General features: G+C 39.8%; 1 protein-coding gene across 1 annotated transcript; it reads left to right on the top strand.

The window, feature by feature from the left end:
• The first annotated feature begins 60,143 nt into the window (after positions 1-60,143).
• Positions 60,144-283,728, top strand: LRRTM4 (leucine rich repeat transmembrane neuronal 4). The gene is made up of 4 exons (XM_075174702.1): positions 60,144-60,338; positions 60,590-60,802; positions 62,876-64,422; positions 282,406-283,728. The coding sequence occupies exons 2-4, from the start codon at positions 60,799-60,801 to the stop codon at positions 282,625-282,627; spliced, it is 1,773 nt and encodes a 590-aa protein (XP_075030803.1). The 5' UTR covers positions 60,144-60,338; positions 60,590-60,798; the 3' UTR covers positions 282,628-283,728.
• The last annotated feature ends 4,630 nt before the right edge of the window (positions 283,729-288,358 follow it).

The raw sequence follows: 288,358 nt of genomic DNA, 5'->3' as shown, positions 1-288,358 counted from the left end.
ACAAAATATCTTGTCACGTGAGCAATCTTGTGGCGTATGGAACAGCGTTTACTTGTTATACAGCATTTGTAGCAGCAGTATTATTTTTTTCATTCTGGTTCTTTTAACCTTATATTTGTAGTAAATTTTATATGGTTTTCTTTTTTAAATTGAAATCTCAGTAGTAAACTTGAAGCAAAATATTAACAAAGGGACTTTTCAAAAAAACCTTTCCTGTAGGCTCATTGTTACTGAATAGAGACACATTCTCCTGGCTCATCAATGCGTTCTCCAGGCAGCGAGAGGAAAGCAAATGAACCGAGTTGTTCCGATATCATGAATAGAAGGCTGAAGAATGTATACTTCATAGGATTCTTAGGAGGAAACAACTCCTGGATAATTTTAGGTGTCGTGGTTTAACCCTGGTAGGCAGCAGAAAGTTAACTCTATCCCAGCTAAAACTAGTACATTGGGGCCTTCTTGGTATAGATTTTGATAGACAACAACTCTCCCATATAGTTTGACAAGCGACTTCAAAAATGTGAGGAAGAAACACTTTGTAAGATACTTTATTCTTTATTCAGATTTTCTGTTGTACTGTAACTTACCCTGGATCGTGTTTATGTTAGTATTTTCAAGCGATCTTAGATATCTAAGTTGAATTGAAACTTAATGGAGGCTGAGCGCCTAAGTCCCCTGGGCACCATTAAAACTGCCAGTTCAGATTTCTAATGATTTGTAATGACTCAACCCCATGGCCTTTGAGAACGAATGTGCTCAAGGACTCCACTGAGCTTTGGAAAAGGCCTTGAATTGGCAGTATCTGAAATTTTTATAGCAATATGTATGCACTTGCTATAACTGGGACCAGAATTTGATCATATTGAATACACATAGGGCAATATGAAAGCCATTACAGCATACTAATGCTAAATATAATTTACCATAGTCTGTAACACAGAAGTGTGTTGCACTTGCACTTTATGCAAATAAATTTTATTTCCTTTTATGTGTGGGATTAACTGTCTATATAATTATTTCACTGCAGTGTAGCCACAGCTGTATGGCTTTGACCATTATCCCTTTGTATTGTTGGTGAATCTTAAGACTTAGACGCACTACTGAAAATTGCAGTGATCTTTATCATTACTGTTTAATACTACATGGTTTTACAAGTGAATTCTTCAATACAATGAATTCTATGTATAGAGTTTTCTTTGTTTTCTTCCTAGACAGACAAGCAACTTCCTAATTCTTAAGCTTTGTAGTGAGACAGGGAATGTGACAAAAGACGCCTACCTTTAGCCATCAGTACTCCCTGAAACCAGGCCCCACTGCAGTACTTGTTCCTTAGCTTCCATATAATGTCGTCATAAAATAGGAGACAGAGAGAAATATGAGATGCAATAATACTGTATCACGCTGCTTGAAACTGGGACTCTTTTCATCTGAAGTGTTACTGAGGCAACACCTGTTGCGGGATGGATGTTCTGAATGCATCGCAGAGGTGGATGAGGAACGTGCAGGCCTCCTCGCCTTGGGAGGGGAGCTGTGGTGTCCTGCTGAGGCCGTGGCTAGACTGAGTGTGCGTCTCTGTGAGCAGTTCTCTACGCAGAGTCGTGAGGGACAAGGCTTTGGTATTGCTCAGAGGTAGAAGTAAGCATGGGGGTTTTTGTTTTGGTAGTGTGGGGTTTTTTTGCCTTTATATATATTTTTTATTAGCTAAGTCGGTCTCATGAGCAACTATATGTGGGAGCTGAGATAGAGTATTTTCTATTTCAGTGATGCCACGATAAATCTTAGGAGCCATCTGGGATTTTTTTTGATTAAACAGTACTTAAGCAGAAAAGGTTGATTGATGAAAATCAAGAAGGGTGTGAATCAAAAACCATCCTCCCTTTTTTTTACATGAAGATTGAAATTCATTTTGTATAGTTCAGTGGAGATTAATATGCAAGTTAAATAGGCAAAAAAATTAGCTTTTCCAGAAATGAGCACACATTAGCAAAGAGAAATGAAACGAGTTGCCTAAAGCTCAACAGGCAGATCCAGATCTTTGCTATGCTTTGCTATTCAATACCACAGTAATAGAGGTATTGCAGGAGTGTGACGATGAGGGTTTGCTAGAAATGGAGAAAATAATGTTGATTCTTAATCTTTCTGTCTGCAACTGTTGGACAATAGTCTCTTATAGTGACATTTGGCATAATACTGGCATAAAATTTCAAGTGTTCCTGCTTCCAGGCAGCTGAGTCGGATTAATCTGAAAGCTGAATGCTGAATCATGGGTTGAAGATGGTGAATTTCAGATAGATGGAGTCACAAGGCAAATTTTTTTCCTCTACCAGACACTAAATTATACTTGTTTCCCTTATTTGAAAGAGATTGACCTCTATTAGTCATCACTATTTCTGAATCTCCAATAAGAAATACTGTGTTTCAAAATGGCAAAACTCAGTTATACCAGATCCTTGTTTGTTTCCCTCTTTTAGTATCGAAAGGACTAACGGTACTTTTTAAAATATTAAAACTCGAGAGAGAGCAAACAGTCAAAAACCTTGAGAAGATATTGTAGTGACTGTAAGAGAAATTATATGTGGAATGGAGGATAGGTGCTTTTGGTTTGCTTTAGCTGTTTCAGATTCTTCAGATGTGTTTCCATTATGAAATTGATATTTGCTTTCTTTAGAAGCATGGATCTTTTCTTCTCTGTAATCAGCATTTATTCTCATCCTTCACCCTGTAATGCCTGCAAATCCTGACATGATCTGAAAGTGGCCAAAAATAAATCAGACTGGAAAGATGGGAAAGGTCACATGCAACATGAGTTTGAATAGCGTGAGCCAATTTTACTTAAGGTATAGTTGTGGCTAATGCTTGTCTTAACAGTTTCAACACAAAAGGGCTTCATTTAGCGAAATGACACTGAGGTGATCTTTGAAAAGTAAAAATTAGACAACAGTAGAAAAATAGATGTATACATTGACTATGATATGAAATAACTCGTGTTTATTAGAAGATTTTGTTTAAGAGACATCCTCAAGACAGCCTGAAAAACTGAACAATTTTTAATTCTTTATCACAGGAGCACTTTCATTATGTAACTGGGTCTTGGTTATTTGAACAATAGTTTAAGAAGGGTTTTGCCAAAACCTGTCAAATCTAATTTATCATGTTCATACACACGGACATGCAATGTCTTCCCTTTATTTCAGTCAAGTGCATTTTTACACTCTGGCTGAAACACGTGCTTAATCTGTTTGCTGGATATCCAGTAGAGCATGTAGCATATGGATGTGTCAAAGTGTGACTTTCAGTGTATTAATAACATAGTACTAAATTCTGATTCTTCTATTTAGTTGATAAAAAGAGAAAGTTTTCTGCAGCTCTAGAATTGAATGTTTTCCTACAAAGATTACAATTTTTTGAGTTTTGATTTTTGGAAATGAACTTTAAATTATTATATTTTCTTACTGTAATGTTTATATGATAAAACCCCAATCTGAAAGCAGTATGTAATTGTAATTAAGATTAAGTACGTGGAAATTACAACGAAAAGGTTTTAGTTTTACTAACGTGAAATAGTGTTGCTGTGAAGTTTTACCTGCATCGCCCAGAGCAATATGCAGAAAATACCCAAACGAGGGTGGATTGAGTAAAATGGTTACTGGAAGTGGCAGGTATATGAGCTACTGTTGGAAAGATGAGGTACCTGCAGATGTGTCAGTAAAACGTTGTGCTGCTTTCAGCACTTGAAGCAGTTTGGGTGTCTCTCTGTCTACTTTCCACTTCATCACTGTAGGTGGAGAAGTGAAATCGATACTCAGTCTGTTCTGTGCTCATATCCTACGCAACTGTCCCAATATGTTTAGATGGTGGAATTTCACATTATGTGTTTACTTCTACTTGTGTGCTTTTAGGTTGGTTTGGTACCTGTGACTGTATTCGAAGTGCACTCCTGTTATTTTTCATTCTCAGTTATGCAAAAGTCATCTTTCTACCCCTATTTGAAGGGTAATGGGACTAGCAAGTTGGTGTTAGTCTTTTATGAACACTTAATTATTTTATGCACTCTTTTTATACCAGGCTGTTATAAAAGAGGCTCAAGCCCCATAATGATAAATGCAATTGGATTTCATCATTGCCCATCTGATCTTTCTTGGACTTTCTTAATTTAGAGACACCCCCCCGCAACCACAAACTTTCCAAAGATGGCTGTTAGGCTATCTTGCATAACCTTCTTACTGTTGCAGTACCTGCAGATCAAATAAAACCAAGGCTTTGACTTGGGTAATATATAATGCAAATTATCATGGGCTCTTATGTCTTTTTTGACAAATACTGGCTCTTTAAGATTTATTCTGCATCAGTTCTTTGCTTCTGACTTGAGAAATGGTTTTGCAATGGAATGAACTTTCTAATCCAATAAGATCGTAATTTTACAATTAAGAAATTGACTAAATAACCAGATTTTTCTTTGTCAAAAAGAAAATAAATAACTTCAAACTCCACCACATATAAATTTGCTTAAAATAGAGAATATTATGTGAGTTAGGGACCCAGGGGAGAAATTATTAAGTTGTGTGGTGATGTGGCTTTTTCAATCACGTGCATTTCGAGGGTGGGTGGCACAATGAATCTCAGCAAGCTTATTTTATAATTCTTTTGCTTCTTTTTGTCTCTCTGTGAGTTTAAAGATCACTGTCTTAGCTGACCTGCCGGTGCTAAGCAAAGCTTGTTAGTTGTAACTTGTCATCACAGTTTTTCTTCTCCTATGTAAAACTTGTTAATCAGTTTCTGTATTATCTAGCAGAGTTTTATTGAAATGGGATTTTTTGTATCTACCAGCTTCACTATAAACAGAGGCTGTTGTCCATACTGCTCAAAACTCCCTAAAAGAATACTTTGAAATACATTCTCCTTGCTAATTATACCTTAAGTGAAATCGATGCTTGAACAGTTTCACCTTTACTTGTAAAATACAATTTAGGATACTGACTTTGATCCTGAGTCACATCCTTTTAAGATGATCTAAATCAGACAAATCTCTAGTTTTTGAAATGGCAGTTTTGGTGGTGATGCTTACTTCCATTAAAATTGTAAAATATTAGGAGAAGGGTCTGACAGGTAGGAATCTTATTGTTGTTGCTCACAGAAACTGTGTGGAATTAGGTCTCCCTAAGTAAAGCAAGTACAACAATTCTTTTCTCTGGTCTGTGCTAGGCATGTTTACAGAGTCAGTGCAGAAACAGAAAACATCCCAGTTAAATATGGGTGCTGCTATGGAAGATAAGACTCTAAGAAGAATATGCGGTATGTTGTGGACCTGAGCTGGAAGAGTTTCAGTTAAGAACAGCGTTTACTGAAATAAGGTAGTTAAGTCATTGTCTTCTCCATTGGTAGATAGCACCTTATGATCTGTGTCCAGTAAGGGCTGGACTGCCATGCGGGGAATCTGATAACGTCTTGATTAGGACACCAAGTTCTGGCACTTAGATTAGGAGAACATTAGAATTAATCCAAGTCTTAATATCTGTGACTCTCAGTTCCCCTTCTGCAAAGTGATAAAATTTTCCCACCACTCAAAAGAATCTTGTAATAAAAAATGTTATTTAGAGGGTGATGTACCCTTACAATTTTATTGCAAATTTACTTTTCCGAAAGTGCTAGTGTCTGGAGCCACGCAGTTATGAGGCGTTTATCTTATTCTTTCCTCTGAAGGACCTTTTTCTGAAGGACAGTTCTATGCTTTACTTTTATGGACCAGTCCTGCTTGCTTCAAAAGCTTGAAGAATTGCAGTGTTCATATTACCTTAGTTTGTTAGATTATTCCCTCAAATGAACTTCCTGTTGCTGTAAAATTTAATTAATTTCCATGATTTATGAGGTTAATAATGAAGCTTAGAAGTCCTCAAAAATGCTTTCTTTTCCATCCCAAAGTGTACTGCTTCCCAGAGAGGCTCCTTTTTTATTTAGAAGCAAGACTCCAAAAACATAGATAATTTATCTTCACTTTGTCAGCAGCCTACAATAAAAACTGCTCGTAAGATCTTTACCAGGCTGGCTGCAGATTTTTAATATGCATTTTGCATCAGGCTTCTAAAAAACAAACTTGAAATAAGAACCGACTTCTTAGGACTGTGGTGGAGGCAAGTCAACCATAGCCTGTTACTTGCTATTCATAACACACACAGACTCAGTCCTTGTCTCATATAATGTGTTACCCAAATAAATGATCTGTGGGGTTTGAGAGCTTGGCAAGGCCTGATGGAGAGCGTTGGGACTGCGGCAGTTTCTGAAACTGGTGAATCCTTGATGCATTTGGCAAGTTGAATTTGGCTGTTTTCAGAACTGACTTGTTTCCGTCAGCCAGTCCCTCTCCCCAGCCACCTCTCTGTTCAGTGTAGAGAGGGAGTCCAGTTTGAATGCCTAGCAGTAGATGACATGCATATGACTAATTGGAAAAAGTTGCAGGTTACCTACAGTGCTGGGGGCCTGTCTTGTAATATGGTCAAATACACAGTCCTTGCATGCAATTCAGGTAACTCCTAGTCTGTTTCTGGTCCAAAGTTTTAGATCTTTGGATCTAAAACCTCCATAGGAATGACTTAAGGTTTGTTTGGTTATGAGGGTAATAAGCCTTTGATACCAAAGGAGAATCTGGAATATAATAGCCTGAAAAAAATAGCTCAGTGATTGGAGATCAAGTACCTGATTTCTAGCACTTGAGATCATTGGTGCTAGAGTGCTTTACTGTTGCGGGGCTATTTTGGTCTCATAGCGTAATGGTTTTCAGAATGAGATCTTAAGACCGTGTTGGAGAGCCCTGTGAAAGGTAACTAAGAAAAACAAACTTACCAGTAGCAAACATAATCTTGTAGCCAGCAGTCCCCACCATCTGGTTGAAAATCAGTGGTGTAAAATCATAGGCACAGTGCAGTCCGTGGCTATGATCTGAAGCGATTCCTTGACTATCCTCCGGTGGGGCTTTCCACTTAAAATAGTCAGCTTGGTAGGGGAGGATACTGTATAAAACCAGAAAATTTAAAATACTTGTGTATGGCTGGGGGAAAGGAGTATGTCCACTCCTTTGAAGATAGGTTGGTATGGTAGTGAAGCAATTATCTTCAAATCTTTTTTCTTTGAGAGGCGACTGTTACATTTTTCCTGAAATTAATAGTAACTTCAGTAGTAATGGATTAAGGCACATGCCCTTCATTTTTTGGGGTGCCAGGTATAACAAATGCTTTTTGTCCTTGCAGGGGCCACTGAATGGAGGACATGGACAAATAAAGAGGTCCTTGAATGAGAAGGGTGGCTCAGAACTCTCTCCCCTTTAAGCTGAGAGGTTGGATAGCCTTTGCTTGCTGAGGTCAATGTCAGTGTACACTCTAATATCCACTACTGTCTCCATTTCCTCTCTTGATCAATCTTCTATGACGAAGGATAATTAACACTCTGGACTGGGACTGATGAGCTCTGGGTCATGTGCCTACTCTGTTCCGGTGTGGATTTACAGGGGGCTTCAGTTTTTCCCTCATCTTAACTCCACTTGTGTTCAGTGTGCTCTCTTGTATCACACCAGAGTTAAAGGCTGCAGTGCTCCTTTCACATCACTAGTTAGATCCAGTCTGTTTCCTTCCTTGCTCTGCACAGGCTACTAATGTAGCTTTAACTCTTAATCATCTCTGTCCCTGAAAGAGGAGAAAGAAATGAACATACTAATCATCCAGCAGTATGTTAAAAATACTGACTTAATAGAGCTGTGATACTGTGGGGATGTAAAGACATAGATGGCATCATCTGTAAAGCAAACCCAGCTGAGTTCCTTCATTTCTAGGTTGCTATTGCAGTTAGCTGTTATGATCCCTCTCCTAATAATCCGCTGTACTAGATAGTAGCTACAAACCGATTAGGAATTTCAACACTGCAGCAGATTGGTTGTTAGAAAGATAATTTCATTAAATATACCACTGTATCAGAAAGCTGTTTCCAGTTTTGACTGGATATTCCTGGACAGATTTAGATCAAAACCACATAAGAATTCCACGATAGGGAAACTTTCATCTTCGTGTTTTAAAATAGCTATTCTCTGTCTCTGAGACAAGGGCAAATAACTTGTTTGCAATAGAGGGCTTATGAGAACACAGTTAAGAAATTACAGTCTTAAGATTCAGACACGACAGCCAATTGATTTCAGTATGGTTAGGATGAATGGCATCTTCTTCATTCTTCTTTCTTGTGGTAGAAGAAAAAGGCTTATTTTTAGCTTTACTATTTCTGGCTTCAGATTTTTGAGACAGTATAAATGTACCTCTATCATTTGAATATAACATGATTTATAGGAGTTTTAGCAGAGCAACACTGTTAGAGGCTAGGGCAATTTCATGTGTACTGTTTGAGTTTTATATTTGCAAGGCAGCATATGAAGAATTCTGTTGAATACAGATTGATTTAAATTTCCCAGAAGAAAAAAAAAATGTCTAGGACCAGTCATATCTGAAATAGGAGGACTGTAAAAATTGAGTTGAGTATCTTTTTATACTTGTCTCCTCCCTATCAATTTCATTCATCTCTTCAGCAAGGATTGTGAGTAACCTTGGCAACTCCGTATTTGTTTTATCTTTTCTCCTCTGCTCCTCTGACAACTGAAAGTGCTTTTTTTTTTCTTTTTTTTTTTCCCTTCTTCTGGTGTGGAGATGTAAAACCGGAGTCCCAACCATATCACGTTTAAGGAGGAAGCGCGAGGACTGAGAGGAAAAGGCTAGGCTTAGAATGCTTTTCTAATGCAGATTTTATATACCTATAAAGGAAAGCTTAGGAGTAGCTGAGAGAGCTTAGCTGTGATTGCAATGTTTTAAACAGGGTTATTTTGTCAATGTATCTTGTTATGTGGGAATTTTTTAATTCCATCTAAAATGCTATTGAAATACATTCTTGTGCTAAAAAGCCTGATCAGCTAGGACACTGATCCTGGCTATCAGAGTGTTCCTTCCATCAAAAGCAATCTGGAAAGACAAGTGACCGATGAATCGGGTGAAGCTGAGGCCTTTAATGTGGTGGTTCTTCAGCTAAAGCCAGTTCTCTCGTAACTGGGCTACAAAGTCTTCCCGACTCATCCCTTAAGTGAAAAGTTCAGGTGTCAGTTCTCTTCTTCAAAAAACATGAAAGGCTTGAATTTCAAAATTTCACTCAGAAATGAAGTTGTCTTCTGGACAGTTTCTATATCAGATAAATTACTTTTGCTAGCACATCCATATATATCCTAAGGACTTTCAGTAGCACCACTATGCTGTCTGCAGATCACAGCCCTTACCGATCACACTAATCGAAGGTGAGAGAAATATGTTGTAAACCTGGCCATAATACTGTGTTCTAGCCAAATACCAGCTCAAGTATCTACACTACATAGTACCAAGTACTTCCATTAAGGTCATGGTTTTGACCTTTTTTTTAGCCACCCGATTTGTTTATGGAAAAGGATACAACTGATGATAAATCTTTTTGCCTCTTAGCAAGTTGCAGTGTAGGGCCAGATTCTGAGGGGAAATAATGTCCATGAATTTTTAACTTAACTTGTATGACTTGCAAAGATGGGGGTTTTTTGAGCATTGTTCTAGACATACCATGAGTTTTACTGAGGGAACATGAGGAATTCATTATGTGCACACTCATTTTCCAGGATTTATGTGTTACATAGAATGGCCATGTGTGCCGTATTCAGCTTTTTACCAGATAAAAAAATGCATCTTAAAATTAGATGCATTATAAGCACCTAATACTTGCTTTTTAAACTAGGATTTTATACTTTGAAACTGAAAATCCTCTGCTATGTTGTTCTACAGTTATGATATATTGTTTAACATTAAAAGTTGTACACTGTTGAAGGACTCTGATAGAAGGTCAAGTTTGTTGATTAGGAAAAAGTAATTGAAGTTTGTTTTATTGGGGCAGGGGAAGGATGGGAAGATGATTTCTATGTATCTGATAACAGAAAACATTATGGTCATTTATTTTAGTTTCTGTAATTGAATTTCAAAGCCTGCAAGTTTAGGTGTGTGCACTGTGGATACATCCAATTCAGAAACTTTCTGAAATTCCCTTGTCCACTCTTGATCAATTTTAGTGATTGTATAGATTTGTCTTTCCAAAAGTTGATTCCCAGACCGTAGTTGAAGAGCAATCTCTAAACTAGTTATTGTATTGACAAAAAGCCAACATAGGTCATGCCTCTAATTGATGCTGACAGTGCCTGCAGAACAGAACTGTTCTGGAACGCAAATAGAACATCATTTCCTCCTTCCTGCACAGGCTGGGTAGGGTACAAGCATGTTCTTGAATTTGTAATTCATCATTTTCTTTTTAACCTCTTCCTAATCTGGGTATATTTACTGAAACTCAGGAAACTTAAAACCAATCAACAGGACTAAAATCGAAACATGAAAGGTTTGTCAATTTGAGATTTAAAACTCAATGCAATCTGCAATACTTCATTTTGTATTCACCTTTAGCGTTCAGATGTAACGTGCCGCTGGCTTTCCAGATAAAGCAACATAGCACCATTGCAGTGATGTGAAAGGAAAGGAAAAGCACACTTGGGTCTTGATCTTGCAAAGACTTACCTGTTTGTTTTATAACTTTGTCCGTGTCCCAGACAGAAGAAAGATAGGGAGATGATGGCAGGAGCTGCGTTGATGAAGGTGTCTGCTAAGGTAATTGTATGCATTTCTGAGGACCTGAATAGCCCCATAGTTGACAGATACTGGTTGCTGCAGAGTGCATCTGCTTGTGTGTCAATTCAGGGGACCTGTTAGAAATGTTGTCCTTCAATTTGACAGAACTGCTTTTGCAGGGATAATCTTTAAGTAGTTAGAGATGCTGAAACTGGCCATGTCTGACTGGTTTTCCCTCTCTTAAAACAAACCAATGATCCATCCGTGACAAGAATAGAAACAGAAGGTGGTAATTTCTTGCACTCTTTAATTGCCTCCCAAAAAGGATAAAACAGTTACTTAAAAAGACTGTGTCTTCATCTGCAGTGTTGAAATAAAGTCTTTTGAGGATAACTTAAAAGGACAGATGAAGATTCTTGGTTTGTTAAGGAAAGCCAGATCTAAATTAGCTACCAGCTTCAACAAAACTTGCCTATCATTAGGTATGCTCTCTGTCATATGAAATAGTGCAAATAGCATGGGTTCCAAAAAAGAAAAACAAAATTTAGGTAGCTGGTATTTCAGAAGCCATTAAGGAGTTTTTGCAATAGAGAAGAATGGTTCAATAGTTAGGGAGCAGGCCTGGGATGTGGATTACTCTGTAGGAACCCTACAATCTTCCTGTGTGATCTCAGGTCAGGAATTTTGGATGTCCAGGAATTCGGTCCTCAACTCTCTTGTTGTGAAAGTGTGCCGTTATCAGGGACTTATCCTGGAGACTGATTTCTTTAGGTTATCTCTGTAGTCAAGAATATCTCCATGCATCTTTCCAGCAGGCAGTACACGACAGAGGTATAACTTAACTATACTGAATAGTGCCTTGGGTAAGTTCATCCTACTCCGCTGACATTAGAGGGGTTGAGGGGAGATGTTCCCATTTGGGGTTGTTCAGTGAGTGTTACCTCACTGATGTTCCCTGTGGGAAGCAAATGAGTGGCTGTGGTCAAGATATGTTTCATGTATAGTTACAGTATTGCTCTCCACATAAAAAATAGTACAGGTACAACTGTACACAGAGATAAGAAAGTGATACTACAGATAACGTAGCGTCCAGTAGTCTTGCAATCAGAGCACAGACGAAAGTTGCAGACTGTTGCATTATTCTGCTTATGAAGAACTCGGATCTAAATTTCTCACCTATCCACCCAGCCATAGGCTAGCCTAAATACTCTCCAGCTCTGGTGTCTTTCCTCACAAGAGTTCAGTGTCTGAAAATGTGGTAAAAATGTACTGTGATTGTGATCTCCAAGAGGTGTCAGCAGCTGTGGTGGTGTTATGGAAATATCTAGAGTTGATAAAGTTTCTACAAGCACTCTATACTTGGAAACTTCAATTGTGTAGGTGGTATGTCTTAAAAATGTAAAGCAGAAAAATGCTTTTTGTTATGCTGGCTCCAAACAATCACTTGCATTATTTTCCCACCTGTGGTCCTGTTTTCTTCTGGCTGAAGGGATGAAGATCCTATTTTTTCTGAGAATAAATCTGACCTTTTGAGGACTGGCCTTACACTTGATTAGATCTTGGTTAATCCTGGTTCCTGCTTGTGTAATTTCTCGTTTCTTTGCCACGTCTGCTTTATTTTCTGTGGCCACTATGTGGGCTGTCTTTCTCTTTGTGTAGGTGCGTGCCTTGAAAAATGTAATGCTCCGAATGTTTTCAAAAATTTATTTGAATCTATTGCAGGTGTTTTTAAACTTAAAAATTACTTTCAACCCAAATGAAAATAAAAGTTTAAGCTCGCTCTAATGAGAATCTGCAACGAATGGTTTCTAGGGGCTGTTTCCTAGTGGATGTTTAGTAATGCCTCCTTTTTAATAACGTGTAACATACGCTAGAAAAAGTACTGTGTTGGAAACCCTTCTAGTGTAGGCAGAGCACACACTAGCAAGGGAGTTCAGGGAGGTAGCGTAAAGTAGACCAGTGAAAACATGTTTTGCTGGTATAATTGCATTTCTGCAAGGAATTTTTCCAGCATAGAAATGCCTAAAAAAAGAATTACCCCATCTAGCCAACATTTTTAAAGCAACCTCCTGCAGCTGCCAGTCATACTGATTGGATTTCTCAAATGAATAGGATGTGCACTTACTTAAGAACTGTGTGGGCCCCACAACCTCACTCATAAAAGTCACTCGGTGTAGGTAATTTGTGTTCCTCATTAACAAAAGTCCCATGCTATTTCTTTACTACTAGATTTATCATATTTATCACCTGGTATGGTAGGATTTATTCAATTTTTCATCTTTTTCTGAGCAAGTTGCATGCAGTTTGTTTAAGATAAAGGGCTAGCAGAGACCATACAATCAGGAACTGCTGATTGGCAAAGTGGGCTGTTGGGTGAATTTATTGCAGGTTATATTTTCTTGCTGCTGGGGAGCATTCAGTAGAACCTTTGTGCTTTCATCTTTTATTTCCTGGTGCACCTGATTGACATATGAACGGTGAGGCAGCCAAATTTGGAAAATCATACTGAAATACAAAAATGTAATGAATGTTTTCTGCCTTCAGCCTTTGCGTAGAAATATTTTGGTGTAATTACTGTGTCAAATTGTACTGATAAGTAGTGTTTAATCAGTGTACGAAATGGAGGGAGCATATGCCATTTTGTGAATATTTGGGTTTTCTCTTTTCTTGATTCTATGTGTTTTGGTTAATGTATATGTTATATGAAATAGTACTGAAAGTTTTGAAGCATGGCAAGCTTTACTCAACACTTGTCAAAACAAAGCAATTTCCATTTTATTATTCTCTGGTAACAACTAGCAGAAAGTATGTTTTGGGAACGAAGTCGTATAAAAAAGCTAGTTATTTATGACTTGTCAGGCATGTCATTGAAGAATCCTACCCTTCCATCGCTGGGTGCCCAGCTGGTGGAGCTGAGCTTTGAAGAAGGTGTGTGCACCTGCATAGAAATCGCAGTCCTTTTAAAATAGTTCTGATTGGGCTCTGAGAATTACTTTGCCCTGTTCTTTTGTATATGGATTCTTTATATTTGACCTTATCACTATTTTCTCCCTGCAGAAGCTGCTATCTGGTTGAATTCTGATAGTGGTGAGATTGGATTTTTCGCAAAAAAAAAAACTTTCGGCAAAGAGGTACTTGTACTCTTATACCAGCAATCTATAACACATCTTGCAGTTAGTGGGTGAGATGGAGTGCTCCGCAATTGTTCTCAACCCTATGGAAATTATTTCATTGACTGAAATCAGGTGCTGTGAAAAAGGTCTCCTGTGTTTCAATATTGTGAGCCTGTTGTGCTGCTGTAAAGATAATGATTTAGGCTCCTAAACTGAATTAAGAGCAAAACCACCATTTTAGATCAGTGTGACCAAACTCAATGTGGCCTAGGAGTGATTGTTGCTAGCTCGCCACCTTCGTACCAGGAGAATGGCAAACGCTGGTCTGTACTGGGGGGCAGCCTATGTGAAATGTCAAACTACCCGAAGTTGGGATGGTATTTGGTATATCTAGTTCTCAGTACATGGGGATCCCTAGTAAGCATTGATGTCAGGTGCTAAGAACCTCTTGCAAGGAAAATCCAAAAAGCTTACGTGTATGAATTGTCTTTGCATTAACCTTGAAACTCAACTCAAATTTGATCATCATGCATAGCCTGTACTTGCATTACTACTGATAAAAGAGACTCTGTAAATGTCAGCTTTGGGATGTCTTAATTTACGGCGCTACAATTGTTTGATCCTTGGAAAGGCTAACATGACATCTCATTTTTACTTTAAATATGCCTGATTTTGGGAGGGGCTGCAGACTGCAGATTAAATCTCCAGTTCATCAAAGCATGTAAGGATTGTACATTACTTTGAGAGCAGTTTTTGCATGTAGAAAGCTGAACACATGCCCGGCTGCTCAGTACTCTGCAGCAGCAAACTCAAGGGAAGTACGGGAATCGAAGGACCCTCTTAGTTTTTTTAATTTCATACTGCCGGCATGGTCTTGTGTAGCTTTCACAGAAGTCATACAAGAGGGACACAGGTTTAGAGATTGCAGAGCTGACTGCTGTGAGGTTTGTGTTATGGGTTTTTTTACTCTGGACGACTGGAAGGACAATGGAGCTGAAAGTGGGGGACTAAGGGCCTCTCTTAACCTGAAGGATGAAAACAGAAAAAAAGTTACTATTGAAGAAGAAAGGAACCACTGCTGTATAGGGATTGGAAGAGTTTCTGAGATATTCTGCCACGGAGAGAAGCCTTTTAAGGATCTAAGCTGTGGCAGTAAATACTTGCATTGGAATATGAGTAAGATACAAGTCCCTAAACTTTTTTTTGTTCTTCTTTTGTGGACCTGCTCCTTAATTTATCTCTGTCTCCCCTCTAAATTGAGCATGAAGGGAAGCTCAGGATATCTGTTCTATTGGAAACTGGTATTTTGAAATATTTCTTGCCCCAAATGATAGTGAATAATAAGAATTCTCTGTAAAATAGCATGGGGGGGAGAAAAATTAAATTACTGTACTGAAACAATTTCAGTAGCACTAAAAAACTTGCACAGCCATTCATTGAACTGATGGAAAAGTTGATCCATTGGAGTGAAAAGTTTTAATTTTGTTCTTGTTTTAGCATTGTATGGCAGATTCCAGTGCAATTGGAATTTTTTTTTGTCAATGGAAATACTGCAAAAATTATTAAGCAGTGATTCAGTACATGCCCTGAGATCATGGGTTCTTTTTTAGTGAGTAGAGTGCATATTCTTCATGCCTTTGCAAATATTCAGGGTTTTTGTTTCTCGAGCTTCTATTTGAACAGGTAATTGTAAGCAATAGGAAAGTGCAGCAGACTGCCAGCATTGATAACACGTCTGTGTAGACTGTCTTCTATTTAAAAAAAAAAAAAAAAAAGAAAAAAAGAGTGTTATGATTGTACCTGTCTGGAGACGTACAAACAGTTGTTAGGATCTGGGGAAACTATGACTTCTGCTAAATGGACAGTGCTAGCCAGGACCAGTTTGTATCGTGTGTAAGCCCCCCGTTGCTCGCAGCAGTTGTGATTTTTGCAGTTAAAGCAAAACAGGAGAGGGAGCTCTCAGTGCAGCGGTAGAGGAGGGGAGCTGGGGGCTCTGCCATATAGCCAGTTGAAGCAGAACTCCACTTTGCTTTTAGATTAGGAGAGAAAATCTGTTTCCAGTCTGTCCCTGTTATTGCTTAAAGCCACTAATGACCTGGATTTGAACTGGTGTGCCAAAAGGGTAAAAGGCTCGCGCTCTCATTGCCAATCCCCGGAAGCACACAGTTGCTCCCAACACAGATTTGAAACAAATCCTGACCTGAAGTCGTCAGCCTTAGGTTTCGTTTACTCTGGTAATAGATGGCAATTTAAAGATTTTGCTTTCCTCCCTACTCTTCCTGTACCCATTGCACCCTATTCTTCCTTCAGCCGTATAAATCCATCTAAATCTTCTGAAAGGAGATTATGGACTGGTAGATTTTAAACAGTGTAGAACCATAAGAGAAGAAAACAAGATGGATGTTCACGTTCCAAGTCTTTTCCCCCCCATTGTAGCGGGGGGGACAGAAACGTCCAGAGCTTAATCTGCCTCTTCAAAGGAAGATTCAAAATGCAGTCTCTCTTGCCCGGGATATTTTCTTCTTCTTGATACTAACACTGACTAACGTCTATAGCTGCTGTTGTATTGGCCGCTTACTGCTATATTCTTCCTGCCATTTACTGCTATATTATACTTTCAGTTTTGTTACAAAATCCTTATTGACTTCGGTGGGCTTTGTATCAGAGAAGACCTCAATTGCTATTTTCTACCCTTTGGCCTGAATTCTGTTGCCACAGAATTCACACCCACTCTGTGTACGTAGGGTAAAGAAGCTATAGGATAGCTGAGCAACAGGCCCTGATCTCTCTGTGGAATTCCTGCTGAAGTTTTTGGATTTTGTAGCAGGTTTGTTGTTTGTTCAGTGTTCTCATGGACTCCAGTTGGAGTTGTGCATGAATAATGAGGGCAGAATGTGGCTGTGGTGCCTAGTGAGGTCTACCATCTGGTTCTGGTTAGCTGGCAATTTCTGATGACTATTTAAGTAAAAAAAAAAAGATAAACACTAACAAAACACTGACTATTCATTAATGCAAATGCATATGTCTGCTATCACTTTGTCTTCCAAGACCCCTTCAGTTTCTTGTATAACTCTCCTATTGAGTGTTCTTCAAACGCTACTTTATGACCAGCTAAGAGCAAGCATTCTTTAAAACAGTACTTAAACCAATATAATCCCTTTGTCTTTTATTTTCCTAAATGTTACTATTGTAAAAAAAATCATAGCAAAAGCTATGGTCATATTAGGAAACTCCTAGTGATTTCCTTTGTAGTGTTCAGATACAGTGGATATCACAATGTGTGCAAAGACTCTCTGTCATTGTCCTATTGATTTTATATTGTTTGCAATACTTAGTGAAGCGGAGGTGTGGTGGGTGACCTTTCAGAAAGGGCTGCTGATCTAAGGTCTTTATTTTGGTTTTGGGCAACCCAGTCTGGAATAATTTACAAGATACTGATTTTTAAACTTTGAGCCGTCCTCACTTTCTATATGTGGCGTTTACTTGTGAGTGTCTGAAACCAGGTAAGTCGACTCCGGATCCCCCCCAAAAGATCACTCTAGTTAAGTTTGGTGATACTCTAGCAATGTGCTGTCTCCTTTCCTTCATGTGCTTTGCTGACTTGGGGCCAGCATGAGGAAGCAGCCGAGTACCAGTAAGAATGTCTTCAGCAGCCTCAGATTCACAGACTCTGGTGATTTCTGCCAAGCTGATTTATCTCTTACCTTATCTGCCCCATCCCTCTGCTGCAAATTCAGTATGGGGAACATTCTCGGAGACAATAGAAACTTTCTCTTCTCTAGTTTAAAAAAATGAAAAAATCCTTTCTTGAGACCAGTAAGGTTCCCTCCTACATTGCTTGTGGGCTTTTTCCCCGTTTTCACCTCTTGTTTATGCAGGGGCAGGGAATGTCTTCTCTTATTCTCACCTGTTCCAAATTGATACAATGACCTTCACCAGAGCTGTAATTACATTGGTCAGGGATGCATCAGTCCTCAGAATATTTGATTTGTCCTCAACCTGGGGTGAGGACTCTGAATGCATTTTTTCTTCCCGACCCTTTGCAACTGTAATTCAGTTTAAATCTGTGGGGATCACTTTAAGATTACACTAATAAAAGAGGTAGGTTAATATCCCTTCTGTCCTTGGCTTTACTGCAGACAGTAGCAACAAGGGGCCTAATTAGTGTTTGGGTTTGTTGGTTATGGAGGTTGCTCCAAGAGAAACTGGACTGACACCATGAAACTCGTTAGACTTAGGTCTTCCAACGTTGTGTTTTTATATTAAAGAGAAATCTAGCAAGAGGGAAGTCGAGGGAGCGCAAAGTAGAATCCTCATTAGAGCAATTAGCATAAGTCATTATTTCCTAGAAGCCTCAAATGGCCACATTTATTCTAAAGAGATGCCAAGGGTATGGCTGAATGTGTAGCTACAACATCTGCCTTTGGGAGGGGAGGAAGGGAGAGCATTGTGTGCTGCCCATGTTTGCTTACATTTTCTGGCTTAGGTCATATGTGATCCTATTAAGCTCAGTATAGCTAATCCTCTTTCATGGTACTAATTTCTTGCCGTTATCTTTATTTGGCTGCTAATTTCCCTTATGGTATTCTTCTACTATCCTAATGTTAGGGAGTAGCTTGAAATACTTCGTGAGTATCCTGTAGGAAAAATCCTGCCTGGTATGTGTCAATGTCCCTGGAAGGAAAAGGAATCACTGGTAGGGCTGAGAAAAAGTGTCTCCTAATAAACCCTTTTGCTATTGATGGCATATCTTCTGAGTATCTACTGCGTTTCCATTTCTGAAATTTATCTTGTACTTTCATGCTGAAGCTGAGTTATGTTGCCTTAGTGAATATTAACAGCAGCAAACTTCTTGCACCTTGAATGGCTAAAGGAGAAAAGGAGATACTGGAATAGAGAAGTAAGGCGATCTGCCAATGTCGTGGAATGCACTCCTGGTCTTTCAATTGCAATTCAAGTGTTGTGTGTATGCTAGGTCACCCTTTGCATCACTTCTGCTCTTTCAAATTGTGAACACACCCTTCAAGTTAGTGCATAACCTCTTGCTTCTGTCTCAGGCCAAAATTCCTTGTGGATAGACCTTTTATGCATCCAGGATATTGTTAGAAACAAGTTGGGTTTTTGGTGTTTTGTGGGCGGGTTTTGGGGGTTTTTTTGTTGTTTGTTTGGTTGGTTTTTTTAGTAGTAAAGGATCTTCATTGTATTTGCATTGGTGATAGATCAGCCCGTATCTAATGCTTTTTCAGCTACTATATGTCATTCTGACCACCGTTCTCTGTCAATCTAAAAGTGAGATATAATTGGGGAACATGGCCAGACACAACTGCTAGACAGTTGCTCTGAACTACAAAAAGTTTATAGATTGTATTTCTTTCTACCTGTCTTTTAAGCATCCTTTAGGAAGGATATGAGATAGATTAAATTCTGTGGTATGAATCTAGGAGTTACTTTATAACACTAAGTTTTTACGTGAAGCTTTTTGTTAAATTATCTGGCCTTACCACTATTCATTATGTTCCTGTATTTAGTCGGCCTGTACCTAAGAGAGAGCCTGGCTGAGCCCAGTATGTTACAGTTGTCTACTCAAGTCATCAAAGAGCTGTGAATTAAAAAATGTCCAATAAGTGAAAGGATTCTGTACTTTTCTCATTTTAAAGTGGAGAAAAACTATGTGACAGCTTTGAAATCGGGCAGTGTCTGCAGCTGAATGTAGGCATTCTGCATCTCATCTCAGATTCAGCCTTCAGGTTGTACTCGTGGAAACTCCTGGCCACCACACAGTCAAGTGGCTGAAACTGCTTTCACGTTCACTATTCTGGTTCTTTTAATCTTTATTTGTTGATTTCCAAACAAAGTGAACAAAAATCTTCAGAACTCCCTCTTTCTTGAACACTCTCTCCTTGTGAATGATTTACCTTTCCCAAAGGGTGAGGCATTAAATGGATCCCGTAGGCCCAAAGGATTTAGGCAAGGTGGACATGGCTAAGTGCTCCTGGACATGAAGTAGAATCCTTGAAAGGATTACTAAACTATAAGGGCACTGGGAAATTATTTATTGTCTTATTTATGAACGTTTTATTTTTCATAGCAAAAAAAAGTTGTTTCTTATACATGTAGCTCTTAAAACTGAATCTTTTGTTCTTAAAGACATGTTTAAATGTCGTAGCGGAAATATTTAGAACTTTGCTTCTACATCTGTCTAGAAAGAGCTGTTATTTGAAAGATTTAAAAAATACATAAAATATTTGTCCCTTCCTTTGTCTGCTTATTACAGATTGGCTGCTTGTATTCCTTTTTCTTGTAAGAGTTACTATTTTCTAGCCAGAAACTTTTGGCTAGACAAAATCAGGAATATCACAGCAAGGAGAGAGGCAAACATTGTCTTTAAACAGATAGTTTTTTCAGGATAAAAAGACTATTTGAAATTTACCGTTCTTTCTAAATTTCAGATAGGGATGATAGGGTAGCAGAAAGTCTTTCTTTGGGATAAGCATCTTTTTATTTTTCTTGCTGCCAGCGATGAAAAGAGAACACTATCACTTTACCTGGAAGAATCGGCTGTTGGCTTTACCATAGACACAACGTGAGATTGATTTTTCTGGATTTCAGATAGAGTGAGGGCCCTTACTCTTTCCTTATGGTGGAAAGGTATCATGCACCTTGCATCCTAGTCTATGCCTACAGCTCCAGAATGTACACAATGCAAAACCTTTTGTATAAAATACTGTCGTCTCTTATTAAAGCCAACATTCTGGGGTTTTTGCCTCAATTCTTTTGAAGTAGTTCATTCTTCTTCGGTGTTCTTTGATAATTTATTTCATCTTGTTTCAATCAGTCTATTCTGCCCTTCTTTATTAGTAACGTAAAGAAGGTAATAGTTCCATTGTGGAAAGATTTTTTTTTTCTTATTCTTTTTTTTTTTCCCCTTACTGTGAAACTGCACAGTACGCAGCACAGTGGTTGCAATGTGCATTGCAAGTGATTGATAACAAAGTGGTATCAGCAGAGGGAGAAACAAATAACCTAAGCGATGCTAGGGATAATTACTGTTTTTAAACCTAATTTGTCAGACAGTATTTTCCCCTGTTATCCTCTATAAAATCTTTCTTTGTTATGGAGAGGAACAGATACTGTAAATGCAATATGATTGCATTTGGAAAAGATTGAAGTGCTGCGTTTTGACCTGGAGGTAAAATGTGTCAAATTAGACCTTTCAGCATTGAGATGCTGTATGGTTTTAGTGAAATGTCAAATACATATGAATAGTTAACCTACCTTTTATTTTCACAGCTTATTAAAATCATTAAAATACAGCAACAATTACGATACTTTCTGACTGGTGTATTTATATCAACCCCAGGGATACTTACAGAAGGGTTATGCTATGATGTGAACAATTGCAGAAGGTTAGCAGTGCTTCTTCCTAACATCAGAATGTGGAACTAGCGTTTTGTCATCTTTGCTGTACATCTGATGTTTTTTTAAGTGTAGGATCTGACCTATAGAACCCAAAAAGGTGAGATTTTTGTTAAATAATTTTCATTTTTCAATTAGAAATTGAAAATTAAGTCAGCCTATATTCAAAACTGCACAGCTTCTCGTGAGAATTGATCCTCTGTCACTTGAGACAAACTGAAGAACATGTTTGTCCCTATGGATCTTCACAGTTTTAAAACAACGATGATGGGCGAGAATATTACCTGAGGGAAAACCTAATCTTTTAAATCAATGGTCGTGCGTCCTTGCAGTGACATTATGTTATTTATTCTCTATTATTTGGCCAGTAGATATCTCTATGTGTGTTTTGTCCTCAGTTTTTTAACCAGTGAGATTCCTGATAAGCAGGAACAGAGCTCTAACTTTTGATTCAGGTTGTATATATTCATACAGGCTTTTTCAAAACTCTTTGTGTCAGAGCTTTGGTTGGGTCATGAATTTTGTGGGGTTTGCTGCTTTTAATTGGTAGAATTGTTTACTAACTGTGCTACATTTTGGGGATCTATTTCAAAGGCCTGAAGTTTCAGAAAGGTCTTTTGTTAGTACTAACTGAAACAGATCTATAATGGACATTTCTACAGTGGCAAAATGATTTTTCAGGCTTAGTACTCAAGACATTTTTCTACTCGACTCATGTAGATCATAGAAATGAGCATAACAGAGCTAATTTCTGAGAGCTGAAAATATAAAGATTTTCATGGAAATCAGTAGAAAGATTCCTGTTTGCTTTATATCAAGACCCAAAAGAAAGCTTTTGTTCCAGAGTTGCTATTTGATCTTGTGCTTGGCAGCCAGGGAGACTGGTGTCAAAGAATCCAACTCTCAGATCGGTGTATCTTAAAGACTTTGAAGGGAAAGGAAGGGAGTTCCTTCACATGAAGAGCCCTGTCTGGCTCTGTATCAGGACTTTCAAGCATTGGCAAAGTAATCAGTATAATTTTTCTTCAGCACAGATTATGCTGTAAAAGCAAAAAAACTAGCATAATTGATTTGGTTTTGGAATAAGATGACAAGTTTGTAATGATCACCATTTTTGGAGATTAAAGAAATGTACTTTTCACTTTTCTGACGTTATGTCAGTATTTTTCTCCAACTGTTTTGAACACCTTGATGGTTTTTATCTTAAAATCTGTTTTTGAGAAAGATAAGTAAGGGAAAAGCTAGATCTGCCATTGAAACAGCGTTACTTCTATCTCTGTTCTCAATTCTTTTGTGTTTGATAAAATAGCAGTATAAAATAGTCTTATAAAATCCAAGCGGGTCAGGGAGGGACACTGTGCTCCATTTCAGATAACCTGCCTGATCCTTCATTGTTTGCGTGTTTGATTTTCAGTGGTCAGGCAGTATGCAATGTCATTTACGTTTTAGGTTGTTAGATGGATTATTCTAGTATCATTGCCTTGTCAGGATTTTTGCAATATTCTTGAAAGGTAAGCAAAAATTACACTTTTACAATGAGAACTGAGGCATGGTGAGGTTGATGTGACTTGGTCACAGCCAAATCGATACCATGTAAGTAAGCTACAAACAGTCTGAGAAAAGGCAGTGGGGTCATGAAAGACATGGAATGATTTCTATTCAGGTAGTGCTAAACAGACAAGGACTCTTCATCTGAGAAGGAGACAACTTGCAGGGTATGACAAAGATCTGTAAAATCATTAATAACATGGAAAGAACAAAAGTTCAGTCTGTCTTACAATATAGGAAATAAGGGTCCTCAAATGAGAAGCATGGGGAAAATTCAGAACAACTGAAAGGGCATATTTTTCTTCTTCACGTAATTTAACACTGGATTTCTCTGCCATGGGACATTGTGAATACCAAACTTCTACATAAGTTGGAAAAGCAATTAATCATTGGGGGGAAGAGGCAGAATCTGTCAAAGGCTGTTTAGGCTGAAATCTATTGCTCGGATTAGTGCTGAACACTGACCACTGCAAGCTGTAAGTGTGTAACGTAGACGTGTTGTAAAAGGCTTACCTTACCACTTTTCTTAAGCCAGTGCCAGAGGTGGACTTTCTTTTAGTTCAGTAAAGCCTTTTTTGATTTTGTATGCTCAATATAACAGAAGAGTTGAAACCTTGAATGGGGGGGAAGTATATGCAGGGGTTGCAACTTCTTGTTACAGCAGTGTCCTCTACTCAAGTCTGTTTCCAAATATGATCAATCCTTTCAATTTAATCCTTCAATCTACTATGTCAAAGCTGTAGAGAAAGCTTAAAGGTGGAGCAACTGGAATCTCTGTGAACTGCAAACATCCTCCCAGCACAGCTTTTCATCATTCATTTTTGAAATAGCGGTATTCATCAAATGATTTTGAGGGGATCCGTACCTTTAATTGGCTCGGCATGAATCTTGAAGCTGATATGACACTGAAATATCAAAGCTTCACAGGTCCTGGCTATGGGTTCCAGCAAAACTGCTGAAACACAATGTTGTGCACAAGATCAATGTGACACCATAGGCTTACTCCGAATGTGCATGCAGTCAAGCCAGTGTGATCTACAGGCCCTTGAAACTAGGCAGCTCCAACTTCAGCAAAATTTCTCTTCTGCTCTTTATTTTTTATTTTTAATGAATAAGGAGTAGAAGGAAAGACTGGAGATGATTTCTTTTGCCATGCTTGCTTTGTTTGAATGTGTCAGGGTAGCATATAAGAGGATGTAGCAACTGATCGATTCCTGGTCAAAGGTGAGAAAGTTGAAGGAGATGAATACTGGGGAAGCCAGAATTACAACTTTTATGATTTCTTAGGCAGCTGATCTGTAGGGTTTGAAATTGGGGTTCAAGTCATGCAAATGGGAAAGGCTATTCATGGTCTGTATATTCAGAATAAACCTCATCAACATCTAACATTTTATTGCTGTTCTACCTATAAAATTTAAATTATTTAAGAGTGGTCTTGAACTTGCAGGAAAAGCTAATCCCTGACACACTACTTTTATCATGATTCTTTCTTTGTAATGAAATGAAACGGAATATTGTCATTGGCTTCAGCAGAATAAAGTTAATACATAATGATCAGTTTTGAACCACCTCTTTAGCAGTACCTCGGATAGTTTAATGAAGTCTATGTGTGGGTTCCTAAACCACTGTCTGCAGGCATCATGTTATCATACAAGACTTAGCCTTTTAAAAATAGGTTTCCTATTCTTGAGGAATGCAATCCCTTAAAATTCACTAAGTAAGGCAAACAGAAAGAAGCCAACATTTATTATCTTCTAAGATATTTTAATGTTTAAGGTCATCATATACTTTTTTTGGGTGGTAGGAAAAACACAGGGTTCAGTTTTGCGTGCTGGCAAACAGCCATACTAAAAATGGTTTCTAGCAAGTACACAGGACAATAAGAATAGGAGAGACTCACTAAGAACCTTGCATAAAGGAATCGAACACAATGCTGTGCTGAAGCCAGTGCAGAAACTTAATTAACAGTGCATGCACTAAAATGGTTAGATGTCTTTTGAAGCAATGCAACAGCAAGAAAGGTGAAGCTGTCGAAGAATATTTTACTTTTCACAGGATGGAAGCAGGTCCCACCAGGCACTTGTTTTCCCCTCAGGTTTAATGGACAGGAGTGTGAAAAAGTAGCTGTTTAAAAATCAGTACTGCACACATTAAGAACAGCACAAAGATGAAGCAATGTTTTGTACATCAGCTGTTCTACAGGATTTTGTTTGCTTTAGGGATACTGAGATGAAAACAGTTAGGGGCTGATGCAAGAAAACCTCTAAAAGGAGAATAACCTCCTTATATTCAAACTATTAAGAAGTTTGTAGCACTGTGATGTAATGCTCAAAGTAGAAAACTACTGTGTGGTTCCTGACTGTCACTGAATCGCTACGCGACCTTGAGTGCATCCCTTACCTTCTATTTCAATTTCTTCTGTAAAGGGAGGTCATTCTTGAGCTTTGCTTCCATTAGTAAAGTAGCAGGTGTTGCCCAACCCTCATTAATAGCTGATTAGAACCTACTATGGACAAGAACAGCCATGATTAAAACTCTTAGCTGCTGAGAAATAACTCTGCCCTTTTTAGTTGGCATACAAAATAAGAAATATCGGCAAGCGTGTTTACTAGTTGAGATGAATGTTGTTGTGGTCGTTGGATATGATAACAAGTGTAATTCTGATAGCTTTTCTCTTATGCAATGATACCTAACTCTGCCAGGATGCTGCAGAGAATTCATCTTCTGCTCAAGTTAAGCGACCTTCAGCTTCATCATACTTTGCTGAGGAAATGATCTATTGAAGTGTCTCAATTAAGGCAGCTTCCCAAACTCGGGTCATCTGGCTCTGAAAATCCCAAGCTCCTCAGATTTCCTTTTCATGTTCAGTTCTGTTAGTGGCTCTGTGTAAATCAAAGCTTCCTTTCCCTGATAAAAGAGCGGATAGGGGATAGGTTACTACATCCAAACTCGAAAATGAAGTTGTTCATCAGTTGTTGCAAAACATTGTGAAATGTCACTTTGATGCACTCTACCCAGTTTTGTTTTCCAGACTGTTCACAGCCTGAAGCACTTCGATACCGTAAATTATTTATGAAGTTTTCAGTAATAATAATTGTTTGTAAGTGGTGTTTCACACCATAGTGTGTGCCAAAGGGATCTGTAGTAAGCTGGTTGGAATTTTCAAACGTATTAGGCATGTAAATCCAGTAGCACTTTCAGAATTAGATAATCTTTAGACCTTTTTAGGGGGTAAAATAATGGTTTGCATTGTTTGTTCCTGTTTTTCCATGTATGTGCTCTTCACTAATGTAGACTCGCCTGTTTGTTTCTTTGGGGCTGCTTCTGGTTGGACACTCACAGTTGCCCCGTCAATAGATTTACTCTGGATACACATTTATGGAGGTGAACTCGGGGCTGGATTCACTGCAAAAATTGCTGCTGAAAATCCGGGAGCTGATCTATTAGTTTCGTTTATTCTATCTGCAGAGGACACAAACCCTTGTCCTTCGCTTTCACTCTTTCTATATTCTGCAATAAAGTTCTGTGAATTTAGGGAATTTAGTTGAAATTCAGGCATTTGTTTTGTGTTCATGTCACACGTTGTTTCTGCCACAGTTGCTCTCCTTCCCCCCTCAGTGAGTAACAAACTAAATAAAAGGAGCTTGTGTGAGATTTGGCTCAGCAGAGTGTGCTCTGTCTCTGTGCCAACCACCTTAAAGCTGCAGTAACCCACTGGTGAGCTGTGAGCTGTAACTGCTCTGGCTTCAGTGAGTTCTCAACTTCGCCATTTCTTTTTTTCTCTCATAGCACTTTTAACTGTTAGCGATTCTGTGTCAGAGAATGAAGTGAAGAGGGTCTAATCAGAGTCACTCTTTGTACACCTAGTAATGGATTAGACAATATTGCACTGGTGGGGCTGGGGCATTACAATGAGCAGGCAGGTAAGATGGTGGTAGAAAAGCAGCTGTTTATTGGGATTCAACTACAACTCAAAGACTCTGGGCTGATTAAACCTACACAGGGGTATTTTTTCTGTGCTTGCACCTATTACCAATCTCTGTCCCTGCGGTTCTTTCTCATATGCACTGAAAACATCTACAACAGGGTGGTTTTGCTTTGCACGGCATATGTTGTTAGAACGTGATAATAACCATCAGTTGTTCAAAAATGATCTGTGCTGGAGTTTAGTGCCTAAGTTTAACTTAAATTGACTTCAAAATCTCCTGAGACTCCAGCTTCAAAGTCAATCAGGTTATTTAAAAAATTTCACATAGTTCCACTGCTCTCTTTCCATTGCCTCACAGATACCAGCTGGAAGCTTCAACCAGCACATACAGCACAGGCTTAGGTCATGCCTGCTGGATTCTGTTCCTGCTGGTGCCACTGGTTGCCCAGCATTTCAGCAAACTACTCAATTGTTCCGTGGCTCATCTTTTGCGATGCGCCCTTACTCACCAGGCACATGAAGCAGTGCCTAAATCAGTGTTAAGATCTCTGGCTACTGAAAGGAATTACCCTTTGCTGTTCGAAAATGTAAATAGAAATAAGCTCATACTAAAATTTTTTAAGATGCCAAAAATGATTGCCAGTATCCGTGAAACCAACCTGATTGCCAGCATCCATGAAAAGATCTTTCGACATAACAACATTGTAATCCATCTTGCAATTCTCCTTAAAATAAAGACTCCTCTCTTTCTCTTTCCTTTAATAACTGAATTTGACTTTGCAAGGAGAGGGGCCTTGTGGCCATGAAAAAAGAGATACAGGAGGCCTGGCAGCAATTTCTGGCTTTCCTACAGAATTTGTAGCCTTGGGCAAGTCAACCGGTGCTGTGATTTTTTTTTAATATATTTATTACAAACAGAAACAGCCTTCATAATGCCTGTTACTGGCTCCGGATTTCCATAACTGCTTGGTGAACAGCAGGCCAGGCACAGTTTTTCACGATCCCTCCCGGAACCTTCCTCACCCAGCCAATGAAGTAGAACTCCATCAAAAGGGAGAGGAAAAAACTTCTGAACTCTCTCTGCTGGAATATGAACCTGTGATATTTAGAGCACTTTGCTTTGTCTTAAGCTTAGTGTAAGTAATGACTGTGATGTTATCATCTGGGGTTGGAGATTAGATATTTTCATTATGTCTGGATTCTTTTCCACTCCTAAGAGCATTTCTGTATTATTGTTTACTAAGCACATTCATTTGGCTGTTGATGTTTATCAAAAAAATATGAAGATCTTCTTTTCCTAATGTTGTTGACTCCCATTACCGTTTTTCTCCTGCAATGACAATGAGGAGAATTGCATTTAATTAAAATAATGCAAATCAGTGAAAATTTTTGTGGTTTTGCTCAGTAAAGAAAAAAGTTCAGAAGGGAGTAGATGGTTGGGGAGCGGGAGAATAAATAGTAGGGGAAGGAAAAGCCTGATCTTTTTGCATGTGCTTTTATATGCTGTAATGAAATACTTGGTAATAGGCATGTTGACAGCAGCCCTACTGTTTGGTAAAGCTTTAAGGGGAACGACACTTCGGATTGATCCTTCTTGGATACTAGCTGCATTAGTATTCTATACCCACACCAACCGGTCATCGTCAGTGTGGCATGCTAATTAGTACTGTCCCTCTTTTTCTCTTCCTTCCCCCCATCTCTTCTCTTCCCCTTTGCTTTCCAATTCGGCCATCCACTTCTATCAGTGATATATGGTTTATATCTTCCTAGCCATTATGCTGATGACCCAGGGCAGTGCCTGCCACTTTTGATAAACTGTCAGATTATTTTTGGAACGTCCACATATGCTTTTCTGGAGGTACAATTTAGCGCTATGATAATCTACTAAATTGCTTTCTGTCCTATGCCAACCCTCACTTCTGCTGCTCTTTTTAAGGTTTACATTGCCAGAGAAAAAGTGTGCCTAGCAAATTTTAGGTGACGCTGCACCCCAAAAATGGGACCAATGTGTTCTCTTCTATACTGTTTATGAAATACAGGGTTAAATAATGTTTCTGTTTTCCTTTTTTTTTTTTTTTTATTTATATGCAGAATATAAAATTACTGGAAAAGTGCATGCCCATTTTTTGCCTTAAAAAGTCTGTTACATTGAACTCCCTTTAATTAATTTTACAACATAATAAATTGACAGCATTACAACATCAGAAAGACTACCTAGCATAACTTTTATGTGAATAATTGGTAAATCTACTGCTCGTAAAATATTAAAGAAAAACTGTGGTTAAAAATTGAGTTAACTGCATATTGACAAGGACTGTGTTTAAAATTGGAAAACACGTACTCGTAAAAGATGTCTGCTATACTCTGTTTTTTTTCAGGACCTTACGCTATAGCATGCAAAAAGAAAAAGTTGAATGGGTGCTCTGGGTGGACAGCACACAAGTGAAGTAGAAAGATGTTGGTGGATTTATGAAGCTTCATCCACCAAGGGCTTTGTTATGCAACGTTCCAGTTCGTAGATCCCACAAGCTATTTGGTTGCCAAAATAATATTGATTTTATTGGGACTTAGTTCTGTGTAATTCTAATGACTTTTCAGGGAGGGGTCCACAATGCACGATGAGTAGAGGTGCGAAGGGGAACTCGGGCAAGGTTTATCAAATAGTATTTGCTTCTCAATAAGACGACAAGTACAGGTTGACACTTGATTGTATTAGTAGAGCAGATTCAAGATAAAATCTGTGAACCTGTATATATTTAGCTTTTGGGTTATTCCTTATTGGCATGGCTCTTACTGCAACAAACTTTATAATGTGTTTTTTTCCCTACTCCTTTTTTTCTTGAAGAGCATGCAAATGTCTTTTTTTATTTTATTTTATTTTTAAATAGCACTATGCATAAACTTTCATTTGGTTCATTTTGGGAAAAATGTGGCTGACCTAAATAGAAAAACTATCTTTGATCTTGCAGAGGTTGAACTGTTAGCAAAAATTAATAACTGAAAAATGAACACGTGCGGTATCCCTCCAGAGAATAAAATATATCTTTGAATCAAAAAATCTTAATGCATAAGAAGCCAACTTCCCACAAAGCTTGTGCTTTGAAACAAAATTACTAGAATTTTAAAAAGGAATATATCGTAGATGCATGACCAGGCTTTGCCAATATTTTTGTAAATTAAAACTCTCTATTGTGTATTGTGCTGTTCCTCATTTTGTGTGGTAAGTAAATTTGAAGTGGGTCATCTCTTACTCGCAGATGCTTTCTGTGAATAGTTTCACACTATTGAAAGGCCTGAAACTATGAGGCATTCATCTTTGAAGGCAGTCTGTAATGGCAGGTGAAGTTGAGAAGTCATTATCTGTCACTCAGAAAAACTTTGTGATGGGCAGACTGCCTGCGTCCGACATGGCACTTGGGTGACGAAGATGGAAAAACATAGAAGCTTACATAGGAAGCCTGAAGTACATGGCCTAATTTTTCAGAATTGGCAAGTGCTTAGCATTTATTGAATTTGGTGTTTGCTCAGTGCTTTTGAAAATCTAAGTTACTTGCCACAATCCTAAATACTAAGGTAGAAACTGAATTTTATACTCATTGTATTAAAATATTATCTCGCCCCCCGAATCTTCTCCCTCTATCTCTGCATATCGGTTCTCCGTCTGTAAATAAGGACAATGTCTTTTCTCTCCTGTCTCTGTCTATCTTCTACATTTAAATTTCAGGTTCTTCAGAGGTCTGTCTTTTATTACCACATGTACAGTCCTTAGCACCATGGACTTGGATTTCAAATAGGTCCTCTATGAGGTTCTTCAATGTAATTAGCAATGGTCAATCTGATTTAAGTCATAAAATATGTGTAATACTCTGCCCATGGAAGGCTTAATTAATTAAAATTCATTTAATGTATCACAGAGCTGGTTCAGTGAGGAGCATGCTGGAAATACCAAGTGTTATTTATTACTTCTTTAGTGAAAATGCAGATAATAACCTGAGATTGTGGTTCCAATTTACAGGATTTGTATATGAACTCAAATTCCCTAAGAGATAACTTGACCTCAATTTCCATTTATTGACAGTGTGTCTGGCTGGCTCACCCTCCTAAGGCATTGTGGTGTGAAATGGGATATTAAATTAAAGAAAGAATCAAAATGATTGCTTCTTTCTGTACCCTGTACCTGGTTTATAACAAAACTGAAAGGATATTTTATATTAGAATGTGGATTATCCAAAAGAAATACCTCTTCCAGCTCCATGCTCCTTCCTTTCATTTTTTTTGATGGTACACACATAGCACATTAAGATCAAATTTTATTTCTCTTAAATTTATAATTGTAGTTTTTCACCTAAAACTTCAGAAGCTAAACCAGACAGGATGCATTAGGTCCAGCAAACATAAGCCTGGCACTGCTGGGTTTTATTTCCTTATTTACTGCATGTAAAGGTAATTAGAGCATCACTTCTACGCTTAAGAATGTGTTTGAGAGGTAGATTTTCTCTTCTAGTGGAAGTCTCTAAATCTGGTTTACCAAGTGAAGCTATTCCAAACTCATTGAATAGAGAATTGGGCCCATGGATTCTTGTTATGATGTAGAAGAGGAGAAATGGAGTCTGACCTTTCTGGTAAAACACCTGTACAGCTTTGTGTTCCTGGGTATCTGGGCTCAAGAACATCTTGCTATTGCTTGGCTGCGTACCATGAAAGTAGCGTCAAGATTGCTGGGAACCTATCAGCTATAAACCTATAAAGCCAAGGAAAAGCTCTCTGTGCTTTTGCCATCACTCTGAAATCAGTTCATGCTTTGATCCTGCCATGTTTCATAATTAAAGACGTGGTGTCAATTTTCTGCAGTCAAACAGCACAGTCGTGGTTACCATGTGAAAATAATTGAATGACAAATCAATAGCATGCTCACATGAGAAATTTAGGTTTTGTAAGGTGAAATCTAAGCAGTTCTCTTGATTTGCGTGACTGTACATTAGGCAAAAATTGAAATCTCTGAAAATTGTGATTTCTGTCCTCTGTGATTTTAGTTTCTCGGAAATACGTTAGTCGAGTCTACTGGTCAACAATTTCTCACAGAACTGGATAGGAGAATTTTAGAGAGTGGACTGTAACCAAGAGTGACATAGGTAATATAGTTAAATATACTTTAATGGAAATGTCATTTCAAGATGTGTTTTTAAGCAGCTTGAAGATAGTCACTAGCAAAGGTATTATTATCTTCAGTATGACAGTCCAAAAATATCTTAACAAAGTACTTTCTTTTTTAAAAAAGAAGCATTTTTATGGAACACTTTATTCTTCATCCTTCTGCCATTGTAGTGTGACAATGACTGCATCTACTTTGTCCCCATACTAGCATTCTGTCTCCTGTAAATGTACTAAGACTAGAATGCACACTGGAAGGTTGCATGTTTTCATTGTGCTTGAGATAACTAAAGGCATTAATTTACCTTTTCTGTTACTGTTAGAATAACTGTTCTGCATAGTTTTGTATCTGGAAGAAATGCACCGTGAATTACTCTGCATCTGTTCTTGATGCTAATCCTATTATCAGCAACAGGATTAGTTCATAACAAAAGAGCTGGACTAGTCTGTTCTATATGCCCTAGTATGAAAATTGAACAGGGCTTACATGCATTACAGTTTCTACTCTTACACTTAGCACCACATCTAAAGCTTGCAACTGCTCAAATTCACTGTACTGATATATATATGATTTCTGAAAAAAACTATATAAAAATGTAGGAATTGTCATATCTTGTTAGTTTTTGAGGGCTACACATTGTTAAATGTAGCGCCAGCATTTATTTCAAAATATAAGTTGTTGTTTGTGACTAATTTAATCACGTAATTAAAATCAGGTCACATTGCCTTAATTTGAAATTATCCTCTCGTATGTAACCTAGTTTTTTTAGAACCCTCTTCTACCTCTGCAAGCAACCAACTTCCACAGTCAGTTTTGCTGAAGTACATCGTAGCTGGCGGATTCAAACAAACAATGCAGAACTCGGGCACTTCTGTGGGGATTCTTTGCTATGGCAAGGAGACTTGAACTCTGTAAGTAGGTGCTGTACAGCAGGCGCTCTGTTCTTGCTGCCTTGGTGCGCCGCCGCGGTCTCCCTCCAACACGGGTACTAGTGGCCTGGTTTGAAGGAGGCAGGTGTGGTGGATGCTGGGTCGCAGAAGTTTTGCTGATGGCTTGAAGTGAGCAGACTTTTTAATGAAAAGGGTATGTCCCACCTTGCTGACTGATGCAGGAGCATTTCACAAATGCCATTCCTCTCTTCCAGTCTTGAATCTATTTAAATAGACTTGGGGGGGTGGGAAACAAGCAATAACAGGGAACTTTACTAATTATGTATTGGCTGTCATTTTGATGTGAGGGTACAGTTCTTCTGTATGCCACTGCCTCACTGTGTGGACAAGTGTTTTGGAAAGGAACCTGATTTCCTTGTGCTTCAAGTTACTCACCTGAAAATGGCTATAATGATGCTAAATTATTACTGGAGGTGCTTGAGATTATTTTATTGCTATGTAATTCCTGGGCATTGTTGCTAAATCTAATTTACGTAGGAATAAGGAGCCAATAATCAGATGAGAACACTAAACTTCCTTTAATTTGTCATAGTTCTCTTTCCTTGTTCCAGGATCGTGTTTGGAGGTAATAGAGAAAGGACTAGGGATAATATATGTGAGCTCTTAGATTCAGGAGCTGAAGGGGGTAGCAAAGCCACATCTTTGCTTTTATAATTATTTCTGCAAAACTATGTTGGCAGATTCTCCCTGTAGAGCTACAGCATATGCCAACAAAACTTTTTCTGTTGGCATTGCTACACGAGTTCCTCAGATGATGTGAACTAAGTTGACAAAAGCAGTATTTTGTCAGTGGCGCTACATCTCTTGGATTCAACGTTTCAGGACCAGACAGCGTATTTTTTTTTTCCTCCCTCACCGCCTTCCTTGCTGCTCTTCCTCTCTTTTCCTGATGTCTTTCCCCCCATCATTTTCTCTGCTCAAGAGAGGAAACAAGGGACTGCATTATTATCAGCAGAAAAAGAAACTCGAGGACCTCTAGTATTTAGTTTGAGTACTTAAGAGTTCATCTTTGCTCGTGGTATAATCCAATGGCAAGTGACATCAGTAGGAATTTTTTCAGTCTCCTTCATGCCATTTGATCAAATCTTTAAATTCTTGAATCACCATTTTTCTGAAATCAGTTCATCTTCAACATATGGGATTTATTTCTTCTGATAATGATTGTCACTTATGCATTCAAAATAAACTCAGAGCCTTCTGGCCATACCTGTATAATTGGAAACAGTTTTATGATTTTTAATGTTTGTTAGTTGCACAATTTTTTGAAAAGATGCTTGGGATAGACTTAACCGAACCCCAAGCCATTCTTAGTATTAAGCATATGAGCAGGCTTAGAGAATCCACCTTGCTTGCAGCTGTGAGTAAGCAGTGTATTACGTGCACTGTTGGATCTGCTGACCACTAACAGAAACTCAGTATACAGACACAGGATTTGCTGTGGAAAAACATAGATATTACAAACTGCTACGGAATTTGCCTTCTGGTACAGAAATGCTGTCCATAAATCCGTAAATCCTTTTGGATTATGATCTCTTGCTTGTCCTTTGAAATTTTCCCCTATATGCGTAATTCAGGATTCGTTCACAGAGAACTGGTAATTCACAGAACCAGGTCTTCAATCTGTTTACCCCGATTAGGAATCTGTCTTCACTCTGACACAGACAGAGTTGAATATCTGGTGCACTTCTTTGCTGGAGGCCTCGGGAAGAACGTCCACAGAGAACGCAGCATTGAAAGAGAGGTGATGGGGTTGATTTGTTGTCTTTCAATGCATCCATCTCGGCAGTTCCTATCAGGAAGGTTTCCCCTACAAATGGAACTTAAGCTGCCCTAAACCTCTCCCACAAGCTGAAAATCTGCTATCTGAAATCTTTTCTTTAGAGTGATTTATTCTTCCCTGACTTAGCAGGAGTAGACCTACCCAGTGACATACTCAGTCCTAGACTAAATCCTGGTTTTGCCTAATCATTCTTTGCTGGGTTGCTTTCAATCTCTCCTTTCTACATCTCGTGAATTTTTCATTGGCTGTAAAGAAGGACTGTCTTCTGGAGTCAAAGGAGAAAGATGAATTAAAAGTGATGAGCAAGTGTTACAATAGGCCAAGTTACCGCTTTGGATTTTTTGTTTGTATAGAAATGTGGATGGCTATGAAGTACAACAAAGAACGTTTGGCTGGAGACACACTGGAGAAACCCCCCTGAATCTGAACACACGCACACACACACACACACGCCCCCGTGTTGCACAGGGATGATGCGATCTCTGCCTATGTGAAATGTCTGAGGTAAAATGTTGTTTTAACTGAAGTCAAGAGCAAACCAGGGCAGAACGTTGCTCAGGATAAAATTGTCGTTCCCAGACTTAAAAAGGTTGGATATTTGTATTTTGCCTTTTGGTGCCTTTCAGTTTACTTACAGTATGTTGCACTACTGCCTGTACATTTAAACACTGTCACGCAGTGATGTTCCTCCTGTTGCAAGATGATTATTTTTTTCCCTAATGTTAGAACAGTCTTACAAATTCCGAGTTTCATTGGGAGGGGTGTGTCTTTCTAAATCTCGTGAAGTTTAGTGTTTTGAGGAGTGCATTGCTTCATTGGAAGTAATTTTCTCACTTTGAGAAATCCAAATAGATGAAGGGATTGGAAGATACGTGCGATGAGTCAAACTTTTGGAGAAAGTGGAGGGAAAACGTAGTGGAAAAGATGTGTTCTTCTTGTTCCCTCTCTAATCTGCTTTTAAAGAATAAACAGTTAACTTAGAGGTGAAAAGTGTATTGAGGAAAAAAGTAATAAGTGATGCAGTTCGAATGTTACTGAAATCTGAATGATACTAAATTCAAACACACTTTGATCTAAAACACTAGTGGAATTTGGAATCGAGGCAACTGAAGTTGCATGAAAAATCAGTATCTGGCAAACGCGCAGTTCAGCTTTATGGAGGGACTGAGGTCTGGGACTCAACAGATTTGAATCTTGCTGGTTCTACCAGTGTCCTGCTAGATGACTTGAGAAAGTCGTTTTGGGAGGGCACTTGCATCGCTTAATTTCAGGCACCCTCAACTGGAGGTAGGAAGCTTTCTCTGTAATTCACAGCCTCTGCGAAAGGAGTGAATTTTGGATTGCTTCTGGAGTAGCCCATCATTCCTTTCACTGACTATGCTATGTTAGACTTGCTTCCTAATTTCGGCACCGTATGTCTCTGAAGTTAGGGCTTGTGACTATCCTTCCACTAATGCTTCAGTTTTTGTACTTGGATAATGGAAATAATGATGCTGGACTTGTTTATGAAAAGAGCTGAGATGCACAATTTAGAATGTTTCTATATATGAACTAGATATAATTAATTTCTTTCCGTCATTACATGCAAAATTCTGTAACAGATGGACTAGTATCATTTGGCAAATAATTCATCTGACATTTCCCTCATCAGTCATTAAACAATTGGTACATTTCTTCATTGTGCACTCAGCTTTAAATCCTATTTTGTTAGATGTGTCACAGCATACTGATGGGGTTGGTCTAGATCCATTGAAATCAATGAGGAGACTGACTGCCTTGAATAGGCTGTGAATCAGGCCTTGTATTTTTATGCCAGATGATCTCAAAAGGTAGCATCATAATTAGCGAATGGGGTAAGTCTGGGTTCATTCTGGGTAAGTTAGCAGTGTCTTGCTTTGCAGTGGTTTTCTCGAGGTGTTCCTCTGCATAAAGCATAGACACCAACGAAACAGAAGTAGCATTTTACCTCTGGTGGTAGGAGCCTGTGCTTGCGGGCCTGTTCCTGTGTACAATACCACTAGATGATTTGTGAGGGAATACAGGATCATGATCTTACTGCTGAAGTCCACTTAAACCTCCCATTCCTTTCCCTCTCCTTTGGTAGTTGAGTGCTGACAATTTCTGATGTTGTGGAGAAGTTCCATGATATTCAGTATTTTCTTAATGTCCAAACTACTCGATGTATATTAACATCCACCTGCCCCAAGACAGTGATTTTTTTTTTCTACGTAATTGTAGGACAAAAGTTTGAAAAAGCTGACCTAAATGGATCCTACCGGCTCATTAAACAGTAGCAACCGATGAATCTTTTTTTTAATAGTCTCCTGAATTTTTAAGTCTTGGAGTTGGTACTGCCCATACTGTAGATGTATGGAAATGGATATTTCGAAACTGGGCCCTAACTTTAAGAGGGGTGATTTGGATAAATTATTTCACTTCTCTTCCACCTTTTAATTAAAACTACTGTGTCATAGACTGCGTACTTCAACAGATTTCTTTTAATAAATTGCATTAGGTGCTATTAGCTTTCAGGGTATTACTCCAGATTAACTCTCTCCTTTCTAGGATTTCCTCAACTCTTTGCCGTATCGTTTGTAATGAAAATAGCCAGCTTTCTTTTCCTTCTTCCCGTCTCTTTATTGCATCAGTATGCATTGCAAAACCAGTGGCTTGTACATCCTAAGCTAAGATAATGAGACCAATATTAATTCCACTACAGCTGCTACAGGCATGTAAATGAACCTTTCATCTGTCCAGCAAAGCAGCTCTGAGACTTGCAAAGAACACCCGGGCTAAGCAGTGTGAACAGTCAGGGAGATGGCAGAGGTGAGGGTGAGAGAAGAGGGTATGCTAAAAACGCCTGGAATCGGAATGTCCTGAATTAATATTTCCTACTAGAATCAATGCTGTTATTATCCACTGCATTAATTATTGCAAGGACATTTTTTCCTGTTTGTCCCTACTGGTTGGGACGTAGCGATCATTGTCCCGTTAGCCCTAGAAAGGACACTACGTGAACTCCCTCGTACAATTTGCTTAACATGTTAGCTCCAATCTCTGCTAGGGGCCATGTCTTCTAGGTTGTGTCCACGTTGTGGAAAGGAGGTTAAAGCAGGCTGGTTTGTCTAAAAGCAGTATAGTGGTAGTAGGGCAGCGCAAGGGCTAATTAGCTCTGCCTCTCAGCAAGGCTAATTAATCTAGGCACACTGTTGTGTTGACGCGACTCTGTTGCTTTGAGTTCTGGCAGGAATTAGTTTGTGGCTGATGTGGCTCAAGTGTCTCTGCTCTAGTTTTTTTGTGCATGGGTCAGCCATGCCCTAAGAAAACTTAAGCAATAGCAGTTCGGTAGGATGGGAGGATAATGCTGACCCTCGGCTGTGTATTCTCTCTTGTAATGCATTTATATTTTACTAACAAACAGAGGCTTCCCAGAGCTCTAGAAAGTAAATTTTTTTTTTGAAAGTCGGATTTCCTCTGTGTAATGGTGCAGTAAGGAATTGTGTGTGGTTATAACAGGAGACTGAATAACTCCACGATTTTGTAGAAAGCCAGACCCATTCAATACATACTTAGTATTTCTACTTTTCAAACGTGCTTACTTCAAGTCGTCCTCAGCACAGCACTTAAGCGTGTATGAATGGCTTCAATGGGGTTTAACCATATGCTAAAGGTAAGCATCTTTTAAATGCTTTGCTGAATTGAGGGCTAAATGAAAGCAATATGCAGAAGCTTTTGACAAACATGTGATTTCTGTGAACTCAAGTGGCCGATTATTATGGGTTTGAAATCTACAGGGAGGCAGACGATGTGTGTAGAGAAAAATTACAGCGTGATCTGATTATTGTAACGTATTCACTTCACTGAGAGATGGCTCAAAGGTGCCTATGCAGGATGTCACTTTCGACTAAGTTTTGTGCTAGTGGCAGCAACAAAGAGATGAACTTAGGTATGTTTTTATCAGTACCTTTTCAAATAAAAAGTGCATTCAGAATGCATATATCCCTGTTTAATATAGTTAAGCCAGAAATAAGCAGGGATTCAATTTGGCAAGTATTTCTAATCTTCGATGAAGTTGGAATCCAGATACTCATTTTCTTCAGATCTCTCTCTTGTAGCTATTAGGATGATACAGCTGTTCGATGAGCTCTACTTGTTATTAATCCTTTAAGAAACAGTGCATTTTAATGGAATAGTATGTGAAGGGATGGAAAGTATAGCCTTGGAGTTTTGGGGGATTGATCTGAGGCTGTGAACTTGAAAGTTCAAAAGGGATTCTTCTTCATTACTGTTAGAAAATAAAAGAGCTGAAGCAAAATTTGCCAAAACAGTTGTGGTACAATTTGGAGATAACATAGAGCACGTCACGGAGGGTGTTCCAATTCTCCAAAGCTCCAAACCAGGGAGGATTTCCTGTCTCATCCAACTGGTTATTCCTCAGTTGAACTTCCCTTTGTTCCTGAATCCTCAGTAATCCAAGATGTACACTGTCAAAATTTTAAGTGTGCATTGGGATGCTTGGAGCCAGGAAACCCTGGACATGACTGGTGCTTTGAAGCCCACCCTTATCATCACGTTTGCCTTGTGAAAGTCAGGCAAAGGGGGGACCCAAACACTGGTGTTCTGTGTTTGGGATCAGTTTTTTTAACTGGGAGAGAAAGAGCTTTGCTGTTTCTTGGTCTTTTTCTTTTTCTAAGTGTTCACTCTCCATTTTAGTCTTTCTCAAGACAATAACTAATTTTGACAACTGGTTTATTTTAGTTGCTGTGTTGGCATGTGTTTTGGCCTGCTGTGTAAGTGCAGCACTCACCCCCCCACCCCTCAAGGGGAGAAAAAACTGAGTCCCTGGAACAGTTTCTACTGAATGTATAGTACTATATATAGGACAGACCAAAGCAGCTCCTGAGGAGCTATTTAAGTGTGTTGACTAGATGATGAGTATAAAGACAAGGTTTTATATTTGATTTTATTAAAAACCTGTAAAACCCAACACAGTTGTGAGTGGTACTCCCAACCTCTCAGGTAAATAAACATGTTAACAGAAGATACTTCCTTATGCATTGCAGGTTTTTGGGCATCTGTAATCTACATTTAAATAACAGACTAAAACAGCCTTTTCAGAAGTATTTCACCCTTGGTAAATAGAAATTTTTATCAATGTGAGAAAACATTATTTACTTATTAGATTTCGTTCCCTGAGGAAGAGCTTTCCCTAGATTCTTGTGTGATTCTGTATTTAGCTCCCTGATGAACATACACTTACTGAGCAAGCACTGTTGAGAAGAGTTGTGTGAAACAGTTCTCAGCATGACACTGTGTTTGCTTTGCCTAAAGTCAAGGACTTTTTTTTTGATAAACGAGCATTAACAGAGGCCAGTCAAGGTCATAGGTGTCTTGGGCCACTTTCTTTTGAGTAGGGAACATCTCTTGAGGTTCTCTGGACACAGTCCGTGGTTTACACTCTTAGATGCCAGCACAGCATAAATCACAGATAACTAGTTGCAAGGGAAGAACCTTGTCCCAGTAGGAGGAAAGGTGAGAACAGACAGGGGAGGTAACTTGTCAAAATGTAGCCAGAAATAGAAACCAAATTTCCAGGTTCATCCCACGCTGTCTGCCGAATGATGGTTTTTGCTGTATGTTTTCCCATACTTCATTTCCCAATATTTTTTTCAGATTAGTGTAGGTCAGCATTTTTAGGGCATTCATAATCACAATTGAATGTTGACTCAAATAGTTATGGATCGCATAATTTCCTATAGTGGATTCTTGCTTTTTTCCCCCTCAAGGCATTTGTTGCTGAGCGTAATCCTGAATCGCTCTCATGCTGTGTGAGAATTTAACCCCAAATGGTGGGCTTCTGTAGCTTGACAAACAGCTGCAAGAATGGGAACTAGCATTAAAAGCGATGAGTGAGATTTTCAGAGCTATCTGTGGTAGCTGAAGACGCATTCCAACTAAATAAAAGTACCTCCTTGGACAGAGATGTGAAGAAGCGAGCGACAAAGATATTTACCCCCCGCCCTGTCCTTAGCTGTGTCCTTTGCGTATCTATTTCAGTATATCTCAGAAGGAGTTTTGGCAGCTGCCAGAGCATGCAGCTAGCTCCCCTTCACTGAATGACTTGCTTGGAACGGTCTTGAGCATTGTCGCTTCATGCATCAGGTGTCTGCCCTGCCTGACGAGGATCACCAAGAAATTCAGCACTGCAGGGAACAGTTGAGACGGCCCTGCACTGTCACGTTCAAAGGATGAAAGAACTCATCACTGTTGAATGTGAAACCCACCCACTGCGGTTTGCTTGTGAGACTGAAAATCAAAGATGCAAAATGGGATGATCAGATGCTGAAAGTAATCTGTGAAAATAATTCATAGCGTGTCCCTCTTTGTCAGCCCCCTGATGAATATGCCCGGTGCTTAAATAATGTGGCACCCTAGGGAGACATGTCTGCTATTCGGAGGGTGTAGCCAAGAACATAATTTCCTTTGCTGATTTGAGAGGTAGGGGCAGCAGTTGTGTTAGCTGAAAATCGCTGTGGCAAAAATTTTCAGTTGAAAAATACAGACTTCTTATCAGGGAAAAAACCAGACTATTTCTGTTCATTTCAGGAGGTGATTTTGGAATCTTCCACTCCACTTTCTCCTTTCAGGTTCAAGTACAAACCCACATCGCATTATTTAGATAAGTATTTAATTGCTATGGTATTTACTTAGGTATGTAATGTAGTTTAGTGTTTCTGTACTGAAATAATGCAGAGTTTGATCTGTATGACACTTCTACTTTTCTTAATTTGAGTTTTGGGTTGTTTTTTTTTTTCTTTTCCCCCCAAAAATTGTAATTTCCAGGAAATTGATGTTCTGTAATCTAGCTGTCCTTAAAGAGCAAGTACTTCCATATTATGAAGGAGTTCTGAAGATAAATAAGAAAATATATTAATTTATTAAGTTAGAATAAGAATCAGTGCCTTAAAAATGGGTGCTTCCTGATAATGCACATATTGTACAACAGTCTGACAAATTTTTTACATGTTAAAATACTCGTAGGCATATTGTGCATACTATCTAAAGGACCTCAGTAAATATAACCCCTCACAACTTGCCCTAGTCTTATAAAGCAGAAACTAGGATAAAAAAATGAATAAAGAATGAATAATTGGCCTCTTGAGTATAATGATGCTGTCTGTTTCTAAAGGACATTTGCTTGTGTTAAAATTCAGCCTTTTTCCTCAGCAAAAAATACACATTTCTGTGGCACTAAAGAAGAAGTAATTGCCAAAGTTATATGTGTCACAATAACTTACTAATCTGGAAGGATGAAGACACTACCCAGAGGTCATGTATGACCCAGTAATGAGACCATCAGGCATCACCATAAATAATTAAAGCAAGACACATTACTTGAGAATTTTTTTCTTTTCCCCTTCCTCAGGCGCCTTGAAGTTCCTTCATTATCTATATAATTTACGTCACGGGTGGATTGCCAACATACAGAGCTGCAATTTTAATCCTTCTCAGAGAATCACGGAACAGCTGTGACTGGAAGGGGTCTCTAGAGATCAACCAGTCCAAGTCCCCTGCTCAAAGCCAGATCAGCTGCAGAGTGGGTTGCCCAGGACTGTGTCCTCTTGAGTTCTGAATAGTTCCAAAAATGGGGTCTCCACAACCTCTTTGGGCAACCTCTTCCAGTGTTTGAGCACCCTCACAGTAAAAAGCTTTTGCTTATGTTTAAATGCAGTCTCCCATATTTCAGTGCCCACTGCCTCCTGTCCTGTCTCTGGGCAGCACAAGGGGTCTGGCTCTGTCACCTTTACTCCTTCCCATCAGGTACTGAGACACATAGAGAAGATTCTCCTGAGCCTTCTCTTCCGAAGCCTAATAGTCCTGGCTCTCCGCCTCTCCTTGGCTGACGTGCTTCTGATTTGATCTGGTTTTCTTTTCACATTTCTAGTTTCAAGCAGAGACCAAAAATAAAAATTAACGTGGTACGTAACTAAAACTTGAACAACGGTGTACTTGATTCACCCCACCACCCCTCCCTCCCTAAGAATGAACAGCTCTTAGAAAAAAAATCTACAGGACAGAACAGGAGTTGTGAATCGTGTGTATCCAGCCAACGGAGGACATTTGGTATACATGGAAAGGGGAATGATTTGGGCTTTTCAGATCGCTAACGAGGTCTTGTTGTCAGGGTGAGAACCAGTTGATTCAATACCTCGTGATTCAGTGCCTCGTGTTAGCCAAGATGACAGTCGTCATGTTTACCTGAAAGGCATAATTAATCTGAAGTTAATTGAGTAATTCTGTATTTAATCTGTTATAACAGAGAATTCAATTGACTTCCTGAACCAATCAATTTTTATCTTTCTCTTTGTCTCATATTGTTTTTCAGGAGGAATTGGTTGGTTTTTAAGTATTGTCCAAATCCACTTTTGTTTCATCTGCAGCAGATACAGACAACTCCCTCCATTACCACTGTGGATAGGATAGCGCGTACGTTTCTAAAACAGTTCCGAAGGGTTTTTGTCAGTCTATCCCTTATCGTTGTTGGGATTAAAAAAAAGCCACGTTGTAAAAGTCCAGCAAATATCTTTTCCCCACCATTCAATGTGCTTGGTTCCTAAACAATTGCAATTGATTTTGTTTGCTCTTGCAAACACGAATTATCCCGTAATCATCTTAGCCTTCCAGCCATGCTTATATTGACTTGTTTGTGTTTTAAAGTGAGAAAATGCAGACATTGTCATGAAAATAAGAAAGGTTAGAGGCAAATAAAAGGTGGGGTTTTTTTCCTGGTTGGCAGGATGTGCATCCACTTCAATTAACTGTCACCCTTAGCTTATTTAGTACAACACAAGGAGTGAGGTAAATTTCAAAGTTAAATAAATGACCTTTATTTTTGCTTTTGCTTGTGTTTTCTGCTAAATGGCTATTTCAGGGTTCATCAGTGACAGTCTCTTAGACTCTGTGATTGCTTGCTTTTACTCAAAACGAGTATACGCAGCAGAATACTAAAGGGGACAGTATTTTTCAACAATACATTTCTTTACAAGCAAGGCTTTGTGGCTTAGTGCAGTCCAAGTCTTAGAGGATGAAATTGTACAGACGATTACCCACCATTTTTGAATAACAGAGCATTTCCTCTGACAACCATGTAGATAACAGGGCCGAGCACTGCTGGTACTTTGACTCCCTTTTCTGGCTAATATGTTTTATTTTTTAAATGGCTCTATCCCCGTTTTTCTGTACTCTTTAGATTTTTATATGGTTTGGATTTCTACTATTTAGTTATTAAACAATTACTTTTGATAATTTGCACTTCTTTACTCTTCTGTCTGACAACGTATATCTATGCATGCCCATTTTATATAAATTTCTTGAAAGAGTCATATGGAATATATTGGCCTGAAACCAAATTGTCTGATCTGTAGCTAGTGATCTGGCAGGAAATAGAAGGCTCATTCTTGAAGGGGGCTGACCCCCGGCGTCTTACCATGGGTAAGGATAAAGCCCACCGTCAGTGAGCAGGAGAGGGATGCAGCGTTCTGTCCCCGAGGATTCTGATGAAGATGTGGTTGCGCATGGGCCTTCTAACGGGATAGCACATGTAGTAAAAATCTAACAGCTAGTGAACAGCTAGCAGCCGTTGATGTTTTAAATGGGTCCTGTGTCCAGGCAGCTGTTCCAACCCAAACTTGCCTAACATAGGAAAACTTGATCGGGTCAGATCAATAGGCAGTCTTGCAGCGAGCTCCAGATGAATGCTTAGCACATACCCTGTTATTTGTTTTGTACAGCTACAGATCTTTAAGAAGGCTTTACCAGAAAGCACTTGCTGCCCTGGGGACGATGGTTATGATGGCACACCCACAGGACTGTAACTCCAGGTGGGGAATAAGCAGCAGGAGCAGATGAGCTGCTTCATGCCAATGCCCTTAGCAATGAGAGTGAGAAATGCTGGAAAGCCTGTGGTGGAACGGGTAGAGTTAGTTCTAAACAGAGTGAGTTTTTCCACTGCTTTTTTGAAGACATGGGGGGGGCAGGATTTGTCATGAGCCGCTCTGCGTTTACTCCTAGATAACTCAAGTCAGAATCTGGCCTGAGTTGTCTTCAAGTGCATTTCATACATGGTAGCAGCATTCAGAAATGCAGATTAGTGGTTCTGTAAATCCGCCTTAGGTTTTATTTTCATTTTTGTTCTGAAAACATTCAGGGGACTTGCAGTAAGGCCCCCTGTATTACTGTAGCATTGTAAATTATCTTTATGTTGAAAAACTGCCACATTAAGTCTCTCTCTTATGCAATGTGTTCCGTTGTTTATGTCAAGTGTAATCCATGCTTGTACAAGAGGCTTCTTTGGTAACTACTCTGGGGAAGTAAGGCTTGATTTTGTGAGGTGCTGAGTGCCCTTGATGTCAATTGGTTTTGAGGACGCTCAGCCTCTGGACAGTGCGCTCTGGACAAGGCTTTAACCTCGCTGATAATAGCTGTAATAATGGGGAGTGGCAAGGAAAAATCTTCCTGTGCGTGCATTTGGTATTTCTTTCACATTTCCTGCCTCCTGTGGGAACTTTCTCAGTTTTTTTTCATGTTCCTGTTCATAATGACTTAAGCGTTCATTGAAAATAAGTTTTTTCATAAGGAAATTTGAGAAAAGCTTTGTCTTTTAGGACTTGCTTGCCCTACAAGGTCCTTAGGTTAAGCTTGTTTATATTTAACTAGCTTAGGGTAGGGCAGTCTTACTGGAAGAGTATTGAAGCCAGAAATGACCACCTCTGTAACATCATCCTCCAGAAGGGTTCCAAATAGTATTTTCCCAATGACTAACACAAATGGTCCAATTGTTTCTATATCCTCTTTTTTAGCAGCCAGTAGTAGTAACTCCTTTAGGACACGATGTAATAGATAAAGGATAATTCTCTCCACTAGGAAATATTCCCCCTAGCACCCGTTAATAAGAGGTTGATGTACATATGAAGATTTATCCCCCTTTCAAAACACTTGGATATTGTTTTGCTCCTTATTAATTTGAAGGCATTGGTAATCACTGTAAAGTTTCATACCTTTTTTAAAAAAAAAAAAAAAAAATCTTGATTCGCAGGTTAATGAGATCCTGTGGTGCCATAAATTTCACTAGTTAGTAGTGTTAAATGAGAAGAGCATAAAAGATACATTTCCAAAACCTGCTGAATGATATCTTCCCAGGTGAATCCCTGAGTTGCAACAGGATTTTGTGGGTTATTTATTGTAGGAATGATCGCTTGATCGCTCCCCCCCCGAAACTCTTTTCTCTCTTTTTTTCTCCTCCTGGAAACTGTATAAATAGTTAAATATTTTAACTCGACTTGATGCTACTGTGTATTTCGATTGGTTCTGTTTCGTACCTTTCTGTGGTAGGAACAGTTTGTTTATATGCACCTCTTGCTTTTTAAATTTTGTTTATGTTATTAGCTCCTCAAGCAATGCTATCTTTTAATCTATCTGCACAGCAACTGGTACCCTTGTCCATGATGGTGATTTCTAAATGCCATTGCAGTACAAGCAATAAATAATATTATACTTAAATAATAATTATATAAATAGCAATGCACGAGAAAGTACTCTGGAGCCTGGTATGCTTTCATACCCTCAGAGGTTTTGCTTTGGGTTGAAGCCTCCTGGCTGCACTGCAGTCTGTGGAAAAAAATGAATAGCACCGTTCTTCCGTAGCCAGAAAAATTTCTAGTAGAACACCTACAAGTGCAGTGAACGCATGAAAATTAGTGATGTTAAGGCTGCATGCTTGTTAACTGTGATCAGCAGGTATACCTGCCACGATGACATCAATGGGTACGGAGAGTGCAGGATCAGAAAGTTTACATACCACGAAACCCTCAGCTGTCATTCCACTCCACTGTACGAGAAGGGAAGAGAAGTTAATGATGCAGGAAAAATGACCAGTAGCAGCAGCTGGATCCCAGTGGCTTCTACTAATATTTTCAGAAGGGGAACAGCTACACGCTGCCATTCTCAGCCTTTCCTGCAGAAATCAAGGAATAAAAAAGGAAATTACCTTTGCACAGATTCCGAATGCTTAAAAGAAACAGATTTCATACTACGGCGGGTGCTTGGAAGTGCAGTTGTGGGAGAATGCTAATAGAAGCCTTCATTGGCTTACAGTTGGACTCGATGATCTTAAAGGTCTTTTCCAACCTAAATGATTCTATGACTGGGGTCCCTGCACCCACGCTAGGACTTGAGCAGGGTAAGCTTGTAGGAATAGGTCTTTCTTTTGCAAATCATCCTTAGTAGCCTGCCTTTCTGTCTCGTCTTTTAAGCACAGTTCCACAAACTGTCCGCATTGTGAATGTGCTACACTGATGCTTACGTACAATTTCAATATATCGTTAGACAGAGGCCAGTATTTTCCTACTCCTATTCATCTTAGTGAGAAAATAACCTGGTGGTAATGTCAGCGGAGTTCATAGTCAATCCAAGTCCTTTCAGTAGGTGTCTACCCTCTTGATCATCTGGGTCATGAATCTGCTAAGTAGATTGGAAACTTCCTATGAACAGGGTTTGGGGAGCGTAAGGAGTAGGGTGACAAGGGGAAAAATTTAAGAAAGACTTTCTGAATTCCAGAACAAATGAAAACGATAGCAAGGAGTAATGCTTATGGTATTCCAGGTTGTGTATGTCAGATGGAATAAACACGGATGAAAAAATTCCTATTTTCGGGGTACTTCCTGTTTTGAATACATTTGCATAGAGATCCAGTTAAATATCAAATTAAAATCAGTTGGAACTTTCACTTAAATGAGAATTAACTGTTGCCAGTATCTGAAGAATTCATTTGCTGTTTATTCACCCATGTGGTCATTCAGAGTTCTGGAAGAATGAAACTTACTGAGTTCTGAGCATTTTCTTTTTCCATTTCAGGTTCCAGTTGTGGGTTCACATTTGAAAACCTATCCTTTCATGTGAGAGCATCATATGAGGAATTTCAGTCCTGATTTACGGAGTTGTTTACTTGCTGAACACGCTGACTGGTGCCTAATAGAATTATACAAAAGCACTAAGGTATTTATCTGATTCACCCTAAAAGTTCCAGGTGCTTAGTTTCCTTTTATAGAGTAATTGATGCTGGAAGGGACCTCTTGACATCTGTAGTCCAGCCCCTCCTGTTCAAGGCAGTTCAGCTAGATCAGGTTATTTCGGCCCATGTCTAGTCTAGTTTTGAATATTTCTGAGGGTATAGAGATTCCACCACCTCTGTGAGCAAGCTATTCCAGTGTGTGACCATCCCATGATGAAAACATCTTTCCTTCCATCTAGTTGCCATCTCCTGTGCTGTGACTTGTATTCATTGCCTCTGCTGCTATTGCTGTGCACCTCCTTTTGCTGTGGCTCATGGTTAGTGTTGCTTTTAACTGACAGTATTTAATACAGTCCAGAATTAGAGAACTTGACCATATCCTGCAGGGATTTTTTATTTGGTCGCAACTTGAGCACTTGGTTGGACTACGAGAAGGGTAAGCCATGGATGGAATCTGAAAAGGTGCCAGTTCAGTTCAAAGTCTGGTACAGATATTTTGGGCATGTCAGTCCTTTGAAGTCGCAGTTTATCTGTCAGATGGGGACACAGTCATCTTCCCTCTGCATCTTTAGCTGCCAAGTTCTCTATTAACTGTATATATGACACCATGCGTACAGGTGGGGGAACAGTACTGCTGATTCTATATGCTGCATTAAAATCGACAATACTGAAAATATGAGACCAGCATAGAAGCCCATTCGGGAATCCAGAAAGGGTTTTATTGTATGCTGCTTTTAATGTACCAGCCAAATGGGAGTGGTCATGAATTGTTGACAATTAAACACTTAGCATATGAAGAGTTGAAGATGAAAACTTGGATGTACACATTTCCATCAATAATTCACAGGACATAAGAGCCTCAATGTCAGAAGTTGTACCTCTGCATAGGATGACAGTATATTAATGAAGTTGCTCCAGCCATTACGCTCCAATTGCTAATTTATTCATAGTTTACTAGCAGTGGGGAGAGAGGGGGGAAAGGAAAACCCAAGGTCTAAGTTCAGTAGCTCTTGAAACAAAGATGCATGCTAGCTTTATTTGCAGCATTTGATTTCTGAGTCGTGTATCTATTTCAGCCTTGGTAAATGAGACCAGATTAAAAGGAAGTGAGTGAATACAGCCCAGATAAATTGACTCGAAGTAGGCCTTATCGTCAAATCATTCCACTGCAGCTGAATGTTAACAAAAGTAAGGCAATTGTGTTCAAGATGATATGGTGAAACATGTTCTTATTTCCCTAAAAACCCACCCTGAGTTCGTAGCATTTAATCCCATGATTTGAATTGTTATTGTTGGCTGGTTTGCATATCTCTGTACTGAAGACTGTTATCCCTACAAAAATGCTTACCATGAGATAAAATGTATCAATGGGGTAAAGATACGCCAAAATACTGACCCCTTATGCTATCTGCTATATAAGCAGAGAAGCAAGAGATGGTCACTTCTTGTGTGCCTTTATTAACCAGTGTATTCTGGAAAAGTTTTGCTAATTATGAAACATGGGCGAAGGACATGATTTTTTAAATCAGTTTAGCTGTGCTAGTACACCTCTTACAGAGCGTGGCTCGGTCATCAAAGGGGCCGATGTCATCTTTACGGGATTGTGACAACCTTCATAGCAGAAAAACCCAGAAGGTTTAGGAGTCTTTGTGGGTCAGAAACTGCAGAAGCAGATTTTGCATGGATTTGTCTCATGCTGTCACTCAAGTATGAAAGAGTTGATTACTTTGGAGAACTGAAATGCATTCATGCATGCATGCACGCATACACCCTCTCTGTCTCTCCCTGTCTTCCTGCGCCTGCTGCTGCACCCACCCCCAATGCTCGGTTTTCCAGGGAACTCTCCTAAAATAATTTAGGCGGGCAGGGTCCAATTTCCTTCTTGTTCTTAACTGGCACTCATTTGCAGATACATTAAAAAATTCAATATAGATACCTTAGAAATCAGAAAATTGTGTCCCCCTAATTATTGTTTTGCCTGTAAATTGCATTGAAGGAAGTCATGTTTTGAAAGGCTTGCCAATTAACTTTATACAGATGTCTGCAGTCCTTCTCATTTCAGTGGCATTGTGCAAAGTACACGTTAAGCAAAATTTGATGTGCAAGCTAGTTCATGAAATACATACACCCATTTACATACATAAAGACTCCTGTTTGTCTGTGTATGTACATTACTGGTACACATCAAATGTGGACACATCTGTTTCATTCAAAATGTGCCAGATTAGCTTGGAGAATTTATACACATTTTTAGTCTATAGAATTTGCAAGCTCATTTTGGATGCAGCACTTGAAGATCTTTACTTGAAAGCTAAACAGGCCAATTGGAGGTGTCGATAACTTCCATCCGGGATAATGCGAAGTAGTTGGAAAGAGCGACTGAGGAGGGAGTGGTGTAGCTGAGACTAAGGAGGGCAAAGCACGTAGCATTATAGGAGAAGAACAAGATCCCAGGTGTCTGTGCAAGGTCTTACACAATGTGGAGTGGGATTCCCTTTAATGAGTGGGCAATTGCAACAGTCCCTGCCTGATAATGGGCACCTCCTCACCCTGAATCCTGGAGCTGGGAAGAAATTTGCTTAAAGGTTCAGTTCCCGATAACATGGACATGACTTGCACCTCTAACAGTCTCTTAATGAAGTGCATAGTCAGTCCTCTGTTGAATAATTGTGCAGCTGGAAGGTCTCTTACTTCTTGTTGTTTTAATTAAATATCTCTCTGCCTCAGTAGCACTTGGGGATTACATTGACACAGCCTTTCATAGGAGGTCATTGGTTTGAGTCCAGGCTGTTCTGATTCCCGCCAGGGTTGGCTAGTGGCAGTCTGATGCTTGGTATGGAAATTAGTTGGTCGTCCTCCTTCAGGGTCTACTGGACAAGGGCACATGTTGCAAAACCACCATCCCAGCTGGCACTACTAAGCTGTTTTCACCTTTTCACTGGCTCAGCCAAAGGTTTGATTTGTGCATTGGAGAAGAAATAGTCTGCCCAGCTCTCATTTCCTGAAATGAAGCGTGTTGGTGGGACAGCACGGAGGTTTATATTGCAGCTAGTTAATTGTGACACTGTTGGGTGGAGGAAGAAAAGTCTCTTTTTTTTTTTCTTTAACTGATTGATTTGGCATTTTTTTTGTACTAACAAGAGGAGACAAAAAATAAACGCATGCTGTTTCCTTATAGTCTTTTCTTACCATTAAGAAAACTGCAAAGAGATTATCAAGAAGCTTTTTCCTTATTTCCAGTTTTCCCACTTCCTCTTTGATCTTGTCCAGAGTATTTTCTCTGAATTTACACTTCCTCAGATTCATAGTGTTGCAAGCTTTCTTCCTGCTATGCAAAAGCACTTTGTTGTGCTTAAGCACTTTCCATGGATTGTGCATAGAAAGAAGAATGTAGAATGAAAATTACACATTTAGAGTGAAGCTGCTCATATTTCATATTAGGACTATAGTTATATGAATTTATGCAGGGCTAACAAATGCTAAATAGCAATTGCATGCATGGTTTGTAGATGTTAAAGATGGTTAAGATGTCATTATAAATCATATGTTAGAACTGCAACTGCCAATTAAGAGAGTATTAACACAGGTAGTAACATTGTATTAACCCTTCATAAACTATTCCTAAACTGTTTCTATATATGATACTCGTTTTTGGACTGAGCTTAGAAATAAGAGTGCAAAATAAAACTAGATGAAGAAGGGAAGGTTTATTCAGTTTGCAGTAAGGAGTTTTGGTGAGATCTTTTTTCCACAGATGACAAATAATTTCATTTGATTAGATTAAAAAAAAACAGAAGGAATATCCATAGATTCAGACTGCAGAAGTAGAGTAAATTCTGAGACTGATAATTTAAGTGCAAAGAAGTCTTGTTGGGACTGTGCAGATGGCTCAAAGGCTTTGAACTTGCAGTCTGAAGAAGGTGTTCCTTTCCTACGACACACCCTCCCCCAGTGTCATCCCATGGTAGACTGTGTTTATCCGAGCTGTGAATGTAGAAACATCAGAACCTTGGATTTGCAACGTTCTTGTCATCCTCTCAACCCCCCTCTCCCTCCCCACCAAAACAAATAAGGTTCAAACCAAAAACCCTGTGAAGGGTGATCATCTGAATGACTGTTGATTAACATTCTTGGATAAATCATCCAGAGGAGTGTGAAAATATTCCCTCTGTGACATAAAATGGGTTCTGTTACAAAGTTAGGGACATGTTTAGTAAATCTTGTCTCGATTTCAAAATCATCACGGCTGCTGTTCCTGAATGCCAACACTCTTATTTTTCACATTGAAACATAAATGACCGTACATTAATGCAGCAACCTAATATTGCAAAGCTTAGATGTTTCCATCTTTAATAACATTAGAGATAAAGACAAGTGACTTCTTAGCCTCTGGATGGTTCCAAGAATTAACCAAATTGTAGGACTTCAAATTTATTAACAATTGCCAGATTTGAATTACTTTTATTCAATTAACTAACTCAAGGATGATTTTCAATGTAAATTATGACCTTAAACACAATCACTGTGGAAAGTAGAAATGAAGTGTGGGTAAATGGCATATTATTACATGCTTCAGCATCATCTTGAGTTTAACAAGTGAAATTTAAGCGGGGGAGAGAAAAGTTTCACTAACAGAAGTTGGTTTTTGTCTTGTTACTTTCGGATATAATGCGTGCTGCTTCTCTGATAAATATATTAGACTGGAATAGGTTGGTGGTTTATGCAGTAGCTGGCCCAGCTGTGGTCCAGGTCACCTTTCAGAGATCTGCTGGTATTTAAAAAATACCAACATTAAGGGGGTTAGAAGGCGAGATACCGTGAAGGATTTGGGCCATTAGTCTCTTTCTCTCCCAGTCCCTTCTGTGTAGATAGGCAGGGTTCTTTTCAGAACGTATATTCAAGATTGGCAGGTGCCAAATGATGCGGGGTGGGGAGGTGGGAATGGTGAGGGAATATAAATGCCAAAGATTATCCATCTGATAGATAAAGCCTCAGGATTTAGCTAAATAGAAATTTACTTTGGTACATAACAGATGTCCAGATGTCCTTTGGGATGAATTCATTTATTTAAATCCTATCTGTTTTAATGAAACACTTTTTAAAAGCTGGAATGAAACCTGACTTAAATGCCTACTGAAATGTCTGCCAAAACCCAGCTGCTTGACAAGGGTGGTCTAACAAATGTGCTTCAAAGTATTGCCCAGTGGTTGATCAATACTTTGGTGCCGTCTTTCATAGACGAGAGCTTAGCAGCTACAGGTTCCTCCCTTGCACTGGTCTCGCTCTGTTTTCTATAGCCACTGAGTATCTTAACAGGCTAATCTTAAGAACAGTTCAATGTTACTCAGCTGGCTGCAGTTATGAGAAGCTGTAGGAAAAATATTAAATATGCTTAACCGTTGCAATGCATTATAATGAAATAGGAAGATGATTAAAAGTTGTTTTTCACAAGTGAGATTATTCCTGGCTTCTAACACCAAAATTATCACAGTGAAACAGCAACAATGGCAGTGGCACACTCAGTTTGCTATCAGTCTCAGGAAGTTAGAGTAGGAAGTATTTTAAATTTTTTTTTTTCTTTTACTTAAAATGCTCTCTATTTCCTATTGATTGTTTTCAAGAAGTATTATGACTGAAAAATCAAAACCTGGCTAGCTTAAAAATGTAACCGCTTTTCAGCAAAGTGCTAAAACAAAAGAGAACTTCTTAGCGTTTGAAAATGGTCATGCTTGGCATCTGGGGTTTCGGGTATTTTCCAGCCACTGTAGGAATTGTTTTTTCAAAACTAGGATTTTTGTTGGCGAGTTGCTTGGGGTTTGTTTGTTTTCCTTTGGAAATGCTTTCACCATCTTTCTTAGCTGAAGAAAAGGAGTCAGATACCCTCTGATGAATGTTTTTACAACTGTCTCTTCAATTCAATGTGCATTTTTGCTGCACTGGAACAGGAGAGATGGAAGGGAAAACCACTCTCCCACCCACTCAGCTTGAGGTGAACTCCGTGTGTCTGACCTTGGTTGTACATTTGTCATCACACAGGCTTGACTCGGTGAGTGCTGGTGGCACAAAGAGGAAGCATGAAGCTTTCACATGTGGCCCAAGCTTGAAAACTGGAACAGCCTGGATTGTGGAGACAAGTAATGAGAAATCAGGGTGCTCATACGAAGATCCCAGACTGCTCTGATAAATGCTGCTTAAAAGCAGAGACTTTGTTTCTTGGCTGCATTTAGAGAGTAATTCTTTAAACAATACAGCATTTTTAGAAGCTGTAGGAGTTTTCAAAGAAGGCTGCATAGACTCATAATCAAGTTGATACAGTTGAGGGGTGGGAGTATTTTATTTAACTTAACTTCTTAGAGTTTACTGAAGAACAAATGCATCTCTTATTACCTGATGTAGACTTGTCTATCACTGAAAGAAGGCAGTTAAAGACGTTAAAGGTTATATTTTCAGAAGTCCTTAGCAGGATGCATAGCTGGAGGCAGAAGGAATTTAATTTTATTTTTTAAGACCTTTAGAAAATATGAATATAAGAGTTTGCTTAAGTAGATCTTTTAGATTGTCCAGACTACTCCCCAGCACAGAAGGTGAAAGAGATTCTTTTTTTTTTTTTCTTTACAGTTATTCCTACAAAACTGTGACCATATATCTTTTCTCATATGGAGACAATATTTTCAATGACTGTTGAGGAAGAGAAAAATACATTGAAATGCTGCTAGAAGAGAAAGCCATTGTCTAGTTTTTGGAAGATCAATACACCATATAACAATTTCAAGTGCATATGTTCTGAAAGCAAAAGGAGAGGAAGGGGGGAGAATGAGCACTGACAAAATCGTTGATAAAAGACAAAATACCAATTCTAAAATGACTCTGTTAGGTACTGTTGACTTAAAGTAGATCCTAAAACGCAAAGACATGCAAGGCCTTTTGGCCACAGCCCCCATGACACCAGAAAAAGTATTACATTAGCAAATTTGCTATTGTGTCCGATGTAACGTAATGAATACAGCTTTAGGATGTGTCTTCGTTAACGGGTTAGTCCCCCGCTGCTGCAGGTTTTGCCTTAATCTGACCCTTTCCTCAGAGTAGAGAGCTCGCTGCCCTGGCTTGGAGCTTTCCGCAGGCGTGGGTTGCTGGCACAGCTTGAGGGCACGGACCTGGCTGGGAGTTTTGCTTCAGTCTGGGCTGGCAGCTGGCCTGCTTCGTACCAAGGGTGCTGGCTGATGGAGCATTGTAAGGTGATCACCTCGAGGACTACATTTTTGTTTAACTGCCTCCTCTTCCTGTACTGAAGTTGTTGGCTCAGCCTTCTAGGCCTACCTTTTCTTGCTGGATTTCTGTTGCATTTCCCAGCATTTGAACAGTCTTAAAAATTCTCCTTCCAGCTGCCTAGAACCTCTGGGACTGTTCTTATTGCTGGTGTGTCATGCTGTTGACGGAACCACTTGCTGTAGCACACATGAGGGAATATACATTCTGCTATAAGTACAGCACAGGGCAGGAGTTTCCCTTTTTATTGCAGGCAAATACAACAAAGAAGCAGAAGTTATTTAATCTTGAGCTCATCGGCACAGTTTTGTGTTGCATTTAGTTACTCTGTGTTTGCATGTGTGTGCACGTGTTAACTTTTTGGTAGGCAAGCTTTTCCTTTGTTTGTTGGCAGTTGCAATGAGAGTTGATATTGTACCTATGATACTACTCATTGATTACCTTCTCACTGCTCAGTCAATTCCTTGATGTGTTGTTATTTGGCAAATAACATGATGTGAATTTAAAAAAAAAAAAAGAAAAAAAAGAAAAAAGCTTTTGTAATCTCAGATGAAATTTATCTAGAGGACTACTATATGGGCACCCCCCCACACTATTTACCACCAAGATGCACTGATACGGCATTCAGTGCCATGATCACGCTGTGAGGATGTTCCATCTAGCTAGAATTTTGTGATAATTCCTCTGCAAATGAAAGATGTGGGCATGTACATCTATTTAATTTCCTTTGCTTTTCTGAAATCAGACCAATTATTAATTGCTCACATTCTAGTTTCCTACTGTCTGCCAAGGACAGGCTTCTACCTACTCCAGAAAAACATCATCAGCATTTTGTTTTCCACTTTGTACAGTGCACCACAGACCCAGCTAACGGAGAGGGTGGTCGAATTGTTGTGGTTGCAACCATCTTTTCACTTCAGTCTCCCTAATGTTGACAGCAGTAAACATCTCAAGTATCTTTTGGCTATATCATGCCAGCAAATTCTGATATATGATCTTGCAAACTATTTGTTAGAGGTATAAACTAAGGAATTGGCATTTGGATAGAAAAGCAGGGCTTGCATGTGAGGAGGAGTTATGTTCTAGTTAATCTTAGGATATGAAATATCTGTATTGTTGGGCTGCCTGTTTATTTTTGGATTGGGTCTGCTAAGGCTGTTAGATGCTTTAAAAGCAATTAGAGCTGAGATTAGACATTTGTCACTAAGCAGATAAATTTATAAATAAAAATAGTTATTAAATGACTGAGAAGAATTTAAATAAAACCTTAATTAAATGAAGAGGAAATGCATCTTGGTGAAGATGATATGCCTGTGAGAAAAATGGTTTGGAAAAAAGCTTGAGAGCATCCAGAACCAGTATTTGGGCTACTGTCGAGTCCAGCTTTTGCTGAAGTGTTACCTACCGTCTTGGATGAGGTGCAGAGACTGAAGCTGGGATCACCACAACTGAGATGATCCGATTCTACACTTTGAGTCATATCAACCTTTGTAGTTATACTAAAGAGCAAAAATTCTTTCGTTAGAGGCTGTATCCAGGGTTGTGTCTTTGGTTGCACATCGGAGGATCTATCATACACGTCGGCAGGTTATATTAGCACCTGATAAAAAAGGAGATGTTGGGAGCAAAGGCTTATGTGTGACTGCTGTAAGATTGAAGTTGGTCAGGGGAAGACACTGATGCAGGGCTCATGCTGAATACAGACCCGTCCAGAGAGCTCTGACTCCTAAAACTCCTCAGTAGTGCGGATTGTCGTACACAGCAGCAACTTGCACAGGAATTGGGTGGCTCTTCCATCCTTTGTGGATTTCAAATAAAGGCCACTCATCTTTATGAAATGGACGTCATCGCAGATATTGTGGGTCTGTTGTGGAAATATTTTGGGGAGGATTCCTGTTTTATATTCTGTCTGGATGACTGTAACTGTTCTTTTTGTGCCTGAAACCTCTAAATCTATTCAAGAAGTCTACATGATTTTGTAAAGCCTTGAAAACGCAACTTGAATGCAACCTGATGGCTAAGTAGATCAAGGGGAAATACAAAGTGCTGTTTGCTGCCTGAGTCGTGAGCTTTGTGAACTTGGATCTGGCAATTCCGTGGACAGGCCTCTTAAGTTTGCGTATTTTTCTCATGTCTTTCTCACTAAGGAGTATTTTGAATAGACTGTGCAGGAGCAGTGCAAACCTTAGAGGTCTCTGTAGATAGAAAATAAGAAGTTGGCCACAGAGCACTAGCTCATTTCCTTCCAGCAGTAGTTCTACCACTGATGCTGCTAGGAGAAGGTATTCAGGGCTGTAAATCTCCAGTAACTGAATAGCTGGTACTACAGGAAAGTATAGATACGTTCTTCTCTTTCTTATAGGCATGTTGTGAGGGCTGTTGGTGTTGGTATATTTAGCAAAGTTGGTGTACTATGTAAATATTAGTGACTGTTGTGGTTAATTTTTAAGTATTTGTGCATGGAAACAAATCGGTAGGCTGAAAGGCTCAAGGCTAAAATTCCAAGCATACTTGACAGTGTGTGTGTGTACGTATATACTTGACACATATATATATATAAAAAAATAATCACAATGGTTAGTATTGTTCAAAAACTTAATTAGACATGTACAGATCCATTGTCCTGAAAAGAAACTGTAGATCCCGTGACACAAATGTATTAGTATGGATAACTTATCTAGGTAAGTCTTGGTCAGGTGGCAGGAAACTTTGCCAGTTGGACGAGGACCAACTGAGCACTTAGAACATTTCAGGTTTCGGCTGTGTGCAGAGATCTTGTACCTGTCGCTGCTCTAAAGAAATGGAACAAAACCACAAACAGGCGTTTTCATTCTCCTTTCTTCTATGAGGTTTTTTTTACCTTTTACAGTCACTTATTTAGACTGATTAAAGCTTTCGCATTTCTTCCTCTTTAGCAAATATTCAGATGTGGTTTTTTCAATTTTTTTCTATCAGAAAATTAAAAAAAAAAGTGTGTGTCTGTGGCATTTATGCTGTTGAGTGAAAACTCACTTGGTTTTAGCTCAGGTACTAAAGTTTTCTGGTTTGGAATTTGAGAAATTTTCCATTACAGTATCACAGGATTTTTATGAAAACAAAATTATTTAAAACTACTTCTGGGAATATGGGGTTTTTTTACTCTCAATAAGTATATGGCAGTAGGACAGCTTATGGCCATGCTGCTTCAGCTCTCATAGGATCAAAGGATCCAGGAAAAGATATCCCCTGAAAATTGGTACAGTTTCTTTAGACATCCCTCCTCAGTTCACTCTCCGATCTGGCAGAGTTTCAAATGGACTCTTCCTGGAGAACTATCAATACAAGGTCTAATAACTGCACACTTTAGCTTTTACCTTTATTAGGAAATTATATCATGAATAAATATGAATGTTAGCTGAAATGATACTGACTGTAATGCAGATGTAGTTAATAGAAATATGGAAAAAAGTACTTTTGACATCATTTATGATAATTAAGTTCTGAATCTTGTTTGAGGCAGGTGTGTATTGCTGGCCAATTCGGAGTAAAAAATAGTGATTAATTATGATATTTTTCTTACAGACATCGATCTCTGCTCTATAGGTAGCAATGAATTCTCATAACAGGACAAACAAAATAAGGTTTTTTATTCAGAAGCTTTGAGATGTTGCAATCTGGATGCAGATATAGGGGATGAAAAGTAGTTTCCTTCTATGGACTGGTTTGTGGATTTTTTTTTTTTTTTTTTTAAATGGAGTTGAACTACTTTACCCATTCTATGTCCCAACCTTTTTGCTCCGATGGATATCCTGGAGGGGACGAGGTACTGGGGCTGGGCAGGGATGACTTCACTTGGAATGGATTGCAGGGGAAAGCAGTGGTCTTTTTATCTGAGCCAGGAGTAAGGAACTAAAATACGAGCTCAGAATCTGGCCTTGAGTTTCATGCAGTTTTCATTTTTGTTACAGAGTAGTAGTACGCAGAAATGTCAAGAGATACAGGCTGTAAAATGCTAAGCAAAGTGCTCTTTAGTCATAAGGGGAAGTACTTTTAAAATATTTTTAAAAATAAGTAACACGTAAGGGTTAGCTCATGACAGACGTTACAAAAAGTACTTCCACTATTTTGGCATCTAAACTCAAGATTTGGGCAGGGAATTGTTTTCAAAATACCTGATGTCTGTGTAGCACAGGGAGAGGAGGAGCAGCTGGACAGACAGCACAAATACGTAAGCTTTAGGAAACCAGGTTAAAAATGTTAAGGTACAGTACAGTGCTGCCCTCTGAGAAGCCTGAGTTTGCTTTGAAACCAAAAATGGTACATTTGTGTTCGTGTGGGGCTCCACTGAGGCTTATATTCTCTGCTGCTTCTGGTTAATAGGGCTAACCAGAGCTAACTCAAAGGAGCTCTGTGTGGTACTGCACTTGCTCCAAATCCCGTTGACATCTTTCTGTTGAACTGGGTGAGAATTAATTCAAGCCCTAGTAAGCTAGCCAGACAAATAGCAGGAGGAGAAACGCTGTGGAAGTGTCATGCCCCAGATCACGCCGCAAGGTCTGTGGCTGAAGTCTGCTGAAATCCAGACCAGCGCTCTTGGCTGCGAGAAGTCCCCGCTTCTGAATGGGGGAGAGCAGGGGGAGGAGAGGAGTTTAGAAGAAAAAATTCTGCCGCTTCAGTTCTGCATTGTTTATCAAACTCGGTATTTTTCTGACTAAAAAGCACTTAGATTAAAAAAGAAAAAACAAGCTGTTTTCAGTATGTTTACATTTGGCTTTGGTGCATGCAATTAAGTGCCTTTTGCGTGGATGATTAGTTTTGCACGTTTCCTGCCCCCCCAACCCTTTAACACGACTTTCACTTTGCATCGGCAAATATTCCTTTTGCTGTTCTCACCCTGTGAATACAGGAAAATAAAAACAGTTTAGAATTTGCCCAAGAAAAATATACAGGTCAGGTGGATTAGAAAAAGATCAGATTGCCAAATGCCCAGGGAACAGGTGTTTTATTTAGTGTTTTACATCGGCTGCCAGAAAATCCACAATACAAACATTTAATAATCTAGGGAAGGCAAAGGGGTCCGGGGAGGGATGATGGTGGGCAAGGCAATACTGTGTCTTTAATTTTCTTTTCTGAAGGAAGAAAGTCTGCATAGCAATGACAGGATCACTTGTTCATGCCTTTAATGTGTGATCTGTTTTCTCCAGTGGAGGGCACTCAGTGTATCACAAACTAGAACATTAGCACCAACAAGCTCTAAAGCATCATCACTCTCTGGAAAGCCTTCTGAATTAGACAAGAGCTGCCTCTCAGCACAGCTACAAAACACTTTAAACCTGACCAGCTAAATGGATAAACCTATCCTGCATAGCTTTTAAACTGGGGTCTTACACAGCAGAGGAGGCCTGCCTGCTTCAGGAACTGGGAAGCTGGAGGATGGATTGCTGTGTCTGGGAATGGCAAAAGGCAGCAGAATGAGAAATGCTAGGTACCGGGAAAGATTTTTTTATTTCTCCCAGAGAAGTTGGTTTACCTTCGTGGTCTGCTGTAGCTTTTACTTTTGATTGCCACTTAATGCTGATGGTTCTCTGATGACTTACACAATGGCTCTCAGAGCTTAGAGTCCCTCCCTACCCCCCCACACGCTCCCCCCCATCCTTCGTCCTGTCTTCCCCACCCCCAACCCCTTCCCTATCCTTTCCCTTCCTCATCCCCAAAATTCTTGCTTGTCCTCTCTAGGGAACTTTGTGTGGGTTACTGGCATGCACGCTGGATGGCGGTGATGTGAGTGGCAACCGTGCTGTGACATAAAGATTCTGATGGTTTAAAGAAGAGAGACCAGTTTTTAAAAGAGAGAGAGAGAGAGGCAAAGGGAAGGCAAAAAAGGAAAGAGAGAGAAGAAAACAGCTGGAGAAAAGAAAAGGAGGACGTTTTTTGATGACAAAAGGATGGGTAAGTGAACTTTTCTTGTTTGTTTGTTAGCACAGCTGCAGCTGTATGGTATATTTTTCAGTTGGATTATTAGCTGTTCAAGGGGGGAAACAGCCTGAACAGCAGCAGTGCATTCCTTTGCCAGGTGACTCACTGTACTTGCTATTGTATTTTTAGATCATGTATTCCCCCCCACATGCACATACACACCTTTCCCCCTGCAGTGGTTATATATGTAATTAATCTGTAAACGCATGCACCGAGTTAAGGACTGTAGAGAGTACGTTCGCTGTCTGTACGACCCACCCACACACCTGCACACATATAGATAAGTACATGTATGCATGAGGCACGCTCACACAGAATTTCTTCTGGGTTTATATTCATATTCGATGAGCCTGTAGTGGTATTATTCAGGCTGTTAGAAAGGACTGTTAACACTTTGCAGTATGTGGGAAGCAAAGGGGAGGGGGTGATTTTGTTGTATAGGTGGTTTTGAAAAGGCTTGTTTGGTCTTTGAAAAGATACCTCTAGTATTGCTGCTAGATTTCCAGCAGTCATTTGCCAGTCTTATTTTTTCAAGTGTGACAGGTTTATTTCCCTCCCTCCTTCCCCCCAACCCCCAAGTCTGTAACAGCCAGAACATATTTCTAGCTGACTGCTGCTGGCACATAGGCAGTAGCAAAGATGAGGATTTAAATTAAAAATCTAACCATTAAAGTGAAAGGCAGAGACACGTAGTCACGGGCATTTTAGATTAGGAATTATTTTGCAGATTGCCCCTTGGTTTAAGATTGGATTAAATAACTGCAACGCAGGGTTGGTTTTCTGCATTTGACAAATAATAAAGTAATTATTTATCGAGGAGATAACAGCCCTTAAAATATTCCCTGTTGGAAGAATGCATTTTAATTCTTAGCAAGATTGCAACTCTGGACAGAGGCACCAGTCCTAAAATTATTACAGGCTAAGGAAAGCGTGCGTATGTATGTTGGATTTTCTGACAGCCCCTCCACCCCCTTTCATAATTAGTCAAAGAATGTGGAAAATGTGACTGTTTTCGTGTAACAGCATTGCTAGTATATGATAAATTTGACATCTCACGTGCAAAAATCTTAAAATCAGTATTGCTGTGGAAGGGAGAGGGGAGTTGAAATAGGAATATACCCCTTTAAACTTTCCGTGTTTTGCTGCTCCTAAGGCAGTGTTTATATGTAAGTATTTGTGTGTATATTTTCATAGATCATATAATGTACATACAAAATAATAAATGCTTAGGTATTCACAGCTACATGAAGATCACTTTAGATTAATATGTGTCAGGACTGATTCATTTTAAAGAAATATGTCTCTTACCACTATCTTGGTATTGAGGTCCCATACTAGCATTATGTGGTATACTTCTCTATATGGTTGTACTTTGTTTCTGTGCATCTATTTATATATTAGGTACATAAAAATAATGAGTAAACCTACTCTTAAAAACAAATCACTCGGTGCAAAAAGTAAAGCCTTGACTTACTGTTTAATTTTACAATAAATACACATTTTAAAGGTGGATCAAACTTTATGTTAAGTAGATTTCTCACTTTTTGCAGTAATTTTTGGAGGAATTGGACTTGCAATTGCTTTTATTAAAGAACATGTTTAGCAGCACGTAAATACCAGAAGCTTTGGCTCATTTCCTTTCCAGCACTATGGAGCATTCAGCACAGTGACTTGACAAATATGTTTATTGTTAAAACCTCAGCATCTAGCGATAAGGATATACCAGCTACATTGAGAGATGATGTACAGGAGCAAAGCGAATAGAGAACAGGCTCTTGGTCCTTCCAAGGGATCATAAATCACACAAAAGTAATTGAATAACAAGGGTAGTGCTGGTGATGGTGCGGGTAGGAGAGATGACAAGCCAGAAACTCAAAAGACAGACATTTACACAACAAAAAGTGCAAGACAGGAGGCAAACAGGTTGTCTTCAAAATCCACTGCTTCACTAATGCTTTATTAGAAACCCCATTGACGTTAGTAATCTGTTGGCCATTTATTTTAATAGCTTTACAATGCACATTTGTTTTCTTTTTAATATTGTAGGTTTCCATTTAATTAAGCAGCTGAGAGGCATGAGTGTGGCGTTAGTGCTACTTCCTATGGTGCTGTTTGTTATGGTTGCGGGGGCTCAGCGAGCGTGCCCCAAGAACTGCAGATGCGATGGCAAGATTGTGTACTGCGAATCTCATGCATTCAGAGACATCCCTCAGAATATTTCTGGAGGGTCTCAAGGCTTATCGTTACGGTACAACAGCATTCAGAAGCTTAAATCAAATCAGTTTGCGGGCCTGAATCAGCTCATATGGCTTTATCTTGACCATAATTACATCAGCTCCGTGGATGAGGATGCATTTCAGGGGATCCGCAGGCTGAAGGAATTAATTCTAAGCTCCAACAAAATTACCCATCTGCACAACAAAACATTTCACCCAGTCCCCAACCTCCGCAATCTGGACCTCTCTTACAACAAGTTGCAGGTGTTGCAGTCTGAGCAGTTCAAGGGCCTTCGTAAACTCTTGATCTTGCATTTGCGGTCTAACTCGCTGAAAACTGTGCCGATCCGAGTTTTCCAAGACTGCCGAAACCTTGACTTTCTGGATTTGGGCTACAACCGCCTGCGGAGCTTATCCCGTAATGCTTTCGCTGGCCTTTTGAAGTTGACGGAGCTCCACTTGGAGCACAACCAGTTTTCTAAGATCAATTTTGCCCACTTTCCACGCCTCTTCAACCTTCGCTCAATTTATTTGCAGTGGAATAGGATCCGGTCTATTAGCCAAGGGTTAACGTGGACTTGGAGTTCCTTGCACAACTTGGATTTATCAGGAAATGACATTACAGGGATAGAGCCTGGGACCTTCCAGTGCCTCCCCAACCTGCAAAAGCTGAACCTGGATTCCAACAAACTCACCAACATCTCTCAGGAGACCATCAATACATGGATCTCGCTCATCTCCATCACTCTGTCCGGAAATATGTGGGAATGTACTCGAAGCATTTGCCCTCTGTTTACTTGGCTTAAGAATTTCAAGGGAAATAAAGAAAGCACTATGATATGTGCAGGCCCTAAACATATCCAGGGTGAAAAAGTGAGCGATGCTGTGGAAACATATAATATCTGTGCTGAAATCCAGGTGGTGGTTACTGAAAGATCATACCAGGCACCCAAAACCCCCCAGAGACCAGTCTTCATTCCTAAACCTACCATTTCCAAACTGGAAAGCAATCAGCCAACATCCGTTGTGCCAAGCCCTTCGGCAGACCTCCCAACGCCGGGAGTGGAACCAGAGTACGAGCACGTTTCCTTTCACAAAATCATCGCTGGGAGCGTGGCCCTCTTTCTTTCCGTGGCCATGATTTTGTTGGTAATCTACGTGTCGTGGAAGCGCTATCCAGCCAGCATGAAACAGCTCCAGCAGCACTCGCTCATGAAGAGGCGCAGGAAAAAGGCCCGAGAGTCTGAAAGGCAAATGAACTCCCCTTTACAGGAGTATTACGTGGACTACAAGCCAACAAACTCTGAGACCATGGATGTATCGGTTAATGGATCTGGGCCCTGCACGTATACCATCTCTGGCTCCAGGGAATGTGAGGTATGAACCATGATCCTCCTAAAACCATTTCAGCTGCTGGGAAGGAGAGGTAAATGTTTGAAGCTCTTGAGGTGTCTCTAAACACTAGAAAGATTAATGAGATTTTTTGTGCTTTTGGGTTTGCTCAGTATGAAAGGTTATCTCATTAAATAACAGCAGTCAGGGAAGCGATGGTGATTATCTTGAATAATTCAGACTTTTTAAAAAAATAGATTAAGTTGAAGTAAACAACTATGATAAAGGCGTCTGGAGTGTTATTCTCTTCCTACTTGCACCCATTTTATAAGCAGTGGCTACAAGAGAGTCCCATTTTTAATGTGTTAGTAGAAACAGAGGAGTTTAAGAACCTTTCCTGTTTTAAAAATAAATATGGAAACCTCTTTACTCCCAACCCCATGTCAAATCTTGGCGGGTTTATGGCCCATTTAAAGATAATGCCAGAGATTTCTTGTAGTTTGTCTGGTTCACAAGTAAACCAGGGGACAACAGGACTGCAGCACTATCTTAGAGTTAGGCATGCACTTGTTTTCCTGGAGGAGCAGGAGCGTTCGATCTGCCTTACTAGCTCTTCCGAACTCGAGCCTTGTAAAGGCCCCAGGTCAAACAGTACATTTGCAAATATCTGGGTTGGGAGAGGGGGATTTTGGTTTTTTTTTTTTTTATTTCATTTTAGTGATCAGTGAAGGCTTAGCTTGAGAGACAACTCTGCTGGAGTTAATAGTTTCACGCACTTAAGGCCGTGGTATGATTTTGACTCAGCAACACAGGAAATACAAATAGGAAAAGCTCTCACTGCTTCTTTTGTCTGTTGTTCAGCTCTGGCAGGAAAATACTGTATTTTGTCATTGCTGTATTGTCAATGACTCTATTAATGTGTACGTAAGAAATGTTTTTACTTGTGAATGCCATTGCTTATTTATACCTGGAAAGGAGAATTTATGCAATTACATTTCAGTACTTATTACTTAATCCCGCACGGGATGTGCTATTAGGGGACCATGGTTGCTTTTGCTTCCTTGGTTGTGGACATCCTACCTGAGAGTGCTTAATGTGCCTGTTGAAATGTATTCATATCCACTTACGCAAACTGGGTTTGACTATGGTAGATTTTGACCAATGTCTTTGACAGGTAGTATGAAGGGTGTCTTAAAGATGAGCAGTGCTGAGCAGGCTGCAGTTCTAGGATCCTGATTTTTTAAAAAGCGGACGTTTTCACTTTCTGACAATAGGGCATCTTTAAGATGTTTCATATTTGGCACTGAAATCTCTAGCTGATTTTGGACCACAGAGCTAAGGGGAAGAAAAAAAAAAGTGCATGTTTTGGGATTGCTTTCTCTGGAGCAGTGTTGTCTTCAAAAAAGAAAACCAGCTGTCATACCCTTGTCATTTCTACCAGTATCATGTGAATGAAGGTGTGGGGTTTTTGTCCCTGTTAGCAGCACAAGTATAAAGTAAGTGATGCTAACAAAGTTAGTTATTTTGAATTTTCACTGGCTGTCACAAGGAGCATTAATTTGACCTGAAAGGCTGTCTTCTCTTCGTGCTCAAGTTTAACACTGCTGAAGTTTCATTAGCCTGAAGAAAATGCTGTTTAATTTACACCAAGATGATATGGAAGACAGCTGAATCTGCACGCCATAATGAAACCAATAATCTGTAACGGAATTTGGATCACGATCATAGTGCACAGGAGATAGGGAATATGTGATGTCGTTTGGGAGACTGAAATTTGGATTATGGCAGATAAATAAAAAGTTGAAGAGTCCTACCAGGTCTAGTAACAGAAGGTCAACGTGGCATAATCTTCGTGTTGATGTCGATTGTCAGACACAGCATTAAACACAAGGGGACCCCAGTTCGCCTGGTTTGCAGGTGCTATTGCAGTACCAGAACCATTTTATTCCACTACTCTTAGTGGAATGCAGGTTAAGTTAAGCTGGTGCACAACTTTGCAGAACTTGAGCTGTTTGTCGCGTTGTCTGCGGGATTCTTGGTCATGCTGTAAATTAGTAAGACTGTACTGAACATGATAGGCTGTGACTTGTAGAAAGTACACTCGCTATTTGCATGGTGATTTAGTGTGCATTGGCTATCAGTACAGAAGACTTCAGGAGACAGAAAACAGCAGATCACTGAAGGCATATGTAGCAGCCATAAGCCCCCACTGAAATACTATCTTCAGCTTGGATTTAACATTCTTCGTCTCCATAGCTACAAGGTTCCACTTGTAAAAGGATAGATATGCACTGTACAGTACTTAAAAATGGTAAGAAAAAAAATCCTTGTAGTGTCTACAGCAGTGGAAAGGTTTTATGTTTGGGGAAAAAAAAGAAAATGGAACATCGCATTATTTACTAATTTACTCAGATGTACATACTTGTGGGAAAACTATTATTTTGTATAAGTGAGACATAGCTCAGGCCCATCCTCCTGTCAGTCTGACTTGCGCAATCGCTGTGCTCAGCCTGAGGTTTCTCCAAGAAAAGGACCACTTAGAGGGGAGAAGAGTGTCTGGTTATCAAAATAAAGGCAGGCGGGCTTTCAGAATTCATTGCTTACGAGTTTATTGATTTCACTTTTTTTAGTAATATTTTTCAAATGATTGTCTGCTTTCACATGTCTACCCCCACACACGCCTGTAAGCAGCTAAGGTCTCCAAAAATCGTGTGTCTTTCAGGAAAGAAAGAATGGCTTAGTTCCCTTTTAACCTGGGAAAGATGCCTGAGCATACTCTGTTGCTGGTAGTTGGGGGATAATGAATGGTTTCTGAGTGTGGCCTAAGGTCGTGTGAGCATGCCTATTACGTTCGCAGTGATGATTTTGTTTTTAGAAGTATCCAGCTCATCCATAAACCACTTGTTTTCCATGGCAGAACTGGCCTTGAAATAACATGCTTAGGTATTTATGCAGGTTCTTTTTTCCACAGCAGCTATGCACGTGAGCGGGGGCGGCGTTCGTTGTTGTTTTAAGTTCAGGGAGATTTCTAGCGTATAACAAATGAACGCAGGCGTACGAGCGCTGCCCTGTGTTGGGTCCTTATACTGCAAGTAGGGGGGTGGCAGGCAGGGGTTGTATGGCTGCTTTTTCAAGTCCATGCTCTATGAATTATTTCTTGTACTACAGAGAGCGCCAAAGTCAGGCTTGCTGTAAATGGGAGCAACTCTCTTGGCATCAATGGGATTATAATCACTGACACCTGGCCTGTGGTATTCTATTTAGTCTATTGGCAAGGGTTTCTAAAATAACTGGATGCTTATGATTTTGGCTCTCACCATCCAGTTAGCAGGCTGCTGCTATCTCATTTTGGTATTTGCTTTGCTTTGTGCATGTGCATCTTATTCCCTCTTTCTTTCGTATTTATTTGTACATTTGCTGAAGATCTGGGAGCCATAAAAAGCAATTTCATAAACCAAGCTATAATATTATGTATTTCATATGTATCACACACAAAATATCTGTATATAGCACACTGTGAAGGTATATGGGGAGAAGAAACATTGCTACAAAAATGTTCCCTTCTTTCTACTGGAAGGTTATTCATCTTCCGTTTCTCAGGCTGGCAGCTACAAAACAAACAACAACCAACCAAACAAGTGAACATCTTTTCTGTGTTAACTGAGCACAGTTGATGTGAAGCCCTTTGAGAGACGATTGACACGGACCCTGTGAGGTTACTTTATACGCTTTCGCTTCTCGATGTCTAACCATACCCCAGCGCTTGACAAACCGGCCCACCTGTTCGCATACAAGTACATCTCTGCTGTGACGCTCCGGTGTGTTCCACTGGAGTGAAAACCAGGGCGGTTGTCACTTGTATTCATATAAGCTAAATCAGTCACGCAAAATTACGTTCACTTTGAATTCTGCTTCCTCCCTTCTTGCCAGTGGGAAGGAATAGATGGTTGAAGGAATGCAACAGACTTGGTGGGCTGCTGTTGACCTCCTCCTTTTGAGCCTAATTTAAAAGGAAATGTTTACATGCCACTGTTGCTTATTATTCATTTATTAAACACCATTACTGTCTTGTTTTGAACAACATGCAAAAAGTAAAAAACAAACTAATCTCCGTGGCCCAGGTACCGTTTAGTCCAAGGTTCCAGTTCTGCAAGGGCGTTTGTGGGTTTGTAACTCAACTTTGGAAGGGCTGCCCAGGAGCTAAGCACGAGCTGATGGGGCATTGCGACCTCGTGAGAGAAATCGCTCAATGATTGGCCGAATTTTTCTTTTTTTTTTTTTAAGAGCAGTGATCGTATTTCCTTTGGTCATCAGCCTTACGTTTTTATAAGGAATACTCAGCAAGGACTTCATGGCAGAGGTGTAAGTTCGTCATAGCTTGGGGGAATGCAAAAGGAAGGTGATTCCACAGGTAGCGCATTACAGAGAGAGAGTATGGGACGTAAGGAGTATGGGAAGCAGTGGTTGTTACTACTGTCATCGTTTGTAAAGCCAAAGCGGTGCGGTTGTCTTTCCAGTGACCCTGTTTCGGAACACTGTAGGATGGGCATTGTTAATTTAGCTTTCTCATATCCTTCTGTGCTATGGCTCCTTCTCTGCCTCTCTTTCTTCACCTCTCTGTGATTATAGATGGACCTTAAATTCTTGCTTGAGATGTAAACTGAAGGGTGAATCAATCTAATGAAACTCTGTCATAAGCTCTGTTTGTATTGGGAGAGTAAGCAAAGGCTAAGCTGATAGTGCTTTTCCTCAGTGCAGTATATCTGGAAGAAATATGTCAGAAGTGTCTCAGAGATGAAATCTTTTAGGCACCGGGCCAGTGAGAGGTTTGAGGAGAAGGTAAGTTTTAGAAATGTCTTCAGGATCAGGGCCAAAGGTAGAAATTTGTGTTTGCTACTGTTCAGGGGCTTCATTAGCATTGTATACTTGTTGTTGCAAGTATAACGTCAGCATACAGAAAGTTGTGCTCTAGCAGTACTAGTGATGTAGCAATAAATGCACAGGGGCAAGTTTTCCTGGGCTCAGCACTTGTAAAGTGTGAGATTTCCCAAAGATATTACCAAAATGACTGGCCATATTTCCGGAAGAAGTCAGCCAGCTGTGCATCAGCAGCAATTGAGACTCTGGTTGTAAATTTGAAAAGGAAGCTGCGGAAGGATGCTGAACACTTCTGAAAGTCTTACTCAGTCCTTATTCAGGCGCCTGGATGAGAGATCAGCTTGTCTGCAATTTGGTCTTGCAGTACAGGTGCTGCTGAGACCTTGAAAGTGATTTGCTCTGAGATAATGCAGATCATCAGTGGCAAAGGAAGAAGCTGAACCAGCATCTCCCAGATTTTCACTTAGGCTTGGGAACTTTCCTAACCACCTTTCATTTGCTCCACTAGGTCTCATCCAGAGGCTGACAGTTAATTGACAGAACTCTGAAATTGCACCAAGGATTCGTAGTCTTAAACACAACGTCCAGCTGGGAGGGTAACTGATGAACTATCATCCTCCCTGCCTTCTCAGCACCTTTTTTTCTACTTCCCCTAATTTTTCCACTTTCTAGAAACTTCATGGTTTGAGTTAGGCACGGTGAGGACTGCTTGAATGGAGAGGATGCTGCATTGTAAAAGCTTGGTACAAGAGAAGAAAATACTTGTATTCCTATTATAATCGTTGCTCAGGCCCTATGAAGGATTCCTGCGTTGCTAGAATTGTGCCAGATGGAGTTTGCACTCTGCATCTTTTTCCTTCCTCTCACCCCTTCTTCTGCTTTTGCTTAAAATCTGTGATGTGCTGTCAGTATTTTAAGGAGGAGAAAAAAATCGATTTTAGTCCATTATGTAGCTTGTGCCAGGTGGGAGAACACTAACAGAAATAGCAAAGAAATCTGTTGAACCTATTCATTTGGTTTTGGTTTTGTTTGTTTTTTTTTTTTTTTCTTTTAAACACACACACAAAAACAAAAGAACCCCCACACTCTAAAAGGGGCAAACAATCTTATTAGTAAGAATCCTGCTGCCGGAAAAGTTCCGGAAACTCTCCTCCAGAATACTAGAGTTGCCCTGATTCTTGGTGTTAAGACTGTTGCCTAAACTACACAGGCTGTTACAGCGCAGAGCTACCTGAGCTGGTCTGGGTGCTGGAAGTGACCAGAGCTACGTGTGTGCTGGTTTACTCTGTTCCTGACAGTGATGCTCCTAGACACATACTCCTTCTGGCAGACAGTCTGCCCCCGGTAGAAGAGACCTATACGTTTCAAAGCCTTTGGGACCACGGTTCAGGTCTCAGCTGTGCAGGTGTGTTACTTCCATTGAGATGGTCTACCTGTTATGTTGAGGAGACTGCGTGCTTTTCTGGCAGGAGCTGCTTGGCGTGCAGAAGCGTGCCGCCCTCCATCATGCTATCCATGTCGTAAACATTTTGACATGAAAAATTCCTGCGTGATTTGTGTTTATAGCGCTGCTAACATCCTGGTATTTGGTCATTTCAAGCCAGGTATTTTAGGACTGAACACAGATGGGCTGCAGCAGTAAATGTTTTTGACACTAATCAGCTTTTATCACATCTGCCTCTTGTGCAGCAAAATAAGCTTAGATTGCTTGTAGAACTTTCCCTCTACACAAAAAGATGACTGGATCAATTCTGGGGGATTTCCTGGGAGTTGTCATCTCTGCTCCTAGCTGCAAAATTCCAACTTTGTCAGAAGCCAGAGTATGCAGCGAAGGGGCGGCGTGAGAGGGTGTTACTTTATGGGAATATTGGCTTCTCGGGCTAATGAATTTGTTTTGTCTTTGCCTCTTTAAGTCACAAGGAAATAGAAAGCTCTTCCTGGTAGATAATATCAGTCATACTGTTGTCATGGGCACTTGCATGGGAATTGTTCCACCTGCAAGAATGGGGAAGGCAAGAAAGGCCAGAAGATGCTGGTCATCTATAATCTGTCACCACTGGGGTATATTCTAGCTACAGCAAAATCTCCACCGTTGTTTCTTAGTTCAAGTATAGATTGGTACATGCAAGCCATTTTTTAAATTATTTGTGTGGTTCTTTAGATACATTTAAATATAATTGGCTAGAATATGAGAAGTTCATGGATGCTGGAAGCCAGAGAGTCTTTCCTAAAAGCTTTGTGGTCCCAGGCTGTGTCTCAGTCAGTGGGCAACTTCCCTCAGAAAATGACAGGACTTTGTCAGGATGCTTGAACTTCTCTTTGTTTTCTATCCTTTGTGTGACAAAAAAGCGAGGACTTTTTTGCATAGTACTTTTTATCTAAAGTTCTCAAAACTGATCAGATAAGTAACATTATCCTAATTTTTACTTCCTCTGTCATGTAGACCATGATCTTACTATGAAGGTTCCATTTTTTTCCTGTTCTTTCACCATCACAGTATTATTCAGTTTCCTCTGAAATACACAACAATAAGAAGAAAAATAATATTTCTGGTTTTAGCCTATGGGGAAAACTAGCCTGATCAGTTTGTTTATGATCAAAGGTGGACCATTGGTGGTGTGTGCTTGTGTGGGTATGTGTTTTCTCTATGTGAAGACCTAAATGGGGAAGACTGACCTTAATTTTGATTTGATACTGAATTTTGTAAGTTCTTTTGTCATATAAAAGTACGTAGTCTTTTCTGTCTGAACATTTCAACTGCATTGCAAAAGAGTTACATCAAGAGAAAAATTAGGCGGTTGTTAGGTCACTTTGTATTAAATGTAGTGCGGGAATGTGGCATGTCCTTCATCGCAACAGGCGGAGCGTAGTAATTATGTAGTGTACAAAGATCTTTTGATATGTTCAGCATTGGGTGTGTGCACAATGCTTCCAACTGCATACTGATATAAATATACATTGTAGAAAAAGCAATCTCGATATCCAGTTTTTGACAAGCAATGAAAGAACCAGTTTAAAAGCAGGAGGTTCTTTTTTTTTTTTTTTTTTTTTTCTGTGTAAACTCTGGTCAAGATTTTTTTTTTCTTGTTTGGAAGTAGTAGGCTTTTCCTGTATGTTACTTGTATCTTAACCCAATTAAGAAGCAGGCAATAGAAGATGAAAGAAGGTAAGCTTAACGTAATGGTAGTATTATTACTATGACTATTTGTGTTTGGGTAGCAGCTGACAACCCCCAAGTTTAATCACCCTATGAAAATATTGAAGGATTCATTTTGTGCCTGGGAGAATAGGACACAGCAGATAATCTAAACAAGAAGGGCATAGAAAGAAGAAATGGAGACATGAAGAGTGATTTACTTGCAGGAGATGTGTTGACCAGTGAGTACTGCAATGCAGGTTTTGAGAAACCTTTGACAATATTCTGTTTATTGGATGACTCCAGCTCTCAGTCTTGTGCAGTGAAAAGGCCATCCCATGTTCTGTGATTGCGCTGTGCACAGGTTAAAACTCTCTCCTGGGCATCAGGCCAGATGGAAAGACCTATTTGGCACTGAGCACAAGCTTCCATGGGAAGGTCAGTCTCACTCTTAGTGCCTTGCGCTCTCATCCACCCTAAATCAATTTTTTTCCAGACTTTTCCAATGCATAGAGGATCTTTGATGAATAGACTTGAGTTGTGTGTTTTTGCTCATTTTCAAACTCAGTTCTCATTAAAAATCAGCTTCTCCTTCTGTGTGATGGCCTCTGAAACCCCAGATGATTCTTCACTGCTCTCATCTTTCACTAACACATCCATTTGGATTATCTTTGTGCCATGATGGATGCTTTAAAAGGAACCAACAAAGCCATCAAATTCCTGCCCTGGTTCAACTAGCATTTGTTAATGTTCTAAATCATCTTGGGCCTGAAATGTGCTACTTCTTAAATTTAGAACGATGTGATTGCCTGAAGCCTCTCCATGTGTTAATTAAATCATCATAATTGTGGTTTCTTGAGACTGACAGGTTATAAATAGTTTTTCTTTCCCCCCTTCTGCAGTAATTTGGTATGAGTGACAGGCAAAACAGCTATTGTTTAAACTGTACATCTGACACTATCCTTCCCATTCAGACTCCATTTCTCTGCTGGTATTTGATTGTCCTGAAATAATCGACAGTGCCATTCTTAAAGGCTAGTTAATTACCATGTACTTCTCACATTATGTGAAGATGAGAGAAATGATTTTTCTGGGTCATCATTATCCATTTAATTTAACAGAATGTGTATTAAGGAGTACTGAAGGTCAGGGCAGATGTTCAGTGTCTGTGTGTATACACACACACAAACATACGTCAGAACACACAGAACAAGTCCTAAGACTAATACATTTTAGTAATAATTTTATTTCCATCTAAAATGTCATGTCTCATCCAAGATTTTGTGGAAATAGAAGCCTCGGTGTTCTTAATGTAGTTTTCCTCTGTTGCTCCCATGTGGTAGCCTTCACCTGGGAGGGTGTGTGGTTGCTGTGCTGTAACTGGCAAAAGGCAGAACAACTTAGTAAGATTACACATTGTTTGGAAACAAACTCCGGTTACAGTTCTTTTCATTCTTGGTAACGAGAAGGAAAAAATGCTACAAATACTGAAGTTGACCAAGAATTTGTACAAAGCCCTCTATTCCACTTTTGATCTTCCCTAGCTTCAGAGCAGCTCTGTCCCATGTGTGTGAGAATGAGGTAGAAATGATATTAGTGGGAACATCCTCAGGCTTGCGTTATGCATAATCCCATTAGGCAATTATGCATTGCTCCCCTTTAATGTAGGTCTGCTCGCTGTTTACAGCTCTAATTTGTGGAGAGCTGTAACAAAAATCTAACCTTAGATCTTAGTCTAGAGGCTAGATCTTAGTCTGCTACTCTGGATCCTCCTTACTCTTCCAATTATCCAAAGAAACTGTACCACTTTTACTTGAACTCTAGAGTACAGAGATGTGTCATGCTGACTGGCATAATTCAGAGTTAAAGGAGATTCAAGAATATATAGGAGAGAGCTTCTATGCAGGAAGCTCAATCTTTCTTTCCGAGACGGGAGGATGTCCTTCTTCCTTGTGAATTTGGAAAGCAAGGTGATCCACCACTCAGCTGTGGCTGGAGGCCATAAGATTTAGGAACCGTTCTAAACTCTGCTGTTAATTTATTGTGTGAGCTGGGAGAGAGCGTTTCATTGCAAACTGTCAGGCTGTCAAAAGAAAAAAGGAAAGCAAAGTCACGTTGACTTTCATTAGAATTTGAGCATTGAAACCAATCCTTAAATCTTTGAAAATTTCTCCTGTCTTCTTGTAGTCTTTGCCCTCCCATCTACTTACACCGAGGGTCAGCTGGGGGGGATTGACTTTCGCTCTCTTCCTACATGGTGGCTAACAGAATAGGGTTGGGGCTTTAGCTACTACTTTAACATGAAAGAAAAAAGTATTGTCTGGAGCCTTAAGGGACTCCTACTGAGTCTGTTTTGTTCCTAGCATAAAAGCCAGTCTGAAGTGGTCTGCTTTGTCTTGGTGTGGTATTAGCACATGCCTATTTAGTTCTTTTAAAACGTCTATACTATATTCAGATGCAACAGAGACTGACTTACAGCTACTCAGGTGCTCCTTTGTCACAGTAGTTTTCTGCAGCGCAGTGAAATTGCATTATTTTAATGTAAATTTGTGATCCATTTCTTTCCCCAGCATTATCATTTTCTTTCCCAGAGCCTCTAAATCATATGTTAGGCTTCTGGCTTAAAAAGCCACATCAATGTCACATGCAAAGTGAAATGGGGAAACGAAGGCAGTTCGTGTGTTTTTGCAGTTGGAACACAAATTGTACAAATCAAAAAAGGAAGCAACCCACTAGTGATTTTGAATTGTTAGAAATTTTTATTTGAAAACAAAATCTATGGGTATTTTCTTTGTTGCCTTTTCTTTGTTGAATATATTAAGAGTCCCAGTGTGCACGAAGCTTCAGCAATCTGAGGAATTGATTAACCTTTTTCTATTTATGATTAGCTCCCAAGCATTTATTATATTAGCTTTTGAGAACAAGGTCCAGGCTGCATTGTTTTTCTGTAATAGACAAGGGACTAGAATTAACATTGCTTCAGTGAGTTTTCCACATAGGTAATAAGTAAAAGGTAGGCATAACATTTTGTATTTCACTACGTCTCACATCTAATGAAGATTGGAGGGGATTGTTTTACTCTGATACACGTAAAAAATTTTAAGTGGAGAAGAGGCAGTTAGCCATCTGCTTTGCCTTCTTGTATATCAAGGGCCACAAAACTTCTCGAAGTTACACTGTTTGTTTTATAATAGCTTCATTTGACTAAAAAGTGCCTCCAGAGATTCGCTTGAGGACTGAGAGAAAACTCCACTTCTCTGATAATTTGTTCCAAAGGTTAATAACCTTCACAGTGAAAAATAACTTGTCCAGCTGTTAAAATTATTCCTTTCTCCACAATGATATTAAGCTAATCTGAGAGGACGACGTGGCTGATATTTAATATGTGGCGGAGGATATCTGTATATGTTATCCAGCTCAGTGAAGAGCGGTTACGAACAAAACCACTGAAGATCATGTGGAGGCTTGCACACTGAGATAGCCCCGCTCCTGGCTTTCAAGAAAACTACATTTTAATTGAATCATTATAGGAGAATATTATTATCCAAACTGCTGAAGTAAGCGATTTTCAGCACATCTCTCCTTCTCCTGTTCCTTTCACCCTGTTTTTGGCTAGGTCTCCAGCTGCTGATCTCTAACTCGTGGTCCTGCCTTGCTCTGTGTTGGCGTTCTCCGCTGGTCTTTCATGCAGGGACTCGCTGTTCCTACGTGCCTAGACCTAGAGGAGAAAAACGGAGACTTCTTATGAGATAGATTGGAGTCTGTGACAAGCTCCACGTTTATTTCAATGGAACAATGATAACAATCTCCAGGTAATGGCATTAAAAATGCTAGTGGTTTATCATACTACGAATACTACTTAAGACACGTCGCTAGAGCAGTGTAATGTAGGTTTGCATTAACTTGGAAGTCACAGGAAAACTTGTGTATGCAAAAGTCACTGTTTGTAAACAAAGATCAATATTCTGTTACTATATTTTGATTGGTGTGGATTCTTGTGTTTCCTTTATTGTTCGGTGCAATTTAATAAGTTGTTATATATCTGCGGTCCGACTCTAAAGGGCCTTTTTAGCTTGCTTGCTTTAAAAGAGCCCCCTGCGCCTCAAATGTTGTTGGCCTCAACTACATGGAATTTTCTTGGTTTGTTTTTAATGAACTGCTACAATGGGGGTATGATTGCTAATGATTTTTTCAGTTAGCTATGTACCCATAAAAAACCCAGGCTCTTGAAGGGTAGGTATTCTAGAAGAAGTATATTCAAGAGCTTCTGTAAATACAGGTTTTGGTAATTGAGCTGGGGAGAAAATGAAGGCATTTGTCAGTGATAACAAGTCTGTCTTGTTCTGCAGAATTAACAAATGTTCCGGTTATAGGTAATTAATGAAAAATCATTGATGAGTCCAGGAATTGTACCAGTTTTATTTCTCCCATTAATTTGGCATGATAAACTGCTGAAGTTGGATTCAAGTTGATGTCACAAGAGTGTGGTAATTCGCCAAACACTTACTGGAGCTAGCTCGGCTCTCAGTTACTTCAACAGTCAGGAGTAACTGAAATGCCATGCAGGGTCAAGCTCCTTTTAAAACCATCTTGTAGTACTTCAGAGCTGCGCCTGTGCCCAGACCTTTCTCCCTGTCTCAGTTCATCACACTGTTCTCTCCTTAAAGCACGTGTCTTTCCACCTTCTACCTAGCTCTCAGCATTGCCTGAATTATATCTTGAGTGTCGTGTGATGCTTCCCGGTGGTATCTGGTGTTTGGAAAGTCAGATTTAGCACCCAGCTTACTTGGGCGTCTTTTAACCTGATTTATTGTTTACAGTTGCTATAATCTTCATAGGATCTCCTGTTACTTTATTTATTTGTTAACTATTCCTCTACTTTTGAAGAGCTACAGATAAAGAATTTGCATGATGCATCAGATATTTACATATATATCCTTGGGATTGTATGTTGGGTATATTACATTTAGTGGCTTAATTTTTAGGCACTTTTTTTTTTTCTTGTGTGCAGCTCCCACAGTGTTTCTGACACAATTGATCGTAATGTCTTATCATTTAAAAAACTGGCAGCTTGAGAGGAAAGTGGCACTTGCCATCTTCTGGAAGCAGATGCCATTGATACAGTTCACAACCTTCCTTTGTCAGCCAGCGTACAGCCGGTAGGCGGATTGTGGCAACATTATGGTAGGTGTCTCTCCTATAGATCACCCACTCAGGTCGGTTGTGTGGAGTGTGCACAGTTTTTGAGCACAGACCTGTTTGCTGGGAAGCCTGCAGTTGAAATGGATCCCCATAGCGCAAGTCTACTGACGGTGTAAATCATAATCAAGTAATTGGGTCTTGTGACAGCAGAATGCAGTCGAGTGGCTGAAGTGAGACTGGGGAAGGGGGAGCGAGCGGGTGGACGGGGCTGTGGGAGGCTGCAGCCTTAGCTGTGCGCTGCAGCGGGGCAAGGGATGGGGCAGAGCTCAGCAGTTAAATACTGAGCGTAAGATTGCCTATGCTCTCCTGCACCACCAAAGTGTTGCAAGGGAAGAGGATGTTAGTCGTCTTTTTCTTTATGCAACAGGTAAGACCCTGAATTTGCACGTACTGAGTTTTGTTCAGTCTTTGCCACTGGACTGTTGATTAATTTTGGGCATACAAATTCAGGTCTTATCTTCCCCCATCTCTAAAATCAGATGAATAAGGCTTATGGTCTCTTCCTAGGTATTTGCAGATCTGTATGAAAGTTGAGAATTGCATTTCAAGTTTTATTTTCGTAAATTTTTATCATGAGTTTAATTGCGGGTCATATCATGGACAGTAGAGCTTAGAGGAAATTGTTGCAGGACAACAAAAAGACAGTTTTTGTGAACATTTTTTTCCAGAAATATCTTGGTTTTTTCATATCCTCATTAAAACTTGAACCTGCAAAATTGAAGGTATTTGTTTTCAGGAAAAAAAACCAACCACCCAGCCATATCCTTAAGCCAAGAATTTTCTTTTTCCTTTTTTTTTTTTTTTTTTAAGTACTTATCTCTAAAGCTTTATCATGAATGGATGTTTCCTATGGATGCTTTCATTTCTAAATAGAAAATGCTTTTTTCACTTAAAAAAAAAATCAGTGACAATTTTAGTCAGGGCTGCTAAAGGTAGGAGTTAAATATGCTGACTTCTTTCTACCTCTTTCCATTACAGCAGTAGTTAGAATTCCTGTTCATGGTCAAGGTCCTACTTTGTGAGGTATCTTATAGACACAGAACATTACTATAAAATAAATCCTTATCTGAAAAGGCTTACAATCTATCTTTTAGTTTTAGATATAACAGCATGTTAGATCATCACTAAGCAAAAATACCAGGACCTGAAATGAAAAAATATTATTCCCTTTGAAAATGTGTCAGGTGAAAAAATGGAAATGATTTCTCTTCGTTCCTAGCAAGTGTTAACTCTCTCCCTTCAGAAGGGGGATTCGCAGAACAGTTTTAATCTTGCCTGCTATTTCAAAAAAATAATTTTATGCCTGTGAATGCTTTAACTATTTCATGTTCACTCTCTTAAGTAATGATTAAATATTAATCAAAACTAGCAGCTTACAACTGAATTCAGCTCAAAGGAAATAAAGAGGCTTTTCTCTCATTCATTCCCATATATATATGTAAGTATAAAATAGCAGTATCTTCATTTATAATCTGGAGGTGCACTATTTCCTATTCATTTAATGGCATCACTTTTACTGTTAGCAGCAATGTTGTTATTTGAGGTCCATTAGTTTCCTGTTACTGAATTTCCGCTTGGATTTCTCTTTCTCTTCAGATCCTGCCAACACTTTGGGGGGCGGGGGGAACCTCTGTTTTTAGTGATACACAGGCACCGTTTTCTTCTCCCACCTTCCCCGAGCAGGCCGTGCGTCAGGCGGGCGGCCCTGTCGGCAGCCCCTGCGGCTGTGTGCAGGTTCTCCTCCCTCTGCTGAGCCCTGCACGGACCCTGCGGTGCCTCGGCCGCCGCTCTGACAGCAGGCCATGGGTTGGGAAGGGAAGGCGAGGGCAGAAAGATGGATGCTAAAAGCAGGCTCGGTCAAATAGTGCTCCTTTCTACGTGAAAGCACCTTTCTCAAGCAGGCAGAGCTCTTCTGGTGTCTTGATTAGTAAAGGCACAGACCCAAGGTTTGAAAGCATCGCTGATAAATCTTAACACTGTGGTTAAAGCAGGGCGTTAGCAGCAAGAGATATTTTACACTATATGTACTGGGGTGGGGGTGCGCGCACGTCTTAACGAAAAGCAGCAGAAGAGAAAGCTGATGTGTGCCTTAAATATATGGCTATTCTGAATGGCTAATTCAAGATCAGGAATGTAATAAAGGCAATCCTTTAAGGCAAACAGTTTGTCAAGGTGACAAATCTGGCATTGAGGTTTATTATTTTGCACATAAAGTATCTTAAGAACGAAGATGTCCTAGTGACTTTGCAAGTATTGCTCTGGCCTTCAAATGTTGGTCCAGCAATCAAATATTCAGGTGATGGGCACAGTAGAACTTCCTTCAGAGACAGATGAACAAGAGGAAAAAAACCAAGTGGTGTTCACTGAAATTTCTACAAGTCCGTAGGAAGCAGTGAGAAGGGTGCCCTGGGTTACAGGCGCACCTGTATCACCTCGTAATTCAAGAACTAATGTTGTCCAGGGACCCTGGCAGTGTTGGGATACAGCACAAATGATGACTTGTGAGAAAGACGCATAAGTAAAGGAAGTAAGGAGGTAAAATCTGTACTTGGGGAAGATGACCGTACTGACCACAGGGTCTCCATGTCAGACTATTAGAAATGAGAACAGCCGTACAGGAATGAACTGAAAACGTAGGGAAGATTGTAAGCAGGCAGTAAGTGGAGAGGACTGGAGAGACTTGCAGCTACATTCAGAGATTTGACTAGTGTTGTGGGCCAGTTAGTAAATATAGAGTAAAATTAGACTCTTGTCTCTGTTCAAGTAGAGCTTTTTTCATTTGTTTGCTTAGTTCTACCTGCAAAATGTTCAGTAGCAAGATTGTGTAGGAGCTTCTTAATGGTTCTACTTGACTATAGTAGTAAAAGAACATACATTTCTTAAACTATTTCATATACATTTCTTAACGCCTTGTTGTGATAGTAATTCATGGCTTAAGTGCAAGTTTTTGTCACCTGTGACAATGACTAATGTATAATGGCCTATTTGTATATGTTTGGGTTTTGTCCTTTGAACTTCTGGCAAACATTTTACAAACCTGGCTGGTTTGTAGGAAGGTCATGCATGTTATCCTGGAGATGTGCAAAGCGTGCTGGTTTGCATACAGGTATTTGTGGGAGTGTAAATGCAGATGCAGGAAATATCTGGGCCAGCTTTATATGTTCATAACAAACAACATTGCTTTTCAAAATTATTTTCATCCTGTTACTAGCTTTTCTTTCCAAAACTAATGCTCTTGTGGAATGTTGTGATAGGAAATAATTTTGGCAATATTTTTGAAAAGCTTTTAATGTGATGTGCACGAAGGGTTTATCCCTATGTGCTGAGGAACAGAGGGACTAAGTGACCTGAAGACCGGTTTTAAAGTGTGTTCCACTTAAGAACTGAAATCAGTGGGTTCTCCAGCCTGTAAACCATGTTTCATAGTAGCAGAATAGCGGTAATGTTTAAGTTTTGTTGTGTGCTTATTATCAAGGACATGAAGTTAAATTAGCACATGAATGTGTTCTTTCACTGACATACTTGAAATTACGCTGCTAAATTCCTGTTCAGTTACATCAAGGCCTCTTTGCCATCAAAGGCTCTAAAAAAAAAAAAAAAGAGATTCATAAACCCAAAGGAAAATATGTTTCAACTGGGGGGGAAAAAACCCAAACAAACCCTAACCTTTTCCCTTTAGTTTTGTTTTTTTTTTTTTAATACATTGTTTTTACAGTTCACCTCTGTTGGTTGTTATTTTGAATCTCCACTGGGTGGGCAGGTAAGACAGGGTTAGCCATATTTCAAACTTAATATAGCAATTAATTAGTTGCTATGTGTACATTTTGTAAGAGGTTTAAAAAGTACTAGTTAATCGTTGATGAATTTTAAAACAGGATAAGCACATAAATAAGAGGTCACATATGAGTTCTGATAATTTCTTACCAGTGTGTATTAATTATTTATTAATTCTTGATAAGCTATTTACAAATGCATGCCAGATCTGAAACATACTCAAATGAGCTGTAGTCATAAAGCAAATAAAAACCTCAGAAAACTAATGTCTACTTCACAGAAACAGCAGTTCACTGATTCAGGGAAACTAGGTTGAAACATTCAGTGAACAGAATAGAATTGATAAATATTCATATTTGATGCTGAGATTAAAAGTAGAGTCTCGGGACCCATCAGTTAGCCAATTCCCAGTCTGGAAGACAGCATTTTAAAAAGTCAGCTATCAGTCTAGAGGTCTCATTTTGGATATTCTACATCATTCTTAGATTGGACATTAGGAGAAATTTCTTCACTGAAAGAGTGGTCAGGAACAGGCTGCCCAGGGAAGTGGGGGAGTCACCATCCCTGGAGGTATTTAAAAGATGTGTAGATGAGGCCCTTAGGGACATGGTTTAGTGGACATGGTGTGTTGGGTTGACGGTTGGACACGATGATCTTAGAGGTCTTTTCCAACCTGTATGATTCTATGATTCAGGACTTGTTAAACACAGGAGTTGTGTGGTTTGAATGAAGTTGTTGTAGTCAAAAGGCTCACGGAAACAGACGTCTTGCTATAGTTTATTAAGTTACACCGCTTTGGGGCACCTTCATACCAAAGAGACTTTGTTTGCAGCAAAGCTTCCAAGTTCTCCAGGCGGAGAGAGATGGGAGTGAGAACTCAGGCTGTCCAAAGACTCACGCGAATGCAAACCATACAGAAGTACGTGGAAGATACAGGTGACTCCTGAAAATGTTTGCCTACATGTTTCATCTTCTGCTTTGCATACACCCATGATGGAGGTCCAGTCTACAGCATAAATCAGAGCAGGACGGGGTTGTGTGGAAAAAGCAAGTCTTGCAATGAGACTTGATTTCTCTACAGTTAGGAAAGTTCTGGAAGCGTTAGAACTTGAAACCACGAAACCAGTGCACCTGCAAGACCATCATTTCTCTCCAAAATAGGAGAAAGACTATGTGGTGCTTTCTTCAGTGACAGAAATGATTCAAGTGAAGTAGTTATTGCTAGAAATGCCCCACTTGTGAGTAGCTGTGTTTATAGAAGAGCAAAGTGGCGTGGTGCTGTATGTGTCAGTTATGTATGGATATGGTACTTACAGATAACATGCACAATTTGTTCTTTGAATTCCAGAGTCTTTACAGACCTTTCAAAAACAGGAAAAGGAAAAAATGAGTTTTTCTCTCTGCTTATGTTTACTGAATCAATATTTATATATCGTGATCTCATTGAAAGCCAGTGTTTATGGCTAGTCTTCCCTGTGCATCAGGCTGTGGCTTTGTTTCAGAGCACTGCAATATTCTTTTTCTTTCAGGTAGGCACTTAAATATTTTTCCTCTCTCCTTGTGTTGATTGCTAATTATGTGGATGCAAGGTTTGCTTTGTTTCCTTTTAAAAGCGTTTGCTTGGGACCATTTCATCATCATCTTTGAATTGGACAACAGCATGAATATCAAACAGAGAGCTGTTAGGAGCTTTGCTTGCCACCTGTCTCCCTTCCAATGAGTCAGTTCTGTTTTTTTTTTTATTTTATTTCAGCTTCTTCATCCATTTGATGTTTTATCATCGGAAGCGTTTCTTTCCTCCCTTCCCCCCTTTTTTTTATTTGGCATGCCTTTTTACCTACCTCTGAGCCTCAGCTGATTTCTTCAAGGAAGGTCCTTGAACTTGCCAGATTTCTTTACAGTAAGGATCCTTAGAAAAGGCTGCTGCTGCTCTATTGCTCTCCATTTTTATCTTTTTTAAAGGCAGTTTGAAGTGATATTTCCCTCCTCGTGTTTTACAAGGCTATCTTAAATTTTCTAGCAAAAAAATCACTTTATCCATGAAAAGTTTGATCATGATTTTCCTCCCATTTTTGCTTTTCATAGCAGTAATTTATATTTACTGTAGTGTAGCATTACAGAGGCTCTGCTGAGTTTGACCCCCGTATTCCAGATGCTGCGTACACTTTTAGACTGCCTCTGCTATAGTGAACTGGCTGTCTAAACAGCCTGTAAAAACACTTACAAATTGTAACCAAATTGTCCCTCAGTTTTATTAAGTGCAGGTCTATACAGGCAAGTGGAGACAAAGCTGAGCTCACTCCATGCGCTGCCGGCTAGCATGACCCGGGGCAGTTCTAGACCAATTAACGATATTGCTGTGTTAGTGTGACCTTGTACCTGAGCCCGGGGACAGTGTGCTCTGGGCTCGAGTGCCTTCCCACATCACCGGGTACGAAGAAAAGGACTTCATTTTCACTGCTATTTTCTCCCTCCCTCCTTTCACTGTTGAAGTTCCCGCTCAGCTTATACACCACCCACAAAGCACTGTTTTGGCAATAGGTGGGTTTATCCCCCTGTTCCCAACTAGGGACCCTCCGCGCAATGAGATGTAATATTTGGCTGGTAGCCGGACAGGTCCCCTGTCTGCAGAGTCTCTCTCTGCTTTCGTTTCTTCCTCTGGTGACTAGGCTGTAAGGTTTCTGTGTCTTTCTACAACTTCTTCCTCTTGTGCTATTAACCAGACCTTTGGCCTATAACTTTGACTTTCATAATCTCCTTTCTCATGTACAGAATCCTATTGGAGCCAAAATACTGTGTAATGGCTTTAACCATGTAGATAGACAACAGGATCTGGACTTACCAGGTTTAAACAAAGTTTTCTCCTGAAGCCATCCAGATGCCCAGTATCCCCCGTCTGATGCCCATTTTAGAACTCATATTGTACAAAATTTACCAGAAAATAACTTTGTTCTCTGGAATATAATCTCTTCGAGGACGTTTACGGAGCCACGCTGAGAAGTATTGCTGTCTTCCTTCAGAAGCATTTGAGAAATTCAGGTTTACCGCAGCTCAGTTTAGCACACTGAATACTCAGTGCAGTATTCATTATCCGAACAGTACGGTTTCTGCCTTTGTCACGAGGGATCCGTTTAGCAGACAGTTGAGATAATGTCTGGGAGTGTTGGGAGCATCCAGTCCGGTAGGCATCTGGGGTAGGTGTGAAACACCATCGCGTCTGTTTGGTCGTCTTTGGATATTCCATTAACCACAGGGATGACTGAAGGCTTCAGACCACCCCCGACTCCTTTTAATTAACACACACGAACGTGCCTAGGGCTTCACTGACCGTTGCCTTTGGTGTAAAGCCAGGTCTCTCCTGCCCAGCCATTCCTTCAGGTACCCGTGCAGCAGGGTGTGCAGGAGAATCCTCTTAATGAGCGTGCCACGGTGGCAAGCGAAACATGCCAATTAGGAGATTATCTGCATACTCCCAAGATCCGAGGAATGAGCTATTCGGGAGAGACATGCTCTTCCCCCTCATTTGAACTGCTTTAGAACAGGCTTATCACAAAATTGTAGTTTTACGTGTATGTGCAGTAGCAGAAATGGGACACAAGAAGTATTTATGGAAACGAAGCCTAGAAATGAAAATGGGGGTGTGCCATTCCTCCATTCCATAATTACAGAAAGACCTTGAAAACCTCTTTATAATGCTGGTAGGGAGTACTAGTGTGTGCTGACCCATTTTGGCCACGCTGTTTGTGTGGTGCTGAGCGTCTATGATCAATTCACGAAACAGTCATCGCAGAACAGAAAAATAGCTTGACGGGAACAAAGTATCGGGTGGAGAGGAACGGTATCAGTTTTAAATGTCGCTGACCTCCTGCAATATGTTGAGTCATCATTGCTTTCTAGTAAAAACTGGAGGATTTGAGAGAACGCAGAGCCTGGTGGAAAACACTCAGCCCCTTTCATAATTGCAGTGTGTGTCAGGGTAGTCCACTCCCTACTGAAGATGGGCTTGCAGGCACAACTGTGTGTGTCATGCGCAGGGTATGCTATGGGTTGATAAAACCGTTTCTCAACAGGACTGTTGAGCCCGGCTGGAGCATCTCTACCATACCGGTGGCGTGGCAAGGCTGTACAATGGAGCAGGTAAACGTGCAGGGAAGGATGGGTGCTGAGTACATCTCTCTGAACGTAATCTGAAAGACAGGAGATTCTGCCACTAGGCAGTCTGCATCAGATCTTGCCTCCAATTTGTCAGTTTAAATCCAGCTACATCAGCTACAGATGAAGAGATTCAGTGCTCTGCAGTGTTCTGGCCTACGTGGAAAGCACTTGCTAATTCTCAGGTAGTTTCTTAAAGGATGAATGGAAACATTTTTCTGTGCGTGTGTTGCACCCAGAACGCTGGGTTCCTGATCCATGGGATCACAACAACAAAAAGAAAGAATACTTGCAGAAATAGTCCGGTGCAGAAGCAGCACTTAAGCAGCTTTGACAGACATACCAGGAATTAGAGACTCAATTATTCCTTCCACCTCAGGTTTGAAACGCTCTGTGGAGGGGATGGCACAGCTGTTGTACCTGTCTGGTGGCTACAGAGAGGACTCCTGTCTCTAGAGCTGACAATCTGGAACGCTAAATTCCCCCACACAAAGAATCCATCTGCTTCAGTAATGCACATCCCAACCGTGTATGCAGTTTATTTCAATCCCTGCTAAATTACATGCAAATGAATAAACAAAATAATACAGCCTGTCCCAAGCTGTTGATATTTATTTCAACGTATACAAACAGATGATAGCTGTTTTCTCTTAAATACCTCTTATGTCATCAAGAAAGTTGAGAGAAATTATGTTCCAAAGTCTGTCTGTACTCCCCTCACTGAGATCTCACCTCTTCTTTTAAACCTAAAAGAAAATATGAGCTTTCTGGATTCTCTCCAACAGCAAGAGTTGTCAGTTTTTCCGTTTGTACTTAAGGAGGAAAAACATGAAATTGGGAAGCAGCGTTGTTCCTTTGGAGAGCGCTGCCTGGGGAGCCACAGGGGCCGGGGCCGGTTCTCACACCCCTGTTCCCGTCTAAACAGATCCCTTCCTTCCTTGTAGTTCAGTCTTCCCTTTCGCCTTTTGTCGGTTTGGACAGTGAACTTCTTTGGGCTGTGCATAACTTTCTGTTCCTAGGTCTGCGAGCCTGGGTCTCCACTGGGGCCTCTAAAGGCTACTGCAATAAAAATAATAATAAATTTACCCTTTTCACATTAGTCTTTAGCTTTTGCTGCCATTTAGAAAAGCAGGCAGCGCATAAACGTATGAAAATGTCATTTGCAAACATTTACTTCTCCAGTGCTCGCTGTGGTTTCATGGGATGATTTCTAAAATCACATAGCTAAGAAAGAGGGATCATTTAGTGCTCTCGTATGCTGGGAGTGCCTGAACAGGATTAGAAGAAGGCACAAGGGAAACCAAACTAACAAGCTCTTGAACAAGGGGGCTATCAATGTTGTCTAAAGGAAAATTAAGGAGAAAAGAAGAGACACTTAAAAAGACTTCCTTATCAATATTCCCCTCTTTTTTCTGTCCTCCCATGACTTTTATGGGCCTGAGCTGTGTTTTTCTTTTTTGTTTTAATTGCGTGATGAGCTTTGGCCTTTCTTCTTCTAAGTCATGGCCAATATATTTTAATTGAACAAATCTAATTTTCCTTAATGCTTAATAAAAAGATTTAAAGACAATCTAAAAATAAAACTGGTGTTTATGTGGATTTTAAATAATTAGCATGAATGTTCCCTTGAGTGTTTTAGGAGTTACGATGCATACCTAGCAGGAAGTTGAATCTGGTTTTCCCAGTGCTTTGGGACTCGCTTGAAATATCGGAGCTTCCAGGGCTCGGGCCCTAACTTAGGTTGTTCCTGGTCCTTGGATGTGCTAATGAGCAAGAGACAGCAAAAACTTGGTCTACCAGTCTGCCAGTTGTTTTCTGAATTCCATGTGGGTCTTGTTTCACTTTGTGTACCGCCTAAATAAAGGTATTTCTCCTTACTACATACTGAGTCAGCTGCAGCTGGCAGAGGGTTGAACTGGGGTGAGCTGCCTTTTGTGCAAGGGAAACCTAAGTATGGATATTGGTGGTTTGCGCTGTGTGTGGTCTTGCGTTAGCCTTTGCAGGAATTTTGTCCTTTGAGAATACTAAGAATTAGACCTTATAGTCACCTGCGATAAAGATGGCCAGTGTGCCCCCAGGGGCCGGTACCGAGGCCTTAATCTCTACCCAGCGCAAGGCTTGGCGTGGGAGGTTTGGCGCTCACAGCAGGCATCGCGCCTCTGTTGGTCTTGTGCCGGTCTGTGTTTGCAGCGTGCGGTGCAGTGACGGTGCCTGCGAACTCTCTAGTTCTCCACTACCGTGTCATGCTGGTGTTACTGTTGGTTGTATTATTGCTGCGGTAGCACAAGAGGAATTAAGCAAAGGGTATTTTTTGTCTCTATATAAAATTCATTCTGTTTATTCTTATTATTATTATTTTTGTGAAATACTAAACTCAGTTGCAGATAGAATAAGCCATCCGGTTCCTGTCACAGCTACTGTATATTACATACGTATGGGGAAATTGCTTATTGATTTAGCCAAGTGTGAACAAGTGCTACTAGGAAACCACAAAAGTATTCGTAATACTAACAGATACTATCAGAAGTGACATGCTGCACTTGATTCTTGGCTAGAGGGCATCAACTTTTAACCAAGGATTTAAAAAAAATCAGTTATTTCTATGTGGATGAGCGTGCTATTAAAGCTTTAATGAAAAATTTCTTGGAGAAAGAAAGGCAATACACTGAAAGACAGTGTGTATGCTTTATTGACCTTACAGTGCTTCATGTGCCAGAATTAGGCCCAGCTCCTGCAAAGTCTTCAAGTTATTTACATCAGCTGAATCATCAAGAGAGTATCGGTGTTGACTGCATACTGTTGTTACAGCATCTGCATACATGTATTTAACCAATTATTTGCATGACCTGGACATTATTTTTAACCAATTTGACAGATGAAACCACTGCAAGGAAGTGGTACAGGGCAACCTCAAAATTGATGTATTCCTGCAGTGATTAAAGCATCTCAGTTTTCAATGAACTGCTCTTGTAAGACTGAAAGTCAAAGAATTACATTACTTTTGGGGAGGAAAATCGGCATAGAGACTAAATTCGAGGAGACTGATGTGTTGTGAGACCATTTCAATCAGAGAATGAAACAAAAAGGTACTGAGTCTGTAAAAATGGCCGGATAACAGAAACCCTCTGGTTTTGCTGTGTGGCGTTCCTTAGAAATTCACAGCTGTGACCATAACGTCCTAAAGGAATCTTTTCTTTGGACTTCTGTGGTTGGAACTTGTTTCTGCCTTTATGCTATGACTATGCTCATCTCACAGATGCTTATGTGCACTGTATTCTCCCAACATTTGTATTTTAGAAACTGTCATCTCATCTTGAAGTAATGATCCTGTCTTTTTGTTGCTGCTGTAACTGAGAGGGAAGTAGTACTCGCTTATAAATGATAATGGCATTTTGTCATGGTTTTCAGATGGTATCTATTTACACTTGAGTGTGATCGTTATTAGTAGAATTGCTTATATATCAATATATTTCTACATTTTAACAAAGTTTGCAAATAAAAATGCCAAATAAAGATCAGAAACATCATTTGATTGGATGCCATGAGGTACAGTCTTTCATTTCAGCAAGGAGGAATTGCCTAGCACAGTGCTAACAGTATTATCATGCAGCCTTCGTCACCATTTTTAGAAGAGCGGAGATTCTCCCAGCTGTGCTCTATCTTTTTTTCTTATTCATCATCTTGTTTTGCATTGTCTGCTTTCTACTCTAGAATTACCTTCAGCCTTTTTGCTGTTAATGTCTGGGGGACATTTTCTTGATTGTACTTGCAGATGGGTGCTTCTGGCTTAAGTGTCCAGAGATATTTTCATAAGGCCGATGTAAGAAACCTACTTACAGATGCTCTGGATTTTTCATGTTTAATTTAGGAAGCAGACAACTGTGGCTCACAGTGGGTATCATCTGATCTGACTCCTTCCAGAATGAAATCTGTATGTTTGTGTAGGATTCTGTAGTGATTTTGCTCCTAAAATTCTAAGTAATTAAATAGTTAATTAATTTTGTGTTATAATCTCTGATAGAGATTACTGATCTTAGCCTTGCTATATGCATGTAGAGAAGGAGGAGGATCAAGTTTTCAGTGAAATCGTTTCGGACTTTTGGGGTCTGCTCAGTTCAGGTCTCTGCTCTCCCAGACAATTTCTGTGCGATCTCTACACACTCGCCATATCTGCTCCCCCGTCGGGCTGGTAGGACGGCTTTCTTCAAAAGGCAGGGCTTTTCTCGAGGGATAGCAGGGAATGCAAGGTCGTGTGCTACCCACTGCAATGATGCAACTTGATGAAAGAGATTACAATAGATTGTGATGCCAATATGGCCAAGTAGGTGTGAATTTATAAATGAATCTGTATGCAGGCACTGTGTGAGGCTGTGCTGTCTGTCTGCCTGATTTTTACAAGGTGGGGTCTGCTCACAAATGGTGGACCCGAGTAAGGTAAAGGAATAGTTCAAGATAAAGCAGTAGTTTTGACTACAAAGTTAATACTGGTGGCCCGTGAGCTAATTCCTAAAATAAGCAGGGGTATCTGAGCACAGGGCTATTGATCCAGGCTCCTGGCATGCACGGATGTCTGCCCAGGTCCTGCGCTTGACTCGGATTTTCCATACCTACTTTGCGGCGTAGTGGCTAACCGTCCTTGGGAAGGCTTTGATCCTGAAGCACAGTGCGGCAGTCTGAAAGTGGTCATTGCAGTGGCCGTTTTGTGGCTTCTACCCCTGGCTCAGAACGTACTCCGGCCTGAGGTTAGTATTTCCGACACAGCTCTCCCGAGGATGCCTGTGGGTGCTACTGCTTTGCAGTTTCCCAAGCTAGCACCGAGTGAGCTACCTGCAGATCGGGAAGCAGTGTAATAATCGTCTCATGGCTTTCAAACTGGATCAGTTAGTGTTGCTGAGAAGCAGGGATAGTTAGCCTGGCAACGATGCCATGTTGACATGGTAATACTCCTTTCTGGAGCTGATCTGGGATTTGTGCTGGTTGGGTAAGCTTGTTTCAGGGTCATGAATAAGTTGCTACACTGCCCAGGGTCCTCAATTGTCCAAATGGCGAGCTTGCGATAAACACAGAACGTGTACAGAGTATGTTAGTGTACCAGGTAACCTAATGAAAGTAGAGGTGACCAAGCGGCACCCTACCTGCGGTACAAGACAGTAGTCAAGAATAACCCTAGAAAAAAACTTGTTTCTGTGTCCACAATGTCTGGTCTTCTGACTGAGGGGCTGGGGCTGGGGAAGAAACAAAGTTAGATATGGAAAAGCCTGCTGAGTTGGAGATGCAAGAGTTTGCTGATAATTATGGTGAGAAGGTGTTGTAACTTGAATCATTAAAATGATGTTTTATGCTCGTCAATGAATTTTAGCTCAGCTAAGGTGCTACACGACTGAATTAAGCATATAGTGGCTGTGATGCTGTTGAATTAATAGAAGCTGCATCAATGGCTATAACATTGATGAAGAATCTAGGGGAAAAAGGAATGCATTTGCTGCAAACATACGCAAGCGCAATTTTCTAAATTCTAAATTTGGCCTTGAAAATGTGCCAACTCATCTCTTTCTTCAAGTGAGAGCTCCTTAGCCATTACTCATTGTTTGCATAGTTTAAACTGAACAGCTCCACACGAAGAGTGCTAATGCATCCATTAGCTGTCAGTTGGACCAAACTTGCATGTCTTTGCCTGTTGGTATCTACACTTGGACTCACAAAGGGTGATGTGAAATAGCACAAACCGCCACTCAATTATGGTAGTCTGACATACAATTAAAAAAAATACGCTGGGATAAGGTTGTGGAGTTAGACTCCCAGAAGAATCCAGATACAGGAGATTAATAGCAATGACTCATCTAAACATAAAATATTTGATTTTCATTTTCACAGTGCACTTGATTTAGGAGACATTCATTTTAGCATCTGTCAAGAGTAATGTATGTACACAAATAGACTGTCAGGAACTGAATGTGATTGCAAGTTGTGTAATGAATCTCCTCTCTGACTTCATAAACGGAGGCCAAAACCCTTTATGAAACCGCGCTCGATAGTTTTAACAAACAAGCTAAGTGTAACAACTGTCTCTATTAAACATTTCCTTGAGCCGTGAATAGTTACTCACATGTGGCAAAGGCACCTGTGAGATCCGGACTCCTCAGTCCCAGAGATTTTTAGTGTGGGATGCTCCTGGAGAAGTTCCAGAGGCAAAAGCTGAAGTGCTTGGCCTTTGCAGATTAAAACTGGCACGCATTTTCTGTGGATCTTGCATAAAATGGATGTGCGCTATATTCTCTTTCATGGATCATTTACCTAGGGCCTAGAACTATTAAAAAATGCAAATGTTGAAAGTTTTGAAAGAAAGCTAGATGATTTTTCATGAAACTCCCCATGAAAAATAATCCTTCGTTCTTTTAGCATAAAAGTGCAGGCGTGTTTGCTTGCATTAGTATCCTTTGGACTGAGTTTGGCAGCTATAAATACCAATATACTGTCTTCCAAATGATAGTGGGCTACTCTGACATTGAAAATTTCCACTAGCTTTACTTCTTGTCTCTGTAACTGGGGGGAAAAATAAAAGCAATGCACTATCTGGCATGGTTGTTCGGAGCATATTAACCTGTGATGTTTATGGATAAGTTACATTTGCCTTCTGTATAGTGGAGATTTTATTAAATTAAAAGCCCTTCTTAATGATAATGCTGCACTTCCTCAGAGTTCTTTCCTTCTGAGTCCCAGAAGCGGATATTAAACCTTTTAATATCAAATAGTTTTTTTTGGTTTGGTGGTTTTTTTTTCCCTCCTTTCTGCAGTAATTGATCAGGCTTGGGCAAGTACAGATGTATCTAGTGGCTTTTGGCTTTTCTAATCTAAGTAATATCAATATAAGGCACCTGTATGGCTTCATTACTTTAGTAGCCTGGTTATCAGAGGTGCCGACCGTCTCCTGGAACACTCTGAAGCCCGTGGAAGCTTCTGGTATTCCGTCCAGTCAAGAGTCTGCCTGATCTTACCTGATAAGCTTTAGCTGGTGCGATCGCGTGTGTGTCAGATAAAGTCATGCCCCTATTTCAAATACATCATCTCACTTTTAGTCTGCTCAGCAACAAGGGAGCTGTTAATACTTCCTCCTAGTACCTAATTTGTGCTGTGAATTTTACTTCATGACAAAGGATCAGCAGATACCATGTTCAACTGATCACAGCTCTTTGAAAGAGTGTAGGTGATACTGCTCCGAGTTATGGTAAAAACAATTTAAAACTGAATGCTCCACTTAGTTAATAATAATGCTTAAGCACATTACATCTTCAAGAAGCTGTACAAACATTAACTAATTAGTACCCCCAACTAATACATAATACTCCATCATGGTATGTAATTATGTATTACTATTAGAGCTGGAGGAATTATTCGGTGTGAATAAATTATCCAGCAAATTTTGCTTTTTTCCCTTACTGTTGTGAATTTGTTTGCAAAATTTTCCCAGGTGATATGGTTGTAGTTGATCTCATCTTTGCCATATTGATAGTAAAAGGTATCCTTTATATTCTGTGTAATCAATTCCTTCAGTCATTGATGCTGTTTTGTGACTGTTACTTATATTGTAGCAGGACCCCCAGGCCCAGCTAAGTGCAAGACCTCATTGCGCAAGGTGCTGTACATTTGTACTCATTGACCTGAATGTGGATTGCTCTGAAGAGAAGGAACAAGAAGGGCAGGGAAATGGATACAGAGGGAGGGAATAAACGATTGGCCCTCGATCACGGAGCATGTCGAGTAAATCCATTCTGTGTGATTGTGTTGGGATTAAATGCAGGTTTCTTGAAATCCATTCCCTTAGACAATGCCTTTTCTCTTAATTAGGTCATAACAATTTATCGCAATGTCCCAGTAGCTGCTTACGTCCCCAAAATCTCAGTTTTCTTATCTCTAAAATAGGTCAATGTTTACTGTCTTGACATGGGGGTGTTATGAGGCGTGACGATGGCGGCACTCGCACTGAAGGCACATTGCTTTTGGAACAGAGGGAACTATTCAGATAGGGACCCTGTGTTTTCCAGGCCCTAAGTTGCTATTATGCGTTGAGATGGCTTGCCTCTGGTTTTACAAGCTGTTTGCAAATAGCCGATGTGGCAACGTGCCTGGACGTCCCAAAGCAGTCCTGCTTACCAGTTTTTGAAGTGCTTCCTCGAGCAGCCTTACCGTTTAGCCGTATGCGGTGATACACGCACACACATATCTATACCAGGAGTGAAGTATAATCTGTCAGTACTTCTGTTGGAAACGTCTCTGTATTCGTATTTGCTATTGAATTGTTGTTGCTTTCCCAGCATTTTTCGGAGCATGAGTGAAATTGGAAGTGTTTAATCTTAGAAAAGAGATGACTAAGACGAAGCATGATTAAAGTATTGTCAATAATGACTGATTTGGAGAACAGTTATTTGGAGCTTCTCTTCTGTCTCATTGCTCAAAAATTAGAAGATAGTGAAACTGAAAGATAGGAAACTAAAAAAAATGTCGGGGAAAAAAAAAAATTTTTTCACTGAAAGAAAGAGATCTGTGGAAGGCATTGTCACGAGATGTCCATAGGTTGAGATTTTCCTGCTTTAAAGACAACTGAACAGGAATAACTAAAATTGTTATAGGTAATGTTTCAAAAATATGCACAGATACAAAATTTCATTCTTCACGTTTAAGCCAGTCTCAGATCATGAGGAAAAAGATGACTTTCTTGTTTGGTAAATTATTTTTCATCTTCTTGCTGTAGAGTTTCTTGTGACCTCAGTTGATCTATCTACATTTGTATGATGGAGCTGAAAGGCCCTGGCTCTTAAATACCATAGTAGTTCTTTTGTGTCAAGCAAGGTTGTCCCTTTATGGGAAATGCCACTATATATGTATTTCTTATGGGACCTCCTCTCCTGTCTGCCATATTCACACTTCTTGTTAACAGTTGCTCTGATTCTGGTCTGCTGTTCAAAGCCACGCACTAAAAATTACCACTTTAATTTTCTGTGCTGAACGCAGATGGAACAGAAGGCTGAGGGTACTAGAGCTGCAAGGAAGTCTCTCATTTCTTCCTCTTGTAATTTTTTCTACTCTGTTGTAAAGAAGAGGAGGTGAAAATACAAATATGGTCCAAATGCAGAATGTGAGTCTGTGAAAGCTCCGGGGATTATTATGGTGGGCATAGCATCGCTAGGGTAACCACAGCAACTAGGTGGTTTTTTGCGTTCTTTCCAGTGAGTATCAGAAAATGCCACTTACTTGTCAAATGCAGTGAATTTATAAATATCTGCCTGGAACGTACTTTACAGAATTGTTCCTTATGGTTTGACACTGACTGATTTTAATGGTGTTCCATTAAAAAAAGTATAAAAAGATGTTATTGAGAAAATAAAAGGAAGGGCATACATGCCTCAGAAATAAATGTGTCTGGATTGCAGAATTCATGTTCACTCCATAACAGGTGTAGTTAGCTGTCTGATCTTCAAAGAATTTCAAAGAAAAAGGCCTTAATTAATCCTCAAAGTAGCTTTCATGCATGAGTCTTGTCAAGAAGTAAACTACTCTGTTAAGTGACGATGGGTCAGAAGTGTCTGTGTCTAGGTAGTTTCCTTTCTCAAGTTAAAGGAATGACATCGGGAATCACATAATTAGAAGCCAGGCATCTTCTGGCTGTCAGCAATTTCTCTGAGGGTTGTGGGTGGAAAACTTGCTGTTTAGTGGCCAAAGAGTAGGATTTGACTGCAACGATTGAGCAATGATTGAACTCACATGCCTTTGGGGAGCAAGGGTGGATGTACTAGAAGCCCTGGCTGAAAATAGTGTGTCTCGTTGTGAGGGGAGTGGGCTCTGTAGAGGGAGATTCCCCGAAAACCCTGAGCGGTACCTGGGTCGGTGCTGCCCTGGGTAGTAACGAAAGTCGTCGTGTCGCTGCTCTGCCCCAAAGTGTAAGCGAGGCAGATGAGAAGAGGTCTGGCTGGCTGCTCCCCTGCATTTCAGTTACAGTTGTTTTGGCATGGTGTGTCTGAAAAAGATGCTCATAAATGCCTGTTTCCTTGACAACCAGAGACTAACAGATGATTGGTCAAGTGATAAATATTTTTAGGATTAAGCACAATTTATAGCCTGTTGCCAATTTCCCAGGGAATAGGATATTCGAGAAGTTCTGAGACCTGTTCTTAGCTTTTGCATAGACTGTCTAGTCTTGTCCAAATCTAAATTTGCATTATCTTAGTTTTGTACTCCTTAATGGTTGTTGTAGCTATCAAATCCAAGTGCCTTCTAATTAGAAACAAGAAAAAACCTCCACGTATTCTTATGTACGCATGTATGCGTAGGCACGCTTTGTTTCTTCCACTTACAGAAGTAGTCCCAAAATGATCATGGGAATATTGCAAAGGGCTTATTCTGACAAAGTTAAATTAAAGAAATGGATGCTTTTTAATTTCCCTGGCTATGAGATGACAGTAGTCATGCGTATTACTTTTTGTACATATGGAAATGCACTATTATATGCATCTGCCATGAATACTGATGAGGGCTAGTTAAAAACTTGTTCTTTTGATGAAAATTTGTGGTAACACTCTGGATTTCATGGAAAAGGGGGGCAAAGGTAATCATATCGGTGCATTTTTTTCTATCCTGTCCTACTCAAATATTAAGGTAATTATCTCTCTAAAATAGACTAAAATTTGGGATGCCTGCAATTCCTGGATTTAGGGAGTCCTTATGAGTCTAGTTCTCTTCTAATTATTTAACTCTTAATGTTAAAAAATAAAGCTAGCAATAACAAATCCCAGACTAACTTCTCTGCCCTGATTTCCTTTCCCTGCCTTGTTTTGATTATTTAGCTTATAAGTTACTTGGAAACAGAAAAGTTCTTACTGTGTGAGTGGCACAAAGGGGAGTCTTAATCTTGTTCCGTGATTTAAATCTGCCTTAGTTGAAAGGGTGTTTGAGTAATCTTTGCCGTTGTGCTTTTTTTCTGTTGGTTTTTTATTTGTTGGTTAGTTTGCATGGCTCTGATCAACTGAAGTACAGGAAAAATAAGGAATGAATCTGGAGCGGTGTCGCGGTGTCTAAGCTCTGATTGATTTCAGTGGGATGATGAGAGCCAAATAAACGAGGGTTATTTGCCCAAGGTTGCAACGGTTCTGGGGTACAGCACAGAATTGAACAGCAATCTTTGAAGTCAAGGCTTGTTCCCAAACGAGTGGGCCATCCTTCTTTTCAAGGCACCCGTGCAATAAAGTATTTTTTAAAACTTAATACAGTAGGAGGTGAAGGGATAGGCAGCTGAAAGCAGGAAGATTTGTAATTTTATGTTCTTTTTAACAGGTACTTCATTTTTTCTAACGGAATACTGTGGCACAAGGAAAGATTGTATTCTTTTTCCTAAGAGCACTGTGCTGTTGATGTTATTGTTGCATGTCATGTATTGGGTCAAGCTGCTTTAACACCTGGCTCAAAATTCAGCATAGTTGAGAGAATACAACCACCTTATTTTCTTGCGTGAGTCAACAAATAGATTTCATTAAGTAGGCTGAAGAAGGGTACAAGAAATTCCTGCTACATAAGGCGAAGGAAGATGTAGCTTAAACGGTCTTCTGTGCTTTGAAGGGCATATTTAATCAAGTCTGTCTTCTTTTGGCGTTTAAACTTTCGTTTGATGTGTTTTGGTTTCTTTAACTATCCTAAAGACCTTAGTTGATCAAAAGTTCATAAAAGTGTTCTGTGTTGGCCAAGTGGAAATGTAGCTGAACAGCAGCACTGAAAGGTCATACTAATTAAGGGATGGAACTCAGCAAAGATATCTTAAATCGTTTCAAGCTAATAGAGTCGTTGTCATAACAAATTAAGGCATAGCTCTGTTTTTCAGTACTAAGCTATCATTTGTGGAAGGTTCAGTGTTAACAGGGAGCTGTGAAAATAAGATTCCTTTATTTGCTTTGTTATCTTATTGCAGATTATGATTGGGGGATTTCTTAAGGACAGGTTTATGAATTTTGTGTTGAGCACTTACAAAAAAAAACCAAAACTGTGTTCTGTATGCTAGGTGCCAAGCACTTGGAACTCAAGTTTCAAGACTGCAGATTTAATTGACTTTCATAACCTAATTTTGAGATAGTTTAAAATCATTGAGTCACTGTTCTAATTTAGTATTTTATTTTTGCATTGAAAAATAATTCTAGCTAGGGAGAAATCTATACTGGGTCTTGTCTTGCTTCTCCAATTAGTCTATAACTTTTGCTGCCCCTAAATAGCTTGTGGGGTTTTTTTTCTTCCCTCTGGCTCTTTTACACCATGGAATTGATGCAAGAGTTAGAGAGAGGGATATTTCAGTTCCCTAGAATCAGCTTGTATAGCAGCTTTTATCACCAGATTGCTATTAAAAAGTACCAAAAAGTACCAAAGGTGGCCAAGATAGCCGTGAACATTGGCCTGCATGGCCTTTTTTCTGTGATGACCAGGTATAGCAAAACTCACCAGCTGTGTACTCTGAGAAAACTTAGTCACTTCACCAGCGAAAAAGCAAACACAAGCATCAGAGTTGTGTCTTCTCAGTTTTCTTATTAAGCTCATAAATATGTAAATTAGATGGCACCTTTGGGCATAAGGAAGTCTTAATTGGAGGAGTATGCACATTTTCACGATACTATGACAAGATCTTCAGAAGGGTTTATGTGACTTTGGAGTACAAGTCCTTTTATTATAATCATCAAGAATTTTTAGCACTTTTTAATTTTGTTTATCTGCAGTTTACGGGCAGATAAGGCAGTCAGGAGTTAATAATTAAGCAAGACTCCCATGTACCTGTTAACTGTAACTCATAGTAGCCTTGCTGCCTGTGTTTGAGTGAATGGCTGCATCAGGATCTCGGTTCCAGATGAAAGGTCAGTTACTGCAGATTCTCCTTCCATCCCATAAACAGCATTTTTAAAGCTATTTTTTTCCCTTCCCCTCTCAAAGAGGCTTGGATAATGAAATGCCAGTGCATAAAAACATACATGACAAGTAGGAAAGAAAAAGCAAGTCCAAGAAGATGGTGTGAGAAAAATCTGCCTTGGAAGAGCATTGCAACCCAGTATGGGAGCCCTAATCCGCTCTGCCACACCGAAATGAGAGGTGTTGAGCGTTATTAAGCACTGAAGCCGCAGGGTGCATGAGCACAAAGTTATTTAGCCCAGGTCTTTGTATAATTGGGATGCGTTTAGAATAAGCACGATGTTCAGTGGCCCTCACATTTCTGCCGGTATCTGTGCTGTGGTCTCATCCTAACACCACTGGCTGCCGATGTAAAACATACTGCAGGAGAATATGGAGCAGCTAAAGGCAGAAATTCGTTATTACTGACCCACTTGGTTATTATAGAATAGAGAATCCATTTCACAAAGTAGAAGAACAAGGACGGGTGAAAAAAGTTCAGATGAAACACATCGTGTCAAAAAAATTTTTTTTTTCCTCTGAGGGAAGTGAAAGTTTTGGGGTTCTGAAGTATGGATAAAATGTTTCATTTCAAAATGAGCCACAAAGTTCTTGAGACCTGCTGCCTGGCAAGTGTGTAATTTGTCAGAGTCTGCCGGGACTTCTGGGGGTGGGTAGGGTGACCATAGTCACGGCTGGGATAACGTCCAGCTGCAGAACGGGCCCATCAGAAAAAGTGGAGGTGCAGGGTGTCCTGAATGACAGGCTCTCTAAGGGACTGACTTCAACTGGAATACTTCCGGCATTTTTCAATAGATTTTTGCTGAACTTCTCGTTCTATCGAATGTTTTAATTCTTTGGTTTGGATCAATAACAAATGCAAAAAAATACCTGAATTTTTCAATCAGCCATAATTACAATAGATTGTAATTTTAGCTGTTGCTTCAGGGGATAGAGTTTGAAGTTTTACTGATACAAGGTGAATACTGTGATGGGGAGAGACAGGAAGCAAAGCAGGAGTTTCAGTCTATTTAAAACTGTAGAGGATTAACAGTATTATATTTGGTGAGATTGATTCCTCTTGAATTTCAGAACCTGAAAACTGCATTTTATATTAAGTCTTTCCCTTCTGTAAATATTGTTAAAGGACACTTAGATACGTTCAGAATAAGTACTCCTTTATATTACTAAAAAACAACAATAATTTGCATAGATAGGATAGTTTCATAGAGCTGGATTTACCTTAACAGAGCCATGGCTATTCACAGTAACTGTGAACTTGACCTGGAAGTTCTGTGAGGCTCCGGCTGGTGCTGTGCTCGTTCTGGTGGTAGCTCTGTACTTCTCTGTTGGCTCTGTTCACTGGTATTTCACCTAGTGAAGACAGCGTATCGTCCTGCCTGTTGCGTGGCATATCATGACGGTGTCATACAGCATTGATATTCTGAGATCAGAAATGATTGCCTTATTTCCAGTTAAACTTAAGGTGTTGATTTTGACCTCTAAAGTCTTGAATGGTTTGAAATTTGCCTGAGAGATCACCTCTGTCGCACAGTCGCAATCAATAGAGGAACTCAAGCTTGAACCCTCCTGGTGCAAATAGGAGGGAGCTGCTGATAAGAGCACATTTTCTGAGACACAGTTATTGTTAGAATCCATTCTGTTTTCATCTAAGACAGGCAGAGTTTATTAAGAATTGGAATGCACTGCAAGATCTATTTATTTTGCTTGTGCAGAAAGAGGGGCAGGAGCGAGGCTAAATGCTTGTGTTTCTCAAATTGGTTTTGATGGTCTTAATTCTGGATAATTATTTCCTGGGTATAATGGAACAGATATTTTCCTTGTAGCTACTCTGGCTGACTCTGCTTGAGCAGAGGGGTGGCGGAGTGGGGTGTGTGTTGGTCTAGGTGATCTCAAGATGACCCTTCCAACCCAAACGATTTTGATGTCACCTCTGTCCTAGATCTAGTATGTTATTTTGGGAGTCTATTGGAATAAATGTTGCTCATTCTGTTATCTTAGCACTTTTGGATGTGTGTATGCACACATGCATTTGCGTTTGGCTACTGACTCATTCATGTATTTCTGCCTTTATGTTTGCTGGCATGAGGCAAGCGATTTCACTGGATTGATGACTGCAATAATCCTAGCCTCGTTAGAGAAAACTTAGACCCTTGTACAGATTAAGTTGACAACGAGGTTGTGCTAATGAGTACCTAGATACCTTGCCTTCCCTGCTGTCTCTCATTACGCTGTAGCTGAGATTTTGCTTTTCAGTGCACCTGTTGCTTTTCGGTGATGGTTCTTCACCTCCCTCATCATACTCACTTCCATACTTTTATGTCAGGATACTGGAGAGAAGCTTCTTTTCCTTTGAAAGTATTGAAGACGAAAATGAAATTGTGCGTCCAGGAAGTTTTGTTGTTAGTTTTAACTGAACCAATATTCCATTTGAAGTGAGTAGAGGAGCAATAATAGTCCAGTAGGGAATTCCGTGAAAGGAATTTATGTGGAAAGGAATCGATTACCTGCCTGTCCTTGCTTCAGAGAGCGCTTGCTTATTTTGAAGCTGGAGCAAATACCTGTTGGATGTTTTTAGCTATATTTGATTCCTTTAATGAAGAGATGCAAAACTTTCTTTTGTTTCCCTAGTAGCTGCCCTTAAACTGGCACTTCAGTGTTACAGCCAGTCATCTTTGCTGGATATGAATCATCATTTGCATGTAGTGTCCCAGGTGTATGAATGAGAAAACTCTTACGCTGTTAAAATGATAAACAAGTTACATTTCAGAAGCTAGAGAAGCAAGTTAACATGTTTACCCACTGAAATGCGTTACGGATATAGTTCTTCATTTCTGACTGTAGATACTGGTTAGACCATCATTTTTGCACCTACCTGTATCTCTCATAGCTCATATTCTATTAAATTCATTGTGTATTCTTTTTTGTTCTGTCATTCCGTTATCAGGAAAATATCACTAAAAGGATGAACGTTTACAAAATCAGAGTACAAAACAACACAGAAGCATCTATCTTAAGTAGAAGATAGTAGAATAATATGTATGACAACAGCAAAACAAGAAAGGTACTTATTCTACTGAAACCTGGGCTGGGTATCGTTTATTGGGGGGTGTATGAAATTATTGCTTGTGTTATTGTTATTGTGCATTTCAGGGTTCTACCTCAGATTTAACCGCAGAACATAAAAATAACCCATCCCCTGAAATTGCTTACCAACAGCAAAAATGAGGGGACTTAAGCATACAGAGAGCGCCCAGGCAAGATTTTTGAAGTTATTTGAGTGGAAATTGGGGGAGCTGGTAATTGGTTCTTAAAAGAACGTGCTGCTCTGCTTCTGAGCAGCAACTGTAGCCAGGTAGTCGGTGAGATAGGAGTGTTCCTCCTTTACAGTAGATTCATTATTTATGTATGCACCAGTTTGCTTTTAATTATAATTAAGACTGGCTCCTGACTCAGATTTCGCTTTAGTCCGCGTTGAAAACCCAACACAGTTCAAAACTTGATCTGAATTGATGTGGGGCTACACTACAAAAATTTTTAGCAGTAAGGGCCTAGTTCCTGCTTTTTCCCTTCTCCTGTCTTTTGTTCCTGCTCGTTGGCCACAATTTGTCATCCCTCTTACAGCTCTCTGTGGTGCAAGAATTGACTCCAGGGGCCTGTCATTGCTCTGTCCATAAAGGCCACCTTTTAGTCAAAGCCACTTAAACTCAACTAGTAGAGGACACGCTCTTTGCTTTCACACTTTCCCTTGCTTGATGTGAAGTCCTTTATACAGTGGAAAAAAAGTGTGAAATTTGTGTTCTGTCAGAAAGATAATGATTAACATCCTGTTTTCACAGCTCTAAAATGGAGCTCGAAGTCTAAGGGCAATGAATAACATGAATAAAATAAGTAAATAAGATATTATCTCAACTGCTGCTGTGCTATGGCAGAAGAGACTGCAGCCAATGCATTATCTTACAGTGAAGTGCAGAGGCCAAAATCCTTCAGTATTTGATGAGAGAGACTGCAGGATTTAGGTCTCGGATATTTTAATTCTTTTAGTTGCTAATTAAAAAATGAGTTTTGAGCACATATTTGGTGGATATATGCAGCTGTCAATGATTAGGATTCCGTTATGTCCTTTGTGGTTGCATTTCTTTTCCATGTCGGGGTTCTGTGTGTGCCATTTTGGTAACTGGCTTAGTGTTACAGGTAGTTTGGTTCTAAGCTAGACTTGCATTATACCAGCCACCCTTAACAAACAAACAAACAAAGCAGGAAAAAACCAACAACCAAACCCACCATACAGTTCATTTATAAGCCAGAGAAAGAAACAGATGGAGTCAGTTGTGGTCAACTTTCATTCAAATCTCTGAATCCTTTCTGCCTCTGAGAATCTTGCACAGACACCCCGTGCCTCGGTGCTCTACGTTTAAAATAGAAAGATCAACACATAATGCTCCAAAAATGGGTGCTATTAATATTGGAAGACTCTTAGTTGATGGAGACCATAAAAAGTACAGTGGATAGCCTTTACAGGCAGGCAAGTCGAATGGAATTAAATGAAGGAAAAGGCAAAAGGTGTTTGAAAGCTTGCATGTGTAAATTCAGACTCTTTTTGGATTTAGTTACTTTTCCAAGGCTGGGGGAGGATAGCTGTTAAAAGAATATGAATTGTAAATTCCTTGAAAGAACATTTAGAATTCTTTTTCTCTTTAAGAAATAGGAACAGAAAGGAACCTTCTATAAATCTGATATAATGGGCAAGATGCATTCCAGAAAATGCAGATGTACTGCTTCATGCCTCAGGATGGCATTGGAAACACTGTAATCATTACCAGTGTTTTTAGCTTTTTCTACTTACTGTTCTGTTATAGTAGTGATAGGAAAAAAGACAACCCTCAGACAGGTTTTTGAAAAAAATCTGTTAAGTACCATCCTCCAGTTACATGGGCTGGGTTTTCCATATGTTTCGACTCAGGCAGGCTTTGGAAATGGGAAGAGACTATTGGGATTTATCACAGTTAATTAGGAATATCAAACATTATTGCAAAACACTGGAAATTTTGGATATTGCTCCTGAATCTTCTTTAGGTTCAATATAACTTGGATTTTTTTGCAATAGACTGCCTCTTTTGTGTCACCGGATGTTCAGAAGGAGGCATCGTTGTTATAAAAGTGATTTATATAATGATATTTAATGCTGCTAGAATTGCAAAGAAATTATTTTTTCCATGAGGTCTTTAGGTACTTTTGAAACATTAAATGTGTTAAACGAGCTTTCAGAAATACCTTTTCCTCTTCACCCCCAGAGAAATTAATCTGAATAGCAGAAAAGCAAGTTTCTATTCCAACGTACAGCTGACTTCTGTCTCTCAGGAAGAAAAAGATCTGATGTTCAGAGTTGTTCCCTAGGAAGATCTGCAGAACTGGTATCCCATGGTGATGAGGATCAAAGAAATTATCAACATGTATCAAAGTAGAAGGAAGTCTTGACTGTACAGTATAGATTCAGATTCTAAGCCATCCTTAATTAACGATTGAGATAAAACATGGGATGGGTGATCCAGTTAAGCAAGAGGAAGTAATTAAGCCAAGGCCACAGACAAAAAGGCGTTGCCGCAGCTTGAGTTCTCGTTTACAGAGGATCGTTCTCTTTCTAGAGCAGTTGATAAACAAGTTAGTAAAGAAAATTTTGGAATTTCAATGAACATTCAAAATGAAATGTGGCGATTCAGAGGATGTCTTCAGATGTCTAGTGGGTCAGCAGTAAAGTACAAGTAAACTTAATAACAGAAGCTGGGGGGTGTTAAGGGGGGACTGTCTGTATATTGGGACTAATAATGCTGTGCGCATCTGTGACCTCCTGTTCTTCCTATTACAGTACCATGTGGAGGCTGGCTTCAAAAGCCCTAAAAAAGTTCAAGTCCTTTGAAAGTTTTGCTGAGTTCGTTGTACTGTCAGCTCACACTGATGGTGTACTCTTTATAGTGTTGGGAATTAGCTGTTGGGTATTCTGAATGTGGAGGACTTCTCCCATCCCCACCCCTCCAGAAGTTCACATTTTCAAGATTGAGTAGAGGAATTAGGCAGGTGACAAAAGAATGGCTGAAGTGTCACTGTTGGCCATAGGAAAACCTCGCATACAGAGAATTTGAGGGTTACAGGTAGAAAGAGTGAAGAAGTTTCTGGTCTCCGAAGCAGTAAGTGATACTGTTAGACATCAGTCCTTTCCTGATCAATGCCATGGTTTAGTTTTATTTCTAACCCTGGAAAGGAAGTGTGTCATGGGCTATGTACAGACTCCTGATACTCAATCCTCAGGAAAAAAGTAACCTAGACTTTTCCAGATACTAATTCTTATCCCTGACCACATCTGCTCTTGTCTTGTGAGCTCCTGTCGTTCTCTGTGTTGTTGTCTTTGAGCTGTTAAGAATCTCTTTAGCAGAAATCCTGAGATCAAAATGTATGTTTTTGGCAAGTAGGTGGGCTGTTGCAGTACAAGCATGAAAACAGATCTGCTGAACAATGAATTCACACACCATTTATGAAAGAAAGCATTTTCCACTCATCCATCTTTTCTCGTCACTACTTTTCAAAACTAAGGCTTATATTATTTTTGTAAAAGGTACGTATTTATGATCTTTATGCATGCATTAAACAATAGTGCCTTTTAAAAGTAAGGTGATAAATTTGTTAGCTTCACAATTGGCGGAATACTGGGCATCCAGCTTGACAGACTTACCAAGCAGTGACCACAAAATGCAGCTGTTCATAAAGGCCTGATATGGAATGACATCAGACTTGCTAATGTGGAAGTCTCTCATGGGGGTGAGTATTTACTTAGGTGCTGGCTGTTTATCATTAATTTTGCAGTCATGACTTGAAAGCCTACAAGAGTTAGAGGACAGTATGAGAAAAATACTCTTCACAAATGAATGAGAATGCTGAGAATGTTTGGTTTCACGGTGTGAAGAACAGGGGCTGATGGTATAGGAAATGGAGAAATCCCTTTCCTGAGGAGGAAGTTGCTCTGTGCTGAGCATAAAAATTGCAGGCATTTAATAAGGATGATGCAGTCTGTTGATCTGTACCAAATTTGCCTAGCTGAGCCGCTCCCAGAGAAGTTATGTATTCCCCACAGAGGCGAGGGCAAACATGTCTCCTATAAATGTTTTGCACAGCTGCCTTGGTGTTTGTGGGAGGAATATGTCAGTGATACAGCCATTAATGGAACAGGGACCTTTGAGGGGAACGCGGTCAACTAAGAGCACTGAGTGGCTGAGAGTTAGGGAGGATTTTTGTTTCTCCCTCATCTCCAGTGCCAATCTTGTCTTGGCACTTCAGAATCAGATTTTATCGTTTGCTTTTTCCCTTCCACTTGGGCTAGAAGTCAGGATGGCATGTAGGAGATCTCCAAGGAGTGAAGTTGTATAACAGACTGGAGAAAAGGACAGTTCTACAACTGGATCCTGAGGGGTTTTTTAAGATTTATAATTTTATAAAAGTGGTTTTTTCCAGAACAGGAGAATTCCTGGAGAGAAATAATTAAGCTTCTGATATAAGCCCTTAGATACCTAATGCATTGGTATTACAAGATACTTTGTCAGGGAACTAGGTTTCTGTCTCTTTGCACTATGTTTGCATTGTACTAATCCCATCCTTTGGGGTTTTTGTTGGTTGCCTGCAGAGGCCAGGAAGAAAATACCTTCCCCCCTCCTCTTCCTTGATGTGTGACAGCTTCTGCAGGGAACTTGATTTCCTTCCTCTGAAGTACTTACGATCAGCAAGGGCCACAAATTGAATTTAGGGTAAGATTTCTCAGGTGCCTGTTTGGTACACGTTGTACCTGGGCTCAGGGTTAAGCCAGCTGTCGTATTTAGAGTCGAGCAGGAATATTTCCTTGCGGGTCAGTTGCCAGGGATACTCTACCCTCCTTTGTAGTGTGGGGCAGGGATGGAGCATTCGTTTCTCATCAGCAAATCTCCTGCTCTCACAAGGATCCTTGACATCTTTTGCCTCTTCTGCAATTTTTTCTCTAGTACAAAACTTTAGTTTTGTTCCAGGAGTAGTGTGTTGCCTGTGGCATTTGTATGAGCGGAAGAGTTCTGAGGTTTTGTCTGATACAGATTTCTGTTGGGTGATTGGCCTCAGGGTATAAGGGACAAGACTTCGTCACCTCCGGGCTCATATGGAACGTATGAGCATCCCTACCATTAGAGATCTTTGGGATTCAGGCCTTTATTGAAGTCAGTTTTGTCAATACTATGCTGAGTCAAATAAAAACCATGAATGAACCTATGCATATATACCATTGGGCTTCCAGAACGAGAAACTTTTCAGTTACTTGTGTACATTGCTTACTGACACGGCTTCTGTGTTTTTAGAATAAGAGCCCCTAATTGAAGTTACGGTCCTACACACTTCTCTGGAGTCAGGTCAGCAAAGCCAGGTCTAGTCCTGCCTGCACACTGGTCACGGGCGCAGTGACACGTGGCTTTTGGACATTGTGAAAATCTGGCCCCTTAACACAGCAGTCACAGTGTTCCTTTGCATATAATGTTAATAGTTGAAAAATAAAAGCAGATAGTGCATAAGGTAAAGCTGCCATTTTCTATAGCCCTGTTACTGCAACATATGCAATGTCTTGTGAAAGAAAAGTGATTCCAACTGTTCTGTTTAATTTGTTCTGTTTCATAACTGCGTTCATGTTCCCCATTTCAATACAAACCATTTGCTAGCAGCACAGAAAAGTGAGGGGAGTAGAGAAGAGAGAGAAAAAGTGGCTTCATAGAGCTAGAATTAGCATAATCAGGCAAAGCGTAATAAAATGCTTTGCAGTGACAGCTCTTCTGCATAATGCCATCTCACTGAGGTGTTACTGAGGATGTATTGTGGGGGAAAGGAAAGAGAGGACCCGCTAAAATGGGGAGTTTGCCATTGTAACGAAGTCTGTTGGGATTCTGTTCTCAGCCCTGTTTCCAGGAGTATAACGTGGCAGGAAACATTAGCAATGAGACGAAACTTCATGTGAAATGTCTTGATACTGGAAGAAAGGGTGGTTTTGTTTTTAACGGTTTGTGCGTATATGTGAGAAGGAAAGAAAAAGCTGTTTTGAAGGATAGTAGCCTTCACAATAATTAAAGCGATTAGGACTTGTGCATCACTTATTAATGGGAAGCCATATCACTGATCAGCAATATAGGCAGGGCTTTTTTTTTTTTTGAAAAAAAAAAAAAAAAAAAAGAAAGAGAGGCACTTCTTAAGCTGGATCAGTTAATTGATCTGGTTAATGACTTGCCCATAAGCAGTGCTGGTGCAATAGTGTTGGCACATGGCAGGTACCGTGGCTGGAGGTAACTGTGAGTGTGGCACGGATACTTGAGGGCATGGCTGCTACTGCCTGCTTTGTGTCGGTGCCCTGCAGTCTCATAGACCAAACTGGACACAGAACTATGGAATCTCACGGTCTGAAAAGTTCAAGACTTTCAGGTGAAAGAGAAATTGATTCGATGACATACAGTTTATTGGTGCAACTCTGTAATACTGTTTTTTAGAAAATAGACAGAGACAGTTTCGATCCTCACCACTTCCAAGGCTGCATTTTCAGCAAGTCTTTGCTTCCCTCTCGCCACATTCATGCACTTTACCCCAGCAGGCATAATACTCATTTAGCTTCTTGGAGTCAATACCTTACATTTGCTGTTAGCCCCTAAGGAAATCCCGTTCACGTAGCCTAGCTTCTGATTAGTCTTTGCCATCTTGACAGTGCTTTGGGTACTGGCTTCCAGTATTTTAGCTCTCACATGACCAAAGGGTATTTAATCAATCCATGATTTAATCAGCAGCTTCATTTACCAATATACTTTAACCAGATAGGTGATTAATGGCAGCCATTAACCCTCTTGCAAAACCATAGGCATAATACGGTGGGTGTGCGGATGTCTGAATAAGCGGATTCAAACTGAACACCTTTTCTCACAGAAACCTCAGTGTCACCCAACATAAAGCCATTTACCTCCTGCATCCTTCACAACTTCCCTGCTCACAGGCACAGTTATTAAAAAGCGTATCTTTCATCTCCTGTTTCTGTATGATCCTGTGTAAGAGCTCAAAAGAACTAGGCAGTGTTGCTGTGCCTAATTTTTGGGAACATCCCCCAGATTTGAAAATTTTACTGAAAAAGAAGGTTGAGAAAAACTAAACAAGCAATTTGTTTTTTGTCAGGAAAAATTTGTCATAAGCAAAGCTTTTTGTTACAAAATACTGTATTTTAAATTATACACTACTAACCAGGCAATTGAACAAAGAAAAAAAAAAAATCCCATTTTTAATCTGCACTTAATAATAAAATATTTTTCCACTTGGAAGGATGTTTATTATTTTACATGAATGTTTTTATTTAAAAAAAATGAGCTTAGCATTTACAGCTTAAAGATTTTTTTACTTAATGAAATTTTGCAGTTGCTATTCCAATATTGGAACAGAGGATAATTATGAAAAATCAAATCACATAAAGAAAGAAATAATTCCGCAGACAATTCTACTTAGAATCAAGAAATTTGGGCTCAATTTTGTATCCAGACCTGTTTTTTCTAGTCACCACACGTTGACCACGATATCCACTCCTTTGTGGGATGAGGGGTTAGATTTGTTTGCTAGTTAATAGTGTCTGGGACTATTAAAGTCAGTATTTAAAAATCAGGCCATTATCTTAGTACCTTCTTCTAATGACTGTTTCTAAGGATGTTAGGGGGAAAAACATCCCAATTGTTCTAAACAGCCCACAGGGAATAACGGCATCAATTAGCATAGAACTAACAGGTACATTTTGCACTTAGCAAACTTGTGAGGGTGACAGGTGTCAAACAAATTCAGTGCATTTTTTTTGTCTTCTCTGATACTGCGCCCCATGGGGGGAGTGTTGCATTCTGATCATCCTTACGTGAAAAAAAAACCTATTAAACAAACACTGTTTGAACGTTTATAAGTAATCTGAGGTGGAGTCAAATGTTTTGATTAAAGATCCGTAAGTGAGCGGTGATGTCTGGTTAGAGCACAGATATTTCATTGCTACCAGGTGGCCCATAGCCAGAACATGTTCATCTGTTTATTCACACTACTGTACATGATTAACAGTGCCATGGTTTGTGCCGCTTGAATCAAATCTATTCCACGCACATTACCATAATTAGGTCAGATACAATGCACAGGCAGAACACAGCTGTTTTACAAATTAATCATGGTTGAAAAGAGTCTTTCTTGTGAAAAACCTTGTGTACTGCATTTTTTTAATAGCGGAGCTTTTAATATATATAATCTCACGTTCTCCAATGTTCTTTTGAGGGCAGTGTCCCACTGGTGCGATTCGGAAGCAGTGCAGTCAGTCACCTCGGAGCGGAATGAGGCTGCTCTCCCCATCCCGCTCGGCCCCGGATTGGTTCTGGCTCTATCCCCGCAAATCCAGCTTTAGGAAAGGAGGACTCGGACGCGATGTGGGGACATATGTTGTGCATTTACAGAGTTTTTCAGCTGATAATGACTTTAGACGGAAATATGTCGGCCACATCTGAAATCATGGATAGAACGTGTTCCGAGTAGACCATAACTTGGCACTGGGCTCAGCTGAGACGAGTGTAGGTTGTGTGTCCAGGAAATACTTTCAGTGGTAAAGGGTTACACTTAAAAAAAGCCCAATTGTTTTCAGGGGTTAAGCGCCACTAAATATCAATGGAAGTTAGGCTCTTAACCCATGTAAATACTTGAATTTTTTTTACCCAAAGTAAAAGTAATTTGTCTATGTCATGTTCCTTTTTTCGAAGTTTGTTTATTTACTCTGCAAATCTAGTAATTAATTGCAATTTTACCAGTAACAACGACCCTTGGATCTTATAAGAGAGCCATGTTCTAGGGAACTTCATTGCACATTGTCAACAAGTATGTTTGAGTCAGCACACTCACTCCAGATTAGAGATGTTGCTTAACAGAAGTACAGCACTTAACTGTTAGATAAGTTATCCATTAATTTATGGGGAGTATTTTGACTTGCATCTTTTACAAACACTGATGAAATCTCTGAAGAACGTCATGTTTGAGATGAATGTTTTAAGTTACAATGAATACAGCACTGTTAAGTGAAATGAATGGGAAATGCAGAAGCAGACCTGAAACTGTCTCTAATCTGGAGATTCTGAATGTGGAATGGAAATACTACAGCCAGTCTGAACTGTAGGCATGAGCATAGTATGTATAGTCCATGTCACTCATGGAAGAGACTGAAGACAAGTATGATTAATCCCAAAATTCAGAGTTCATGTGTTTAAATGTATTCCATAAAATCCCAAAGATAGTTTAAATCGACAGAACTCAGAGCGTGCAGTCCTGAATCTGAAGTTGCCACCACTTGTTTTCGTGTTTTGAGCATGTGGAGGACTCTCCATTCATATTCTCAGAATTTTCTCCATATCTGTAAAAGTTAGACCCAGAGTAGAGTATGTTATGAGATTGAATAAGAGTTTGGGGTTTTTTTGAAGCAACATTAACCTTTTGTATAGGCCTCACTTGTAAAGAGTAGATAAAATGTGGGCATAGGTTCATTGCCGTTTCATTGCGTTTTCAACATGCAGATTCCAGGCTGAGCAAAAAAAAAAAGGCTACAATTTTCTTTGAAAGTGATATTGCCACCATGACTTTTGAATTAAATTGGTTAAGCAGAAATGAGATGAGTTTCAGTACATAGCAGGTGTAAACTTGATTTATATTATTCTCATAAAGAATTTAAAAGCTCTGTTATAAACACTCTGGTTCCACAGATGTTAGAGTTGAAAGCTTAGATTTATCAACCTCAAACTAATTAAAACCAAATTAATGCCATTTACTTGTTATATGGAAAAAGAGAAGAGAATTGAACTAAAAGATAGGGTTGACATCCATTGAACAGGACAGCTTAAATAGTGTCAGGCCATTTCTAGACATGAAATGGATCCCAAGCTAGTATATGGTAGCAAATGATACATTGGCATTGCATTGAGGTCTCATCTGTTGACTTCAGTAGTCAAACAGATCATTTTTATTAGGGTCTCTTCATTGCCTTCACTGGTGCATCAGATCAGATTAATAAATTCCAAGATGGCCATAAGCTGTCTACACTGTATCACAGTAGGGTGAACACTGGCATTGCACTGGTCAGTACTCTAGGAAAAAAGCATGAAATCCCAAAAAGTTCAGCTACAGCAAAACCGTGCAGATTTAACTGAAATTAAGTCAGTTCCGGAGTCAACTGCAGAGGGGGAAAAAAAAAAAAAAAAGAAAAATCTCTTGTCTTCCCTCCTATTTGAAGTATAATGTAGTGCATGTATGAAAATGTAATTTATAGAGACATAAATTTTAAACTGCTTTGAGGTGGATGTGGTCTAATTTGCATTTATGGGACTACAGCGAGACATTCTTGTCCAAATTGGAATATTGCTGTTTGGTCCTTACTTGAATCTGGTGGAATCCAAATACTGTTGTATAAAATGATACAGCGAAAAAGATTGTTTCACAGGCTATGTTTGGGTTAGTACTTTTCAATGTCAGCCATTACTTTTTTTTTTAAGGGTAAATAAGTTGCTTTTATTTGAAAGGACAATATTTTTTAGAAATAGTGTTTTTATCCATTCTCAGATGTTCCTGATGAGCCCATGATTTCCCATTTGATCACAGTGGTACTTATTTCTGAAAAATAAAACTGCTGAGTTGGACCGGTTCCCTGATCCAGGTCACCGTGCAGCTGCACAATCATCTGTGCCAGCGCGATGCGAGGGGCAGCGCAGAGGTGGGACAAGTGTCCAGAAGTCAGGGAGGAGGAGCAGCTCACGGCAGCCCTGCTGTGGTGTCAGCCTCGCGCGCGAAGTCCAGGCTATCTGACCTGCTCCGTTACCCGGTCTTTTGAAAAATTAGTAGTACAGTCCTGCATTATCACCGGCTTTGCTTGCTTTAGTTTTCCTTTTCAAGTGCTGTATATTCTTGATGCATGACTGGGTATGAAATACCGGGTTCCAGATGCAGGACTGCATGTCTGACTCTGAAGACAGCTCCTGGTAGTCTTGTTGCACCGAGTTCATGCTAGGCGTCGAGAGTTAAAACTCAGAAGTTTGGAATTTAGCAGCTGTTCAACTCAACCACACCAGGCGGAAAAACCTTAGAGTAAGTTTTCTTGTAGGGTTTCTGCTCTCGCCTGCTTTTGACCCCAAACAGAAATACCTTCACAGCCCTTCACTTGGTATTTTCATCTTTTTAGCTTCAATTCCAGCTGGAGTGATGTAGCCTTTGGCAAAACAATAATTTTAAAAGATGACCCCTATAAACATTTTGGAGTTTGAAGGGGAGGGAGAGGGAACGAAAACCAACTTCATTTTAAGTTTGCCTCTTAAGCGAAAGGAGATTGCAGGTGTATCTTGTGACGGAAACTTTGTTATAGAATTTGCTATTTGCTATTACAGTGATACCCAGAGGTCTTTCTCAGGCAAAATACCCAATGAGGTTAGAGGGGATGGTTGCCTTCATAGGGCAGAATGCACTTGACCAATTATTTGCATTTAGCAGTTACATGCAGAATTACAGTAACGGTATTGTTACGTGAGCTGGCTTTTTAAGGTGCACTTGTACGTGGGTTATGTATACAACACTACTTTCTGTTGGGAGAAATAGAAGTTGTTAGACTGCATATGCAGGGACTTGCACTTAAGACAGATTTTTTTGCATTCGACAGGTGGCTAAGCGAGCTGTATATAGCAAGAACTGGAAATCTGAAGGGTCTTTCTTTGGTGCGGCACAGTGAAAGTCTGAGCTATCAAGGAATTGCTTGCAATAGTGCTAATTTTTCAGAGGCAGCTAAAGAAGTGGAGGACATAATTCCCCATGAATGATCATAGAATCTGAGTGCATAAATCTTTTTGGCTTCTTAACAGTCCTTCATCAAAGAGATTTTTTTTTTTCCCATTAAATTCTTTAAATTAACTGTCTGTATCCTTTTGCTCAGTTCACTTCTTGGGTGCTTTGTAACCAAAGTTTAGTCTGGTTTAAAAGATAGGTAGACTCTCCGTTATGCCTGAGGTCAAATAATCTGATTATAAAACTCCATTCTTTCTACTTCATTGATCCAGTTTATTTTCAGTTCTATCTGTGCTGAATGGGTTGAATCCATTAGTGACTTCAGGGAAGGCTGTAAATGATCTGATATCATCTGCGTGGAACTGCCGGCTTGGATATTGTACACAAAAATCGGAAGGCGAGGAATAGAAAACGTCTGTAGGTAAAGATCAGCCATTGCTTCTGAAAAAAAATGGAAGCTATTCTATGTGACTTGAGTTCAGAGGTGTATTTGGAATGACCTAATTTGATCATTTACAGTTCAGCACACAAATTCATTCCTATTCAGCAATAAATAAAATACGAGGTTTTGCTGTACCTTCATCTGTCACTTAGGCCTACTGCACATGAAAAGATCCCGCTTCTGGCCTGCGTAATATTTAACAAATACTATATGTTAATTACGATAATCATTTATAAAATAACATAGAAAGGGTATAAAATGCAGATAGGCTATATAAAGGTTTTGCATGATCCAATTTGCTTTAAAAATTATAACATGCTAGATCTTATATCAAAATGTACATCAGTTCTTCAACTGACATGTAATTCGTGATGCTCTGAATTAAAAGCAAGTCTCTCCTCATCGAGGAGGGCAGTTAAAGCATTGTGTAGTACTTGAATTTCACTTAAAAGCCCAAAGAATAATGGAACCTTTTGAGAAGCTGACAAGAAGCATTTAAAACAAAAGCTTTTCAGTGTATTTTTTTCATGTTATGTAACATAAAGTCATTCTTTGGAACTCATGACTGTGAGATGGCTTTGAAATCAAGAGAGCAACGAGGTGTAAAAATAATGTATTTTCAAAAGACATGTATGTGATTAATGAGGATATTCAGGATTAAAATTATTATTCAAAGAAGTCATGATTTTTGGTCTAATGTTCAAGGACAAACTAAATAACAAGGGCTGAAGTCTGGAAGGCGATTTGTGTTTTTTATAGGTGTATGATAAAAGAATAATAGCCAGTAAATTTTAACGCATACCCGTTTCCAACCTACTTCACGATAGGCCACACGTGTTTTGTGCTAGATCCAGTTTGTCAGCTGCGGTTTGCAGAAGTACAACCTTGGCCTAAGTTTCAGTTCCATTTTCCACCTGATCTCTTTCTGCCTCCGTTCTCTTCACTCTTTTTGCCTTTCCTGTTGTCGAGATTTGAGACTGAATTAACAATGTGGAGATGAAGTGGGCTGATACCAAAGCATTTTTAATCACGGGTGTATTTAATGTCAGCGAGCGACGCAAGGCCCTTGTTCAGTGGAAGAGATGGTGCAATCCTGGAGAGAAGCTGGGCAGGCCAGCGCAGTGGTTTCGAGCACGACCCCTGGTCTCACAGGGGAAGCAGTGGGGTCCAGAAGAAACTCGGGTGGGACTTCGTGGCAGTCCCAGCTGTGCGGTGCGCAGTCCAGGTGTGGGGCCCTGGGGTGGCAGCTCTTGGCTCTCGTGCACTCCCACTGCCCCTCGTGGAGTCTTTGTCAGGTCTCGACCCCAGAACTTACAGGACTGGATAGGCAATATACAATTCTGATTTCTTCAAATTCCCGAGGTGTCTTTGCTGGTGCTCACAGCCTGCCCCTCTGGAAGGTTCTCCTCGTGTTGGCAATGACACAGTGTTTAGCAGCTTAATTATAAGGAAGGAGGGGTAACAAAGTTTAACCAGTCCCAGTGCCAAAGTACTACAGCTCATCTGACATGTACGGCACAGCAAGGACCTACTAAAGTAACAACAGTAATGATCACCCCGGTCAACTGCCTCTTGTGAGATATTTTAACATCACCTCCGGCTTGACACCTTTCATCTAAGGATTTGAAAATAGTAATAGTAGTAATAATAAATTTTAAAAATACTACAAAAAATTAAGTACTTTAAGTGACCTAGGACAGACTGTCCAAAGGGGAGCTCTCAAAAGCATTGTGTCCCACAACACACCTTTTCCTCCTCTCATTTATTGCAGTAGTTTTGATTCTGAGCTTGTCTTGTCCCTCAGGGTGAGGCAGGAGATCTGCCTATATTCTCCTTGCAAGGACTGCAGTTCTTCCTGACCTTGTGTCAGCCTCTCAGAGCAGAGTTTCTCCGAGTATGTTTGGAGCAAGTAGAAGTTGCTTTGCTTGATTAACTCTTAAGCTTCCTGCTCCTCTGTGAGCAGGGTAAGTAGGTTTTTTTCACGGTATAAACAGAAGTAAACACTGAGGTGCAATGACTGTAAATTTGATTCTAAACTGTTCCCAGATGAAGACAAAAAGTAAGTGTAAAAGAACGCTCATGTAAATGCATGAGCTCCAAACAGCAAGGTCACCAGAATGAGCTATTTAGATAATCATCTTAACCATGACATAGGTTTTGCTTGGTTCTCATCCTCCCCATAAACACTTGCGGCTGCTTTCTCATGAACTGGTAATTGCGAGCCAAACTCAACCAATCTTGCATCAATCTTTGCACAACGCTGACTTTGCTTGTGAAAGAGGAAGGCCTGAAAAACTTCCCATCCCTTTGAAGCTGCAGTAGCATTAAACTTTCTAGAACAAGTTGTGCCAAAGGGTAGGTGGGCAAGCCAGATACTAAAAAAATGGCATTTGGCTGGGACTGAGCACAATCTTCCTCTTCTCTGCCAGTAAATCAAAGAGCTTTTGACAATAATTGTGCAGTATTGTGTGTGGAATAAGTACATTTTTGCGGTTTTAGTCGTTTATGACAATGCTGTTATAAAGAAAAGGCTTAATTTGGATACCACAGTAGATAAAAAATGCTACTGAAGTGAACACGTCTTTACTTTGGGTTGCAGAACAAGGCTGTAATGTGACTTTACTTGTATTAGAAGAGTATCCAACTGAGAACGTGTGAGTAGGATTCAGGGAGTAAGGACAGATCCTCTTCCACAGAACTTAAAACCAACAGGGGCAAGACAGGAAAGTCCATTATTATGCCCATATTATAGGTTAAGATGTGAGGAACATAAATGAAGAGAATCATACTGATTGATCTGTGGCAGGCCTGCTGCATTTCATCAAACCTCAAACCATCTTTTTCCTTTCCTCCATGTAGCGGTTTTGTCTTTACACTCAAGCACAGGGTCTCCTATGGAACACAGTACAAAACCTGCTTACAGGCATTCTGTCAACATCAGTCCCCAGAAGACCCCTTTGCTAGAAATTCTATAGTTTCCATTGCAGTACAACAAATAATTCAGCTGACTAAACTATTCCACATATTACGACAACTGAAATAATTTGCTTCCCCCAGAAATTCTGACTTCTAATCAGTCTGTTTTAATGTTAGATTAGTCCATCTTGAAACCAGAAATAGCCCAAGAATCCTGTCTCCCAGGGTTGTGTTCTGAGCACAAGTGGATGCTTCATTCAGCCAAGAAGTTTAGCCTAAGAACTAGTGAGTGTCGTCTCCCCTGTCCCAGTGATGAATCCACTAAGCTCCAGCCGTGTCCGCAGTCATTTACTTTTCTTTGGTGGGTCCACAAAACCTTATTTTCTAGGGCTGGAGGGGGTTGGGGGAGAAGATGTTGTGAACCCTATTCTTTTCTGTGCCATTAAATTGTACACACTTTCCAAGCATTGTGAAGAGAACCCAGGAGTCCTGGGTTTGGTAGTCACATGGACTCATACTAGACACTTGCTATGATTTGGAAATATGTACAATTCTAGTTTGCTGGTTTCAACCTCTAATCCTTACTTTCTAGGCTTGATTTGTAATCAAGTCCCTTGCAAACTGATCTCGTCTATGTAATGCTTCTCCATATAAAAGGCTTGCCTTAAAATAGTGAGGTAGTTTAAAATAAGAATAAAACTATCTCTGTCCTTCAAGGTACTAGCACTCTTTAATAGGTGTTTCATGCTTGCTGGCAGACAGATGATGTATCAAACATTTCAGGCAGCTGTGCTGCTGCGGCTCTGCTCACTGCCTACTGGTATCCTGTACACTGCTAAACCAGGCAAAGCGCCTCAGACTGAAGCTGATGAATGGTGGAAATAATGAGGAGCTAGTTTTGCTGTTCTTTATTGAACTTGTCGGTGCTTCCTCCACTGAACCATCCAATGCTGGATGCAGCCAGAAAGCAGATACTGTACAGGATAGACTTACAGATCCTGATATTCCTGTTATCCTATTTATTGCTATTTTTCAAACATAACATGAGGTTCTTACTAAAATCTTAATCAAAATGTATCTCAGAGAAAATCACAGGGTTGGATTTTGATCACTGTTCAAGGCAGACCACGCCATTTTGAACAGAGGCCAGTATTTAAACTGTTTTTTGGTATTTACCTTTTATTTAACATGAGCAGACAGGAGGCTTAGATTGACAGAAGATTTACAGCCAAGATAAATGCCTAACCACTGGCTTGTTTTGTGTTGTTTGAATGTTTCAGGTATGATACTGTTTGTTTGCTTTTAGTTCTTGGCCAGGAGGCTTGATTAACAGTCCTGGGAACAGTAGCCAGTCCTGCCCTTCGGACCACGTAGTTTCCAGCATCAAGAGCAGAGCTTTTATCTGCTATCAGCCTCGTTGTTGAGAGTGCTGATTAGTACTAATCCTGAGGTGGCTACATATCTAGTAGGAGTAGGCAAGATAGCCCTTCTCGCATTTCCTTCCCAAACTGACGTCACATCGGATGCTTGGAAGGCAACAGTTTTCTATTCTGTTCGATCTCTTCCCAATTCACAAGCAGTGACCTATGGAGGAATGACTCTCTCTTAATTCCCAGAGCCAGCACTTTCCCATTGTGTTGTCCCTCCCCCTGTGTTTTTGCTTCTCCTGCCGCACAGTCCTACAACACACTAACGAGTACCTTGGCTTCCGTCTGTTCTTTATTTCACTTTGACTGCTCACTTCTGCAGAAATAGGTGAAGTCCGATTTGGATTGCTATATGTAGCATACCACTCTTCAGTAAGACCTGTGTCAGTTGGATCTATTATTTAATTTCTGCAGGGCAAGTGGTGCATGCCAACCTTGCAGCAGATTTTTTTTTTTTTTAAAAGTTCTGCTGTGAACCAGTGAAAATACTGGCATTACAATTCCACAGAATCCTAAGAGCTGCCAAAACTGTGTCACACAATGCCTCACTCTGTACTCTATATTCATATTAATTTGCACTGAGACTAATTGGCTGTGAAGACTTGATCCTTGCAAAGCACTGAGGACTCTTCTCTCGATTCTAAAAATGCTTCTGTATAAAGTTCATTGGTACTAAGGCAAAAGTGTTCTGAGGGCTAGTTCCACCATGTTGTACGTTAATTCCTCTGCGTAAATGAGTAACTATCACAAATGTGGCCATTTTCCTGTCAAAATGGCAGAGACCGTTCTTTGGTTATTTTCTTCTTTTTTTTCTTTTTCTTTTTAACTACTTCTTCTTTTATGCGCTGAAGTAGGTGTTTTACCCATATGGAAGAACTGCCTCACAGAACTTAGTAGTGGGTATGGTGGTGTTGGGTTGATGGTTGGACTCGATGATATTAGAGGTCTTTTCTAACCTTGGTGATTCTATGATTCTATGAAAATATATTACCAAGGCAATAGAAAGATTCTAATAAGAACGTAAGTCAGAGCATTTATGTTACTGGTGTTAGAGGGAGACAAAGCTATCCATCTTGGCTACTGTTAAAATAGTTTAATTTCTGCTGGAAGAAGTTCAGATACAACTATGATGAGAAATACAAGAACCTGTATGTAAATGATAAGCACTTAAGCATGTGAGTATTCTCACCAATGCTATGCCCAATTTGAGAAGGTTTACACTAGAAATTACAAAAGTGGTGAGCATATCACTTTGAAACAGACCAAAAAAGAAAAGCAAGTTTTCTTTCTTTCTAGTAAACTGTGAATCTGGAGGCAATTACTGCAAACTGTAAAGTTTTCCTTGAAATACTTGAATGTAAGAAGAGCCTGCATTTCATTTTGACAGTAATGAGAATGTGTTGTCAGGGAGTGTGCCCTGTACAGGAGGAAACAGATGCCCGACCTCATCTGAGAAGTCATGAAGGTGATTGGAAGAGAAATGAATTTAAAAATCTCAACATGACTAGGTTGCATTTTCATCATTACTTTTATACGTGGCAAAACAGGGTGCTTCCAGAATAATTAAGCACCTTAATACATACTGTACAATAAAATGAAAATGTTTTCCATCACCGTGCTATATGCCATGTCTTTTTGGGGAAGGCTTGAATTGAGTGTGAGGTAGAAGGGCCTTCCTAGGTCTACGTAAAAACAAAACCATCCTTCTGTATGTAATGAAAACAAATGGTGCTGCTTGCAACTGGTTTATCTGCAGATTTCAAAGCACTCGATCAGAATAATTATTAGTGATGGTTAGTCTCAGAGCACTTTGTAGAAAAGAATTAGATATTTTTCTTGTTTTGTGAAGAGTCCAAGACACAGAAAAGTTATGGCCAAAATTTGATTGCTACCCTCTTACAATTAGGAAATTTAAAGAGTTGGCTTCTGCTTATTGCACTTAAGGAAACAAATGGATATATTTAAAAAAAAAAGGGGTGTGTGTGTTAGTTTTTGGAGCTCTTTTCAAAATCCAACCATTTTATGCAGGTATTTAAATAGGGACCAATGGCCAGTTTTGCATATTGAATATATGAAAATACAGTTCTTCAGGTTGCCAAGAAGCTGTCCCAGATAATTTCAAAGCTGACAAAACCAGAACTTCTGAAAAGTAGATTATCACTGTTCCAAGTTGGACCGAACAGATCTGGTACAAACACTGATGTTACCAGTTTGCTGAAGAGCCAGTTAATTAACTGGTAAAGTGCTTAGTTTTATATATGTGGGGTTTGATTGTTAAGACCAATTCTACCCTTGGGATAAGTGTGTGATGATAAAGGATGTGTTTATACCATGGCTAAGTTTGTCTCTTTACATCTGTGTACATCTATGGCATGACAATGTCTTCAAGAGTATCGGTAGCAATGTGGCTGGTCTGAAAGAAGGACAATTGCTAACTTAATTCCAAAAGCTACAGGAAAATGACTGTATTTTGAAACCTTAATGGAAAATTTGTTGTGGACTTCTTGGAAAGTCAGTGAGGAGGCATATGTGAACAGATCTACTGACTGGAAAACTTAGTGCTCTTGCTAACTCCCTTATTAATAATACCTATCTTTTGTGATTTATACCTGTACTGCTTCAGTGTTCCTGTGTTCTTAGGTGGTTTGTCGTATTCAGCGCTTGCTTTTAAGGATCAGATCCAAGACCTTGAAGTCATGGTCCAAGAGCTTGAAGTCAGTCCTCTCTTGAATTTGTTTGGGCAAGAATTCACTCCAGGTAATGCTAGGCACTTAAGTGAGGCATCTTAATATCACTCTCATAAACATGTTCTATTGTCAGAAGAGATAGCCCCACATCTAATGGAAATACAGATTTTTAGCAATTGCTGAACTGTTCTCTGGAGGTAAAGAGCCTGGAGTAACACATTCCTGATGCATGTGACTTGAGTTCTTTAAACTCGCTCAGCATGGACCTGGAGTCTTACCCAGACTCAAATTCTGTTGATCATATTCATTAGTTTGCAGGGGCTCTGGGTCAAGACTCTTTGATGTATATATCGTAGTACAATAATAATTTGTACTCATCATAATTCTGGTAATAAAAATGTAGTAGTTAAAATACTTACAACAAAACAAGGTTCTCGAGACACAAATAATCAGCATTGGCTTATCAACTGCAATGCTGGTTGCATAAAATTGGCTAACAAAAATAACAGCCAAAAGTACGATAAAGCTAAGCAGTAAGCTGCTCCCTTATTATAGAACCATTAGTCATTTCATCACACCTCCAACCTTTCTTTTTTGTTCTTTTAATTTCTTCTGCATAGACTTATTTTTAGAGGAACTTGCTGCACTTGGATTCATGCACAGCAACGCAGCCTAAAATATCATCCTTTGAATTAATTCTATTTTTTTACTTCTACATCAAAACAACTAAAATTACACTGCATGGCATATCCCAAGCATTACTTCTACCCACCCTCTGCTTTTTATGTATGAAAAATATATGCAGTCGATGTGCAGTGGCTTGACTGGGCTAATTCTAGTTAATGGTGTTGAAAAATACTTTGTAGCTCTCATTTACACTGCACTTTCAAGTTCTAGAATAATTCCTCTGGATGAACTGCTGAAGACGTGAGGAGGATCTGAAGTAGTTTAGTTCTCTGAAAAGAACCTTAAGTCTGAGACTGGCAGGGATCTCTTCTGGTGGCTCCAACAGTCGGGCAAGTGGACTCTGCAGGGAGCTCTGAGCAGATCTTTGCATACCAACATCTGCGGGGTTTTGGAGACCTATGAGTATTCTTTGCTTATGCAGTTCTTTGGAAACTACCTTGAGTTCCTTAAAGTTGAAATATGTTATCAGATGTGATGCTAAATCAGTTATTAGTCACGCAAATTATGGTTAAATTCTAACCTGTGAAACGTAAAGAACACAAGCAATAGGACAAGATTAGCAGCATGTGGTTTTCAGCAGCTGAAATATTAATTGATATAGCCCTTAATATTCATTTAGGTTACAGTAGCGTTGAGTTTCCGACTGATATGACTGCAGTCTCTTGAGCACTGTGCAAATACGAAGGGACAGTCTTATTTTTCAAGTAATTTATTTGTATGCTGAAAACACGTTATGCTCCAAACCTGGTAACAGCAAAACAAAGTGCTTAACCTCAAACATTTCTGAAAGAGTATCTTTAGAAGAGACACTATTTGTCCTGGGAATGTTTTTCTTAGATATATCATCTCACTTTTGCACTTATATATAAAACTATAACAAATCTTTTGCCCAATGTTTTTCTAGCTGTGGCTGCAACATAAACCATATACTTTGAGGCAGTCAAGTGAACATGTAGCAACAGCAGGATTCTCAGATGTTGAAAAGCATCCAGATAGTCACCAAGTGGGGATTATTGTTTATCCATCACCTTTGACATCACCTCAATTCCTGCAGTCTGTAGTATGTCTCTGTATGTAATAATAGGCTAAAACTAGTTTCCTGCTGAGATCACAGGCTCACTTTTAGAAGTTGTCCAAATAAACTTATGGCCTGGTCTCCTTGTTGTGTCCTCACATGCACCTTCCTCCCCAGTTCTATGCAGGGTTATTTATTCTTTATCATATTCCATCATGCCAGATTAGAGTTTTTCCCCTATCATTGGTTTTGCAGGTTCAGTAACACCCCACTATCCATCATTTCTTTGTCTCGGAGTTTAATCATTGATCATCTAATACCTTGCTTGGCTAACTGTCATTATCCTGTTTTTCCATCCTTCACCCTTGATTGATTTGATTGACCTTGATAAGCAGCGTGCATTTTGAAGTAAATGATGACAACAAGGCAAGTGGCAGCAAGAACATTTGCTCTGAAAGATTTGTTGGGCACTCAGATCTGTCTGAGAACAGTTGGGCAAGATCACTAGGGCATTCCAAGATTTGATCTTATGAAGAGATCTGATCAAAATGCCAGGTCAGTAAGCAGTCATCTCTTGATTTTCATTTTAAGAAGTAACCAGCATCTCCCACTGCCCACAAGTTCACTTTGAAAAGCCAGCATCTCCTCCACCTCTCCTGTTTTTGTTGGATGTTCAGTAGGCAGTTGACAATTCTGATGAACTTGCTTCTGCCATTCCCTCCTCCATGTCATATGTACCATTCCCACATGTTTAAATTGAGTATTTATGTCCCTGTGTGCATCCACTCTCAAGTAATTAATTCCTGCAGAAAAAATTACTTAGGTATCCATCTAACTGCTAATTGTTGCACTTTTCAAGAGTGCATCCTTGACAGCGTGCAGTGTACGCCTATACCAGTTTCTACCTGTAGATTATTCCAAATAGCTACTCACTAAATGTTTTGCAAATATTGGCAATGCTGGGCGCGCTGAGGTGATGAGGATGCGTCTTCCAATAGTGAATGCCTTTCCTTTGGCAGCATGCTTTACTGCTTAGACCGATGGTCTGAGGCAGGATTCATGTCCCCCACTTCCTTCCATCCTTAGTTTTTCCCCTTTCGTTGCTAGGAGTGGATTCTACATGTCTCTATATATTAGGATGTCTGTGGTGGTTTTCTTACAGAGTTGCTCTGGTATTATGCGGTGTCTGTCACTGTATGTGTTTACTCAAGAGAAGACGATTTATATAATTTGTTTATCTATTTATCTTCCTTTTTCAGCTACATAATAATTTAAACAGGTACTGTGAAGTGCAATCAATTAACACCTGTGAAAACAGGAGATACCCAAATGGAGAGATACTCTGGAGGGGCTGGTAGTGGTTGCTTTTAATTTCCTCCTGAGGTGTCTCGATGCTGTAAGAGTCTGTATGAACGTGGAATGCTGTGCAAGACTTTGGTCCCGGTTTGTAATATTAAAAGTAGGTCACTGTCATAGAAGCCAAAGACTAATTTGAACAGTTTTCAGGTGTTGAAAGAAGCAAACAGGCTCACCACAACATTTACGAAAGTGGTCAAGTAGGGTGTTTGCCTAACTGCCACCTGTGAACTCCCTGTGCTGCTGCAGGCACTGCCTTAAGGCTCTGTCAGTTATATCTGAAGCAAAACACAGCCAAGCGATAAAAACCTGAGACTTCAAGTAAAGCCAGTTTGCTTATGTTCGGTATCAAAATAAGTCAGGCCCAATTTGCTGCAGCTGGTAGCTGAATCTCACATACAGAACTTACTTAGTGAATTACATGACTGCTGGTTAGTGGAGCATGACCATACTTTTCACACTGATCAGTTCTCCAACGACAAGTCCTGCTACCTGCTATCAGAAATGGCTAGGAAAGACCCATTAATCACAAAGTGCTCTAACAACCTGTTTATGCCCACTGCTAAATAGAGGCAGGAGCCCTCTGTTCCACTACATGCTTTACTTGTCAACAGAAAACGCATGCTGCAAATCAGAACTTTGTCTTTTGGTCTGTGGGGAGAGGCAGCCTTGCTAAACCTCATTAATAGTTTCTCAGACTGTTGTCTCTAGAGTTTATTCATGGATGGACTTTTCTTTCCTCACGTCCTGAATGTTTCCTGTGTGCTCATTAGTCCAGTAGAGAAATAAGTCTGAATCGGTCTTAAGTGCAGCACGGTTCTGCAGAATCTTTACAAAGGCAGTGTGGTTTTTTTTCCTTATAAATCTGTGGGTTAAAAAGTAGAACTGCACCCTATGGCTTGCAGCTAAATAACTTGAGGGAGAATGCACCCCAGCTTGTAAGCCTGTTTAACCCCATGTATAGAAAAAGGGCACCTGTGAATACCTGTTCTCTGTGCTAACGAATAATGTGAAGAAGTAGGTAGAGCCATCTATCTGTGCTCTTTCTTTGGCTCAACTGAGGCATGAACTAGACAGTTCCTGGGCTCCATTTCCATTCCTGTTTGCCAGAATTAGACTGGAGAGCAATTTACAATTGCTCTTTAGCAATATAAGCTAACAAAGAAGAATTACACAAAGTTGTCAGTGCAAGAAAGTGCTTCTGAATTTCTCTGTTGTTTCTGACATAATGCATCTTGCACATATTACCTTTTTTCCTCTCTCCACTCTAAGTCCCAGAGGCAAAGCCTGGTTCTCCAAAGAAGTAGGGTATAGCTTTATTGCCAGTTATGACAGATGCAATGTTTCCTGGAACCAATGGTAAATGCAATCAGTAGTGACTTGAGGATGTGCACTGTGTATCGTCTTTTTTGATGTTGCGTTGTCAGGAAGTTCTGATGAATGTATGACTGGTAGTCAGGAATCCTAGGTTTCATGTCTGTCTCTGCTGCTGGTCCACTGACCTTGAGCGAGTAATTGTATTTCTTCAGATACCCGTTTTCCCACTTGTAAAATGAGGATAATAATAATGATTTTCACCATGAAGTGCTTGAGACCTGCTAACGCAGACTTTGTCTGACAGTGATGTGTTGTCCTTAAGACTTGGAGCCCCCAAAAATTCCCACCCATCTCATCAAGGGCAGCGTGTGGGTTACTTTGCAGCAGGCAGAGCACAAGCATAGCGGCAGCTGAACTTTAAGAAAAGAGACTTCATCGCCCTACATGTCAGATGACGGCAGATGCAGGTGGTCAATTAGCTAGATGTGCTGGGGATCGGGAAATCAGACAGATCTGAGGACACAGTAAGATACAATTGTGGTACAGAGGAAAAAGAGCACACAATTAGAAGTGGATTCTCAAATTAAAGCACAGCATGCAATGTGAAATCCTGTTCATACTCTAAAAGAATATCATATGCCAGTGGGCTATAGCATGTGTTCCTTTTTTTTTTTTTTCTTTCTTTCTTTTTTCCCCCTCTTTCCTAAACCCTGCTGCTTGGTAACGGCAGTATTTTTGGGACTGATTCTTTTGCTAATTGCTAACCAGAAATAGCACCTAAGTTTGGCAGAGCTTTCAGGAGAAGAAGAATGAAGGCTTTTTGGGGGAGAAAATTCAGATATGCATAAAACTTGCATAAAAACCTGTTTTATTCGTCTCTCTGAAAATTCATTGCTCAGGCATATGCAGAATGAATAAGATTATGACAAGTGGGAGAAGGTCCAAAAAAGCTGGACTGCTTTCAAGAGGTTAAAGTTCCAGCCGTTCTTTTTTCAGCCCCAAAACCAAGGTGTACCTGGTGCCAGAGCCTCTGCATGAGCTTATGGCCGTACTATGGCCTATGTGTCTCATGTCTCATACCTATGTTGCTTGCAAGCTCACAAGGCTAGCTTGCTCTCCTGCTAGGGAACACGGTGCTGTTATGTTGAGTGATAAAGAATGACACGAGGGAGCAAAAGAGGATGGAAGTCTTGGAATCTCTCGCCTTCTTAAAAAGTGCTGTGCAGTGGGACTTGTAAATTAGACTGGAGACTGCTTGGCCCGTACAAGCACGCTCATTTTATCCAGCAGCTAGAACCGGTGACTCGGGAAAAGGAAGTCTGCGATTTGTGTAGTTTCTGGGTCTGCCAGGGTGCTGCAGGTCCATCAGCTTTTACTGGCATTTGGGATGCTCCTGGCCTGTAAGTCTTGGCTTACAGCATGTCATATTTTGTGATGAAATAATGAAAGCTGGAGACCGGAGGCCCCTTTTATAAATTGTAGGCCTGCATCTGTTTCTTTCTGTTTGTGTGTGAAAAACAAAAGCAATAACTATTTAGGGACCAAATTATAGATGTTTTACTGGTACTGGTGAGCATTTACTCATGTGAGTAGCCTCATTGACTTCAGTAGTTAAATGAGCTGCATCGTTAAGTTTTTAATGCTTATATCCCTCTCTGATGATACAAATCAGCAGTATCCTTCCAGGCCATGAGAAGGCATGGCAGTGTGGGTGCAGAGTTACTTGGAGTGTTGAAGTTGGACACAGCGGCACCTGTTGTTCGAAAGCTAATAGAAATGTATGTGATTAAATATAGAGGCTGTGAGGCTTTTATCTGAGCCCATCACTCAGTAGGGAATGCTATAATTATTTTGTACTGTAGGGTGATATGATATATATCCATTTTTATTTTTTCTGAGTCACATATTTTTTATGGCAACTGCAGAAAAAGAAACCAGATAATGTACATAAAGGGGAAGCTGGAAGTGAACCAGCTTTGAGCTGTAGCATCTGAAGATGTACATTTAAAGTAAAAGAAAAAGTAGGGAAGGAAAAGAACAAATGGAGTTATTTTTGTATAACATTTTGACGAGAACAAATGAAAAGACCACAGAACTTTCTTGTCCAAGGATCTCCTAATGAACATCAGATCAGGTGGCACGATTGATTTCTGCAAACTTTTCTTATATTACATTTTTTTTTCTTAAAGTATTTTTTTCATTTCTGGATGGATTACTGCAAGGAAACTGGGATTATACTGAGTATGTCTCTTAGTTTTACTTAACCTATTGGCAGCTGTTATAATGGTGCTAATCCACCTCAACAGATGCTGCATTATTTCAGGCTGCTTTGAGTGTTAAATTTTTTCATTCATCCATTGTTGTTGTTACTAGTTGGACACTTTAAGTCTCCAACCAGAGAATGAGAACTCCTGGAAGTATATCCTGTACACAAATGAAGAGAGTCCATGTTCGTGAGGATTTGGAATTGCAGCCAGTCAGGAAATACTTTTTTTTTTCCTTTCTCCAAGAAAAATTATCAGAAAAGCAGGGGAGATTTTTCTGATGTCTACCCTTTTTTTCCCCACCCTGCATTTACATTCCTGATCCTCAAAAAAAAAAAAAAAAGCTTTGTAAAGCGAAGGGAAAAAAGAGCCAACAAAACCACCAAATCCTGATACATTTTTCTGGTGTGAAGCAAAGGTAATTGTTTTTTATTTTTTAGTAACTCCTTTGAATACCACCAAATTTTGTGAGATCTTGATGAAAATTCTGTTGGATTTTTTGTTGTGTGGCTTTTGGTTTGTTTTTTTTTTTTTTTTTAGGCTAGAGCTATTTGGAGAAAACAAAGACACAAGTTTAAGTAGTGATGTGAGATGGTCATTTTACCTATGGTTAGGCACAAGCTTATAACTCAACATTACTGGTATTGTATGCGTGAGGTTAAGCACATGTGTATCGGTAGTATCAGGCCCTGATGAGGCCATAGGGGAGTTAAAGGGTTAAACATTCTTGGGAAGGGGGATTCTGTATTTAAGGTCCTTGAAAACAGAGGCCCTTAAGTGCTCTAGGAAATGTCCATATCTGAGCCCTTAAGGTGGTGACCTGTGCAAATGGGAAAATCGTAATTCTGCTGTTTGCTACCACTGCTCCATGTTTTCATGAGTTGCTGGGAAGATGCTGAGTCTCAGGGGAACATGGACACCAAAACTCTGACCTACTGTTGTGAGGGCTTCAGGGGCAAGTGAAAAGCTCTCCTTGCTCAGACACCTAACATAATAGCACTGGGTACAATCTGCCCTTACGTGCCAACTGGAAAATGAAGCTGGAGAGGGAGAACTATGAAGAGAAGGCAAGGGTAAAACGGGTAATAGGCAAACGTTTTGGTCAGACCAACCAGATGTAACCTATCTATCATAAGCCTAAAAGGACATAGCCATTTAGCATAACCCTCTCCAAACGCTTGGCTTAGAAGAAGACAAGTAGAGATCTGGCCAGAAGCATAGCATTATGTTTGCAAAGGAGGTGGCACTGCTTGCTAGGTAAAAGCAATAAAGGGATGCTTAGTAGAACCAATTTAAAGATTTGAATGTGAGTTGCGTCTTCTCTGTCTTCCACAATAGAAGTGTAAGCAGAAAAACCTGTATTTGGAGAGGGACTCAGTGCAGGATTCAGGCACTCAATGCAGGGGACTTCAGTGCCTAAGACTTACCTTAAAAACGTATTTGGAAGCCTGATTGCTCAATGGTATTGAATGTGCTAAAATATTCAGATCACTTGCCTGATGCAATTTCTAAAAGTACCCGAGTTTCCCAACTGTATAATGCAGAGGGGTTCATACATGTCAGAATAGATGTATGGGAAGATATGTTACATATACTAAATGAAGGATAAACAGAGCCCGTTGTATTTGGATCTCCTTCCCTGAAGCTTTGGCTCTACTAGGCGGAGAGCTGTCCACATAGTATGTTTAGTTAAAATTCCAGAGCATACACTGTTACTGTCTACTGGATAGCAGGGGGTAAATGTTGTATGTTATGCTCAGCTGCTGCGGAGGTCTGTGCAAAAGGGATGCAATTGTTTATGGTAAATTTGCCCCTTTTAATGAGGACACACGCTTAATGAGAGTATTTTGGAGAAGGGTTCATTAGTCATTTACTATTCTTGTCACAGCTCAGAGTTAAGCTGGAATGGCTGGCTTGGCATAAATGCACACTATTGTGCCTCAGAGTTAGAATGTCTTGGGATACATTGAGACGCAGGGCAGATAGGTGTATTGGTTGGGAAGAGAAAAATCAAAGCTAATTTCACATTGCTGTGGGTATTTCTGCACAGCAAATTAATATATGACTGGAATGCAGGTAATCGTACATGCATTCATCTTTTACTTAGGTAGTTATGGATTGCAGTTTTAAGAGAGGATTCTCCTGTGCTGGACTTTTGTCTACATTGAATGAGCTTGCTGGGGTCTCTGGGTATTCATCCCGGTTACTGACTTCAGAGCAAATGGGAAAAATCTATTTGTAGGAGCCATACGTGCACTGGTTCTCATCTAGTTAGCGTGGAGGACAATAGCAGTGAATACATAGTGACAGGATTTGGAGTGTAAACCAGTAATCTGAGAATCTACCCACAGAATTATTGTGCTTCCATATCTTGCAATTGTGTTGTGAGGATAAGTACAGTGAAGACTGTGATATATTCTGTTACCATGGTAATGGAGGCTATATAAGTAAATTAGAAAGGTCCGTTGGAGATTGAGAACATGGAAGAAATAGGTTGTTACGGATCAAAACCACTGTCTTTGTACAGCAACTCCAGCTTATTGTTTGGAAAGGCACTAGTATATTGTTCATTTTTTATTATTATTATGGCAGCACTCAGAGGTAGCATCTGATCATAAGCCCACTGTGGTAGAAGCTGTACAAACAGAGATCAAAAAGATGGCCCTGGCCTGAAAAGCTCATAATGCACATACTTTGTGTATCTTTGCACAAATACGTACTTGACTCAAATTATTCTGTCTGGTTACCATGCCCATCCAGGATGAGTATGAACAAGCACATTTACAGAGGAACAAGCTAAGGATAAACCAATGGCTATCTCAGATATATGTGGAAACAAATCATGGAGGATTTTCTCATCGCTTTTCTAGCAGGTCCCACAAGGGAGGGGGAGGAGGGGTTACAGTCGGGGAAGCCCACTATGTTCTCAGTGTCCCCATGTTCTGAGGCAAGTAGTGCAGAAGATAATTACGGTGACCTGGGACACAGTGAAGGATGACTAATAGAGAATGACAGACTTGGAAAGAGAAGAATCATTCAGCTCCTCTGATATGATTCATTAACATATTGTTTAGACAATTTAAGGTGCCCCACTGAGTAATGAGCTAAGCCCCCCCAAGTTGCTCTGCTGGGGCAGATGCAACAGATCTTACCATAGTTCCCACTAAGGAAATAAATTGCTATGGGCTGATCTTTTCTATATACATAGTAGCTTGCTGGAATGGCCTGTAACTTTACGGGGCTTTCTAGGTTTTGAAAATCATGTCTTCATTCATTTGTTTTGGGAGCTGTCAGGGCAGGGGAAGCATTCCAGGAAATGCTTGCCCTTTGCTTCACTAAATTTTATTAAAAACAAAAACCAATACCCTCTGGATTTTTGTCTGTTGACATAATGTGGTATTACAAATCAGCCGACTCCCACTGAAAAGGAAAGTGCCACCGAATATTTTAGAAAGCCTGAGCATTTTATATTCATCCTGCAGTGTTCATCACTTTCATAACAACTTTATAATTTTCATAGCCCTTTGTTAATTTGCCTCTTTTAAAGTGCAGATTCTGATTTTGTTGTTATTTTGAGATACCTTAATACCTAATAATGAAAATACTTTTTCATCTTGAAAGTGTTTTAATGAAAGAACCTATGACTTAGTGTTTTGCTGAAAGCAATACTGTGTTCACTGATGTTGCAACAGAATAGCAGCCTCCACAGCCATGAAATAGGTTTCTATTAAGATATCTGCATTGTATAGATTGGTGAAATGAGAAAGCTCAACTAGCAAAGAGCTGATTTGAGATGCAAAATTAGAAGCTATTTTCTGGTTCACAGTTTGAGATTGTATCACTCCAGCTAATGTCATCCCACATGGGACAGCTTAAAGATTACCATGTGAATGGGGTTCATGCACATATAAGGAAAAATGTTTTCTCTACCTCTAATGTAAAGGTGTTTCTGTGGAGACCCATGTTCCTCTTGACTTCCTTTTTGTTTGTCTCATAGAAGTAGAAATTGTCCTGGAAGAGAGAAAAATGGTACCAGTTTAGAGTTGAGAATATCTTATCTGTAGGAGGACACTGACGATTCTGGCTGAAAACCACTGAATTGGCAACCTGAGAGCAGAGTAGATGAAGTATTCACTAGAAATCTGTTTTCTTAACAAAGGAATGACCTTTGAATGTCTAATTAATAGGTTGTATGTTGTTTCTATTGCTTTGAGATGTTTTATATTTGAATCAGTTGGATAAAGCAAACATTTGTGAACTGAAATGAGAATACTGACATAGCAGTTGAAATGAGGACTTAACTTGCATGCTTTTACCAATGGAAATATAAACAGTATCTATTACCTATTATTTGTATTGCAGTGCTTCAAAGGGTGTTTATTGTTGTGGACTCTACAAGCCTGTAGTAAATGGTGTTCCATGTAGCAAGAAGCTTAGTAAAGAAGACAGACTTCCAATGGGAGGAGCAGCGAAGAGAGGGAGAGGTGAATTTTCCAAATCACAAAGATGATTAGCACTAAAGAGAACAGACCTTTGAAATCTCAGTCTAGTGACCTGTGGACTGGGCCCACTGCCTCAGAAATGCAAGGTATTTTACAAAAACTAGTGCTTGGGTAGCCTTAAGGTAAGTTTTACTGCAGTGATAGAAAAATCTAACACAGGTATGTGGCCTTCTGTAAACTGCTTTCCCTTTCTTTCTCTCTTTTCCTAATATTGTTGCAGTCATGATACTGTTATTGACAGAAGCTTCCCAAAAAAGCTCGTTTAGCAGGAGGTATGTGCTGGTGAAGACAGGAACACAGAGCTGAAAGGAGCAGTGGGGTCTTACAACCCCATCCCCCATAATCATAAATGAGCATACAACAGAATCATTCACAGGACCATCTGCTCCTTCCCTAGGAGCCTGAACCATAGGTATAGGTCTTATCAAACCAGTTTATTGTTTTAATAAGATTACAAGTTTGATAAATGCAGTAACATGTCAACGTAATGTAATATCATTATGAGCTCAGGTTGCAGTGTCAGCCTTGAAAGGAGCAGCTGTTTAGGGCAATTGTTTGACTGCGTGCAAGGAGAACAGAAGTTGTCCTGACCTCATTCATCCAAGCCACTTACGTGGACTTTCTAAGTTATGACCTGTGCTCTGTGCCTACCATATCTTGTTATATCTCCGTTAAATGCAAACACCTGGAACTGCCATTGCTTTGGAAATCACCGTCCTTTGCCAAATAATTTAACACAACAGCGCACATTGTAAATAAGGTGGGTCATGCAGAAAACTAATTGCATTTCCAGTGGTTTTACAAAATGCTGTAGGGGTGACAGAGATCATACAGTAATTGCCACAGTAATCTCTCTCCTCTATGTTAGGTCATTGAGGGAAATCTTAAATTTACTCTTCATTGCAGTCAAATATTGGAATCTATCTGGCATCCCCCAGCCATCTGGCGTGCTATAAATCTAGCCAATAATATAGCTCTCCGTCATGAAACTTTAATTATTATTCAAACCTCTATGATCAGGCCTAAACAAATAGCTTCAAGCAGGTACAAATCTCAAGGGAAGGTTCGGTGCAGTATCAAAAGGACACCAGGTCCAATCCTTTGAAAGATAAACAGAACAAAGATGTTTTACCCAGCAATAATTTAATCTTCCTTGATTGCTGATTGATTTGATGGACGTCACTAAAAATATGACACATCCACAGCACCTTAGCCTCTCATCAGTCATTTTAATTTGCACTCTCATATATTTCAAATATGTTCTCAAGGTGACTCTATCCTATTTTTTTTCTTTTCCTCTTCACAAATTAGAACTAGAAAAATGATGGGAGGCCTGAAATTCAGAAAGTGCTAAACAGATTGGGGTTTTATTTTTAAGCCATAGTGAAGAGATGTTATTAGCGTATAAATGAAATGCTTTAAGTTTGCAGTTTCTGCTAGCAGAGAGAGGAAGAAAGCTTTTTTTTGGGGGGGGGGAGGAGGGGGAGTGAAGATTCTTTACAAAGTATTAGTGTCATATAATCAGCTTCTCCAAGGCGACATGAATATAATAATATTCATAGGACCTTTCTTCTAGGGAGTTCAAAGTGCTTTTCACACAAAAAGTTTTGTGAAGTCTTACAAAATACAAAGATTTCTTTTGGGAATCTTGGGCTTGTAGGTATCACCTGAGGGATGTCTTCCTCTTCAAAACAGTATTTAAGGTTATGCGAAATTTTAGGTATGTACTGAAGGCCAGTAGAAGTCAGTGGGCTTTTTGCTGAAGTATGCAACTTGCCTGGTGGGATTTTAATAGAATATGATGTAGGGAATCCTATTTCGGATGGTCATCCTGAGAAATGGGGGTGAAATTAATGTTTCAGGTCTGTGGAGTGTAGCAATGACTAATGTAATAACCACTGCTGTCTGTATCAACCTGGAAAAGACAACACAATATCATTGGATCATATTATGGGACTTCAGGAGAGACTTCCATAGCCAGCACTGAATCACACCTCCTTCTGGAAAGGAGCAGTAGCTCTTCAAACAGAGCAGAAAAACAGCATGGTTCACTTCAAGATGAAACTGCAGAAAGAATCTGGACAGGAAAGTCCACTTTGATTGGGATTTGGGTTTAACACTTGAGCTAGAAGAGATGTTCTTACCAAAATATAGAGCTACTAGAGAAACAGTCAGCTCAAGGGAAGAAACTGTAATAAAAACAGTAAAAATAATCATTTGGGGAGCAAAATCAAGTCTATGTCTTGAGCGAGGATGATGACACTCAAATAAACAGTTACTTCATCAACGGTGTTTTAGTGGTGCAAGTCAAGCCAGATCTAGGTACTGTGGCATAATGCATAACAGAAAACACCAATTTTCTGAAGCCATACTTCTGATTATTGTTACAGACATGGCTGTAACATGTGAGGTGTCAGCAGACAGTGCTAAAACTGTAGCAAAGTTTTTGCATTTTGTAGGACTTGTAGCATATGGCTTCTTCAGGCAACTCATATTAGCTCTTGACTGGAATATTGTAGCTCAGGGAGGCTGGAAAGTAATTTTCATTATTTTCTGACTGATGCTTCCATGCTAGATACAGACATTTTTTGCACAGGTGATACAGTTGTGGAAAATTGCAGCCAGACAGAATTGGTATGAAATGCAAATATCTGTATAACGTTCAAAACTGTAGTGTTTGAGCACCTTATAGATGATAGAAAAATAATAACACATTTTACAGAGAAAGTAATTTGATTTGCTCTGAGGACGTGTGTCTGACTGGAGTAGGAATTGAACACAACAGAGACCTACACTAAGACTTGCGAAACTTGGTTTCCATCTTCAGCTCACCAGTATGATGAGTGAGCCTGATCAGCTTATTGCAATGTCTCGATTTCCCCATTTGTAAATGGCGATAATGTTACAGAGTTCCTCTTACAGCACTTGGAGATAGACAGACTGATTGAAATGCAAAAATGTCATTGTTACTGTTTATTTTCTGAGTTACAAGCTAGTCACCTGCCTGCACTCTTCTTCCTGAAAAGACTTACAGAAAGAAGTTATAATTCTAATTCTAACAAAATTCCTAATGTAAATATCACAAGGTCTTTAGTATTTGCCTCTACTTACTCAAAGAGCAAGATAAATAAAAATTAGATTAATAAGTTTTGACATTGAAAAGGAAACCTTTTCTTCACTTTCTTGGTATGTATGATATATTCATTATGCTGTAAAGAGGTAATTTACCATTGAGTGGCTAGCCGAGTGCATTGCCAGGTGCTGGTGGGAAGCTCTAAAGTGTATATAGATCAGCAGGTGAGTTCAGTGTCCGAAAGAGTTTCTTTTTCTTTCCTTTGTTTCTCAGACATGGGTATTTTTGAAGCTTTGAAATCCATGCAGCCAGGCAGACTTTCAAGTTCTGACATAAACTAGAAAAGAATTTGGATGGAAGATGTAAGATTTGACCTTTTTGCATCTTCTAAGAATCCATTTCTGGATTGTTTCATCAGAGCTCTTTAATTTTTAAAAATTCAGTATTTTTTTTTCTTTCTTTCTTTTTTTTTTTTTTTTTTAATGAATAATAGATTTCGCTCATCTGTGGTGGACATAAACAACCTCTACATAATATGCTTTTTGGGTTGTGGGCCTGGAGCTAGGCTTGAAAATTGGGTGCATTTTGGCTTTTGGGCCAGGACAGAGAAAATGGAAACGATGTGTCAGTCAGGTTCAGGGCACTCCAACTTGAGCGCACCCTCCTGTTTTCCAGCACAGTCTCTGTAACAGGTATCTTGCACGTCCGCTTCAAATGATGGTTAACAATACAGTTACTTGTTTCATGATGTAAAGTTGCATCTTAAAATTACTGTTTCACTCTAACATACACACTGGATCAAGAAATGGAGTGATCTTTTACATTGCTTAGAACTCTCAACTCTGATCTGAGTTTGCGCAAACAAGTCTGTCTCTCATTCTTGTGAACGCTTAACTCCAACTCAGCTAATGAGGAACAAGGCGTCTCTCCCTGCTGTAAAAAGGAAAACAAAGAACTGGGATTATAGTCTTTGGCCCTGATTCAGGAAGATATTTCTGATTATGCTTGCCTTAGAGCTTCAGTAAACGTGCTCATAAGTATTCATGTGCAATACAGCGTGTGAAAATTTGAAGTCTTGGTGGGCAACTTTGATCATCTTCAAACTGTAAAATTTTTCTTCCATGCTTCAATAGATGTGAGAAGTCACACCAGAAATTTTTTTAAAGAAACAAACTGTAGAATCGAGGAAGTCTGGGCTCGTTGTAGAGTAACAGCCAGATGTTCTAAAACTCAAGAGTGCAGCTTTATCAAGCTCATGATCACTGTTGTGTTATAATAATAATACTTTGAATACTTCCTTTATCTACTCTAGGGCAACGCATGAATGAAGTCAAGTAAATTAGGGGGTTTCTTCAACCTTTTATGGGTCTACAGGGCCAGTCTGTAGTTTTGCAGTCGTTTGTACTTCATCTGTGCACTACCAGTAGTACCAATTTAATCTTGATCAGATGTGGTTAGGGGATTGCATTTCTTTCAAATTAGAGAAAAAGATAATGAACTTATACCAGCCTTGCCAGTTGACGTACACTGCTGGCTGTGGAAGCGCAGGCAGTACCCAATCAGCCTAAATTTGGAGCGGCATGGATAGGAAAGACAAACAGTATCTGATCTAGCATAAAGCCTGTAAGACTGTTATGGTTAAAACATCAGGTTTTTTGTAATCGAGTTACACTCACAAGACTGAGTTCCTACCAAGTCATTGCTTTGCATCATGTGGCCGCCATGGTTTTCATCTGCTTCTAGAAGCCCTAAAGCTAGATTTGCTGTATCAGTGAACTGTGGCCTCAATGTCAGCCCTTTTTGGTTTTCTACCAAACCACAGATTATCTCCTACGGGTCCTATAAGACTATTTATGCTGCCTGAGAGAAAACATGTGATTTTAGCGGTCTGGAAGGGAGGGAGAAGATGTTTGAGACACAAGAAGTTTTAGAATGGTAAAAAGAATCCAGGAAAATAATTAATGAGATTAGCACTTCTGCATTGCAGGGATTATCAACTTCTTATAAATTGCCTCTCTTTTGTTCATTCAAATTGATAATGGCTACAGCCTTGTAAAAGATCATTCACACGTATTCAGATCAGCACTTGTAATAACATAAGTATAGATTTAAAAGTTTGTTCACTAGTGTTTTAATTTTGCTTCTACCAAGCTTACCTGCTTTTTACTTCTTTCAATTTTTATCATCCCTTTCAGAATAAAGGCTGATCCCCGCTGCACCCTGAGAAGTTGTAGGTACAACCTTCCAAAATGTAGTTCTAATTTGTTTATTATTTGTTATTTGTATGGCAGGAACATCCAGTGATTCTAAACAGATTTTGGAAACTTGTTGTGTTTTATGCTGGTGAAACAAAATATGTATGCTTTCAGGACTTAAAAATAAAAAAAAAAACAAGCAGTGAGGAAATCTAGTGGGTAGTAAAGTGGGAGCTTTGTACCCAGCTCTGTCGTATGTGCCTGGAAAAAGCCCTTCACAAATGTGTACATCTGATTCTTTTTAGATTACAAACTCTCTGGAGAAAAAATACTCCTTTACTAAAAATTTGCACAGTAGCTCTCACGATACATGGGCTTTTGCTTTTTAGATATTAGTATTATTTATAAGTAATAAGTGAAAATTGTATTTTCTACAGTATGCATTTGTTTCAATGAATGTTCCTTTTCCTCCTTGTATTACAAGAACAAGTAAATAATAATATCTGATTTATATGGCTTCTGTGTAATGATACATCTGACAGCTCTCTCCAGCAGTCGTATGCAGAGCCTTGATTTCCCAACACTGTAAATGAATTTTTAAAATTATTTTTAATTTTTTAAATTATTCCTTAAAATGCAGATTATTTTCAAGATGCCTCATTGGCTTCTGGTATTATATTCCTTTGCTGATTTTTCCATTGAAGTTTTATCAATGTTGATCGTTCTGACAGCCTTGTGAAACTCACTGGGAAGCAGAAAAATGGTTAAGAGGTGTGTTACTGGAACTTTGAAAGCCAGCACAAAAGTGTCATAAAAGAAGGTGTGTTGACTAATAAGAAGCGTGTGGATTGATCAGGCAGGATTTTTAGTTTTTTACTTGCTCCCTGGCTCCTTGTGTGACGTTGAATGAATCATCTGGTGTGTTCACGTCTCAGTAGCTGCATCTTTAAAATAAGTGTAAACAGAAGTCACTATTTTACTGCTAGTAAAATGCATGGTACTATTGCAGAGAAAGGTGCTGAAGAAACACCAAATACTCAGTTCCATCAGTCAAAGTGAGAGGTTGAAAGTAGTTCTGAAGCGTCCTCCAAGGTGGCTTAGGAGAGACAATGAGACCTGGAGTGACCGTAGTGATTGATCTGTAGGTGACTTGTACAACGTGTGGCACAAGCGTGTGGTTCATAGGCCTCAGCTGAACCCATTAATCTGTGGAAGTTTTCAGTGACTGTCAGAAGGGTTCACAAAGCAATACAAGAAAACTCAGAGTCTTGAGAATCTTCCCTAACTCTGAACACCCCAATTTTTAGCCCGAATCTCCACGTGAGGTCATTGCTGAAAACCAATTGTTATGAGCAAAGTATAAAGCCAGGGGACTTAGGGTGTGTTTTTACAGTCACCACAGAAGTGCTGTTCTGAGTAGTAGTGATTTATTAAATCAAATTATTTCTGGGAAAAAAACTGTATTTAAGTAGTCTCACCACACAGAAAACATTTTTTCTCTCCTTGAGCTCTGTACCTATGTCTTTTATTTTTTCACGATTTTCACCCTATGAACGGTCTAGTGCATTAATACATTTAATGGTTAAGTAATATATGGAAAATAAGCAAAGCAAGACAATAATTACCACGATGAAAAGGCAGTAAGAAACCTGAGTAGTGAATAACGAGCAAAGTATTCAACATTGAATTTAAGTCGTCTGCTTCAAAATTCTAAGTTATTTGAAACTTAGGTTAGACATTGGTTTTACATCCGATGCGTTCCTGTGTCATTGGTGGTATAAAGCCATCTACGCCCTTGGGTGGTTGACTCTGTAGTTTGGAATTTAAACAGGAGTTTATATTGTGTGCATGTTTGAAACCTGGTAGAGAAACAGCAATGAGAATAATCTTACAGTCTTTAAAATTTACTCTTCTTTTTTGATGTTGTCAGAAGGCATGTGCGTATATGAAATTTACAACTCGGTCAAGTTTTCCCTTGACAATTTACAAACTACATTCAAGACATTTTACCACTTAGAGTAGCTTACAGGAGCCTGCGGACACTCTGAGGAAAGTCTGAAGTAAGGGAACAAGAGTTAAATCATGTTCTGGTACCATTTATGAACTGCTGGCAAGATGGACATGGATGTTTCTGAGTTTACTACTCATTCATAACCAGTAGATGGAGCTTTTAGTAATAGAGTTTCTAGGTGTTCCTCAATTATGAAGACTTCTTGAAGCACATTTTAAATAGACAAAACCATATGATTAAGTATATACAGCTATAGAAAAGAGAATATTATTTTTATGACAGGCAACTTATTTGTTTACACTGAGTCCATCTTATTTTGAGAAGAAACTCAGGAACTTCCATGCAGACATGTTGGTAGAAATACTCAAAAGCATTTATGTCTAAGTTTCTAGGTAGCAAATACACACAGGGAGTTCGAAAGAGCTGAGCTTTACTGTGAGCTGTTAAGCCAGAGATTGTAACAATGGTCAGATTTTCAGAGAGCATTCAGATACTTTGAAAATTTGCCTTGTAAATAAGCAATCAGAATTTTAAAACTACTCAGCATTCAACCACTTGTAGAAAAAACAAACACTGTGATTACATTTTATCACTTTGTTTAGCTATGGAAACAGGAACTGACTACTTTTAAAACTGTGCTTACTGTTTTGTATTTTGAAGTCTTTACTGTGAAGTAGCATATGAAAAGGAAGTTTACACTGAGTTAAATTTCTTACCAGTATAATTTTTTCAGTATCATTAGGTTGGTAAACGCAAGCCATTGCTTCTATGTAGAAGAAATAATTTTTTTAGACATAGTATATGATCTGGCATGGAAGATTGAATTATTTCAGTAGTTCAGTTTCAGTACAGCATCTGATGTCCAGACATTTCTAGCAGTGATCATATTCTGCTTTGCCACGCTTTTTATGATTGTAGAACTTCATATGTTGCTTCCTGGCAGTGAAATGTTCTTGTGATTTCCCTGTCGTCTTCTATGTAAGGAAATGCCAAAGACTACAAGTACATACTTCAGTGGAAAGATTTTTTAAGACCATCCAGACCATGCCGATGTCCTTTCTTTGCTAATTTCATTTAACATTTTTTCTAGCCTAAGTCTAACACATGCCTGTATTTTGTGGCTTCTGAGCAGTGGTGACTGTTGTAGATTCTGCAAACTTTCTGTTTAAAACAAAACAAAACCCCCCATAACAAAACCAGCTTTAAACTCAATGACCTCGAAATGTAAGTCCTAACCTCCTTTTCTCATGGCTCGATCTATTCTCCATCCTATTGAAGCTATGAAGATGCCTCCCCATTGCTCTGCTTATATAATTGCTTTTTGGTTGAATGAACAGCGAATTCTGCTGTTTATAATGCTTTATAGATAGGAATTATGTGATCCAATGCATATAATTTTTCTAGATTAAATTGTATCAGCTAGTTTTCTCATATGTGATTTGACAAACGTGGCTATTGTGACTAGCTAAATACTGAAGGATACACATTTCTGGTGTGCATCTTTTTCAAGGGGGCTTATTTATTACAAGTGATTGATAAAGATGTACCCCTTGATTTTATGCTATACTTTTTTAGGCTTCAGTACAGATCACTCAGTTCAAGTCATGGCAGAAATTCCCAACGGGAACTGGTGTGTCCTGTTTCTGTTTCAACCGAAGCCAGTGCCAATTTTGGCACTGATTCAGAATGTTAGTATTTGGCTCCTGTGGCTTGGATCTGTGCTATAGAGATCAAAAAGGCATTGCCTTCACAACCAACACTCAGTGCTAGAAGAACTAATAATTCATTTTAAGGAGTAATGAGCAGATCTGCGAACTATTGGTTCCTTTTTATGAATACAAAAGTCCATGTACGTTCTGGTGTAGGGAACTGAAGGAGTCAGGGGAGAATAGTATAAAATAGATGCAATTTTGTGGAGTGTTGAAAGGGAGCGGGCAGGATAGAAAGACCTGAGGGTATTAAAGAGCCAAACAGCAGAAAGGGAAGATAATTTTTAGACATTATGCGCCAGATTTTCCAAAGAAAAAAGTATCTTCTGGATAAAGACTACTGAAAGCAAATGGGACTTGAGTATTTTGAATCGCGTAATTCTACTTTGGATTTTCAAAAGAGTTTAGTACGTGGGATGTTGATTAGAGCCTATCAGAAAATGAAAGGAGGTGTGAAAAAGGAAATTATTTTCCTCTGCTGAAAGTTTTGATGAAAATGAAAAGCATTTTGCTTTCAGATTTGATTTGTTTAAATTTAGGAAACGCAGGAAGGAACAGGTTTTTTTAGGAAAAGGAATAATGATGTACAAGCAATATAAAAAGCACCAGACATTAGGAGGAGTACAGTTTTTGAAAAGCAGAGAAAGTAGATCAGATCGAGTAGGCTTTTTCCCCCACCCCAGGTGATCAGATAACAACATGGTGCAGTTGTTTGACCTTGGAACACCTTAGCCGTGAAGCAACATATAGATGCACAAGGACATTTTCAAACAGTGCTCTTCATTTAGAAAAATGCTGAAATATGTAACACCTGAAATTTCTAGGTCTAGGATCAATGTTTCACATACTGTTTAATATCTATGCTTTATTTTTTCTTTGGGAGCAGTATTAATAATGTGAGAGCCAAGCTTTAAAACAGTATTAACATATTCTTTAATTTCTTTGTCATCTCACAGCCTGTCTGCCAGCAGCCAATGATAAGGGATGGGCAACTCTGGGCTGTGGTATAGAATTTTCATAGGCTGCACAATTTATAGATCCACAGAGATTTATAGTACCATTGGCTCAAATCCTCTCTCTGGGGAGCATTTTCCAGAGGTAGGTAATTACCCGAGTTCTGAAAGCAATGTGCGATCATCAAATACATCCTGATGTTCTCCTTCCCTTTATTCTTTTTACTGTAACTGTCTCTAGTGTGAAAGCCAGTTTCTTTTTTTGTGAGCTTAGAATAGCTTCCCTGCAGTGTTTGTCTTGGGTTGCGAAAGAATTCCAAATGCCGGCAAAGAGCATTGCTAACAAGAATTTACCTGTATGATTCAATGAACAGAACCATCCCGCAACCAAGTGATCATGTAATTACTGCTGCCATATATAATAAAATATGGGCATGAAACACCAAGTGTTCATTTCTGACTGGAATTTCTTGATCCATGTAAGCAGCTCCAAGGGCAGCCAACTCGATGGACTTGTGGCTTGCAGTCTAGTAGACCAGCTGTGTACTTGGCAGGCAGAAAAAGCCGATTATTGTCAGGTTGTTTTGGTGGAGTTTTTTCATTCTTTGCAGAATGTTCACATTGTTACTTGAGTGTTGTGAAGTGTTGTCTTGAAGTTTATTGGGTTAGTCTTTGTACATGCTTTTGTACTCAAGGACATTCTCAGGACTCTTGACACGTCCTATTTTGCTACCTGGACAAATGACCACATGCAGTAGGCAGAACAGTACTTGGCACAGTTTGAATTCAAAGGCGTGTACTCTGTAAGCTAAAAAAGCAGGTCCAATTATTAAAAGCATCTATTAGCAAAATGGCAAAGAAGCTATATAATTCACACTTAATGTCAATATGTCTTTTGCTGTATATGCGTAACGGTCTTTATGTTGTCCCTGGAGTGTCCAGGAAGTAGTACGGAGGTGCTTTTTCATAGTCCTTTCCATCCTTTTATGCTTCTGAAGTGAACGTTTAGGCAGATTAGAAAGATCACGAGATCATCTCATTGAAGTCCCCCTAACAGAGAGCTACCATGTGTGTTCATGGAGAAATTTCACCAAGTGAAAATTCTCAAAATCGAATTTGAAGTATAAATTCCGTTTTCCAAAAGAACTTACATGCAAAGGACCCAGATTCACCAGTGTTTATGCTTGTAACCTGAAAATGAAATAAATGGGAAATCAGGACTCTCTACTGAATCTGGCCCAGAGGAGCCAGAGACTCACCAGGAGTTCCTTGGTTACATAGCCATTAGAAGAGAATGTCATCCTGTGTATGTGCAAGAATTCCCCAAATGGGGAAATTTCTGTCATCCATTTATAGTCTTTCTGAGCCATCCGGTCACCTTGGATGTACTAGTCTGGCTCTTTGGTCTTTGCTCCTGTCTTTATTTCCACTGCAGCCATTAAGCAAGCTAATAGAAATAAAACTTGTCCTTTTTGCCCTCTGTTTAGCATCGTGCCTCGAGCACAAGAGTCATTGAGCATAATGTTCATCCAGTAAATACAAGTGAAAAGGATACTATTCATTTGCAGTTCTATTAGTGGAAGCTACGGTTAACAATTCAAATCTAGGGAGGAAGATAATTGCAGGCGCTGATTGCCAGCCATCCTCCTATGTTGACTCACAGGGCAAAACAAGTGAGAGTGAGAAAGAGAAGCTAAAATTATAGTACAACTCTCTGAGGAATATTAATGTAATAGTTTTAACATGATCCTGCTCACATTTTATCAAGTAATGTTAATAAAAAGGATGGCTCTGGTAATTTTTGCAATATTACATTTTCCTTGGAATAATTGTGACTTGACACTCAGTTCACAAACTAATAAAACTTTTACATTTCTGAATGTTTTATAATTTTTGTTATTTAGGTGAAGATTATACCTTTGGGCTGAGAAAGTGCATTCTGGAATTTTAATCTTGTTTGCTAAAATATTTATGTGCAATACTCTGAAGATACTGTACAGTGAAGGATCTTTCTTTGTGGGAACATGTTGTTATGAAATCTCTGGGATTGCTTTGAGAAGCTCATTAGCTATGCAAAGTAGGTTCATTTTGGGTTAACGCAAATATAAAATTTTTATTATAGCCCCAGTCAAGAATCTGGGCCCCAGCGTGCCTGTCATTGCCCTTGCTTTGTAACAAACACACAGCCACTTCCCTAGAGAACTAACTGTCTGCTCACCAGATAGATTGCTGCAAGCAGATCAAACACATGAGGAGGTAACAACAGAACCAGTGGAGCTTGGCTAAAAAGCAGAATTAACAGTTCACTGCCTTCATGGCCAATTGTTGAATGGCTTGTAGACACTGAACTGAAGATAAGTTTTAGCTTACTGTGCAGTGTTAATATTCAGCCTGTGCTGTGACAGGAACGGAGCGAAGATGCAGATACTATGAGCTTCAGCAGAGAAGTGACTGATTTAGGGACCTGAGCCACTTTCTCAGTTGCCTTAGAGGTAGGTCATGTAATAACTCTGAGAGAGCCTACAAGAGTCCTAAAGAAATAAGAACCATCTGTAAGTCTGATCTGAGAACAAGCAACTGACTAACAAAGGACAATGTTCCAGCTATGTCCAGCTTGATTGATTACTTGTAGTTTGGCTCTGCTCAGCCTGCACTCTGTAGCCTCTCTAGTTCCTCTGTTGTGGTATCTTATGTTCTGTGTGTTTTCTTTCTTCAGCTGGAGGGCCTGCCTGTAGGTATAATATTGTTGGCCAGGCATCTGGCACTTAAGCTAAAGAAGTGCCGTGATCCAGCAAACAACTAATAATAAGCTACTGTTCTCTCAGCTGACTTACCTACAAACCATACACCCTATATGTCTAAGACAGACATTAACCCTTTCCTACAGTGGGACAAAATGGGCTTTTTTATGCTGTCATTACTAAGTCAGACTATACTTTTCTCCATTCCCAATGCATTTCTAGGTAAGCTCACTTTTAGCTCTCCTGCTTTACACCTTATCTTAAACCCAGCTTATTATTTGCTACTATTTGCTAATGCTTCTCCGCTACACAGCCAATGCGTTTTGTACACAAAACAGAACTAAAAATTTCTGTTAGGTTTATTTTTCCTTCCTGTGCTAGGCAGCTTAATGAGCCCAGTCCAGGATAAAAAATATTAGCATGTGCTGTATGGAGCAGCACAGAAAGCTAATGCAATGCATTCAGGTAGGTCTTAGGTATTCTGTCAAAAGAAAGTACCTCCTGGCTGTTCATTCCTGCAAATGAGATATAAAATAGTTTCACATTTCCCTGGGGTATCGGCACTGTTCACTCCATCAGACTGCAGTGGACAGAGATCCATTAAAAGTTTTAAAACTAATCATCTGCTCGGTTATGATAGCCTCACCCTGCTTGGCAAGGTATTGTCAGCTTTCCGTCACTCTGTCAACAGTGCTGGTTTGCCATGGTTAGCAGTGTAGCTATTTTTTGCAGCTACTAACAATCTAATTCTTCCAGTCTTGGTTCCTACCTGCCACCTTCTGAGCATGTGTTAGATTCAGTTTTGTAACATCTACAGTACCCAGAAGAAAAAGGTCAAGAGAGGATTTTTTTTTCTTTTCCAACATGTATCTTCAATAGAAGTATATAGAGATATATAGAGAGAGCAAGCTAGCTAGATTGAATTGTTTTCATTCTCCAGTGTAGCTGCAATGGTACCTGCTGAAAAGCTGATGTGGTAGACATTCTATGTTGTAAATTATTCACAGCTCATTAGACCCCCCTAAAGAGATCTGAATTCTTTTCACAGGGTACTGAATGCCTTCCGACTCTCATTGAAGGAAATAGAAATTATATCTTGTAGGATCTCCGTTACTAGGATTTACTGTGTCTGTTGCTGACCCTTGTGCAAGATGCTGTATGACACAGAACAAGTCCAAGTGGAGAAGAATTGGATGATGACTGAAGAAAAGATCATAAGATAGGCATGAGAAGTACAGTATTTTAAAGATAGTAAGCTTTTGGAGTATACCTTTTTGCTTATCCACATGATCTAGAAAATTTCTTTTTTTTTTTTTTAATAAAAAGGCTTAAATTCTTACTGACTAGCATGACCCTCAGTTTAGAGCTCTGTTTTCCCATTCTCATTTCTGCTTTTATTTGTCTGACTTTGAAAGCTGACTGATACTTTTAAACAGCTGATATTTTACTGCCTAGGAGCAGGTAGATGCCCTTTGACACCTTTAAGGTGTGAAAGAGATTCTGCATCTGCTTTTTATTTTCTCTAAGACATTATTTTCTCTTCTCATGAACTCAGCTCAGCTGAATCTCATCTTTAAAAGTCTGCACATCACATGCTAAAAACTGTACAGAACACAAGTGCCAATACTGTCCCTAGGAATCTGCAACTCCCAGTGAGACTTTTTTAAAGTAATGAAAGAGATTCTCATTTAAAACAAAGGAAAAAAATGCCTTAATATGGCATGTATTTCAAATGTTGCTTTCCACTAGCAGTCTTTGAAGTGAATGTACTGATTCTGATCAGGACAGCAGAACATCTTCCAAAGAGAAGTTTGTTCAGCTATTATAGGAAGTGATATTTTTAGTTTGTAAGGAAATTATTGTTTTCTCTATGTGTGCGCGTGCGTGCACAGGGAAAGGAGGGTAGGAAGCCTTGTTATCTTGATTCACAGTGAAAGTAATCTTCCTGGTTGGGATCCAGTAATACAATCCAAGGTACTGTTCAGACAGAGTCATTGCAGAGAATGCAGTTCTTGGCTGTGTGGGAAAGACAGGTGCGTTCTAAACATACACATATTATATATACACGTATGTCTCTATAAGAAGCATTTGTATCCTGATCATATAAAACTTCCTTGGACTGCAGTTTTAAAACACCTGCTACCAAATGTATTGCAGAGTCAAGGTACTCTGAGAATTACCAAGGGAAACCATTATTATAATAGCTAGCAGTAGTTCTTACTACAATATATAAATTTCCGTAGTGATTTACACCTATATTTCATCAATTGTGTCATAATTAAGCTTTTTTCAGTATGAAGCCTGTATTCGATGTTGGGGCAGCTAAACCGAATTTGGAATTCGTTAAAATGCACAAAGGGAAGGGAGAGGAAAGCACAATATATTGTTAAAATGATTAACACTGTGCACTCAATAAATACATTCTAAGGCCAGAAGGGACCATTAGAACATCTAGTCCCACTTCCTGAATATGCAGGCTGTACATTTCACCTGGGGTTATTGAACCCAGTAACTTATGTTCGATTAATGCATACTGCCCAGGCAGTCATTCAGTCTTGATTTGAACACTCAAGAAGACAGAGGTGCCTCCACTTCCCTTGGCAGTTTGTTCTGGTGGTTAATCACCATCGGTGTATAAATAACTGAATAAATCCTGGCTTCTAGTTGTATGAGTCTGGCATTTCACATCTAGCTACTGTTTCTTTTGATATCTTTCTACATGCAATTTTAAAAATCTCTTCAGTACTTTCTATTTGCTTTCTCAAAAGGTATGTATACATGATAAGCTAGTCACTCTTCTTTTTTAATGGGATAAATAGATTGAGGCTTTAAGGTCTCTTGCTGAAGGATGTTTTCTCAAGCCTACCAGTCATTTTTGCCTGTCTTGCTGTACTTTTCCAATTTTCCAAAATCCTCTGCAAATTGCAGTACCAAACTGGACATCGCTGCCACATAATTCTCATCCATTTGGTACATGCTTTTTCTACATATTCCAGGATCCTACTGATCCCTCCTGTGTGGGCCAAGCATTCAAGCACAGGGTAGAAGGCAATGAATAAGGGAGAGGATATATAACTTAATGTTTTGCAGAGGAATCTGCTCTCCAGTCCGTGAGAGCTGAGTTTAACCAGCTTACGTGGCTGAAACGTGTGAGCCAAATTGTGAAGGATCTGCGACTGGAGTTGTGCATATCTACTTTTGGCCTATGTTGTGTGGGTCTCCAATAGGTGTAAAGAGAGAGGGGGAACTCGAGATGTACATTTCACATACACCTTTCTCCTCAGATAAACCCATTCACTGTTTCTGCTCATGCCATTTCATATTCTGTTTCCTTTTTCAGAAAGCTAGCATGTGGATTACTGATGAAATAGCCTAATACTAACCTTTCTTGTTCAGTGCTTTGACTGGCATTTGCAAAGAAAGTTCCCTCTGCAGGACCTTACCGGGGTCTCAGGGATCTGTATTACTTATGCAGCCAATTTGTCTCTAATAAGAGTTTTGCCTTTCAGTTTAGTAAGGACCCCAAATGAGCCCCAAGATCTGGGTAATTTGCAGCAGTGAGTCAAGAAAGACATTGATTTCAAATGTGCTCTCAACATCCAAGAATGTTTATTTTCGTAAGAGATGAGTCAATACAATTATCTGATGTGCAGTAGTATTAAGAAGGGAAAAAGAAAAGAAACAGGAGTAGGCCAAACGTCTGAATGGATAATGGACGTTCTGCTTGAGTCATAATGATTTCAAGCCAGCATAATGATTTCTGACCCAAGTGGCTAGAATTTATTCTCAGCAGCAGCCAGCAAAAGGACTGTTTTTTAAGGAAGCTAAACAATATTCATTCCAAACTCCAGCAGTTTTGTGTCAGCGCCATGTGAGTCCAGTTTTGGGCTCTAATCTAAACCTTTCCCACGAGGCCTGCAGAACTGACAAATCCTCTCAGCCTTCCCTTTCCTTCTCTCTCCTGTTCCTTCCCCACTCTGTGGTGAAATTCAGTCATCCAACTGAAGCTCTATAGACTGAATTTGTTCGGAATGGAGAATTACACTGCGGTAAGAGTGACAGTCGCTGAGTAAGTTACTTAGCATGCACAGATAGTCCCCAAAGGGTTTGCTTAGAATAAGGTATATGCTTAAATACCTTGCCAAATGAGGCAGATAGGTCAAGCAGATGCTGGAAACAGGCACCTTTTTTTGATTCTCTGTATTCATTCAGGCCTAAAGAAACGTTTTGCAGGGCAAGTGGCTACACTGGAACAGCGAAACCCCGAGGGTCCTGTCAAGGTTCAGAAAGTTTATCTGTGTTGTTTTCTTTATTGAAAAAGGGTATTACTTTTACCTTTGATTGCTCTGATCTACAGGTTTTCAGCCAGAGAAGTGAAAATGAAGGTTAGGTAGAGTCAGTGGAGATGGAGAGAGGTGATCTGCTTCCATTAGGGACAGACATCAAAGAAGGTAGTCAAAAAAGGCCCTACTCGGTGCATTAAGGTGTCAGAGTACAGGGTTAGTTTCTCAGTGTTCAGTATTTGCCAACTTTCTCTATCAGCTATTAACAGTTAAGCAAAGGACTTACTCCTGCCTGATCCCTGATGATTTCGTCTCTCTTCATTGTCATTGAAACAGTGAAATCAGAGAAATTCGGCAACATTTAGGAATGTTACAGTATTTTTATTTTTGTAAGGTGAGATGCTTCTAGAACATAATGTCCCTATAGCATAAGAATGTAATTTTTACCTAGCACTTTGCAGAAACCAAGATAGACCAAAACTTTTCACAGGTGATCTCAGAGTTTTGGAATGAGTTCTTGGACTGTTAGTGATGAGTTGGCACTTCGGGTGCTTTGCATTTGAAATATTGAATTCACACCAAAGTTGAACGCCCCAGAATTTCAGAGAAGTGATAACTTTGCAGAGAATTTAAATAATTATGGTAATTTGGTTCAAGGAATGCAGAATCCTGCCTGAAACTCAAAAAGCAGGTGTCCAGCAGTTGAGCATCTCCTTGTTTTGATGTGCTTCCAACTCTGAGGACTTTGTAGCCAGGAAAAGAAAACCGAAGGGGGAATAGCACCTAACTCTGTTATAAACAAAGACCGAGAATAAAAAGGAAAAAGGGGTTTATGGGAGAGAAGTTTGCAGAAGATACTTTGAAAATAACCAATTCAGCTGCAAGAAAAAATAAAGAGTATGGGGAAGGGGGTGGAACCCCTACAAAGCAAGCTGCTTTATGCATTCAGAGGCAAGAAAAGAGTCTTCATGCTCAAGAGCTTGGGCTAAAAAGAGCTTAATCAAAGTCAATGGACAATTATAACGTTGGAACAAATGATGATAAAATACTGGATCTTGAAATTGGTCCAAGGGAAGACAGAGGAGCCTAATGTTTTCCATAATTGATTTCAAGGCTCAGATGGGGAATACTGTGTATTATAGAAACATCAATTGTTCTGTTTTCTTAATAATTTAGACTGGCTGTTTCTTTGATAATGATGTTCTCGGCAGCTGTGAAAATAACATTCTGGGTAAACACAGGGTAAAGGCGAACGTAAGTACTTGACATCAGAAACAGTTAAGAAAGGTTGCACTTTTTGCAGCAGCGTTAGGAGTAAATAAAAGAAAGTACAAGCATTTGGAGTCCATTATTTGGTAATTTGTATGCGGATGGTTTCTCAATTACTTTATGACTGCCTGGGACTGTAGGAGACACACTTACGGATTTCATGTTGAAACTGGATATTGCCAACAATACCTAACCTTTTTTGGTAGGTCTCAAGGTATTTTACAAAGAAGGACCAGTACTGTTATCCTCATTTTACAAAAGGGGAAGTTGAGGTACAGAGGCATATATTGATTTGTTGACTGATTTTAGCCATGTATTGCCTATGAACGAACATAGAATGTCACTCCCTTGGTCAAATAACTAAATACTAATAATTTGTGGAGGTTGCTTTAATTTGTCTCTTAAAAGTAGCACAAGAATGACTGTTCTCCCCTGTAAAGTGACAACTTCAGATGACAATATCCTAAGAATGTGTAAGCAGGTGATAGTGATACCAAGGACGCTGTTAATTGAAACATATTAGTGCCAGAAGTTGAATATTTCAAATACTTAGCAACAGAAGTAGACATATTTTAGAGCTGTATTTATTAAAGAGACAGGCTTTAGGCCTAGATCTTTATCCCCATCTTTGCTGTAATTCAGGAATGGCTGCATCCATGTCACAAAGTTGTCCCACAGTCAAAACAATGTAATGGTAATAGATATCCCCAAAGTTCAGAATGATGGTATCGGGTGTCTCATTTCTGGAAGAGCTGGAACGTTCAGGACCAATTGTGACACCACAGATTCTCAAAAAACTTCAGGTTTTGAAGTTTGGGGTGTGTCAGTTGGGACTTTTTTTGGTTTGTTTTGTTTTTAAATAAAACAAAACAGCTCTGAGAAACAAAGGAAAAAAATCTTCAGTTTTTACTAGACAACATTGCAGAATATGAAACCCATCCATATTGAATAAATACATGGACAGCAGTCTAATTGCCCCAGATTTTCCAATAAATTATTTCAGAAGTTAACAAAAAAATCCTTTGTATATTACACTATGCAACCCAGCTGAATATTGGGTTGCTTGTTGCCATAGCTGCAGCTCAGGAAAATGCATTTTTCTCATAGATTTATAAACAGAGATTGCAATGTTTTAGCTCTGTGTAGCAACACACAATATCCAGTGTCCCCAAGTTGCCTATAAATTCAAACAGTAGGGAGTCATTCAGGTCACATTTGAGCCTCGGTATACATGTAGCACAAGAATAGCATCTCACTGGTTGTCCATTAATGTATCTTGTACTGTCCACTCAGAAGATACATTTCACCAAGGTAGATTCTGGGAACAGAGGAAACAGTTTCATCATTTGAAACCTTAGGGATTATACTATTTTGCGGGGGAATAGCCGCGACGTACTAAGCTGACTTTTTTTTTTTTGCCTTCTCGCCCCAGCTCAGCAGCTCTGCACTTCTTGTGCTAGCCTCAATTTTAGAAATCCCAGGTACACTAGTGAAGATCATTGATTCAGTAATGCCACTAACATGCTTCGAGGTCCAGGGTGATAGAGTTTCGGAAGACAAAGCACATCATTTCAATTGTTTATATAAATATATGCATCTTCTAGTACTTCTCTGAAGTGTATATGAACAAACATTTTCACTCGTTTGGTTGTACAATAATACATGAAGCACTAGTAACTCACCAGTGTCAGCCCCACGTTCTCCCAAGAGGCCGAGTCCTTGATCCCCTCCGTCTGTCAGGAGTTAAGAGTAGCTCCAGTGTCTGTGGTAGGTAGGGGCTGTAGCTGTAGGACACATGCTGAGCCACAGCCATTCTGACATTTCCACTGGGAAGTGCACCCAGTCATGCCAACTTCTTTTGAAGTTCTGGCCATTCAGGCTGAAATTTCCAGAAGCTCTGCTGTTGTATTAGCTTCATTCTGTGGAAGTAAATGAGTAGAATACTGTTTAGTTAACGAAAGTGGACTTAAGTGTTTGAAATCCTTTGAAAATCTTTCCAAAGTATTTTTTTTCTGGAGTTATCTCAGGAGAAGCGAGACAGGTATTTTAAAGGCAGCCTGAAGGGGCTAACCTCAGTAAAAGGGCATGCAAGTCAGGGGTGCATTGTTCTCACTTTTGCAAATGCAAATTTCTTTCCTATTCTCATACCCCATTTTTAATACTGTTAGCCCTTTGTTTCAACTGTTCAAAATTCTCTTAGAGAGATGTTTCTTTTAAAAAGAAATTCAGCTTAGTCGAACCGCAGTTCATTGTTTGTGCCTCGTTTTATGAATCTGAAACCCTACCATTAGATAGGAATAATGCAGATGTTGGAGTATGAAGGACAAACTGGAGACACTGAACAGAAGGAACCATTGTTTACTGTAATAGACATCAGACCCCACTGATGCATCTTAAGTGTCTTTCTCCCCTTTTTAAAAAGTCAGTGAGCCATAAGAAAAAGGCTGATAATGAGGTGTTTATTATCAGGATCATGGGTTGAGGGTATAGTCTGCTGGTGCGTTGTTAGAGAGAAACATTTATGTTCTGGAGTATCATAAAATGTTCTTTTTGAACAACACCTTTTGTATGGTCAGGGATGGATTTATTAAAAGGCTCTACGCTTAGACCTTGTATGTATCATCTTAACAACAGTTTGATTTGTGTAGGCTTAGACTTGGTACTTTTTCAGTCTTGCCTTTTGCTTTCTTTTTGGCAAAGCTCAGAAAAAAATGGTATGTATTTTTCCCAGGAGCTGGGGATTTTTGATTTAACTCTTCACTGGCTTCTGATTTTACCTGTTCAGGATTAGTTTCTGTTTATAATAAACACGTCATTGGATTTAAGTGGATGCAACAGTTACTTCTGGCATTAAGCTCCAGGAATCGGGGTGGGGGTGCAGTAGCCTTAATCAAGCGCAGAAATGACGAATTAAGAACCAGTATTAGGAAACGTAACCCTTAATGTATGCACTGCAGCTCTTATTTAAATTCTGATGCGAATCTGATCATAGAATCCAATACCATGTTGTTTATGTAAAGAAACAGAGCTTTCTTTCATGTGTCTACGGTTGCACGGGAAGGTTAGAATTGTTTCTCAAGCCCCAGATCATTCTTTAAATTTCTCTGTGCCCAACTCATGTTGATGTTACTGTTTGCCGTGGGATCACTCATGTAAGCTCCAGCTCTTTCCAGCTGTCCACTTCTTACACGTCTGCATTTCACGTCCTTGACGTGAGATTTATACCACCAATATCTGTCAATCCCTGAATTGACAGAACAAAGAATTGACAAAATCCGTGAAAGTTACAGAATGAAGAAATTTTCTTCCTTATATAAACATGAAATATTGCAAGATTTAAATAATAGAACATTTCAGGCTGGGAGGACTCTGTGACAGATGTCCATATGAGGCTTTTGGGCAGCTATTACTTTTTTCCAGAGAATGATGGGGTTTTGAGCCATATCCTCAGAGTTTGATAACAATTTTCCAAAAGCATATTTGAACAAAATAATAGTGTGCCTTCCAATATATTAATATAATGCCAGATCTTGTCATTTCTCCTCCTTTTCCTGTTAAGTGAAAGCTGTTTGTATTATCTGGTGGATACTATAATGGCTATAAGAGGATGGGTAAAGCAGCAATCTTTAATATCAATTCTAGTGTCTCAGTGTTAACTATAAACCTGCATTAAGTATAGAAATGACACAGAAAGGAACTACTTTCATTAATCTATCATAATTTCAAGAACTAAGAGTTGCTGATTCATAAGCATAATTATATTGTTCTTTCAGTCTTTTGCATGTAAGGGAGAAAGCAGATAGGCTCTTAGGAAATGCCTGAAATAACCTACATGCTAGCTTTGCGCTTCAAGGGCTGCTTAGGGGTTGCTCTAAATTTGTCTGCCTGTCCCTTGAAGACAAACTAGCACCTCCAGACACTCACAGAGCACACAGCATGTGCTGGCTGCGTACCATCTCACCCACAGGATAAATATTTCTTCCCTACAGCATGAATCTCAGTTTGCTTTTATTTCAGAAGGAGCAAAGCATGGCTGGCCTGGTTTGTGTTGGTAGCAGATTGTCTTCTTTTCTAAGTCAGTATAGACAAGGTCACTCAGCACCGACGAACCAAGGGCCAACAAGTGCAAATCTTGCATATGCTTTTCATTATGCCATCTTTACTGTCAGTCTGCAAATTATCTAGAGCTGTATTTACATTCTTGTAGTACCAGTGAGTAGAGGTAGGTGATACAAAGTAAGACAACTGATTAGAAATAGTTTTGCAAGTTGTTACCTGCTATCCTCTGTAATTGTGTCAGGAAGGGAGTACAGATGATTTATAGGGACTGCTAAGTAGTGGTAAGTAGAAAAGAGAAGAGGGAAAAACAGAAAAGAAAAAGTGTTTGGTTTTTTAAAGGACTTACCTGATTGAGGAGGGGGAGTAGCACGCCAAGACCACATTCTCTGACTCCCTGACACAGACACTCACAGAGCCTTCTGTGTTCACCTTAGAATGAGAAGCTTTTCTTCTTCAAATTCCATGTGAAATGGACGTTGGGCTGGTCTGCTGAAACAGCGCGTACAGCTGGATCTGACTTTGGGCTTCCCTTGAGATAAGAGCTGTTAAGAGAGGTGAAAAATGCCATTTGTTAGGCTCCCCCTCGACAACGGGGACAATCAGTGATTGTTTCACTTGATCATCTCTGTGTGTGTACATCAGAGGGGCAGTGATGCTTAGTAGCTGAGCATCAATTCCTGGCTTTGCCACCTATAACTGCAGTGTGTCCCTGGGTATGTCAGTTCCTCCTCCGCATTTCACATTGAATCTGATGTAAAGCTTTTGATTTCTGTGTGTGAGTGTGCAGCGATAGAGGTGATAGCCACAGCTAGACAGACCTCTTGCTAACCAGATATGGTTGCAATATATTAAACTCACTGTGGTGGCATTCTGTAAAAAAAAAAAAAATAAAGACACAGGGTCTTTAAGAAGTGATCAAGTGTTTTCCATCTGGTATTTGCATTCTGGTGACAATTAGAGAATTGTAGCGAAGTGGTACAAATGGTTTGCCGTGCAAATGACCATTATGGCTCTTACTAAACACATGCGCTAGTCTATTTGCATTTGGGAGGGGAAGCCAAAATCTCTGCCTGGGTACAGACTGTAGCTACAGAAATCAGCTTGCCAATAGTCTCACTTAGGGAAGAAAGAGGAAACGGTTGCTTCTCTTCATATATGACAAGAATAAGGTGTCTTTTAGGAAGCACAAACCTAAAGTTAGAAAAGAGGTTGTGGAATGAAACCCTAAATGGTGCAAGCTTCTTGAAAGTAGTTGGATGAAAAGCTATCTGGGAGTCTAAAGAATATTTAAAAGAATAGTTAGAAATAAACTAACAAAAAACCCGTTGCTTGACCCATTCTTGCTGCTGAGCACGTATAATAAGAGAAGGAGCTTTATGAGTATTGCAGTGAAAAAATCCTAGTTTCCCATATACTGCTCCATGGATTTTCTGATTGGTTGTACAGCACTTGCTTTTCACTTTTGACAGCCCAGTCTCCAAAGAAACCCAAAAGGCAAAACCAAAAAGACCAAACCCCCAAATCATTTTGATATTTCTGAGATGAAATCGTTTTGTGTTGAAAATGTCAGAATGGAATGTTCTTATCTTTTCAAAAACATTGTCCATTTTTGATGATAAAACTTTTATTTGAGTTCAACATGGCTTCAAAGCGATTTCAGAACTTTAAAACTCCCCCCTCATCCCCCTTAGTTATTTAATTATTCACTTCCTGTAGAAATCTTTATTAACTGTACAATATCTGAAGCTATATCAGCACTTAGGAGTAGGACTCATTCCTTGCATTTGTCTGTCAGCATTTCATACTTTCTAATTTTTTTAAGTAACTTTTGTATAATTATGGTAACAGAATCCTATTTGGTGACACAAGCAGTAATGTATGTACTATTCATTTCTTCTGGGGACTTCAGATTGCTTTAGGTGAGTACAGAAAACAAGTATTTACTCAGTATCTTTGGAATATTGCAGACAAAAAGGTAGTATTGATATATCTTAACTAAAACTGAACTGTCATGATCTAATAGTCATTGTGATAGTAATATAAAATTGTACATCATGACAAAAGCAGTGACAATAATGAAAAAACTTGTAAAATTATATTGGATTCTGTAAACATAGTATCATCTTACAGAAGCTACTCTGCCATTTTGTAGTGAAGAACCTCTTCCATAGATTGTTTTGTCAACTGCATTCTGATTAAGCGATTCATGATGTAAGAGACTTAATAGACATCTATGATTAAGATTTTCAAGACAGTCCTAAAGAATAATTGCTATCTCCTATTTAACTTTAGTGGGACTTGGCCAAGAAAATCCCTTAAATTCTCTGAAAACCTTGTGTGGAAGAATATTCTGTGTAATAGTCTATATATTCCAGGGCATGTTTACAAGAGAGAAAACGGCTTAAAATGCACGCAGCCCATTCTCCATCTAGCTATGATGATGCTCCTGTCATGCACATGTGCATATACATCTCTTTGCCACTGTAAATCCCCGACCTTTGCTTTAGATTGAGATCTGTGTGTGTAAGTGTGTGTTTACATGCACAGAAACTGAACCCTAGCAAGAATACATACTGTTATCTATAGGACCTGGATTTAATTCCATGTACAAGACAAGCCCTGATACTTTTTTTTTTTATTTTTCCCGATTGTGCATTCTGTATCTAATTATTCTCTTACAGGCGGGATGAATTGCATCTCCGCTACTTCCCATGATAGCTATTATTTTACCTTTTATCCTTAACCGCTTGAGTTTAGTGGACATCCACAATTTTTCCCCCCTTTTTGCATTAAGCTGCTAAAAGGTTTCACTTTAGCTTGTCTGAAATTAATGTTCCATTGAAAATAAATTGTCCTGTTCTTGGGTTGATTAAGGTGACAGATCCTGCAGTATAATTGCCCCTGCTGTTCAGCTGTTCTGAGCAGGAATAACCAACATTTACCAGCTGCAGACACGAAGTTTGCAAATGACTAGACTCGGCGGCTGCTTCTGGCCACGTAGGCCTTGACTGCTAGAGGCCAGGCACAATCGCTTTCTTTCCAGAGATGGAGGAGCTTTAACATAATCCAGGAGCCGGTGTCAAGTTTGAGGTGTTGTTTTTTTTTTTTTTTTTTTTTTTTTTGGTGTGTAGTGTAATGAATGAGAAAGCGTCTCCTCAGGGAGGAAGAATTTCTCTCCCGTTTACTTCACACACCGACCCCTCTCTCTCTGACGCCTCGCCATTGGGGGATCCGTGACCTGAGGCAGGAAGCCTGCTCTCTGGAAGTCTGTCTGGGGTCCTGCCCTTACCTGTAACTCTGGGGCGCTCGGACCCCGGCGACCCCCCGGCCCGAGCCCTCGCTCGGGCGGGTCCTGCCGGCTCCGGCGCGCCCGCCTCCCGCCAGCGGTTGGAAAGTGCGCGCGCGCCCGGCGGGCGGGCCCCAGGGCCGCGTGGCCGCCGAGGGGGCCCGCGCGCGGGCTGGGCCGCTGCGGGGCGGGGCGTTCCTACAGCCTGTGAGACCTGGCCCTGGCTGTCGCGACAGCTCCCGACGGGCCCCCGCGACGAGGGGGAAGGGTCGCCCTGCCGATGTGTTCGTGTAGCGCGAGAGAGGCTGTAAGTCCCGTGCCGGCAGGAAGGTAGACGGGTGTGAACCAATCAAGAATGCATTTAAGATGTATACTGGGGAAATGTTGAAATGTCCATAGGTGAGCTTACGGAAGGCTCGCCTGTAGGAGAAGCTGAGGGACGTATGTTTATAGTGGAGGAGCCGCAGCCGTCCCTCATCCCAGGCGGCGGACTCTGACGAGGAAGTCCCTTGTTTCCCTACACCTCTTTGCTGCCACCTCCTACCTCCAGAGGGGAGTCCCTTTCGTTGTTATGGAAGCAAATTCTTGCCCGAATTTTCTGGGAACTGTGTGGTCCTTGGATAGAAGGTACGGTTCGTAGCAGCTCATTGCCTTCTCTTTTACTGTGTGCTCCCTATTAAGACAAGTAGTAGTTTCAAGGAAAGTCACAGCAATATCCAAGGTGGTTTAAATTGAAATGTCAATGTATTTTAATGATATGCTAAGGAATAGTCATGTGAAATTGTGTGTTTTACATAAGGCAGATAACAACTTTTCTGTCAAAACCTATTGACACACCTTAATTTTGACTTATTAGCATCATGTCGAAACTCCTGATTGACTTTATAACTTCCAGGCTTTGAACCTCCTTAAAAACAATCTGTAAGTCGGAACAAGTCATTCAGCATCAAACTTGAGGCTTTAAGCTTATTTGGAAATGTTTGCATGCAATGCAATAATGGTGTTGTTAGTGTACAGACAGACAAAAACATGGTCGTGTTCCATCCATCTTTGACTACTGCCTTGTTATAAGAGCTGAAAGAAAAAAAAAATCATGGTCAGTATTATCTTTCATTTCTGTTTGTATTTGTGTGCTGCTTGCAGATGGATTGCAGTTTCTAGGCAAATAGGCATTGTGGAAAGCTGTCTACTGTCTAGCTTTGTTAAATAATTCCCAGTCTTTACCTCTTTCAGAAACATTTGAAGTCCAAGCCATACTGAGTGGAGTGTAGAGGCCATTTTGTGTTGATACTGACAACTGCTTGAGTGAGGGTTGATCCTGGAATCAAATTATGTTAGCTCATAAGCGCAGCTGTGAATTCAACACTTGTTTGCCTCTGAATAGCTCCCTTAAAACACTTGATACAATTTTAAACTACTTGTTTTTATCCTAATGCAAACAGGTCCACAAAGAAAGATTACCAAGCGCAGAAAGGCAGTCTCAGCATTCGGGTTCCTCTGAAAGTCATTAGGAGACGCGGCAAAATTTAATGCTTTGTCTTCCCTAAGCGTTCACTACAGAATAACAGATAGAAGCTACCTAAATTGAGCTCTCGGGGCTACAGGAATTGTGCAGCCTTAATGATAACCTTAAAGTGCAAAAAAAGTCCTTTCATATTTTTAACTTGTTGCCCAGTTTAGTTTTCTCCCAGTTACCCAGACACAAGGATTGAATGGGAAGAGGCCTGCTGAGACCTGTTAGCTAGTGCCTGCTATCGGTAAGAATATAATCTTTTAACAGTAGCTTAAAAATAGGTCGTTTTTTCTGGTTTTCCTCTGCCTATTCTGTTAACTTGCAGAAAGATGCCTACAGGTGTTAGACAGTTGTTACTGTAGACGTGGATCTGGATTCTGACCGAGCACAACAATAACAGCTCTGGATCGTGAAGTCACGTTGCCACAAGAAGATAGCATGTGATTACCATGCTATCTTATGCTTCTTGATAGCTTACTTATGCTTCTTAATAGCATGTAGTTCTTCTAATAGAGACGGGATATTGGCTGGATTGGCTTTTGGCTTGATTCAGTAGGTCTGTTCTTATCCTTGTTCAGTTCCTCAGGCAGGAAGTTTTCGTTCTGGCTGTATAGCAAAGCAGGCAGAAAAGCTGCATTTATGACTCTGCGTTCCCTTTGTTACAGAGTCGTAACAGTTAGGCAGGTCAAATACAGTGTACTACTCTTTTCCAGCGATCCTTGCATATGAGATGATGTGCATCTTTTGATCACTTGTGTGTTGGAGACTTGAGGAAAACTAAGGTCTACTGATTTGTAGTCTGAGATTTTCCTGCTCTTGCTTGTCTAGATTAAATTAGCACCGCAGACATGTAGCAAAGATACTCAGCATATAGTGTGGTATTGTGAAAGCTGCATGAGATTAAAATGAAGCTCGATTTCTTTAAGAAAACAATTACATTATTGTTCCTATGTTTTAGTTTTTAACATATGAAAGAGAACAAAATATTGTTGGAGTTCAGAAAATGAGCTTCCAGAAGAAACTGGACATATCTAGACTTTGGCAGCATTTGCTAATGATGGTCAAATGGTTCTCTCTCTGACAAAGGCTTCCATTCAGAATGACCCTTTATATCACTATTTTGTATTCTTTGTGTCTTCTTTTACTTTCAGAGAAGTGCCAAATCTTGTTCAGTAGCAATGCCCAAACAGAAAGATCCATGAGACCTTGCATTAACCTCATTGATACCTATGTGATACATAAGAAGATCCTGAGCTGGTGTGGTGATGGCTGACAATACAGACTTGTGGGTTAGAGAAGACTATCCAAAACACTTGGCAACATCTGGTAGAACATAATTGCATTGACAAGAAATAGACATTATGACTAATGACTCCTAAAATCCTGTTTTCTGAGGGCTGTGGAAACTAATAATGCTGCAAAATGTGAAGTACTAAAGGGCAGCACTGCTGGCTTGTCAGTCTTTTAGCCTGCATTTACCAGAGATGCTTGATAGCTTAACAAAATGTGCCATAATCTGCACTAAAAGCTGAAAGTGTGCCTTCTGCTTACTCTGGGCCAAATTGCCTGCGATGTATGCTACAAAGCTCTATTAATTTCAAGAGGATTGCATGGGATGTAAATACAGGCAGCCCATGATTTTTAGTCTCCAGTGGACTAAATTTTAAGTGTAGCTGAAATCTGGAATGGAGGTCGTTGGCATTACATGCCTTCATTAGCAGTAAATGTGTGTGCCAAAGACTAGGGCATAAGACATTTGTTTTAAATGCTGGGTCTTAACATGAGCAATCACATAAATAATTCAAGTGTTGTGATGTCTGGATCTAAGTTTAATGTTTGAAACTACAGTTCAGCCCTGGAGTTGAGTACCTCTTTACCATGTTGGCCATGACTTTTCTATGTTCCTGTTGAACTTAGAAATATTATCCGAAACTAGAGTCCCAGCATATTTAGGCACACATTGCATAGGCAATATTTGATCCCAAAGCCCTGGAAAGCTAAATAAATCAGATGTGCCTGTCAGATTTTCTTCTCCCCCCCCTCACCTTTGCCATTCCTGCTCAACTGGTGGTAATGGGGGCCTGGCGGGTGAAGGAGATGGGGGTATTTATCATTCAGCATACAGGAGCGTGCCTGTACTAAGCAAAGCAGTGAAGTGCAAAGCCTTATGCTGTAGTCTTTAAGACTCCAGGTCTGTGCGTTGCAGTGCATTTCTTAAAGCTAGGTCAGGTCGAGTATGGTACTGAGCTGAAGATGTCCTTTCTTTTAGTAGGGGCAAGTATCTTGCAGATACCCCTGTGCTGCGGTTACGTTTTTGGAACTTGCTTGTCTGTTGAAAGTAGTGATTCTGCATATTGAAGGTGGTCTTATTCCCTGTTACTTATGCCTCTGAGGTAAGGGAGCTAAAAACCAAACAACTGCTTACACCTGCAGTGCCTTTTCAAAGCAAAAGTTGTGGATCTGGCTGATGCTAGCTTTTTAACTTACTGTAAAAGAAATTACAGTGCTTTCCCCCAAGTTTTCACAAAGCAATGTTTCATATTCTTCAGCATCTTTCAGCTTCAACTCCTACTATTTTTTCAGTGAAAACCAAAACCAGTGTACGCAACTGTTGAAAAATGTCATTTCCTCTTGTATCCATCCTTAATTCTGTCCTGATGCTTTTTTCAGTATTTCTGTTTTGTATGCGAGTAACTCGATATGATAAATGCCTCTTTGTCCATGTGAATTTACTAATGATCAGGGATGCACTGGGGACTGCTGTAGTGGTTTGCAACTAATCCCTCTGAGGTTCATCCTTCTGCTACAGGATGGCACAGCTGCTTCTGAAACAGTCTGACCGAAGTTTGTGGTGATTCAGCAACTGCTGCACAGGTAGTTGAGCTGTCCCTGTAGCAGGAGTGGGACAGGTACTCTGGGAAAGGAACTGCTACATCCATACTACTCATGAATGTGAGTCACGAGTATTTTAGAAAATAATGTTTAGTGTTCATATTCATAGCTAGCTCTTTGAAAGCCCTTTCATGAGGGGTGACTGTATTTTCCTAAGACTTTGTTCTTCAGAACCTGTTTGTACAAATAAACCTAATACTCCTAACATTCTACAAAAGCAAATTAGATTTATACGAAAGAGTTCAATGAACAGCATTTTGAATGGGATCCATGATGGGCTTTTTAATTAAATGAATGTAGTCATTTCATAGAGGCAGTTCTCATTAGTGTGGCAATATTGAGATGACCATTTCCTTCTAATTGCATTGTGTATTTGTATAAGAGGCTCTGGTTTAGGTTTGATTTGAATAGATTGATATGTGATTGTGTCTTGACACCTAGTGCACATGTAAAAGGTAAAATGGCTCTGCTTTCTAAATGAAGCTGTTAAATATTCAATAAAACAAATGACAGTTGTTTACTGTAGCATGTCTTAGTTGGTGCATATACACATTGCAGTGTGTACCTGTTGCAGTATATATAACTCCAGCTATTTAAAATTCCTTTGCCCAGTAGAGTGAATTTTATTAAACTCCATTGAGTTCCCACTCTAAAGGAGATGAGACACGTTTTCTGTTGCATGCGAGAGACTTTAAGGGATTGTAAATTTCCACCAGAATTCGGAAAAAGTGTTTTTTCTCACAACCTTTTCTTTCTTTCCCCTACTTTACGATGAATAACACAAAGCTGTTGTACCTTTTCCTTTACTGTTTAATAGAATCATTATTCTGTCTCCAGAAAATTAAATTTCCTTCTTTTCCAGTGTGTATGCCTTTCTGTTCTATTTGTTAATACTCAAAGAAGGGAAATTACCAAAGAGAAGTACTGACCCTTCTTGGATCAAAACCTGTGAAACTGTCAAGGAGTGACTCGTAAAAGAGGGTAAACTGCTGGGAGACTGGGAATGCATGAGGAACTCTTTGTCTTCAACACCCCACAGTCAATGTTAAATATAGTTCTGAGTTTCATACTGCAGCAGCCATGCACAATTTCTACAGAAATGCACAAAAAGCTCTACTGCAGATGCATAAACTTAGGTTAAAGAGTAAATGTCTTGGGAGCTCATGAGTCGGCAAGGAAAAAGTGTGCTTAGTTGTATATTTCTACGTGTCCCATGGGATTGTTCCTAAGGCTCCTGCCTGCAAGAGTCTGTGCATTGAATTGAGCCTTACTGGCAGCAGGGAGGAGAACAAGAGTTGATTGCAGGCCCTGCCCTTTCACAGGGAGAGGAAACTTTTATGGCCCATTCCTCCATCTTTTCTGGTACTTCTGCTTTAATTGGGAAGCTTACTTTTGAAATTTAATGAGAGCAACGCACAAGAAGTTCTTGGAGAAGCTTCAATTCCCTTTTCTTTTTCTTTTCACCAAAAGATACGTGTGTTATTAATTCACCAAGGTCAAACTCACTGTACTCTGGCATTGAAAGATACTATTTGAACAAAACTCTTTTACCAAAGTTAATACCATATTTTTTGTGTGATTTAATCCTGTTTCAGAAGGAGGGGTCTAATACTGGTCAGTGAATTACCTCAGTAGCTTGCAGCAAGTTCTTTAAATGCTGATGTACGTTGCTAATGCTCAGAAAGTTACATCCAGATTCAAAGTGTTTTTCTGTTGTCAGAAGTCTAAAAGCACAACCAGCCTCCAGTGGGTGAGTGGATCAAACAGTTAAAGCTGTGAAGCTTCTCTGTTTTAATGACACAGCTGCACAAGTGCTTTTATAGGAAGAGCTAAAAATGTCAAAGCACAATTTAAAAATGTTAATTAAGTTTCAATCTTTGTGGACAACATTGTTAATCACAGTAACTGAGTAAAACAGCAACCCTTGGTTTTCTCTGTGTCACATTGTATTGAACAACAATTCATTCCCACTCCTAAGTGTCACTTCAACTTACTCTATTCAATCTTTCCATGAAAAAAATAATCACTTAATATTGGTTCTTTGGTCAGAAACTTTTGTCAAACATCTAACATTAGTTGATAAATTTAATCTTCTTCATTTTTCCTCTTTCTTTTCCAGGTTTTAATTATTACTGTTGCTTTGATGATGTCCCAAAGGCTATATGCTTTTCAAGCATGAAGGTTCAATGTTTTAAATAATAAACTAGTCTGGAAGAGGTGTCACACTCCAGAAGAGATCTGGTGGTGTCTGACCCATATATGTCATGCTGCTTTGGTGTTGAGAAAAGTTGAAAAGCTAGTTCCATTTGGGGAGTGAGTAGACACTGATTTCACTGATTCGCTTCCCAGAGTAGAATTGTTTTAGTTGGGCTGAGCAACATGAACCAGGATTAGGCATCCTTCCATCTTGGGCAGTTGTGTACTTCATTCATCTGATCCCAGCCTTTGGTGCCTTGGCAATACACAACCTGTGTGCATGATGAAATGTGGAGGGAAATATAAGGCAATACAACCTTGTCCCCTCTTGCATCACCAAAACCAGACAAGATGTGCTTTATTCCAGTTATCCTCTGGAAACTCTAGGCTAGTTAGTAGATCCACAAAATGAAGAGTTGAATATCATGTACATCATCCATGGCTTCTTCATAGTAATGAAGAAATAGTTGCTCAAATGGTGGTTTCTGCACTTCTTTGGCTTAGGTACCACCAGTTTAGAGAAGGCTCCTGTATATCGTGACGATAACAGCAGCAGACTCTCACTTTGTACTGGGCATGAGCGCTGGGGGCTGTGTATCTACCCGGCTTTGTGTGCGTACAAGCAAAGACATTTAACTGTTCCCCGTCTTCAGGAAAAGGAGAGTCTTGTTTCACACCGCCTTCCTCCATGTGTTTATCAGTGTCTTGGTTTGGGAACGCTATCTCTTTGTAATATCTCAGTGATCAGCAGAGGCAGGAGAGGCGGGAGAATGAGAAAAGAGCTAGAGGAGAGCATTCTGTTTAGCTTTTCCCTTTTATTTCAGTCTTCCTAATCCTTTTACTCCACTTTCAGTGCCATTCCATGTGCCTCGGCATCTCTTCTCACAGAATGTGGTAACACAAGCTGAGACTATCGCTCCTTCATCCCTTTCTGTGACCTCACAGGTGTGCCTGGCCTTACTGACTGATATATCAGTTGCTTTCATCATCAATCACATATTGTGTATGCCTGTTTTTTTCAGGCTGCTGGCCTTGATAATGATGCCTTAGTCTGCCTAGTGCAGACCTTTACACTGTGCTAACGATTCTGAAATTACTTTGAATGTATTTCACTTTGCGCATTATATCATCTCCATGAGCTCTGAGCTAGGCCTGGATGAGCTTTTTGACATATACAGTAGCTTACTGACGCATCCACTGAGTTTTACTTACAGCAGTATTGCCTTCTAATGTTTTCCCCCTTTAATTATTTCCATTACTCTGAGCCAACGTACATTATTTCTCTCAGCTGTCAAGCCCTCGCAGAGGGTTTTATCCCGCTAACTGTAATAACATTTCTTTTTTTTCTTTTTATTGAAGTTGCAGCTTAAATCATACTTGCTTTGTTCTTAGCAAATAAAGGAGTATGCTAACAAGGCTTCCAGTGTGTGCATATGTGTCCTAAATGCATTTTGCATGTATGCTTTTAAGCTATCTAAAAGATAAGTGGAAACAATTTTGGGGAACACTGCACTTTAAAAAAAAAAAAACAAAACAACAACAACAACAACAAAAACAGAACCCAACAAAAACAAACAAAAAAACCCCAACAAAAACCCCACACCTTGGATTGCCCTTTAGTATATATCAGCGTTTGATTCATTTGTATATAAAAAGGTAAGTGTGCAGCATGGCATTCGTGTTAGGAATTTTCAGCCCTCAGTAGGGCAAGAATTGCCTTTGCACAAAAGTGTCTGCCTCTCCAAAGCATTGCGCATTTCTTTCTAAAAGTCAGTGTATGAAGGATTTGGATATAGAGAGGCAATACGACCAAAGCTGTAGTGCACAACAGGAGCCTGCTGCTTCTGTATGATGCCTAGGGCCATCAAAAAGGAGTACATTGGCAGGAATGGAGAGTGGAGGAGTGGTGTGTGTGCCTGTGCGTATGACTAAATAGTAGTTAAGCCCTGTATCCTATCCTTGTGATTTAGGAATTGCAGAGTAGCCACAGGCTTTCTGCAACTTCAGCAGTTGATCTAAGGTCTCTCTGTCTTATCTAACTTATTTCTAAACATTTATTTACTTTCTATAGTACTTATCACTGTGACACTCAGATTGTGAAAGTGCTTCAGCAGATAGTTTGCAAAGCACAAATTTATTCAACACTGCAAATTAACTGCTTTTGTAATACCATGACACAGAGTATGAACTGCAGTATTTTTCTTGCTGGTAAATGCTGTTAGACAAGCCATTTCTATTCCATTTCTTTGAGTGAAATAGAAAAGGATAGATGTTTACCAAGAATTCAAACTACTGTTTTCCAAATGTCCTTGTAGTGCCCAAAAGCAGAAACACTTCTGGCTCCACTGCTAGTCAGTGTGGCAGCGCCTGAATCTCTCACACAAAATTATACAGAGCCTCATGAAGAATTAGATGTACTGATTCAGTAATGCTGGTACGATAATCCATGTCATTGTTTCCTTTCAGTTAATAAGATGGAGATTATTGCTGGTGGGTTTTTTTTTCCTTTCTGTTTGTGGTTTGGTTTTTTGTTTGGTTTTTTTTTTTTTTTACCCCCTTCCATTTTTCCCCTCTATGCCAGAGAGTGTTTCTCAGAGCTAGGGACTTACCTCAAAACTGGCTATAGCTGGTGTTTCACTGTGCAGCTTTGTCATCCTGTCTTGCAAATTAAACAAACATCTATAAGCCTCTGTTTGGGAAAGGTTCAATCTTTGGAAATATTGAAGTCCTTCAAGTTTGATACCTCAGATAGAGACATTTCAAATCAATGTACGACTATGAAACTGGTTTTGGTATCAATGCCTCCATATAACCTTTTTTGACATGCATATAACAGCCTTCGTGCTTCAAGGGAAACATAAATGCGAACAAACAGTTGCCAATCCTGTGGTTGCTCGTTGCTACCCAATGACTTCACTGGGATTTCAGTATTTGGGTGCTGCAGGGTAAGTTTCAATAAATATCTCTAGTCTCAAGAGAACAATAATAGAGGAAAGAAGATCCGTTAAGCATTGTGTGTAATTTTAGTGGAGGAAGTTGTATCACTTAAAATCTGTCTTCCATTCAGGTATGCAGGGCTTGTTTCTGTACTTCTTCCGGTTTTGAGATACACCCCCCCACTAGTCCAGAGTGGAATTCGAGTGCTGCGGCTGAATGGAAACGTCTTGCTATTACCTTGTGTCTGTAAAGGGCCCGTGAACCTGGTTTTTTGCTAGAGATTTCTGTGTCCTGTTGTAAAACTAGGACTGCTGTAAAACTAGGATGCTTCCAGCATCATGTATGAATTTCACACGTGCCTTTTTGATAGTCTTTGATTATCACTCGCCTTATGAGATGGTTATAGGTCTGTCACTGTACTAGAGTCCTCATCGAGATTGCAGTCATAGGTCTTTCAAGGTTAGTTGCAGTTAACTTCCTGAGCCAAGGGAAAGCATATAGTCTTTGAGGAAGTTAAAATCTCTCAGCATATTTATCCCTACTCAGGAGACTGACTGCTTCCTCCCTGTGTGATATATACAAATTACACAAAGTGAGAGGGGTGAAAAAGGTGTTATTAAACTTCGATATTTCCCACAGCTCTGCCAGAGTAGAACTCATCTTACAGCACGCTGCAGTGTACCTGACTACTGTCATCAAACTCAGGCCAGACTACTTGCTATTAAAAATTGTTCTATTGAAAATGTATCTGTTCTTTCACCGCTGCATTCAAAATTTTACCCTTGTTAACTTGTTCAATTTTTGATTGTCCATAGATCCTTTACAAAGTGTTTTATCTGTGTTGATGTAAGAATCTAATAGTCGATTATATTTCAGAAAAAATGGAAAGAGCTAGTACAGGTAAAGAACTTTATAGTAGTTAACTGATAAAATGTGTTACAAAAAAGCTTTTTTGCAACTTTCTGTTTGTTGTCCGCTTTTGAGGACAAATTTTTGAAAGCTATCTGAATAGAAGGCCTTTAATTAACAAATTTTTGCCTCGATCTACTGCCTTTCACAACTGAGACCTCAGAGTTGTATCAGCTTTAATTAAATGTTCTCAACACCTCCATAAGATAGCAAGGCATGATAGTGAATATATTGAATATGGGATTTCCAAAATCCCACTTTGTTGATTTAGCTCTCCTCTGACTGAAGTTGACAATCACCATTCTCAGTGACTTGAATTAGAGCAGATGGAAGTCAAAACTGAATGTTTTTTGCAATCTCACTCTAACTGAAATCTTTAGCCCATGTGATGCGCAGGCGATGGTCAGGGATGGAACTCAAGAATCCAGATTCTGATCTTTCTGTTCTTACCCACTTTCTTCTCTTTATGCAACCATTATTCAGTGGAATTGAAAGAAAAGAAAACACAGAGCCAGTGAGAGCAAACAGGGAATTCCTTCCCCCTTCTGGAAGTACAGAATTAAGAAAAATACAAAATACAGTGCTGAGAAATTCTGAGCCAGAAGCCAGAGGCTTCATGCATGTGCTTCGACAAAGGTAAATGGATCTTTTGGATGGAACCAAATGGAACTGTTTTTTGAAATGTGTTTATATTTACCAGTGATGGGTGGGGAGAGGGTTGCCTTCAGGCCGTGTCCTTTCCAATCTCTGTATAAAGATCCCTGTGTAGTACATTAGCTAGATTTTTGACCTAACCAGAATTTTTAATTACATTAAGTGCTTAGGACAGTTGGATTTCATCCATTTAGAAAAAATGTAGCATTTTAGGATCATATGAGACATGCTTAAGACCACGAAGTTGTAGTCTTGCATTGACCTGTAAATGGCAGCGACTCTTACTCTGTAAGACTGCAGTAGGAGAGATTCACTGTAGAATTCTACTGGGTGGCAGCTTGCTGGGTGTATTTGTGTGTCCATTCAGCCGTATCCTCGTGCACACGGCGAAACATATGGAAGAAACTGTGTGCTCAGGTGGTAGAGTCATTGGTGGTAGTAGTGACAGAGTTCCCTGTCTCTTCTCCAGATGCAATAGTAGTCAAAAGCTTTTTGAGAGAGAACTTGGAATGTGACACATGGCTGTGCATTTGGTATAAATTCAGTTATTGCAACTTTATTGATTAAAAAAAAGGTAATCTCTTTCCTGATGTTTTCCACTTATTTTAAGGACTCTAAACTTATGTTTCCACACCATAGTTTAGTGCCGTGTTTACTGTACTATAAATAACCTGTGGAAACAATAATTATGTTTTTAAACAAAGAAAATGAAGAAATTCTTCTTTAATAGTTTTTCAGCTCCTATTAGGTGGTTTCTGCTACAGACTCACAGTCTGGTCTGTCTGTTTCCAGGAGGTGAGCGCACGTTGAGTTAGAGGCTGTTGTTACGTAAAGGAGATGGGGTCCAGATTAACTAGTTAGCTGATTATAAGGTGGATTTGTCCGTTGCTTGCAATACGAAAAGTGTGAATTCTGAAATGATGTAGCTGTAGCATCATCTGTGATTCCCCCCCCCTTCTTTTTCAGCTGAGAGTAAACAGTCCTGTAATCATTCAGTGGTAAATAGCTTTACACTGCACAGCATCCATGGTTTTCAGATAAGTGCCAAACTTGACTTAGATGCTAGTAAAATAAACCTGGACAGCTAGGAAGTTGAGGGGGAAAAACAGATCAATTATTTGCCCAAGTCCACTCTTATAGTCTGTCAGATTTTAAGTGTGGATCACTACATTTTGGTCCTGTGATCTAACTGGTAGGATGTGAAACTTCTGTCAAGATTCTGAGCCAGCTACGTTCCTCCTGGAGCTTTTAATGCTTGGCATTTCTCTGTATCAGGCACTGGGTGTCACATGAAAATAAGACTGTTTGTTTTGTACTTCTTATTGGATAGAAATATAACTAAAAGGATGCTGAAGACACTTAAAATTGCATTTAAATGAAGTTATTTGCTATGAAATACTGGAATTATGGAGAATGAAATGCTAAGTATTTTGTTATGGTGCTTAAAGGCAATAAAGAAAACGATACCAAAATAAAATCAAGAGATAAAGTACCCAATCTACGTTGGAGTAGATAATGTACTCTAGCCTGGGGTGTAAGACTGCTCCGGGAAGCTATATTTGGATCCTGATGGTCTCGATGACCTCATTGTAGAGAGAATGTTGCGAAATGGAAAAAGCAGTACCGAGGGCAAGCTGATCTTACTTAGTCAGATATAAATACACAAAGATGTAGTAGAGGAGCCAAATCTGTGTTTGGGGGAAATTAAAAGAAGGCCTTGTCAATGAAAAGGTATGATGCTTATCACTGGTCCTCCATGCCTACTGTAAGGTTTCTTCAATTAAAGTGTGTATCCTTGTAATAGGTCTGCGTTGTCTTGTTAATGGAGCACCAGAAGGGAGTTAGATGTGCAGTGGAGATCAGATCTACTCTTGTTCTGAAAACAGTAGATGAGGAGTACTGGAGAAGAGAACAGAGGCCAAGGGCAGTGAGCTCTTGAAAACTGGTTTAAAACACAGCTAGCGGGGGGGGGGGGGGGGGGGGGGGGGGGGGGGGGGGGAGAAGGGGGATTGTTTTGCAAAACTGGCACTTGTATTATTTCCTTCTAGTTTTCTCGTGGGGAAGTTTTCAACTTCCATCAGTTTTTCAATCATCTGAAGTACTGGCATGTGTACACAGGGGTTTTTATTTGGTTTTCCCCGCCCCAAATTGCTTGTTCTGATATATAATGATGCTGTAAAATGATGAGTAGCAATAATGCTTTCTTGAAAGACCCTGTAAGCCTGGCATTATTTAGAATGCATCCATCATGGGGGATATTTGCATTCTCCAGCTCTGTCTGCAATATAGAAGAATCTGCTGTGCAATGGCCCCAAGTTATCAGTATCATTATGGACAAAATACAAGCATCACCCTTTTTTGTACTCTACAACACAGAGCTTCCTAAATTGTGATTTGTAGGTCACTGATGGTTCAGGGAGAGCTAGCTGTTCCTGTAAGATCAGCTCCTCCTCCTTATTTTCCAGCAACAATACCACATACATAGAACTGTATTTATCTTAGATACTTTCTTAACATCACTCCACAAGCAACTGCTATATATGTAGTACTGTCATCTGATCATCCATAAGAGGAGTGAGTGAAGGATTGTGGAAGAAGAAAAGGAACAGAATTGTTCTTAATGATACAACAGCTGGGTCCAGAAGGGGAAGCTTTCCACTAAAAATGTGCACTGTGCTTAGAAAAAATACTAAAAGCTTTATTCTAATCCTAGTCAAAGATCAATCTCTTAATCTTTTTGACGGTGGAAACGACTAATCAGCTGAATAAAATTTAAAGCTACTGAACCACTAGCAAGAGTAAGAACTGGGAATGATTTGGAGGGGGTTTGTTTGGTTTGGCTGTTCTCAATTGTCCAGAAAAGCTTCCCCTTCTTCCCCTCATCATTTTTTCCCCTAGAACTAGAAATGAAAAGAACTATGGCAAAAGGTTGTTCTGGTGTTAATTACAAGTGCAACAGCTGGAAAACGCTTTGGGAGATAAAAATCGTGCAAGTTTTTTTGGTCATATGGGTCTTTGAGGTCTCTTTTTTAGGGCAGTTTTGCATAAGAAATAGTAGTCTGAAACCGTAGGCTTACGAGCCTGGTAGAGGCTCCTCCCACATTTGGGAAAAGAGTTTCCTACTTGTAACATTTTTAATCTGTTCCTTAGGACATGATGAATTTTGAATTGCCATTATCTTTCCCCCCATCCCCAGCAGAGGTGCATTTGATCTGAGCTGTTGCGTAGAGATGCTTCAGGTAGAAAACCTGTTGCTGTGTTCCACTGAAGCCTGGTTGCATCACAGGCGGTGCATCACAGCATCATAGCTGTCCGAGCTAGCTCATATAGTGAGGGCATGGTGTCATTGGTTTCATTGTTGAGAGAGTTTCTTAAATGCCCTTAGGTCCTAACGAATTTGTACAGACTGTGTTATTTGTTTCTTCACAACACTGTTACCTGAGTTCAGGTACGCTGAACACAATTCCTGTTTGCAGCAGGGACGCAGCCTTTGAGTTTCATTAAGACAGCTGGTTAATGGCAGAAGCTTTATTTTCTGTTCTGGTGTTTAGGGACTATTTGGTTGGTCTTGTTGCCTCACGTAGCAAAGGCATGTTTGTATACATGAGTTTGTGGAGAGTTTAAATATAACTGTCAACTATTATGAAGGCACATTATCACAAGAGATAAAGAGGAGGCACGATTTACGTGCTAAAAACTATGTTGTCAATTAAGCACAACTTCATAAGCATCAATCTTAAAGTGACTCTGGGAGCCATGTAAAATCTCACCAGCATCATCATCTATTTAATGCTAATGGCACTATTAGGTACTGAGAGGAACTGGTTTCAGTGTTTGGTAAGAACATGAAGGAAGTGATTGAGCATTCTGAGCTACAGATTGTGCTGGACAGTGTGCTGTGGGCTGGCTGATATTCTCAGTAAATTATGGTCCTATTCAGTACTAGCTATAGGGAGAAACAAAACTTAAATTCAAGCCTGCTCTGAAAGTTTTCTGAAGTCAGAATCATTTTTAGAAGATTTATGAGAGTTCTAGTTTCAGAAGCAGAATGTGCTGCAGATATCTTAAGGGAATGGCTAACAGCTTGTAACAAATCTCTCTGCGGAGTGAGTGCTCATTTGACCTAGGCAATAGAAAAAGCCTACAGACAACTTTAGGGTATTCATTAACCGTTTTGCTTTCATAGACTGGGTGATGCATTTCTTTTGGAGTTGAACCCGCATAACTCTGAGTCTATCTACAGTTGCAGCAATCAAGTTTTAAAATATGGCTGTATGAGGGAGAGATGAAGATGAACCCACATAAGTCTGTAAATGTTCAACCTCTCCTTAGCCCCAAGAACTGAAGCATTGATTAGCCTCTCGAGCCCTTAGGAAACAAGTAAAGAATGCCTGCTTCTGCAAGTATGTGCTGAACATAAATTTATGTTCTTATAGATGCTGAAATCCTATTTCCAAGTAGGTAGATGAGTCTGCGGAGACATGGATAACAGAGCATGGAATTAGCAGGAACACAGGTGAGCAGAGATGCTCTGAACTCTCATGCAGTTACAGCCAGCAAGACTTGTTTCTTTAGAGAGTAGAAAGATGATGACTACGATTACTGAGGGAGATTGTATCACTTCATAGTTAATTTAATGTTTCTGATAGCTCATGTACAAGTATCACAGTGTCTGTTGTAATTGAGAATAGATGGTGCAAGTTGTAATGGGTTTAGATAGCGCTTTATTCAGGCTGGTGTATACTAATGATATTATTTTATCTTATTCTGGACTGTCTTAATGCATTTCAGTTTAAATGAACCCCAGTTTTTCAAAGAGCCGCATCCCTCTTCGTTTATATATATCTTTTTTGGCTGCTAGGAGCCAGAAATATATTAACAGCGCATGGCAAACACTCTGTATCTATTACAACAGACATGTTGCATTTGAAATGTCCTAGCAAGCTTCAGGCTTAGAGTACTGCTGTGTCTCCCAGTAAGAGCAGAAAGTAGTTGTTGATACCTGCTTCATGTTCACCTATTCCAGAAGGAAGTTGGTGATACAATTGCAGATGGTGGAGAGTAAGTTCTCCACTTTTTGCTACTGCTTGTCATCCTTTATACCTGCACAATTTGTGGAAAGAACAGACGGAAAATCTTGAATGGGAATAGTAGGCGTTTGCAAAGCTTAAATGACGCACATTGCAGTGCTGAGAAGTCATGTTTTTCTGTTTGTTTTCCTCATTTTCATCAAACAAGTAGAATGATGAAATTGCATTTTATTTCTCTCTGTCTGCCTCCAAAATGGATTGATCTCAAAATGTGTTTTGCAAAGGTGGATCTCTAGCACTGCTGTAGGGCAGAGGAGAAGAAATTGCAAAGTATATATGGTAAGTCCCCTTCATAATAGGAAATAGTGGAAACAGTTTTCAAAAAAATGCAGATAGGCACCTAATGGAGCTTTTTTAATTCCTTTAAAAAATACGTCGATAACTTCAGTTCTCTCTTCAGATTGAAAGTACACAGGAGTTGGACAATTTAAATTGCACAGTATCCTTGTAAATGGTGTAAAGATATGTAATTACAGACATCAAAATATCTTAGTAAACTTGGCTGTAGGTCTCTTAAACTTTATTACTGATGTGGTTTAATTTTATGTTGTTCTTTTCTTGCCAAAGTAAATAGCTTCCCAGGTTTTTGGAAGAAGACTAGAAAATAGCTCAAGTTGAGTATTTCTAAGGTGTCTTAATGAATTTACTACATGTTTTCTTAGATACCTGGCACCTTTCTCTTTTCTCCACTGCTAAGGCCCTTTTTACAGTTACTGTCAGCATTCCCCGTTGAACTGAATAATTTACCCTTTTAAACTGACAGCAGCTGTCATTATGAAAATTGCAGGGCCAAGTTTGACAGTCTTCACACAATGGGGGAACTTAAACTTTTAACAGGCTTCGAGAAAGCCCAGACTTTTCAGCACATCTTGTCAGTCAGTACATGAGCTCATCTCTTCCTTGTGAAAAGTTGGCAGATTAGAAGATTATATCTGACAGATCTGAAACAGCACTGATGACATCCTCCAACAATAGTATCTCTGTGAGGGGTGGGGGGAAGAGGGGAAAATGGTATAATGAAAAAATTGTTGTTAAGAATTGGGTAAGCACTTTACAAATTGAAGGATGCTCGGTGTTCGTGGCTATCTGTTTATAATTCATTCCTCTGTGTGGGCTAAATATTCACAGTTCTTAATTATCCAGAGATGTACTGCTCTCTTTCTGCAAAAGAAGGTTTCTCAGGTTTTAAGGCTTGTAGTTGAAGAACTTGTGTCCTTTCATATTCATTAGTAGCTAGTATTTTGACATTAAGGATTAATGGTGGCACATGTCTAAGGCAAGTGTAACGCAGCAGTAGGTACGTCTGGCATTTTCAAATTGTCTGATACTGTAAATAGTCGCTTAGCAAGTGAAGTCTTTACACTGGCAGAGTACGTGTGACTGCAGTGCCTGACCGTCCTAGAGGTTGTGCTTTGGTTTTTTCCCACTTTTGGTGAGGTTAGTGTCACAAATACTCTTTTCTGCTAGGGTTTACTGAAGATTGTGGAGCTGTTTGTTTATATCTATCATGAGGTTGGGGTGGGGAGGAGGACCAAAAACCGTGGAAGGTTTCTACTCTCCACTGTTCTTTTGTTTTCCAGTCCAAAATACAAAACATGGCCTGAACTGAGGAATAAAGTGCAATGAAAGTAAGAGGCACAAATTACTTTAGCGTTCTTGTCAGCATCTTTAAAGTTTGTCCTTTACTGTGTCATCTTGTTTCTTTTAATCTATCTTTAGCCTTGCTTCCCTTTCTGAGCCAGCAGAAGTACTTTTTTGTTATCGCTGCTTACTGCTTAAGAGCACATCAGGAAAAAAAACATGTTTTCTGACCATGTTCATGCTGGGGAATGAAGAGACTGCCATTTAGAAATGTGACAAGTATTTGTGCCTTGTCTTGCAATATTCCTGTAGTAATTCCCTTGCTAACAAATCCAGTACAAAATCCAGTACAAATCTCATTGTTTTACTGCCATGCCCAGTATCATCCTTTTCAAACTCAACAGTGATACAAGAAATCATTAAGGGATGTTAACGTTAAGGATGTTCCATGTTGGACTCCCTTTTTGTTATTTCAGAGCTTAAAGAAAAAAACAGATTGTACGGGTTCCAAGTTGTGTAAGCGATATTTGAGAGCATGGAACACCACTGTACAAGCAGTGTCCGTTGGACCCACGCTAAGAAGTGCACTTGAGCTCATTTTGAGATCCCCAAATGTTGTACAGGAAAAGGCACCTTATTTAAAATCCATTAGCCCATGTTCTGATTTGAGATACAGCAGTCATCAGGAAGTGGTATTTACATCTCCTGAAAACTCGAAATGCCATTGCAACTCAGCGGCTCCCACATGCTAGCAGCAGGTTAAAATAACTGTCCATACTGTTTCAATTGCAGTAACCAGTATTTTAGAAGGTGGAGCCAAGGCTTTCTCTACTGCCAAGATGGAGTGAGCTAGAGATGTTGACTCTGCTTTGTCTGTTTGTGCAAGTCTCTGTTAATTCTCTGTTTTGTTCCGTACCTAGCACAGCACAGACTGACTTAAATCCACATCTCCATCCCCAAGAACTATGAACGTGTAGTCCAATAGCTGGCATTTTCTGCAGGCTGTGAGCATTTGTTGCAAGGACAGGTTAGAATTAGCTGTTTTGTTTGCTTTGCTTGTGAAATGAATTCATCCTTTTCAACTGAACATAAACGAAATGTGTTTTCTTTTTCTGAAGCAAACTTTCAAAAAAAAAAAATTCCACCTAATCAGACTGATATTCTCATATAATATAAATACTGAAATGAATGGATTGTAAATGCTAAAACCAAATTATTTCATCTCAACACAACCAAATGTCTGGATATTCTCAGAATGAAATGGGAAACCTCGAACGAAACATTTTGACTTACAAAGTCAATCTGCCAGTCCAAACATGTTTCCATGAAATGTTTTCAATTTTAATGGAATTGTACATTCTGACAGAAAACTGTTCCCTGAAACATGTGTGCTCATCCTCACTCAGTAGTGAAGGCTCTTAAGAGCCAGGAATTGGGATATTTTCAATATTTTTCTTTCAAGTGCGTAGTGTAAAACCCAAACTGCCACCTTCAGTTTAGCAGTTCCAGATAAAAGCAAAATCCTTTCAATAATTAAGAGAAGGAAAAAGGTTACTGAATCTGCCCAAGGTCTGCATGCTTTGTATCAGGCACTAATGAAACCAGTTATGCTGATGATTTTGCTGACTATCTCCATAGTTACCTTTTTCCCATGAGATAGAGGAAACTGCCTGATCATATCATGGCTGCTTCCCATAACCATCAGCCTTCGTCTCATTGGGGTGAATGGAAGAGGAAGGTTTCTCATCTTCCAAAACGTTATTAATGTATCAATTGTTGTTTTATTCTTTAAAAAAAAAAAAGAAGGAATCCATATTCAGTGCAGAATGGTTATAAAGTGGAAAAACTCATCAATTATTCAGGCTATTTATGCACATTTTAAAGTCAGAGACATTATGTAGCTTCCTTTCCTTTAAGACAAATTGAAAAGAGAATTAAGATGAGTAGAAGATCCTGCTGAGCTTGCTGAGGTTGTGGTTTCATTTGTTTGGGTTTGTTGTGTGTGTTTCCACCCCACCTCCCTTTACAGATGTCAATAATGGGGTGACTCGTTACAAACAGACAAAACTGTAAGAGGACTGAAACCCACAGGATTTAGATAGTCTCACTGTATCTGGTTAAACTGGGACACAGCAGATATCAATTGTATTCCCAGCTCAGGTTGGATTTTTCTTGATCAAATGATTTCATCTTCTCCTATTTCTCTCTTTGTAAACTGGTAATAAGACTTTCCTGTTGTAAAGGTGTTAAGAGAGTAACGAATGCTGATACCGGGTGCTTGGGTACAATACTTGGGCTAAAAAGTTCCCTCCTCTGATAGGCTCTGCTTTTCAGTTGTGTGTCCAGACAACTGCATTGGGCCCTCACTAGCATCATTGTGGTAAATCTTCTATATTTCATACATTCAGGTGAGAAGCATCATGTAACATATAGGATCTGGTTTCAGATCCTATAAAAGCATCCCCCTAAGGAGAGTAGCTGGAAGGGCGATTTCACTGTCCTGAAGATTGTTGAGGAAGAATTTGTGATGAGGACAGTTGTTTTGGTGTTCATATCTATTTGGAATTTACTGTACCCAGAAAAGATGGCTATCATGGTAGTATTTGGACAGACCGGTGAGCAGAATAGCTAGAGTCTGGCTGGGGACAGGTTGAGCAACCGTGCTTCCAATAAATCAATTAGTATGGACAGAGTCGGAAGCAGGTAACCCTTACCTGCCAATTGTAAATTGGCAGCTCTTAGGAACAATTCATGGTGCTATCATGAAGTGATGAGGGTGCTCAGCACATTATCCAATTGCACTGGACTTGAAGTGATTAAGCTCATGTTATGTATTTTAGAAGTATCATAGCTATTCGACTGGCTCTGTCTTGGATAATTGTGTTTGTTTCTTTATGTTAAATTTACAAGCAGTTTTATGCCTTCTCCCCATGTGCTTGCAGATTTTACATGGTAATTTGCAAAATAACCCTGATTGCTCTTTCAAAACTCCTTTCAGCATGCTGTCTGCAAAAAAGTCTAAAATGGCAATTGGACAGTGCTTGGAGCTGACAGTTAATCATGGAGACTACGTCTGCTTCACCCATATTCATGTTTTCTGTCTTCTTCAGTCTAATCTTTAGCTTGAAAAAATCTCTTTGTCAGGAATGTTCATTTGTGTTGGTGCATTACCAAAAGGTACTTTGATCATCTCATAACTGCTGTTGCAATATATGTAGTCTTTTGCTAAATGCTGCAAAATTGTTCGCGTTTATTTATAAATAATCTTAAAAATATGTCTGATCTATTTCTGTAAGTTAAGTCCAGTGGCAGTTGCACCCTCTCTTGTTGCTGTAACCACTCCATTACGGTCTTACTGTCCATCCTGAGTTACAAAGAGAAAATGTTCTCTTCAAAATGCTACCAGTGTATTGTGCAATATGACAGTCCCGTTGGCCCTTTGAGTGATGAATGGCTCTACTTAGGCTGTATTGTATTTGGTTTAATTTCAGTGGACACACATGATTCATTCTATTTTGTGCTGCAGAGTCCCTGCAGCACATGAGGTATCTGAGAGTTTCATTTTGGCAAGTTGGTAATTGCCTGCCCTCAGTATGTTTATTGTAGTATTGGTCCATGTTGGTTTGCAGGGAGAGGGAAGGTTGGGGAGGAAATCATAAGCATGACTGAAATGAAAATGTAGGATGCAAAAAAAAAAAAATGGGGCCAGAGTTTCAAATCATTCACACCTTTGATGAGGCCAGAAAGGAGTTCCAGAAGCTAGCAGTGACCCAGCATTGCTAGCTCTAGTGCTGGGTGCTGAATTCTTTTAAAAATCTAGTCTCTAGTACTTTGCTGGAGTTAGTTCATTTGACTGTTTAGGGGTTTCTTCTGGGTTTTTTACTTTGTGTGTATGTTGTAGGGTTTTTCTGATGTTATTTTTAAATTAGATCATGTTTGGTGACCCAGAAATGTTACTTCCCCTGCCAATCTTCTTTCGTCCTCCCCCCCCTCCTGCCAAAGCCCCCAGTTTGTTTTATTTTTCTCCCCTGTTGTCTGGTAGGCTGACTCCAGATGCTTGTAATTCCACTTCTGCTTGGCTGACAGGGTAAACCCAAATATGTAGTAGTTTACATGTGTAAAGCTAATATGGTGACAACAAATCAATCTTGGTAATAAAATTAGCTGGGTCTTTCGCTTACTCTTTTGCACAACTGAAGACCGTATCATCTGTATTAGGGCAGTTTTACGGCCTAATTTTTTAATGGACTGTAAACCAGCATCAATCATGTGGGGAGGGGGGAAAATATCAAGCATAAATCCCGTAAACCTCGAATGATTTTCTGTGCATCTAACCACACAGAGATTATGAAATGCTGACAGATTAAAAGAAATTTTGTACTGCACCTGTCAATCAACTCAAAGACCAATTGCTAATACTCTCCTTGCGTTGTTCAGTAAAAATACCATGAAGGAGAAGAGTTAAATGTCTGATGGTCTACTGGCTCAGCACTCCTGTAAGAACATTCATGTGATTACGTGACGTTTTTGGGCACATCTAATCATATCTCCTGTAAGACTGTGCTGGGTGGTGATTTTTTGTTGTTTTTAATACAATGTGTCTTGCTTGCATATCAAATTCAAGTCATCACTTGATGACTTACAGTTTTAAGGGCTTGAGAGGAATTACAATAGGGAATCTGATGTTGAGTTGGCTGTAGTGAAAGGATGCTGTCCTGTGCTGGAAGTCAGACTCATGCAGATAAGGCAGAAGGAGCAGTTACGATTGGCTTGTCAGATTAGGAGTTTAAAAGATCTGGAAAGGAAAAGAATATTAGTGGGCTACTTTTTCTTGATGATATTGGCAACCCTCCCTTTATTTGAATGATATAAAGTTGGACACATTTATTCATTCTGGTATGATTTATGGGATACAGTAAGCTGTGTGATGGCCTCACTTCACTACTGACTCATCTGCTGACACTGAGAAATCCTTTTGTGCACTTAAAACATGGGTGATAATTCTTACGTACTTCATAAAGTAATCCAGAGTCTTAATTCAGTTATGGCCGGACAGTGCTCCTGAAGAGTGGTTTCATATGTAGAGGAAGGTGGAAAAAGATGTTCTCATGAGTTTTTCATTATTTCTGGTCTCAAACGGGCAAGGCTTTTGCAGTGTTTTGAAAATTTCTGTTGTTAGTATGTGCTTTTGATCTAAGTTTGCCAAATTATATTCTTTACAGTTTCTCCTATGTGTAGTCTTTACAGTTTCTCCTCTTTTGTGATTGCTGCCACGTGTTGTGGGGGTTGAGATTAAAGAACAGAATTACTTTCTTTTTATTCTACCTTGCATGTACCTGAAGATTTTGTGTGTGTGTGGTTGGTATTTGTTTCCTCTCTCTCTGAGTACACATGGCTCCAGGTTTGCTTAGGCTAACTTCCCTTCGGGGGGGGGGGGGGGGGGGGGTGTGTGTGGAATTACATTCCAAAAGAGGCTATGACCCATTTTTCTCATTAAAAAAAACCCGTTTAATTTCAGGGGCTCTGTTTCATCTCATGTTTGCACACTCTGTTTCTGCCTGTTCAGTGTCTTGAATTAGACCTTATAACTCATTGGTCTCCCTTTTCATGGTGAACTTAATGGACACAAATGAATAGCATGGAAGGAAGCGAGCCCTGATTTTCTCCTTTGTTAGAGTTTAGCCACCAGAGTAGACAGCTTACCTCTGAGCCAGGGCATGAAGTGTGTGTGCGTGTTCTGGGGCCAGTTAAGCGTTTTCCATCTAATGTGAGGATTTTTCTTAATTTTTGAAGTGTCCTATTTTCACAGAAAACTAAGGTTAAAAATAACTCCTCTGAGGAAGTAAACTGATGAATTGAACTTCTTGACAAATCTTTCTGCACAAGTGTAGGGTTTACTGTTAGGGAAATTTTGACAAAAGTCAAAACAATACACAGAAGGGGTAAAGCACTAGGTGCCTGGGGGATCTCTTATTTTGAATATGCTATATTTTGCCTTTGGCTATGTTATGAATTGGATGTCAGTTGTCGACCAATATAAGCTTTTGATAGTTAAATGCTGCCTTTGTCTCTGGCGACAAAAATGAACTTCTTAAATCAAGAGGGTAATTAATTTTCCTGACAAGCTTTCAAAATGCTCGATTGAGATTTTAGCCCTCATATATATGACTTGACAGTTTGCATTTGCCTTCTCCCACCCCCTCGTGAAAACTGCATGCCTTGCTGAATCGTATTGTTAACATGTACAAATCCCCATAACACCAAGAAACAAGATTGTGGTTTAATGTGTAATAAAAACTTTGGTAACTACTCCTTCAAATGCTTCCAGAGCTTTGGAATGCATCTATATATCTGCTTCACGCATAAAGTTTCAAAATCTCACAGGAAAAGGTCCTTTATTCTAAAACCTGTCGTTAAGCTCTAAAGCCAAGGAAATTGCATAATGTTTTTGATGTGATGTTGACACCATTTACAGTCGAAAGCAGTGGGAGAAGTGGGGGCCCTGGACAGTAACTGCAGTGATGGCCCTTTGCTCTTCCAGTCTGCTCACTGGATGGCTTTGTAGCTCGAGGTCTTTCCTCTTTCCTGTAATAACTCCTACAACGTGACTTCAGTGATGGTTCCTTCGCAGTACTCCTAGCCCTCGGGCAAGCTACCCATCTCTATAAACCTACAGTTCTCGAGTATTGTCTTTGGGGGTTAACTTGAAAGCCAGTAAAACTGTGCTATTGTGTATCAGCAGAAAATGTGGTCCTCAGGATTTTTTGACTGAACGCTTCTGTTTTGTCATGTATAGTTCCCCTTGAGCCAAAATAATTCACTGACTAATAAATTTATGTGAAAATTGAGACTGAGAAATCGAAAAGTTTTGTTTCTAGTTCTGCCTTTGCCCTTCTGTGTTAACTTCTAGGAAATTACTTACCTTCTGTGTGCAAAATACATCCGTTTAGAAAAGGTCAAAAGTCGGTGGTCAGTGGATCACCCTCTGGCTCAGTTTACCCATTACCCTGTTAAAGGTCTGGGATTGTTTAGCCAGGCTTACTGTTGAATATCAATGTTGATTTATATTCTTGCAACCTGTCTTCTTATAAAAATGTTCTCAGGAGCCAGGAGTATAATGGCATAATATGGGCTGAATGCAATAAAGATGATACTGTTTTTTCATAATTGGGTTCAGAATAGTTGGGAGCCAAGTTACATGAGGTGTATTGTAAAATAGCCTAAAAAAAGTGACTTATTTAGTGAGTGTAGGGAGTAATTAGGTTGCTTGATTTAGAGAGGGAAATCTCACTAAAAAATGAATTGTTATTTTTATGTTTCATTATTCATTAAACATATGACAACAGTTTTTCATGAAGATAAAAAAAAAGGCATGTCAAAATATGCTATGCAGAAGTACAAGGAAAAAATGATCAGGATGGTACAATAAAATAGGGACTTCGGTGAAGCAGAAACTTTCTGAGTCCTATAGAAAACGTCAGGAGGAAGAGAACTGGTTTCTACAGAAATCTGATTCCAGTGCTGCCTTCCCACAACACTCACAGTAACACTAGCTTTGATTTTAGGAAAGTAGCATGTGAGTTCTGAATACAGTCGGGCAAGTGTCTTAATTATAGATATGAGATGTGACATGGAACATCAGCTTTAGATATGGCATGTGCTTTACAGTACTACATAATACAGTATTCTGCCTGCCTCAGTAATGGGAGGGGGTAGGAGCATGTCGTGGGTCATTGAAGTAGATGATCTTTTCAGTTAAGGTATTTTACAGCATGCATATGCATCTTGAAAGATCAGTACAGAGACAGGATTTTTGTGTTGGACTGTGCTAGTACCCTCTGAATGGTGGCCACTGATTTTCTTTTGTATTGGAGGAATGGCTAAGATTTATGATAAGTGGCTGCAGGCAGGTGCCGGTATGGATATCTGTAACAGCTCTTGCTGTAGTTACAACTACTGTAAAACCACAAGAGTCAATATTCTGTCACCTGTGCCAACCGCTAAGGTTCACGTCTGACTATTTATAGAAATTGCATCACTGTACACGTGGTCTTTGTCAAGGCGAGGCTCTTTTGATCTGAGAGGATTGCTGAGGGAGCTAAAGCAGTCCAGTGACTAGAATTGTAAAACAGAATCAGGGCTTTGATCATTGACTTGCTGTGTAATTGTGTCACTTATCTCCCTTGTGCTGAAGGTGCCTACTTTTGAAATCCAAGAACTGGTATTCACAATTGCCAGGCAGAATTGTAAGTCTAAACAAAACTAAAAGTCACTAGAACATAACTGCTGCTGCCTGCTGCACATTAAAAATGCAATTGAGTGTTGCAAGGAGCAGGTAACATGATTATCTGTTGTCTCAAATGAAGACCTTCTATCTGAAGAGCACTTAGCATAGCAGTGGTTTGAATTTTAAAACCAAGCTGTCTCATGCAGCAAACCTTAAGCTCCTGCCTTAGCACACACTGTCCAGATGGCACTGTACAGCACTCAAAATATGTAGCTACTAACTGGTTAACTTAATTTATTTCCTTTCTCCAGAGGGCTCCTGTTTAAACATCCCATGACATGACCAAAGTTACATTTCCAATATTTGAGTTTCGCGGAAGGAGAATCTGGGATTTAATGCAGCCTGGCACTGACTTCACAGTGGCTAGATTGGATTCTGAGACTACCAAGGTTTAGTTTTGTTGTCTTGTCTAGTCTTCCCCAACAACAGTAGGAACGTACATAATTGCCGAAGATGAAATCACTTGGTGAAGTGATTCTTCTGTCAGCTAATCAGTAGATCTGTGAATTAAGTGACTTTATGATTTGTGATAGAGTGCTTGCACCAAGCACTGTTTTCATCCACATGGCTGGAAGTGCAGCTAATAATAGTATGTTATGGCCAAACCATATATTACCTCAGTGATGTTTTCTTCACAACTGTTTGAAAGAAGTTCTGTTCTGAGGGAGAATTTGATGGGCTGGTGTGAGGCAAATGAGGTTGAAATTAATTATCACCAAGCGTTGCTGTTGTTGGTATACTTTACACCTGTGCACTCTTGCACAAAGGGCACTTGAGGGTCACGCTTGGAATGACTTCCTGTAATTCACCAGGTGAGTTTCAATGGCCTTTTCAGCACAGTAAATGTCAGTAACGTAGATCAAAACCATGATTAAAATAAAGTAATACGGAAGAGAAATGTGTGACTTGTCCCCTTCAGTTCCAGTAGCTAATAGCTCAGAATTACGTATGCCTTTATTGTCAGTTTTCATGACCTCTCCTTCCTCCCCCATACACTGATAAGTAATACGGTAGTCATCACAACAAAATGACTCAGGTTAATTTCATATTAATATTACCATTTTACTGGCTAGGACACTTTACATATGTAGACTACATACCTTGCTTTTATTTATTCCTTTTCTGTCCATTTTCATTCTAAGCCTGCGGCTGTTTAATCTCTCAGATTTTTAAGGCAATAAATTGTATGTGACAGTCCATGTGTACTGCATTTGGTAGCAAGGAGCTATGTTTTCAAGTGAGGGACTCTAGGATTTATTGTTAAACTTACAGATAAAATAAGATTATTTTGAAAGAATAGTTGACTCTTAATGCTCCTGGTGCACATTGCTAAGAACGTCTTTGGAGTGGGCAGAATGACTCAATCTCTGTGCCAAAAGGTATGGTATATTTAGGGGTCATGTGCCTTCTTAGTAATGTGTGAGTCGTCACACTCAAGCTGTGATCATATGTATCTAATTAAAGGAAACTTAACACCCATGTGACCATCAGAAACTGATGCTTTGAAAAGATTGTGAGCGCTGTCACTGTCTAGCTTTTTTTACTCTGGAATTTCACTTGCTGTTGCTTCCGTGAATGCTGCTGATACCAGTAATACCATAGTCCTGTTGTTTGAAGGGTTGCTGGAGTTCCAACAGAAGTAGATGTGGTGGTGCATTTAGTTGATGAGGATTAAGTCTCAGTGATATTAATTGATAAATTTTCCATAGCAGTGGGGCATTCTAGCATGGGGTATGTTCTCACACTGTTGGCTTGAGGTTTTATTTCAGTCACGTGTGACTCTGAGTAGACAGTGGTCAAAATCAGAGTCTGCCTCCTGGTAGCTAACCTAAAAGGCAGGAAGGGGGGGATGAGAAGCAAGCAGTGTTAGTTCTGTTTTTTTGGTGTGAAAGCGCTAGTGGAAGCAGCACTGTGGTCCTAAGAGGCATTTCTGCCTGGATCTCAAATTTGAGGCTTCTCTTTCTTGGAGTTCTCTCTGCTTCCCATTTCCATATGATCAGTCGAAATGATGCCTCTCATTGAATGGCCTTTCAACTCAATGTAAGGAGGTGGGATTTTTTTCTGACACAAGTTTCTGTAGGTGATTGGTAGTATATTGTCAAAATACCATTGTGGTTCCTCTCTCAGGTCATCATAGAAAGAACATAGAGAGTAAGGTTGCTTCTTGGAATACCAGTGAATGAGATGAGGTGTAGAGTATTATTTTCTTGTCCTGGTGATGAATTCTTAACATGTACTGTGAAGCAAATGATGCATGTATTTTTCTATGAATTCCAAATATATCCTTACCTGTGTCATAGTTCTGACACTTGCCATTTTGCAGGGAGGAAAGACATGATTTATAATTAGCCATACAGTGTGGACACCTGGAACGTAAAGACCTTGAGGAGAAACGGTTTTGTTCGTAGTTTTCTTTGATGCAAGCTGCAGATGAAGCAGTATAAATTGCTTAGATTTACATGTGATCTATGAATATCAGGGTGTTATGTATATAAAACTGAAATATGTGATGGTGTTCTTCGTTTTTGTGTTACTTGTTCTTAGAAACATTGAAAACCTTTTGTCTACAAGGGCTGAAACAAGTTCAGATCTTTCTTTGCCGAAAGCAGCAGGTGTTTTCTTGTTCCTCTGTTAGAGGAAAATTAAATTTGAAACAGCAGAATTTCCCTTGGAGGGAAATTCCATCTTCTGGGGGCAGCTCTAATACTGGCTGGTATGTGTTTTCATATATTCTCTGGTCCGTTTTGTACTTCCTGACTCATGTCTTGTATCTTGAATGAGCTGTTCTGGGTCAAAGAATCAGCTTTCTGATCTGACCGTATAATAGGTATAGATCCTGATGCGCAAATGGAGGCTGAGACACTGATGAAATGTAATGCTAAATAAGCAGTGCAGGTGTTATAAGTGCTGAGCTAGACTCACATGAAATGACTGATGTAAACAATTTTGACTAGCTTCTAACTGAAGAAAGACTTCACTGCAAAATTTTGATTATTCTAAGTGGTCTGTTACACAGTGAGGCAAAACAGATTATTCATAAGATAAATATTAAGTCTGTAGACATAAACCTCTGTAGATGTAAACCAGCTAAGTTCCTCATACAAGGTAGACTTGAAATTCTTCACTGTGCAAATGGATCGAGTTTGATAGAAAGGTCAGTTGTCAGGATTTTGTATTGTTCCTAAGCGAGCAGTTATTTTATCACTTAGATTTTCTGTGTACTCATGATTTACATTGTTAATGCTGTAGCGAAAGTAGGAATGGTCAAGCTGTGAAAAGAGGCAGCCGATGGGCTGGGGAGAAGCAGTAAGAAAAAAGTAATGAAAGAATTAGGTAGGAAAGAAGAGACAGATGATGATGCAAAATTAAAGAAGAAGTTGCGTCAGCTCTGTTAAATTCTGAGTTATACCCAGTTCTGTTCCATTCTGTCAGCTCATGCTATTGTGATTAGGGAACCAAAGGAAAATCTAAGAGTGTGACTGAGACTTTTGCCTTCTATCCTGTTGTTCTGTCACTTCAGTTACAGCCTCCATCACCTTACCCCTTTCTTCAGTGCCAGGTCTGGAGCTTTTACAACAGACTTGTGAGCAGCTTGAGTTTCTGATTTTGTCTCCCTCATTTAACAAAGATCATGACTTTCCTGGAATCTCTACAAACAAGCAGACTTTAAGGGGGCAGCATTGCCAAACAGATTGTTGCTTTCATGCCCCTTTAAAAGAAATCTCTTATTTCTGTATGCAAAGGCTTACCTAGATCATGGTGTGCAAATCTTTTCTAACCAGTTTTCTCAAGTGTGCATTTAGCAAATCAAGGCATGGATGAGCCCTGCTGTTCTCACATATTCTATTCCCCAGCCACCTCTAATGTTTTCTTCAGCATACAATAGCAGCAGTACCATCTTTCCTACTGATATCTCCATTTCTTCTTGATAAGTATCCTCCAAAAATATTCCTACTTCTGTGGATTGTTACTATTCCCCAGTGGCAGACTCCCTCTGCACAGTTTTTAATGTAAAGAATCAGATGATTAAATATTTGACAAGTGCATTCAGCACTGAAATACTAATAAATTGCATTATCTCTTGGGGCGGAGGGTTATTTTTTTGTCATTTTAACAGCAGAATAGAGTAATGATGCGTTTGGAGGTGTGTGGGCAGAAAAGGTTACAGTTTTGCTGCATGTAAATGCAAGCAAGTCCTCCTTTCTTTTCAGTAAGACTTTAATATAATTTGCAACCGTTGTTAACTTGTCATACTCCCTCCTCCCCTTCCAAAAAAACCCCAGCGGTTTAAAAATTCAGTGTGTGTATATTAGCCTCATGCTTTTAAAATTCAAATTTTTATCATTGAGCAAACTTGAATTGCAGGTTCATTATGGCAAGAAAAATAAATCTTTAAATTGATACTAAAAGAATCTCTGGTCCCGCTCTCTGGTTTCTGATAGAAATTAACTTAATTTGGAATTCAAAGTATAAGTCTACTTTCTCCACTCCCATTCTTCCAGTGTGACAACTGTCTTCATTGTTCTGGTCTGGTTTTCTGCTACTCCCGTCATTATGGTTATCTGACGTGTGGTGCAGAAGAGAATTAGCGCTCTCTACTTAACAGATGCAGCTCAGCAGAACTAAGATAGCTATATAGGCATGTGTGATTCAAGGAGAAGGCATACATATTCTGATTATAAAGCAGCTGAGCTTCCATGTAGTTTACTCTTTAGAGACTGGATTAGCTGTTGTCCCATACCTATGTCCCTGTTTCTACCACTGCAAAGTGAAATTGAAATGTAATCATTTGACTTTGAAGCCTCAGTTGCCTTCGCACTGCTGTGAGTGAGTCAAAGTGCAAATTAATGGTCAATCTGTCATTAAGGTGTCAGTCAGCTGGGTTCTGTTTGAAATTGCTATCGACTCCTTCTGTGACCTTGAGAAATTCATTTAGTTTATCAGGTTTTCACATTTGCAAAACAGAGCGGTACTTCATTAGGATGCTAAGTTAGCTACTCTGTATGAATTTGAGAGCTTTGTCTTTTACTGAATCACACCAGTGGTCTCTAGTGCGCTATCATACAAAACTCTACACTAAAGCTTCAAAACGATGAACTTTACTATCCCTTTGTGAGGGCACGGAGGTGAGACTGTACAGAACAAGATGCAGAAACAGAGTCTAAAAATAGGAACATGAGAGTGCCAGAAATGAATATGCATTACGGATGGGATGGTGTTCATGTCATCGTGGCAGGCATGATACACTAAACTGGGCTGTTCAATTGCATCTCTGAGCATTAATGCATTAGCTGTGATCAGAGTTGTTTCCAGCAAAATGCTGTCGCTTGTGTCCACAAGCCTAACCGTCATCCCCTATCTGTTAACAGTCTGAGCTCATTCCAGAATTACAGTAGCAGCAAGCAGGCCTCCTGATCTGGGATGTGTTTGCTGCACAGGTGCCTGGGAAATAGCCCAACTTAACTTGCCTGTAAGATCCAGCAGAATAAAAGGAATTCCTTCTGGTAGCCTGGTTCTCTAATGTTATCGAGAAGTGGGAAAAACTGGTCATCTAGCTAGTGTTTCATGGCTGCAAAGTAGCCAAGAGAGATCAGAATTACTTAGTGAGGGCAGTATTGTTAAAGGTGGGGAAAAAAAAGAGTAGATTTTTCTAATATTCCTGGGCATGAACAGATTAGCTTCATTTTGAATGAAAATGTGCTTAACGTTACTTAAAAATCTCTCGGTCAGAACTTCTAGACAAACACTGGGGAGGCTTGAGACGGCTTTGTCACTAGGCATTTTTAGGTTTCAGTGGTAGTAGATATCCCTCTCCACTTAGAGGATCCAGCTTTTTACAGGTTCATGCAATGCACAAAGCATCAAATGTTTTTCTGTCAGGTTTTTTTGTGTTTGAGGTGAGCCCATTACTCCCCCGTTTTTGAGCAAAACAAAGAATAAGAGGCCTGATCTGTAAATCGCTTAGGTAAAATTATTCTCACACACTGCATTTGAAGTGAAATGTAGACCGTGTTCTTTACGAAGAAAATAGCTACTCATTGCTCACCTAAACCATTTTAAAAAGCGAGAATGACAACTCTTCACTGTTTTATGACCCTTGTATATCAGATTTGAATTATATTTTAAAATACCAGCTTATGTCTACAGATAGACTTTTCTGTATATCCCAATCAAATGTATATTATAGCTGATAGGTAGCTTTTGTTTTGAAGAGACAGAGTATCTTGAGCAAACAGAGAGGTATTTCTCTTTTCAGTGACCGAAGAGTTAATTCGAAAATTTGAGCTTCAAGGTGAAAATTTCTTTTTGTAGCAGATTTTGTTTTGAAATGAACAAGAAACATCACAGACAGGCCCTGCTGATTATGCGTGATCCTAACCTGTTTCATAGGGTGAGTAAATTCACAGTAGCAGGAAATCTTTGGATGATTTAGGAACTTGATGCCTCCTGAAAGTCCCTCTGCCATGTATATTTCACGTTAGCTAATCAGTTTGGTATGGGGAGATAATATTTAAACTAGCAGAAAATCATTAGATGATTTACAAAATGGTGAAAACACATGATGAGACTGTGAGGCTTCTTTTGGAATAGAAAATGATTTAATTATTCTTTGCCGTTCAAAACATTTGTCTTGGTAAAAATTAAAATGATTGTGTCAGGCAGAAAATTGTGTTCCATGTTAATATTTGCTGTAAATGAACAAATGGCAGAGTGTCAGTTGGTTTCTTTGCTGGACTGAAAAAAAGAAATACATTCTGTGGTCTTTTTAATACACGGTAGTTTTTCAAAGCTAATAAGGAAATTCTATAAGCCTGCTTGTGCTTTATATTTTAATTTAAGGAAGTCTGTATCTTTGTCTAGTGGAATTACTCTCTCTTTCTCCCTCAGTGCTAGAATTCTTGCTGGTAAGTATTTGTATCTGTGTCAGATATGTGTTGCCACGGTGTCTTATCTTTGTGGACAGAGGACAGTATACTGTCATCTGTTTTCTGTGGAGAGCTAGGGACTGAGTGGGTTTTCCTGCGTGTTGTCCTGGGGTTTTCCTGTACTTCGTGTGGCTGCCTACCCTGTGCAACAGGGATGTAAAATGCATGCTGCTTTGTTGGTTTGCCAGCATTTTGTACTCATTCCACATAGCATAGAAACAACAGAGGGCAATAATAAAACTCTGGCTTCTTAAAAACTTGAAATACTGGACAGATACACATAAAGGATTCTTTTTTTTTTTAAAGAAAAATTAGCTAAAATTCAGTAGAGTCTGATCATGCCAGTCATAGAAATGAAAGAGACTGCACCAGGTTGGACGCATAGTGGATTCTGCTCTAACCTAAACCCGTGGGACTTAATTTTGCTGCCATGTAATTGTCCATGGGATAGAGAGCAAGCGGGAATGTATAGCATGCCTAAGGACAGAATTTGTGTGGCAGTGGTAAAAATAAATAATTAGAAACCTTTTACATGCTGTTGTATTTCCATTTTTTTCTTTCATAAGCTGGTGTTTTGAAATTGTTTCTTCAGTAGCCTGGTGTTCAGGCTCAGGATACTGAGCTAGATAATCAGCTGTCTCTCACAGATTTCTATATGTATTTTTTTAAAGCCAGAAGGAACGTTTAGATAATCCAGTTTAGTCTCCTCTCTAACTGAAATATTTCACTTGTTAACCCTAGATGGAGCCCAGAGATCTTTTTCAAGCCGGTTCTGACTTCTTGCACCTGAGGATCCAGTCAGTTATTTCTTGTCGCTTCAAAAGGAGATAAGACCGCAGGCTAAAGTTTAAATACAGCCAAATTAGGACTCCCCCCAAAAGCATGCTGATGTGTACGAGTATTTCCATACATATCTTCCCTCCTCCCACACAGTGGATGGAAGCGGGGGGAGAGAAGGGGGGCTGAGGTTTCCAGCTGCCTGCACTACTGTAATCTCACCATTTGGGGTAATCCATGGGAATGTTAAGTGAGTGAAACAGTTACATTCTGCACGTTGTTTGACCTCAGCCCTGAGTCGTTTTTGAACACGACAAATCAAGCGCATCCAGTGGGCTGGCAGGGGGAGGGAGTGAGGAGGGCATAGAAGGCAAACTAGATTAATGTTTGTGTTGTCCCATATGGCTTTCAGACCTCTATTTTGAATCCCCTTAAGGTGATCAAACTACTCTGGCATAAAAGGGATGAAGATTAAAATGGTTTCCGCTCATTTTGACCTTGTTACTTTTAAAAATATTATAATATAATATAAATAAAAATATTATGTGCTGCAGTACAGTCTGCTAAACTCTAGTTTTCAGGCTAAATCTGATGATGCTTGAAGGAAAAGATGGATACAAACCCTTCCCCTGGTAAAGGGAGGGAAATTTTAACCTTTGCATGTTAAAAGGCATTCAGTTGTAAACTAGGAATCTAAATTGCAACGCCTGATAGATAAATACTCTTTTGGGGCATGGCCCAATTATGGACTGGGATGCTGGGAATAATGTCTACTCAGAGTTGAAGTACAGACTTAGAACCACCTGACAATGTTATTGTCAACTATAGTTATCTTTGTTTCAAACCTTTAGTTACAATAACTTTTTTTTTAATCAGGGGAGAGTATTTGCTTAATTACAGATCTGATATACTAGGCAGCCAGGAATAATGACATGAAATTTAACCAACAAAGCCATTTAACTAGCATGCCACACGTGTTCTTCACTATTCATTTAATTGTACACTGTACGGGCAAATCTGCTCTTACTCATTCTCTCTCATTTTTAAAAATCCCTTTTTTCTGGGATAGCCTCAAACTTATGTCCATATGGCACCATGCAAAGAGGGCTCTAACTCTGCTTGAACGAGGAGGAAGGATTGGGGTTTTTTAGCTTTGAACTTTATTTTTCCTCCCCAATTATGCTATTGTATCATATCAGGCTCTTTGCTAACATTTGAAACGCTTTTATACAACCACATAGCATTAGCCTAGCAGATCCTAGGGATGCTACCGTAATACTACTTCAATGCTATTATTAGCAGTTCCTTAACAACTAGGAAAATGGGGAGTCCACTTGTATCCAAGTTATCAAATGTGTGATAAGAGCAACTACATATTTGCTTGCTATCCTTTCAGTTTAGATTTTCATTGTAATGTACATACACACATGTAATGGGTTTTATATTTATGTATCTATGTATTTAAGACAACAAACTACTAAGGAGCATGTTATGTGCATTTTAAGTGATGAGTTTCACAGTAAGTGGGAGGATGCTTAATTATGTTCAGCCCTCATAAATCAGTGAGGCCAACCCTGTTTTCAAGCATTAAGCCTTTAGTCTGTGCTCTATCACAAAAACAGAGATTCCTGATGATGGTGTAATCTAAATCCATTACTGTTATGCAGAGACAATATCTCCTCAGCAGATTTGTTTAAAACTGGTAATACATTAAAAGCTTTTATATAATGAGAAGGAGTTTAGCACAAAGCTTTTCTGTATATTCTTTACAAAGTGTTTTATTTGTCATACAAGTTCTATAAACAGTGCTGTGTTTGCAGTGGATGATCAGAGTTTTGCTGAAGTCTCTTCCAATAGGCAGCACCATAAAATTACAGCTACTATTCTCCTATGATAGAGCTCATTTATGAATCTCTGCAGTGATCAATCTAAAGAATTGTTGATTGCTAAGATAAAAGGTGTTTTCTGTAATAAAGATTTTATTATAATATATGAAGATTAAATATAGTCTGTTGACAGTTTGGTAGTATTTTCCTCTATCCTTTCCTAGGGCTAATTTTCTGATAATTTCCTAACCACAGAAATTGTGTGTTATTTCCGCTTCAGAAACACCTCTGGCTGCAACCTGCTTTAGGCAATGGAAGAGAAAATGAGTCAACAGTAACAAGCAACTGCTGTGATACTATTATTCCAGACCCAGGTAGATAGTTTACAACAGATAAAGATGTATGTAAAAAAAAGCTATTGGAGTTGATTTTCTTTACCCTTTAAAAATGGGGAGCCATACCTATCCTGGGGCTTAAGTAATGTAGAACATGCAGGCATTTATATTGCTAAGTGTGGGACCAGACACCTTCTGTGGTTCACCCACCATTAACTTATCCCTAAGAGCTTACACTGGAACTAGAGAAATATTTTTTTAGACGCCCTTGAGTAATAGCATCTCAATTACAATGGGAAAAAAGTTCCCAGCCTATTCTTTTCTAATTTCTGTCTTAATCGTAGTAACTTCTGTTTGCTAGTAGCTCTCAGAATTATGCTATTAACATTCCCATCTTTGAGAATATCTGGTTTTTTACAAATTTGCAAAGCTTTAAAACTAGAGATACATCTTTTTTTGAAGTGTTGCTAACAATTATGATTCTCTGTCCAGGCTTGTTTGTGCTGCCTGCAGATTGTTCACAGGGTTTAGAATTTTTAATGATAGTCTTATAAATTAATAGGAATGAATAGGTGTTTAGTTTAATGTTTGCATAGATCAGGAATGCGTTTTCCCCTGTTTCTTGCCCTATCGATTTTTAGCTCAGTACTAAATACATTCTTTGTTAGTGCCACAAAGTTTGAATCTAGATAAGTACTTTTTCAGGATGATTCCCAATGCATTCAGCCCAAAGTGTTTTTATCATAGAATCATAGAATGGTTTGTGTTGGGAGGGACCTTATAGGTCATCTAATTCCAACCCCCCTGCCGTGGGCAGGGACACCTTCCACTAGACCAGTTGCTCAAAGCCCCATCCAACCTGGCCTTGAACACTTCCAGGGATGGGGCATCCCCAACTTCTCTGAGCAACCTATTCCAGTGCCTCACCGCCCTCGTAGTGAAGAATTTCTTCCTTATATCTAATCTAAATCTACCCTCTTTCAGTTTAAAACCATTACCTCTTGTCCCATCACTGCCATGCCCTTGTAAAAAGTCCCTCTCCACCTTTCTTGTAGGCTCCCTTCAGGTACTGGAAGGCTGCTATAAGGTCTCCCTGGAGCCTTCTCTTCTCCAGGCTGAACAACCCCAACTCTCAGCCTGTCTTCATAGTAGAGGTGCTCCAGCCCTCTGATCATCTTCGTGGCCCTCCTCTGGACCTGCTCCAACAGGTCCATGTCCTTCTTATGTTGGGGGCCCCAGAGCTGAACGCAGTACTCCAGGCGGGGTCTCACGAGAGTGAGTAGAGGGGGAGGATCACCTCCCTTGACCTGCTGGTCACGCTTCGTTTGATGCAGCCCAGGATTCGGTTGGCTTTCTGGGATGCAAGCACACATTGCCAGGTCAAGTTGAGCTTCTCATCAACCAACACCCCCAAATCCTTCTCAGGGCTGCTCTCAATCCATTCTCCACCAGCCTGTATTTGTGCTTGGGATTGTCGCGACCCATGTGCAGGACCTTGCACTTGGCCTTGTTGAACCTCATGAGGTTCGCCTGGGCCCAACTCTCAAGCCTGTCAAGGTCCCTCTGGATGACATCCCTTCCTTCCAGCATGTCAACCCCACCACACAGCTTGGTGTTGTCAGCAAACTTGCTGAGGGTGCACCCAATCCCACTGTCCATGTCGCCGACAAAGATTTTTCACAGCTAGGAATATTAAACTCCTAACATCAGAGTTTGTGATGGAACAATTCAATGTTAGCTATAGCAACACTGCTTATGCACATTACAAATCTGTAATGTTTGCCACTCATCTGATTAATTCCACAAATACAGTTCAGAGAGTTTTCTGTGAGACTTTTTAAAGAAAGCATATGGATTTTGCTCCTAACTCCCATCTGTCTGCGTATCCTGCATTTTAAAGGAAGAGTACAATAGTGAGATAATGAATTTGGGTTAGCTTGTCTGTTTTCTCAGTGTTTCTTCACTCTGCCAGGTTTTGTTTCTTTAGACTGTAAACAACGTAGCACCAAAATAGTCTCCTTGCTGGCGTCATGCAGTCAAATCTACAGGTTGTATTCATGTGCTTGTATGGAATCCATGAAAGTCAGGTAGTTGAGGAACTCCTATTGTGTTAAAAGTTAAATTGCATTAGCAGCGTCCTACCCTCTGCATTTATAAATGACTGCTGTGCACTGCCCCACCGTTATTTCTGTTCTGATTTCCTATACCAATAATTCCCCATTTCCTAGAGTAGCACATGGAATTGTTTCTGCAGTTGCTTGCCCATTGAACGCACAAGCCTGTGGAGCCAACATTACATTATTGAGATGTGCTAAGTGGAAGAGAGATAATGGGAGTCTACAGAGAGTTTGCTGTGCTGTCAAAACAAGTAGCAATCACAGGTTCTATCACTACTGCAGAAACAAACTGAACTGAACACGTTCAACATCAACAGACTTGGAGAAGTGAAATTTCATCCAGAAACTTTCACGGCAAGTCCCTGTGCTTTGGAGTTTCCTTCACCTCTGGGGTCAACAGAGTGACCCCTCTCTTGTTGGGGTCTGTTGACCCTTAGGCTGAACTTCTTGTAAAGACTTAAGGCAATAAATAACTGTAGTAGGAACAGATCTTCTGGGAGATTTTTATTGGATAAAAGCCTAAGCTGCCCATTGGGGAGTCAAAGAGAGTTTCTCTGAGGCACTCGCAGGTGAAGTGCATACATGCCATAGTCTAACCTCACATACGGAGTACCTACAGCAGGAGAGAAGTAACTGGATTTAGCTTGTGTGTGAAGGGCCTGGGGCACGCGTATAGCCCTGCAACTACATGTCATGGCTGAGAGAAGGAATTCTGTATGTGTGTGGTTTTCTGTTACCAGACAAAAAATACTGTTTGTTGGACTGAAGACTTAGGGCGTGTGTAAGTTGTAGCCTTCATGGTGCAATGAAGTTCAGGCTGACACTTAGAGCTGACGCACCCTTTCATGAGCTTGAAAATCAGGAAGCTGAACTAAATCAGATATGTATTTGTGACTGAAGATGGGAAGTCTCTTGACACTGCAGAATTAAGAACAGTGTGTTTGACTCAAAGGAGGTGCCATTTCCGAACGAGTTTGCCTACTTAATATTTTTATTCTGTGTTTTCGAGATCTCTGTGGGGAACATTGTAGACCACTAAGCCTGGCTACTTTGAATATTTACCTGTATACTAAAATCATACTAATTCCAGCTACCTTGACCTGCAGCTTGACTCTTTTGAACTCTGTCATTCAAACCAGATGCATATGTGTAAGCGTCCAAGAACTTGGGAAAACAGAAAATCCAAATCTGAATCAGAACTGAGTGACTCTGTCCCATCCCCAGTTCATAATAAGGTTGGGACAGCAGTTCTGTGTTGCTGATGTGACCTTTCCATTGCTTTCGGTATGAGCTCTTGAGTGGTTACCCATTATATGTGTATGTATTCAGTGTGTATATGTCCTTTTCAAAGTTACTGGGTTGTTTATTTTGTTTCCTTGTCAGAATGATCACAGATAGTGCATCTGTTTGAGTTACAACAGTGAGGGTCAGGACTGATAACAGACTATTTTAAGCTACTCTTAACAACAGCCTGTGAAACTGCAAGGTTGTGGGAAAGATAGCAATGGAGGTTTATGGAACTGTGGAGTGAATTATTAACTGACGCTTCTAGCCCAACATGACAAATAAAATTCTATTGCAAAAAGATACTCACTTGTGTCAGGCATCGATTTTTGAAGATGTCTAACAAATGGCTTCTGGGTAAGCACGCTATCTTTCTTAATTTGTCTGTTTGATCAGTGAAGTTGAATGGAGAGAGAGCCACCAAATAAAATTAGCATTTTCTTTCAGTCATTATCTGTGCTTTCTTAATAAAAGACCTGGAAGCCCCACTGATTTAAATGTATAGTACAGACATATGCAAATTTCAGATATATTTATTTCAGTTTCCTGGTAAAATCACTGAAGGACCATGAATCAACTCCAGACATGGCAAAACAGATATTCATCTCAATGGTGGTGTTTTTTGGTTGGAGTTTTTTTGTTGTTGCTGGGGTTTTTGTTTGGTTTTGGTTTTGTTTTTTTTTTTTTTAATTTTAATTGAGATATATCTGTTTGGCACACTGTTGCTGATTACCATGTTGTTTCATCTGGCAAACAGCGTTTGTTGTGTCCACTCACAGTAATTAGCCAGGATGATATGAAAAGGGGAGGGGACAGTAATTGGAAACTACAATAGCTGAGTTTCTCTTTTGCAAGGCTTGATCCCTGGCTGTAGATCAAAACCAAGAAAGAAGGAAGAGGAAGTACCAAGTCAGCCAAAGAGCATTGCTGCTCCATGAGGTAGATAATGGCTCCCAAGGATCCAGCCTGCCTCCAAGAATATCTTCTTGCCGATGGGTAAGATGAGTAATGCATGCTTATTGCTAATGCTGTGGCGTAGGTCAACTCCTGGAGACGTGCGATTTTTCACATCTAGTGCTACTTTTGGTAAGATGAGAGAGCTCTCTCGGAACACTTCTTTCCAAGCCAATTTTTCCTCTGTGTGTTCCTTGCCTCATTCTGCAGCATGAAACTGTAACTCTGTGGGGTATTAGCTTCCTCAGGTTAAGTGCTGGATCAGTTGATGGGTGGATCCACTTGCTGCTTTTTGGCAGCAGGAAAATGGCAGTGCCTTTAATATATTTACAGTATTTATACTAAAGAAGTATATTTACTTCAACAGGTAGGGCTATACATGGGAAGGGGGAAGCCTTGCTGCTATTGGCAGTTTTTAACACTCTCTTGTGTGGCTACAGGACTACAAAGTATAAGGGTATAACCCCACTTTTCTGCGAACAGATATGTCATCTGTATTGCGCATGACGATAACAGATGCAGTCTATCGGGGATGGAGGAGTGCTTTTATCAGGCATACAGATTTATTTCGCAAAGGAAATCATTAGAAGCTTTAAACTTGGAGGTATCTTATCCTCCAGAGGTACAAGGCGTCTCATCATTAATGCTCAATGTGCAGATAATTCAGGAGTAATACCTTACTACAGGAACAGGATGCACAAGAATTTTTCATAATAGTTTGGTAGGTGAGAGACGTAAGAAGATTAATTACTTTACAGATAGCATTGTAGTACTTGCAGTTTGCAATGGTATAAGTGAGGGAGGGTACGCAGAAAGACTACTCACTTGAAATTTAGATGTAAAGGCTGGCTTTCCATCATAGTCACATCTCATTGTTCATTCTTATTGCTGTGCTCAGAGTGTGAGAGAGAATGTAATTCACTGTTCTGAAGTATCTGTATTGTTTGTAACTAGTGGAATGAATTAAAAATGGAGTGTCTTTCTTTGGCTTTTCATGTTCAAAGAGGATACTGTCACAACTTCCTTAATCATGGTGACTTGAAATCTCTTTTAAATTTTATTCTCCCCTGTGTTTGAGTGTCAGAGTAATATTATACACAGGTATTAGATACTGGGTTAGCATTGACATTTACAATGTTATTTTTTATGTTCAATATTCTGAATTTCTGATTTGATCTAATGGGCAGAAAGGGACTTGGGGGGGGAAGATAGTATTTTCAGTTGTGACTTACGGCCAAATTTGTAAACACTTAAGTATCTAGTGCTAAACATTTCTAATTTAGATTAACTGCTTACAGACCTGCTTATGTTTTTCTAGCAATCTGTATTGTTCAGTACAGCTTAATATGATAATGCATCCTAGACGTGTCTGAACGGTTGGTCAGCCATGCAGCATAATGCAGTACCAAGGGAAGGTACCTGGCATAGGTCTGGGACCAATATGACCACACTGATAGAGCCCTACCCCAAGAGGCTCAGGCTCAGCATGGTGCTGACCTGGCTGGTGTTGCACCAAGTAGCTCTAAGTGCCTTTAAAGCCTGACTCATATTTGAGAGGCTCTGGTTTCAAATCTGCAGTAGCAGAAGCGATCCCCAGCAGTCAGGCAGCCCTCTTACCTTCCCCATGGAAGGAGTGCCTGAACGTCAGCTCATCATCTGTCAGCTTGCTATGTGGCATATTAATGTGGCTGGAGATCACTGTGTTGTACCCGAATGTTTTAGTTCACGAGCATTGGTGGCTGAGGAGACACACCACGCTGGGTATCTTTCTGGTGAGGGCTACAGAGTGGTGCCAAGGCTCAGTCGACTTGCAGATATGACTCAGTGATCATAGGAGCCATAAATTGACAAGACATGGGCTCCTAAGTGCCTAAAGTGTTTTTTACAGTGACTTTCAGGAGCTAAAGCCAGGTAAGTCCTTTCAGCAGTTTCAACTGATTTAAGGAGATTCTGAGCTAAGGCCATCATTCAAGAAAGTGCTTATGCACATTCTGTTCAAAGAAGCACTTAACTGTATTTTGCTTAATCTGCTGTGTTGCTTTTCCCCTGTGCTGTTTTATACCTTGCTCTGTAATGGCCAATATTTGAGATTGTTTGTCGCAGAAAAAAGCAATGCATTGAGAATAGTTGTGTGACCTGTGCATGCTAAGAATTATTATTGTGGAAGCTATACAGAAGTTCTCGTACTCTGAAACACAGAATTTGGAGAGAAATAAAGTGTTGTAAACAATTTCATTGCAAGTTTCATTATAATGTGTCGTAGGAAGGCAATTATCTTGCCCTGTTCACATGATCTAGTATTAGTGCTAATCATTCCTTTCCCTTAAAGCAAACCATTTGTCAGATACAGTTATTCATTGCTTGGGTTTTGCAGTTTTTGAGGGTGGTGGAAGGGTATGTCAGTTGTGGCATCCTTTTCATGTAAGCTTTTCATACAGAAAAGTTGCAAAACATTGTAGTAGCTTAGCAGAAATATGGGCAATTTCAGAGGAACATGAAAATTTACCTTTTCAGTCTTTAGAATGCCCCAGAGTGCTGAGGTGAAATCCGTGAACTCCCAAGCATTGTAGAGCTAAATCACCTAAGATTTCTGACTGCTTTCACTTAAATTTTCTTTGCAAGCTACTAATTGTGTCCAGCAGCAGCTATGAGAAGAGGTATCACAAAGATGTAAATTAAACCTCTGGGAATTGCACCCAAAAGAGAATTGGCAGCCCTGGGCACCTCGCATTAAGACAGTGGCAGTAATTGGAGTAAGCTTGGTTCTCCTGCTTGTAAACACTCTCTGTTTAACCTGGTTCATTAGAACTGGAAGCTCTAGTTAATTTCTGCAGAGCTTTTCCATACAATTAGGGTTCTGTGTGATTAGGGTCAGGATTACAGTCATCTTCAGTATCTGCTTTTGGCTTTTCCATGAAAAAGTGAAATTATGATGATGGAGGGAAGAGAATTAAAAAGCAAACACCCCCGCCAAAAAAAAGAGAAAGTGCTATCTTTAAAAAGCATGAAAACTGGTAAAACCTGAAACTCACTTAAATAACTTACCTTTTCCTCCCCTGACAAACAAACAAACAAACAGAAAGACCAGGACTCAGTTTTGCTATAGTGCCGAAAATGAGAGATTTCAGTCTACGTGTTTGAGCTAGGTCCTGATTCCAATACTACTGACCATGTCCTTTTAGAAAGCTGTTGTTGCTGCACCAGCCTCTCTTGAAATCCCGTCCCCAAGTCTATCTAAATAGATCAGTTCAAGATGTTGTAGTTCTTATACAAATGGGTGAATGCCTACTAGAGACATCTAAACGTTGTTGCTTCCCAAAGATTGCATCTCGTCTTGAATGTTAACAGCTGATATATTCCTTGGTATTTATATTCATTTCTATTCTTGGTTGACTTTACATAATCTCATGAAGCCTTTTTATTTTTATGTAAAAGGAGATTACTATGGTTAGCAACAACTGACGCTAGCACAGATAAAATGGCTTAAAATAGTTGATAGAAAGGATGAGAAAGACAGTAGTTTGTATAGAGCTTGTAGAAAGTTTCTCTGCATTTACAACTGATTTTTAACACTGGATAATCTGACTTGCCTTTTTTTTTCCTCCCCCTCCAAGATGTTTTGGCTTAAGACCCTGTGACTTGGGATTTTTTTTCCAGATTTCCCATTACTTTCAAACACTGAAAAAGGGCCCTTACACTGTGAACTGTCTCCACAGCATATTTGAAAAATACTTTGGATGTGATACAGTCCCTTCCTGTGTAAGACAATTTCATGTGGAGATAGGAATAAGAAACGAAGTTCAAGTGTAGAATTGTTAAATGAACAGACTAATTTTGATGGTTTCTTGACACTGTTACCATCTTGTAAGCGCGGTAGTCCACAGCTAAGACCAGAAATGTAAATTGTATGTTCATTCTTGAGAACCCCTTGGTGATACCAGCATATTGGTTTTCAGAACTGTACGTATTCTTCTCTCATGCATGGTAATTAGATTAAATTAGTGCAGAAAAATAGAGTCATGCTATGTTCATATTCTGTACATACACACCCCTGAAACTCCCTATATAAACTAAGTACGCGTTCTCAGTGCTTTTCAGGATCAGCAGTGGAATGGCTGGGCAGTCTTGCAGGATCTAACCTTGAAGAATGAGCAGTATTACAGATCCATATATATATTCTCCAATACAGGCTTTAGCTTTGCTAAAATGAATGGCATTTTCCATTATTATATTAGCATCACTGGGAGAATTGACACAACCATTTGATAGGATTAAAGCATATGTCTGTCAAACTAAAATGAATCCAACTCTTTTGAGATCCCCAACTGAGCATGCTGCCCACAATATCACGTGAAATGTTTCTTGAGTCATGAATTTTCAGGGCTTGTTTACAGGTAATTTCTTGGCTATAAGAGAAAAGGAGAAGTGCTTCTAGGTTTATATTTCATAGTACTCTTCACGATTTTTTGATGAAAGCTGCCGGATGCTTTCCCTGCTGTTGCATCCATATGAGGGACAGAGTAAAATGGAGTTGACGATGATTCTAATGTATGTTTGCAAGTACTTTTTTTTGTTGCAGTGGGGCTGACTTAATAAATTGGAGTAATGCCAGAAGGTACTTCTGTCATGACAGGGGTTTGTAGTCCTGAAGGAAGTATTTATGTTGTAAAATGTAAAGCATTTGTCATTTTGCAGTGATTTTTCTCGGTGCGTGCCAGCCTGCCTGCTGCAATGAATTAAATTAATGTGTGCCCCGCTGAAATGGTTTACAGTATAGTAATTGTCACTGGCAACACAATGTTGTTTTTAAGTTGTTATTATGCAGGCACAAGCCCATATGTCATACAAAATTGATATGCTGCATTATGTATACTACCTTCAAATTAACTTGGTATAATATTTGTCTTGTTAAGAACCAGCTATTCTGTTGATGTCATAAACAAATGTGTCTCCTCAATTTTTCTTATTCAAAAAAGAAAAAAAACCCACACCACCCCTCCCCAAGAGCTGAGGTCAGATTTAATTTAGAACAGAGTAGGTCCTAATAATTAAGAGAGAATGAATTAAAAATTAATAAAAGTAAATATGGAAGGGCACAGTAGACTTTTTTCCCATACAATTAATAAATCTACCTCGAATAAGCTGAAAGAGGAGAATAATTAGCTTAGCCAGGTAACTGCACTTGATTTGCCAAGCCTTTTGTGGTAGTTTGCATGCTATGTTGCAGTCTGTGCTTGGCTTCCTTTTAGGCTTGCTCTCCGTCATGTAAACAGGTTCAAAAGGGCTTAGCAAAATGGATGATTATTTATTGCTGAGTCATGTACGGTTTTATTATATTCTGCTTTTTGTGTCTGTTTGCTGTTTAGCTTGAATGAATATTCAGTTATGAGAAAGCATGGATCTCTCTAATGCACGTGGGTAAACGGTGTTTTGGTGTAGGAGTCTGATCCAAAGCCCACTGAAATCAGACCATCTCTATCTGCTGCTGTCAGTAAGCTTTGCATCTTTGCATCAGGCCAGGCTGCAATGAGAATTGAGCCTTGAAAATTTAAATTTCAGGCACAAATTCCTCCTCTCAATACCTTTTCTATTTCTCCAGGAGATCATTCCAGCTAAGATGCTTTCTTCATCCTGACCATCCCCAAATACCTGCATTAGACATAGATAATTTGCAGATCCATTTACATTGCAGCACTTTTTCTCTAAGTAAGGTGGTGTGCAAGGGCTATGGGTTATAGTGAGATCTGAAACAGTGAGGTGGTTTACAAGCCTCACATGGCTCTTTTTCATTAACTTTGCTCATTTACAGTGAGACTTTTATGTGTTTCTTCTTGGTGATAATACTGAAAATGATGGAGTAAAAGAGAGTCCTGTGTTTAATCAAGAGAGCAGCTCATTCTAACTCACTAAAAGATTTAAGGCTAAGAAAGCTTTCTGCTTTCTCTCACTTAAAGAAAGCGACAACAGCAGCGAACCAAAAACCAATGACAACTACAGGCTCTGCATACTGAAAAGATGTGTCACTGCAGCATCAGGACAGCAGGTACTAACCAGCGTCCTGTTACCACCAAGGCAGTATGTGGCGGATGCCACTTCTAATGTCAACCCATTACAAAATCATTAACTGGCCTCTATGCGTTTTACAAATATTTGCTTCCAATTAGTTTTGTTGCTGCAAGGCCCGCATTATTATATCTGTTAAATGAACTCCAGGGTCAGAGGAGTGGATGTTGGGTTGTTGGTTTTTTTTTTTTTCAATTTCAGGTTTTCCATTTCCTTGCAACAGAGGATCAGATCCTGTTGTTTGATTCTTTTACTGGATCCAAGTATGCATAAGCAATGAAAAGGCTCCTACACTGGGTAGTTTTGCTTCTTTGGCACCTTTTATTTTTTAGTTTAGTGGCAGTGTTTGCATCAGAAAGAGGGGGTAGCTGGGCCTTGCTGTAATCTAATTAATTCCCACTGAACAAAGTAATTTCTGCGGGATTGTTTTAGTTGGATAATGTAAAGACTGAACACCTGTAAGTGACTGTGATACGGAAGACTGAACGTGTCAGGCTTGGACTAACAAATGAGTCCTCTGAAACACCTTTTGCCACAACAGATGGGCATGGTATGGCACAGTTGGATGGCACTAGATGAGCTGTTGATTTCAGTACAGAATATACTTTCTACAGAAAGATCTGCAGAAAAGCAGAAGAGATCTGCTACAGTTATGAATCACCTGCAAACCTCAGATCATTTTAGTGATCAAATCTAGTATCAAATAGGTTACTTTATTTCCTTTCTGCCTAGTAACTCTTCTTCATTTATTCAAATGTCTAGAAAATACATAACTACGATATTCACTGCAGCAGTGAATTCCAGAGGTTGGTAGGGCTCTCTGCCAAAAATTCCAGACTGGAGGTATAATTATATATAATTATATTGTTTCAAGAGAGGTATGTTAAAGAGTTCTTAAAATGATCAGAGATGATGACTTTTAAGATTAAACTATGACTTTTTACATTATGTCTGTGAGTCATTTTAATAACATATTCATTTTATCTTTTATGTTTCCATATAATTTTACACACCTGCAATATGGTGTGTGTTTTAGTGATAGTCAAGCCTTTCTGATATTAAAGCCACCTGTGATCTGGTAGCTATTATAGCTGTTAATAGAATCAGTTACTCAAAGCAACAGCCATCTGTGTCATCACTAGGGTTGAATTAACAAACCGAGCAGGGGCAATTCCTGTTGGTTTTTAGCAAAGCTAACATCACTTAATGCAGGGCGGAATCTGGTTTAGTGTTTAGAGTGGAGGAACCTCTGTTTCTGTTGCAGGCTCTGCCAGGCAGTGGTGAGATTTTACACAAAGGCTTTGAACTCGCTGCTCCAGCTTTTCTTCATCCATCAAAGGTGAGCGGTCATCTCAAAATTCAGCAAATTACTATTGAATGTGCAAAATGTTTAAGCTTATTTCTCTGGATACAGGACAGAGTTCTTTTGCAGCTTTGTTGTCTTGGAAAAGTTTTGAAGCTTACAGCATAGTTCGGTACCTCTAAGAAGATTTTCCGTCCTTAGCTGAAATGTTACGTCATCCTGACTGGTTCTTTTGGAACTGATGCAAATAATGGTATAGTCTTTAGTTAGAACAAAGCTTAATCTTCCAGAACATAATTTTGACCCAATGTATACTTGGTGAAAGTTTTGATTGCTAAAATATTGGCAATGTTGTTCAATGAAAGATGTGATTTTAAATGCAGGCGCTGCAGTTTTCTTTATGCTGAGCCAATTAAACTATACCTGTTATATTCCTCACCTTAAATTACAACAGATACAGTATTCAACAATGGAATATACAAAACGGAACAAAACTATGACAATAATTAAATCAGTTTTGCTTTGTCTTTGAAACAGCTTCAGATTTGTTGCATGTTCAATGTAAAAGGTTAAGCCATCTTTCTGTACCTGTCTACTGTATAGAACCGAAGCAGAACCCTTCCTTCTTCCAACCTTTGGAGTGGCATACTAAATTATGGCCTGTGTAAACATACTGGTGAGTAGGGCCACCATAGTGAATCTCATCTACATGAAAATGAATGCTATGACATGGTGTGTAAGATGAAAACTTGAGCATTTGTGGACAAAGATCAACTGTTGTGTTCTCTACTCCAGTACAAGAGTGTTCTGATGGCTTGGGCTTCTGAGGCTCCTCCTTTTGCATCTCGTAGTGGCATGGAAAGCAAATCGCCTTCAGCAAGAATTTCGAGTGTTGGCAACTTGAAAGTCTATATTTTGTATAGAATATATTCTTTCAAATTGGATAGTTAGGCATGGAAAAACTTTTACTAAGTTTTCTGAGGCTTTTTCCTTCTGATTTAGTAGAGCATAGCCCTAAATATGTAGCTCTTCATGGCAAATGAATTTTGATCTGCACAGTGCCACTCAGTGTACAGAAAGCTTGTCATTATTGCTCTTGGCATTCTTTGGGAGTTGCTGTTTGTTTTGATGTGGAGAATTCTGGCAAATTGTTTCTATCTCCAGGTGTTGGTTGTTTTTTTTAAACTAAACAAAAATGAAATCTTTGCCAATAGCACCTTTCAGCTGTGGAACTGTATGTGAGATGAGTGTTGTTATTCCTAATTAATGTACTGAGAAACAACATGAAGTGGCTTGTCTGTGATTGTTCATTAAGTCACTGGCAAAAGCTTGGAATAAAATCAGGAGATCTTGAATTTGCATTTGTTGCCCTTCCAACAGCTTGTTCTTTTTATTTATTTCTTTATTTTTAAAGGTGTCTGTTCCCAGCATCTCTGAAAATCAGTCCACTTTCAATTTAGTGGTACTGACATTATGGCTATTGCTGGCATCTGAGTACCTAAGACAATATGCTTGTAAATAAATGTTTGCATACTTTAGGAGTTAAATCTCCATAAGTTACCAGTGGAGATCAAGGATGTGCTGTTTCTTGAGCAGACATGTTGATGAGTTCTTCCCTTCATTTCGAATTATAGGAAAGCAGGGTCTTGCACCATTTCAGTTCCAGTTCAGGGGAATGCTTTTGTTACAGCAGTAAACAAATTGGAAGATCTTTTGGCAGCTCACATATTTTCATATGCCAAGAATTATTTCCCTAGTATATACAACTGTACTTTTAATGTTTACTGGATTTATTTGGCGAAACAAGTGGAATAGTATGATCTGGGACAGAAAGTGTCTACTTGGCTACCTGTAAAACTGCCCTAGTTAACAGATAGCCATGTAATCTAGCATTGAAATGTTTTTAGCAGTGAAGTACTTCTATAGAGGGGTAAAAGAATTAAGTAATAGCATAAGAAGCGAGGAAACATACCGCTTACATAGATCAGAACAGTATTTGTATCTGTACTTTATAGCTGCAAAGATGAGACAGCCTGTATTTAAGTGACCGTAGCATCCTGATATCCCTATGTGTATGTGCAGCGTACAGTGCCTGCAAGTCTACTATAAGCCTTTTCTTCCGAAGTCAAACAAGGAGCTCAGTCTGTTGAAGTCACATGTATGTGGGATAAAATGACAATTGTAAGGAGGACAGCACCAGTATAGGCTGGTGAACTGGGACTAGAGTGGAAGGGGATGGAGCTGGATTCGTTCTTGTGCTAGTAGTCCACTTTAGGACTCTCTGAAAGAGTATGTTATCCCCTCCATTTGGGAACAATTTAAAAAGTGCCTTGGGATCTACCAAGCTGTATTAGAGTTAAGGTATTATTATTATCATCTTTCTTGGCTTATCAAGTAGCTAAAAGACTAATGTTAATAGCTTTAATTTCACTGCAAACTGTAAATCTCGTGTCAAGTGAAGTGCTTTGTATGCCACGGTTCTGTCTCACAGCGCACTGGCTTGACTTCCCTTACATGATTTCAAAAACAAAATTACTCATTCTCAGTACTTGCTCCTGAGTCTGTTCATATAGATATATATATATACACACACACACACAGAGACTATATGTGCATATATATAAAAACTGTATTTCCATTGGCTGTAACTCGGCAAAAAGGAAACTTGGCATCACTAGAAGTCATAGATCAATAGATTCATTCAACAGCAATAATTATTGAAATCATAAGGATGGTGAATACCTCTCAGCTGTAAACAGTTCTGAAGTGAGATCTTGTGAGTCTTTTCTGTTTTCAAAAAGCAAGAAACTGTAGAATTAAGATCATTGTTACAAACTTTAGTCCATCTTACAGATCATTTTCTTGGTCTGCTCTCTAATGGTGGCTTTTAAAATTGGTTATAGCAATTTAAAATATTTTCTGTATGCAAAGATAGGGTACATAAAACCATCTGAAATTAGTTTCGGTGCACACTTTCAATTGAAAGCGATCCCTCAGTTCATACATACATCATAGGACGGGGTTCATCAGAGCAGCTGTCGGTCCTGGTCTGTGTGGGACTGAGAAATCTAAACTACAGCTGCATTAGAGCAATGCAGCACCACTTGGAGCTAAAATAATGAATTTTTTGAGATATGCAACTTTGTAGAGAAAAACCAATGGTTTAGGAAGCAGACCTTTGGATTTTTTTTCTTTAAGTACAGTCAAAAGCCTATGTTGCCAAAATCTTTCTCCCTTCCCCCTGTTTTGGCCAGTTTTATTCATGGGCACTCTAACATTAAACATTTGCTCTCTGGTGTACGCAATCTTGAAGACCATTGCAATGAAGATGTTTGAGTATTTTCCATCTTCTCTACTGAAGTAGTGGCCAAACCAGATCTGCTCATGTAAGAACACTTGAAAATGTTCATAACTGGGAAGATAGGTTGAATGACTGAACACTGCCCAAAAGACTTGCAAACACCACAGGGAATGTACTGTTATTCATTGCTTTGTGCTGACAAAATATGTTTAAAGCTACACAGCGCTTGACTGTGTTGGAGGAGAAAAAGCAAGACACTGGAGAAGTACTGAGATAACTGAGTGTTTCCTTGAATGCAGTAGGATTGGGGCCTGAGGTTAAAGTTGAGCGAGTTGTGAGGCCTGTTGCCTTAAACAAGTGAATGTTTCGTGGGTTTGATTTTTCCTCTTGTATAGCCAGATTATGACAGTGTTTAGCAATCTAAAAGGAGCTGTTTGTTTAATGGGTCGCTGGGATGTATCCCAAGGCTCAGAAAGTACTTTGAAACCTTTAAGTAAAAGGAAGCATATGTTAAGCGTTAATTACTGGATGTATAGTTCTACACAGATTTTATTATTGCTGTATGATCGAGAGTAAGCAGCACTCCTTGCTTTCATGGTCAGTCTGAAACCAGAAGAGGCACTAAAGTTCAAACACAACGTTTGAACAGTAAAATTAGACTTTATTTTTGCTGTTTTGTTATGCAGATGTTGTGGTGCTTTGGAGCGCTGATCTCAAGAGGGGTAGGCAGACATTCAGTTCAAGATAGTCCCATGCCTGGAAAGAGCTTGCAGGTCCTCATTATTAGTATTATTCTACTGTTTTGCTAATTCATCTTTGGGTTTATGCTTAGCAGCAGCACTTATTTTAACAGAGTTAGATTATGAATTACTCTGTGGAGAAGTTCTCAGCAGTGTGGATTTTGAAAGGAGGCAGGAAGGAAGAAAGAGAGAGCAGGGAAAAAATAGAATAGAAATTTCCCTCTGTCCTTTTCCAGCTGACTGGGAACGGGTTGAAAGTAGTCCCAAGGCATGTCATAGCATCTATTAATTATGGGAGCAACGTTCTACACATGGCTAATGATCCACTGTATGGATTCATTTCCTTTGGTTTCAACAGCTTAGTTCTGAGCATTAGAATGATGGATTTGTCTTCATCCTGAAGGCTTCCATTTGAAAGTCAAAACTTCTTGTGGAAGAATGCTTAACCCTGTTAGCTCCTGCAGTAAGCTTCCTGCCACCCAAAAGGCAGGCAAGCAGGCAGAGGGGCTCAGAAGGTAGTATGCCCACGTAAATCTTTAGCTGGGTGCAAGTGAAAATGGCAAGTTTAATTTGGTAGGAGTCCTAGAAAGGTGAAAGAAGATAAAAGAGGATGAGAATTTGCATGGGCTGTCTTAGTGTTTGTGTTCAAGTTTCCACTTGGCCCTGTTCAGAACTGACATAGAGAATTGGTTAATGGCAGAGTATTAAAATAAAAGCCATACAGTCATAACCTCTGGTACAAAACAACTTTGGTAATGCTAGTATAGCAGCTAAAGCTTTAAATTAAGTATTACATTCAGCTACTGCTGTCTGTGTGAATGCCTAATGTTCTGTTTGTTTGAAACAAATATATTTAGTAGTTTCTTATTTTTTCTTCTTCACTTAGTCTTTCAGTGATGCATGTGCACAGACACTTGCAGTGGTTAAATATGAAATATCTGCTACTTTTCCCCTGCAAATTATGGGCTTGCGTGCACTGTATCAAGTTTATTGAGTGTCCTAGAATATTTTAGAGATTCAAGATGATTGTTGTCATTATCCATTGTGTACCATTGAAGGGGAAAGCGGTTTTATTAATTTAAAAGTCTAACAAATTGAAAAGCACAAACAATTTAATACAAAAGCCCTGAGAGTGTTAATGCTGTGAACTTGCCAGGACAGCGAGTTGAGTGTTTGGGCAGGCATGCAAGCCACTGTCCACAAGGTAACCAAGGTGTGTATTTACTGCAGGTTGTCTGTTTTGTCCATGCTATCATCCTGATCTATAATAAGCACTATGTTACTTTCCTGTCCAAGAAAGATACCATCTAGAACTCATTTACTATGGGATAAATGCACACGCATGGGTGGTTACCATTATATACTTAAGTTTAAAACTTAATTTGTGATTGGGATTGATGAATTACATTCATTGCTCTGCAAATTACTTTTCAAAGTAACTACGGGAAAACCAGGTAGGGCTTGTCTGTGAGGTTTTAAGGGATGAGTTTGTGTTTATTTCATAATTTTTCTCAGTGTAATGGTGCTTTAATTCAATATAGTTTTATGGTCCTTTTTGTAAAGGAAAACACATTGAAGAACATTCTCATACTCTAAAACTGTGCTGTTTCTGCAAAGTGCTGTCCCAATTTAACTATACTGGGATACTTAGAACAATTAATTTATTTAGACAAAATCTGGATCTGCCTGTGTCTCTCTTTGCCTGTCTTTAAGATGAACAGTCAGAACGTATACAGAGTGAGGCCTTGGAGCAACCACAGTTAAAAACATGACACAGTACCATTCATTTCAGTGATTGTTTTAACCAAGTCAGGTCTGGCTTAATGTTAAAAACTAGCATACTAGATAGAAGCACAAGCAGCATGTTTTGGGGGAGCTGAAGCTGTGGTTATGATTTTCTATTTGCTCATTGCCTGGTTACAGATGTAATTTTTTTTTTTTTTTTAATGGGAAAATCAGGCTGTGAATAGATGACTCTCTTTACCAACGTTAAATTGAACGTATTTCATTGAAGACAGTGGGCCAGGCACTGACCTAGTGGGAGAGCCTTCCATATCTGTAGAACTTATTCAGCTATCTACAGCAGCTGAGGTGATCTGCTTTCAGAGTTAGGTCCATGTATAAAGTTGAACATATGCCCTGGTGTTCAGGGTTGAAGATCTGGAAATTGTACTGGGTAAAAATTGAAATCTTATCAAAAGCATCTGGATCTTCAGCCTGACATGAATATGAGTTTCTTCCATAAAGTGTTTCTAGCCTGATTTATGATGTTGTGGCCAGCTGCTGTATGGAGGATGGGGGTTTTTTTCTTTTTTTTTCTTTTCTTTTTTTTTAGGGTGGTTTGTTTTGTGGTTTTTGTTTTCTTTGTTTTTTTTTTTAAATGGCGTGACTGAAGCAGCTGCTGTCTAGCTGGGAAGAAAATTGATAACTCCACACTGTAGGCAAGCAGGGTGCTTGCATTGGAGTCATTGGTTTCCTTCCCTGCCAGGCAGTGGCTGCTCCAGTCTCTGCAGAAGGCAGACTGCATCCTTTATGGACTTCATCATCAGTGCAGTCGTGCAGAAACTCCACCATTAGAATATAATGGCATTATTAAGGAAAGGGTAGCGTTTGAAGAAGCCACTTGGTTTAGAGACCCTAAAGACCACTTCTGTTGTTCCCTTGAAATGATAGCATTGGAACTGAGGCTGGAAGCTTTTTCACTAATATGAAGGTTTCTGCCACTTTCAGGATGGAATGTTTCAATGCTTTTCTTTTTTTTTCTAATTTTTCTTACTTACTCATGAAAAAGTCAAGAAGCTAGTTGCAGCTTTGGCTGTGGGAGCTGAGCTGCAAAACTTAGATGAGCTCTTTTAAAAATGTGCCTTTTGTTTTGGACATAAAGGAACAGATTCTGATAGATACCTGGCCCCACAGGATCCAAATAGCTCTAGCTATTGCTCTTGTGCTGGCAAGACATGATTGGCATTAAAAATATTAAATTATTAAATTTCAAACCCGTGTTTATTTAAAAAAAATCAAAGCATGTAATTTTTTTCATGAAACAGAGGTAATTACTAAATACTGCCAGTTTGACTTAATTTGACCTCAGTAGAACCAAATGCTTTGAAATTCTCTTGCAAGTATCTTGATGTGACATGTTCCTGTAAGGCACTCTTACTGAGTCAGAGCAGCCCATTTTGATACACAAAAAAAGGTTTTGTGGGAATATTTTTTGACTAGCTGAAGTGCTGAGTTTTAGTCTGGGTCATTCAGTGCGTAAATATTTGTATGAAGACCTCTTTCTGAATGTCTGAACCTAGCCAGCCTTCTAGCACCACAGAAAGATAGGGAAAATGTTCTGTGAGTAAAAATTTTGGCAGGCTCCTTTAAAAAGAAGGTGTGCAGATGGAATACAAAACATTAAATCCTTGGAGTGTTAAAAAAAAAAAGAATTCTTTTTCAAGGGAATGATTTTTCTAAAATGCAAAAGGGAATCCGATGCCTAATTTCACTCTCCTTCTTTCAGTTGTGCATCAGAACCCTTTGCAGCTCTGTTTATTTCTTAAGAATAAAAATGAATTATGTGTTTGAATACCAGATGGGGACATAAAGCATACTGTTCATTAGAAAAGTCTGTATTAATTGAATAATAGAAATGATTAATTATTGTCCAGCTTTGAAAATTAGAATTCCTATTCCAGGTCATCGATTTTGTTTTGTTTTATGTTTTTTTTTTTTTTTAAATACCTACCTTGAATCACTTAAAATTAAAATTAACGTTGTAATTATTAACTTCTAGCTATTAGAGCTGATGGTAATGCTTGTTTTTTATATTCCTCGAAAATACTTCAGGCATAGTTGCTGTCTAGACACTATCATTTCCTATTCGATCCCAAATTGTTCCCAGTGTGGTTTCTGGTTGTAACATCACAGTGGAAGAAATACCATGAAATGAAACAGAAAGCTATCTATAGAATTTTCATCATAGGAGAATTCACTTAGACTGGCAAACAGGGTTCAGATTTTCCTCTAAATTAAATTGTGTGTGTTACTTGTTTATGATTAGAAAGCTACAAGATGTCCAACATTGCCAGGATTCAAGGCATTCAGGTTCTTTCTCTTTTTATAGGGGAAAAGACAAAAAAAAAAAAAAATCTCGACAACAATCAATCTGCTGAGACATTGTGACAACTGCTTACCATGCTGATCGATATTACTTGTCTTTCTTTTTATGTCCTGTCTGAGGTCTCTTGTTCTTGCATGTAAGCTTGCCGAGGAGGGGACTCCTTCAATTCTGTGTCCATGTAGCACATGAGCATCCTGGCCAGCGACACGGTTCCTTTAGCTGGTAAGAAAGCTAGTAATGCATCCCAGGAAAAAAATAATTCATGGATTCTGCAAATAGCATTTTGAGCTGTGCCACCAACAAAGTCTGGCTTTTGGGGGGTGGGACAGTTGTGGCGTTTTGTTTGGTGTTTTTTGATTTTTTAAAATAATGTATGTTCATCACTGAACATCTTGGTGCTTTGCCAGTATCAACAGAGGATTGATTCTTGCAGCTCTTTGAAGGAGTGGATGGAAGGAATGAAGAACTGAGGAAGGAGTAGATTGCTTCTACCTGGTTTTAGGCTGTGGATAGACTCTTTCCTATGTACCTTAAATCTGTTCAGGCAGTGGAGAGGAGTATGTACTTTCAAAGGCTAATTTAAGCTTAACTGAGCTTCCTGATTCTCTGCAGATGTTTGTCTCTTCTCTAATTTAGGCCTCATCCCAGCTAATGGAAAAGTTTGTGGTGACAAAGCAGAATTTTGGGAGTTTAAGACACATGGCTTCAAATTATAGCTCAGTACAATGACGACTGCACGATGCTCCTTATTTAGGGTATGCTACAGATATTGAGACAGCCTTAATACTTTGGAAAGGACAAGCAGGGTTGAGTGTCTGCTGGCTCTTGAAATGGAAGTTGGTCTTAAAATGTAAAAAGACACAAATAAATTTCTCTGATTTATTTAAATTGTGAATAGATCGGAATTTAAGCATCTCTTCAAACATACAAACAAGCAAGAAAACAAGCAGAGCCCAATTTCAGGTAGATTTAACATGCCTGTGGACAAGTGAATTTTTAATAGCTAATCTTACCCTGACAGCTCATGGGAAATATCAATCTATTAGGCAGGATTCAAGTGTTGAATTTTTAATGCACTTTTAGTGATTAAAGTGCTCTATTTCTCCACTGCTTGAAAGAGATCACAGTGGCTTTAAAGAACAGTTTAAAGTCATAACAACAATGGAGAATTAATAATTGTAGTTGACCATATTCCTCTCCGGGAGAGAAGGACTATGCCTATTTGCATACAAGTGTTGTGTTTAGAACATTAGAGACGGAAGAAAATCACTCATTTTGAGAGTAGCAAATGAGCCAGATCTGCTTGATCCTGTGACTTTGTTGTCTCTGATGGCAAGTGATTGGACATAGTTGTGGGCTTCTAGTGAACGGAAGCAAGGCTTGAAGAATAGGAATGAGCATAACATTAATGATTTCAGTCAAGGATTGAGGCTTGGCATTCAGCTGAGGATTATTCATGCAAATGGACACGTAAGAATGGAATCTCAGCGTTATTAAGGTGAACATGTGATGGACCACTGATGTCAGCGAAACCAGAATTTGCAGGGAGAGAGGCCCTGATCCTTACAGGTAGCTGGATTCCTTGCTGCTATTGCAGCTAAAGCAGAAAGGCATAATAGTGTTAACTGTGTTAGGTCCTTTCCACTGGTACGTGTTCTGCAAGAGAAAATAATACTTTACCTTCCTATTGGGGGCGGGGGACGGATGGGGAGAAAGAGCTTGGCCCATAAGCCATTTGCAAGGCTGCAATGTGCAATGCAAACCAGAGCATGGCTTTCCAACACCATAGCATGTACTTTCCTGATAAAAGGAAGGAGAATAACACTCTCAGTCTAGACTATTCCACTTGACTTATGCAAGCAAAGACGCATTTGCCTGAGTTCACTTTGCACATGTGTATCATTCGTACCCCAAAGCATTTTCCACCATGCATTATGCACATCTGTCTACAGGCCCACTTTTAAATTAGTATATGATGAATCTAAATTCCTATTTAAAAAGTGCTTTCAGAGACCCTCTGCTCAGAATCGCCCCATCTGCCCTAAATTTGTCTTTGAAAGAAGCTTCAAAATAAGCCGTTGCTGGAACTTTTCTTCCCTCGCTCTTCTTGATTTGGTACTGCTAATGGATGTATTATTGTAATAGCAACTGGCCCACGGCAATAATGAATTACTAAATTTAATTGTGAAACTCAATCTGGGATTTATGTTGCTGTGCTGTATGTAACAAATCAATAGCAGACTGAGAGTCCTGTAATCAGAGGAGAGAAGCTCGAAGCAGGCACATTTACGTTGTCTCTCTGGGTTTACAGCTGACGAGTTGAAGGAGTGTTGGCAAACCACGTTGCCTGTCCTCTGCTTGTACCGATCATATATGAAAAGACCAGAAAGTAAACTGGGAGAGGGGTGCTTGGGTTAATGAAACATTTTATTAATACTTTGCATCTGGGAAACCTGCAAAGATTATATTGTGTTCCTTATCTCTTGGCCTCTCGAATAGAAGAGCATTCTCAAGCACAAACTTCTTCCTCCATCTGCTTCAGTTCAGTAGTTAGGATGAAATACACAGGGTGCCAGTATGAATTGTCAGATATTTGAACTGACAGAATTTAAAATATGACCCACTTCCCAGTCAAAATGTTCAGCTAATCCTTTATCTCTCTCTCTGCCTTCGAGTGACACTTCCACCTTACTGTCTTGAATAATCTGATCTGACCTGATCCAGCTGGAGTACGCAAGGTGAAGGGAATGTTCATGTATATTAAATCAATAGTATGATTTAACAGATTAATTAAGGTATATCTAGCTTCATTGAGGATCCGCTTTGTAAATCCTTTGAAATTTGTAGGGAAATTCTCTGTTTGCTTTGGAGTTTAAAGAATTAGATAAGAAAAGATGGGAAGAAAACTACACTTATCAAAGAGAAGAAAGTGTCTGATACTGTAAAATAGAATGATGTTGATTTGCAATGATGGTTTTGCGTTCACTATTAAAATACATACTGCATGACAGCAGTTCATCCACCTACAGAAAATAAATGTTAATTACATTACCAGTGTCCTTTGTTGGTGGGTTAGTATAGCTGTGTTGAAGCCATTAGAGTTATCCTGTGTGCAGCAGGTGACGGATCTGGCCTGAAGAGTGTTCATATTGAAATATGTATCTGTAATGTGGTTTCCTCTGGTGTTACCTGCTGGTCTGCCTCAAGCATTTAAATGCATTGGCTCTTTAGCTGTCGTAATGGCAATAGGGAGAGATAAATCAGTGTACAGCATCTTTGGGTGTGACCATCATACTTACTGGATGTTAGGTATGTGAGCAACGCGCAGCCCATTGCAATTGTAAGAAACAAACAAAACAAAACAAACCTTGCACAAAAACCAAAACGTAGAGGTGGAGGTTAATTTAAAGACAGATGCTGGTATGTATTGATATGACTCTGTTGACTTCAGTGGCTCCATTTTGTGTTGTGTCATGTGATTTGGCTTGCTCTGTTTAGTAGAGGGCACAACCTTCAGACCCATCGTAAAATGCAGTGATGAAGAGGGATCTTCCATCCCTAGAATTCTGTCTCATTTCAAATAGTAATTCAAATGGTCATCTTCTGGCAAGTGGTGGTGCAAGGAGGGAGCTACAGAGCTGTGAGGGACGGGGCCAGGGTTAGCTGGGTTTCCTTTTCTGTCGGCTGTTTCTCTGATTCTCTGTTTATGGAGGTAGCTTCTGTCAGAACTGGGAATGAGGAGCAGATTCACACGCTCAGAGCTCAACAACAAAAATGGTGAACCCACTTAGCTGCAGTTTATAAAGCTGCTTTTGCATTTAGTGCTTTAAAATAAGCAAATACAAAGCTAGGAGCCCTTAAGTCAGAGCATTTTTTCTAGTCTCCATCAGTATTACTATGAAAACTCCTGCTATCTAGTATTTAAAAAGCCACATTGGGTTCTTGTCTCTTCAGTGTCAGTAGAAACTGTAAATTAAGCAATGCTTCATACTCAAACAGGTAGCTCCAGTTAATTTATGGAGACGTTTTTCTATTTAAAAAAAAAAAAAAAAAGATTTACTGTGAAAGTAGCAGAGCAGGGGAAGGCAGCTGGGCTCTGGTAGATGTCTGGCATCTGACAAGAATGAGAACAGCACTGCTGAGACTGTAGAGCGGGAGGCAGGGAAAGAGGATTTCCTCAACCTAAAAGAATGCTTTCACTGTTGTGGGGCGGGGGTTTCACTGTGTCCTGCAGAGGAAGCAAGATGACATCTGCTTTTTATTTATCATAAGCATTTCTATGATTCGTCATCCTCTTCTACCTTAAAGACATAGAACATTATTTATAATGTTCTGCTTCACAAAGTGCCCAAAATACAGGGTGATGCTACCCCCAGGGGACATAGAGATTCAAGCGATTTGCCTAAGATTACACTGGAAGTCTGTGGCAGAGCACAGAATCAAATGTTTTGTTTTCCCACACTGTTGTATTTTGGAACACTGTTTCTAAATCTTGAAAAAAGATGAGTAAAGCCATTATATATAGATGTTACTTATTACAGGATTTCTTATCGATTGGAATATAACATGTTTCTGTACAATGCATTGAAATGACTCTCGCACAGAGTGGGGTATGAGCTTGAAGTCATTGGTTTAGAGTGTTAGCTAAGCAATAGAACACTTGAGTTAAACGGTTTTACAGATTTCCACAGTTTATTTTACTTGGTGTTTGAAAGGTACTTTCATCCTCCTTCCTCAAAAGTTTTCCTGAGAGCTTTTCTTGACAGCACAGAAACAAGCAATGATGTCTTTGCAAGATATTAACCATTAACTTCCTTGGTTTATTTTCAACTACTTAAACCTTTATGTCTGTAAAATTTGCTTTACGATATTTGGAGACTGCTATTTCTTGCAATGTCCCCTATCTCTGTCCTGCCTGGGGATGATGAGAATGCAATACAAAATCTCGCCATCATTCTGTCATCTCTCGTTAGGTTGTTTTAAACAGGGATTGAGGGATGCTTGGTGAGCAGACTTCTTGTACAAATAGCATGTATTCAGTCTGAGAGCTAGTCAGCAGGAATCCCAGAGTGTTTTTGCAGTATTGCCAGGTGTTTATCCAAAAAACCGTACTAACTACAACTCACTCCACGGTGCACCCTAAGGCCTGGGTCCCAGTCTCCTGTTTCTCTGTCACTGTGCTCAGAAGAATAGGTGGGATACCAGTGCTGTGGTTTGAGGAGGGGAACGGGAGAAAATCCTGTGTCCTAAATGAAAGTCTGGGATAAACTACTGTCTCAAAGATGTGCTGTAAGATACCAGAGAAAATACCGTGAATTTCTGCATTGTCCTAGCCAATCTGGGACAGCTAAAAATCCCAAGAACTGGGATCTTTAACATTAAAGTCAAATTTAAACAAATATTTCAAGGCCTGCAGCAGCAGTGATTTAATTGGAACGTACTATCTAAAAGACTTTCAGGTGGAAGTCTGGTGTATATGTCTGTTCCATTGTGTTTTATGTTGTCCTACTTCAGCTGATTCATGCTGATACAAATGGAAATTAGTGCAGTTTTTAATTTCCTGGTATGGCCTATGCAGTGATGCCGTAAATACTTGTAGAATGCAAACTGTATTCTTCATGCATGCAGTACACTGGAATAAACACTCCAGGGTGTACATTCATCATTCACATTGGTGCCTCCTTGTGCCAAGGACCATGTTACACTGGCATTTCTAGGAAACAGAACTGCCTCCAGCAAGAGTAACTGTTTACAGAAGTGGGAAGTTAGTACAACAGAAGGCGGGCAGCCCAGATGGCGTGGTTATGAATGGAACTGGATATCTCCCATGGTGTGAGGAGAGATGTAATGTTTTGCTTACTCCATCCTGACATTCGAAAACCAGGGCAATTGTCAGCAATTTCTCTGAGCCAGAATTTTTGGGATCCTGTTGGTATCTCATTCTTTTGCAGCCTGACTTTGCTATAAATGGTATAGTCCGAATTGCACATCTGCAAGAGACTGGCTTGCTTTGGGAACCACAGAATTGGGCTGATAATTTCCTCCATTATCCATTTTCCTGTTAATCTGTCCATCCCTACAATTTTTTCCTCTCTTGCCCTCTAGCAGTTAAAAGCTCAAGTGTGTTTTCAGCAGGCTTCATGGGAAATGAGAAGCAAGAGTATTGTAAGAAGGTGTTCTTTTCACTGACCAGACCACAGAACACCCCTCGCTGCCTGTGTTTTCTTCTTTTTTCTGTGAATTTCAGCTATTAAAGCAACTGAAAGAATTGTACATATGGATGAGTAGATGTAATATGTGTGTAGCGCTCTCTTTCTGTGTATGTATTTTCTGCTGATCCATGAGATGCCTACTCCTACCATGGGGTGTGTTATATTGCAAGATGATTTCTGTTAATTCTTAACACAGCTCAACTTCCAGATATCATTTTCCAGAACAAAGTAACAGGATAGGTGAAAACTGGTTTTTGAAGGTAACTTTGGCACATAACATATGCTTTCACTGAGATTTATCTTCTGGACTGGCAACCGGTAAGTCTCTGAAAATGAAACTTCAGTTCTTTACTTACATTAGTATTCTTTGAAAATGTTACTACTGCCTGGGATCGGTAGCTGTTTCATTCATTTTCTTCATTATAGAGGGATTTCCTTTCAGAAAATTGACAAAGTCAGTCTTGTCTCTTTGATCCTATTTTTCTCTTATTCGTACCTCTACTGTGTCTCATATTTCCCCAGCTAGCAGTTTTTGAATTTTTATTTATGCCCTCTTTTCTCCAGCCCCTCACCATCTTATTCCATATGTTTATGGAATCCATCACCAAGCTGTGAATAATTTTATGGGAAATAGTGCAGCTGCATGGAAATCAGCTGTTTGGCACCAGCACTATGCTGGCTTGCTGGAGAAGTCCCTGGGTTAACAGACAATTGCTGTTAAAGTATTCTGGAGAGCACAGAAAAACATCCTTTACCAGTGATGCTAATCTCAAGCCTGTAATAATTATGAGTTATTATTGGATTGACTGAAAAATACTGAGTTAAAAAAACCCCAACATTCTGGGTATTTATTTGCTTTCTGTTTCTATTAGAGTTGCAAAGCACTGTTTTTAAACCAACTCCGGGATGAGCTAAATGTTACAGGTTGAACAAACTCTGGATTCTTACTTAATGAAAGGCTTAAAATTAGGAGTATACTCACTTTAGTCCTCAGAGATTTTCAGTGAATAGATCAGATCTGCTTTCTGAATGTGCCTTAGAACTAAGGAAGTTAAGCTCCTGAACTAGGAACAGAGTTAGGTGAAACAAATCCAAGTCCTACCCCTGTTCACGTTCATGCTGTTAACCTGCCTCTCTCGGGTCTGACTCCTTTTCATTCCTTGATTCTGATACTGTGCCCAACCAGTCACATAAGCATCAGAGCAGAGGTCTCCTTTGCCAGCTCTGCTTAGTTCCTGTCAAAAGTTGTATGATTCCTGTTGGCCTGAGGCTAATTAGGAGCACACTGCCAATACACACATTTTGTCGCATAGATAATCCATAGCAAGCAAGACAGTACTCAAAATGACGGTTACTGACATTTATCTTTAAGGAGCTGAGAAAGCTAATCGTTTTGCTGAACAAAGTAAAGCATAAATTCTGTGCAGTTTGTTTCTTCAGTCTTTCAAAGGCGTCAGATGAGGGAAACTGTACAGGCACGGAAATATTTGGGTTTGATTTTTGCCTGATCACCCAATGGTTCAGATAGGCAGCAATCAAAGCAAAGCTCTTTCTGCCTGTAAATAATACTTTAAAGGTTCTGACAGAAGAATAACATGAAGGGTTATCATTAGCTAGCTTTAATATCTGCGAGATCAGTGAATTATAAAAATTATATGTGAATCTACAGAAAAGTAAAGAGGCTTTCATGTTTGATATTGCCATATCAGAGGCAGTGGATTTCTTAAAGCTATTGAGATGTTCCCAGTGTGTATTGACAGCTTCTTGTTTTTCTGAAGGTACTAACAGTCTGCAGGCATCCATTGTTTGAAATCCTGTTAATTTTTCTGGTACTGTGTTAACTTGTTTATATTGCCATAGGACATGACATTTTTGGGGCATTTTTTCATGGCAACATTAGTATTTAACAGGATGGAAGAACTCAGAGTCATAGAATTGAAGAAAGATTTCTTTTGGAAGCAGCCTCTAGAAGTCATCTAATCCAACCTTCTGCTCATCCGGGCTAATTTCAAAGCTAGATCAGGCTGCCAGCCTTGTCCAGGCCAGGTCTGAAAATCCACAAGATTCACCAACCTTTCTGGACCATATTTCAGTCTTTAACAGCTCTTTTGGTATTTTTTTTAAATTTTTTTTTAATATGTACAATCGGAATTTCCCTCCTTGCAACTTGTGACCGTGGCTTCTTTGTCTCCTCATTGTATATCCCTGAAACAAGTCTAGCTCCATCTTCTGTAGACCTTTTCTGTAGATAGAGGATTGCACCTCTCACCCCCTTTAGCTTCCTCCTCTTCCGGTTAAACAAGCCTTTTCTCAGCATTTTTTCATATGCCATGTACTCCAGTGGGTGAGATAAGTCCAGTTCTGCCTGATGACTTTGATGGGTGTGCTGTCTGGGCCAGAGTTGGAAGCTTTTGATGTGTATTAATCCATCTGTCTTCTCTCTGCGCTCCCCCCGCCCCCCGATAACCAATTAGCAGCTTCCTAAAAGATCTGCTTTAGCATTGTTGCTCCAGGATAGGTACTTGGAGTGTCATACATAGATGAGAGAATTTTCTCAGTGTGTTTTAAGTCTAGCAGAAAAGCTGTCTTACCATGCACGAGATCCAATGCTGTATCCCTGCTAAAGCAGCTATTCTTCAACTCAAACAGTGGTTTGACTGGTTGCTCTCAGTCAACCAGTCTTTAGTATTATCCTGTCTCACTCTGTAGTATTACAGCAGTGTAAGAAAAGGTTATAAGAGAGAACTATGAAGTGGTTTTCCCCTACTTGTTGTTTCTAATAGTCCCCTCCATTAAACCCCACTGGAGAGAAAACACACTTTTTATAATGATCTTGAAGAGCAACACAATCTCCTCTGCTTTCTTTTTTTCAGTTTTATTCAGTTAGTTTAGAGCAACTCCACATTACTTCAGCTCACAACAGATTTGAATGATAAAGTAGTTCAGATAGGCCTATTGAAACAGAAGAAGCTGAGAATTATGTTATTTGCTGGAAGACTACAATTTGTACAGGAAGCTCTAGATAACCTATTCACCTTCCCCCACAGAGCTGTAATCCATGGGTTTGACCATATGGAAGCTGGTATTCACACAGAGTGAATGTAAATAAAGCTTTTCAATGCCTTTGATATCAAAGCTATTTATGCCTCTCTCTCAGCAAGTATTTCCATTCTCTCCCAGACATAGTTAGCATAAAAAAGCAACCTACTGTTTCGAACGCATTTAGAGTAAAAAAAAAACAAAACAAAACCAAACAAACACGAAAAACCTCCCAAACCCTCGAACTTTAATCTCTTGTTCCCTGACTTCAGAAGATCATCGTAAAGTTTTATCCTACAGTTATTATTTATTGGGTGGAGGATTTAGCAAACAGTGGAAAGGTTTAGGCAGCCGAAGCCCACAGTCCATTGCTAAGAAAATCCTAATTTGGTCTTCCAAAATTATATTAGTGAATATTTGCAAAGGCTGATTTTAGACACTTGGACAACATACATACATGCGTGCATCCACATACGTATATATGTTATTAAATTAGATGAGGTTAATCCCACCTTCGAAATTAATTACTAATAGTCTGAGCTTTGCACACTGTGTTTTGAAATGAGAAATTCTTAAAGTGTTCTTTCGTGTAAGAAGTGTTTGTTTAACAAATTAGCCTTATTTTAACTGAAAAAATCTCTACCATCCCCATTGAATGGAATGAGCTGCTCAGCTGAGTTATTGTAAGATGGGATTCTAAAACCTTGAATAATTCCTACAGCGTGTTGAGAACCTTTTGCAATTTCTTCCCTATTATGAAGTTTCCAGGTGTATTAAATAGTACTATATATAGATACAAATATATTCATTAAAGATTTGTTTTGCGGAAAAAAATTATCAATCCGCATTCTGTCAAAGCATATGAACATTTACATAAAAATACAACAAAGAAAATACCCAAGTGTAGCAATGCAAAACACTGATGCGCTATAAAAAGAAGCAGTTTGGAAACTGTTTTTTCCCTGAGTCTGCACAGGAATGAATTCTCCAATCCGACCACTGTACTAATTTCCTTGGGTACTTAGAACTGTAGTGATAGGTACACTAAAAGTGCTATAGGCAAATGGAAAAAAATTGGCCATGCATTTCCTAAACAAGTGCAATTTAGCACAACTCTACAGAGCAATCCTGAGATTTCAACAAGCCAAGGATCCAGCATTCTGAGCTTAAAAAAGAAGTGTGAGTTAGCAGTGAGAAGCAAAGTCACATTTCATTGTGCTAAAGGTAGTAAATATCTAAACCCAAATGAGCCGCATGGCATATCTGTGAGCAACTTTAAAATCCAATAACTGCTTGTGATTTTCATTGGACTTGTACCTCTGGCAGTTTGAAGTTTCTGGAGAAACAGCAAAAATAAAGTTTGATTAAGCGCATGAAAAACTGCTGCTAAATTAGGCCTCTAACTTTCCTTCTGAATCCTTTTCTTAATCCCCTTGCCTTTTCTTTCATTTCTTTTTCTTTTTTTACCTGAACAGGAAGCTCTTGTGCACAGTGAATGTAACCTGTGGATGATCATAAGAAATGCAACGGGCTACTTCAAACCTCTCTGTTAAAGGGTGGACGACTTACATGTCTGTTGAGGATGAGTATCACCCTACACATCTTTGCCAAGGAAAATTAGTTAAGATCCTTAAGCCAGGATCATCTCTACAAGTGTAATGGGGTCTCAGGGAGTTGGATCTCTTACATACTTTGGACACGATGAATGTTACCTTTGTAATATATATGTGTATATTTACTTTACGAGGGTGAAAAATGAAAAAGACCTTAGTGAACTAAAGGGTTTCCTATGGATGTATCTGAGGCATACAGGTACAATTAAGGAAGATTATCTGAAACAACTTGTGCTGCTCCACTTAGTGCTGGGATGTAATTCAGAAACAAGTGTTAGAACATGAGTCAGTGGGAAAGGATCAGAAAACTTCAAAGGGAGTCTGTATACAAAAGATCAGATTCACCACCGGAGCAGCTCAAAGGAATCTCTAAGCTCTCAGAGCAGCACATTCACTGCTACGGTTATGTAAAATGTGTTTATCTAATCTTTTCACTCTACCAGCATATATAATTAAGCGTATTATTATTTATATTAGAGGAATGCTGAGGTGTCCTGAGATTAGGGCCCTGCTGTGCTTAGCGATGTACAGGTGCTTAAGGAGAATGCAGTCCCTGCTCTGAACAGATGAGCTAGATGAAGAGGGGAATGGTGTGGACCATTGAAGTGATAGATCCCACAAGAAATAAGTGGCAAAGCCAGGTTTAGCATTTTAATTAGATGCCCTGTCCCCTTGTCTACATTGCTTCAGCAGGCTTGTATCTGTTCCTGTGTTTTGGAGCGTGGCTGAAAGGGAGCAAAGTTAACTCATGGTTATCACAAAGAGAGAGAAAAGACGAGCAGTTACTGCAGTACCCCTGTAAATGTGCTCCCTTGCTTTCCAGGGACTGGTTTGTGTACATTTGTCTCTTGTATGCATCTGCTTTCCCTCTGCTGTCACCTTGCCTCCCCTTTCCAACGTTTGTGCTGGCTACTTCATGTGGCTGTGCTCCCTTGCCGTTCTTGAGATGATCCCTTTGGTCTTTGCACAGCGAATCCATTGCGGCCACCCTTTACAGTAGTGAAGGTCAGCAAGAAGCAGAAAAAGAAGAGAGCATGTTTCTCTGTCTACTTCTTAATGCTTGACCAGAGTTTCCAACTGCTGTGGTTGTGGGCAGGGTTTTTTTTAATCAAAAGCACTCGGCACCAAGCATCAAACCCCAGAAGACTTCTGTGGGAACTGTGGAGTTCAGAGCAGTTTTGAAAAGCTGACTACCCCTGTAGGTGCCTAAAGGAGATAGTGATCAGGTATTGAGCTCTTCTCAAATCTGGACTGTAATGAGCATGATTCACGTACGCCATCGGTTACAAAAGCAGCTGGTCCTGTCATTTCTGCGAACTGGAAAGGAAGATATTCCTTCCATAGCAGTGTGTGTTGCTATTATTTCTAGAGCTGTCTGAGTGGGAGGTTTTAGCATAGCGGAGAGGGAGGGCAGTGCTACAAGCAATAGCTTTTATCTTTGCTAATAGTAATCTAATGGACAGAAGAGTGGGCCTGTAATTGGATTTTGCTTCAGATCATGATTAGGAAGATTGCTTTGCAAAGTGTATAGAAACTGCCTGGAAAAGCTACATACATCTTTCTGTGATACTGAGCAAGAGTGATAGAACAAAATAAAGCTATGATTATCACATGGATCTGAATTTGAGAAGTGAAGGGTAAAGGCAAAGGAGAGGCTTCAGCTCTTCCAAAGTTCAAACACAGAGAAACAGATGGAGGCCTTACAGTAAGAAATCTATATAAGCAGTAAATTATAGCTCAGTTTATGCCCTGGTATATGCTCTGTAGTGGCCATTTTGCACAGAACAGCAGTGTTTACTGGAGAAAAGGTGCAAACATGATACGATCTTCATTAAAACCCTGTTTCAAGAGACAGTTACCTTCCCTTATACATTCAGTAAAGGGAGCACGTGGGGTAGTACCAGCCTCTTCTGTCTTTTGGAAACTTCTTCATCTAGTGTGCTTAGCTTTAAAGTACCTTGCAAAATCACAGATTCACTGAGGCTGGGTGGGACCTCTGGAGATCGTCTACTCCAACTCTCCAGCTCATGGCAGGGTCACCTAGGGTTGTGTTTTGAATATCTGCAAGGATAGAGACTCAAAAGCCTCTCTGGGCAGCCTGCCCCAGTGCTTGAGCACTCTCACTGTGAAAAAGCTCTTTCTGATGTTCAAGTGAAATTTTCTCAATTTCAGTTTACGCCCATTGCCTCTTGCCCTTTCACTGCATACCAGAGTGTCTGGCTCCAGACCTTGTCTTTACCCCCTCCTTCTCCACCACCCCTGTCAGATAAGATAGGATCTATTCTCCAGGCTGAACAGTCCCAGCTCTGTTAACCTCTCATATGTCAGATTCTCCAGTCCCGTAATCATCTTTGTGAGTGTACACTGCACTCGCCCCACCGTGTTCATGTCTATCTTGCCCTGGGGAGCCCAGAGCTGGACCCAGGACTGTTTCATACAGATCCACGTAGTCTCACCGGTGCCGAGTAGAGGGAAAATGCGCTGCCGAATGCAGCCCTGAATGCTGTTGGCCTTCTGTGCTGCAAGGATGCGTTGTTGGCACGTGCTTGCATTAGCTAGATGTTAGGTCCTCAAAGAGAGGACACAAATCAGCTGCCCGCTCCTGGGAGGGTTGGGACAGAGGCAGTGGGTCAGTCACAGCCATAAGGCGTATGTCAGATCTCTCAAGCTTTGGGCCTGTCGTTAATCACTTCCCTGTAAAACTTCTTAGACAGCACAGTCTTGGAAGGTCACCTGAAATAAATCAGTCATGATTCACAGCAGATCTGATTAATTACTGCTCAAGGTCACACAGATAAATTCCAATGTGTGTCTGATGGTTTTTCAAGGTAATGTGCAACTGTTTAAAAAAGCAATCCTGTGTGTAAACTGGTTTTTGTTTGTTTGTGCATGTTGCATAATTGATAAATCACAGTAGGAAGACTGGAAATCGGTAAACTAGGGACTCGGTCAGAACTGCAGGGGACTTTTTTGCAAAACTAGAGAAAGGTGAGATAATTTCTGATATAACAGTGGTAAAGCAAGTTTGTCTTTAACATCTTTTTAGTATAGCTGTAATTGCCCCACTAGTAGAAGTGCAGAGGAGTCCTGGTTTTAAACACTGGTATTTCTCCACTATTGGGAGAGGAGAAATGAGATCAACAGAATTAAAGCTATAGTAAAGTTGTGGAAGATACTGCTTTATTGAGCTAATGGCAAAGTGTTGCAGTTTAGTTGTTGCTGATTTAGTTTTAATTTAAGATAAATTAATAATTATTTTAATTAGAATAGCACACAAGGATGTGTGTGTTGTGCTGAGGCGCTGTATATGCCCATTTGAAGACAATCCATGTGTTAAACAGTTTATGATCTACGTAGGGCAGATAGCACTATGGGAGGAAGGAATTGTTCTCATCTGTGAATTACAGGTGCAGACGGAGGCAGGAAAGAGCAAGCTATAAAGTGCTTGTTTGCTGTCAAACTTCTGTGGTTTTTAAGTGGCCTTATTTCTGTCTGTCACTTCAAAATTTCTTTAAAGAGAGAAGGGGTTAAACTGAACCATTTAAATGAATTGAACTGAAAGTTTTCTCCGAGAAATCTTAGGCTAAGTTCAAGTCCACATTTTCGAAATTCTTGGCAAACAAATACCTCGCGTGTGATAATTATTTCTGCAGCAGAAATGTATAGAAATTTCATTGTGCACCATTCTGCTTGTGCACCAAACTTACTTCAGGCCTGTCGACCGCTGTGAAGCTATCCCAAGGTTAACGTAGATCTAGTGCTTTCATCATGCAGCAGAAGTTAAAGAATAAATTGTCAGACAGTTGTTCTTACTTTTTAGAACAGTAGGCTTAGGTCAGGCGAAATAATAAATGTGGGAGAAGGCTTTTAGGTAGCCAAGGCAGACGTGTAGCCTGCATTGCCTTCAGGCATCTTGAGCAGTAACATTCCACATGGGGTCACCGTGTAGAGAAATTTGTGCCAGATAAATAAGGAAAATGAACAAAAAATGCATCTCGGGTGCTATCTCGGGTGTTCTGTAACTTGATAGAAGGCTGCAAAGGTATCATCCCGGTCCACTTGCTGTCTGAGGGAATTCAATTAACTTCAAAAAGCAAAATACATGGATAACTGCAAAGTGATAGCTCCAATGTCACCTTCAAATTAGGGAAGTCTTGGCTTGTTTGTAACTTTGGCAAACTGAAGAGAAGGTAAAAATTCATGAAATAGTTTTCTAGGGTTGTTAGGTATCCAAATCCCACCCTCCCCTCCAGAGAAACAGATTATATTCAGTTTTCTATTTTTTTTCCACATTCTCTTTAGATTAAACTTTGTGAAAGAGATGGATATTGCCTGACTCTTAATTCTTAATGAGGTGTCCAATAGCACCGCAGTATCACTAGCTGTGGTTACTTGGTGGCGATAAATTGTGTGAAACTCGAAGGAAAGAAAAACATGGCTTTACCTTTTCACCTTCATGAATAAGTAAAACAGAAGGAAATTGGTGGCATACATTACCTGAATGGAAGGTGTTGAGTTTGGTAAAATATGTTTATTTGGAGGCCTAATTGTTCGGGCCTAAACAAAGTGAAGGTGGGCAGAATCTGCCTGGTGTTTGTTGTAGGTGAAACTAAAGGGTGTCTGTTATGGGCACCACTATTACAGTAGCTCATGAAGTACGGTTTTGCAGGCCTTTGTGTCAAGATTTCTGCCGAGTATGACCTGCTGCTTAGAATAAAGATCTGTGGTATCAAAAGCTGTAGGATACTTCACTGGGCTCCGTTGCAACCTCTGGCTTATCAAAAGACTTAAGGTCAACTATCTGAAATGTGTTTCCCAGGCTGTAAAGTGTACGTATATTAAGTGGTCATTTTTTCTCATGGAGTTTTGATACCTGTCTACAAGTGCTAAGTACTTTAAAGTGCTTGGTCTACGTGCACCTGTATCTCGAGGTGCGGTGTCATTGTCGTGGTTCCTTTCTGACTCGTGTATGTGTTACCTGCCAGTTGCATTGTATCACTTCACCGACTTTTTTCTGACCGGACTCTTTGTACGATGAAACCTGTATCAGCCCTTTCATAACATCAATATATTGTATTTAACAAGCCACTAAAGAAAATCCATTTTCTGATCCCCTTGAAATAAGGAAAGATTTTTTTTTTTGTTTGTTCAAGTGGAAAGTCTTGGCATCATCTGAATAGCAAATAAGAAAGACTATCTTGGGGAGCGGTCCTGTATTTAACAAGAACCTGTCTCTGCAGCTCTCGGACTGAGACCGAGAGCTGAAGTCGATCAGGAGGCTGAACTCCTATTCTGGCGTGGAGGTTAGTTCACCAATTCAGTTGAGATATTTGGGACTGAATTAAAAAAGAAAAAAGCAAGAATCCATGAATTAAGGACTTAGGAATTTATAGTAGTTTTATATAAAAGGTATTTGAATCCGGTTCATGTTAATGGCAATGCACGGGATCAATTAATAGAAAAGAAGGTCTTGTTTATAATGCTCTGATTCCTTTGCACCCAGAATTGTTAGTAATACAGACTTTATTTTTAAACCTGTGATTTTCAAAGGAGCCTGACAGTTGTCAGTCTCAGCTAGATTAAAATTATCCTAACACCTCATGATTTCTAGCATGCACATCCTTCATTATCGTGATGAATTTAGGACTCACTAACATGAATTTTAAAGACGATGAAAGTAAGGTACAGAGGGAAAGAAAGTTCTGGGCTCAGATGTTTGAAGGATTATAGTTATGTAAGTCTTGACACTTTTACAAGGGAATAACACGGAAATACCTGTGAACATAAGGGCCTACATGAGCTATCTAAATCAAAGTTTTGGACAGACACCGAAACCAACCTTGGTCTCTTGCGTCTTAGGTGGGTGACGAAATGACTGAGCCACTTGTCTCATTGAAATGCCATTTTGACGCCATTTAAATGCATTTGAAATTGCCAGCATAAATTTAGGCCTTTAAAACGGCAAAAAAAAAATGTGTGCGTGTACGTATGTGAAGAAACTTGCGTTAACATTAGAAATTGGGAAAGCTATTAATAGAGCTAGTCACTGATGCTAAACACAGTGATAAATGCGTAGTGAATTCAAGCTAGTGCTTTTAAGTGGAAAAAGTGAGTATGGAAAATAAATCCTAGATTTCCGCTGGGGCACTGTTCAGATTAGCCTTAATCTTTCAAAACGAGAAGGGCGGGGGGAAGGAAATCCTTTTTGTATGTTAAAATAAATGCATCAGAGAAAGCTGGCTATACTCAGCTGCTCCCTACAGCATGACTGCAAAAGCCTGTCCCCAGTAATGGATAGTGTTGCAGAGGGAAAAACCCTCCTGCAATACAAGATTGAAATACTGACCCAAGGAACTGCGCGCTCTGAAGAGGGTCGGTTTGTGTGCACGTTGGGTGCTGCTGTGTCGGTGCTTCACAATGCAATGGGCGCTTTCCTTTTTGAACATTGCATTGCTGTGCAGAAGAGCTCTTCCAAATTGCATGCACGTTCATTAACTGTGTTGCATAATTTGTGCTTCTACTTATTTAATCACTCTGGAGTTTTGGTATTCGCTGGCAGTTGCTAGATTGCTTTATTAAATTTAGGCTGTGTTGAAGGAAATTTATTTTTGTGTATTCCTCCTTCATAATTTTTTTTTCTTGAATGTTGTCACATAAATTATTGCGTTATTGATGAATCTGCATGCAGAGCCTTACTATTTAGTTCTTATGCCAGAATCCTCTAAATCATGTATGGCATATGTGTTATATCTTACTTCAGGCAATCCTTCTCAATGATTGATTTACTTTCTTTGCTTTCTTCTCTTTTATATCAGACAAAGGCATTCCAACTTGAAAGCAATGGAGAAAAAAAAAAAATCTAGGTTTTGTCTCTTTACTCAGAAAAGCATAAGACCTTGACAGGAAAAAGATTGGTTAAGTAACATCATAACAGAAAATACATAAAATTCTTCCCTTTTCCAGAGAAGTGTTAGGGTCAGGGGAGGAGAAAAGGTATCTTTTGCATGTGTGTTGGTTAGAGGGGGTTAAGTCGAGGAGCAGGTTAAACATTAGTTGCTTTCTGTAAGAAGGAGGAAACTCTAATAATCGAAGTGTTAATAAAGAAATCAGAAAATACAGTTTTTTTTCTCCCTTTTGCATCACTTAGTCTCATATGTCACTTAGTCACATGACATAATGACTATGGAGAGAGAAATAAGATGAGTATTAGAGAACTAGTATAAGATGCATGATTGCTCATAAAACTTTTCTTTGGATAAAGGAATCTGCCTTAGCTGTATTTTTTGCAGCTCAACATTGTAACCTCCTCTGTAGATGCATTGGGTTTCTCTTCTGGAAACTTTCTGCTGATACCATTACTTGTTATACATACTTTGTGTGGCATTTTATTTATTTAAAACAGTAAGGCGTTAGCAGACGTACGTTTGTGACTACATAAATCAGAGTTAAAACAACCCAACAACAACAGTCTTACATGTGCAGGCATATTAGAACATCTGAAAAGTTTCCTATGTTTGATTTTTAAGGACAAATAACGCTATATAAAATTCAGTATTTGTTAGCAAATAACATTTTTCTTCTTTAAATTAGAATAGATGTATATTTTTATGCAAACAAAATATTTTTCTCAAAAGTTCTTACAAAAAGCAAAATACTGAGTTGGTGTATATATATCAATATATGCTGATGTGTATGTAAGATGGGTTTGGATTTAATTTTGTACTTGTTATTTGTCTGAACGTACTTGATTTATGACTGTATGTATGCGTATATGTAGATATCTTTCAGCTGGTTGTAAACTACCCCATGAAACTGTTTTTAATGGAAAATTGTTTTTCCAGTTATTCGTCTCATTGCTAGTATCTGCTTCCAGTGGTAAAATTAAGTTTCCACCAATAATTTTTTCAGACAGCTATCAACATCATCCTGACTCTGCGTTTCTCTGCCAAATTTACATTCTTCCTCAGCAAAATAAATCTCCCACAAGTTACAGGATTTTTTTTTTTTAATCTATAAAGCTATCCCTTGGATATACATGAGCGCATAGCTATATCGCTGTAAACGCTACAAAAGGAAAAAAAGACAACTGAAATTATAGCTTTTTAACGTACAGTGGTTACGTTGAGTTTTGAAGGATTGTCAACCACAAAGATTGCATTTAAGGTTTTTTCATCTGTTTTATTAACCATCTGAAGTGGAGTAGGCCTAATCTTCCTCGACTAAAGTTCCGCAAATTTGAGGGCCATACTACATGCAAATATTCTTTTGTAGTCTTCACTAAAATACTCTAATCATCAGAAAAAGTGAACATTAGGCTTCTAATATAGAGATTCTGTGCCATGCATGGTTTATAGAGAAACTCTGCGTATGAACTCCCCCAGCACTGGAGATCAGAGTCAGAACTTCCCAGATCTGTTGAGGAATATGCTGTTTTCAGATGTTTAATCTCAGGTAAATGACTTGTGTATTCACTTGGAAAACCGATGTCTAATACTTTATCGATCATATATTTGGAATAGTTATTTGTATGAAGTGTGCACTTATTCATGTCTTTTAAGAAATGAAAATAACGTAAATTGTAGTTGTTCTTTCTAACAAAATTTGTGACCAAAGTTACAGACCAAAATTCATTAGGAGTTGTTGAAACCAGTGGCCCTTAACTTTCTCTCAAGGTAATCAATGCTTTGCATACAAAAAGTAATGTCAAGGGGAGCTTTGTCTGGATGCAAGGCAGCAATATACAATTTCACGGGTGAGCAAGCAGGGCGATTGCTCGGCCTCTCTGGCCCTGGGTCCAGCTGGGGTGGGGGAAGGCACTCTGCAGCACTGCAGTGTCTTCAGCATGCCTGGCTGGGTGAGAGGAGTGCAGTAGTACAGTGCGATGTAATACAGTGAGATGCAGGCTCTGATGCCGCAGCTAAATTCCTTGTGGATGTTTTCCACCATTCCTCCTAAGAAGGGACTCTAAAAGTCTAGTTCTTCTTGCACATTGTTTTTGAGAGAAGCAGTTGAAGTGCGAGGGGCTAAGCTGCTTCTATTCTCTCCATGCTGGTATTTCAGCAGAGCCTTGTCAATGCCATTTCACCGGGCCAGGGTTAAGTAGGTGGCAGGGTTAGGGCTTTCTCTGAAAAGAAAATGATGGGAAGCTCTGTAATTTTGTTACTGCTTTAGTGAATATGAACTGGGCTGTCGGTCTGTGGATTTTTTCAGCTAGTACTGCAAACAACTTGTGTGTTGTTGAGGGTCTTACCTGTTCCTCATCCACATCCTCCCCTCCATACTGACTTCTTAAATAAAACTTGAAACCCAACTGTTCTACATACATACCTACCTCACAAAATTTTCTTCCAAACTATGGCAGCAGTGTCATGGAAAATTTCATTTCTGAATTGCACTAATTCAGAGAGGAACAAAAAGTGTCAGATCCCATTACATTTCTTCAACACACTGTTCTGTAGTCAGGGCTCTGTCTGCTGCTAACATGGTTTAGCTCAGAAAACGCTGAGAGTGACAGTTACACTATGACACTTTAATATTGCATTATAAATCACTGTCACCTGGTCCCAGTCACACCATGCATTTGATGCAACAGGTTTCTCTGTTGTCCTGTTCGCCTCTCTCTTCTTTTTCTGCCTGGCATTACCTTTCTCATACAGGTTTATATCCAGTCAGCTGAAACTAAGCATGATATGGTGGCGTAATATTTCCCCGACAAATTTCCCCTGTGCACTAAGCAAGTGTTATCCGCTAATAAAAATATATTAGGCTGGACTTAATTTTCTAGCAGAGAGACACTGGTAATTTGGAAAATGTCATGTCTTTCACGCTTTCCTTATGATGGGGTGCTCTGCATTTCAGCCTGGATCTTGCAGGGCCAACGACTGCACTGTTACGCAGCAAAATGTCCTTGTGGAGGAGCTAAGGCATTTACTCTTCTTCTGCAACCAGGAAGGCGATGTCTGTAGCACCCTGCGCAGGCTGCTTCTTGCTCTGCCTGGCTGGGTGTGCTGGTACATGGCATTCCAAGTGCTGCACTGTCATCAGAATGCCAATGAAATGTCACGCAGTATAGGAGTCTTGATTTAACATCAGAGCGTGGTACTGTCACATACAGGCTATATGCTTGCACACCTATCCTAATAATCAAATTGGCAACCCATTACAGGGATCCACAGGAAGGTATAGCCAATAAGGAGATACTAAGATCCAGTGGGAAGCACCGGACTTGTATTCTTGTGTGGATTGCTTCCCTCTTTAATGCCTCTGTTTTTCTATGAAAAAAACCGAAGTAGTGCTATTTTCAAAACCTCCCAGGTTTTGAGAATGGTAGCATCTATTCTATGGAGATTGTCTCAAGGTGCTCTCTAAATATTTTAAATTAAAAAACAAGAAGAATGTCTTTGTCCTTAAGAGTTTGCAATCTGAATAGTCACGATAACTAAAGTAGTAAAAGAAAGTCATTTTCTTTTAACAGACCAAGATGGAATGATGAAGGTATTTTTTGCATAGGAGCTGTGCTGTCTTAACTGAGAATAGAATCCAGATCTCTGGAATTAATTAATATTAATTCATTATTTATGTAACATAAATCATGTAATTACCATGTGCAATTTCCGTTTCAAACTTGGTTAATTTATCATTTTATGTCCTTGTAAACTATGGTTGAATACAGCATTTCAGTTTTATCTTAATGTAGCTTTTGTTAATTAATTTTTTCTCTAACATAACTTTGGACTTGTTTTCTAACTGACATATGTATGGTCATGCTTTTAGAATACAGTCTGTGGTACCAAAATGTAACATTAGGGACTCTTAATCCATGGATTACTGGCTGACTCAATGGTTCCTCCAAAGGAATTGTGAGCATCCATTAAGTCAATGCAGGTTTAGGTAGCTTTGGTCTGTGCATTAAGCACTAACACCATCAATTTGTATAATGCAGATACAGTGTTTGTACTGCAGCTGCTTAAGAAAGCCTCATTATTGTGACTACGTCTTTTTTTAAATGCAGCGCTGTAAATCCTGGCTGGAGGTAGAAAGCATGCTAAATCTGAGCTACTTTTGTGACTTCCACAACACAGCATCTGAGCTCCTCCTAATCCTCAGTATAGTTGCGCAAACAGCTCCTTGTATGAAACAGGGCATCACTGCATCTCTCAAGCCACAGGCTTGCTGTATCTCTGTATGTACATGGATTCGTATTGTGGTGGTGCATTCACACACCCCCCCGTTTAAGCGGCCTCTAAACCACTCATTCGCGACACACGTACGCCACTTAATCTACGATATCTTTGTTTTCCTGAAGCCTCTAATATACAGCATGGTACCTGATAATAATTTGGGTCACTTTTCCATGCTCACTCTTCCTTCAAAGAATGCTTGATTGTTTTGAAATGAAACTGAAGCGAACTGATAGAGGTGTTCTGTGATAATGTTTTTCATCTGGCAGAATCACAGGAAAAGGGCTCTGTCTCAGTATCGTAGGTTCAGAGATGTTGAGGCCAGAGGTACCACTTAGTCTTCTCATTTAGCCTCATCTACAGGGTACAGCGTTGTGTTAGTCTAAATATGCCAAGACTAAGCCCAGGAGCCAGACAATTCCCTGACAGAGTTTTTTAGCAGCCCTGAAATTTTCTTTTTCAAAACTTAATTCAGTTTGTTGTTGTTGATGTTACTGCTGCTATGAGCTGTTTTCTGAGCAACGGGTGGTTTTCTCAGCTTCTTCCTTCCCCCAGCCTCCTTTCCAAAGGCTCCTTCTCTCCCATTCATATGCAATGAGGTACAGTCCCCATGAACTCATGGTGCTCTGAGTGTATGGCACAAGGTAACTTGGCTTTGATTTCTATGAAAATACAGAGCAGATGATAATTTATTTCATTCTAAACTTGCATTTTCAATTAGCTGTCTACTAAGAGCAATATATCGTTATGCCATATATTGACAGACAGTCAAAGCTGTATTTTTAGTTCATGTACTCTAGTTTTCCCTCTAGATGCTCATACCTTTTTTTTCATAATGTAAAAATATTAATTAATGAGACACTATCATTCACACAGTGACACTGGCTGTCAGTAACGAATGTGATTTAAAAAAACTAAATAAATCTGTGAGCACATAGCAGAGATGGCAGTATGATAAGGGAGATGAGAGAAGTTAATTGCTGGACTTTAAAATATCTTGGGAAGGGAGGTGTTGAAAAAGTTTACAGCGAAAATTAATGATATATAACAAATTAATTAGAAAGGCTAAAGCTAGAAATGAAATCCTAATTATAAAAGAAGCAGATGTGGACTGGAGTCTCAGGGAAAATGATTGTTGTACACTAATGTTAACGGGACAGCACCAGTCTATTTGAGGACCTTGTTGCAGGTCATTTGGATGCGTGGAGTCTTGGAAGAGTACTCTTTATCTTCTGCTTCATCAGACAACGAGAGTCTGCGATGCAGCACAGCAAGTGGAGGTTAAAGCGTTAACTGAGCCCTGCTGAGACGTGTTGAATAGTTTGGCTGTCAGAGCTGATCTTGTTGACAGAGCGAGTTGTGTTTGGGCGTCCCAGGGGATGGAAGGGCATGGGTATCGTGTGCATGTCAGAGGGTGCAGATATGACTGCTTTCTTCTCTATTTCTGCCTGCAGTCTCCTCTCCCTGGGGTGATACAACAGTGGGAACAAGGCAACGCATAGGTAAGACAGAGAAAAGTTAGATGCAGGGAAATAAAAAGATGATGTTATGCAGACTGCTGTGGAGATCAAGCATTGAGGTGCTGTTGGGGGGTAGGAAATAACTACATTGTCCTTAAAATCTACTCTTCTAGGTCTGCTACAGATAGTTAGAGTTTCTCTTTTCTGTGGTGTGCAGTCAAAACCCTCTAAATGGTGGTGTTACGCCTCTCTTGATGAGGTCACCTGGGGATAGCCTCACCTGAGACATTTCCTCCTTCCTATATTGGCCTTTTGACTTTGTTCAAGTGCAGCAGCAGTTGAACATATGGTAAATCCCCTATCACAGGGTTATCTCCATCCTTAAAAAAAGAGATCTGAGGAGTATAATGTCTTTTTCATCTCTGAGCATGATAATGTTCTCTATCAGTCTTTCCTTCAACCCTCTTGGTACCAAAGAGAATAAAAAAATGCCCCTTGATTTCCTCAGTGAGCTCTGGATCAAGCCTGTACTTTTTACAATATTTTGGATGTGAGGAGAGAAAAATGAACTGAATAATAACAGACAACTGTGAGACAGTGGTGCATCAGAGTCCCCAAGGTATTTCTTATCTAGGTTTTTGGATCGTATGCTCTATTAAGAGGTTATCTATTAATAGGTCATAACAGATTAGTCGGTGATCATTATATGTTTTCAATAAATTATAAGTCACTTGTTTGGGGTAGATGTCGCGTTCAACAGGTCAATAATCAAAGCAGTGCTGTTTCTGTATTAATGTTATCTATACATACAGCTGTTAATCAATTCATAGTGGAGATCCTTTCTTAGCACTCTCAAAAACTACATGTCCCTTAGAGGTTTTTGATAAGCACCTTCTAATGATGTTTAGATTTTTTACGGATACCTTTTGTTCTCCTGTGATGAGTATTTTAATGTATTTTAGTGATCTTTTAAGCAGAGACTTTTAACATCATCTGCAGCTGATTTTCTATTCCATTGCACGTCAGTTCGTCCTTTCATCTTCCTTGTTCAGCATCTCCTATGGAAAGACTTTTGGAAGTTTACTTTAGATTTGACTTTCTAAATTGTATATATTACATTGTCTAGCAGGCTGCTTCTCTCCCTCCATGCAACCTTTTAAAATGGTTTCAGAACTGAGCCTATGGCTCTTAGAATATCCAGGCTCCATCTGAACACAGATCTTTTTGCTTAGACAATAACACAATTCTCTATTGAAAAAATAAGTGGTAGGGGGCATCAACCATTCATTTATAGCCTACTTCTTATTGCATTGCAATGTAAATACATTGAGGGAGGTATGAAATTGCTTGTGCTGCAGTATAATAAGCTGCATGTGTACACGTAGATTCTTTTTTCAGTATCACTTTCCAAACCCCAGGCCATCCCAGAGTGCTTTACCAAGTCAATTTACTTATTTATGGACTTCTGCAAAATAAGTTTGATGTACAGTACTGCCTGTGTAGCCTTCATCAGTGTAATTGTCTTAGTGTGTCTGCTAAGTAGTTACAAATATGATATCTCATTCATTACTTTCAACTTGTTCGGCATTTCGTAGCAGTGAGCGCACTAGGATTTAATTTACTTGAATTGCTACCATGCGATTTTTCCCTGGGTATTTCAACCCAAGGTGCTTTGGTTCTGACTGCAGTGCCTCGTGTACTCCATACTGCACTCGGCGTTGAGTGGAAAGCACTCACAGAGCTTACACTGCGAGGTACTTCAGCATTGACAAGGCTGAAAGGACAGAGCCCCAGCAAAGCTGGCCTAGAAGCTTTTGTGGAGAAGAGTAGAATTTTTTTTCCCCTATGACATTTGCTTCATTTCTGCTCCTGCGTTTTCTCCGTTGACTTCTGTGGGGTTTAAAATAACAGCCTTTGAGCTCGGCTGCAATCCCTAGGTAGTTGGAGAATGGCAGAGAGCTCGTGTCATGTGTCAGTATAGATTAAATCAGAATGTTATCTTGCCTTTCTAATCAAATCTTTTCCTTTTGTATATTACTAATGTAATAGATCACTGTTTTAGCTTAGGCCTCGCTTTTTTTGATGCCCTGGGTTACCAGTAAAAGCTTCCCGGAATGAGGTGGCCATCTCACACCGAGGAATGAAGTTCTCCGAGTCTCTCTGGACCGTTCCAGCATGCAAACGGACTGGACTGTTCCCGTTTACGGACCGTGTTTGTGCACATAGACAAATATGAAGGATTTGTACACTGAGAACCTGGGCTTTGAATGGTCCCCAGAGAATGATCACCTGTGCTGCAAATCACTGCTTCCCTGGCCCACAGCTGGGGCTAAGTGCTCAGATGATGTAAACTGGCATAGCTGCCTTCCTTGCTTGAAGTGGAAGTAGTTTGTCCGTGCCAGCTATGCAGCTGGCCTTGGGGCTGTGTTTTGGGAGCTGGCCATCAGTTGGGAGGCAAAATCCCGACATGGACAAGGTCTAAAAGCAATTACTGTCTGGGCACACCACCAGAGTTGATCTTTGAAGGTGAAAATCAAGTTCAATGTGTCGATCTGGACTGCCTTAAAGGAGCTGTTTTTCTCCTAAACAATGTTACAAATATTTTCTTAAAACTAGCAAAACTTGTGCCCCAGTGTTCTTCATCTTTAAAGCTGATGTTACTGCAGTTTCATTATTCAACCCATCAGGCAGCAACGGTTTCATAAATGAATACGATTGCATGCTGGGGTGGTAGCATTACTGAATAAACTGGATTTTCATCCAGCCATGACCGTTTGGATTACAACATTTAGAATCCATCGCTTCAGTAACTTCTCTTAAGCAAAGATCATAGCACAACTTGAGCTTTTAAAACCACAGGAGGGACAGGGAAACCTTTTAAAGGGCTTCAAGTTGCATGTACAGATTAAGGGAAATCCAAGTGGGAGAGGTTAATAGAGTAATGCCTTTGTTAGCAATGACTGTGAGAACAGGAAAACAATCCTTCGTGTTTCTTAGAACCAGCATTTATCCCGAAGCTCCTGATACAAGATTTCTTCTCAGTGCTATTAACAGCTGAACCCAAAGAGGTTCAGAATGCAGCAAAGTGTGCAGATGCTTGATGTCAAAACAAAACTTAAGGTTTGAACTTAGGTTGTTCAAAGGATTGGTATCTTTGTGATGGACATTATTGCTTCGGATTAAAATGAAAACTTGTCTGATCAAATACTGTGACATCCACAATTCTGCTGTTATCGATTAATGATTCCTATGGTGGCTATCAGAATGGTTGAAGGAACCTTGCAAGAGTCTTCATGGAAATACCCTTTTTTCCCTTCTTTTTGCTGCAGGTAGGAATGCCCTTTTCTAACTTGTTGATGTAGCTAGGAGCATAAGTAAGTTTGTTTCTTTTCTTGTGTCTCTTACTTGTCTCGATTATATTTGATTTGAGTTTGAATGGAGAGTGTTTAGTTCCAGTACTTGGCTAGTTCTCTGACAGGAACCTGGATAATTTGGGGCAATTTACTGAACCTTTTTGTGCATTAGTTATCTATTTTTAAGTGAAGATAATGAGAGTTCTGTTCTACCTGTCTGTCTGTGATATCTCCTAATACATGTTCCTGACCTTGCCTGGGATCCCTATTTACATAACATTTAGATTGCAGTGTAAACAATTATGTTCATACTGTATTTATGTTTACCCATCAGGCTTATGGGGATGTTTTTATTCGTAACCCTTTTACTTGTGTTTGTTCAGATAGAAATTACGTATGTGATGGCATGCAGGTGAGAGTTCTGTTCTACTATTTTTCTTTATCGGGCTAAAAGAAAAGGCGGGATAGACAGAAGCGCCAAAGCATTGCTACAGCTGCCTCTCACCTTGAAACCATAGGTGAAACACATAAATTTTAGATATTGGATTTAAGGTTCTGAAGATTCTTGATAGAAATACTACCAATGGAGAGGCACCATTGGGATTTATACCATACTTTGATTTAATTATTCTTAGAGAGGCATTATGTCCTGTCAAGGCATTTGTCCTTTGCTGTCAAGGCTGCAAGCACCAATTTCAGTTTTCCAAAGAGGACCCATAATAGTCTGAAAATAAGTAAGTATGAAAAATTGTGGGTATAATTATTATAATTTTTGGTGTCATGACATGATAATCCTTTTAAGTATGCTCCAAACAATATATTAATCTATAATTGCACAGATTCAGACTTTCCTGTGCAGTATTTTAATTGCCTTTGTGTTAGTATCAGTATCAGAGGAAAAAAGCGGCTCATGAAACACACCGAGGGCTTTGCATGAAAATGATGGAGAAATGACACGGGTGTAAAGAGGGCAGTTGTTTTCTTGCTGTTCAGAGGAAGCATCGTTTGCTGTCTCGAAACACATTGTGGTTTTGCATGTGCTTTTCAATTAATGCCAAAAGATCCTTTGAGTTAGGAGAGCAGCTAAGAGTTTCAGGTGGCGACTGGGGCCACTGTTTTAGTGGAGGCTATATAAATGTTTATTCATAAAGCCACCGCCTGCCCCGTAGTGTTGCGAGTCAATCTCCCAGTCAAGGGTTACATTAGACGAAGTGTAAAAGCTGAGCTCCTGACTGCTCTGGAGCCTTTGTACATCACTCAAACACTTTTGTGAACCCATATAGTTAATTCTGATGTTCTGCAATTCCAGCTCGGTACCAAGTCGGATGTGCTAAGAGGAGGCGAAGGCAGCTAGCACCCTCCTTCACTGCGCTAGCACCGCCCTGTGCAGCAGGCATATTTCTGCAGAAGGTTGAAATTGGAGCGCTCCGTCTCCTTCAAGCATCTGCCTCACCTTCCCAGGTCTTCCTGAACTTTCGGCTGGCTGTGTTGTCGCTTTAATTTCGTAGCATCTAAGGCCGGAAGGGACCATTAGATCATCTGTTCTGAACTTCTGTATATCACAGGCCATTAAGTTTCACCCAGTTACCCCTGGGTATTCTTCACTTCCAGTCTTTAAACTTTTATGTAGTGTTCCTATGCCATGTTTCATCACTGAGGCAGCTATGTTTCAGTGACATGTATTCTGTATAGAACTAGTAATATTTATAAAGTGCATTAGGAGCCTTCAGAATGAATAGAACTTGTATATATTTGGTCTGAGATTTTCAAAGACGCTTAGGGAATTAGGAGGCTCAGTTCCCATTAGTTTTTATGAGAATTTAGCATCTAAATGCCCCGGGTAGCTTTGAAAAATCTTCTCTTTTAGTGGGAGGCATAAAAGTAACCATTTATAATTAGTTGAATTGTGTATGTGGTTCGTTAGTGGTAGATACTTCAGAATAAGATGATAAAAAAATCGTGTTATAGACAATTATATAATGACCTACTCTGAAGGTGACATTTTCTTCCTGACTCTAAGCACTTCATTGTTGGCTTGAAGCTTGGGAGCTTATACTCGTTTTTAACTCCTTAACCCACTTAATATAACTCAGGAAGTTCTTAGGAACCATAAAAATGTCTAATGGTATTTCACGTTCTACTACTTTATCAATATTGGTATTTATTAAGTAGGACAAAACTCCTAATTGTTTCACTGTGCACTGACATGTGAACTACAGTTCGCATTAGCACCAGCTTTCACTGATAGGGGAACTTGTTTAACAGAGGAATGAATTTTCTCTAGGATAGTAGTACTGAAAATTTATTACTGTTAGTAATAACTGTTCTTTGACTGATGTTTTTGTAAGGATTATCAAGCGTCAGAATTTCAAGAGACTTCGCTGGTGGTGGATGTGGTCCTAGCATTCAGGATTTTCTATTCCGAGTCAGAAAGATTTACAAAACCTCAACTTTGCTCTCTGCAAAAATAACTTGTAAGACACGATGAGATTTTGGAAATGTACTAGAATATGCTATCCAATGTATCATAATAGCTTTTCTGTAGATCATTCTCCACTTTCAGGGTGCCTAATTGCATTTGAAAACTACCTTGGATAAGATAATTCCCTATTACCTTTCAGAAAGCTACTCCATAAGCTCCCATGAAGTTGTCTCACATGGGTTAGTTATCCTGTTCTTCTCCACTGGCAGCGTGTGTTACGGTCTCATAGTCTTTGGCAGGGAGATTTTCCCCACTTACTCGTTTCCAATTCCTTTCAGTCACTTCGCATTGCTCTTAATGATACCCACCATAAATAATTTTTCTCCAACCTCTATTTTATATCCTTTGAGTGTTTGTAGGCAGTTATGTTCTGTCTCCATGATCACTTAACCAAGGATGGGCTAATGTAAGACAACAGCTAGTAAGAAACGTTGTAGTATGTATCGAGTACACCTGCCTTCCTAATTATTACATGCCAGGTTTAATTGTATGACTGCAAATATCGGATCAGACTGCTTCCCGTGACATGTTGTGACTAAAACAGCCCACATTTATTCCGAAGGTACATGTTGCCCGAAATTGAAATATTTGTCTTACTTGACACAAATTATAATTATGTTAAAGAACCTGAAGGTTCTTCCTCCTCCCCTCCCCCTTTTTTGTCTTCCTAATTATCACTGTAGCTCCCAGTGAAAATGGTTGGTATCGCTTATTAGCCAAATTATTTCTTTAGCAATTATCAGAAATCTAGGCAGGCAATTTGGAAAAAATACTGTCGTGCAAAGCAGAGCTTTTGCCTTTAGAAAATTCCCAGATGCAGGTCAGGTTCTCTGTTGGTGTAAATGCAAGAAAATACATTGAAGGTAACGTAGCTGCATTCCCTTGAAGGAGAGACAAATTTAGCTCTCATTTAAAACCAAGACACCAAATTTTATTGATTGATATTGAAACTATAAATTGAGCCTGACTTTAGCAGGTGTAAGTCTATACAGCACCAAGCGCTTCCATGGAGAGACAAGATTTATAGTGGCTGAGTAACTTGATTGAAATCCTCTGACCTTTCATTATTTTGTGGTGAAGTAATTTAAGCACAGCACTGACAACCCTGGACGTTCAAACACTACCCTCCAACCCCAATCAAAATACTGTGACACACTGATTTCTTTTGAGTCCTTAATTCCTTTGGAGCTCTTGAGGGTTTGCTTCATGGTCGTGTTTTAGGTGAAAGGTCTTGAAACCTTTTTTCAATGAAAATTGTGGTAATCGCTTAATTTCATGGTATCAGAAACTGAAGTATTAAGAGCATAAACAATTATTATGAGACATGATAAAACCCTAAGAGTCTTCAGCACTGTAAGCAGACCAAGACCTGGCATGGGTTGGGATGTCGTTGCTCACAGGAATGACCAACTACAGATGCTTTTAGTGAGTTTTTAGTCAACTGTTTCACATTACAGATGGCCCAAGGTGCCGCTGGTTAGAGGGTGGACAGCTAACACAGGACCTGGGCACCCAAAGGCCAAAGAAGTTTTTAATGCGTGAGTAAGGATTGAATAAAAAGATGGTTTTTTGTTTCATTCAGGTGAGTGAAAGTTTGTTGTGACCAAGTATCTCAGTTTTCTGTTTTGCTCTCAGAAGGAGTTTTTCAGAATTTTCCAGTTTCACAGCTGTATAGAAGTGCTAGTGATGGGCCAGTAGTTGTTATAATGACAACCCTGGAACGAAAGGGGGGAGGCAGACCCTGGAAAACAAGGGCAAAGGATGTCTTAGGAGTTAAGTTCATGATCTGAGACGTTGGCTTAGTTCCCAGCTCTGCAACAGTTTTTCTGTGTGACCTTGGACAAGTCGCGTAATCTTTCTTTACCCGAGTGCTGTGTGTGGGAGTAATGATGTCTCCCTGGGCAAAAAGACGGCTTTCCTGCTGCATTTTGATGCTGAAGTGTCTGGGATCACAGGTGTTTCTCGAAATTCAGGACATTACTGTATAGATTGTTCTATCCTACGTGTGTATGGAGCACTGGGTAGGCACATAGCTATATAAATACAGATATAATCACACAAAAGCTTGCTGTATTCCTTTATTCACACTGCAATCCTGACAGATGTGTTCTCAGCAAGATTCCACCATATTCCACAGTTGAGCGGAGACCGTATGCTGTTGAAACAAAAGAAGAAGATTAATTAGGCTGTCATTGTGTGAAATTGGGTTTGTGGATGGCAGGCACGCTCAGTAGCCTGCATGGAGGTTGTCCATTTTTTTAATTATAGAAACAGAGAGAGGGAGAGAAAGAGAGAAACCTGGCGTAACCGCCAGTCTACGAGTGGCAGGATGTTTACCCAAGTGGCTGTGCACTGTTTGTTCGGCAGCGGTGACACAGTGAAGGATTCGGTGTGCTGCTCTGCTATCTAAGGAGTGCAAGCTGCAGAGAGTGGGTAGAGCAAGCATGCTGGAGTTGAACAAATAAACGTCATCTCTATATGCTTCTGCAAATGAATTTTCTCATTTCTGGAAGTCATTGGTCCATTAAAACCTAAAATTTCTTGCATGTCAAGTCAGGCCAGTGTCATACTCTCTAGGGTCCCTATGTATAGGGAAGCCTTGACTTATCTCACCATGAGCTTGGAGCCCGTTTGCCAGCAAAAGCAGGTGCAGCACAAGAAAATGTGCCCCTAGGGAAAGGCAGATGGTGTCTGCAGTACCTCTGAGCCCTCAGGGCAAGTGGCTGTAGTGCCAAAACCAGCTCAAAGTTCCAGCTGCTGCTGCGTAGGTGCACCCTGGGAGCTGAGGCTGGTGTGGCCTCTCCCGGGGGTCTCCAGGTCCTGGACTGTTGCTCTGTCCTGGAGCATCTTCGCAGGCAGCTCCGTAGGTTCCAGATTTGACTTACGCTGATCAGCAGCTTTTTTCCCAGCCTGAACTTGGGCTTATTTATCTGAGGGCTGAATTGTGCTTGCAGGCAAATGAATTTTTGGTATCAATTCATTAAAATCAGACAGCATCTAGGTAGCAGACTGGAATGCAGTTCCTCTGTTTAAACAACAACAGCAGCCACCTGCAGTAGGGGAAATATCTGCCTGTGTGCAATTTGAGACCTGTTGTATCCTTCTAAAGATCCGTGAGATTAACATTGTATTCAAATTCTTTCTAATTTAGTTCTGTTCCATTATATGCATCTCAGAAATGAGCACCTGTTTTGTTCTTCTCTTCCTTTAGAGAAGGCGGGGGGAATCTGCTTTTGGACATATTCCAACCCAGGTAATAATATTCCAACTCCCTCTCCTCTGCTCGCAGTTTCAGTTAGAAAAGAAAATCTTACTGTGTGCTTTCAGTTGCTAGAGGCAGAGTTAAAGTATTTTCTATCAGAGACGAGGGCTTTGTGGTGGGACAAATCTGCGCGTAGGGGCTATGTCCTCTTCTCTGCAAAAATAAAACCAGCTTCCAGACTGAGTGAGAGCAGAACCAAACTAACAGCAAATCTAGCCCTTTCTGTGCAGGTGAAAGAAAGGCCAGCAGAGCAGAAGCAACACCTTAGTCAGGAGTGGCAGAGCTTGCAAACACAGTAGATCTTTGCTATCTGCTGTGCCATGGTGGCATTAACCCCTACCATTGCAGCCCATCATCAGCCCTTGATCAGATGCGGTGCACCGACTTTAAGGAATTGCACTGGGGCTGCGTCAAGGTACTTAACAGAATAGTTCATTTCTCTCTGTCCCTGCAGAACGCACTGGTTGTTGGTGCTGCTGCCCTAGAGGAGGGGAAACACACAATAAATCCTTCTGTCTTCTTGCTGTATTATAATATATACGAGTGACAGGATTTTGAACGCTTTTTCGTGCTCTCTCTGATGTTCGTTGCCAGGCTTCATTGCTTGCTTCTGCAGCTGTACTACTGCGCTGGGATTGTCCCAAGGACAGACCGTCCCTTGGGGCTGAGCAGCTGAAGGCTGCACTTGAAATCCCAGAGGGTTTGCAGGTATTCAAGATCCTCAAAGGCAGACCCTATGAACCCTGTAATCCAAATGCTGAAGAATATTGTGTGAGTTGCCAGGATCCCACAGCTTTTGTTGGAACCAAAGAGAGTTTGGGAAATTCTGCTTAGCCTTGTATCAGGAAGCGGTTTGTGTGTCATTATAAGGTGTGATGCAGCGCTCTTGCTCTTCCTGGGAGCAAGTTTGAGCTCTTTGTGCTTGGCAGTACTTGGATAAGGAAAATGTAGAACAATGCTACAATTAATTGAATCAGCACTCTGTTACAACGCAAGAAATAATTCTTTGTTTACTGTTAATTAACATTTGCAAAGAGTGATTAGCGTGATAGTTAGAAATACGTATTGTGTGACCTTTTTTAAAAGCATGACAAGGCAAATGAACAGGGGGTGTCAAAGATCTTGATGGTTGAACACGAGCTTGCCTGAGCCACAGCAGTTTTTTCTGAAGGTATACAAATTTGCTATCCCAACCCACCCACAAGCTGGGATTTCTTACCCATCTTCTAGCCTCTTAAAACTGGCAGATACTGCTTTCATCTGTAGGGTTATAGCTCAGAGAATACCTTTGCTTAGCACGTGGAAGCAAGATATTCTTTATTATCCCTATGAAGAGATTCTCATGAATACTTCAGGAGACATTCATAAATAGAGCCTTAATTATTTAAAACTGTTTTTCTCCTTACTTACTTAAGGATGTTGCCTTTCATCCACCCAAGCTGAATTTATTGCAATGAATAATAATTTTAATTTCAATTAAGTTTTGTATGTACACATCTCTGAATCTTGAATCCATCTGTTGCCATCTGCTGATTGGTTTGCTATTTCTATCAAGCTTCAGTTTTTTAATTGTAGATGGTCATGTACTCATTACCAGTTTCATCATTCAACTCATCTTGGAGACAACACATAACTGTATTAGTCTCTACGTATAATTAGATTGCCAAGACAGCTAAAATAATCAGATTATTTTAATTTGGCTACTTCTCTGAGCGTGCACTTCCTCTGAAGATGCCTGTACTACTACTTAAAAGGGACCAATTTTAGTGGACTAGAGGTAGTGTATTAGTTGGGAGTTTGCTCTTGATCAGCTGTAATTACGATTGTGCTGAACTCGTTCATACGACTCTGTCACAGTTCATTTTGTGAGTCACCATACAAATGCAGTTGACTTATCTTGGATAACTTACAGGCACAGGAGACAACCGGTACCTCCTAACAGCTGTAGCTGCAAGCTGTACTCCCTCCGAGCTCACCTGACCTGGACAGAGCCTGGTAATTATCTGGGCCAAAAGGCTTCCAATTGAGTACTTGATACCTTTTTTTGGTGCGGAGAGGATCTGGCTCCATTTGGTAGGTCTGAGGATGGACATGTGAATCCAGTCCCCTGTACACGTGTTATTTCCATTTAGCGGTACAATTTGTTAGTCTCAACATAGCTCCAAGTAAAAAGGTATTCATACAACGTGAAACCCCTTTTTCCTGTTGGAGGCTTTGAAGGTAGGCTAAGGGACTTAAATCTTAAACTTAAGTTTATGAAGGTGAGGTTGGGTGGGAGTTGAAGAGAAGGAGAAGTGGTTTTTAGGAACACCCAAACAAAACAAAGCAGAGAACTACAGGCACACTCAGTATATATTAAATCAGATTATATCTTCTCCATAGTAACCAGCCTGAGCTTACCGTTTCTCTTTTCATTGTTCGTTGCTCAGACACGGTCCTGCTTGGGTACGTTCCCTGTAGCCGAGGCTGTGGTTTAATAGCTGACCTTGCAAACACTGGCGTGCCTTTATGTAACACCACATGCTCAGGGCTCCTCCTGTCTCCTGCTCCATTGAACAAAAAGTTAAAAAATGAAATAAAGAGAAAACCTACACCAAAATCAACAGCTGTTCTGGCGCCAGGAAGAACTAATTAACTTGTAGCAGGTGCTGCTACTGGTTTCCATCCGATTGCAGTCCGGCAATCTGCTGCCCTGCTGCAAACCGCTTAACACAGAGTCGGGGAAGGCCGGGAGAGGAAAAGCCTCCCCTGGAAGCAACATGAGCCTATAGCAGTGGAAGTACTATTTTTGTAGCTGTTACCGTGACTCAGTGTTTTAGATGGCTGTGGATAACTTTCTCTTCACTTCCTACACCCAAAATGTAATTTAGCCAGAGGCAACTGTCACATTGATGGTTAGAGGATAGGACTTGAAGAAAGCAGGTCTGAGGAAACTGCCCCTGGTTTGCTGCAATTTTGTGAACGGGTCACGTAACCATTCTGTCCTCACCGTTAGACCTAGAGACCCCAATTAGCATCAGGGCTCATTGTGCCAGGTACTATAAAACACCTAAAGAGAAGTATTTAACCTGAGGTGTGTAATGCAGGCAGTTGTTTGAATGTCCTACATTTTTCCCTGGAGTATTCTTACCTGCCTATTTTAGAAAAGTCAGAGCTTTCGTGAAAAAAGAGCTCTTGAGCTTTTAGAAATTCTATTCTAATGTAAGTTTTCCAAGTGTTCAGGATTATAAAGGGTCCTTTTCAGGTGTGGTATAGGCAGTTAGTACCCTCTCTTGTAACAACCAACCAACCAAAAAGACTCTGAACTCCCAAGCCCTAAAAATCTCAGCTGCTTTCATGCACCTAGGCACTCAAAATGTAAACTGAGGTTTGAGTGCTTAAGTCAGGTCTGACAACTAGATTCAAGCTTTTAAGCCACAGAGACGCTTTTTGAAACGTTATCCTGATTTTGACTCCCAGTAAATAAGTTGTTTTAAAGATGAAAGCATACAATCACTAGGGCTTTCTGTGGCTGCCTCCAATTTTTTTTTTCTCCCCAGCCATAAAGCCAAATTATACCAGGGTATATCCCATGTAATTCTCTTTCTGGCCCTATCTTATCTCTAGCTCTTAGCTGATGTGATTGAAAAACTCTGCCTTTCCGTGACATAAATCCAAATAGCGAGTGCTAAAGGCCGTCACTGTTCGTCCAGGAGCAGATCCAGTCACTTCAAAATGGTGTGTGTATATATATATATTTATTCTTTTTAGAAGGAAAAAAATCAGGTCGCACCTTCTAATGCTGTGCTGGAACAACAGTATGGGAAATGGGCTGAGGTGAGGAGGAAAGAAAAGTCCTGGTTACGACAGTTGGATGAACTTGGATATGGACCTGTTCTATTTTGCAGCTACCTAAAATACCACAATTGATCTGATCATTTATCACTGTTTTTTTCAGGGTTTACTTTATATGTGTAGTCCAAGGTAGCTGTGAGTCTTGTGTGTGCCTGGCAGCTAACTGGCACTACAATACGTTAAGATTGTAGATGTTGAGGATGGAAAGGACTAGTGGAATGAATCTGTAGAGGGACATACCAGGTATTAAAGTGATTATGATTTATTTAATGCACTTAGGATTATAACTGTCTGAAACCACATTTTTAAAACTGCTTTTTCTTGTATACAGTGACCTAGGAGAGTTCAAGTGATAGTTGCTCATACAGATTCTCTCTCTGATGCTGAAGTGCTTGTTGAAAGCTATGCAGGTCATCAAATGAAATTCTCCTCCCTAGAACAGTGCTGTCAATATCTTAAATTCTGGACCCATGCTTAAGAGTTTGCAGATTCACGCACATTTAACAGAGGTGAATCTTCCCCAACGTATTTAATAAGAATGTTTCCGAGATAGAATTTACTTGAACTGAGTTAGATATAATTTTTGCTGGCATGACAACTTAAGATAGAGATGGCATGCCATGGGCAGGATTTAGTGCTTCATCTCTTTGTATTCACCTCACTCAATAAGGCAGGAAATTTATTTAGTATCCAGAGGCAGTTAACTGTCTTTCTAGTGCATTGTTTCAGCAGCCAAAAATGGCAATACATTTATATATCTGTTTTTAAATGAATGACTTTCAATACCCAAGGAGAAGGATGAGAAACCCTGTTTGTTCTGGTATTGACAGAGAAATGAATTTCTCCACCAAGTTGAATCTCAGACATAGATTTGATTATTTTTCTTGAGGAAGTTTTCTGTTGTGATTGTTAAGTTTCCACTGTTGAGCCTAGAAGAAGCAATTTAAAAGAATTATATATTCTATGTCACTTTCTTTAGCACGAGAATGGCATGGGGCCAATCACTGTGTCATTAATAGCCAAAATGTAACCATCACTTAAAGGGAAAGATTGTTCCCATGTGTAAGATCTGAGGCTCCTGAAAGGAAATCTGTTTTGGGGGAAAGGAAAGGAGGGGGTGGACAGTTTGCAAATGTCCAAATGGGATAATCTTTCTCACCAGGTAAGGGCAGTAAGGAGCCCTTCTGTTTACCAGCACAGCATTGTTTTTTCTGTGTTGCTCTCCTTGCAGGCAAGCTGACCTGATAAAATGCTTTCATCCTACTTCATCATTGTGTATGCAGTTGCATCTGTTAGACTCATCAGAGATCTGAAATGAGAAAATAATCTCGTGCAAACTGGGGTCTGTCCCTTCTTTCCTTTATCTCTGGCAGGTGATTATATCTCGTGGAGAAGCTGTGTCCTGGAATTAGTTTATCCATGTGCTTCATCTGTCTAACCTGTTCCAGGCCCTGTGTGAAGCCCACGGTGAAGTGGGGACGGTACAACTTTGCTTAAGTCCTAACTGAAGGCATTTAGATCTTACAGTACTGTGTATAATATATTAATTAATATAGAAAAGAATTATAATAAATAATAGGTTAATTAAGGAGGCGTAATGGGCTATTTAGAGCAGAAAATTGATAAAATTGAGAACTTTGTCTAGAGCTGTTGGTGTGTTACCTTGCAGTCAGATATCTTGAAATGTTAAGTGTGTTTGTGATGTAGAGAAAATAGATACTGTGCCTTATTTTAACTAGTTTTCAGTGCTGATTGTCCACTTGGGTTTTTTAGAAAGAAACAAAGAAAAAGAACAAAGAAGGGAAGACAATTTCTACCACACATGTTGTCGTCCTATCCCATCCTGCCCCCATTCCCCTCCTTCCCGCCCCAGTACAAGCATTTCTGAGCACTGGCATAGCAAGGAGGGTGAAATACATTAGCTGAGCAAATCTACTCCTTGCCTGACAAGCCTTCATTGTCTCACAGTAACGATAATAAGGTCAAATCTTTCCATTTATCTTCAACTGTGTAGATCTTTCGTTTAAGTAACTGGCTTGTGTTCAGTGTAAATCATACTATAAAACATGAATAAATATCCAGGAAGAAAACACGCACTCATGCATGCATCTCTCAAACTGTATTTGCAGCAAGCCCTGCCATACCTACACATTAGCTACAGATCCAGAAAAGGCAAAGTAGCAGTTAAGTTTTTCAGGTTGAACGACATAATTGTTATTACATTTGGAAAGGAAAGATCAAAGGCATGTGCCCAAAATAATGAAAAATACAAGTTAGAGGCCCTTGCAGAAGACAGGGTTTAGGACTGGATTTTAATTTGAAACAGGTGCAGAGACACGCTGGTGAACCCTGAACATATTCCCAAGGTCTCTGGACACAATTCTAGCTACTGTTGACCCTAGCGTTTTCTCATACAACTGAGGTAAAATTCAAGTCCTTGGAGAAGAAAAGACTTCTGGTCTTGGGACTAAACCATATAGGTTCCTACCTCTCAGATACTCTCTGTGACATACAACTAGACGTGGAGTCTTGGAGACATCAGTTACTTCACTGAGAATCCCTTTAGATTTCCATTTCCTGCATTTTCACAGCTACTCTTAATAGAAGCTAAAAGCATTCCAGGTTTCTTGTCAGCCTAAACTATGCCACAACCCTTTGCATTGAGCTAATGAGAACTAGCAGATGTGCAGAAATAGCGGGGGAAAAGTTTAGGTTGAGGGTAATACTGAGGCGCAATGAAAAAGTCGCGGTTTTAGATATGAGGAACTTCATCTGGGATTGCTGAAATCCATTCATGTGGATAATGTTTTTGCAAGATGTTTTCTGAATTTTTTTATTCAGTTAGTACTGAACTACCTGAAAGGAGGTTGTAGCGAGGTGGGGGTCGGTCTCTTCTCCCAAGTAACAGCGATAGGACGAGAGGAAATGGCCTCAAGTTGCGCCAGGGGAGGTTTAGATCGGACATTAGGAGAAATTTCTTCACCAAAAGGGTTGTCAAGCCTTGGAACAGGCTGCCCAGGGAAGCAGTGAATTCACCATCCCCGGAGGTATTTAGAAGACGTGTGGATGAGGCACTTAGGGACGTGGTGTAGTGGGCATGGGGGTGTTGGATTGACGGTTGGACTCGGTGATCTTGGAGGTCTTTTCCAACCTTAATGATTCTATGATTCTACATCAAGAAAGCCAATACCAGTATATTTTTCTTCATATCTACTATAAAACGATGTAATAGAAATAAAATTCTGAGTTTTACTGATGAAGAAATTAACCAGGACTGATACATTGCTATGAAAGCCTTTGATTTTTGTAGAAATAGTGTTTTTCAATAGAAAGTTGTCCTGGCTCTTTTATATTTTGCCCAGTTGTTTTTTTTCCCGGGGTGCTCAAGGCTATCAGCCAAGCAATAGAAATGGTCAGTCTGAATGGAAAACTTGCAACTACCAAGACAATCTTTCTAAATGATTCGTGGAATCATATAGGTAGTAAAGTTTACAAACTTGGCTGGGATGTTCTAAGTATTGCACGATGGTGCATCAGGGTTGATAGCAGACAAGTCGAAAAAGTTTGAAAAGCGCTGTTTTGGAATACAGCTTGTGTCTTAGCTCTGATGGTCCACTCCCTATAGCTAGTAAGGCTAAATAATCATGTTCCATAAAAGCATAATTAGCATTACATTTTATTTTATGAAGCATCTTTTCAAATCCTTATCCTGAGAAGTGAATGCAGTTAATTTTGTCTGGTTTATTCCATTTGACTGTACTTTATATGTGATGTGTCAGTACCCAGCTGGGTAATTTTCCAGTCCTGTTCTCCCAGCTTCAGTGTAACTTTAACCGCCTTGCCCAGTGAAGAAATCTTATGTGCTCTAACACATCGTGTTAGATTTGCAGTGACTTTTACAACTGCAAGAAAGGATGCAAGGTTGCAGTGTCCTGAGGAAAAATACCCCAGAGCTGAACTGAAAACAGGTAATTCTACAAACAGCATAAAAAGAGTGAACTGTCAGAGCCCCGTGCCTGGAAGAAAATGTGGCATCATCCCTACTCCTACGTGCACCCTAGAAATCCTGGAGTCGCTCATAAGGAAAAAATAACAGAGAAACCTCATCTTTTGCTTTCACAACACAGTCAGCAGTGAAACTTTGGATCCATACCAATATAAGTGAGATTATCCTCTTCTCTTTCATCAGAGAGAAATTCCCCTCTCATCACTATGTTTTACATCTTATTTCCTAAGAGGGATCACTTTTTCTTACACTGTAATCACAAACGTGTATTTATACATTGTATTTATACATCGTATTTATTTGAGATTATAATTTCTGTATCATATGTACTATGTATTTTATATGTAGTATATTGTGCATACTTCTCTTTGTAAACCAGAGCACTTCATTTGTGGCCATGCTGTGCATTACGGCTGGATTATATGCTCACAAGGGACTAACTAATCAGTCATCTACTTGCATGGATTGTGTGTAATGCAAAAGCATTCCTGGTCCAGCTGGACAAGAAGCAAGGAGGAGGAAACCTGGTTCATTTACCTTTTATTAGTTTAATAGATGACTACATGCAAAGAGGCTTGTAATTTGCTGCTAATGCAAATGAAGGGGATGTAAGAGAATCTGAAGCTGTGCTTCAGACCCTTCCCAGGAGACTTAACTGCCTTGATAACTGTTTGCTTCCGAGTTGTTTTCAGAGGTTAAGTCCTAGTCCTTAGCAGGTCTGAATGCTTTGTCCAGAAAGGAGATTGCTGCGATCCGAGGTGGTGTATCCACAGTAATGTTCTTGAGGAGCTAGTGTCATTACAGGAAAATCTGTCCTCCTCTTGGTTTTTGCAATTGTGAAATTTTAAGGGCCACGGTTTGAGGGGTTTTTAATTACTGTGACATGAATAACACTGATGTCTTTTGTCTCTGTTGGTATTGATTCCCGCACACACACCCCCCCGTGAGATAACAGAGCAGGGTGTATTGTTAGACCAAATAAATTCCATCTTATTAAATGCCTTACGACACTAACATAGGGTAAAGAGTTTGTTGGAGCAATGCTTTCACACACATGTTTGAGTGGGTTTTCTCCCAAACAACAGGGATCTGCAACAACCAAGTTTTTGTTCCCCCTTATTGGATATTTACTTGTTTTCTGTGCTTACTTAAAGTCCCAGGACAAATTAGTGGCAAAAAAAAAAGTTATTTTGTGTTAAAACTGTAGAGTACATACTCATTTTTAACAGTCAAGGCTGAAATGTGGACTGGATTTCCAGTTCTCCTGAGGCAGAGTAATCCCATGGACTTTGATGAAGCTGTGCAAGTTTCAGCCATCTGAGAATGTCTTGGTATTTTTTATTTTTGTTAGTTAGCACTTATGAACATTACATATCAGTCTGTATCGATTTGCAGTTGTGATGCCAGATGAGTTTAATTCCTGATTGCGCTAATTACCCCATGCTGCTGTGTTTAATCCTGCACTGTGGCGAATGCAACTGCATAGCTTCAGGGATTATTAGAGCCATAAAAGCATTACTGGCTTTATGAGTTTTTCATTAATGTGAAAGATAAGCACTTAATTTTTTTTAGCAATCAGGTATTCTACCTATGTGGAATCATGTATACATCGTCATCCGTTAGTAGGCTATAGTTTGAAAAAAATAGCAACTACTCTTTCTGCTCCGCTGAAGCCCTGATTCCCCGTGAAGTTTGAGAGACTTTTTTCTTTGCTTAAAAAAAAAGGCAAAATTAATTGGAAATGACAAGAGGAAAATGATCCAGCTGAATGCTTTGATAAGCAATCAAGGCTTAATAGATTAGAAAATATAATTAATTACTTAATTATACTCAAAGTGGTTGTTGTTGGTTGATTGTTCATTGAAAAGCCATTGTTGTATAGAAGGATGTGCCCGTTGCATGAATATCAGTCTCCAGGAAGCCATTGCTGCTAGCTGGGACTCCTAGTGAGCAGATTAGTTGTTCTACTTGATACGTACCACTGCACGCTTACGTTACGCATCTTCCAAAAGCTTTACAAGCATTTATCGGGTATTTGCCCTCACGGATAGCTAGAGTGTGATGACAGCGACCACGGTATTCCTAGAGTTACTATGATTCCGATAGGCACTGAAACTAAGATCTTGCTTCCTTAAATAGCTGGTGCACTTCTTAAAACAGAAATGTGCATTCTATAAATGCATATAGTGTACTGACAACGTTCCTGTTAGCATAACTGCGTTCTGTCTAGTGCCCCAATGCTGCCAGGTTTTGCAGTAACTGGTGCCTAGGCATTACCTGGTAGCATCATGTGAATATGATGCTGAGCTCATTTTGCAGGTCAAGAAAGTTTCTCGACTTGATGGCTGCAGAAGGAACCTGAAATGATGGTGTGGATAAACTGCAAAGCTGTCCCACTGTCCTCTCTCCATCCCTCTGCCCTCCCCCACTTATAGGAAGGGAAGTAAGAAGAATAAAAATAACTGGTTTTAGAAATGGTAGTTTTCCCAGGCCGGTGTGATGAATTTGGGAGGATCCAGTTCATTATTTCATTGTCTTTGAGCCAAGCAATACCTGTTATTCATTTGAAAAATCACTCTCTGGTAGAAAACTATATTATAAAGTGCTGTTGTTGCAATCAGTGAAATAAAGGGAATGAAATGAAATGGGGCATGGCCTGTATAGCTGAGTTACTTTGTGTGTTGCCTGTGAGAGTACAATGCGGATAGCCGATTTCCTCGGTTCTGCGGTGCGGATCGGTTGTGTTGCAGCCTCTCCAAGTGCTCTCACGTGTGTTTCTCTCATGTATTCCAAAGTAGCTGCTTCCAAGGCTGCTTCCAGACTCGGCTGTGTCTGATACTGGGACAATCACAAGCAGGCTGTCCTAGACAGTGTCTGCTGGTATCGGCAAATCTGAAATACCAACTGAAGAAGGCTGTGGGGTGTCTGTAGAAAAAACATGGAGATAAACAATGAGTATATTTGATGATACTTTTTTCAGATTGACTAAGAATGATCACAGTATCTGGCTCTTTTCACTGGTATATCCCAAAGCACTCAGTAAAAAATTGTGCTGTTTTGAAAATCTCAGCACTGAAGAAGCGATGAAAGAACTATCTGCCCAGAGATACCTAGCAAGCGTGAGACACAGGGCAGGTCTCCTGAGTCCCAGTCATGATTTCTAGTGGTGCTATTCGAAACTATTTCTTTAAAGCAGAGCAGGAAAGCAGAGAAATTTAAATAGCAACCTTAAATGTAATTATTATTATTTAAGGAATTCCATATTTGGAAAGGGTGTATTTTAAATAAGAAATTCTAAGATCAGTTTTTAAACTTTCTAGGTTGTTTCAATTCTAGAAATTATTTCCTTTCCCGCTCTATGCAAGACTGCTAAGGAAATACGTAAGTTGCTGGAGAGCTGCTTCTTACCAGTGGATAAAAAGTTCTTGGGTTGAATTTTTGTCAGTGACTAGTGAGTTGGGGTCTTCAGTTAGCAGCCTTACAACAGAAGCATGACTGACTGAGAGAAATGAATATCTGTTTTCTGAAAAATAGACCTCTTTTTAAACCTTTTAAAGCTAGGCACTCACAGTCAGCAGTTCCTATAGAGGATATTGGTCTTTATGTCTTTACTGGTCTTTAATTTTAGATATCTTTTTCTAAGTTTGTGAAGGCACTTGGAGTTAAAAACTAGGAAGCAGATGAATGTAAGAGGGTTCACTTAATAATAAGAGAGCTGTGCGTTCGTTCTTTTAAGTGCCATTTAGTTAGATGCAGCAGTAGCAAGCAGTGATGGACTGACACAGATGGAGCTAAAGTCCGCTGGGAAAAGTCCCATTGCTTCCACATGCTGCAGCATTACCAACAGAAGAGTTGGTAATGCAGAGCCCGTTGCACTGCGTTGGTGTAGCAGAGAGCGGCAGCAGCCTGCAACAGCAAGAGAAAACTTGTCCCGATGGTCTCCATTTGACTTCATTAGCTCCTGCAGTGCCTGGGAGTAGAATGGATTTATATCTCCCTGGAGCCACCCGCACACGCCTCACAGGGCAGGAGTCTTGTGTGCTCAGTGTCATTTTGCCTTCCTGTGAACAGAATGAAATTAGCTTGCTAACAGATTGTCCGATACTTCTTGCTGTACTCTGTGCTGTGTTTCTGTTTGGCTGCTGCTGTTTCACTTAGCGATGCTTTCTATAAGTTAAGGTCTCATGCTGGTTTCTTTAATTGTACTTGGGTTTTGTTCTTCTTGTACATGTCTTTGCTGCGTCTCTGTAAGCGTGTTATTTGCTCCTATCGGCGTAAACCTGAATGTAGAAACACTTTCCTCGGGAGTTGGTCTGGAGTGGAGCAGCATCTTTTACATTTGTTGCCTTTGTAACATCGCTGATCCGACAGTTGTTAAACAGGCATCAAAAGTCTGATGACTCCGTGGTAGCAAGGTAGTACTTTGGCTCAACTACTGAAAAAAATCAAAGATGCAGAACAGTTGAAGATAACAGTTTTCGTCTTTGTCTGACTGTTTATGCACTACAGAATATTCTTAGCAGGGTATAAAGGAAAGTCTTCCCATCACTCGTACAATTACAAATCAGCTAATCGCAGCGAGAGACTTTGTTTAGGGAGGGGTTTGAGCACCTGCGTGTAGGCAACCCTATGAATGAGACCATCCTCAACTGGAGACGGGAGCTTATCATCCTTGTTAATATGCCCTAGAGAACAATTCCTCATTGATAGGAGAATGTCGTGGTTTCTTATCTTTGATTTCGGATTCTGTGATGTGGTCCTGACATCTGTAAGACAGTTGTAGCAATCTCTTTTGTGCCTGATACTTAGAATGGCTCATTGTGCTGCTCCCAGAACACGCATCGAGTCTAAGAGAGTTCCAGATTTAGGCAGGAATTGCTAAGTGCTTTAATGGTTTTGAGCACAAAACGCTCCGATTCAAAATGCCTTTGAATTTTCAAGTAATTCCCGGAGGAATTTCAGCATGCTCACTTTAATTGACCCGGAGTTCTGAAAAAATGATTCTGAAATTCCAAAAATAATTTTCTTGCAGGGTTTTCTGTACTGGTCATATTTACATTGAAGAGACTGTGAGTTACTAATGGTATCGGTAACTTTTCCGTAGATTGTAATGGGTGACTAGTTTGTTTTTATTTCCTGAAAAAAAAAAATATATTTCCCATCTATATATTAAAATGAACTAAAGATAGATGTAAGGAACTGTTTACTTTCCGGCTTTAGTTGCAGAAGAGGAGAAATTACTTGTAAATGTACAGTAAAACTTCAACAGCACCAAATTAGTAGTGTTTTGCCTCACTCATTTACACAGCGTATTTTCCAGCCAAAGTTTTTTTGTGGAGAGAGCTTTCATTGCCTAGCTAGGGAATCCAGCTCTGTAGGTTAAATCTCGGTCAAACTGAGTAACAGGGTGGTGCAACCAGTGTAATTCCTTCCCCCCTCCCATTGCTTCATAGGAAGTAGAGGACTCTCTTTTCTCTGAGTGGTGTTCAAGCTGTGAGCCGGTGTTGCCATGTAGAAGAGAAAGCAGAAATCTCAGTGACAAAAAGACAAGAAAATATGGTGCCACGGGGGTTGTGGTGTCTTGGTTTCAGTGAGTTGAAATGTATCCTTGAGAGATGCATTTATCCTTACAGCGGACAGGTCTTCTGATGGTGTCAGCAAGAAGAAAGAGTGAGCATGTACTCGCTTCCAATCGCTGTCAGAAACACGTTTGGTTTTCCCTGTGCTCTGCTGGGGATATTGCTGGATGTGGCATATTGAGAAGTGCAGTATCCATGAATATCAAATTTTGGAAAGCCTTCAAATTAATTCTGTCCCACTTGCGTTAAATTCTGCCTATCTACATTAGTGTCTCAAGCCTAAGAGCTCTTTCCAGGGTTGTTTAGGGGGCTGGGGAAGGAGTTACTTTGCTCATTTTGTTTTGTTCTTGAGTTTGGATCAAGCCCTGGCTAAGGACTGGAAGGAATTTAGAAAAAAGTAGAAACCTCGCTCCCAAGTTCTGGATTCAGAGCTTTCCAAAAGATGGTTGTAGGACAAAAGACAGAAGAGTGCTAATCTGGGGATACGAGAAGGCCATGGGGACATACAGGTTAAAGATGACGAAGGACAGCTGGGTATTTTGTGTTCAGTATGTGGTTTGGTAACTTCAAAAGAACACAGATTAATGGGAAGCAGATTTTTGTAGGAGGCAAACAGTGGAAATGAGCTAAACTCAGCAGGGTCAAACTTGCTTTTGAAGATAATAGCTCAGCTACTTGCGACTGTGCTCCAAACCCTCCTTAAACATTAGTTTGCTGTTAGATTCAGTGATGTACAGCACAGTTAAAAATAGTTTAAGGTACAAAATTACAAATTCTGTATTCAAATGCATGATCTTGTTTACAAAAACTTGGGTATGATGATATTAGTGCTAGTATACACCAATCTCTTTATTACTCAAACAACCTTCTATTTTAACACATAATTTATAAGAAATGTATATAGCATTCTGACATAAAGTATTGGTTTTTAGGATAAGCAACCTTTCAACGTGTTTTTGCATTTAATAAACAATGTTAAAAATCATCTCTGAAACCAATATCACGTTACCATGGCAAAGAACAAAGAAATGCAATGAGGCTGGTTGTAGTTAGTAAAAAGAGATTGTATAGCAGTGGGGAACATACTGGACCTCTTTTTTACACCATTTCTTACCACCAGTACTGGATTTTTGGCGACATCAGATTTTTATGGTGGAAATCTAATGCTGTTTGCAGTTTTCCCTCCACACATCAAAATATGCATCACGATCCTCTTGTTAGTTATACCAATATAAATCAGGAGTAAATCTACTGGCATCAGCAGAGTCAGTATAACTAAAGGGAGTATAAACCCCATATCCTTACTTCTACTTGTGTGTACAGAGAGTAATATGCATACGTTTTACATATTTATATGGAAACAGACTCAGTTATTTGTTTCTAGTTTCATAGATTCTGTAAAGGTTAAAGGATTTAAGGCTGCTGTTGCTGTTTCTAATACAATTAAGTACTGATGAGTTATGATGAGATCCAGCTAAACAGAACAACCTCGTTGAGAATTAAAAAAAAACAGACACGTTTGTGCTGAAGCTCTAAAACAGGCATTTCTGATGGTGGAGTAAATGGCTATACATCCCCAAGCTGTTAACATGGATTTGATAGAATCATTAAAGATGCTTGGTGTTCAAAGGAATTCCTGTTAAGCAAATACCTCTGGGGAAACATAGAAGAGTTGCAGTTAATTTCATACTGATGTTTGAGCAGGGTTTGGCGCGCAGTTGCAATCATTCAGTTTAAGTCTACAAAAGCCAGCCTTACCCTGCTGGTCTTAGGGCGTTGACGCTAGGTGGCTGTCAGTCTGTCCCCTCTTGCGAAGAAGCCTGCTTCCCATTAAGTTTAGTTTCTCATTTGGTTGTGTCAGAAGCACTGGAGACATCTTGCTAATCTAGAAGGGGTCCAGCTTCTCCTTCTGCAGTGGACTCTGTGCTACAGATTTGAAGAACAGCGGGGCAGAATCTCCTTTCTAATAAGTTTTAAAACATTAATCTGAACTGTCTCCCCTCTCTAAGCACATGTAACGTTGGAGCCAGACTTTCAAAGGCTTTCAGGTATTTTAAAGATATTAGAAAAGTGATTTATGGGATTTTCGGAAGTGTTTCAGGAGGCTAGGACCCAACTTCCTTAATTTTCAGCAATTTTCATCTCTGAAAACAGTTTTGAAAGTCACTAGGTGAATCAGTTTCCATCTTTAGACAGCTAAATGTCTTGGTTCTCCATGTTTTATTAGTGACTTTTTAAAAGTTCAGTAAAAGAAAAAACAACCAACCTCTGGAAACAGAGCCTGAAAGAGTAGGCAACCCCAATGTCCCTTTCAATATAATCTATCATCAGCAAAATTTGCTGCAGGCCTGTAAAGCACTTTTCAAGTGTTTTCTCCCTGAAACAATAAGTTTGGAAAAGTTGGAATTGGTAGGATTTTATACAAGGGACCCAAACTGCAAATGCATAAGGTATTTTTGCTCTCTCTGATCTTCCTGAAACCAACATATCTTGAAAGTTCTGTGATACAAAACTCAGTTTTTATACAGCTAAGGTAGTTAACAAAAAAACCAAAACAACACAACAGATAAATCAACAAAGAAAACTTCCTGAAGTTTATTACTGCTTTACACTGAGCTGCTAAATTAAAAAGGAAAAAACATAACAATTTCAAAATACGTGTAAGCTTTCCAAGGTTTCTGGAAGGTTTGAAAATATGGAAGTGGGACAGGGGAAATAAAAAGAAATTCCTCTTCGCCTAAAAAAATGTCAAGCCAGTATTAATTTTAGGGACAAATTTAAGTAATGGATTTTCCTTAAGGGGAACAAATAACTAGCAGTTTGAGATTAAATGACACAGTTTTTGTTGGAACAGGGACTTCTCTCACCTTCTTTCAACAGCTCTGAGAAGTGGAGTTACTAGTAGCCATAGCATTCTGGTGACAGTGAGTGAAGAGAATTCCTATTAATGCAACCCAGGGTGCAAAAAGCCCTTGTTTCCCTTATCTCAGTAGGTTAAGTGTTTAGGAGACAAATGCCCTTCATTACACTGTGCCAAGAAGTTGCTGCTGTTACGTGGATTGGATTATGTAAACAGTTTTTCAGTGCCACAAAAGATGGTACTGTCAAAGCTTGTTTTGTGTTAATTAGTAAACACGTTTAATTTTACCTGTGGAAATAGTTCTGTGTGCTTCAAGAAGTGATATCTCAATTTACTTTAGTGATGCTACTTCCCTTTATTTAAAGATAAACAAATTACCTGACTTCAAGAGGGATGAAATATGTCTAAATGAATTGCTGTATCCAGTCCAAGCAGGAAATCAGTAATGAAGTTTGATGGAAATGGCTAGCCAGAATCCTGAACTCCCTGGAGCAACTGGAAAACTTTGTGCTGATGCAGGATCAAACCTAAGTTGTTCCACACTGGGGGCTGGTGGATCTGTAGCAGGGGTTTTAGAACAAATCAATAACGTGAATGGCGGCAAATTACTAGGACTAGATGGTGTTCACCCCAGACTTCTAAGGACTGTTGTGATATGAAACTGCTAAGCTTACAACTGTGGGGTGTCTATTGCTTGTATCAGTCACTGAATAATAAAAGTAGCAAATATAGGATCTTTTTTTTAAATAGAGCTCTTAAAAACTACATAGAAATCAGAGTTGCCACTCAAGGAGATGTTGGAATCACTGTGCATAGTTCTCTGAAAACAGCTCAGTGGTTGTTGGAAGGGCAAATATTTAGAAAAGCAGTTGAGAACAAAACAGAAAACATCACTATTCCATCCACTCACTGCATGTGAGTGTTTCCTGAAGTTCTGGTCACCCCACCTCAGAGAAGATTTAGTAGAACTGGAAAAGAGGGAGAGAAAAGCAGTAGGAAGATCAGAGGCATGAAAAGGCTTACGTAGAGGGAGATGGTAAGTGAACAACATCCCACAGCTCAGAAGAGAGGTGACTGAGGGTGGGATGGGGTGAAATCTATAACGTTATAAAATGCTATTGCAACAGTAGCCGAGGAAGGATTACACACTGTTTCTCACAGTACAGGAAGGGGTAACGTCATTTTATCCACATCAATTAAATAATAAATTAAAATACAAAACAAATTGAGCAGAAAGGTCTGAAAACAAGTTTCAACTGGTTACAGTTCTATAAAAGAAGGTCCTTGCTGTCACAGTGTCTCAGTTCACTTGTCTCTAAAAATTCCATGAACCTTACCGTACCTTTTTAGCATGTCAGCTCTTCAGGGACAGAAGTATGTTGTCTGTAGGGTTTAAGAAAATGGAGTCATAATTTTGCTATGGACTCTATATATTGCTTAGACTGAGCTAGAGATTTATTTAGTCAAAATAATCCAGCACAGGCTAAAATTGCCATGGAGTTAGTTTGCTAGACAACAGAATAATGATTCCATAAATGTACTAATTATATTAGCATATCTGTGCTCTCAGGCTTGGGTAAACACAGACACAAAGGGAGAGTCAGGGATAGGAGAGATTTGCAGGAGTTTGTTTTCACAGTGAATGTTGGATGGGACGAGGTTTTCCCTGAATGTGTTTTCTGGCTGTTGTTTTTATACAAACACTGTATACTGTGTTTACAGTTAATACTTGCTTCTAAGAGCATGCGCATGGATGGGGGGGAAGAGAAGTTTCTGTTGTGTGTCTGTTCTGTCTGTGTGTCCCATCATTAAGGTTGCTTATCAAATGAATATTCATGTTCAGGAAAGCATGAAGGTTGCAGAATGAGGACTTGGGTTGGGTAAAGTACAACCTGTCAGAACAGAAAAGATACTGTGGCTTGATATAATAGTGTTTACGACTTCTTGAAAGCTCTGATTTCCGTAAAAAGGAAAAGGGAAAGTAATTTGTTCTTCTTTCTTGCCCGAGAGGGCATCCTGCAGCCAGCCACATCGATTGCAAAGGTTCTATTAGTCTTCAACGGGACCAGAATTAATTGTTTTGTATTACCAGAGCTCCTCAAGGTCTCAAGCTAGGACCGGAGCTCCAATGTGGCAGCCTCTGTGCTATGGGCACCAGATCTGGCATAATTTCTGAGCTTGATCTAAACAGTGTTTCATACCAAAGCAACCATGACCCCAACAAGCTAGGCAATTCCATGGATATACATGAGTCAGTAGTGGTTAATTGTTAACTGTCCCTTCCCTCCCCTGGTATATAGCCAAAAAAGAACAAAACATGCTTTTCCATATATTTGTCTTCCGTAATTCCTACCTAGTGCACTTGTATATTAGAATGTTTGTGTTGTATTCAACCTGCAGTAATGGAGTCTGTCTAAGAACGCTTGGAAGACCAGTCAGGTGTTTTATGCATGCAGGTCCTTCGGTTCTCTTCTGTCCTAAATTTGTGTCAACTTCTTATGTTTATTATTTTGTTGTGTTGTAAAGTTTTCTCCCCAAAATTCATAAAGCTCTAGCAACTGCATATATCACAAAGGGAATATAAATTATCAATATTTTATTCTGTTTTTTAAAAAAAAAGTAGGCTTAGGCTGCAGTATGGTTTGGGTGTATGTTTTTTTTCCCCCAGACTATCCTGCGTGACGCACTTAAAAAAAAATATGTTGGCGTGTTAATATATGTAGAGCAGGCCAGGTGTAGTGTGCTATTGCAGAAGACTGTAGAAATGACCTGGAAACCAAGGTCTTTGGAATGAAATACCCACTAGCTTGGTATTGAAGGAAAAGGATGAAGACCACTCCCACTAAAACAAGACTGAAGGATACCAGAATTGAAGGGACTGAATATCAGTCGTTCAGCAGAGCCTGGGCGCAAGAACTGTCATCGTGCCCTTAGTGTACAAATTCACACTGCATCAGGTGTACTGGGAGAACTGTCATTTATGTCAACAAGTGGCAGCAGAGCCCTCAATGAAAGGACATTTTGTGAGGATATATGTACTTTATTATTTTCCTTTCGTATTGTGATACCTAGGCCCCTCTTGCAAAAGGGGAGGGGAAAAAAAAATTGATAGTCCCCTGATTTGTCAGACAAACCATATGGTCGAGGCTACAATTGAGCCATGGTTGATCACACTCCCCTCTAATCTGCAGCTGTTTTCTTTCTGATAGATAAATATGTGTTTAAATAATGCATCCTACTGAACTCTGTCAATTTTTTTTTAATGTTTCCTTTGACAACTGAATGTTTCCGTTATGCCCAATAAACATCTTGGAGACTGACCCGTTCCTGCTTTAAATGCACATTAAGACTGCATTTCCTTCGTTTCACCTTCCAAAGGAAACAGTGCAGCTGTTCATTATTTGCAGCACTTACTACAAGAGACTCATTTTCAGGAGATAATTTTTTCCCTTAGAACTTCATAAAAATGTTTTAGTTCCTGACCACAAAGACACAGTGAATAACTATTGCAGAGGAGTGCTGTGAGCTTTGATGTTAGAGCTGTTCTGCTTTAAAAGGGCACAGAATTCTGTCAATGGCACATTCTTTTCTTCCATGGTAATAGGAAGAGACTGGATTGCATTGTGTTGTATTGTGAGGTTTTGAAGCTGAACTTACTACTTACCTGTAGCACAAAAAGGAAAAGGGTAACCATGTCAACCATTGTCCAGCTGGCAACCAGTACTTTGCACTACTGTCATTCACCATACCTCGTCTTACTTTGGTAGCTTGTTTATAACAAGGAGAGGAGGGCGCTGAGGCTTTTCCTCGGAGCCATGAGTATTGTGTCGAGGCAGTGAATAGCTGGTTATAATCACTGTATGCGTTGGTCTTTCTGGTGGCTTTTGTGTTTTGATGCAAGTCCATGTACTTTATTCCAGGGTAAAGAACAGGAAGGGGAACAACATAATTACTGGGAAACTAATGGATACTTAAATAAGCTTCCCCTGTTTTTGTTTATATGAGTGGGAGAACACACAGGCCAAAGAAAAAGGCTGTATTTGTTATTTAAACTGAGGTGGCACCCAGAGGACTCAATTTTTCCCAAGGACCCCATTGTTTGCGTCCCTTCTGTTAAGTATTGTGATTATTAGTGAATTATAGCAGACGCTGTAAGCCTTACTGTGATCGCAGCCCCGCTCTGCTAGGCACTGTGTGTGGCTGTAGTTAAGGAGAGTTGATCACCAGAACACTTAGAGCGCCTTATAGGAGAGTCTTATTGATTTGATAAAGGATAAAACCAGTTGAATTTGATGGAGATGAAATAAAGGGCTGTATGTTGGGCTGCAGAAACAATATAATAGTTTCACTTTCCTGAATGGGAAGACCATCTCTAATTGATTTACATTGGGGCCAGGTTTTAAGATTCTGAGGCTTCTAAAGCCCCTTTTAGTGTGCCCCCCCAAAGTCTTTTGTCAATGTGGTCCTTATGATTGACTGTATTTGGGCCATATCACACAACAGAGCCATGTAACTAAGTATTAAACTAGCATCAGCCCTAGCCAAAAGTCCAGGAGAAAATTCATGGATTAGGGAAGTACGCAAATATTAAATACATGAAAGAATTATTCAGGAACTTTGTAACGCCTATGTCAATGCTGGGTGAGCAGCAAGGCTGGTTCTCCTGCTGCCAGGTCTGACAACTGGCACAGACAGCTGAGAAAACAGCCGGAGCTGCCAGGGGTCCAAGCTTATCTGGGGGGGGCGTCGTACCAGTCACACCATCATGAACCTTCCCTTCTCCGAAGGCAGGATGCACCAGACCAAGGAAGAGGCTGGAAGGAGTGTGCTTGCAGAAGTGAGGCACCAGGCAAGCAATGCCAGAATACAGTGAGAAACAATGACCAGAAAATCCATCTAAATATTTAATTAATGCAGAAAACCCATGGCTTGCTTTGTTTGAAGAATACAGCAATAAGCAAGCAGGGGTGCTTTAAGGTGCAAAAAATTATTATGGTTGTTTCTAGGTAAATCTGATACTAGTTGTTAAATTGGGAGACAACTCTCAGGTGGGGTTATCTTAGAGACCAAAGATCCAGAACCAGTTATCTGATGTTGGCCTAACAGCTTCAACTCTTGTCTCTGTTTCCTTGTCTTTTTGGTAGGAATAGCGATACCAGTCTTTATTAAACCCTTTGATGTAGGTATTTAACTCTCCAGATTGCCTTGGGGGAGTTCTTTGACCTCTATTTATTTATCTATAAAGTGAGGGTAATGATATCCGCTCATCTCAAAGCAGCAACACAAGACTTATCAGAATAATGATTGCAGAACCCTCAGATGAAAGGAGCAGCACAAGGGCAAACAACTGATGTTTGTTCTTGTTGCTACCATGATTTGACTTACGAATGTGGCAGGCTGAAAACACGCTCTGTATAAAATTTTGCAAAGACCTGATGGGTGAGCGCTGATGGGACTGCAGTACGCTTGCTGTGAATCATGACTTATTAGTATTATTATCTATGTTTTACTTTGTAGAAGATACAGATGTGCAAGTCTGAATTATTTCTGATGGCCAAACATAAACTATTCCACCAGTGTGAAGAGGATGGGTGATCATTTGGCTCCTGAAGCACCCAATTATCTCATGAACCCATTCCGTTAGTGATTGAAAAACACTATTATGTATAATGTTAAAGGATATGGAGAAATGGCCAGTGCTTTATGCTCTTTTTCACAGAGCTCAGGTCATTGAGATAAATTGCCATTCTTATATTCCACATTCATCCTCACACACCTGTTGCTGTCCCCCATTTGCTCCATCCTTGTTTTGGGGCAGATGGAAGATAAAGAGTGTATCTTTAAACAGTGTGCTCTGTATTTCAGGAAGCCTGTCCAGTCCCCCTGGTGAGAATGAAAACATTCTCAGCGATATTTTCATTTGCTTTGCTTTCCAGAGACCCCGTGGACAGTACACATTTGATCTGACCCCTTCTGCTTATTCGAGGTTTTCACGCTGCTCACTGAAGGCAGTGAAAACCCTCGATGTAGAGTGTGTTCTCAAGAGTGCGCTCTGTGCTCTCGAGAGAGAAGCCTTAGTGCAATAGAAATCCAATGTCTTTTCCACAATCTTTTGTCTGTTTCCTGCTGCAATTACTGTGGGATCATTTTTTTTCAGCCTTCCTCTTTCTGTCTCTTCACCAGAGAAGTGCACAGACTGTGGCCTGGAGTCACAATGTCACCTTTGTTCTCTTCTTAGTTTGGAGTGAAGAGACAGGAAAGGAGCAGAGGGGTCTGAACAACCCTCGGGGCGATGGCAGCTGCAGTGCACCACCGCCAGAGATGCATGCAAGACTCGGGTTTGCACAGGTTACCTGCAGCACCTAGCCAGTTTTTTGGGCCGCAACTCCAATTCAGAGGGGCTCTGGCAAAGAGCTGTTCTCCTTGTGTTCTGGGATGCAATGGGATCGCTGTGTGCTGCCTCTAGAAGGAGGCCCGGCATGACCTGCTTAAGCAACCATCTTTGCAAGTGCTCAGTTCTGCGAAGGCTTTGTTGATCTTGGATTAACTGCGCGAAGTAAAGAGGGCTCTTAAAAGTAGCAATAGGCAAACCCCTTGCATGGAGGTTTGTAGCAGCACCTTAAACTACGGCGTGGAAGTCAAAAACACCTTTAAACTGGGAAGTTTGAGTTCTCTTGTGCTGTCTTGGGACGCTAGAGAGCTGAATCGCTTCCCTGGCCCCCAAAGGATGTATTTACATTGGTGTTTTAGTTCAGATCAGGATCGTACTTTTGACATGTATCTCGAGATTGTCCTCCCTTAATGCGTTTCAGTTAACATCCCAGAGCAGTCATAGAGAACAGAGACTGAATCCTTTTGAGATGAAGCTAAACTGAATCTGCTCTGAGAGTTTATGGGACCAGACTGGAGCTAGTTTGATGTAAATCCTTTGATGTGTATGTTGCGAACATGGTGGTCAACACCAACTCTTGTGCTCTGCAGATTTGCTCACACTGGACTGTGTCGCTTACAAATACATACACAGTCACAGTGGCCACATGATGAGCAAAGTCATTTAGGGATAAAAGATCTGTATTCATGTATTTAGCTCGTGGAAAAATTTGTCCCTCAATCTGTGCATCAGTTTAGAGATCTTTTTCTTGTTTGCTGTTTTCCTTTCTCCCACCCTTCATCTGTCATGCCTGTTTGGAGTACAAGCTCTTCAGGGCAAGGACTCTTACTAAACGCATGAGCATTGGTTACCACAGTGCAGTTTCAGTTTTGGTCGAGGCTGCTAGGCACTGCAAATAAACAACAGATTTTGGATGATGAGAGGCTTACTTCTCTCTTTATATTTCTTCTCCCAATCTGTTTCACCCTTTTGTAGTTAGGGATCAGGTCGTGATATTGCCTGGATCTCACAGATGAACCAGATGGGGTATTTGTTGTAGGTGGCTGCAACTGGTATGGAGCTGTCAAAGGGAAAGATCCCGTGCAGGAGGTTGTTAATGGATACACCCCATGTTCCTCCACGCCAGTAATGCACCAAAGTAATACTGCACTCCGAAAAAGTTGAATTACTTACCTCTTTGCTGATCCCTTCTGACACACTGGGGTTACCTTTCCCAAACAGGGTAAGTTTAAAAAATATCAGAGTAGCTGGAGACCATTTGGCTCATGCTTGGCTGGTTGAGAGATTGTTCAAGCATGCTGTCTCTTGTTGATGTGAGCTGCAGGTATTTCTAACAGCAGCTCCTTTGGTTTTCAAAATCTAGCTCACAGTGCAGATTTTCTTTTCCAACAGGATTCTTTGAACGTGGTTCTTTCCATTTACACTCCATTGCTGCTGCTATGCTCAAGCACAGAAACGGTCCAAGTGGGCAACAACTATTTTTGCTTATTAATTAATTGCGTCAGAATAGGTACGAGACCGCTTTGTTTGGCTTTCCTGAAATGCCAGAGTCTGTACAGTGCAACTAGCTAGCAGGCACCAAAGTCCATGTACTCTACAGCCCTCTCCTGGCTAGATTCAATAGTGCTCAACTGTATAGGCAAGGAGCTTTATTTCTGTTTGTCTGAATGTGTCTGAACACTTTTTGTTTTTCAGAGCTCGTCTCAGGCTTCCGGTCAGATTTACACATCACGATCTGTTTGCCAGTAATTACAGCTTTGGCTCTTGCCAGCTGACAGCTGTTTCAAAGGGGAGAGTGGTGATCTTGACACAGAGCAGTCCCAAAGCTGTTCCATCCTGAACCTATGTCTGGAGCGGCTCTCTCTTAGTACTTAGAAATGGGACAAAATTAAGACGACTTGCTGCTTTCCATCTCCACAGAGAAAAGACAGCTTGGAGCATCTGTCCTTTCCTCTACCACCTCTTAACCGTCTTGACCATGTAGTTTCCGTGCCAATTCTCAGTGGGTTGACCACTAAACCTTAGTTTCTGGTGTTTCAGTGTTTTTTCTGCGTAGCTGCTGTACTCTCTTCTCATTTTATACAGTGGCTGTTTTGAGGATTTAGCATGTGGTTTGTTTGGGGTTTTTTTTTGAATGTCATCCAGACATTCCTTTCTGCTTTAAAAGTGTCACTAAACTACTGTTGCTCAATAATTATTTCCATTGTTTTTGCTTTCATGGAGTAATTGAATTGATCCGCTTGGTTTTGTAGCAGCAAAGATTGCTAAGCCAAGAATATTTTCTAACCCATCTTTCTTCCAGTTTTCTCAGGGATTCTGAGTATGTCTTTACTGATGGTTTCCCTGCATATTATAAAACTTGCCCAGAGGAATGAAGAAGTCATTTGTTTTCTGTAGAGTATTAAAAAATAATGCTATCATTGTGAAATGTCCTTGCTTGCAATGCTGGACAGTCTTGCATTAATTTTCTGCTTGCTTGATCTCTGATATACAAAGATTCTATAGAACGTGACTGAAGCATGAACCCATGTTTGTTATTAATTTTCTAATACTGTGTACTGTGCCTTTTCTGTTCTTCCTGTTTGCCATTTCAGGAGTCTGTTCAGAGAAGCAGTAACACTGCTGCTGTTGCATCCCTCCTTTGCAAGGCACATGCTCATAGATGAGCAATGGCAGAATATGCCTGCCGTGTCACAGTAGAGAGAGGCTTTAGGAATATAGTGAGATGTTGTAGCAATTCATATCCAAGGGTCTCAAAGCTTTTTATGAGCTTTAATTAATGTCCTCATATTACTCTGTAGTGTCTTGTTTTGACACAGGTGGGGAGGGGGGTGAACTACGTAGCTATACCTACTAGTAATATATTTATAGCTAGGCAGACTGGTAGCCTCCGAGGTTCAGGTAGATAGATTTTCCTTGGAGCTGATGGGCTGAACAGCATCACCCCTTAGCACGCTATTTAAGGAATTGAACTTGCTCTCCCATCAGTTTGTGTGTTCGGTGGGTTTTGCAGAGGAGCTGGGAAAATAGCTGAGTGTTCATTCCCCATCACTTCTAAGCCAGGCTGTCTCCCAGGGTCAGGGCACGCTCCAGCCACTCCACCCTCTGCTGACTGAAAGCCGCTGCCTTCGAGGAGCCCTGCGCCAGGTCCTCCGGCCTTTGCACCAGGCAGCGTGTCACCCACAACTAGGCACCCTCCTGCCAATTCTTCATCCTCGTCCCTAAATTATTTTCTTTCCCTCAACCTAAAATAGCCATTTCCTTCTAGCTCTGCCCTACTCTACCTTAACTTATGGTGCTGCAAGATGCAGAGACTGTTCCTTAACTTTTCAGCGAAGATGGTGATTATATAAATCCTCACCCCAATATGAGTCATATATCAGTACCTTTTGGAAACTGGGGGATTGCAGTTTCCTCTCGGCGTAGGCGCACTGCTCCCATCAGTGCTAATGGAAGTGACATACACGCATCAGGAGGAGAAGCTGTCCCTTCTGCTACTGGATTAATGTTCTTGCCAGTATGTTTGTGCCACCGTGCACACTGATTCCTCGGCTAGGAGACAGCGGAGGCAATTAAAATCTTGTGATTTCTCACGAATAGAATCCTGCTGAGCCATTCAGTATAATAGGAGCTCCCTCCCGTGTCCGAGAAGGTCTGTAGTGCCAGCGGTTTCTTTCTTCTCTCCCACTGGAGTGAATTTATCTCACTGTTTTTTCAGGAGAAATGAATAATTCCTTGAACATGTGCTTAGTGTACAGTCGTGATGCTTTGTTTGCTTCTCTTCTTTTAGTTTAAAACGTTCCTGATCAACAGCTCTGGATGTTGATGGTCTGATGTAGACCATCTGATCCCCAGATCAGGTGAAAGAACAGTAGCATGAGCATCTTTTTTCTTTATTTTTTCTGCTAGTTATTCTTTTCTTTGGCACCCATTTTCTGTAAAGAAGGACCCCTTCGAATGGTCTTGAGATGACTGAAAAATAAAACAAATGGTCTGTTCCCTGAGGTCAATGCCATAACGTTGAGCATTGAATTTTAAATGATGACAGAGGAGGAGGACTCTGTCTTGTTATAGCTTGTTGGAGATGCAGGGGCTGGATACTATCTGTGTATTTAATATTTCCATATTAAATGGAATTAGTGCAATAAATGTGGCTCTAAGCATTTTTTTTTAATCAAAAATGGATTGAGACAGTCATCTGACTCTAGCCAAAACCTTTTGGGTATAGTAAAACTAGGTAATATAGAAGGAAAAACTTACATTTCTTTTATCAGTCTGATAAGGCACCCAGTATCCCTTTTCTTCTAGCACTGGTGTCGGTTTTAATCATAAGCCATCATGTTGCCTGTTTATAACTTACTTATGTCTTAAAGGCAAAATACTGTGCAATTTGAGTCACGTTTCTCCAGCTATAGGAAGTACATTTTTGGTCTCTTGATGTACAGAATCCATGTACAACTTTAAATAGTACTTAAAAATCTTTAAAGAAGCCATCAATTTCTGGATCGCTCTTTTGCATACTATAAATTCTGGGCAGATCTAATGAAAAGGCAGTATTTTAATATGAGACAAAGACTTAGTTCACTCATTCTCCAATGCCTTCATTTGTCACTGTGGCAGCAACATTATCAGATGTTCATATTAAATACTGTACTTATTTATTGCGAGTAATGGATGGAGCAGGTTGCCATCTTTATGATCACTGCATGGAAAAACAACTCCTCTTTTTCCCTTATTGTCATAATTCTTTTTCGACAGACACAGTGTGCTCCGTTTCCCAAATGCTGCACTGGACCTAGAGCCTGTGAGGATGCTCCAGGCTCTTAAATAGATTGGGAGGTCCAGCTCCATAGCATTTCAGGCCTGAAATGCCAGCAATTTAGAAAGCTAACTGCAGCTGGGAGTGTTGGAGGTCAGGAGAATGCTCTGTGGAAGTTATTACCGGATTGTTGACCTGTGCGCTACTCTTTCTTCTTGATCCCTTGGAGACTAGGCTCCAAAGCTAGATGGACCTTTGACTTGTCCGGATAGGTTAAGTACAAATGATCTATACTTTGCAGCTCTTAATGCAATGCATAGGGAGCAGAAATTCCTGGTGAGAATATAGCTTTTTGAAGTGTCTAAATGAAAGCTGAGTTGCCTTAAAAGAGACTACATTTTTGAAGGTATGTGTATTTAGGCACCCAACGATATAGAGAGGCACCCAAAGGGATTCTTTTGCATCTAGATAGGTAACTACTACAATGTACTGCATGGCTTTTGAAAATATAATCTTCGGTCCCTAAGCAATGTAAAAGCTTTTTTTTGAATCACCAGGCTTCTACTCCTATTGAATTCTATAGGAAATTATCCTAATGGCACTGAAAGCAATATTAATGGCTTTCCAATTAGAATATCTAGATAGTTTGTTTATTTTATTGGCCCTCCACAGCGGAAAATCGAAGGTTACTGTGAATCTCACTTTAAGTTTTTCATCAGTGGGCCTTTTTGTCAGGAACCAGATACTCCATAAAAAACAGATAAAGCAATTTAAAAGAAATATTTTGCCCAAGGAACAATAACAAGGCTTAGAAGACGTTCTTCTTTCTGGGAGTTTCCTTTAGGGAAACCTTTTCATTTACTGATTGAAAGATCAAATCAGCCCGTAGAGGGAGCAGTGGGGTGTGCGTGATTTTTCTCCTGATCTCTAGAAAAGCACACTTAGTTAAACAGTTGGAGAGGTTCGGTTTTAAAGGGAAAGGCGTTTGTGTGATTGGATAGAAGGATTAGGAAGTTATCTGTAGGGGAGGAAAGGAAAGCTTAAAATCCAGTTCACAGTGTCAGTGAAACTGACAGGGTGATGTTATACAGGGGTTTAAAACATGAAATACACTCTGCAGGGATGACTGAATAAACCATAAAATTCTGTCTTTATAGTATATCCTGTGTCACTTATAGAGGTTTTAAAAAGTTGGTGAATATTTTAGTGCCACATAAGAAATTAATAGATATATTTTAATTAACTTCATTTTATATGAAATCCATCAATTTTGTAGAGAATTATATAGTCCCATATATCCATAAGTTGCTTATTAGCATGACATATAATTTATTAGGTTAATATGCTTATAATCCTATTTAATACAATGATGTTTGTTTAATTCCTGTAGTTATTTATTATGTCTATTAATTCTCAATTAACTTTTTATGAACTATAAATAGACCTTTAATAGGACATGCAAAAGTAACTGATGGCTGCACTATCTTCTGCCCTGTGTCTCCCGTCTATTGTTTCTCTATGTTTTTCATATGAAGACCTATTTTCTGACAGTCTATGCCAATTTTGGGATCCCATTTTCCCAGCCAGAAATACAAGAATTGGGTGAGATCAATGACCCACCTGTCAGTCATTTGTAGTATTTAGGCTCCAAATTTCCACTGATACCAACTTTTTTTTTACTAGGAAATGGTCTGAGACCTGCCAACCACAACTTTTTATCTCCAGGTTCATTTTTGGTAAAGGCTTCCATTCCATATGTTGAAGAAGCCATCCTGTACCCTCCTCCAACCCCTATGTCCATCAAAGGCTTGGTTCTAAAGACCTTGATTTAATCCTCAGATCTGGTCAGGAGAGCAGTCTTTGTCCTGGCTGCTCACTGCTTGTTTTGACTAGGAAACTGCAGTCTGCTAAACGCGCTGTCCGGTTTGGTCCAAAGCACATTCAGCAGCTGTAGTTCAGTGACTGGCAGGACTCCGCATTAGCCGCAATTCCCGCTGGACTGACAGGATCCAAGTGGACCGATGAGACCTCTAATCCTCTTCCCATTATGTGCTTCCTGACAGATGTGTGACTCAATTGGCAGAGGGCTAAATGGATGTAGGATGCTCGTAAGATCAGTTTGTAGGACTATTATGGTGGACATGAGTATAAGACAAGGAAAAACAGACTGCAGAGAAGTGAATCAAAGGAGATACTGTGCTTTATTTAAAAGAAGATCTTACTTGGTACAGCACCTTGACTTAAGAACATATATGCCAGTTTGTATGAGTGTGTGCAAGGGATGAGGAGCTGACAATGTTACCCGTCCCCATTCTCACCCTCTGTGGATGTTTAGCATTATGTCCTCCATTTCTTGGGGAAAACGGATAGGTACAGAGTTGGTGGTTCTTGTCGCTGTGCTAATGATTTCAGGGCAGTGGGCTCAGTACCACGTAGTATGGGACCTTTAGCTACAGACCGAGTCTTCCTTCTTGTCTGTCTCACCTCCCAGTGGGAGCTGCATAGACCATTAATCTGATTTGGTGGGAAATAGATAGAGGAGGCAAAGGAAAAGGTTTCTGTCTGGAGTGGGAAGGAAATTGAACATGAAATTGCAGGAAATTGATTGTGGGAATTGCACCTACAGTTGAAGCTACCGAAAGACTCTCGCTCAATGCTTCGTACCTAATGTAGGCATACCAACCTCAGGCAAAGTTCCCAGTGGGATCTGTAACTCTTAGAAAACCTGGGCTAATTAAAGATTTTGAAGACGTTCAGATAAAGATCAAGTTGACAGTTTTTCTGAAATGCTCAGATGCCACACAGACAACCTCGGTAAAAACAGTACTCATAAAAACCTGATACCACCTCATAACAGAGTACTCAGACTTCTCAGTTCTGAATTTTTTTAATAAATGAGATTTTTATTTTTTTGTCAATGTGAGAATTACCCTAGGAAACGTGAATTTCAGAACAAAAGGCCTATTTTAAAAAACAGCCAGGCACTTCTGTGTTTGTTCCAGTTGGAAACAGAAGAAAACACGTACCCATTCATATTTGGGAACTAACTTCAGTGTCTGCATTTGTCCCTCTTAATGGGTTTAATAGGAAGTGTATGATCGTGCATTTTCCTGAACAGGAAAGTTTTCCTGAGCTGACTCCAAAGGGATGTGCCAGGGTTGTTAACTGTGATTTTTCAGCAGCGTGAAATCCACTGAAATTGTTTATACCAGCTATATCTACCTAATGTGCTTAATCAATCTATCTCTAAGGTGAAGCTGTGTGCTTCACTAATCGTAAAGCTATGAGAGTATATCTTGCTTATTTTTACTCTAAATTATGATAGGGTTTAAAATGAACTCTGAATTTGATTTATCAACAGCTCTGATGCTAATTCAGCAATGAAGTCATGGTGTTCTGAGACTAGATATTAGCACTAATGAGAAAACATATCTTCCATATTTTGTAACTCTGAGTTTCCACTACATATGGACAACTTCTAAAGTTGCATGTAATTTAATCATGTAATCATTAACTAGGCGAGCATTTACACATAAATCAGTTTACCTGGATTATAGAGTACCAGCAAATGTGAAACCAGACAATGTTCAACTGCTCGAGAATGTTCATGATTCATTTTTGGGTTTTGGAAGGAAAACGTGTCTACTGCAAGACAGTGGTGGTTGTCCTATCACATTTTCCATCAGGATGAATGGAGCATGTCTTTGGTTTTAAAAACAGATTGTTCTTTCTCTTTGAAAACAAGCAACAGAATTGAAGACATACAAACTGCAGTGTCTAAACAGTGAAAGTATAAGGCCAAGGTACCCAGACTGAGACAGCTGAAACAGTCTGTTTCTCAGAAAGTACATCATTTCTATTGCCAGGCTCCAGGTTTTAGGTTCTTGCCAAAGCAGTTACTTGTCTGAGGATCCTGTGACAGTTCGTGCCCTCACACCATTCTGCTTTTGGGGAAAAAAATGAACTCCCTCCCACCACGGACTTGCCCCTAGAAACTGTGCTGGGATTGTCATTCCTTCCTTATATTGCGTTTCTATCCTCTTGTTGATAACTCTGGTACTGTGAGTCACTTAAAGATGAATGGCCATGGATGCCTCTCAAGAAGGAATTTCCTTCTCTGTGGGATAATGAATGGTGGGAGATCTTTCTTCAAAATTGAACATAAAGAAAAAGCTCGTAATATTTCCAACTTGAAATAGATCTGTTCTGAAAACCTGTGTTTCCAAAATTTGATTTAACAGTTTACCAGGAAATTATTTCAACCTGGGACTGGTAGTGATTAGAACTTGCTGAACTGCAGGTGATTCTGAGTGAGATAGAGTTAATCTCTGTCTGATCCTCAACTAGTCTTCGCTGCAGTAAGTCTGTTGCTGTGAGCACAGAAGAAGATACTTAAGCAGGAGTCACAGTCAGTGTGAAGAACTCGTTATTCTGTTAAACTCTTTTGGCATTACTTGGTAGAGAGGTGTCATGCCTTAGAGTTCGTATCGGGGCTGAATTTCAGGTTGTCTGAAGCGTCCTGTTATGAGGTAGTGCAAGCAATAAAGAGTGTATGAGGGTGTTTAACATACTACAAGAGGTGGTAGAGAGAGAAAAGTATTTTAGAAATAAGGTCACTTGATACTCACTTAGGCCCCAATCCAATGTTCTTTAAAGCTCACCAGGTTCAGTGGCTGTGTGGTAAGGTTTCATCTTTACAGATACACTTTTCAAGTTCCAGAATAAGGATTTTTATTGATGTTTTGGTAAAAATCTAGGTTTTAATGGCTGCACCCATGAGAAGCAGAAGTCCGAGCTGAATTCTTCTAATTTAATTTTTTTAATAGAACTTTCTTGTGTAATAGTAATCAGAAATGTATAGAATAAGTTAGCTAATCTACCTCCCAATATTTCTGACATAAGTGAGTAAACCTGCTGATAAAATTCAGTGCAGTGCAAAACGCCTGAATTGGAATGCGGATACATGTATTTGCATGTTGGAATGACTAAGGCTTTAACTGAACATCATTGTCAAATGTCAAAGGAAAACTGGACAGGGAATGTTGAGAAATCTGTTTTTAATGCAGACCGGAATTTCACTGAATTTCAGGTAAACTCACATTAGTCCAGCTTGTTTTGAAGGGAGTTGTTATGCTGCAGCAATGCTGTTGAGCTGTTAACATCTCCAATGTCAATTTGACTGCTGAAGGGAAGATTTGCATTCCTAAATTTCCACTGCTAAATCTTTTATCTTCCTCCTGTAGCTGGGGATTTATGTAAATTTTGCTTGAAATAGAACCTTTGTTTAAGTGTGTGGCTGCTAAGATGCAATGTTTATTACATTTAGAGAGAAGATCTACAGAGGTGTGGACTTCAGAAGTCAATACTAGCTAACGAATCCAGCCCATTAGCCCAAAACCCGCACTGAACACTTAGAGTGCTTATAAGGCAGTAAGCTCATTGCATAATGGAGTCAAGGCTTTCTTCAGAGCACGGATTCATTCGTTGACTTAATTAACTATCTGCAACGCTGGATAGGCAGTATGTTCCCTTATAATAAGGCATTAGAGCAGAAGACAATCCTGCTTGGTGCCATACATGGCTAAAACCAAAATGTCCATCACGTGTACATCAGTGACTTTGGAGTACCTTCTCCTCTTGATTTATGTTCTTCCTACTGCAAAAAGCTTGAATCTTTCAAGTAAGTATTAGTCAGTGCCGTTTTTAGAAATTAAAATAGAAATGATTCAGAAGATGCTGTGGACAGACACATGCCTCATCTCCTGTTAAACATCCTGGCATTTGTGTCCCATCCCTGAGCTCCACTGGCTGCACTGGACTGCGCTGTCATGGAGCATAACTGTGAGTGAGCACACGAAGCCAAGAACTGAATCAGATGTTATGACAGATTATATGAAAGAAAGAGTTTTGTTTTGTATCTGTTGTGTTTCCATGTGAGCAACTCTTTATCTTCATTTACAATTGGAACTTCTTCCAAAACTAAATTGGAAGAATTTTGTAGCACAAAAGGCTGTGGTTAGTGGCAGCCGAGTGGAGGAGACAGCGAAGGACACCCTGCTAGAGGATCCCAGTTCTGTTCTTGGCTCTGCCTTTGATTTGCTGGCAGGTAAATGCTGAGCCTTCCTCCCACTTTCTAGCCGGTGAAAAATGTGTCTTCCGTGGAAGAGGCCTTGAGATAGAGATGACAGAATCCCAGAGTCTGTATTTATTTGCGGAGGTATTTAGTGACCTGTTTGGATTTTTTTCACTCTAGTCATCTGCTTTATTGTCTCTAGGAGGCTACAGCAGCTGAAAGGCCCCAGCTTAGGTTAGATTTGTGTTGTTCTAGTCCCTGCACAAACAGCCCTTGCCTCAAAGAGCTCTAGACTCCAAGGGCAAGCAGGGGCAGGACTTAATCTTCTCATTTTCCAGCTCATAAAATGACTTGTCCAAGGTCACATCTCTCAGTGTCTCAGGCATTAGTTCCATAGCAATAATGAAACAAAAAAGAAGTTACTTCAGAACCTGGAGCAAAAATACTTATAAAATTAATTTTCAACAACTTAGATGTTCTTAAATACGTTTTGTTGATCTCTGAATCAGAAAAAATATAATAGTATCAGCTTTATTTAGAGTGAACAATGTCATCAGTACTTTCCATCTTTTTTACTTGCATCAAACTGAGCAGTGGTACAATTGCCCACATTTGCAGTAGTTTCTACAGTCAAGGCTGTGTCCTGAAAAAGCTTTTGTGGGCTTGGATTTCACTGTAAATGAAGACTGATCCCTCATGTCTTTCTGAAAATGCAACATTATGTTTCAGGGAAGGAAAGGACACCCCATTTTGTGGGGACAGTCCCCTGGAGGCTTTCACTTTGATCAGGAAGGTTCTTTTTGGAATTGTTCGTATGATTGTTACCTCGATTCTAGAGGTGCCACAAGAACTAACTTGGGAGGGGGGAGACTTGGTATTTCTTCATGCAGTCTTTACTGGAGGTACCTTACAGTCATTTGACATGATTTTTTTTTTTTTAATTGCCTTAATGGGACCTAGCACCCAAAAGAGGGAGAGGAAGAGTAGTACAAGGGCCAGGCCTGAGAACAGGGAGGTGCAAATCCATTGCTGGGCTTCATTGTCCTAGAAATGCTTTTTACAAATTAACCTGCAACTCCTTAATCTCATGGGTTGCCTGATACACCTATTTTATTTTATTTTTTACTCTGACAAAGAATATCCACCTTTCCTCCAGACACATGGCACAGTGACCCTTATTAATATGATTTCAGAAACACGCAAACCTGACTTTTAAGTGAAAACAAGCGAGAGATTCTATAAAACTACTTGAGAAATAGTTGAAGAGGAAAGGTGTTTGTCCACCGTTTAGGGATGTTGTTGAGATCCTGATCCTTTTGACTTCTGTTTGGAGAGGGGGAGAAAACAAGCAAACAACGCTGCACACAGGACTCAGGTGGTTAATGTACTGTGTATTATTGCTGTAAAGCCGGGACCTCAATCTCTCAACTCTCCAGAACACAAACAGTCCTTGGCTTTTATAGAATCATAAAGAGCTGCCTTAAAGGCTAAGGACAAATTCAAGCCCTGATACGAATTGGCATAGATATTACTGTATCCAAAGGGAGTTATAGTTTCTTGCACTGTGGCTGAATTTGATCCACAAGTGAACACAGTTGTCCTATCAAATTATACCGAGCAGCTTGTCTTCTGCATTCTTGCCATTCAACTGCCACGTAAAATGACGTTTTCAGCTGAATTCCAACTAGTGGAAGAGTTTTGGAATCTCTCCAGCGTTCTCAGCAGAGAAGCAGAGGGAGAAATGTAACTGCTGAAGAGATCCAAATGCAAGAGGGACTCTAACCCTGCAAAACTTAGAATTAGTCTTAACGCCTTTGCTTTTTTCATACCTTTTTGAATGAAGTGCGCCATGCAATGGAAATTTATGATAAATTAGCTCTGTAGTCCTCACTTAAAGTTCGGCATGGAAAATAAAAAGGCATTTGTTACAAGATTGAATTATGTGTAGGATATCTCCAGCTATAATGAGCTCAGGTTTTCTAGCAGTGTTAGAATAAACTCTTGCCTTTATCTCCTGCAGTGTGTCTTTTTTTCCCCTAAGAGCATATTTCTTTCTACTTGATCAGCTCATCTCTTGCAGGTGATAAAATTATCTGCAAAGATTTGTATCTGATGTTGTGCCATAAATCATATTTAGCTGTAGGATTAACATTTGCAAGCACAGAACATTTATGGAAAAAAACGAAGGTGGGGGGCTGGCAGTTTCTGAGTATTTACGTAAAGAAGAGAGATGGGATTCGGGGTAGATCTTGCAGACTTTTCCAATATATGGCCATTTTTACAAGGTGTGGATCTGCTCAGCTAAGCGAGCATCAGTTGAGGCTCTTTGATAGTGTTTCTCTTGGTGAGGTTGCAAGATAAAGAAACCAGGAAATCGTGACCTTGGGCAAGCGGCTTTGTCATAGAAGAACTAAACACGTGTTCCAGCTGTGCTGAAAGCTACACATGCTGGCAGCCGGGTTTTCCAGTCCTTTGACATGCTCAGGCTGGTCTGAGTTTTGTAGAAATGCTCAGCTCCTTTCGAGGCGCTGGAAGAAGGGCCAGTTTTTAAAAGGTTTGTATTACCAGCAGCTTCCAGTTTACCTTTCATAGCTGGATTGTCCAAAAGAGGTCAGAATTCAGCATGCAAGACCACTTTGAAAATCTGCCCACGAACATAGTTGCCGAAACGGAGAGTAGCCCCCTCTAACCTGCCTTCAGCACACTGCAAAAGCTGTGCACAGACCACTGTCTGTGGTGACATAGGCTTTCAGCAGATACTACGTCCATCCACAAGTGGGGACCCACTGACTAACACGAATTTAAGCAATCCCGCTCAAGAGGGATCTGCACGTGCTACAGACAACCTAGAAGCCTCAAAGGTTTATCTTGCTGCAAGAACGTGCGATGAATGCGGATGTGCTGAGCACCCAGTGGGTTTGAGGCTGCATTGCGATAGATGCTGTACAAATTCATGACTAAGCACTTTACTTACATGTTTCTCTTTTTCGATCTCTTTCTCTGGTGCAGGTTCCTCACCACATGAAGACGTTACCCTATTACAGTTATGACCAACCAGTGATCGGATACTGCCAAGCTCATAAGCCTCTCCATGTAAATAAGGGGTACGATACCATGTCCCGGGAGCAGGCTGAGACAACCAACCTGGAACTCAGTCGAGACCACAGCTTCATAGCTACGATCGCGCGTTCGGCTGCTCCAGCCATTTACATTGAGAGAATACCAAACTAACGATGGAGACAACTTCTTCAGGGGCGGAGTGGGGAGTTCTTTTGAGGGACCTTTCATCTCAGAAGAGACCAGGGCAAGAAACTAAAATCTACCATTCCAGTTACAAATGTTCCAACACAGACAAAGGGAAGGGGATAAAGCAAACTCTGCAGACTGTGGAAATGCTATCTTGCAGTACACACTGAGAACTTCAGGATTTTCTTTGCTTTAAACTTTCAAACAAATTCCTCAATGTAAATATTAAAGAGAGATTGTCAAGTTCTTATTAAAAAAAAAAATAGATTTCACTCTAGCTACATAAAGGGATGGATTAAGAGTTTTGTTTGTATATTTGATTTTTCTACATTGCACGGTTCCAGGGAAGGAGAACCACAGGTAAAAATAAAGGGGGTGGGGAGGGCAAGGGTTTGGGTGGGGTGGGTCAGCCATGTTTCCTTATTAGGTGTTTATTACTCTTCAAAGATTTGTTTAATATTTTTGTTCTTTTTAAACAAACAAAAGATAGATATATATTTTCTTTTTTCTTTTGGGGGTTTGTTTTTTGGTTTTGGTTTTTTTAGTGGTCAAGCGCTAGTATTTCAAACTTCAGACATGGGCATTAAAGCTTATGTTGAACCAAAAGGACATTGGCAATTGATGCAGCAGAAACAAAGAAACTTGGGTGCATGTACATTTAAGACACAGGCTGTACACTATGGAGGGTGCTTTTGATTTTTACGATCTTCATTGTGCTTCATTGTTGAAACTATAATTACTTTTCGGGCTCTAAAAAAGGGGAAAACATGCAACGGAGTAACGACTCTCATATTTACAGTCCAGCGGTGCTTGTTAAGCAAAATTAACGGACGTTTGGGAACCAAAATGGAAGTGATGTGCTTGAAATGGATCAGAAGGAAAATCTTTTAAAGCAAGAGTATTTGGTGAAACTCACCGGCTGACACAATTTCTAAAACACAGGAGAATGTGTAACATTGTTTTTTTGTTTTTTTTAATTAATTATTATGATCAGTTAGTTTTTGTGTAGTTTTTATCAATAAAATGACAACAAAAAAAGTGGTGGAAAAAATAAACATATTATTTTGTGGTTGGGACACCACAGCCAAGCTACTGTTTGAATGATTTCTCTGGATGTGTGACACGGTGACTCAGTGGACTAAGGGAACAACGCTTTGTCCTGTTTCACCTCTATCTCGCCTCTTAGAAGGAGCTCAAGGAATTGTTTTGAGGTTTAAAAAACCTGAGTCTGAAGGAGCTCAATTTATTTGGCTTGTCTAAGGAAAAGGTTAAGAGGTGGTTTTATCAGAACACCTATATGGGCCTGGGGGAGGGGAAGAGGGAGAAGTAGCCTTCTTTTTTTACTAAAGGTTTCCTTTTTGTTTCTTCTATCAGAAGGCAGGCTTTTCAGATGCAAACCCTGAGCTGAAGTTAAACCAATTCAGATTAGAACATAAGGTGTAAGTTTTTAACTGGAGGGTGAATAATACAGCAGTGGGGTTTAGGACATAATGAATTTCATGATTGTTTCAAGTATTTATATTGGGTGTTTTTATGAGAAATACACTTGGCCACAAGGGTAAGGGCTTAATGAATTTCTGGAAGTGCTGAGTCTTGTATCACATATACGATATTACATTGTCTTCTGTGTTTCTTGCCTGAAAAACTTACATATTTTTCTCTGAAAGGAAAGGAGGAATATGTATGGATGTACACATTCTGTGTGCTAGGCAGCTTGCAGGGAAACATGGACGTACAAAGTCAACTTGATGCATCGAAGGTAACGTATTTAGAATTAAGTGTTAGACGGGAAATGAAAAGAAAATGGAGTGAAAGGCTAGGTGATGAGTTTACAGCCAGCTCTATTAGACATCTTGATATCTGTCAGCTTTAGCAGTGCTACGGACGGAGGGAGAAAGCTGCCTGAAACACCAGTTGCCTTCAAATTGAGTTTAAAACATTGACCCACAGCCTATTGAGCTGCAAATGGAAGAACTTCCATTGATTCCTGTGGGCTCCGGATCAGCAGTAGAATACATTTCATAAGCATCAAAAGTGTAATGGCATTTCCATGCTCCTAAAACATGAGGATGGTAATGTTTTTATTATAAGGTTCATTAAAGACAGTTGTATAATGCTGGTTCAGTTTTTAAGAGGGCAGTATGTATCTGCCAGCCTGATACTAGCAAAACCAGAGAAGGAAATGTCAAGCAGGATTACTTACTGTCTTTTTATGTTTTTTCCTTAAACCCCCAGCTGCTGGGGTCATGTGAATATTGGAGAATAGCTGTTTATTTTTTAATTCCATTTATAATCTTCATCAATGCAACTTCCCCCCATGCTCTGGGAAAAGGAACTTTGTAACTACTGAAAGGGAAGATAAAATTAAACAAACTCCCTTTTTTCATTTCCTGATTTCAAAATAACTTAATTTTAGCATTGGTTTGGGGGATGTTTGGAACTGGCATTAGACTCAGATTACAGATTTTCTTTGCAATTACTGGGAATTGTGCCGCCCAAGGAGAACAAAATATACTACTGTATGCGCAGTCTCCTGAATGAATTCATGCTTTTCTGCCCGAAATGTTGCTGCATTTCTGCTGTTTATACATTGGTGTCGGTTTGCGCAAGAACCCTGTAACTTTTCTTTGTGTTCTTGACAATTAAGGAGGTAATGTTCCAAGAATGTTTTGAAGACATGAAGTTATACCTTACTTAAGTGCTAAAGGTTATGAAGAGCTAAATATTTATGTCATGGATTGCTTTAGATCAAAGCAGAAGTCATTGCAGCATGTACTGAGCTACCTGAACTAGTGTTGGTTGTGATCAAACTAAAAGGGCTCTATACAAGCCTGTCTGGGACTCCAGATGTAACAGAAATTGAAACTTAAACTACTATGGCTGCAATTAAAGCCAAAGAAATTTGATAAAAAACTTGCACTTCAACTGTAATGCAAAAAACCAGAACTGTAATACTTTCATTTCCAGTCTTTTGTTATTTCATATTTGTTTTTTGTTTTTAAAGTGTCAGTTCCTGGAATCATGTGGTTGTATTACAACTTCAACTTAAAAATATGCCCAAACTCTCCTTAGGGAAGGTCTTTCTACTCCTCTTCATACAGTTCTTGTGAGGGAAGTGACTGCTCTGAAAGGGAGGATGGAGCAACTCGCCAGGTGTCCAGGTAAGACCCAAGAAATACAAACTTTCTGCAGCGTCCCTAATGATTCCTCTCCTAGCAAACAGCAAATGGGGCCTTACTGAATGTTTGCTTGTGATGGCATCTTTATGGTCATTGCACAGAGCCTGAGTGCTGAGCGCCACGGAGCTCCCAAAGAAGGCTGCCGTCTTGCTGTGAGAGCTCACGCTTGTGCGGTATCCAGACAAGCAAGAAAAACATCAGGCTGACCTTCAGACCAAAGCTGTTGAACTCTGTGCTGTGCAAAAGACAACAACTGATGTGACCAAATAACAGGTTCTGGAAGACTTTGGGAAAAATTGACTGCTGCCTGTCTCTCTAGCTAATAATTGTCTTGCAAATGTCACTAGGGCACTGAAATTATACTGTCCTGATAATGCTGTGAGTAGGATCTGCAACCAAGGAGAAAGCCTGTAAAAGCAGTCTGCCGCTTGGAATTATTTCCAAGGCTAGCAATATTTTGCTCTGAGATTTAGAAATCTTTTGGCATAAGCCTCCCTTTTCCGTAATGAATGGAAAGCGTTCTGAAGATTGATAAACACAATTTTATCTTGATTTCCTTTTTGGAAAAAGTCCCTGAAGGAATTTGGCACGTTGTACATGGGAAATCTATTGATTTTATAGATATTTTTAAGCTGCATGAAGATTTAAGGGTCTAATGTACTATGTATTGAAGTTTATTAATTTTTAGGAGGTTCTCGCAATTGGGCTTGTCGTGATTTAACCCCATCGACAACCAACAGCCGCTCGCTCACCCTTCCCCCCGCAGTGGGATTGGGGAGGGAATTGGAAGAGCAAAAGTAAGAAAACTCTTGGGTTGAGATAAGAACAGTTTAATAATTGAAATAAAATAAAATAATAATAATAATAATAAAAAATTGTAATGAAAAGAAAAACAACAAAAGAGAGAGGGGGGAACAAAACCCAGGAAAAACAAGTGATGCAACTGCTCACCACCCACTGACCGATGCCCAGCCAGTTCCTGAGCAGCAATCGCTATCCCCGGGCCAACTCCCCCCAGCTTATATACGAGCATGACGTCCTATGGTATGGAATATCTCTTGGCCAGTTTGGGTCAGCTGTCCCAGCTGCGCTCCCTCCCAGCTTCTTGCGCACCTCCTCACTTGCAGAGTATAGGAAGTTGAAAAGTCCTTGACTTTGTATAAGCACTACTTAGCAACAACTAAAACATCAGTGTGTTATCACGTTATTCTCATGCTAAATTGAAAACACAGCACTACGCCAGCTACTAAGAAGATGATTAACTCTATCCCAGCCGAAACCACGACAGGCTCCTTTAAATGTCATTAGTCACATTTTTAAACCTATATAAAGGAAAGGGGGTTTGATAAGGCTGTAAGTCCATCAAGTTGGAACCTTGCCTTAAATTAAGAAAAAGAAATTACCTGTCTGATATTATTGCCCATGCACAAGCATTGGAATGCCTTCCTGATAACATTAAGAGCAATAAAGAAGGCTCTGATAGACTATTGAGTTTGGGCTTGTTGGAGGACAAGAATTAAAATCTCTCCTTGCTCCCCAGAAAACAGGAGGGATTTCAGGGACACACAAGATGTGTTCCCCAGTGCCCTGCAAGAGCAGAAAATGTTGTTCCAGATCACCGTAGAATCCTGCTTATCACTGGAAAGATGGGATTTGATTGTCATTATTTTAGCAAGTGTAATTATCAATGGCAAATAAGAATAAACCAGCCCTTTCCTTAAAAATAAAGCCAACCTAACTCCATACTGGTAAAAAAGTTAAACAGAAAGCTTTAAGTATATAGGTCAAATACAGAATAAGGAAACTCAAAAACACAGCAGTTTTGGGTTCCTAAGTGGAGTAGCAGTACCAAATATTCCTTCATTTGTTTCTTGTGCAGTTATTTCACTAGTACTTAATGCCCGTTATTTGCTTTGATGCCCTGGTGGCTGGCATTTTAATAATATGTAGGCAGGTTAAAGTAAATTAGTCTACAGAAGAGAATTATGTCAGTCATTACTGGAGTCAGGGGATACATTACGCCTTTGTCATTACTATGCTAAGACATATTCTAGTATGCAAAAATGAAACTTCATTTGAGGCAGGCAGATCACAGGGTTCTCTCCCACAAAGTCGCTGCCGAGCAGCCCTCCAGTGCTAGCTCAGCACTTCTGAGGTCTTCAATGAACTGCAGAGATGGATGTGAACATTATCTGCTAGCTTCGAAGACATGATGAGCTTCACTGGCTTTAAGATATATCACCCTAGGCAGTTATTTAGGTGACTTTAAAAATTAAACGAGCAATATATACATAATTTCTTGTTTATTTTTGTTGTCTGATTGAACTACAGGTGAGAGAAGTTTTCTAAATAGCTACAAGTAAGCTGCTAAATGCATTCATGCTGCTTTTAGTAATTTTTGTATTTTTTTTCTCTAGGAAGTATCCAAAATTGGGCAGAAAAGGAAGAGAGTCATTCCAAACTCAGTAGCAGCTGAAACATGGTGCATTTGCAAGGCAGCCTTGAGTAACTCAGGAGTTACTGCCTCTCAGGGAGGC

This window comes from Calonectris borealis, chromosome 27 (assembly GCF_964195595.1).
Source record: "Calonectris borealis chromosome 27, bCalBor7.hap1.2, whole genome shotgun sequence".
Lineage (NCBI taxonomy): Eukaryota > Metazoa > Chordata > Aves > Procellariiformes > Procellariidae > Calonectris > Calonectris borealis.
This window is presented reverse-complemented; position numbering and strand designations above follow the sequence as displayed.

Excerpts from the sequence above, each read along its gene's own strand:
- LRRTM4 (XM_075174702.1), top strand. Across the intron at positions 64,423-282,405 it reads CTGGCTCCAGGGAATGTGAG|GTTCCTCACCACATGAAGAC; the intron begins GTATGAACCATG and ends TCTCTGGTGCAG.